This window comes from Leucoraja erinacea, chromosome 2 (genome assembly GCF_028641065.1).
Source record: "Leucoraja erinacea ecotype New England chromosome 2, Leri_hhj_1, whole genome shotgun sequence".
NCBI classification, from domain to species: Eukaryota; Metazoa; Chordata; class Chondrichthyes; order Rajiformes; family Rajidae; genus Leucoraja; species Leucoraja erinaceus.
Genome location: NC_073378.1, coordinates 33,170,197 through 33,399,219, shown reverse-complemented (window position 1 = coordinate 33,399,219; position 229,023 = coordinate 33,170,197). Strand labels below are relative to the sequence as shown.

At 42.9% G+C, this 229,023-nt stretch overlaps 4 protein-coding genes across 8 annotated transcripts; 3 read left to right on the top strand and 1 right to left on the bottom strand.

Annotated features, from left to right (window-relative positions):
* Positions 1-44,603: 44,603 nt before the first annotated feature.
* On the top strand, positions 44,604-68,473 carry dek (DEK proto-oncogene). 2 transcript variants are annotated; one of them, XM_055654720.1, is made up of 11 exons: positions 44,604-44,626; positions 48,950-49,103; positions 49,401-49,514; positions 52,154-52,263; positions 54,686-54,780; positions 58,124-58,244; positions 59,015-59,188; positions 61,552-61,693; positions 63,074-63,222; positions 67,311-67,379; positions 67,829-68,473. In XM_055654720.1, the coding sequence occupies exons 2-11, from the start codon at positions 48,977-48,979 to the stop codon at positions 67,838-67,840; spliced, it is 1,113 nt and encodes a 370-aa protein (XP_055510695.1). In that variant the 5' UTR covers positions 44,604-44,626; positions 48,950-48,976; the 3' UTR covers positions 67,841-68,473. The 2 variants fall into 2 exon arrangements, with proteins under 2 accessions (XP_055510695.1, XP_055510692.1); XM_055654717.1 differs by lacking the exon at positions 44,604-44,626 and adding an exon at positions 48,765-48,788.
* Positions 68,474-69,517: 1,044 nt separating this feature from the next.
* LOC129708736 (lysine-specific histone demethylase 2) lies at positions 69,518-136,754 on the bottom strand. 2 transcript variants are annotated; one of them, XM_055654696.1, is made up of 22 exons: positions 136,411-136,495; positions 136,183-136,277; positions 116,883-116,980; positions 116,031-116,152; positions 112,968-113,057; positions 109,814-109,925; positions 109,022-109,138; positions 107,237-107,275; positions 103,923-104,133; positions 101,249-101,427; positions 99,596-99,772; positions 99,233-99,307; positions 96,589-96,723; positions 95,528-95,699; positions 92,016-92,143; positions 88,200-88,331; positions 86,354-86,428; positions 85,526-85,642; positions 84,276-84,401; positions 81,059-81,181; positions 73,927-74,079; positions 69,518-70,099 (listed from the first exon to the last, which is right to left on the bottom strand). In XM_055654696.1, the coding sequence occupies exons 2-22, from the start codon at positions 136,199-136,201 to the stop codon at positions 70,016-70,018; spliced, it is 2,484 nt and encodes an 827-aa protein (XP_055510671.1). In that variant the 5' UTR covers positions 136,202-136,277; positions 136,411-136,495; the 3' UTR covers positions 69,518-70,015. The 2 variants fall into 2 exon arrangements, with proteins under 2 accessions (XP_055510671.1, XP_055510680.1); XM_055654705.1 differs by lacking the exons at positions 136,183-136,277; positions 136,411-136,495 and adding an exon at positions 136,736-136,754.
* Positions 136,755-137,080: 326 nt separating this feature from the next.
* On the top strand, positions 137,081-183,200 carry LOC129708722 (probable thiopurine S-methyltransferase). 3 transcript variants are annotated; one of them, XM_055654682.1, is made up of 9 exons: positions 137,081-137,203; positions 142,623-142,817; positions 145,896-145,988; positions 152,474-152,606; positions 160,129-160,181; positions 161,178-161,252; positions 167,690-167,775; positions 176,075-176,119; positions 180,773-183,200. In XM_055654682.1, the coding sequence occupies exons 2-9, from the start codon at positions 142,678-142,680 to the stop codon at positions 180,877-180,879; spliced, it is 732 nt and encodes a 243-aa protein (XP_055510657.1). In that variant the 5' UTR covers positions 137,081-137,203; positions 142,623-142,677; the 3' UTR covers positions 180,880-183,200. The 3 variants fall into 3 exon arrangements, with proteins under 3 accessions (XP_055510657.1, XP_055510648.1, XP_055510663.1); XM_055654673.1 differs by having other exon boundaries at positions 137,081-137,231; XM_055654688.1 differs by lacking the exon at positions 176,075-176,119 and having other exon boundaries at positions 137,081-137,231.
* Positions 183,201-184,936: 1,736 nt separating this feature from the next.
* LOC129708714 (E3 ubiquitin-protein ligase NHLRC1-like) lies at positions 184,937-191,552 on the top strand. Its single transcript, XM_055654661.1, has one exon. The coding sequence runs from the start codon at positions 185,164-185,166 to the stop codon at positions 186,361-186,363; it is 1,200 nt and encodes a 399-aa protein (XP_055510636.1). The 5' UTR covers positions 184,937-185,163; the 3' UTR covers positions 186,364-191,552.
* Positions 191,553-229,023: the final 37,471 nt, after the last annotated feature.

The window sequence follows — 229,023 nt, the reverse complement described above, 5'->3', positions numbered from 1 at the left end:
TGTTAAATTGGTGATGGGTCCATCTTCAGTCAAAAAGATGCATCAGTCTTGGAGTCTTCCCAGAACTGGTCAGGCTATTTGACATCTTTCTTCTGGTTTTACCCTTCTGGTGTATTCAATGACACTGCAAAAAGCTGGGTTCTCAATCATTGTTAGCTCCAGATACGTCTGGTGAGTTGCGATGCCTTGGTTTTACCACAGACAATCTGTAGTAGATTTTTGATGCTCCTGTCCCTCGCATCTATGTTCCTCATTTTGTCCACCGTTGACTTGGGTGCGGGTTCTGTCCTTTGACAAAGATAGGATTCATTACAAGAGATCCGTTGGATTTCAGGTGTTGATTTCTGCATTTGACATAACTACCATTGGCACTTGCTTCTCTTCGCCTTTTCTTTGACGTCCGGAACACACCGAGGGCCCGTCTTCACCTGTCGAGTCCTCGTTGGGATGGCTCCGTTTGTGTTCCTCGCTCCCTGAGGGCCCAGCTCATTCTCTTTATCAGTCTCGCTTGGGTGATGAAATTGGGTAATTTGTTACAAGTATCATTGCCACTTGCTCCTCTTCATCATCTTCTTTCCGGTAGCCACCACGGGACAAGTCCAACCTCCGACACCCACCGCTGGCCCGTCTTCAGCTGCCAAATGGTCTCATGAAGGACAACCCTTGATCTCTTTAACATCTCCGCTTATGTTTCCCACCAACAAGCAGCTTCAGTTATGATGCTCATGCTGTCCTGTTTGTTCCAGGATGGGTCTTTTCCTCCTCATCATCACTGGTATTTTCTTTTGTGCGGTGTTAAATTGGTGATGGGTCCATCTTCAGTCAAAAAGATGCATCATTCTTGTAGATTCTGCCTTGCGAGCAGAGTCTTCCCCGAGCTGGTCAGGCTATTTGACATCTTTCTTCTGGCTTTGCCCTTCTGATGAATCCAATGACACTGTAAAAAGCTGGGTTCTCAATCATCTTTAGCTCCATATAAGTCTGGTGAGTTGCGATGTCTTGGTTTTCCCCAGAGACAATCTGTAGTAGGGTTCTGATGTTCCTGTTCCTCCCATATATGTTACTCATTTTGTCCACTGTTGACTTGGATGTGGGTTCTGTCCTGTAACAAAGATAGGCTTCATTACCAGAGATCCCTTGGCTTTCAGGTGTTGCTTTCTGCAATTGATGTAACTACCATTGACACTTGCCCCTCTTCGTCTTTCCTTTGACCTCCGGAACCCACCGAGGGCCCGTGTTCAGCTGTCGAGTCCTCGCTGGGATGGCTCCGTCCGTCTTCCTCACTCCTTCAGGGCCCAACTCACTCTCTTTATCCGTCTCGCTTGGATGACAAAATTGGGTCATTTCTCATAAGTATCTTTGCCACCTGCTCCTCTTCTTCAACTTCTTTCTGGTACCCACTACGGGGCAAGTCCAACCTCCGGCCTGTTTGGTCCAAGATGGGTCTTTTTCTCCTCGTCTTCACTGGTATTTTCTTTTATTCAGTGATAAATTGGTGTCGGATCCATCTTCAATCAAAAAGATGCACAATTCCTGGAGATTCTGCCCTGCTAGCAGAGTCCTCCCGAGCTGGTCAGGCTAATTGACATTTTCTTCTGGCTTTGCCCTTCTGGTGAATCCAATGACAATGCAAAAAGTAGTCTAGCCTGGTTCTCAATCGTCGTTAGCTCAAGCTACGTCTAGTGAGTTGCGATGCCTTGGTTAGTCAAATCTATCTTTGCCACACGCTCATCTTCTTCTTTCCAGTACCCACCACGGGCCCATCTCCAGGATTGATACATCTTTTTGACTGAAAATGGACCCATCACCAATATAACACTGAACAAAACAAAATACCACTGATGACGAGGAGGAAACACTGCCCAGTCCATCATCGGATCTGACCTTCCTTCCATCGAGGGGATCTACCGCAGTTGCTGCCTCAAAAAGGCAGGCAGTACATACAAAAGTGGCCAGTATGGTGAGGGTCTTTGATGATACTGCCAGCCTTTTTGAGGCAGCGACTGCGGTAGATCCCCTCGATGGAAGGAAGGTCAGATCCGATGATGGACTGGGCAGTGTTTCCTCCTCGTCATCACTGGTATTTTGTTTTGTTCAGTGTTATATTGGTGATGGGTCCATTTTCAGTCAAAAAGATGCAACAATCCTGGAGATCCTGCAGAGTCTTCCCCGAGCTGGTCAGGGTATTTGACATCTTTCTTCTGGCATTGCCCTTCTGGTGAATCCAATGACAATGCAAAAAAGAGTCCAGCTTGGTTCTCAATCGTCGTTCTCTCCAGCTACTTCTGGTGAGTTGCGATGCCTTGGTTTGCCCAGAGACAATCTGTAGTAGGGTTTATATGCTCCTGTTCCTCCCATGTATGTTCCTCATTTTGTCCACTGCTGACTTGGGTGTGGGTTCTGTCCTGTGACAAAGATAGGCTTCATTACCAGAGATCCCTTGGCTTTCAGGTGTTGCTTTCTGCATTTGATGTAACTACCATTGGCACTTGCTCCTCTTCTTTCCGGTACCCACCACGGGGCAAGTCCAACATCCAGCACCCACCACGGGCCTGTCTTCAGCTGCAAATCCTCTGTTCGAGGACACACCTTGATCTCTTTAACATCTTTGCTTGTGTTTCCCACCAACAAGCAGCTTCAGTTATGATGTTCATGCTCACCTGTTTGGTCCTGGATGGGTCTTTTCCGCCTCATCTTCTGTGGTATTTTCTTTTGTGCAGTGTTAAATTGGTGATGGGTCCATCTTCAGTCTAAAAAATGCAACATTCTGGGAGATTCTGCCTTGCTAGCATAGTCTTCCCCGAGCTGGTCAGACTATTTATCATCTTTCTTCTGGCTTTGCCCTTCTGGTGTATCCAATGACACTGTAAAAAGCTGGGTTCTCAATCGTCGTTACCTCCAGCTACTGGTGAGCTGCCATGCCTTGGTTTTCCCAGAGACAATCTGTAGTAGGGTTCTGATGCTCCGAATCCTTCCATGTATGTTCCTCATCTTGTCCAGTGTTGACTTGGGTGGGGGTTCTGTCCTGTGACAAAGGTAGGCTTCATTTCCAGAGATACTTTGAAATTCAGGTGTTGCTTTCTGCATTTGAATTAATTACCATTGGCATTTGCTCCTCTTCATATTCTTTTTGACCTCCCGAACCCACCGAGGGCCCGTCTTCAGCTGTCGAGTCCTTGCTGGGATGGCTCCGTCTGTCTTCCTCGTTCCTTGTGGGCCCAGCTCACTCTCTATATCCGTCTCGCTTGGGTGACGAAATTGGGTAATTTGTCATAAGTATCATTGCCAGTTGCTCCTCTTCTGCATCTTCTTTCCAGTACCCAACATGGGGCAAGTCCAACCTCCGGCACCCACCGCTGGCCCGTCTTCAGCTGCCAAATCTTCTCATGGAGGGCACATCTTGATCTCTTTAACATCTTCGCTTGTGTTTCCCACCAACAAGCAGCTTCAGTCATGAAGCTCATGTTCTCCTGTTTGGTCCTGGATGCGTCTTTTCCTCCTCGTCATCACTGGTATTTTACGTTGTACAGTGTTAAATTGTGATGGGTCCATCTACAGTCAAAAAGATGCATCTTTCTTAGGCATTCTGCCTTGCTAGCAGAGTCCTCCCAGAACTGGTCAGGCTATTTGACATCTTTCTTCTTGCTTTGCCCTTCTGGTGAATTCAATGATACTGCAAAAAAGCTGGGTTCTCAATCATTGTTAGCTCCAGATACGTCTGGTGAGTTGCGATGCCTTGCTTTTACCAGAGACAATCTGTAGTAGAGTTCTGATGCTCCTGTCCCTCCCATGAATGTTCCTCATTTTGTCCACTGTTGACTTGGGTGCGGGTCCTGTCCTGTGACAAAGATAGGCTTCATTACCGACGATTTCTTGGATTTCAGGTGTTGTTTTCTGCATTTGACATAACTACCATTGGCACTTGCTTCTCTTCGCCTTTTCTTTGACCGCCTGAACCCACCGAGGGCCCGTCTTCACCTGTCGAGTCCTCGCTTGGACAGCTGCGTCTGTCTTCCTCGCTCCCTGAGGGCCCAGCTCACTTTCTTTATCTGTTTCACTTGGATGACGAAATTGGGTAATTTGTCAAAACTACCTTTGTCTCATGATCTCCTTCTTGAACTTCTTTTCGGTACCCACCACGGGGCAAGTCCAACCTCCGGCACCACCGGGGGCCCGTCTTCAGCTGCCAAATCCTCTCTTGGGAGGGCACACCTTGATCTCCTTAACATCTTCGCTTGTGTATCCCACCAACAAGCAGCTTCAGTTATGATGCTCTCCTGTTTGGTCCTGGTTGGGTCTTTTCCTCCTCGTCATCACAGCTATTTTCTTTTGTTCAGTGTTAAATTGGTGATGGGTCCATCTTCACTCAAAAAGATGTATCATTCCTGGGGATTCTGCCTTGCTAGTAGTGTCCTCCCAGAGCTGGTCAGGCTATTTGACATCTTTCTTCTGGCCTTGCCCTTCTGTAGTAAGGTTCTGATGTTCCTGTTTCTCCCATGTATGTACTGCCTGCCTTTTTGAGGCAGCGACTGCGGTAGATCCCCTCGATGGAAGGAAGGTCAGATCCGATGATGGACTGGGCAGTGTTTCCTCCTCGTCATCAGTGGTATTTTGTTTTGTTCAGTGTTATATTGGTGATGGGTCCATTTTCAGTCAAAAAGATGTATCAATCCTGGAGATCCTGCAGTCTTCCCCTAGCTGGTCAGGGTATTTGACATCTTTTTTCTGGCTTTGCCCTTCTGGTGAATCCAATGACAATGCAAAAAAGAGTCCAGCTTGGTTCGCTCCAGCTACTTCTGGTGAGTTGCGATGCCTTGGTTTTCCCAGAGACAATCTGTAGTAGGGTTCTGATGCTCCTGTTCCTCCCATGTATGTTCCTCATTTTGTCCAATGCTGAATTGGGTGTGGGTTCTGTCCTGTGACAAAGATAGGCTTCATCACCCGAGATCCCTTGGCTTTCAGGTGTTGCTTTCTGCAATTCCAACCTCCGGCACCCACCGGGGGCCCGTCTTCAGCTGCCAGATCCTCTCATGGAGGGCACTGCTTGACCTCTTTAACATCTTCGCTTGTGCATCCCACCAACAAGCAGCTTCAGTTATGATGCTCATGCTCTCCTGTTTGGTCCTGAATGGGTCTTTTCAAGTTGAAGTTCAAGTGAGTTTATTGCCATTTCTCCCTGGTAGAACAATGAAATTCTTGCTTTGCTTCAGCACAACAGAACATAATAGGCATTGACTACAAAACAGATCAGTGTGGCCATATACCATTTTATAAATATATACACACATGAATAAATAAACTGATCAAGTGCAAATAACAGATCATGGGTTATTAATGTTCAGAGTTTTGTACGAGCCAAGTTTAATAGCCTGATAGCTGAGGGGAAGTAGCTGTTACTGAACCTGGTCGTTGCAGTCTTCAGGCTCCTGTACCTCCTACCTGAAGGTAGCAGGGAGATTAGTGTGTGGCCAGGATGGTGAGGGTCTTTGATGATACTGCCCGCCATTTGAGGCAGCGACTGCGAGAGATTCCCTCGATGGAAGGAAAGTCAGATCCGAATATAGACTGGGCAGTGTTTCCTCCTCGTCATCAGTGGTATTTCGTTTCGTTCAGTGTTAAATTGGTGATGGGTCCATTTTCAGTCAAAAAGATGCATCAATCCTGGAGATCCTGCAGTCTTCCCCGAGCTGGTCAGGGTATTTGACATCTTTCTTCTGGCTTTGCTCTTCTGGTTAATCGAATGACAATGCAAAAAAGATGCCAGCTTGGTTCTCAATCGCCCTTAGCTCCAGCTACTTCTGGTGAGTTGCAATGCCTTGGTTTTCCCAGAGACAATCGGTAGTAGGGTTGTGATGCTCCTGTTCCTCCCATGTATGTTCCTCATTTTGTCCAGTGTTGACTTGAGTGCGAGTTCTGTCCTGTGACAAAGATAGGCTTCATTACCAGAGATCCCTTGGATTTCAGGTGTTGCTTTCTACATTTGAAATAACCACCATTGGCACCGGCTCTTCTTCGTCTTTTCTTTGACCTCTGGAACCCACCAAAGGCTCGTCGTCAGCTGTCGAGTCCTCGCTGGGATGGCTCCGTCCTTCTTCCTCACTCCCAGAGGGCCCAGCTCACTCTCTTTATCCGTCTTGCTTGGGTGACAAAATTGGGTAATTTGTCGTAACTATCTTTGCTACTTGCTCCTCTTCTTCTTCCCGGTACCCACCGCGGGGCAAGTCCAACTTCTGGCACCCACCGCTGGCCCGCCTTCAGCTGCCAAATCCTCTCTTGGAGGGCTCAACTTGATCTCTTTAAAATCTTCGCTTGTGTTTCCAACCAACAAGCAGCTTCAGTTATGATGCTCTCCTGTTTGATCCTGGTTGGGTCTATTGCTCCTCGATATCACAGCTATTTTCTTTTGTTCAGTGTTAAATTGGTGATGGGTCCATCTTCACTCAAAAACATGTATCATTCCTGGAGATTCTGCCTTGCTAGTAGTGTCCTCCCAGAGCTGGTCAGGCTATTTGATATCTTTCTTCTGGCCTTGCCCTTCTGTAGTAGGGTTCTGATGTTCCTGTTCCTCCCATGTATGTTCATCATTTGGTCGACTGTTGACTTGGATGTGGGTTCTGTCCTGTGACAAAGATAGGCTTCATTAAATGGATGTAACTACCATTGACACTTGCTCCTCTTCGTCTTTTCTTTGACCTCCGGAACCCACCGAGGGCCCGTGTTCAGCTGTCGAGTCCTCGTTGGGATGACTCCGTCCGTCTTCCTCACTCCTTCAGGGCCCAGCTCAGTCTCTTAATCCGTCTCGCTTGGATGACAAAATTGGGTAATTTGTCTTCTTAGCCACCTGCTCCTCTTCTTCATCTTCTTTCCGATACCCACTACGGGGCAAGTCCAACCTCCAGCCTGTTTGGTCCAATATGGGTCTTTTTCTCCTCGTCTTCACTGGTATTTTCATTTGTTCAGTGATAAATTGGTGTCGGATCCATCTTCAGTCAAAAAGATGCATCATTCCTGGAGATTCTGCCCTGCTAGCAGAGTCCTCCCCGAGCTGGTCAGGCTAATTGACATCTTCTGGCTTTGCCCTTCTGGTGAATCCAATGACAATGCAAAAAGTAGTCCAGCTTGGTTCTCAATCGTCGTTAGCTCAAGCTACTTCTGGTGAGTTGCGATGCCTTGGTTAGTCAAATCTATCTTTGCCACATGCTCCTCTTCTTCTTTCCGGTACCCACCACGGGGCAAGTCCAACCTCCGGCACCCACCGGGGGCCTGTCTTCAGCTGCCAAATCCTCTCTTGGAGGGCACACCTTGATCTCTTTAACATCTTCGCTTGTGTATCCCACCAACAAGCAGCTTCAGTTATGATGCTCATGCTCTCCTGTTTGGTCCTGGATCGGTCTTTTCAAGTTGAAGTTCAAGTGAGTTTATTGTCATTTCTCACTGAGAGAACAATGAAATTCTTGCTTTGCTTCAGCACAACATAACATAATAGGCATTGACTACAAAACAGATCAGTGTGTCCATATACCATTTTATTATTATATACACACATTAATAAACTGATCGTGCAAATAACAGATCATGGGTTATTAATGTTCAGAGTTTTGTACGAGGCAAGTTTAATAGCCTGATGGCTGTGGGGAAGTAACTGTTCCTGAACCTGCTCGTTGTAGTCTGCAGGCTCCTGTACCTTCTACCTGAAGGTAGCAGGGAGATGAGTGTGTGGCCAGTATGGTGAGGGTCTTTGATGATACTGCCAGCCTTTTTGAGGCAGCGACTGCGGTAGATCCCCTCGATGGAAGGAAGGTCAGATCCGATGATGGACTGGGCAGTGTTTCCTCCTCGTCATCACTGGTATTTTGTTTTGTTTAGTGTTAAATTGGTGATGGGTCCATTTTCAGTCAAAAAGATGCATCAATCCTGGAGATCCTGCAGAGTCTTCCCCGAGCTGGTCAGGGTATTTGACATCTTTCTTCTGGCTTTGCCCTTCTGGTGAATCCAATGACAATGCAAAAAAGAGTCCAGCTGGGTTCTCAATCGTCGTTCGCTCCAGCTACTTCTGGTGAATTGCGATGCCTTGGTTTGCCCAGAGACAATCTGTAGTAGGGTTTATATGCTCCTGTTCCTCCCATGTATGTTCCTCATTCTGTCCACTGCTGACGTGGGTGTGCGTTCTGTCCTGTGACAAAGATAGGCTTCATTACCAGAGATCCCTTGGATTTCTGCTATTGCTTTCTGCATTTGTCTTAACTACCATAATTTGTCAAAACTATCTTTGCCACATGCCCCTCTTCATATTCTTTCCGGCACCCACCGCGGGCCCGTCTTCAGCTGCCAAATCCTCTCATGGAGGGCACACCTTGATCTCTTTAACATCTTCGCCTGTGTTTCCCACCAACAAGCAGCTTCAGTCATGAAGCTCATGCTCTCCTTTTTGGTCCTGGATGGGTCTTTTCCTCCTCGTCATCACTGGTATTTTGCTTTGTGCAGTGTTAAATTGGTGATGGGTCCATCTTCAGTCAAAAAGATGCATCATTCTGGGAGATTCTGCCTTTCTAGCAGTCATCCCTGAGCTGGTCAGGCTAATTGACATCTTTCTTCTGGCTTTGCCCTTCTGGTTAATCCAATGACAATGCAAAAAAAGTCCAGCTTGGTTCTCAATCGCCCTTAGCTCCAGCTACTTCTGGTGAGTTGCAATGCCTTGGTGAATCTAATGACACTGCAAAAAGCTTGGTTCTCAATTGTCATTAGCTCCAGCTACTTCTGGTGAGTTGTGATGCCTTGGTTTGCCCAGAGACAATCTGTGGTAGGGTTCTGATGCTGCTGCTCCTCCCATGTATGTTTTTTTGCTTCGTCATTTCTTCCTCCCTTTGTCTGGTGTTGACTTGGATGTGGTGTTTGTCCTCTGACAAGGATAGGCTTCATTACCAGAGATCCCTTGGCTTCCAGGTGTCACTTTCAGCCTTTATTGTACCTACCATTGCAACATGCTCCTCTTCTTTAGCTTCTCTATAACACCCATTGTGGGCCTGTCAGCAACCAGACAATCCTTCTTTCCAGGTTCAAGAACATCTTCCCATCAACCATCAGTTTCTTGAAATTTGCACCAGCAACACATTTCAGAACAGAAAGCACATTTCGACTCACTTTTGCATTATGTTCATTATTTGGATAGTCTACATCAAAACAGCCGAAGCACTCTCAATTTAACAGAATGCATCCGTCAACCACTTGGCTGTTAGATTTCAAGAACTTCAACCTCCTCTATCTTCTCTGCTTCATGTTCTCACGCTTTTAAGGCCAAGCAAATCTTGGGGCGACATTTCTCTTTAATGAGTCTAATAACTCCTGTATGTCTTCCAACTCACCTCTTCACAACCTACTTTCTGAGCCAAACTCAACTTTTTCCTCTGGTTTTACATAGTCCATTACCAACACTAAAACCTCTCGGGTCAGGCACTAGATGCAGGCACAGCTTTTATCAAACATCATGCACACACCAACCGTGTCCCAAGCATCGCGAGCAAGCCTGAAGTCTCTAATGCTAATTAAGTCATTTTACAATCACCAGTGGCCTTCATTGCAGCATCAAATGTTTTGTTGAGATAATAAAAATTAAACATGCTAATCACACCCGGATCCATAAGTTGGAGGAGGGATGTAGTGTTCAGTAAATTTTCTGTTCCTGCAATTTACTGTCACATTGCCATTGCTAATAAATAATGACACATGCTACAAAGTCTGAACATCAATTCTTCATCTGAACTATACTTGCATGTTTCTTAATTAAGCATTACAAATCGAGAAATACGACGCCCAGACATAAAAAATGCAAACAGCAAACTTTGGGAGTAAAATATTCAGCAGCTCTTACCAGCCCTTTAGTTGTACTGGACGAAGGAAGGTTGTAGATGTACTTCATCTTCTTGGACAGGGGACAATTCCCTCCCTGGACGGATCACGTGCAGGATCACGTCAATAACCTGGCCAAGTTAAGCTCACTGGCCTTCAGTGAGTCTGACAGCTGAGCTCTGGTAGCACTGATCTCACCCTTCAGATTGATCTGGGATGATCTCTCTAAGGAGCTTAACATAGGATGTGTTACCAGTTACCAAGAGCTGTAACTGGGAACGTTACAGGCTTCAAACCAGTGGCAATTTAGAGGACTTGCTAAAGGGGTCCCAATCACTCTAGTTCTTCAAACAATTGCAATTTATCGTTCTGCCAAATTTACTAGCCTAGCCTTTGCAAAGAAGCAGATTACAGCAATTGGAAAGACACTGCCAACCGGTATCCATCCCCTACCTGTACCATGATCAGTCACTACAACAGCGAGTTATGTTTGCATCAAACAAGAACCAGCTTCCAAGATTATTGTGGTTGTCCTATTAATCATCCTTTTAGCATTACCATTGTTTTTGCAAAAGGCAGTTGCAAAATGCACACAGTTGCAAAAGGGGCACAGTTGCAAAAGGGGCACAGTTGCAAAAGGGGCAGTTGCAAAAGGGGCACAGTTGCAAAAGGGGCACAGTGCAAAAGGGGCAGATTTGCAAAAGATTTTTTGGGGGCAGTCCAGTTGCAAAAGGGGGCAGTTGCAAAAGGGGCGCAGTTGCAAAAGGGGGCGCAGTTGCAAAAGGGGCGCAGTTGCAAAAGGGGCCGCAGTTGCAAAAGGGGCACAGTTGCAAAAGGGGGCGCAGTTGCAAAAGGGGGGGCGCAGTTGCAAAAGGGGGCGCAGTTGCAAAAGGGGCGCAGTTGCAAAAGGGGCGCAGTTGCAAAAGGGGCGCAGTTGCAAAAGGGGCGCAGTTGCAAAAGGGGCGCAGTTGCAAAAGGGGCACAGTTGCAAAAGGGGCACAGTTGCAAAAGGGGCACAGTTGCAAAAGGGGCACAGTTGCAAAAGGGGCACAGTTGCAAAAGGGGCACAGTTGCAAAAGGGGCACAGTTGCAAAAGGGGCACAGTTGCAAAAGGGGCACAGTTGCAAAAGGGGCACAGTTGCAAAAGGGGCACAGTTGCAAAAGGGGCACAGTTGCAAAAGGGGCAGTTGCAAAAGGGGCACAGTTGCAAAAGGGGCACAGTTGCAAAAGGGGCACAGTTGCAAAAGGGGCACAGTTGCAAAAGGGGCACAGTTGCAAAAGGGGCACAGTTGCAAAAGGGGCACAGTTGCAAAAGGGGCACAGTTGCAAAAGGGGCACAGTTGCAAAAGGGGCACAGTTGCAAAAGGGGCACAGTTGCAAAAGGGGCACAGTTGCAAAAGGGGCACAGTTGCAAAAGGGGCACAGTTGCAAAAGGGGGTTGCAAAAGGGGCAGTTGCAAAAGGGGCACAGTTGCAAAAGGGGCAGTTGCAAAAGGGGCACAGTTGCAAAAGGGGCACAGATGCAAAAGGGGCACAGTTGCAAAAGGGGGCAACAGTTGCAAAAGGGCACAGTTGCAAAGGGGCACAGTTGCAAAAGGGGCACAGTTGCAAAAGGGGCACAGTTGCAAAAGGGGCACAGTTGCAAAAGGGGCACAGTTGCAAAAGGGGCACAGTTGCAAAAAAACAGTTGCAAAACAACACATAAAGGGCACTCACTGGTCAGGATTCTCAGTGTTATGTAGATTTCTAGACAAGGCAAAGAGACTCGACCCTCTCCCTCCCCCATCTTGCAGAGACTGAGCCACGCTCACACTTCCGGGTTTTACGCCCTCCCACCAGAAGGGGCGTGGTCTTCATGGCGTGATTGACAGGGGAGAGAATCTTGCAAACATTTTTTAAACATTGCAAAAATAAAAGGGGCCGTGTGCAAAAGGGGCCCAAGCATCGCGAGCAAGCATTATGCACTCACTGGTCAGTATCTCAGTGTTCTAATGCTCAAAGAGACCCTCTCCCTTTCAGAGACTGAGAAATCTTTAAGGGGCGTGGTCATGGCGTTTTATCTTAACATCACCAGCATCGCGAGCAAGCATTATGAAATCTCTAATGCTAAAAGATTTCCAGAAATCTTTAAGTCATTTTACAATCACCAGTGGCCTTCATTGCAGCATCAAATGTTTTGTTGAGATAATAAAAATTAAACATGCTAATCACACCCGGATCCGTAAGTTGGAGGAGGGATGTTGTGTTCAGTAAATTTTCTGTTCCTGCAATTTACTTTGTCACATTGCAATTGCTAATAAATAATGACACATGCTACAAAGTCTGAACATCAATTCTTCATCTGAACTATACTTGCATGTTTCTTAATTAAGCATTACAAATCGAGAAATACGTCGTCCAGACATGAAAAATGCAAACAGCAAACTTTGGGAGTAAAATATTCAGCAGCTCTTACCAGCCCCTTAGTTGTACTGGACGAAGGAAGGTTGTAGATGTACTTCATCTTCTCGAACAGGGGACAATTCTCTCCCTGGACGGATCACGTGCAGGATCACGTCCATAACCTGGCCAATTTAAGCTCACTGGCCTTCAGTGAGTCTGACAGCTGAGCTCTGGTAGCACTGATCTCACCCTTCAGATTGATATGGGATGACCTCTCTAAGGAGCTTAACAAGGATGTGTTACCTTGCAAGAGCTGTAACTGGGAACGTTACAGGCTTCAAACCAGTGGCAATTTAGAGGACTTTCTAAAGGGGTCCCAATCACTCTAGTTCTTCAAACAATTGCAATTTATCGTTCTGCCAAATTTACTAGCCTAGCCTTTGCAAAGAAGCAGATTACAGCAATTGGAAAGACACTGCCAACCCCTACCCGTATCATGATCAGTCACGACAACAGCGGGTTATGTTTGCATCAAACAAGAACCAGCTTCCAAGATTATTGTGGTGGTCCTATTAATCATCCTTTTAGCATTACCATTTTTTGCCGGAGGGGGTGGGGGTCTGGAGTGCTAGCATGAGTGTTGTGGGCCAAAGGGACTGTTTTCCAGAGGGCTAGCATGGACATTGTGGGCTGAATGGATTTTTGGGCTTGCAGTCCAGTCACAGGCCTGGCAGTGGCAAAAGGGGCGCAGTTGCGAAATGCAAAAGGGGCGCAGTTGCGAAAGGCAAAAGGGGCGCAGTTGCGAAAGGCAAAAGGGGCGCAGTTGCGAAAGGCACAAGGGGCGCAGTTGCGAAAGGCACAAGGGGCGCAGTTGCGAAAGGCACAAGGGGCGCAGTTGCGAAAGGCACGCAGTTGCGAAAGGCAAAAGGGGCGCAGTGGCAAAAGGGACAAGGGGCGCAGTTGCAAAAGGGGCGCAGTTGCAAAAGGGGCGCAGTTGCAAAAGGGGCGCAGTTGCAAAAGGGGCGCAGTTGCAAAAGGGGCGCAGTTGCAAAAGGGGCGCAGTTGCAAAAGGGGCGCAGTTGCAAAAGGGGCGCAGTTGCAAAAGGGGCGCAGTTGCAAAAGGGGCGCAGTTGCAAAAGGGGCGCAGTTGCAAAAGGGGCGCAGTTGCAAAAGGGGCGCAGTTGCAAAAGGGGCGCAGTTTCAATAGCCACAGTTGCAAAAAAACACATAAAGGGCATTCACTAGTCAGTATTCTCAGTGTTCTGTAGATTTCCAGCTCACTGAGTCGTGATCCTCTCCCTCCCCCCTCTTGCAGAGACTGAGCCACGCCCACACTTCCGGGTTTTATAGCTCCTTACGCCCTCCCACCGGAAGGGGCGTGGTCTTCATGGTGTGATTGACTGGAGAGAGACTCTCAACATTTTTTAAACATTAATAAACTGTGTCCCAAGCATCACGAGCAAGCATTATGAAGTCTCTAATGCTAAAAGATTTCCAGAAATCTTTAAGTCATTTTACAATCACCAAGGGCCTTCATTACAGCATCAAATGTTTTGTTGAGATAGTAAAAATTAAACATGCTAATCACACCCGGATCCATAAGTTGGAGGAAGGAGAAGATGAACTTGAATATTTCTGTTCCTACACTTTACGTTATCACAATGACATTACTAATAAATAATAACACATGCTACCAAGTCTGAACATTAATTCTTCATCTGAACTATACTTGCATGTTTCTTAATTGAGCATTACAAATAGAGAAATAGGACATCTAGACATAATAAATGCAAACAACAGACTTCGGGAGTTAAATATTCAGCATCTCTTACCAGACCTTTAGTTGTACTGGACGAAGGAAGGTTGTAGATGTACTTCATCTTCTCGGACATGGGGGCAATTCTCTCCCTGGATGTGCAGGATCTCGTCCATAACCTGGCCAAGTTAAGCTCACTGACCTTCAGTGAGTCTATGACAGCTGAGCTCTGGTGGCACTGATCTGATCCTTAAGATCGATCTCGGATGACCTCCCTAAGGAGCACCTCGTGGGATTCCAGACAGTGCGGGTTTTCCATTTAGATCCACCGTATGACCTACAATACAATTGAGTGGTATCAGAACAATTATTTCACTCTCTGCCTTTGTAAGACAAAGGAGTTACTTGTTGCCTTCACTAATGCACTGGCCGATCCATCACTAATACTGCCCACCCCACCATTGAATTGACCTACAGGAAGTGCTAGTACAACCGGAGCACCTGTTTGGGGGAGTGGAAGGAGCAATAGATTTGTTTCCTCACCAGTTAAAAAGTTCGCCTCAACTAAAAAACACACCTAGAGAAAAAAAGCAGTAAAAAAAAACACCGATAAAAAGCCAGCCTGGACGAAGCAAACACCCATCTGCAATGAAGCTAGCTTAAACTGAAATTCACACGAGTAAAAGAAGAATCACATAAAAAACTCGCGACTAAAAAACACTGAGGATAAAAAAAGTTAAAAGACCGCCTTGAATAAAAATCACACCTCAAGTAAAAATCCCAGTAAAAAACATACCTCAAGTAAAACCCCGTCAAAAGTACAAACCATAACTTGAGTAAAAAGCACATCCAGTTAAAAAAAAAAACCATACCGAGTAAAATCATGATTAACCAATGCAGTAACCTCTGGCTTTGTCCACTGAACGTGGCAGGAGTTTCGAGCGGAAAACCAAAGTGCAGAAAGTTTCAACTGACGGCAAAGCCCGCCCCCACCACAAGTACAGCACAAGTGGACAACACATCATGTAAACAACCTGCTCCAGGAAACCCCCCCCCCCCCCCCCCCCCCCGACTAAACAGTTACCAAAACACCTCGAGCAAAAGAGTAAAACACATAGCTCTATTAAAAACACGCCTCAAAAATGCGCCAGGTAAATAGAAAACTTGGAAATGCACGCCCCGACTAAAAAAAGCCACCGCGAGTAAAATAAATTGATTAAAAAAAGTCAGCCTTGAGTTTTAAAAAAACACACCTCGAGACACAAGAACGAGTAAAATTCATGCCTTAACTGAAAAACAAGCCTCGAGTAAAAAGCAGTTACAAAACACACGAGTAAAAAGTCAGCCTCGACTAAAAAATGCACCGAGTAAAAAGTTAAAAAGCACACAAATCAAAAAACCGAGTAGAAGGCCCGTCTAGACTAACAAAAACCCATTTGGAGTAAAAAGCTGGCCTTGACTAAAAAATAAAAAAAATAAAAATAAAAAAATCACACCCCAAGTAAAAAAAGTAAAAGATCCACCTCCAGTAAAAAAAACTCATCTCGTGTAAAAGCACATCAAGTTAGAAAACATGTTGAGTAAAAACAAGAGTAACCAATAAGCAACAAAAGTAACCAATGAGCAACAAGAGTAACCAATGAGCAACAAGAGTAACCAATGAGCAACAAGAGTAACCAACTTGGTTTCCCATTGATGTTGTCACCATCTCCAGCTACTTCTGGTCTGTGATCTCTTGGCTTTTCCCACGAGCTGCATCAGTTTTGCTGCTCTTGCTTTCTTGGTTTTTCCTGGATGGATCTTTTCTTTCCATTTGGCATCTCTTTCACTTTCTTTTAGCCAGTATTGAGTCGCTGGTGGGGGTTCCCATCCCTGGCAAGGAGAAACTTAATTATCAGATATTCGCTGGTTTTAAACGACGGTCGTCCTCCTGTCAAAATTATCATCAGAGCCAATGCAAAGAAGCAGCTTTTAGCAACTGAACACACATTTGATCCATCGCCTATGAGCACGGGAATTCATCATTACACTCATCAACACAAACACGATTCTTTAAGTGTTATCATACTCACCCTGGTAGTCGGCCTCAGGTGAAGCAAAGAGTAGGAGTAAACGGGTCCTTTTCACAATGGCAGGCAGTGACTAGTGGGGTACCGCAAGGCTCAGTGCTGGGACCCCAGCTATTTACAATATATATTAATGATTTGGACGAGGGAATTGAATGCAACATCTCCAAGTTTGCGGATGGCACGAAGCTGGGGGGCAGTGTTAGCTGTGAGGAGGATGCTAGGAGGCTGCAAGGTGATTTGGATAGGCTGGGTGAGTGGGCAAATGCATGGCAGATGCAGTATAATGTGGATAAATGTGGGGTTATCCACTTTGGAGGCAAAAACAGGAAAGTAGACTATTATCTGAATGGTGGCCGATTAGGAAATGGGGAGATGCAGCGAGACCTGGGTGTCATGGTACACCAGTCATTGAAAGTAGGCATGCAGGTGCAGCAGGCAGTGAAGAAAGCGAATGGTATGTTAGCATTCATAGCAAAAGGATTTGAGTATAGGAGCAGGGAGTTTCTACTGCAGTTGTAGTGTCTTGGTGAGACCACACCTGGAGTATTGCGTACAGTTTTGGTCTCCTAATCTGAGGAAAGACATTCCTGCCATAGAGGAAGTACAGAGAAGGTTCACCAGACTGATTCCTGGGATGTCAGGACTTTCATATGAAGAAAGATTAGATACTCGGCTTGTACACGCTAGAATTTAGAAGATTGAGGGGGGATCTTATAGAAACTTACAAAATTCTTAAGGGGTTGGACAGGCTAGATGCAGGAAGATTGTTCCCGATGTTGTGGAAGTCCAGAGCAAGGGGTCACAGATTAAGGATAAGGGGGAAATCTTTTAGGACCGAGATGAGAAAAACATTTTTCACACAGAGAGTGGTGAATCTCTGGAATTCTCTGCCACAGAAGGTAGTTGAGGCCTGTTCATTGGCTATTTTTAAGAGGGAGTTAGATGTGGCCCTTGTGGCTAAAGGGATCAGGGGGTATGGAGAGAAGGCAGGTACAGTATACTGAGTTGGATGATCAGCCATGATCACATTGAATGGCAGTGCAGGCTCGAAGGGCCGGATGGCCTACTGCACCTAATTTCTATGTTTCTATGTCTATGTTTCTATCACTATCTCGTGCCAATGGGCTCATAGGGTTATTCCTGCACCTTACCTTTGGTGGCTCTTTCAATACCTACGGTTGGACCAGGCGGGGTAAGCTTGTAGAGGCGTCAATGTCTTTGGGTATGACGGTGACTCGCAGATTGAACGGTGCGCAGATTTATGTCCTCACCAGTAAAAAGTCCGCCTCGACTAAAAGACACACCTCGGGGAAATAAAAGAATTTAAAAAAAGCACGAATAAAAAGCCCGTCTCAACTAAGCAAACAAAAATCTCCAATACAAAACAGGCTTCAACTAAAATTCACACAAGTAAAAAAAATTACCATCAGCCATTGCAAAGAAGCAGCTTTTAGCTACTGAAGAGACATTTGATCCATCCCCTATTAGCACAGGAATTCATCATAACACTGTTATGAATTTTGCCTGAACAGTCAGTTACCCATATTGCTGTGTTTAAAGCCCAATGCGCTGTGGCCAGTAACGTTAGATTTAGAACCCATAGTACTGCAGCTGATAGCTCTTTGTTTAAATTTCAGCGCTTTAAGCCGACAGCGCTGTTTAAACCTTTGCGCACCAAACCGGCGCTGTGAATTGATTCGAGCACCGTCTTTTGCGCTGTGAAAATTTGATTTGCGCCTCAAATCTGTAGCGCTGTGTGAATTGATTTGAGTGTCGTCTTTAGCGCTGTGTATATTGATTTGCACGCCAAGTCTGTGGCGCTGTGTGTATTGATTTGCGCACCAAGTCTGTAGCGTTGTGTTTATCGCTTTGTACACCAACTCCTCAGCGGTGCTTTGCGTGGGGGGCTTGCTGGAATGCAGTCCCCTGCCATTGGTTGTAGTTTGAATTTGGGAGAAGCGCTATTGGCCAGGCCTTACCGGCAGTTATTTTAACAGCTAATTTCTTACCTGTATAAAGGCATTGCGCCAGGAAGCCATAAGTTAGTTCATGTACGAGAGGGATTCACCGATCGGCTGCGTCACGATCAGTGCCGCAGATGCAGAGAGGTGTGCTGCTGTAAAACAGACCCTGCGCATACCAAGACAATTATTGTTTTTGTTCTTTCTTGCCAATAAATCTGATTTGTAACTAAACAGATCAGTGAGTCTTTTTCTGTTCCACTAGTCAGATCCTTTAACCTGTTCCCTTATAACACGCCCATCAACATAAACATGATTCTCTAAATGTTATCATACTCACCCTGTTTGTCAGCCTCAGGTGAGAACTATCTCCTGCCAGTGAGCTCAAAAGCTTATTCCTGCACCTTACCTTCGCTGGCTCTTTCAAGAGCTATGGTTGGACCAGGCTGGATAAGTATATAGATGCACCAATGTCTTTGGGTAAAACGGTGGCTCACGGCATGGACTGTGTGCAGATTCACGTCCTCACCAGTAAAAAGTCCACCTCAACTAAAAAACACCTTGAGGGTAAAAAAAAAGCACACACCAAATTAAAAAACACAAGAGCACGAGTAAAGCCTGCCTCAACTAAGCAAACATCCATTTCCAATAAAACGCTGGAAAAAAATCATATGTAAAAAGCCTGCCCTGACTAAAAAGACACACCATATAATATAACCATATAACAATTACAGCACGGAAACATAGAAATTAGGTGCAGGAGTAGGCCATTCAGCCCTTCGAGCCTGCGCACCGCCATTCAATATGATCATGGCTGATCATCCAACTCAGTATCCCGTACCTGCAGCTTCTCTCCATACCCCCTGATCCCCTTAGCCACAAGGGCCACATCTAACTCCCTCTTAAATATGCGCTGTGAAAATGAACTGGCCTCAAATACCCTCTGTGGCAGAGAGTTCCAGAGATTCACCACTCTCTGCGTGAAAAAAGTTCTTCTCATCTCGGTTTTAAAGGATTTCCCCTTTGTCCTTAAGCTGTGACCCCTTGTCCTGGACTTCCCTAACATTGGGAACAATCTTCCTGCATCTAGCCTGTCCAACCCCTTAAGAATTTTGTAAGTTTCTATAAGATCCCCTCTCAATCTTCTAAATTCTAGAGAGTACTTCTAGAGAGCATTAACCAAGTCTATCCAGTTTTTCTTCATAAGACAGTCCTGACATCCCAGGAATCAGTCTGGTGAACCGTCTCTGCACTCCCTCTATGGCAATAATGTCCTTCCTCAGATTTGGAGACCAAAACTGTACGCAATACTCCAGGTGTGATCTCACCAAGACCCTGTACAACTGCAGTAGAACCTCTCTGCTCCTATACTCAAATCCTTTTGCAATGAAAGCTAACATACCATTCGCTTTCTTTACTGCCTGCTGCACCTGCATGCCTACCTTCAATGACTGGTGTACCATGACACCCAGGTCTCGCTGCATCTCCCCCTTTCCCAATCGGCCACCATTTAGATAATAGTCTGCTTTCCTGTTTTTGCCACCAAAATGGATAACCTCACATTTATTGCCACCAAAATGGATAACCTCACATTTATACAGGCCAACTCGGCCCTTCTAGTCCGTGCTGAACACTTATTCTCCCCTAGTCCCATCTACCTGCACTCAGACCATAACCCTCCATTCCTTTCCCGTCCATATAGGGTGATTTCACGAAAGGTCACTGGAGCGTAGATCCTCACCCACGTGACCGCAAAATTTAACTGGAGTACAATTGGCACTTCCGGTATATGTTAGCGATGCTGAAAACACGCAGTCACACCCGTTAAAAACCGTGAACACGGCCAGTTTTTGAGCTGTAAATTACTGTGCCAGTCGGGGTGACCGTGAGGCACAGCTACCTAACTTTACAGTCCAGAAGAAAGATAAAAACTAAGGTAAATTCAAGACGGAGCTGAAGGTGCAAAAACAGCAGAAGTGGTCAGCGGACATTTGCCATGGAGATATAAAGATAGAAAATATCGGGAATTATCGCGTTTGCTTGCTGCATTTCATCAAAAGTAAGGCATTATTGACTTTTTATCTTTATTCATTTGTTATATGAAAAGTTTTAAAAGTGAAAAATCCGTTAATAAAATTGCAAAATCGCCCATGGTTCTCAGGTGGGTTTTAACATGCAAAGTGAAAACGCTTCTGAAGCTCCATTTACCATTTAAATAATCGTAAACTATCAATGCGTTTTGAAATAAATTTTACTCAGATGCAAGCTAAGGAATGGGATAATTGTCAGCTGTTAATTGGACAAAATCAGGATATTTTATTATTTGCCAAAATATATTTCTCAATGTTTCTTGTTTAAAGCCTGCACAATCACCCAAACTACTTATTTATTTATCATCTAATAACAGACAAGCCTGCAGCATGGAATGATGTCAACAATCCTGATTGGGCACGCACTGTGAGCATTGAGAAATATATTTCATTTTGCATGTTAAAACCCACCTGTTGGAATATAAGGGGTATTAATGAACCTATTAAAAGGGGTAAGATACTAGCTCAGTTGAAATCATACAACACGGACATTTCGTTTCTACAAGAAACGCATCTTAAACATCAAGATCAGACGAGACTGAGGGCGAAGTGGATAGGCCAAACATTTCACTCTTCATTCACTTCCAAATCTAGAGGCACTGCAATCATTATTCGTAAAGGAATACCATTTAAATCAAAGAATATTATATCAGACAAGGAAGGGAGATACCTTATAGTAACAGGAGAGATCAATACTATGTCAATTACGCTGGTAAACATTTATGCGCCCAATTTTGATAATCCTCAAATTTTTAATAATATTTTGAATATAATTGCAGAATTTAATTATCAAAATGTTATAATTGGAGGAGACTTCAACTGTGTTTTAGACCCTTATCTAGATAAATCGATGCAAAAACTTTTAAATACATATATAAAAAACACAAATATAGCAGACGTGTGGGGGATTGCAAACTCGACGGGAAGGGATTATTCGTTTTATTTAACGGTACATAAAACTTACTCACGTATAAACTATTTCCTCGTGGATACAAAATTAATTCCGCATACTATGAACCCTAAATACCACATCAATGCGATCACAGATCACTCTCCGTTAACTTTTGTTTTAAAATTAGAAGGAATGTTTATGAATAAATCGTTCTGGAGGTTTAACGTGCAAATTTTAAAAGACCCACAAGGGAGTATATATCTAAAAAAACAGATGGACCTATTTTTTGAGATAAATGATACACCAGATATATCCCCCATGCTATTATGGGAATCCTTCAAAGCATTTATTAGAGCAGTCATTATTTCATTTCAAGCTTTTCAAAATAAAAAGAATAAGAATGAACAAAGACATTTAGAAGAACAAATAAAACAATTAGATACAGATAATGCTAAAGATCCAACTATGGATGAACATAATAAAATTCTACTATTGAAATTCAAGCTAAACAAATTATTGTCAAGAGAAAATTATAACACTATTTCAAATTACAAAACAAGAACATTTTGAATTCGGGGACAAACCCCATAAACTTCTAGCACGCCAATTGAAAAAACGGGAAAAAGAGAATGCAATACTAAAGATTAAATCAGATAGAGGGGAATTATTAACACTACCCAAGGATATCAATAAAAGATTTGTTTAATTTTACCAGAATCTATATACATCTAAAACATCAATAGACAATAATAAAGTTTCCAGAATTTCTGGATAATTGTAACCTCCCTCAATTAGAATCGAAGGAACAAGAGGAACTGGGAGCACAAACTACATCTAAGGAGATAGAAGACACAATAAACACACTTAAGAACGGAAAAACACCAGGTCCAGACGGATTCAGTAATTAACTCTATAAATCCTTTTACGACATAGTTACCCCACGCTTACAGAAAATGTATACATATGCTTTTAAAGAGCAAAGCTTACCTGAAACATTAGCAGAATCAACGATCACATTAATACTTAAAAAATATAAAAATATAGAAGAACCAGGATCATATAGAGCTATTGCTTTGTTAAATACGGATCAAAAAATAATAGCGAAAACACTAGCCAGAAGACTAAGCAGGTACGTTAGTAGATTAATAAATGAGGATCAAACAGGATTTATACCTAAGAGACACTCATTCAATAATTTGAGACGCTTGCTTAACATAATGCATTCACATAAATCTCATGACCAATAGTTATCTATCATTTCACTGGACGCAGAAAAAGCGTTTGATCAAGTAGAATGGGATGATATGATTAAAGTCTTGCAAAAATTCCAAATGGGAGAGAACTTCATCGCATGGATAAAATTATTATATAACAAACCCACGGCTAGAATACTAACTAATAATATACTATCCACGAAATTTGAATTATCAAGGGGTAATAGACAAGGATGTTCACTATCACCGTTGTTATTTGCTTTGGTAATTGAACCCCTTGCTGAAAAAATAAGAACACACCTGGATATCTATGGTTATAATACAAAACACTCAAATAACATAATATCTTTATACGCCGATGATGTACTATTGTACATCACAAAACCACAAATTAGTATGCCAAACATATTCAACTTAATTGAGGACTTTGGATCCTTCTCAGGATATAAATCTGGATAAAATAAACTGGAACAAAAGTGAAATTATGTCGATAAAACCCATAGACTCAACACACCTTCGGAAATTCCCCTTTAAAATAGCCACAGAAAAAATCAAATATTTGGGAATTGAAATTACTAGAAACTACCAGGATATGTTTAAAGCCAATTATAATCCCTTACTTAAGAAACTAAATAATTTGATTAAATTCTGGAAAACACTTCCGATGTCCCTAATAGGCAGAATAAACGCTATAAAAATGATCTTTTTACCACAAATCCTATATCTATTTCAATCAATACCTATATATCTTCCAAAAAAGTTTTTCAAAAAATTGGACTCAGACATTACAAATTTTATATGGGATTATAAATCCCATAGAATACAAAGAGCACACCTTAATAAACGAAAAGAGTTGGGTGGTCTAGCGCTCCCTAACTTTATGTATTATAATTGGGCAGTAAATATTAAAAATATGATTCACCTGCTGGACAATTCTGCCCAGCTGGTGGACTGGATTGTAATGGAAAGAGAGGACTGCTCTCCGTGTAATATAGGAGCGACTCTCCTCTCACCAATATATCTGAATAACAAAAATTATAACAAAAATCCAATTATACATAGCACAATTAGAACATGGAAACAAATAAAACAGAATTTAAAATTAAGAAACTTATCTCTTTTAATACCAATAGTTAATAATCCATCATTTAAACCATCAATTATAGGGTGATTTCACGAAAGGTCACTGGAGCGTAGATCCGCACCCACGTGACCGAAAATCTCAAGTGGAGGACATGCTAGACATCCGGTACATGTTAGTGGATGGGAAAACACGCACTTTCCCACCCATTAAAAACATAGAAAACGGCCAGGTTTTGATCTGCAATTTATTGTGCCAGTCGGGGTGACCGTGAGGCACAGCTACCTAGATTTACAGTTTAAAAAAAAGATAGAAACTAAGGTAAATTAAAGAGGGAGCTGAAGGTGCCAATCCAGCGGAAGTGAACAGCGGACATTTGCCGTGGAGATTTAAAGGTCCAAAATATCGGGAATTATCGCGGTTGACTTACTTTTTGATGAAATTCAGCGAGCAAACGCGATAATTCCCGATATTTTGGACCTTTAAATCTCCACGGCAAATGTCCGCTGTTCACTTCCGCTGGATTGGCATCTTCAGCTCCCTCTTTAATTAACCTTAGTTTCTATCTTTTTTTTTTTACTGTAAATCTAGGTAGCTGTGCCTCACGGTCACCCCGACTGGCACAATAAATTGTAGATCAAAACCTGGCCGTTTTCTATGTTTTTAACGGGTGGGAAAGTGCGTGTTTTCCCATCCATTAACATGTACCGGATGTCTAGCATGTCCTCCACTTGAGATTTTCGGTCACGTGGGTGCGGATCTACGCTCCAGTGACCTTTCGTGAAATCACCCTATAGACAAATCATTTATACAATGGGAAAGAATGGGAATCAAAACGCTCGGAGATCTGTATGAATTGGGAAAATTACTATCATTTCAACAACTACAACTGAAATATAATTTGAAAAATAATCAATATTTTAAATATCTTCATATTCGTGATTATCTGAAAAAATACACAAAAGACTATCATAATATGCCTACAGACTTACTGGATGAAGCAATGAAGACAAAGGCGGAATCAGCGAATCAAATATCATACATATAACATCATCTTAAACGTAGAAATACCCATAACTGATGGAATTAGAAGAGACTGGGAACAAGAATTAGCTATAAAAATTTCAAAAGAGAGCTGGATAATCACTTATTACAGGTGCATAAATGTTCGATCAACGTACGACATACTCTCATCCAATTCAAAACATTACATAGACTATATTATTCAAAAACTAAAATAAATAAACTCTTCCCTAATGTCTCATCCATCTGTGATAAATGCCTGTGTCGAGAAGCTACCATAGCGCATTCTTTTGTTTTTTGTACAAAAATACAAAAATTCTGGAATTAAATATTTGACATCTTTACAAAATTAATTAAAATAAAACTGGTACCAAAACCAGAATGGATTATTTTTGGAATATCGGAAGGTAACCCTGAACTAAACGTGTTTCAGAAGAATTTACTCAATTACGGGCTAATAATGGGAAAAAAGCTCATACTTAAATTCTGGAAAAATGCGCCTACACCAACAATAAAAATGTGGATATCAAATATGTTTGAAACACTACATCTGGAAGAGATGAGATTGCTCTTAGCAGGCAGACAAGACCACTTCCAAAAGACGTGGTCTACGTTTTTGGAACTATTACAAGCATAAGGTGCAATAGTAATATAAAAAATAAATAAATACATAGAAGGTGCCAGGATCTGGCACGGGGGGGGGGGGGGTAAAAAAAAACAAAAAAACAACAAAAACAGACTTGGTTGGTAGTCATCCTTTCTGCGGAGTTTAATGTTATAATAGAGCGATTGTTCTCCTCTCTTTTTCCTTCTTTTCTAGGGTCTATTTTCTTTCTTTACTTCCTTCTCTAACTCCTTTTCTAAGGGGCTTTCCTTTCTCAACACTCTCCTGCACCTTCACGACTCACGACCTTGCGCACTTTCTTTACTTCTATCTTTTTCTTAAAGCTCAAAAAATGAAGCGGTACAAAAAAAATGTATTAAGACATACGTGTTGTGTATTATTGTAATTTACCGTATTTCTAATTTTTAAAAAAAATTAAAAAATTAAAACCCCACCTGAGAACCATGGGCGATTTTGCAATTTTACTAATGGATTTTTCACTTTTAAAACTTTCCATATAACAAATGAATAAAGATAAAAAGTCAATAATGCCTTACTTTTGATGAAATGCAGCAAGCAAACGCGATAATTCCCGATATTTTCTATCTTTATATCTCCACGGCAAATGTCCGCTGACCAATTCTGCTGTTTTTGCATCTTCAGCTCCCTCTTGAATTTACCTTAGTTTTTATCTTTCTTCTGGACTGTAAAGTTAGGTAGCTGTGCCTCACGGTCACCCCGACTGGCACAGTAATTTACAGCTCAAAAACTGGCCGTTTTCGCGGTTTTTAACGGGTGTGAAAGTGTGTGTTTTCAGCATCACTAACATGTACCGGAAGTGACGCTTGTACCCCAGTTAAATTTTGCGGTCACGTGGGTGAGGATCTACGCTCCAGTGACCTTTCGTGAAATCACCCTATACCCATCTAATTTATTTTTAAATGATAAAATCGAACCTGCCTCCACCACTTCCACTGGAAGCTCATTCCAGTTACCACTCTCGGAGTAAAGAAGTTCCCCCTCATGTTACCCCTAAACTTCTGTCCCTTAATTCTCAAGTCATGTCCTCTTGTTTGAATTTTCCCTACTCTCAATGGAAAAAGCTTATCCACGTCAACTCTGTCTATCCCTCTCATCATTTTAAAGACCTCTATCATGTCCCGGAGGACTGGGAGAAATTCAAAGACCAGCAGAGGAGGACAAAGGGCTTAATTAGGAAAGGGAAAATAAATTATGAAAGAAAACTGGCAGGGAACATAAAAACTGACTGCAAAAGTTTTTATAGATATGTGAAAAGAAAGAGATTAGTTAAAACAAATGTAGGTCCCTTGCAGTCAGAAACAGGTGAGTTGATCATGGGGAACAAGGATATGGCGGACCAATTGAATAACTACTTTGGTTCCGTCTTCACTAAGGAAGACATAAATAATTTGGCGGAAATAGCAGGGGACCACGGGTCAAAGGAGTTGGAGGAATTGTGTGAAATCCAGGTTAGCCGGGAAGTGGTGTTGGGTAAATTGAATGGATTAAAGGCCGATAAATCCCCAGGGCCAGATACGCTGCATCCCAGAGTACTTAAGGAAGTAGCTCCAGAAATAGTGGATGCATTAGTAATAATCTTTCAAAACTCTTTAGATTCTGGAGTAGTTCCTGAAGATTGGCGGGTAGCAAACGTAACCCCACTTTTTAAGAAGGGAGGGAGAGAGAAAATGGGGAATTACAGACCAGTTAGTCTAACATCGGTAGTGGGGAAACTGCTAGAGTCAGTTATTAAAGATGGGATAGCAGCACATTTGGAAAGTGGTGAAATCATTGGACAAAGTCAGCATGGATTTACGAAAGGTAAATCATGTCTGACGAATCATATAGAATTTTTCGAGGATGTAACTAGTAGTGTGGATAGGGGAGAACCAGTGGATGCGGTGTATCTGGACTTCCAGAAGGCTTTCGACAAGGTCCCACATAAGAGATTAGTATACAAACTTAAAGCACAAGGCATTGGGGTTCAGTATTGATGTGGATAGAGAACTGGCTGGCAAACAGGAAGCAAAGAGTAGGAGTAAACGGGTCCTTTTCACAATGGCAGGCAGTGACTAGTGGGGTACCGCAAGGCTCAGTGCTGGGACCCCAGCTATTTACAATATATATTAATGATCTGGATGAGGGAATTGAAGGTAATATCTCCAAGTTTGCGGATGACACTAAGCTGGGGGGCAGTGTTAGCTGTGAGGAGGATGGTAGGAGACTGCAAGGTGACTTGGAAAGGCTGGGTGAGTGGGCAAATGTTTGGAAGATGCAGTATAATGTGGATAAATGTGAGGTTATCCATTTTGGTGGCAAAAACAGGAAAGCAGATTATTATCTAAATGGTGGCCGATTGGGAAAGGGGGAGATGGAGCGAGACCTGGGTGTCATGGTGCACCAGTCATTGAAGGTAGGCATGCAGGTGCAGCAGGCAGTAAAGAAAGCAAATGGTATGTTAGCTTTCATAGCAAGAGGATTTGAGTATAGGGTGATTTCACCAAAGGTCAAATGAGCGTAGATCCCCCCTCACGTGACCGAAAATTCTGACTGGAGGACATCTCTCAGTTTGGTACATGTAAGTGAATGGGGAAACACGCACTTTCCCACCCGTTAAAAACATGGAAAACGGCCGATTTTTGAGCTGAAATTTTCTGTGCTAGTCGGGGTGACCCTGAAGCACAGCGACCTAAATTTTCAGGCAAAACAAAAGATAGAAAGTGAGGTAATTACAAGAGGGAACTGAAGGTAGAAAGCCGCGGAAATGAACAGCTGACAATTGCCGTGGTGATTTTAAGATCCAAAATATCGGGAATTATCACATTTGCACGCTGAATTTCATCAAAACTAAGGCATTATTAACTTACTTTTGATGAAATTCAGCGAGCAAATGCGATAATTCCCGATATTTTGGATCTTAAAATCACCAAACTGAGAGATGTCCTCCAGTCAGAATTTTCGGTCACGTGAGGGGGGATCTACGCTCATTTGACCTTTGGTGAAATCACCCTATTGGTTTGTTTTACTCGGGGTGCTTTCTTTAACTCGAGGTAGGGGTTTCAGTCGAGGCGAGCTTTTTACTCGTGGTTTCTATTTACTCGACATGAGTTTTTAACTCGAGGTTTGTTTTTCTTCGAGCTGAGCTTTTACTTTTTTTACGCGTTGGATGTTTTACTCGAGGTGTTTGTAACTTTGGTCGGGGTGGTTGTTTAGTTTAATCGGGGTGGTTTACTGGAGCAGGTTGTTTACATGACGGAGGCATTTTAATTGTGATTTTTTAGTCGAAGCCAACTTTTTATTGGAGATGGCTGTTTAGTCGAGACGGCCTTTTATTCGTTTTTTTTCGCTCGACTTAGTTGGTTTTATTCGAGGTGTTTTTGTAACTGTTTAGTCGGGGTGGTTGTTTAGTGTGGGGGGGGGGTGGGGGGGGGGTTGTTTACATGAGGGGTAGTCCACTCGAGCTGCACATGCAGCGCAGGGGAAACGCTCTCCACCTCGGATTCCCGCTCAAAAAACCGTTCCTGATGATTGAACGAAGCCGGTGGAGATCAGAGTTGGGGGGCGGGTGGTGCAACATCGACGGCCCCGGCTCCTGCTGCCAGTTACGGTGCCACTTTGGTCACCAGCTCAGAGTTAGCCCATGTTACACATTGGATACTTTGGTTTTAATCGCAGTACTTTTTTTTTACCTCAATGTGCTTTTTACTCCAGTTACTTAAAAAAAATAAAAAAAGAACTCGAGTAAATAGTTATAAAAATAAATACCTCGAGTAAAAACAAGTAACCAACGCAGACCGGTCCTCGGGCTTCGTCATGAGGGGATTTTTGAGCGGGAAATCGAAGCGGAGAAAGTTTTCGCTGTCTGCGAAACCCGCGCCCGCCACAAGTACAGCGAGTGGACAACCCCTCATGTAAACAACCTGCCCCAGTAAACAACCACCCGCCGAAACACCCACCCGACTCAACAATAACCTCTCAACAACCATCCCGACTAAACAGTTACAAAAACTCCTCGAGTAAAACAAACAACTCGAGCAGAAAGCACAGGTCAAGTAAAATCACACGAGTGCATGTTTAAGAAGGAACTGCAGATGCTAGAAAATTGAAGGTAGACAAAAATGCTGGAGAAACTCAGCGGGTGAGGCAGCATCTATGGAGCGAAGGAAATAGGCAGCGTTTCGGGTCTAAAGAAGGGTCGCAACCCGAAACGTTGCCCATTCCCTTCGCTCCATAGATGCTGCCTCACCCGCTGAGTTTCTCCAGTCAAAAACGCATGTCGAGTAAATAGAGAAATCACGAGTAAAAAGCTCGACTCGACTAAAAAACCCATCACGACTAAAAAACGCAGAGTACAATAAACTAGGATAAAATAAACAAAGACTAAAAAAAACACCTCGTTATAAAAACACATCTTGAGTAAAAAAAACACACGCCGAGTCACAAAGAACGAGTAAAATTCCCACCTGAGAAACAAGCCTCGACTAAAAAGTTACAAAACAGAGTAAAACGTTTTTTTTTAACCGTGAGTTTAAAAAAAGCACAAGTAAAAAGCCCGCCTCGACTAAGCAAACGCCCATCTCCAGTGAAAAAAACATCTTCGACAAAAAAACATAGATATTGTGGGGGGGGAAAAATCACTTAAAAATAGCCGCTTCGACTAAAATTCCCACGGTGTTAAAAAATCATACCTCGAGTTAAAACGAGCTGGCGACCACGATGCTGCTTCACCACCGGACCCGTCTGCACCCGTCTGCACCACCCGCCCCCAACGCTGATCGGACCCCAAGGTTCGTACCATTAGCACGAACGGATTTTTGAGCGGGAAACCGAAGCGGAGAAAGTGTCCAAAGCCCGTGCGCATGAAGCTCGAGTGGACAACCCCTTATGTAAACAACCTGCTCCAGTAAACATCCAGCCCGCCTAAACATCCATCCCCGACCAAACAACCACCGCTCAGTTACAAAATCACCTTGAGTAAAACTAACGAGTGAAAAAAAAACGAGCACAAAGCACGGCTCGGGTTAAACCAATTTCTCGAGTTAGAAGAAACCACTCGTATTATCGTACCACTCGTACATCGAGTAAAAATGACGCCTCGAGTACAAAAAGAAACACCTCGAGTACACATTTCTCACACAAAAAAACGAGTGAAAAGCTCGCCTGGACTTAAAAACCCATCTCACCTTCCGTTAAAAAGCACACATCGAAAAATTCCCAGTTAAAAAGAACCCACATCGAGTGTTTTAAAAAAAAACGAGTAAATAGCTCGCATCAAGTAAAAACCACGCCTCGAGTAAAAAGCCCGCCTCGACTAAAAAACACATCTCGAGGAAAAACTCCAAGTAAAAAACTCACATCGACTGTAAAGCAACCTCGAATAAAGATAGAAACATCGAATAACCAACCACCTCGATTGAAAAATACTTGAATTTAAAAAAAACGTCGAGTAAAATATAATTTATACACTAAATCTTATTGTTATTCAGAAATAAAATGTGAGCATTTTAGAATGTTCGTTGTCAGGAGCAGGTTCGACTAAAAACACTCCTCGAATGTTAAAAAAAAAAGAGGAAATGTGGAAAAAATGATCCCCCGGATCCCTTTAATTCTTTCAACTTTTATCTTAACCAGTCCCCTCTAGTTTTTAAACTTCATTGCCCTTGAAAAACGCCCGCCCGAGCAGATCATCAGCTTTAATGCAGCTTCTGCCTCTCGCCAATCGCAGCTTGCACTTGAGTTGGCTGAGGTGCGGATAAGACAGTTGTGGACCTTCTTTAATAACAGATTTTAAAAAACATTTGGACAGGCGAATAGATAGAAAAGCTTTGAAGGGTCTGGGCCAAATGAGACTCACTGAGAATAGGCATCTTGATCGTCAAGGTCGAATTGGGCTAGAGAGCCTTTCCTATCCAAGTCTGACTGTAACTGTTTACCAAGAAGGTCCAGCGAGGGGTTTGGCTGTTGTTGTCACGGCACCGCACTCTGAGGGAAAGGACAGCAAAGCAGAATCCTACTACCACAGGCTACTGAGGGGCGGATCCTATGTAAGAGCCTATGAAAAATACTCGGAGGTGGACACGAAATACTGGAGTAACTCAGCGGGACAGGCAGCATCTCCGGAGAGAAGTAATGGGTGACATTTCGGGTATGACTGACTCTGAAAAAGGGTCTCGACGTAAAAGCTCAGCTCGAAGAAAAACAAACCTCGAGTTAAAAACTCATGTCGAGTAAATAGAAACCACGAGTAAAAAGCTCGCCTCGACTCAAACCCCCCACCCGAGTAAAACAAACCAATACAAAGCCTGCTTCGCGTTAAAAAAGACAAAAAAAAACACCTCGTTCAAACACACGCCTCGAGACACAAAGAACGAGTAAAAATCACCCCTTGACCAAAAAACAAACCTCCAGTAAAAAGCACATCCGAGTTACAAAACACACCCCGAGTTTAGATTTTTTTTTAAACGAGTAAAACGCCTAAAGTAAAAAAAGAACTCGAGTAAAGTTAAAAAAAAAAATACCTCGAGTAAAAACAAGTAACCAACGCAGACCGGTCCTCGGGCTTCGTCATGAGGGGATTCTTGAGCGGGAAATCGAAGCGGAGAAAGTTTTCGCTGTCTGCGAAACCCGCGCCCGCCACAAGTACAGCGAGTACTACTAGTGGACAACCCCTCATGTAAACAACCTGCCCCAGTAAACAACCACCCGCCGAAACACCCACCCGACTCAACAATAACCTCTCAACAACCATCCCGACTAAACAGTTACAAAAACTCCTCGAGTAAAACAAACAACTCGAGCAGAAAGCACAGGTCAAGTAAAATCACACGAGTGCATGTTTAAGAAGGAACTGCAGATGCTAGAAAATTGAAGGTAGACAAAGAAGCTGGAGAAACTCAGCGGGTGAGGCAGCATCTATGGAGCGAAGGAAATAGGCAGCTTTTCGGGTCGAAACCCTTCCTGTCTGAAGGGTCTCGACCCGAAACGTTGCCTATTCCCTTCCGCTCCATAGATGTTGCCTCACCCGCTGAGTTTCTCCAGTCAAAAACGCATGTCGAGTAAATAGAGATCACGAGTAAAAAAGCTCGACTCGACTAAAAAAACCTATCACGACTAAAACACGCACAGAGTACAATAAACTAGGAGATAAAATAAACAAATACTAAAAAAAACCTCGTTATAAAGACTCATCTTGAGTTAAAAAAACACACGCCAAGTCACAAAGAACGAGTAAACTTCCCACCTAACTGAGAAACATGCCTCGAGTAAAAAGTACATTGAGTTACAAAACAGAGTAAAACGTTTTTTAAAAAACCGTGAGTTTAAAAAAAAGCACAAGTAAAAAGCCCGCCACGACTAAGCAAACGCCCATCTCCAGTGAAAAGCTGGCTTCGACAAAAAAAAACATATTGAGGGGAAAAAATAACTTAAAAATAGCCGCTTCGACTAAAATTCCCATGGTGTTAAAAACATCATACCTCGAGTTAAAAAGAGCTGGCGACCACGATGCTTCTTCACCAGAGCGGTTCCGTGACTGGAGGCGGGAACCGGACCCGTCTGCACCACCCGCCCCCAACGCTGATCGGACCCCGAGCTTCGTACAATTAGCACGAACGGATTTTTGAGCGGGAAACCGAGGCGGAGAAAGTGTCCAAAGCCCGTGCGCATACAACTCGAGTGGACAACCCCTTATGTAAACAACCTGCTCCAGTAAACATCCAGCCCGCCTAAACATCCATCCCCGACCAAACAACCACCGCTCAGTTACAAAATCACCTTGAGTAAAACAACTAACGAGTGAAAAAAAATGAGCACAAAGCACGGCTCGGGTTAAACCAATTTCTCGAGTTAGAAGAAACCACTCGTATTATCGTACCACTCCTACATCGAGTAAAAATGCACGAGTAAAAATGACGCCTCGAGTACAAAAAAAGACACCTTGCGTTAAGTACACATTTCTCATAAAAATAAACAAGTGAAAAGCTCGCCTGGACTTAAAAAAACATCTCACCATGCGTTAAAAAGCACACATCGAAAAATTCCCACCGAGTTTTTAAAAAAAAAACACATCGAGTGTTTTTAAAAAAACGAGAAAATAGCTCGCCTCAAGTAAAAAACCTAACCAGGTTACAAAATGTACTTCGAGTAAAAAAACGAGTAAAAAGCCCGCCTCGACTAAAAAAACACACCTCGAGGAAAAACTGCCACAAGTAAAAAACTCACATCGACTGTAAAGCTACCTCGAGCAAAGAAAGAAACATCGAATAACCAACCACCTCGATTGAAAAATACTTGAATTTTTAAAAAACGTCGAGTAAAATATAATTTCTACACTAAATCTTAGTTATTCAGAAATAAAATGTGAGCGTTTTAGAATGTTCGTTGGCAGGAGCAGGTTCGACTAAAAACCACTTTAAAAAAAACGAGGAAAGTGGAAAAAATGATCCCCAGATCCCTTTAATTCTTTCAACTTTTATCTTAACCAGTCCCCTCTAGTTTTAAACTTCATTGCCCTTGAAAAACGCCCGCCCGATCAGATCATCACCTTTAATGCACAGCTTCTGCCTCTCGTCAATCGCAGCTTGCACTTGAGTTGGCTGAGGTGCGGATAAGACAGTAACGCAATTTGGACAGGCGAATAGATAGAAAAGCTTTGAAGGGTCTGGGCCAAATGAGACTCACTGAGAATAGGCATCTTGATCGTCAAGGTCGAATTGGGCTAAAGAGACTTTCCTATCCAAGTCTGACTGTAACTGTTTGCCCAGAAGATCCAGCGAGGGGTTTGGCTGTTGTTGTCACGGCACCGCACTCTGAGGGAAAAGACTGCAACGCAGAATCCTACTACCACAGGCTACTGAGGGGCGGATCCTATGTAAGAGCCTATGAAAAATACTCGGAGGTGAACACGAAATACTGGAGTAACTCAGCGGGACAGGCAGCATCTCCGGAGAGAAGGAACAGGTGACATTTCGGGTCAGTCTGTCTTTGAAAAAGGGTCTCGACCCGAAAGGTCACCCATTCCTTCTCTCCGGAGATGCTGCCTGTCCCTCTGAGTTACTCCAGCATTTTGTGTCTACCTTCGATTTAAATCAGTATCTGCAATTCTTTCCTACGCATATGAGAAATACTCTATTGATACTTAAAGATGAAACATTACTGGAATATTGCTACTATGCAACATTGTTTCCACTCACCTACACATTGAAAGGTAAGCGAGACATAACATTATAACTCCAATTAGTCTGTCACGTTATCGATAGTGGATACAAAATAGTGTCGCCATAATTATATATTCGAAAATATATCAGACTGAGAGGTTGACAGGGTGTGAAGGGTCCCAACTCAAAATGTCGCCTGTCCATTCCCTCCGCAAATGTTGCTGACGCATTGTTCCTCCAGCACTTTGTGCAGAGTTGATTTGTGCTAGTTCAGCTGACAGAAGCCAACATTGTGATGGATTCTATGTAGCAATGTAACAAAATTTTGAGATTTAAAAAATCAAGTCTGCAATTTATCCCATCAGATAAAGCATAAAAATAAGTTTAATTTGACATCTAATTCATGGAAACATAGAAAATAGGTGCAGGAGTAGGCCATTCGGCCCTTCGAGCTTGCACCGCCATTCAATGTGATCATGGCTGATCATCCAACTCAGTATCTTAATATATATTAATGATCTGGATGAGGGAATTGAAGGCAATATCTCAAAGTTTGCGGATGACACTAAGCTGGGGGGCAGTGTTAGCTGTGAGGAGGATGCTAGGAGACTGCAAGGTGACTTGGATAGGCTGGGTGAGTGGGCAAATGTTTGGCAGATGCAGTATAATGTGGATAAATGTGAGGTTATCCATTTTGGTGGCAAAAACAGGAAAGCAGACTATTATCTAAATGGTGGCCGACTAGGAAAAGGGGAGATGCAGCAAGACCTGGGTGTCATGGTACACCAGTCATTGAAAGTAGGCATGCAGGTGCAGCAGGCAGTGAAGAAAGCGAATGGTATGTTAGCTTTCATAGCAAAAGGATTTGAGTATAGGAGCAGGGAGGTTCTACTGCAGTTGTACAGGGTCTTGGTGAGACCACACCTGGAGTATTGCGTACAGTTTTGGTCTCCAAATCTGAGGAAAGACATTATTGCCATAGAGGGAGTGCAGAGAAGGTTCACCAGACTGATTCCTGGGATGTCAGGACTGTCTTATGAAGAAAGACTGGATAGACTTGGTTTATACTCTCTAGAATTTAGGAGATTGAGAGGGGATCTTATAGAAACTTACAAAATTCTTAAGGGGGTTGGACAGGCTAGATGCAGGAAGATTGCTCCAGATGTTGGGGAAGTCCAGGGCAAGGGGTCACAGCTTAAGATAAGGGGGAAATCCTTTAAAACCGAGATGAGAAGAACTTTTTTCACACAGAGAGTGGTGAATCTCTGGAATTCTCTGCCACAGAGGGTAGTCGAGGCCAGTTCATTGGCTATATTTAAGAGGGAGTTAGATGTGGCCCTTGTGGCTAAGGGGATCAGAGGGTATGGAGAGAAGGCAGGTACGGGATACTGAGTTGGATGATCAGCCATGATCATGTTGAATGGTGGTGCAGGCTCGAAGGGCCGAATGGCCTACTCCTGCACCTAATTTCTGTTTCTATGTTTCTATCCTGTACCTGCCTTCTCTCCATACCCCATATGTCCCAGTTAGAACAATGAAATCCTTACTTGCAGATGCACAACAGAATATGTAAACATAGTACTCTGTAAACAATGTTATAAACAAGAAAACAAAACGGTGTATATATATATATGAATATATAATGGGGCTTTTTCACGGGGCGACTTGACGCAAGATGTGACCAGAGTGAAGTGGTCGTGGTCTAGCACGATATCATACGATATAACGGGGGGGTAGACAAAGAGTTTCCACGGTACTCGGCATTTCTGTTATTTGTGCGAGTGACTTGTCCGTCTCCCGAGCTTTCCCGTTAAATCTTGAATGAGCATTGTAAACTGTCAAGTGCAATTAAATCATTATGTGGCACAAATTATGTCATAAATTATTTTATGGCACTTAGAGACATGATTCCAACCTCAAACACAGAGGGTGTAAAAGCTGTCTGCAACTTTTTTACTTTGCAGTTGCAGGGCACAGACAGACTTATAAGAGAAGTTTAAGTTAACTGCAAAAACAGCACTTTTACATCTATAGCATTGTATATTTTTAAATCTTGGATAACGTTAAATGGTTCTCCAGTTGATGAACTGATATATCGTTATATATACTCACATGAGCACCCGGGATACTCCGCAGCCTTCGTCTCCAGCAGGTTCCATTTTTCTCCCTGTTTCTATAATCCTCTCTGGATTTATCGTAGAGAATCTCGTTAAATTGGTACCATTCTACAAGTTCCCCCACTTGTTCCCTGGAGAAGTTATATGGCCTTACCTTCTGCCATCTTCCCTTTACAAAAGCGCCTGTAGAGGCTATTCCTACAACGGCTACTGGGGAGGCAATCTGAAATCCACCTTGCTCACCCTCTCCCTGCTCCAAGGAGCCCACAGGCAGTGTTATCTCTGGCATCTCCAGTTGCCTCTCCACCTGTCTCTCTTGCTGCGTCTCCTCCTCATTCCCCTGCATGGCAAAAACCTTTCTGACACGCTTTATCCCCTTTCTTTGAGCTTTTCTGGGAGCCTTCTCTGCGTGTTCCTGTTAAAAAGATTCTCCAACAATGACAATGAGGTGGGACATCCTCGATGGACACATGTTCCATTGGCGACATTGAGAACACCTTTTTTACTCATCTTCTGTCCCCTCTGTCCAGCTTCCGGGTTTACCGTTCGCAGGAGTTCCCACGCTAACCGCAAGAGTTACTACGGATATCACACTCGCCACTACGTTCATAAAATGTTGCAATGCTCAACCACAAGTGTACAAGTCACTCTTGGAGAAATTCAAGTATAGTATCGTGTGTGTAGGAAGGAACTGCAGATGCTGGTTTAAACTGAAGATAGACACAAAAAGCTGGAGTAACTCAACAGGTCAGACAGAATCTCTGGACAAAAGGGAAATATTATGTTTTGGGTTGGGTCTGATATAGGTTCCTGCATACCTTTGGAATGTGGAAGGAAACAAGAGCACCCGGAGAAAACCCATACGATCTAAGAGAAAAGGAGCAAACTTCATACAGACAGCTCCCATATTCAGGATCAATTCCGGGTCTCTGGCACTTTTAGGCAGCAACTTTATGGCCAATGTACAGCCCCATAGTCTTGAACTTAATTAAAACGACAAGTGTAGCATTTCCTGCGGTTGCAAGGGAAAGTGCCAGGAGAGGGGGTGGTTTGGGTGGGAAGGGACGAATTGACCAGGGAGTTACGGAGGGTGCGGACTCTGCGGAAAGTCAACAGGGGAGGAGATGGGAAGATGTGGCCAGTGGTGGGATCCCATTGGTAGACAAAAAAAGCTGGAGAAAATCAGTAGGTAAGGCAGCATTTGTGGATCGAAGGAATAGACGACGTTTCGGGTCGAGAACCTTCTTCAGATTGATGTCGGGGGGGGTGACATGAAAAAGAAAGGAAGAGGCGGAGACAGTAGGCTGCGGAAGAGCTGGGAATGGGAGGGGAAGGAGGGAGAAAGCAAGGACTACCTGAAATTAGAGAAGCCAATGTGCATACCGCTGGGGTGTAAACTACCCAAGCAAATATGAGGTGCGGCTCCTCCAATATGCGGTGGGCCTCACTCTGGCCATGCAGGAGGCCCTGGACAGAAAGGTCGGATTCGGAATGGGAAGGGGTGTTGAGGTGTTGAAGTATTGAGCCACCGGGAGATCAGGTTGGTTATTGCGAACTGAGTGGAGGTGTTGTGCGAAGCGATCGCCAAGCCTGCGCTTGGTCTCACCGAGGTTGATCATACATGGAATAATCCAACCACATTTTTGTTTGGAAGTGGAAAGAAATAATAGAAATTGCATTCATTGCAACGTGTAAAAAGAATTATATTATATTATTGTATTATATTATATAAATTGTATTATAATTTTCTGCATGTCATTGTGGTATATGACATGTCTTGATTGATGTATATATTTAGTTTATATATTTAGTTTGTGGCTTTATTTGAAGCAGAAATAATATGTGAGTGCTTCATTGAGCATAATTTCGACTGGTAACTACGCACTTCGTCCAAGCACATTACTGCACGCGTCATGCAAGCCGTCTTAAATGACCACCTAAACTGTCATTTGGCGACTTAAAAAGCTGCCAAAGTTGTCCGGCTAACAACAGAGAAAAGAAATTCAGTGAGAGCTCTGCAAGGTGTATAATATTTTTGACACTGTCATAGGCCTTTCTTACATATACTGTCACAACGCACTGTAGTCTCTAAACAACCCTTCAGTAATTTTCCTTGCCCTCCATTTCAGAATAATAGTGTTTTAAGCCAATAACTCGACACTAGCACTGGCAATAAATAAATAAATACAGCGCAGCTTTCCAGCCCCTTATCTCATTGGCCACGCTCGGCTGCAAATCAGTGTCAATCTGGTGGACCATCTTCCTCTAGTCGTGGGGTTGGGGGATTGGGGGGGCCTGATAACTGGAACAGCTGGAACTGTCCGTCTAAATCTGGCCCTGATGTTACCCCTAAACTGTTGTCCCTTAATTCTCCTCTCATGTCCTCTTGTTTGAATCTTCCCTATTCTCAATGGAAAAAGCTTATCCAAGTCAACTCTGTCTATCCCTCTCATAATTTTAAAGAATCTATCAAGTCCCCCTTAACCTTCTGCGCTCCAAAGAATAAAGATCTATCTTGTTCAACCTTTCTCTGTAATTTAAGTGCTGAAACCCAGGCAACATTCTAGTAAATCTCCGCTGTACTCTCTCTATTTTGTTGACATCTTTCCTATAATTTGGCGACCAAAATTGTACACCATATTCCAGAATTGGCCTCACCAATGCCTTGTACAATTTTAACATTGCATCCTAACTTCTATACTCAATGCTCTGATTTATAAAGGCCAGCACACCAAAAGCGTTCTTTACCATCATATCTACATGAGATTCCACCTTCAGAGAACTATGCAGTTATTCCTAGATCCCTCTGTTCAACTGCATTCCTCATTTCGCTACCATTTACTATGTACGTCCTATTTTGATTTGTTTTTCCAAGAAGTAGCACCTCACACTTATCAGCATTAAACTCCATCTGCCATCTTTCAGCCCACTCTTCCAAATGGCCTAAATCTCTCTGTAGACTTTGAAAACCTACTTCATTATCCACAACACTACCTATCTTAGTATCATCTGCATACTTACTAATCCAATTTATCACACCATCATCCAGATCATTGATGTATATGACAAACAACACTGGACCCAACACTGATCCCTGTGGCACCCCACTAGTCACCAGCCTCCAACCTGACAAACAGTTATCCACCATTACTCTCTGGTATCTCCCATTCAGCCACTGTTGAATCCATCTTGCTACTCCACTATTAATACCCAACAATTGAACCTTCTTAACCAACCTTCCATGTGGAACCTTGTCAAAGGCCTTACTGAAGTCCATATAGACAACATCCACCACTTTACCCTCATCAATTTCCCTAGTAACCTCTTCAAAAAATTCAAGAAGATTAGTCAAGCATGACCTTCCAGGCACAAATCCATGTTGACTGTTCCTAATCAGACCCTGTTTATCCAGATGATTATATATATTATCTCTAAGTATCCTTTCCATTAATTTGCCCACCACTGACGTCAAACTAACAGGTCTATAACTGTTAGGTTTACACTTAGAACCCTTTTCCATGCTGTAATTGTTATTTGGTTATATGGTTGTCCCAAACATAATGGAGGGCACTGTATTTGCTGCATGGCAATGACATCCCACACTAGATTTTCTGGTTCAGCTGCTAAGATAGTATTATTTACATACGGAGCCAACAGGTCAACAGAGGATGCCATCAACATAGCTCTACATTCTGCATTGACTCAGCTGGAGCGCCCCGGCTCATATGTGAGGATGTTGTTTGTAGATTTCAGTTCTGCATTCAATACCATCATCCCCAGCAGAATGGTGGACAAACTGTTTGACCTGGGTGTAAATGCCAACACATGCAGATGGATCAAAGACTTCTTAACAGCGCCCACAGACTGTCAGGATGGGGTCCAATTACTCCCCAGTCCTGACGCTCAGCACAGGAGCGCCACAAGGTTGTGTGCTGAGACCTATTCTCTACACAATATACACCCATGACTGCACACCAACACACAGCACAAACCGGATCATTAAGTTTGCAGATGACACGACTGTGGTGAGGCTGATAAATAACAACGACGAGTATGCCCACAGAGATCAAGTCCAAAAACTGACTGTCTGGTGCACTAACAATAACCTGGTACAGGTACTCAACTCAACCAAAACAAAAGAACTGGTTATTGACTTCAGGAGGAGAGAGGAAACTGCTCCTCTCTACATCAAGGGAGACATGGTGGAGAGAGTCACTGACTTTAAGTTCCTGGGTATATACATCTCCCAGGATCTCACATGAACACCATCACTCTCGTAAAGAAGTCACAGCAGCGGCTATATTTCCTGAGGACTCTGCGGAGAGCAAACGTCTCACAGCAGCTGCTGCTGTGCTTCTACAGGTGCGCCGTGGAAAGCCTCTCCTATGGCATCCTGGTGTGATTTGCTAGCTGCACTGTGGCTGAAAGGATGGCACTGCAGAGAGTTATTAAAACAGCACAGAGCATCACAAATGCTCAACTACCCTCCCTGGAAGACATTTACAGGGCTCGATGTTTACGTCAGGCCACAAACATCAAACAGAACTCATCCCACCCTGCCAACCACCTTTTCATTTAAGAGGGAACTGCAGATGCTGGAGAATTTACGCTGGGAAACTCAGCGGGTGCAGCAGCATCTATCAAAGGAGAAAGTCTGAAGAAGGGTTTCGGCCCGAAGCCCTGCCCGAAACGTTGCCACCTTTTCCATAGATGCTGCTGCACCCGCTGAGTTTCTCTCTGCTGCCCTCTGGGAGGCAATACAGGTCTCTGAAGGCCTGCACTTGTAGACTAATTAACAGTTTCTACCCATGTGCCATTAAAGAACTAAACTCAGATAGATAACACTGCGGGCAACACAACACTATTCGTGGTGCAATATAAAAATTTGTCTGTTGGAGTGTGCAATATAATGTGCAATATTTGTACAGATACTATCTATTTATTTTATTCATTGATCTTGCCGGTAATATGAGAGTTAATGGTTGATTGTGTTTTTGTTCTTTTAAATCTTTTTATCCTGTGCATTCTATTGCATACCACTGAAGGAGATGCACTGAAATTTCGTTGTACAGTTGCTGTGCAATGACAATAAAACCTATTCTATTCTATTCTACAGTAGGACACAATCACAGGATGTCATCTTGTATCTTGGCATCTTGTTACTTAGCTTCAGCTCTACTGTGGAACAAACATGTTAGGTAACCCCTCTTCCTTATATTGGAAATCAGCCAGCACAGAACAAGAAGGCACTTCCAAGTGTCCTGCAACTCTTTCACTGATTTTTCCAACAAAGTTATGCAAGTCCCAGATACACTTTTGTTCAACATGAGATATTAGCACAGTGGCGTAACTGGCAGAGCCGCTGTCTCACAGCATCAGAGACCTGGGTTCAAACCTGACCTTGTGTTCCGTTTGTGTGGAGTTTGCATGTTCTCTGTGACCGCGTGGGTTTCCTCCAGGTGCTTCCATTTCTTCTCATATCCCAAAGAATGTCATTGTTATGTTTCAGGACATATGACAATAAAACACTCTTGATTGTATCTGCCGTCATCACCATTCCTGGCAGCGCATTCCAGGCAACGACCAGCCTCTGTGCAAAATCTTGCCCCACACATCTCCTCTAAACTTTCACCTTAAAGCTATGAATGTTTGATGTGATGAAGCTGATTCGTGAGCCTGTTGTCAGGCAACATGTGACCTGCACATCGAAATTGGAGTAGTGTGACCAGAGCATTGATGTAAGTGAAAATGGCTGAGGCAGCACAAGTTGGATAATACATGAGCAGTGCTTTGAGGTGCATACTGTAAGCTGCCCATCTTCCAAAGCATACAGGAGGGCAGAGATCACTGTTCTTCCTTTGGTTCCAGTATTACTGAAAATCAGAATTCATTTTCAATTGGCAGTGATCACTTTACTTCAGATTCAGATTCAATCTTTATTGTCATTGTGCAGAGATACAGCATGGAAAGAACACCGATCACCCTCTATGTTAGCACTATCCTACACGCTAGGAACAATTTACAATTTTTACCAAAACTAATGAACCTTCAAACCTGTTCGTCTTTGGAGTGTGGGCAGAAACCGGAGCACTCTGAGAGAAAAAAGGGAGAAATTTGCTTAATAAGATAGTGAACATTAATATGTGATGTTTAAGAAGGAACTGCAGATGCTGTAAAATCGAAGGTAGACAAAAATGCTGGAGAAACTCAGCGGGTCAGGCAGCATCTATGGAGCGAAGGAAATAGTCGACGATTCGGATCAAGGCCCTTCTTCAGATCTGACCTATTTCCTTCGCTCCATAGATGCTGCCTCTCCCGCTGAGTTTCTCCAGCATTTTTGTCTACCTTTAATATTTAACGACACAGTGGTGCTAGTTTCCGATGGGCACGGTGACGGACACACCACACATCTCTGTCCTCCATTCAGCTGGCAAACTCCTCTTTTGTCCCTAGAATACTGAGAAATATTACTTACTGCCATTTGCCTTTAATGCTCATATCTATCCATTTATGTTACTTCTGAAACAAAATCGTTAATGGAGTTATGTCTGTACTTTATTATCTATTTAATTTCAATATATTTAGCTACTAAATCTTTCAGAAAGGTGTTAAATAATCCTTCAAACCACTGCTCTATAAATGCTATTGCTCAAATGTTGGTCTACTCTTACCTCAATGGTTCTGGTCAACTCTTCTTATCTTAAATCGTTTCCCATAACTGCTCCACTTGTATGTGAACATTTTGCAGATTGACTTAAGGAAAGAGTTTAAATATAACCCTTAATTCGATGTAACCATTTAACTCCTGTTTCTTGCCAATTAATTTAAAGATTATTCTGTTATTTCCTCATCTTACATGAGTCTATTGGTGTGGCAAAGATTATAAATCTAGGGAGGGTTGGACCATACTCGCTAGAATTTAGAAGATTGAGGGGTGATCTTATAGAAACTTACAAAATTCTTAAGGGGTTGGACAGGCTAGATGCAGGAAGATTGTTCGCGATGTTGGGGAAGTCCAGAACAAGGGGTCACAGTTTAAGGATAAGGGGGAAATCTTTTAGGACATTGATGAGGAAAACATTTTTCACACAGAGTGTGGTGAATCTGTGGAATTCTCTGCCACAGAAGGTAGTTGAGGCCAGTTCATTGGCTATATTTAAGAGGGAGTTAGATGTGGCCCTTGTGGCTAAAGGGATCAGGGGGGGTATGGAGAGAAGGCAGGTACAGGATACTGAGTTGGATGATCAGCCATGATCATATTGAATGGCGGTGCAGGCTCGAAGGGCTGAATGGCCTACTCCTGCACCTATTTTCTATGTTGGGATCTGAGTGCTAATGAACATGAACGTAACCAAATAGAAAAATCAATACAATCAACAAACATGGGGTTGCTGGTGACCGGAATCTATTGTGAAGGAGTTTTCAAAGAGCTCCACAAGTGTGCGAAGTGGGGAATTTTTAAATAAAACCCATGGTATGGTTTTTGACAGAAAACAAAATGCTTTGTTTTACTTGAGTCTGAAGAAGGGTCCCTATCCGAATGGTGCCTTATGCATTTTCTTCAGAGATGCTGCCAATCCCGCTGAGTTACTCAAGCATTTGGAATAGATCGGGTGGTTGCATAGTCTCTTGCCCATTTAAAGTGAAGGGGAAAAGATTGAATAAGAACCTGAGGGGTAACTTTTTCCACGCAATGAGTGGTGGGATCAATAAAGTGCCGGATGAGGTAGTTGAGGGGGGGAACTATCACAAAGTTTAAGAACCATTTAGACAGGATAGGACAGGTTTAGAGGGATAGGGGCCAACGGCGAGCGAGTGTAGATGGGACATGTTGGGCCAGTGTGGGCTAGTTGGGCCGAAGGTACGCCTCTATATTTGGTGCAAACCAGCTTCTTGCTTGGTTTCTTCTATCACATTTTAAGGACAGCTTATTGTTCGGTCCGAGGAAGGAACTGTGCTCCAGCGAGGGAGAGAAAGAGGCCGACCACTCGGCCCATAGAGTTGTTGCTAGCAGACCCGCGGCGGGGGGGGGGGGGGGGGGGGGGGTCCGCTCCGTCGCGCGCCCGCCCGCCCGCTCGCTTCCATTGGCAGCCGCTTTTGCCGCGTGCGCCACAACTGCCATTTTGAATCTTGCGGCCGCTGGCTGGTGGCGCGCGATTCCGTTGCCCGCCCGCCCGCAGGAAGAAGCGCTCGCTCGCCCGCCGCTCACTCACTCACTCACTCACTCGCTGCTGGTCCTGGGCTCGGCTCGGCTCACGGAACCCAGGTAAAATCCAGCCTCCCTTTCCCTTTCTCTCTCTCTCCCGCCCACTGGTCCTGGAGCTCAGCTCGTCTCGCCTCAACGGAGCGCAGCTGAAATCTCCCGTCCGTCCGTCCATCCATCTCTCTCCCGCTCGGATTGTTTCACGGAGAGCAGGTTAAACCACCGCTGCCCGCCCCCCTCCCTCCGGCGCCCGTCCCGATCGCCGCGTCGTCTGTGTGGCACCCGGACTGTATTATACGCGCGGGGTGTGAGGGGGGAAGTCTCTCCCGGGACTGACTGTGGGGAGAGATTAGAAACGCCGCGGCCTTCATTCCGCAGACGGCCGACCGACCGTCCGTCTGTCAGTTCGCCCGCTCCAGCAACACACACACACCCCTCTCTCCCTCCCGCCCGGATCCGCAGATCGGCTGCGGGGAGGCGAGGGAAGAGAGAGATAGGTAGGGGGATAGAGAGAGTGAGGCGGAGGTAGAAAGAGTAAGGGGCGGTGGGGGGTAGAGAGAGAGGTGTAGTGGGAGAGAGAATTGTAGAATGGGTGAAGGAGTAATGCCGTCTCTATTCCCGCGCAGAGAAGCTGATCAAGTAGCCCCAACGTTGTTTATAAACAGTGGCTCGCCACACACACACCCACCTCTCCCTGCTTGTGTCCGCAGTTACTTCCTGCAGTTACAGGCCGCCCTGTATTGTTACACCGATCATTTAAACAACAAAAAACACAACAGGAATAAGAAGCAGAGATCCAAAACCTTCCAGTCTTTTCGGCAGGATCATGGCTGTTCTAACTAACTTACTTTTTCCTGCACGATCTTCAAATCCCCCGCTTCTCTTGGTAGTCAATAATTTGTTAACCGTATATTGAATGAACATCGTGGCTGGTCCTTCATAGCCTGCCGGGGAAAATCATTCCAAAGACCAGTCATTGTTTGAGAGATTGGACACAACGTGCTTATCAGCCTGAAGACGGATATAAACATCACCTATCTATCTTCTCCAGAGCCTGACCTGCTGAGTTACTCCAGCACCTTGTGTCCTCTATAGTGTATTAACCAGTATCTTCACTTCTTTATTTCTCTATTGTTTGAGGGATGGAATTTGTCCTCGTCGAAATCCTGCACGGTCCTTCTCTGTTCTGAGACAATCAGTAATGCATCAATCCAGAGATATTGCCTCCCTCCATCTATCCTGACCGGTCCTGTCAGAATGTCATAAGTATCAAACCTTAAACCTTGTCTTTGCATTCCCTCCTTGTAGGCAACTAGACCCATTCTTACTATTTTTTCCCTCTGACTCCGGTGCAAAGTATTCAGATTTCCCCCCATCTTCTTATATTTGTTGTCTTTGTAAATTGTTCGGAATGAAGTGTTTGAGTCTGATACTCAAGGTTAATTTGTACAATAAGTAAAACTGGAGCTTATTATTCATGGAAGAGTGAGAAATTATTATAAAGCATGACATATCCCACCACCAGTCATATTGATGTTCTTAAAATTGGTAATTGGAATACTAAACAAATATTTGGATAAAAATAACTTCCACTGCTGGCTGATTGCCCTGTTAGTATTTTAGACCATAAAACATTGGAACAGAATTAAGTCATTCAGCCCATCAAGTCTACTCATTCGATCATGGGTGATCTATATATCTTTTTCAACCCTATTCTCCTGCCTTTCCCTCATAACCTTGGATGTCCTTACCAATCAAGATTCTATTTATCTCTGCTTATAAAATACCCAATAACTTGGCTTCCACAGCCATCTGTGGGTATGAACTCCACAGATTCACCTCTGGCTAAAGTAATTTCTCTTCATCTCCATTCTAAAGGTACATCCTTTAATTCATAAACTCTGCCCTCTGGTCCTAGACCTTCCCACTACTGGAAATATCCTCTCAACAGTCACTCTATCTAGGCCTTTCATTATTTGGTAGGTTTCAATGAGAATCTTCCTCATCCTTATATAATCCAACATGTACAGGTCCAAACTATTTTACCATAGCATTTTGTGCTCCTCGAGAACATAATAAATATTCTCAAGGAGCTCAGAATAACTTATTTAGTCAGAGAAAGAAGCACATAACCCTGATCACAATTAGAATTGTGGAGATTTTTTTGAGATTTCTTTGGATAAATATTCGCTGTAGTAAAATTTTAGAATGACAGAGAATAGGTAGGCCAGTGAAACTAATTGGAGATTTCTTTGGGGGTAAAAAGGCCGCATTAACTGGATTGTCACTTGTGCAATATAGTGAAGATACAGAATGTAGTTAATTATTGAATTGTATTTCACGAGGTGTTATCCTCAGTAGAAGCCAGAAAGAGGTCCTTCAGCCCAATGTCCATAACGTCCAAGTTGTCTACCTGAGCTACTCCCATTTGCCTCTGTTTGGCCACGTCACAACAGGTCCATAGCAGACGGCATCCCGCTGACCCTAAACCCGTATCCAGAACACGTAGACACCAAGAGTACCTATTATCTTCTATTAGATACCTATTTATCCATTATAGCTCTCCCTTGAATACCATAGTTGGATCTAGGAATGAGCTCCCCTTCTCTGCCACTGGATCCTCTACTTTCTGACCCACAGACTACAATGTGAGGAAAGGTGGCACATTTCCTCCTTTCTGCACAATAATTCTCAACACTAGAGCCCACAAGGATGTGTTCTCAGTCCACTACTATACTCCCTCTATTCTGTACTGCTAAGTTTTGTGATAATTTGATTTGATTTATCTACATTGTAGATTTAATTCAATCTACAATTCTGCAGATGACACCACTGTGGTGAGCCGAATCACAAACAGTGATGAAACGGAGTTCAGGAAGGAGGCAGAGAAATTGGTGACATGGTCCCAGGTCGATAACCTTCCCTCTCAATGTCAGCAAGACAAAAGAGCTATTGATGAAATATTTTGTAAGCTTCAAGGCTTGGGACATTTCGGCATGTCCCCAACACCTCTCGCCAACTTCTACAGGTGGGCTGTAGAAAGCATTTTATTGGGATGCATTGCAGCAACCAGGAGCGTGAGAAATTGAAGACAGTTGTGGACACAGACCATACCATCATGCAAACCAACCTCCCTTCTATTGACTCCATCTACACTTCATGCTTCTTCCGCAAGGCCACCAGCATAATCAAGGACAAGTCTCACCCGGACCACTCCCACTTCTCTCCATTAGGCAAACATAGCCCTTCAAATCTTTCCTATCCACGTACCTGTCTAAATGTCTGTTAAACATTGTACGGTAGCTGCCTCTGCAGCTTCCCTGGTAGCTCTTTCCATATATCCACCACCTTTATTGTGTGAGAGAGAAAAAAATGCCCCTCTGGCTCCTTTTAAATCTCTCAACCTGCCCACCTTGAACATGTACTATCTAATTTTAGATTTCACTACCTTGGAGAAAAGACAGTGACACATGACCTTTTTCAGAGGTTTTGCTTGTTGTAAATTTGCGAAGAGCTATTGATGAAATATTTTGTAACTGGTGGTTTCCAGTCCATCAGATACAATATATATACTTTGAGATATTATTAGTCATGTTTTTGGCTAGTCATGTTTATTAAAAAAATTAAAGATCCTGTAACATTGACATTCTTTCTGAGTAAATACATTGAAGGTAAACACAAAATGCTGGAGTAACTCAGCGGGTCAGGCAGCATCTCTGGAGAGAAGGAATGGGTGATGCTTCGGGTCAAGACCCTTCTTCAGACGTTCTTTAAACTTGACCTGTAAGATTAGATCTTTAGCCCAAATTGTAAGGAGTGCAGATCTACTAAGGAGACTAAATGTTTTTTTTTTTTAATCTGTGCTTTATAACAGCACTAACCATTAATTCATTAATACAAAACTGATGATTAATGCTGTTTTGAAGGAAATTCTTGTTATAGCATCTTATGCAACATAAAATTCCAAAGCACTTAAAGCCATTTAAGTTTGAACTAGAGGAGCTCACTTTCTGCACAGTGAGGTTCCACAAACAGCAATAAGATAATTACCAATATTTCCTGCAGGCATGACAGGTGACCAAGGCACGAGAACTTTCCCGTGTTTCTTGGGTATGGTACTTGTTTTTTGCAGCCACCTGCAATTTGAATTGTTTGAAGCAAATAAATACCATGTGTTGCAAGTGCACAACAGTGCCTGACAAAAAAAAAACAGAATTTACACTTTGGTTGATGACATTTCATCAGAACTAAAACTTAAAATGTGTTAAATTTCTGTATTGCAGAGATGGCAGGGGGTGCAGAGAAGAAAAAGAATATCAGTGTTAGAGATCGAGAGACTGCACACAGTTGTTTGAATGCTGATTGAGAGCAGGTGGTAAATACAAAATAATCACAGTTGATCTGACAGGAGGAAATAAAAATAAGATCTTGGAGTTAGATTTTTTTTAAAGCAGATATTGATCCAATCTGAATGCACTTTTATTAAAATGCTCATATCATCTACCTAACTAATGTGTATTAATTTGAAATTGGTAGATATCCTGTCCACACGTGTATGCAAAGATGGCTACTCCTGAGAAAGCAAAGAAGGCTGAAGCAACAAAGAAGAGAAATAAGCCGGACAAGTCTTCCACAAAAATAGAAAAAGTGGAAAGTGAAGAGGAGGAGGAGGAGGAGGAAGAAGAGAGAGGTAAAGTACAAATAATTCAAGACATCTTAAGTCAAACATTTATTTTTTTTAAAAGGCACAATGTGGCAGAGCACCTCAGTGGGTCAAGCAGCATCCCTGGAGAACGTGATGTTGACTGGAGAAGTAACGATGGAGGCTGAAGAAGGGTGCCGACCCAAAACATCGCATATCCATATTCTCCAGGGATGCTGCCTGACCCGCTGAGTTGCCCCGTCATTTTGTTTCTTTCCTTGGTAACGCCTGCATCTGCAGTTCTTTGTTTCATTATTTACAAGAATATAATTTTTAATGTTATAGTTGGATTGCTGGAAAGAAGCCCGATTGTAGAGGGAAAAAGAGAAAAGAAAAAGGTGGAAAGACTGACTTTACAAGTGACACCGTCTGCAAAAGAGACATTTAGTGTTCCTGAAGGTAAACATCTCAGTTTAGTAATTTATAGTTGCTAATATTTTAATGTTTTAATGGATTTATCTTTTCTATGAGGAAACCAGGAAAAGTGATGAACCGGAGTGGTTTGAATCAATTCCTTACAATTCATAATCGATTATGGTCTGTAGAAGGAACAAGGATGATTTATTTTCAAATATTGTCACTGGGTAAAGCATGCCATGCCATAAGGAGACTACAATATTCCATCACATTTTGATTGTTAAAAATTGAATTTTAAAGGAAAAATAGTTGATGTACAAATACATACTTTTAAGTATCTGAGGAAACAATGTATCATGAAAGCCACCAGATTAGATCGAAGGCAGACACAAAATGGAAGGTAGACTTCTTCAGTCTGAAGAAATGGCTCGACCCGAAATGTCACCCATTACTTCTCTCCAGAGTCTGTCCCGCTGAGTTACTCCAGCATTTTGTGTCTACGTTCGATTTTAAACCAGTTTTAAACCAGTTCTTTCTTACACACGTAATGAGCATGTTATACAACTAAATGTGGTACAAATCCCAAACTGAGCCACAAACAGTGTTCATGTAAGCATTTCAAGAGGAGTTATTGGATAGCATAAAAAGGATCCCCCATGATATTTAAATGGAATTCAGTGGACAATGTGGGAGCTGCTAGATGATCTCCACTTTGCAGACGACATAGCTCTCCTTTCACACACGCAGATACAAATGCAAGAGAAGACAGACAGACTCTCACAAGCAGCAACAAAACTTGGTCTTACACCCAATACAGCAAAGACACAGGTGATGAGGATCCACTCCAAAACCAGCAACCCTATCCTTATGCACAGCACTGCTCTAGAGGATGTCGAAACATTCACATACCTAGGCAGTGTTGTGGACATCACCAGAGGGGCAGAGGCAGACATAAAAAGTAGAATCAATAAGGCAGGGGGGGGGGGGTGTTTAAAATGTTCAGGAAAATCTGGAGCTCAAAACACATCTCAATCAACACCAAAATATGCATCTTTAACTCAAATGTGAAACGGGTGATGCTGTATGGATCAGAAACATGAAAACATCAAAACACACAACAAACAGGCTGCAAACATTCATTAATACCTGCCTTAGGAGAATACTTAACATCTGGTGGAGAGACAAATAAGCAATGTGGATCTGTGGAAAAGAACAAGCCAGGAGCCCATTGACTTGCAAATTCGAAGGAGAATATGAAGTTGGATTGGACACACCCTCAGGAAATCAGCCACAAACATCACCCGGCAAGCCCTGAAATGCAAACCCGAAGGAAAAAGGAAAAGAGGTCGCCATAGGAACAGCTGGAGAAGAGGTGGCCAGACAGAAATGTCAGTGGGCTCGACTGGGTAGATCATGAAAGAACTGCCAACAACCGAGTGAGGTAGAGGATGTTTGTCAATGGCCTATACTCCCTAGAGATGCAAAGGATTTAAGAAGAAGAATGATATTTATTTCCCCTTCTATTTCAGATTCAGATTCAAACTTTATTGTCATTGTGCAGTGTACAGTACAGAGACAATGAAATGCAGTTAGCATCTCCCTAGAAGAGCGACAGAATATGAGCAATTGATATATTTATGTACATACAGTCGTAGTAGTGCAATTTTTTTTTCTGGTGGAAGGAGTATCCGGGGGGGTGGGGTGACTGGCAATCACCGAGGTACAGAGTGAAGTAATGTAACAGCCGCAGGGAAGAAGCTGTTCCTGGACCTGCTGGTCCGGCAACGGAGAAACCTGTAGCGCCTCCCGGATGGTAGGTGGGTAAACAGTCTGTGGTTGGGGTGAGAGCAGTCCTTGACGATGCTGCGCGCCCTTCGCGGACATAGCTTGCTTTGGACAGACTCAATGGAGGGGAGTGAGGAACCGGTGATGCGTTGGGCAATTTTCACCACCCTCTGCAGTGCTTTCTGGTCGGAGACAGAGCAGTTGCCATACCATACTGTGATACAGTTGGTAAGGATGCTCTCGATGGTGCAGCTGTAGAAGTTCACCAGAATCTGAGGAGACAGATGGACCTTCTTTAGTCTCCTCAGGAAGAAGAGACGCTGGTGAGCCTTCTTGACCAGAGTTGAGGTATTGTGGGTCCAAGAGAGGTCATCGGAGATGTTGACCCCCAGAAACCTGAAGCTGGAAACACCTCCGTCCCGTTAATGTGGATGGGGGTGTGCGTGCCGCCCCTAGACCTTCTGAAGTCTACAATGAGCTCCTTGGTCTTGGAGTTACGGGCCAGGTTGTTGTCAGCGCACCATGCTGCTAGGAGCTGGACCTCCTCCTTATAGGCCGACTCATCGTTGTTCATCTCCTGATACTTTGTGGTATTTTGCTAACAATATACTAAGTTGGTTAGACAAAATACTGGAAAGATGCTTATGTGGAAGATGGACCCGTTCTGTGGTATAAATCCAATTCAATCTATTTTTTGGAGCCGCCTTTGCTATCTCAGATTATTATCTTACTCAGCAAACCTTGGCAGTTTTACATTTTTTAAAGACCAACATTTTCTTTAACTTAACCAGTTGAGGTATTTTAAATTTTTAAATAAAGTCTTGATTGGATAACAGCTTTGCTAATGGAAACGTGTCGGAGCAGCAATGATTGATTTTTGATTTTGTGTCGATTAGGTAGAGGCACAAGGCTGGGAGAAATTGAAAGGATACAGTATTTCATGAGCAAAACTAAGGCTGAAGATCTCAAAACTCTGCACAAAATCTTATACAATAGGCCAGGTTCGGTAAGCTGACTGAAAGTCTACGTGAGATTGATCATGTTAAGTAGTTCAACGGTCTGTTTCTATGCTGTATGATTTTAGCATTTGGAATAAAATATATATATATAGCTTATTTAATTCTGTGGAGAATCCCACGCTTCATTTTTATTTTTGCATTGGAACCAAATTGATACACAGCAATTGCACAAGACAAACCATTTTTAATTTGTGGGTGAAATTTTCGGATGATTGTAAAGGGATGCATTCCTTTGACTATGATATTACCATTGATGCGGTCTGCTCCATGCATAAAGACTGGCGAATACTCACAACAGTGCTTTTTTTGGTTAATCCTCTCCTAATTCCATGAGGTTAAAGATAGTGTAAATAGAATATAATGGAGAATATATATATTTTATTGTGTAGATTAGCAACTCATTAATTAAATGCAAATAAATCAGGTGCTTATTTTTCATGACGGTGCCCCTCTTAAAAAGTTAAACAATTATTTTGTTATCCAGCCACATGACACGTTTATTAATCATCTGTATCAGACCTTTTGTGTCCAAAAAGGTACTGCATGCATGTAAAAGTTAATTACAGTGGGGATTTGTTATGACTTTTTTCCACTGTAATCTCGAGTAATGGAGTCATACAGCACAGAAGCAGGTTTCATGCTCACCAAGATGCCACATCTAAACAAGTACCAGAATTTTCTTTTCCATTTTCTATGTACCAATTGCATGTGTTTGTTCCATGTCCCTCAAATCCTTTCCTATCCATGTATCTGTCCAAGTGTCTTTTAAATGACATTATATTTCCTGTCTCAACTATTTCCTCTGTCAGCTTGTTCCATAATACACATCACCCTCAGAGGAAAAAGTTGCCCCTTTTTCCTATTAAATCTTTACCCTTTCACCTTGCACCTTTGCCTTCTGGTTCTTGATTATTCTATCCTGGGTAAAAGACTCTGCATTCACCCTAAATATTCCTCTCATGATTTTGTACACCTCTATAAGGTCACCCGTCAGCCTCCTGCGCTACAAGGAGAAAAGTCCTGCCCAGCCCAACCTCTCCATATAAGTCAGGCCTTCAAGTGCTGGCAACGTCCTCTTAAATCTTTGCTGCACTCTTTCCAGCTTAATGACATCCTTTCTATAGCAGGGCGACTAATACTACAAAACTCCAAATTAGGCCTCATCAAAGTTGTACAACTGTAATATAACATCCCAACTTCTATACTCAATGACTGATGAATGCCAATATACCAAAAGCCACTTTATCCACCCTACCTACCTGTGATGCCACTTTCACGGAAAACTGTAACCTGTACTCCTTCATCCACTACAACACTCCCCGGGGCCCTACCATTCACCGTGAAGATCCAGCCCAGCGTTGTCTTCCCAAAATGGAACATCTCACAATTATCAGTATTAAACTCCATTCACCATCTCAGCCCACTTGCCTAGCTGATCAAGCACCTGGTTTAATTTTTGATAACAATCTTCACTGCCTACGACACCACGATAGTGTGTCATCTGTAAACTTACAAATCGTGCCCTGTATGTTCTCATTCAGGTTGTTGATATAAACCACAAACACCAATCTTGAGGGACATCACTCGTGACAGGCCATCAGTCTGAAAAGCAACCTTCCACCATCATCCTCTACTTCCTTCCATGAAGCCAATTCTCTATCCAGTTGGCTAGCTCTCCCTGGATCCTGCACAATGTAACCTTCCAGAGCAGCCTACTGTATGGAAACTTTTCAAAGGCCTTTGGCCTCATCAATCTTTTTGGTTCCTACCAAATAATTCATAAGGCACGGAGAAAACAATGCTGACTATCAAAATGCTTACCCTGGTATATATCTTTTCCCTTAGAATTCTCTCCAGCAACTTGCCTATTGCAGCTGTTAGGCTCACAGATCTATAGTTTGCAGGCTTTTCCATACAGCCCTTCTTAAATAGAGGCATAACGTTAGTCACCCTCCAGTCTTCTGGCATATCATCAGTGTCTAGTGATCATACATATATCTCAACCAGGGCTCTTGCAATCCCTTCTCTAGCTTTCCACAGTGTCCTCGGATTTCTCTGATCAATCCCTGGAGATTTATCTACCTTCATATACCTTAGGACTTCCAACATATCTTTGACCATAATACAGACTGTCCTCAAGCGATATCTGTTAATTATTCCAAGTTCTTCATTCTTGACTTTTTCCATAGTAAAACCAGAGATTAACTTGTTGAGGACACAGATGACTGCTTTGGTTTCTTCCATTCTAATTGCCCTCTTTACCTTAATGATGTCCCTTTGGATTCTCCTCAACATTACCTGCCAGAGCTATTATCTGCCAGAACTATCCTGCTCCTTTTTGCCCTAATGTTCAGAAAGTTACTTTAAATAAACTTTTCATGATTTCTTTTTGTAATTGATGCGTTTTAGGTTCCCACATTAAAGAGAAACATTCGTCTCTTTACTGGGTTCTCCTTTGAAATTGGCAGTGATCAGCACAAGAAAAAAGAAGAGGTACTGAAAAAGTGAGTAACCAATTATTCAATTTTACCTTTGCAATCAAAATAAAATTCTATTGGGTATAAATGTTTGAAAACATGCTGTCACGGCAATGTCGGAATATAATTAGCATTAGTTGAATGTGCATTTGGTGTGAATTATATTTGCTGTTTGTGTGAAAAGATATATATTAAAATAAATCGTTTTTTGGAGGTTAAACTGTTGGTGAGAAGCATCCTCTGGTCTTAAAAGGGACTGATAGGATGGTTGATGTATTAGTTTTACTTTCCAAAATTTCCTAGATTTGGGGAAGATTGAATCAAATTTAAAAAAAACAAATTCCATTATTCAGGGAAAGGAGATAAAGCCTGACTAAAATCAAATTAATTTAATATCTGCCATGGAAATATTGGAAGTTGTTCTAAAAAATAATACAGCAGGTCACATAACAAATCATAGTCATCGGTCACCATGCTTTATTTTTTAAAGGGAAAGCCTGTTTGATCAATTATTTGTCAAAGTGGTTTGTGGAAAAAGCAGTGAGTAGATGAACTATAATTTCCAGAAGGCCTGGAATGTGAGCCAGGGTTAGGGGGTATCCAGTGGACGAGCATGGAGTGTGGCTAGAGTCGAATCTGGAGTGTGTCTCCATACATGAGTCAAGTGTGTGGCCAGAGCCAAAGTTAAGGAATGAATACCAAGGATCAGGAATGTGGCTGGGTTTGCAGCCGAAGCTGTCTCTTTCCTGCTCTATTTCTACTAATTGATTTGCAGGTAAATTTATGCTAGGTAATGTGCAAGAAAATGTAAGTACATTTTTATCCCAGCACCAACAACATCCTAAGCAGATTATGTTGGAACTTTGAGCTAGGCACAAAATGCTGTGGTAACTCAGCGGGTCAAGCAGCATCTCTGGTTAGAAGGAATGGGTGACGTTTTGGGTCGAGACCCTTCTTCAGACTGAATCAGTGGAGAGGGAGATACCGAGATAAAGTGTGAAAATGAGACAAAAGGGATGGAGATCAAGTAAAATGTAGAATAGCTTGTTAGCTAGGAAAAGGTAACGGCAAAGCAAACAAATAAAATGTAAACAAGGATAGTCAGACTAGTCGAAGAACTGGGAAGGGGAGGGATGGAGAGAGAGAAAGCAAAGGTTACTTGAAATTAGAGAAGTCAACATTCATACCGCTGGGCTGTAAGCTACCAAAGCAAAATATGAGGTGTTGTTCCTCCAATTTGCACTGGGACTCACTCTGACAATGGAGGAGGCCCAGGACAGAAAGGTCAATGTGGGAATGGAAGGAGGGGGGGGGGGGGAGTTAAAGTGTTTAGCAACTGGGAGCTCAGGTAGGTTTAGGTGGACTGAGCGGGGATGTTCAGCGAAACAAACTGCGCTTGCTCTCGCCGTATATAGGAGTCCACACGTGGAGGAGGTACAAATGAACCTCTGCCTCACGTGAAAAGACGGTCGGGGTCCTTGGACAGAGTCGAAGGTGGAGGTATAGGGACATGTGTTGCAGGGGAAAGTACTTGGGGAGGGGTTGGGAAAGGACATGTTAACCAGGGAGTTGCGGAGGGAACGGTCTATGCGGAAAGCAAAATAGGTGGAGATGGGGAGACGTGGCTAGTGATGGGATCCCATTGGAGGAACTTTATTGTGTTTTGAAACAAAAATGTGATAGTTGTAAATTTTTCTTTGTTCTGCTTCCTGTGTTTCTTGTAAAGCTTTTTCCAATGTTTTGTTAGCATATTCTAAGAATAATGATTTAAAAACATTGATATAGAATTGGTTGAAAATGCCTTCATCAAAGACGTTTGTCCATCCCCTCCCAGGATGATCGTGAATGTGGCGGGTCAGCTCATCTGTCCTGTCAAAGTGCGGGTAAACTGGGCCCCAAGAATATTAGGTCCAGTGACTGCCTGTGATAGGTCCTGTCACAAGGTCATGTGTGATAGGAGTAGAATTGGGCCATTCGGCTCATCAAGGCTACTCCACCATTCATCATCTTTCCCTACTAACCCCATTCTCCTGCCTTTTCCCCCATAACCTCTGACACCTATACTAATCAAGAATCTATCTATCTGTCTTAAAAATATCCATTGACCTGGACTCCACAGCCCTCTGTGGCAAAGAATTCCACAGATTCACCATCCTCTAAATACATACATTTCTCTTTGTCTCCTTCCTAAAAGAACGTCCTTTAATTCTGAGGCTATGGCCTCTGGTCCTAGATTCTCCCACTAGTGGAGACATCTTCTCCACATCCACTCTATTCAAGCCTTTCACTATTCTGTGTTTCAATGAGGTCCCCCTCTCATTCTTCTAAACTCCAGCGAGTACAGGCTCATCATAGGTTAACCTACACATCCCTGGGATCATACTAGTAAACCTCCTCTGGACACTTTCCAGAGCCAGCACATCCTTCCACAGATAAGGTGCCCATATTGCTCTCAATATTCCAAATGCGACCTTACCAGCACTTTATAGATCCTCAGCATTACATCCCTGCTTTTGTATACAAGCCCCCTTGAAATAAATGCGAGCATTGGGCTTGCTTTCTGTACTACCGATTCGACTTGCGGATTAACTTTTTGGGAATCCTGCACCAGCATTTCCATTTGCACCTCCGATTTCTCCTAATTTAGAAAATGATCTGCGCCTTTATTCCTACTGCCAAAATGCATGACTCCACACTTTGCTTCACTATATTTCATCTGCCACTTCTCTGCCCACTCTCCCAAGTCATTCTGCAGAGTCCCTGCATTCTCTCTACTATCTGCCCTCCCACCTATTTTTGTATCATCCGCAAACTTGGCCACAAAGCGTTCAATCCCCTCGTCCAAATCATTAATATACAATGTGAAGAATGGTGGTCCCAAGAAGAGTAGCGCCCCCAGCACACGTTACTGGTTACAAACCAGAAAAAGCACCCTTTATTGCCATTCTTTGCCTCCTGCCATCCAGCCTACCTGCTATCCATGCTAGTATCTGCCTTTTGATACCATGGGCTTGCAGCCTCACGTATGGCACCGTATTAAAGGCTTTCTGAAAATCTAAATAAACAACATCTACTGACTCTCCTGTTTAAGAAGGAACTGCAGATGCTGGAACAATCGAAGGTAGACACAAATGCTGTTTCTCCAGCATTTTTGTCTTCCTACTGACTCTCCTCTTTACTTTTTCAAAGAATTCCGGCAAATTTGTCAAGCGAGACCTCCCATTCACAAAGCCATGCTGACATCAGCCTATTTTATCGTCAGTCTCATTCATTATAGTTTTATCATGTATCTGAAGACACTTCCGTTGTGTACTTTATAATGCTCTTACATCACTATTGATGTTTTCTGTGTTTTCCCCCGTAATTTTAGGAATCCAATTACAGTATTGAAGGTGATCTGTACTGTCCTGGATCTGGAAAGAAAGGGCACAAAAGATGAAATTGTTTCAAAAATTTTGAACTTCTTGATGAAACCCAAGGCATCTGGGAAGGTAGATGTTTTGAAATCTGAGTTGCTTTTGTGAAATAACAAAAAACTTGTTGTACAAATTACACTTGAATAACTGGATATTTTAACTGCAATATCTTAACTGTTTACGAAGGGCAGCAAGAATTTGCCTTGTAAATACTGCCTCATGTGTGTGATAGGGAAGAGGAACGGGATTCATTTATATTGGCGACGGTGGGGATTAATCAATAGCCAATCCGCATGGTTTTGTCAGGGTAATATTGATTGAGGCCAAATTCAGTTAAAAAACTTTGAACAAGTAACAAAATGTTTTAATTGGGGCATTGAATCTAAGTGGACTTTTAAGTCTTTGACAAAGTCCTAGATGGGAAATTGGTCCAAAAGAATTAAGAGCTCATGGGATTTAAAGCTGGTTTGCAAATTGGTTCTAAAATTGGCTTGATAATGGAGAGCAGCAGTTGACACCATAGGGTGTTTTAGGTTTGCTTCAAATTTCTGCCAAAAAATAATTTGTGTAATCAGAAGCAAAATCGCTTATGATCCAGACCAATAAGGTAGCTCAATAGAATCAAAAATGTTTAATATTAAAATGCACCAGTGTAAAATAATCTTAATCTCATGTCCTAAAAATGTACCATGGTAACAACAAATTGACAAAAATACTGCAAAACAAAAATGTTGGTTCTATTCAATACTGTCTTTATTTAGAATGAAAAATTGCATGTCTTAAACCTACTTTGCAGATCAATAAATTCGTTAACAGAATTAATTTGTACTTAACTATAATTGTAGTCATTACCAAAGCCTAAGAAAAGGCGTCAAAAGGGTGGAAAGAAAGAAAGCTCGGGGTCCAAGAAAAAGAAATCCAAGCCTTTAGAAGAGATTCTTACCGATGAATCTAGCAGTGAGGAAGAAAAGAAAGACGAAAAATTGTCACATGAAAGTGACGTGGAAGAAGCAGCTGAGGTTTGTAATTGTCATTCTTGAACGTATTGAGTTTTTTTTTGGAATTGACTGGATTTTTACATTTATATTGGTCAGCAATTGCAATGAGGGAGGACTTAATCAACATATTTTTAATTTTAGAAAAACCAGAGCATTTTTCGAAGACATGGACAACATTCATTGATTTATTATAAGGATAGTATGGTGCAACACAATTTTGGAGTTAAATCTAATTACGGGTTGGGTGATGGGTGGGGAGGGATGCGAGGCAGGTATATCATCGCCTTTTGTTTTTCTTTCTGTTTTTGTCTTTTTATTTCTCTACGTCTTTCTTATTTCTTTTACTTACTCTTTGGCTACACCAATTTGGTAGTCTAGGGGTTCTATACTTGCACATCCACTTTTTCTCTCTCTTGCTTTTTCTCTCCTTTTTCTCTTAACTTTAGCTAAAAATTAAAATTGAAGCTGTACAATAACTGTATGATGTCATATGCCGCTGGTTATATTTTTGTACACTGCTAATAAATTAAAAAAAAAAACATAATTTACATTTTATATTAACTCTACTCTTGACAAAGTAGACGTGGAGAGGATGCTTCTTTTTGTGGGGGATTCTAGATTTGGGGTTTACTCTTTAATATCATGTGCATGGTAATTGTTTCTGTCTGAGTCTTTGGAACTTTCTCAAAGGGCAGTGGGTGCTAAGCCTAGCTAGCGTTTCTTGGGGACTATGATCTGTCTTGGATGCTTTTGCAGAGGTGAGTTAGAAGCGGGCAAACAATTTGGAGATCTTATATGTGCAATTTTCACTATAGGGTATTCACTACATAATCTAGGATCTCGGTAATTCTGATAGGCCAGGTAAAAACTGATGGTGGGCTCGTTGCTGCAGTTGTTTACAATTACATTAGTTTCAACTACTTGCTATTTCTACCTGCCAGTTAAGATCCACATCATTCTGAATGGTCTCCAAACTTGAATGGTCTCCAGGTTTTGGTCTCCAAATTTGAGGAAGGACATTCTTGCTATTGAGGGAGTGCAGGGTAAGTTCACAAGGTTAATTCCCCGGATGGCAGGACGGACTGTCATACGCTGAGAGAATGGAGTGACTGGGCTTGTATACTCTGGAATTTACAAGGATGAGAGGAGATCTTATTGAAACATAGGATTATTAAGGTTTTGGCATGCTAGAGGCAGGAAACATGTTCCCAATGTTGTGGGAGTCCAGAACCAGGGGGCACAGTTTAAGAATAAGGGGTAAGCCATTTAGAACTGAGAAGAGGAAACTTTTTCACACAGAGAGTTATGAAAGTTAGTGGAAAGGAGACCTCTAAAATCCTAGAAGTAATTGGGCATATTCATCTTCATCAACTTAAACAATAGTTGAGGGTTAAGGATGACAATGTGGAAGATGCCTTTGCATAAATTCATATAAAGCATTGACTGCAGCAAATTAGATACTGCACAGTAATGACAAAAGAGAACTGCATGCTCTAATGCATGCACACATGTTTCTGCATTTTACACACATGCAGATGGAGCCTATCCATACGAAATAGAGCCTTACTGTATTTTCTGTGTTAAGCCACACTGCGGAAACTCCATCTGGCTCCTCCACCCATCCCCTCCCAATCCTGCCTCATTTACATGATGTTAATTTTTCTTCCAATGTACTGATTTAAAAGACTGTTAGATGGCACATGGATATCCAAGAAATGGAGGGATATGGATCACTTGCAGGCAGAGGAGATTAGTTTATCTTGGCATCATGTTTGGCACAGATAATATGGGCCAAAGCACCTGTTCCTATGCTTTACCATTCTATGTACTCTACGTGGTCTGTCATGTGAGACTTGGGAAACCGACTATTTTCAGTTAATGTAGTAGTCAAGGGTCATTGATAATCAGAATTTTTATGCAGTCTATAATTCAATATTCTATAATTTGAGCAGTGAGTGGCTACTTTTTAATCACAATAGGGTGGCACAGCGGTGGAGTTGCTGCCTTGCACTGCCAGAGACCTGGGTTCAACCCTGACCTCGGGTGCTGTGTATAGTGTTTATACATTCTCCCTGTGATCATGTGGGTTTTCTCCGGGTGCTCCAGTTTCTTCCCCCACTTCAAAGACCTACAGGTTTGTAGATTCTATAAATTGTCCCTAGTGTGTAGGATAGTGCTAGTTAGTGTACAGGGTAATCGCTGGTCGGAGTGATCTCTGGGCTGAAGGGTCTGCTTCCATGTTGTATCCAAGTCTAAAGTGAAGTCTAAAGGTAGAAGTCAATGGCTTCACACAGTTTTATCAGAAATTATTTTATAGTAACCCAAAAGCAAACTACAGAAATGCCACTAAATATTTTTGAGTTAATACCATGATTTTTTTTCAGCCACCGAAGAAAGTGACTAAAAAAGAAAAAGTTACAACAAAAGCCGTGTCTAAAGGCAAGAAGGGGCAAAATACCAAAGCAACAAATGTGAAAAAGGCTGACAGTAGCACCGCAAAGAAAACTGCAGCTCTTGCCAAGAAGGGTAAGTACTTGATTAACTACTTATGAGATTAACAAATAACTAATTAACAGATGAGGGAGGGTGAAAGTTTTGGCTGGGTGTTTGGAAAAATTCCTTTGGTTTGATTTACTCGTATGCTGTCCATTCTAATTATTTGGTTCAGATCTATAGTTTTGTAAATCTGCAAAATTCAGTGCACTTCATGATGAGCAGTGGACTAAGAACAGCCCAGGGAGAAATGGTTGAGATTTCAGATGGAAACCATGCATTAGGACTCAAGATTTTTGTTACTGTTGGAGATTTTTTTTTCAAATTTAAGTCGGAGAAAATGAAATGTTGATCTAGCTAAGAACATTGTTTATGGGAACAGTTACACAAACTTGAGAATGAATGCTGTTAAGATGAAATGGCTACTGATCTCATCAGTTGCCTTTTTAAAAACCACATACATTCGAGGTCTAAAGAAGGGTCTCGACCTGAAACGTCACCTTCTCTCCACAGATGCTGCCAGCTCCGCTGAGTTACTCCAGCATTTTGTGTCTATATACATTTGATGAATGTCATTTTAGAAGCCAATTATGCTGTAAATTTTTCATGTAACACATTTGGTAAGAAATATCACTATCTGCACAAAATTGTAATGCATGAGATTGTAAACCTTTCCACTATCCTAATAATGTAGAAAACACAATTTGAATCTACATTCTAGGAAAGATCTTCCACTGAGGTAAAAAGCTGAAATCAAATTCATGACCTATATTCCTCGGGAGACAACATTGGAATATGGATGTAATTCACTCCCGAGGTTGCAGGGAGTTCTTGGCTCTAACTTTTATATTTAAAGATGAGGTGACTTGCTGAAAAAGTTCTTGAAACTAATCTGAGCTTTTCTGTGCTTAGATATGCAGTAAGAACGGCAAATCTCGCTTTGCGATTGTAAAAGAGAAGAGGAAGTGCTTGCAGTCTCAGCTGGTGAATGTTGCAAAAGATTTTGGAATGAAGGAAGAAAATTATTGATATTTTAAATCATGTTTTGACACATTTGCTTAGTACCTAAATAACATCATTGTGACGAACAACGCATTTCTAATGCTGGTGTTCATTTTCTCACCCTGTAATCAAATTTTTCATGTGCAGTACGGTTTGTACGTCAATACAAGGGCGACCTGAGTGCAACCAATTCTGCTCATTAATCAGCCACAAGCTCCCCTGCACCGTGTCCTTCTGCTACTTCCCTCTCACCAAAGCCTTCTCAAAATATTTAATATCTTCAGTTTTGCCCAATAGGAAAATGGAAGCTGAGGTGGCCTATAGCGTGTGCATTTGAGCAATTTTATAATAGTATTGTGTTCAGTGACTTTTGTTTGAAACCTTGTATTTTACCTTGTTACTGTGTGTCAGAAAGTGAATCGGAAGACGGTTCAGATGATGAACCGCTGATTAAAAAACTAAAGAAACCACCTACAGATGAAGAAATAAAGAAAACAGTCATGAACTTGTTGGCTGATGCAAACTTGGAAGAAGTCACAATGAAACAAATTTGCAAAAAGGTGATTTTTTCCTTTATTGAATGTTCAGATTAGCATTAAAAGATTATAGAGTTCTCTAAAACTGTATGGTAACATTTAGAAAATCATGCTAGTAATGTCTTAGAAATTGAAATGAGAGGAAATTGGAGAGAATTGCAATGGGCAGGGCATTGGTACTGAGCAAATTGTTGGAGGTGCAGTGTTTCCAGGTCCTAGAGTGATAGTACAGCGTGGAAATAGGTCTATCGGCCCAACTTGCCCACAATGCTCCATCTACACTAGTTCATCCCAGTTTGGCAAATAAATAAATCAGGGAAGGTAGTGCATCCGTGGATAACAAGGGAAATTAGGGATAGTATCAAAACAAAAGATGAAGCGTACAAATTAGCCAGAAAAAGCAGCCTACCAGAGGACTAGGAGAAATTCAGAGTCCAGCAGAGGGCTTAATTAGGAAAGGGAAAATAGATTATGAAAGAAAACTGGCAGGGAACATAAAAACTGACTGCAAAAGCTTTTATAGATATGTGAAGAGAAAAAGATTAGTTAAAACAAATGTAGGTCCCTTGCAGTCAGAAACAGGTGAATTGATCATGGGGAACAAGGACATGGCAGATCAATTGAATAACTACTTTGGTTCTGTCTTCACTAAGGAAGATAAATAATCTGCCGGAAATAGCAGGGGGCCGGGGGTCAAATGAGATTGAGGAACTGAGTGAAATCCAGGTTAGCTGGGATGCTGTGTTAGGTAAATTGAATGGATTAAAGGCCGATAAATCCCCAGGGCCAGATAGGCTGCATCCCAGAGTACTTAAGGAAGTAGCCCCAGAAATAGTGGATGCATTAGTGGTAATTTTTCAAAACTCTTTAGATTCTGGAGTAGTTCCTGAGGATTGGAGGGTAGCTAATGTAACCCCACTTTTTAAAAAGGGAGAGAGAGAGAAAACGGGGAATTACAGACCAGTTAGTCTAACGTCGGTAGTGGGGAAACTGCTAGAATCAGTTGTTAAAGATGGGATAGCAGCACATTTGGAAAGTGGTGAAATCATTGGACAAAGTCAGCATTGATTTATGAAAGGTAAATCATGTCTGACGAATCTTATAGAATTTTTCGAGGCTGTAACTAGTAGAGTGGATAAGGGAGAACCGGTGGATGTGTTATATCTGGAGTTTCAGAAGGCTTTCGACAAGGTCCCACATAAGAGATTAGTATACAAACTTAAAGCACACGGTATTGGGGGTTCAGTATTGATGTGGATAGAGAACTGGCTGGCAGACAGGAAACAAAGAGTAGGAGTAAACGGGTCCTTTTCACAATGGCAGGCAGTGACTAGTGGGGTACTGCAAGGCTCAGTGCTGGGACCCCAGCTATTTACGATATATATTAATGATTTGGACGAGGGAATTGAATGCAACATCCCCAAGTTTGCGGATGACACAAAGCTGGGGGGCAGTGTTAGCTGTGAGGAGGATGCTAGGAGGCTGCAAGGTGACTTGGATAGGCTGGGTGAGTGGGCAAATGCATGGCAGATGCAGTATAATGTGGATAAATGTGAGGTTATTCACTTTGGTGGCAAAAACAGGAAAGTATATTATCTGAATGGTGGCCGATTAGGAGAGGGGGAGATGCAACGAGACCTGGGTGTCATGGTACACCAGTCATTAAAAGTAGGCATGCAGGTGCAGCAGGCAGTGAAGAAGGCGAATGGTATGTTAGCATTCATAGCAAAAGGATTTGAGTATAGGAGCAGGGAGGTTCTACTGCAGTTGTACAGGGTCTTTGTGAGACCACACCTGGAGTATTGCGTACAGTTTTGGTCTCCTAATCTGAAGAAAGACATTCTTGCCATAGAGGGAGTACAGAGAAGGTTCACCAGACTGATTCCTGGGATGTCAGGACTTTCATATGAAGAAAGACTGGATAGACTCGGTTTGTACTCGCTAGAATTTAGAAGATTGAGGGGGGGGGATCTTATAGAAACTTACAAAATTCTTAAGGGGTTGGACAGGCTAGATGCAGGAAGATTGTTCTCGATGTTGGGGAAGTCCAGAACAAGGGGTCACAGTTTAAGGATAAGAGGGAAATCTTTTAGGACCGAGACGAGGAAAACATTTTTCACACAGAGAGTGGTGAATCTCTGGAATTCTCTGCCACAGAAGGTCGTTGAGGCCAGTTCATTGGCTATATTTAAGAGGGAGTTAGATGTGGCTAAAGGGGTCAGGGGGTATGGAGAGAAGGCAGGTACAGGATACTGAGTTGGATGATCAGCCATGATCATATTGAATGGCGGTGCAGGCACAAAGGGCCGAATGGCCTAATCCTGCACCTATTTTCTATGTTTCTAGTCCCACCAGCTGCTCGCTTGGCCCACAAATTTCAGAAAGCCTTTAATAAGATGCCACACGCGAGGCTGTTAAGGAAGATGAGAGCCCACGGTATCAAAGGACAGATACTAGCATGGATAGCAGGTTGGCTGGATGGCAGAAGACAATGAGTGGCAATAAAGGGGGCTTTTTCTGGTTGGCTGCCAGTGACTAGCGGATTTCCGCAGGGGTCTGTGCTGGGGCCAATACTCTTCACGTTGTATATTAATGATTTGGACGAGGAGATTGAAGGCTTTGTGGTTTTGCGGATAATACAAAAATAAGTGAAAGGGTAGAGAGTGTAGAGAAAACAGAAGGATTTGGGCAGGTTGGTAGAGTGGGCAGAGATGTGGCTGATGGAATACAGTGTAGCAAAGTGTGGAGTCAAGTATTTTGGTAGTAGGAATAAAGGTGTAGACTCTTCTAAAGGGGGAGAGAATGCAGAAATCAGAGATGCAAATGACTTGGGAGTGCTGGTGCAGGATTCTCAAAAAGCTCATCTTTAAGTCGAATCGGTAATAAGGAAGGCAAACGCAATGCTAGCATTTATTTCAAGAGGGCTTGTATACATAAACAGGAATGTTACGCTGAGGCTCTATAAGGCGCTGTAAGGTCTCATTTGGAATATTGTGAGCAATTTCGGGGCACCAGGTCTGAGGAAGGATGTGCTGGCTCTGGAGAGGGTCCAGAAGAGGTTTACAAGAATGATCCCAGGAATGAGTAGTGTTTGTCGGCACTGGGCCTGTACTCATTGGAGTTTAGAAGAGAGGGGGACCTCATTGAAATGTACAGAATAGTGAAAGACCAGGGGTGTCAAACTCAATTTAGGTCACGGGCAAAATGTGTCTTCATGTGCGCCGGATCACACCATGCATACGCGAACGCAGTCCGATCTGGCACCACGGACAGCTGCAGCCCACTCTGGCGTCAGGGAAATCATCCCGCGGGTCGGATCGGACCCCATCGCAGGCTGCATCCGGCCCGCGAATTTGACACCCCAGGCTTCGACAGAATGGATGGGGAGAGGATGTTTCTACTAGTGGGACAGTAGCACTAGAGGTCACAGCTTCAGAATTAAAGGATGTTCTTTTAGGAAGGAGATGAGGAGAAATGTATTTAGTCAGAGGGTGGTGAATCTGTGGAACTCTTTGCCACGGAAATATCCACTGGAGAGGCAGTAAGTGGATATTTTTAAGGCAGAGATAGCTAGATTTTTGCTTAATACAGGTGTCAGAGGTTTTGGGGAAAAGGCAGGAGAACAGGGTTAGGAGAGAGAGAGAGAGAGATAGATCAGCCATGATTAAATGGCAGAGTAGACTTGATGGGCTGAGTGGCCTAATTCTACTATCACTTATGACAACACCCAAAACCTATCCTATCCATGCACTTATGCAGATGTCACGTAAACCTAATACTGTATTTAACCAGGAACTTGATTTTTTGCTCCATGGGTCACATGAGGCCGAACATTTAATTATATTTCCATTTTCAAACCATGACTCAAATTCGCACTGTGCTCTGATGCGGGGGTGGGAGAAATGGGTTAGTGCTGCTTCACTAAATTGTAAGTTCTGTGCAGTGATCGCCTTACACTTAACCAAGTGCACACTGAGAACATTGAATTGGAAATAAGATGAATAGCAGCGTCATATATCAATATAGTGATTTCCTGAAAAAAAGCATGGTTTAATAGCCTATGTTTCTAGTATTGTTCTTTATCATTAAATTAATTTCCTTTTATTTTTCAGGTGTTTGCTGTCTATCCGGAATATGACCTGTCTGACAAGAAAGATTTTGTCAAGAACACTGTGAAAGCGGTAGGTATTGATTACTCTTTCATCATTATTTATAAATCTCCCATTTAAAACTGGGTCTCAGGAAGTTCTAACAAACTATTTTTGTCCCATAACCCCTGACACAAAAGATGCACAGAAGAAAGTTAGGGGTTACATATTGTAGTCAGAAGATTTATACTGGTGTATGTAATTTTGGATAAGATGTAGCAATAGGAATGGGAATGCTCTACCATAATGGGGAGAATGTTTAGTTAATTTGCTCACATGGCCTGTATAAAATCAGATGCCTCAAAGCAGAAGTGATGGAATGCTTTTAATGCAGTTTGGAGCTCTCCATTAGTGTCAAATAATTGAGTAAGATTCACAAATATTAATATGGGGCTGAACGAAAGCCCATATAACTAAGCATCGCCCATACCACTCTTGGGTGACTAAATTTATGCTGTAACATTGTAATTTTTATTTTTCAGTTGATATCATGATAATGATCCCTATTCAAAGAAACCAGCAAAGTGATCAGATGGCACTGCTACCATATTCCATGTCGATTGAGAAATTGGATTGACACCAGCACAAATAAGAATGCATTTCTTTAAACGGAGATTGTTGTAAGCCATATTAAATGTCAATAACAATCGACCATCTTTCAAACTAGACTTGGCTTCTCTAGCTGTAGATCTGCCTTTTAAGACTTGAACTTTTATCTGTTAAATTTTCTAGTAGTGTACTAGTTTTTTTAACCTGTTTATGAAAATGTAAATTTAAATGAGTTGTGAATAAATTACCCAGTAACTTCATTATGGTTAAGCATGTCTTATTTCTCTCTAATTAGAGTTTAGTCAAATAAATTGGAAAAGTGGCTGGTTTTCCTAAGCTTAAACCTGGAACGTAGTTGCATGTACTGTTAAAACAATTTAATTATCTTGGACGTCGATTTGATCGTTCTGTATTTAAATGTTTTCAAAGCAAGACTATGATTTTAATTTTGTAAAAGGGGAATGTTTTTTAAAAAATTGGAGATGCAGAAGATGTACATCTGTAAACTTGAGTTCTTTGTAGAACTTGTTTTGACTATTACATGCCCGAGCTCAAAGTGAAATAAAAATGCAAAGAGACATTTCAGGCTTTTTTTTCCAATGCTTTATAAATAGGAGTATGACCATCTGACAAATCTTTCCAAATGGAAAGAAAAACATCCATCTTGCTGCAAACCCATTTAATCATTGTGTACCTATTCAGAGTTAAATTTAACTGATACAATGAGACAGTAGTCTTAGTATCCTGGATAATCAGTAAGTTGGTGCTTAAATTAGAATTAAACAAGTTCAGAAAGTAGAATTATTGTACTGGAAAAAAGCTTTGATTTGGTTAGCACTATGTAAACCAGAATTGTTTTACTTGGATATTACATTAGTACAGTAGATCATGCAAAAACCAACTTTGGATCAGGTTGGTGAATAAGTTTGCGAGGTATTTTCAAATTACAGGTGAGCTTTCAGTCTAGTAATTGACTGGTGTAATGAGAAAGGCTGAGAATGCAATACCTGAGATTTTTTTTAAATCACCCCAAAGGCAAACTGGTATTAATACTCCAGCTCAAATTAACACTCTTATCAATTCTCATTTCCATTTGTAAATAGTACAGACACAAAAGAGTCAATTCCTCCAAAATGAAACATTATTTACATCGATATGTACAAGCTTTAAAAATTTGAAGCGCTACAAAATCACTATAAATAAAATTAAAGATTCAGTTTTGGCAGTGATAAAGAATTATACTTGTCATTGCAGTATACTTTACAAGCAATAGATTAATAGCACTCAGGTTACATAGTAGTAAAAGGCAGTATTAGTTCGGTTTAACAAACCATCCACAATGGATTTTGAAAGTGACCAGATGAATTTTGGACTGAAAGAAAACTTGTGCCTTTCCTGTTTTAAATCTTGAATAAGGAGATGTTAGTTCAGTCTTTGCAGTAATGGAAATACTGCCTAGCACCATTTAAAAGAAAACAATAAATGGGTATCCATATCTGGAAGAAACACTGAGCGTTTTGCATACTGTATACTTGAATGAGCTAATTCTATCCCTGGTTATAAGTGCACGTTGTTTTGTTTGTCACTACAAACAACTAACTAATGGGTTTGATTTTAAAAAAAAATCTGCACCAGAAGGATGGAAATTGTATTTGGTGCAACAACAAAAAAAAAAACGCTTCCAGCAATACCTCTAAACTACTTGGTTACCCCTTGCAGCAACTTTAACATGTTCTGGAATCCAAAATTGGTCATTCAAAAATAAAGGAAATAGTTCAAAAACTACAGTCACAGGTGGCTTCAATTTAGCCATGCAACCTTATTAAAATTAAATGTGAAAACTCTTCAGTATTTGAAATGTTTTGCATTGCAGAGAATTGTGTTTCATGACTTGGTTAAAAGATTCTAAATAGTGGGATTATTGCCTTTATTTAAGTAAATTGTTGCTGAAAGCTTCACTCATTTTTGTACTCTGGTATTTAAACAAGTTTCAATCATTTTTCAATTGTACTTTAAGGTACAAAGACCTACCATTGTAGAATTTAGCAGCATTTTTTTTAAACGAGCAGTACCTTCCATATACAGCATTTTCATTTAGTCCTAAATACAAGACAAATACTTTACAATGCAGCAATTTTACTGGCTTCTCTGACTCCACTGAGGTATGCTCCCGTAACAGTTTGTGGAAAGTGCCGATTTGTTGCCTGTATTAAAATAAAAATATTTTAATCAATATTTTAAAATTTGTTTAGATTGCTAAACATTCAAATCAACAGTGGTCAAAAACAATCAGCAAATAAATCTTGCACTTAAAGGCAAGACAAGCCTTTTACCTGGAGCCAAGAAACTGCATTCACTAGAATCTTGAGCAAAAAGTGCTGCAGGAATTCAGCAGGTATGGAACATGTATGGAAGGAATAGATAGACAATGTTTCAGGTTGGGACTCTTCTTCAGACTGCTGGAGTATGGGGAAGAGGTAGTGGAGAGAACAAAACCTGGCAAGTGAAATGGATAGACAAAAGTGTTGAAGTAACTCACTGGGTCATGTAGCATCTCTGGAGAAAAGGGATCGGTGATGTTTCGGGTCAGGACTCTTCAGACTGAAGGTGGAGCAGTGTAGGTGAGACAAGACCAATGTAAGGGCAGGTTACAAATGGCAGGTCTTATTTCCTTTAGAAATTTTAAGTGTACTTTCTCCACATTTATTTTTTGTCCCTCTGAGTCTATATGCCTGTGATGTTGCTGAAAGCAAGATATTTAATTACACCTGTATCTCACTGTACTTGCGCATATGACAATAAACCAGGGCAGGTTACAAATTACCTCAGGAAGGATTCATTGTTGGTGAGGGAAGGTGTGATCTTAAGAGGGAAACAATGTGGAGAACTGTGAATCTAGTAAAACTACTCGGGTTGGAGGGGAGTAAAAGTGGAAGTTAAAATTAGATAATTCAGTGCTCATACCACTGGTTTGTAAACTACCCAAGCGAAATATGAGGTGCTGGTCCTCCAATTTATGTGTGGTCTCGCTGGCAATGGAGGTGGCCCAGGATAGAAAGGTCAGTGTGGGTAGACGCAAAAACCTGGATGAAGTAACTCAGCAGGTCAGACAGCATCTCTGAAGAAAAGGAATAGGTAACGTTTCAGGTTGAGACCCCTCTTCAGACTGAGGTCAGGGTGGGAATGGGAAAGGTAGTTGAATTTATTGACAACCGGGAGATCCCGTGGCCCTTGGCGGACCAAGCATAAGTGTTCAGCAAAATGGTTGCCAGGTCTACATTTGGTCTCATCGATGTACAGGAAGGAGCCCACATCGGATGCAGTGGATGAGGTTAGAGGATGTACATGTGAACCATTGTCTCACCTGAAAGGACTGTCGGTGTCCCTGAATGGAGTCGAGGGAGGAGATACAAGGATAGGTGTTGCATCTCCTATGGTTGCAGGGTACCTGGGGAGGCTGTGGTTTGGGTGGGAAGGGATGAGTGAACCAAGGAGTTGCAGAGGGAGCAGTCCCTGTGCATGGTGGAAATGGGAAGATATGATTAGTGGTGGGATTCCTTAGGAATTGACAGAAATGTCAGAGGATAATGTATTGGATGCAGAGACTGGTGGGGTGAAAGGTGAGGGGGGGGGGGGGAGAAAGGAGTGAGAGCAGAACTACGGGACACATGTATGAGGGCCTCATCTATGACAAGTGGAGAACCCACATTTCCTGAAGAATGAGGACACACTTCTTTCCCCCCTCTTTCCAACAAATTCCCACCTAATTTGCACCCATTTTTCCCTTTCCCCCTCCTGTCCCCTTTGGCAGAGAATTCAGCAGGTTTTTGAGGGTTCCTGTACCTATTTTTTTTTTCCCATTTATGATCTGAATTTTAATGTGAAGAGAATTTAATGACATGCTAAATGCATCGGTATACATTTACAGCTTTACACAATTTAAGGATATTTCACCCAATGAATCTAAAACACAGTAACTTAGTGGGGCATGCACTATTTCTGGACGACATGGATAAAAAATGTTTTGGATTGGGACCCTTCGTGGAATGTCACCTATCCATGTCCAGTCTGAAAAACAGTCCCAACCAGAAACGTCACCCACCCAGGTCTTGGCTAGTCCTCCAGAGAGGCTGGCCTGATGTGCTGAGTTACTTCAGCACTGTCTTTTTTTGTATATCTGAAGTTCCTTGTGTCTACACCAATGAATCCTGGTAGCTAGAGTTTAAGGCGTTACATTTCAGTTTTGCATATCTTTAAAATAAATGATTTATTGTGGTATATTGCTCAAAATGCTGGGATTTAGATAATGCTGATAAGAAAACTGTTACACAAACTAGAATGCTAGACCAAATACTACAGTTAAGTGAATTTAGATTTCATTTGCTTGATATATAGAATTGATACTATATTCATTACATCTGAATTATTATGATAATACAATTTGCAAGTTTAAATAATATTATTTGAAAAAGCTATTTTGGAACAAAATTAAATCAAATTCAAATTAAATCATTGCTTAATGGTTCAACTATACTTTAAGATTGCAGGAATGATTTGTTTACTGATCTGAAGAAGAGTCTCGACCCGAAACGTCACCTAAACATTCCTTTTCTCCATAAGATGCTGCCTCACCCGCTGAGTTTCTCCAGCATTTTTTGTCTACATTTGTTTGCTGAAGACTTAACAACACTGCTACAGTTCAAGGGCGATTTTATGTGCTATGATGGGAGTATAGTAACATGGTTGATTGATTATAGACTAAATACATGAATGGTAGTATGTACATCTCAATCTTTATATGCCCAGAAAATGAAAGATAGCGCTTTTCATGGCCTGATTTTAATTGTTAACCTAATTGTCTGGTTAACACAAGTGAAAGGTTTTGTACGCTGAATCCAACTAATTTGATTTTATAGTTGATAGCAAGTTAAAATTATTTTGAATGCAGCAATTACGTGGGAGAGCATTTTAAGTAACTATAACAAAACTGGTAGCTGATTTCCATTTTTTTTGGGTATTAACTTTTTAATGTCCACAGGCAACCAAATTGGTATTTCTTAAGCACACGGAGTTTGTCTATCTTGATGATAAATGTGGGTTATCCACTTTGGTGGCAAGAACAGGAAAGTAGACTATTATCTGAATGGTGGCCGATTAGGAAAAGGGAGATGCAACAAGACCTGGGTGTCATGGTACACCAGTCATTGAAAGTAGGCATGCTGGTGCAGCAGGCAGTGAAGAAAGCAAATGGTATGTTAGCAAGTTATTCATAGCAAGGATTTGAGTATAGGAGCAGGGAGGTTCTACTGCAGTTGTACAGGGCCTTGGTGAGACCACACCTGGAGTATTGTGTACAGTTTTGGTCTCCTAATCTGAGGAAATACATTCTTGCCATGGAGGGAGTACAGAGAAGGTTCACCAGACTGATTCCTGGGATGTCAGGACTTTCATATGAAGAAAGACTGGATAGACTCGGTTTGTACTCGCTAGAATTTCGAAGATTGAGGGGGGAAATCTTATAGAAACTTACAAAATTCTTAAGGGGTTGGACAGGCTAGATGCAGGAAAATTGTTCCCGATGTTGGGGAAGTCCAGAACAAGGGGTCACAGTTTAAGGATAAGGGGGAAGTCTTTTAGGACCGAGATGAGAAAAACATTTTTCACACAGAATAGTGGTGAATCGGTGGAATTCTCTGCCACAGAAGGTAGTCGAGGCCAGTTCATTGGCTATATTTAAGAGGGAGTTAGATGTGGCCCTTGTGACTAAAGGGATCAGGGGGTATGGAGAGAAGGCAGGTACAGGATACTGAGTTGGATGATCAGCCATGATCATATTGAATGGCGGTAAAGGCTCGAAGGGCCGAATGGCCTACTCCTGCACCTATTTTCTATAATAAAGCACAAGGAAGCATAAAAATGGGCAAACTGATTTATTTAATAACTTCCATGAATGACTTTAGGCATTTCAACTGGAAATGTGCAAAATACATTGAAAGAAACAAAGCCGCAATCCTGTGCTTAAACTACTTACCTCGCCTGCGAAAAAAACTTTTCCTTGTATATCTTCAGCAATTATATCATAGGCTTCACCACTTCCCCCTGCCTTTATAAAGCTGTAAGCCATCTGTGTCCAAGGGTCCTTGTTCCACTGTGTGACAAAGTATCTAACCGGATCTGGAACCTCCTGTGAGGCAGGTTAAAAAGTACAATTAATATTTGGACATTCTGATATAAAGTAGCCAGCCATTGGGCCCATGTAGGCTCCCCTGGGAACAATTGGAGTTGTTCTCTGTACATAGTTCCTTGTACATATGCCCATTCACTTCCCTTTGATTTAGTTTACCATTAACCTGCAAGGGATCACTTAGGTTAGCCAATCAACCTACTAGGCATACAAAGTCATACAGCACGGAAACAGGCCCCTTCGGCCCAACTTGCCCACACCAACATGTCCCATCTACACTAATCACACCTGCCTGTATTTGGCCCATATCCCTCCAAACCTATCCTATCCATGTACCTGTCCAATTGTTTTTTACACATTGCAATGGTCCCTGCCTTGATTACCTCTGGCAGCTTGTTTCATAAACCCACCACCCTTTGTGTGAAAATGTTACCCCGCAGATTCCTATTAAATCTTTTCACCTTAAACCTAAGTCCTCTGGTTCATCTATCCAATCTATTCCTCTCATGATTTTGTTCACCACTTTAAGATCACCAATCATCCTACACTCCAAGGAATAGAGTCCCAGCCAGCTCAACCTCACCCTATAGCACAATAGGTGCAGTAGGCCATTCGACCCTTCGAGCCAGCACCGCCATTCAATGTGATCATGGCTGATCATCCCCATCAGTACCCCGTTCCTGCCTTCTCCCCATATCCCCTGACTCCGCTATCTTTAAGTGCCCTATCTAGCTCTCTTTTGAAAGTATCCAGAGAACCGGCCTCCACTGCCCTGCGAGGCAGAGAATTCCACAGACTCACAACTGTGTGAAAAAGTGTTTCCTCATCTCTGTTGTAAATGGCTTACCCCTTATTCTTAAACCGAGGCCCCTGGTTCTGGACTCCCCCAACATCGGGAACGTGTTTCCTGCCTCTAGCGTGCCCAAACCTTTAATAATCTTATATGTTTCAATAAGATCCCCTCTCATCCTTCTGAATTTCAGAATATACAAGCCTTGCTGCTCCATCTCTCAACATATGACAGTCCTGCCATACCTCAAGAGCAAGAATGTCCTTCCTCACATTAGGGGACCAAAACTGCATACAATACTCCAGTAGTGGTCTCACTAGGGCCCTGTATAAGTGCAGGACCTCTTTGCTCCTATACTCAACTCCTCTTGTTATGAAGGCCAACATGCCATTCGCTTTCCTGTTTTCGCTACCAAAGTGGATAACCTCACATTTATCCACATTAAACTGCATCTGCCATGCATCTGCCCACTCATCCAACCTGTCCAAGTCACCCTGCATTCTCATAGCATCCCCCTCACAGTTCACACCCAGCTTTGTGTCATCTGCAAATTTGCTAATGTTACTTTGAATCCCTTCATCTAAATCATTGATGTATATTGTAAATGGCTGAGGTCCCAGCAACGAGCCTTGCAATACCCTACTAGTCACTGCCTGCCATTCTGAAAGGGACCTGTTAATCCTTAATGTTTAAGAAGGAACTGCAGATACTGGAAAATTGAAGGTAGACAAAAATGCTGGAGAAACGCAACGGGTGAGGCAGAATCTATGGAGCAAAGGAAATAGGTGACGTTTCGGGTCGAAACCCTTCTTCAGTCTGAAGAAGGATTTCTACCCGAAACGTTGCCTATTTCCTTTCCTCCATGGATGCTGCCTCACCCGCTGAGTTTCTCCAGCATTTTTGTCTACCGTTAATTCCTACTCTTTGTTTCCTGTCTGCCAACCAATTTTCTATCCATGTCAGCACTCTACCCCTACTACCATGTGTCCTAATTTTGCCCACTAATCTCCTATGTTGGACCTTATCAAATGCTTTCTGAAAGTCCAGGTACACTACATCCACTGGCTCTCCCATGTCCATTTTCCTAGTTACATCTTGAAAAAATTCCAGAGGATTAGTCATGCATGATTTCCCCTTCGTAAATCCATTCGGACCGATCTTGCTACTGCTATCCAAATGTGCTGCTATTTCATCTTTTATGATTGACTCCAGCATCTTCCCCACCACCGATGTCAGGCTAACTGGTCTATAATTCAGTTTTCTCTCTTCCGCCTTTCTTAAAAATGTCAGACCCTCGGGAGGGGTCCTGCAACATCCTCGTAAATCTTCTCTGCTTCTCTTTTGAATATGGAAGAAAATGGTAGACTCATGGTCTGGATCTAACCTATTCTCCCTATCCCTGGCACTAAGCAACAGAAACCAACTCCTCTACCACCAATTCATTATGCATTGAACTGTCAACAAAAAAATCAGAAAGGAGCCACCCATGAAACGCAACATTTGTTGTTCATGTTGGAATGCAAATGAGAGTTGAATTTCAAAAGGAACGTTAACCTAATTTTAAATACTTTTGTGGACCAAATTCTGACAGACCACTTCCATATTTTGGACGGATAGTAGTAGGATTGGTATAATTAAATATGCAGCACCTAGAATTTCAGCACAACACCTGAGCACTCCCCCAACATTTAATTTATACTATATTACCCAATAAACTCCAAAATAATTTGTGTTTTTAATGTGGGACATTTTAATTAGATTTTGATGTAAAGAGGGGTCTTGGGGGGGCCTGAAAATAGCAACACAAGGGGATAGAGTGGAAAAGAAGGCATGCTTGCCTTCATTGTTTGGGGCATTGAGTATGAGAGTAAGGAAGTCAGGTTACTGCTTTATAGGGCCTTGGTTAGGTTGCACTTGGGTGCAGTTCTGGTCGTCCCATTACAATGGAGGATGTTGAGGATACAGAAGGGGTTTAACAGAATGCTGCCTGGATTAGTGTACAGTAGGTATGAGAGATTGGATAAACGTGGACTGTTCTCTTAATATTTCTTAGAGTTACCTCAGTCCCTCGGAGAAGAAAATTCCAGAGATTTTGCACTCACACTGAAGAAATTTTTTCTTTTTGGCCCTACCTCCTATTCCATATAACCATATAACAATTACAGCACGGAAACAGGCCATCTTGACCCTTCTAGTCCGTGCCGAACACGTATTCTCCCCTAGTCCCATATACCTGCGCTCAGACCATAACCCTCCATTCCTTTCTCATCCATATAACTATCCAAACTATTCAGACTATGATTTCTTCATGCTTGCTACATCTCACTTTTGACTCTAACATTTCAATGAGATCATCTTTCATTCTTCCAAAGGCTAAAGAAGAGCAATAGCCAACTCAATTTCTCCTCACAGCAAGACTCAAAGAGTGTCATATGCTTGAGGAACAGGACAATTAGTATTTGTTGCAGCTTTACAGCCCCATATGATAAATCTGTAATCAGTCTATCATCTGTGATCCGTCTAACATCTGTGGTTGGAAAGTTACTAGAGAGTATTCTAAAGGATAAAATATACATGCATTGAGATGGTCAGAAGCTGATTTGGGGTAGTCAGAGTGATTTATACATGGGAAATCATGTCTCACAAATCTTATTGAGTTTTTTGAAGATGTGACCGAATAGCTTGATACAGTAGAGCTGTAGACCTATATATGGTCTACAAGGCATTTGACATGATTCTGCAAAGTTAGATCACATGGACACCTAGCTGACTGGATATAAAATCAGCTTCAATGAAGGGTGCAGAAGGTGATGGTGGATGGTTGCTTTTTGGATTGGAGGTTTGTGACTCATGGTGTGCCTCAGAGTTCGGCACCGAGTCCATTGCTGTTTGTCATCCATATCAATGATTTGGATGAGAACGTACAAGGCATGTTTAGTAAATTTGTAGCTGACACTTAAGTGGGTGGTATTGTAATCAGCAAAAAATGTCAAAAATTGCAGCAGGATTGTGATCGGTTGGCCATGTAGCATGGTTGATGGAACTTAATACAAATAAGGGCAATGTGTTGCATTTTGGGAAATCTAACCAGGGCGGTACCTGCACAGAGAACAGCAGGGCTGTGGGGAGCATTGTACAGCAGAGAGATCTAGTAGTGCAGGTATATAGTTCCTTGAAAGTGGAGTCACAAGTAGATATAGGGTGGTCAAGAATTAGCCACATTAGCCTTCATCACTCAGGGTATTGAGTATAGTTGGGAGGTTATGTTACAGTTGTTCAAGACATTGGTGAGGCCACATTTAGGTTATTGTGTTCAGTTTTAGTCACCATGTTATAGGAAAGATGTTGTTAAGCTGAAACGGGTGCAGCAAAGATTTACAAGGATGTTGCCAGGACTCGAGGGCCTGAGCTGTAGAAAGAGGTTGAGCAGGCCAGGACTTTCCTTGGAGCGCAGGCGAATAAGGGGTGATCCCATTAGAGGTGTACAAGATCAGGAGAGGAATAGATTGGGTAAATGCACAGAGTGTTTTACCCAGAGTAGGGGAATCAAGAACCAGAGGACCGGGGTTAAAGGGGGGGGGGGGGGGGGGGGGGGGGGGGGGGAGATTTAATAGGACTGAGTTCTATTACAGTCAACTCCTGAATTCAACTGTGGGAACAGATCTACCGGCTCCAGCTGGGTGGGAGCTCCAGAGCCCTGGCCACAGCTGCAACTTCCACCCCGCTGATCGGCCGCGGATGTTGGCTATGGGAATGGATCCGCTGGTTCCGGCAGGGTCAGAGTTCCAGAGCCCTGGCCACAAGCTGCAAATTCGGCCCGTTGATCGGCACAGAAGTCCCGATGAGGTTGAAATTGCCCGCCTCACCCAGCCTCGTCAGGATTTGTCAGGATTAAAGGAGGGGCCGGACCACCAGTTTCCAGAAAATCAGTGGTGAACCTATACTCCTGGTGTGATACATCAAAGCCTGACATATTTGCGGGACATTTTTATTAATATACTCAAATTCTCTGGCTTTAAAGACCAATAAGCCATAAGCCATTTAGTCACCTAACTGCCTATTGCACCTGCATGTTAACATCAATGACACATGGCAGGACACCTTGACCTCTTGGAATCACATTTCTCCGTCTCTCACTTTTCCTTCCTTGGGAATGAATAACCTCACATTTTACCATACTTTACTCTGAGTGCCACGTTGCTGCCGACTCACTCGTTTCATCTTTATCCATTTGAAGCCCCTTTGCATCCTCCTCACTACATACAAAACTAAGTATGAATGTATCATTGACAAATTTGGAAATAATACATTTTGACCATTCAACCACACCACTGTTATTGATTGTGAATGGTTACGGCCCCAGCACCGATCCTTACGTAATTGCAAGTCACATCCCACAACTCCGGGGGGGGGGGGGGGGGGGGGGGGGACTCAACATTTTCCACAGTTTGTTCTCTATCTGTTAACTAATTATTAACTGTCAGTCATCATCTCTGCCTCGATTGTACACAAAATTTAGCATATCCTAACAATATGGAAGGCTCTCAGCAGCGATCCTCAAGTGCTCATATCCATCAAATACTACTACTCCCCTCTGGGGGAAAAGTGCAACATCCTCAAAAACTGCAGGAAGACATTGGCCTGCTGATCTCTCTATAGTGCAAGCAGGCTTTGTGCAGCAGAAGAAGCAGACAATGCCCCACACAAAGGGCAACATGGTGCCACAGCGGTAGAGTTGCTTCCTGACAGTGCCAGAGATCGGGTTCCATTCTGACTACGAGTTGTTTGTACGTTCTCCCCGTGACCGCGTGGGGTTTCCCCAGTTGCTCCCGTTTCCTCCCACACTCCAAAGGTGTACAGATTAGTCGATTAATTGGCTTCGGTAAAATTGCAAATATGTCCCTAGTGTGTAGTGTGTGCTAGTGTAACAGGAATAGTTGGTCGGCGCGGGCTCAGTGGGCCGAAGGGCCTGTTTCCGCCCTGTATCTCTAAACTAAACTTGTTGAGCACACCCACCCAACCTGTGCCAGAAACTGCAGAGTCAATGTCACTCGGAAACAACCAAAATGAAAATAGAAGCAAAATATCTTTGACTCATGTTTCGATTAGAGATACAGCGCGGAAACAGGCACTTCAGCCAACCGAGTCCGCACCGACCAGTGAAACACTAGGGACAATTTGCAGTCATACCAAACCAATTAACCTACTAACCTGTATGTCTTTGGAGTGTGGGAGGAAACCGAAGATCTCAGAGAAAACCCACGCGGTCTCTGTACAAACTCCGTACAGACAGCACCCGTAGTCGGGATTGAACCTGGTGCTGCAAGCGCTGTAAGGCAGCAACTCTACTGCTGTGGCTGCCCTAAAAGTTTTAAAAAGCACTAACTGCAGTGAAAAAATAATCCAAATGTAATATGTTTAACCCAAAGCATATAATATAAATGTTGTAATATTGCCTTTCTGTCATTCTAGCGAGCTGAGCACCTTTGTTATTGTGATAATCATTTAATGAATGTACCAGGTTTTGGGGGGAGAATTGGATGGTGGTGGTGAAGATGTCAGAATACTGTAATGAGAAGACAAGTAGGGAATTGCCTAGCCTGCTTTATGCATTACACCAGGCGTCGGCAACCTACAGCCCCCGGGCCGAATGCGGCCCGTAACACGAAATCATCCGGTCTGCAGGCGTATTTTTTTCTCCATAATCATCCGGCCCGCCGGGCGCCCCAAGCAGCGGCCAAGCTCTGGCTGTACCGCATCCTGCGCAAAGCCGCGCACCTTCTGTGAACACGTTTAAGAAAGAACTGCAGATGCTGGAAAAATCGAAGGTAGACAAAAATGCCGGAGAAACTCTGGGGGTGAAACATGCAAGGATTGCACGAGGCTGCCTCACCCCCTGAGTTTCTCCAGAAATGTATCTACCTTCTGGGAACACGTGATTTGAAATGATGATGAAATGAAATGAAATGCCTGCCATCCGGGGCGGGATCCAATTGTGCACATGACAGATGTGGTCCCGCCATCCGTTCACAGACATGCTTCCCGGCCCCTATGCAGAACAAGGTTGCCGACCCCAAGCGTTAACAATTGACCCTGAAATAATCAATATTGTTCATTGGTATGTTCTAGGGAATGTTTCTGTCCTCGCGTTTTTTTTAAAACAAAGGGTTTGAAATGTGCATTCCTCACCTGTTCCTTAAAAAGTTCTTTGAGGACCTTCATACATAGTTCAATCACTTGTTGCTCTTGCATATCCCGTATTACAGCCACTGCATCTCCACTAATCACAGACATCAGGACACAATGATTGCCCTGAAAACATTTCATAGAAATAAATACAGTAAATAATTCACAGTATGCTAACAAAGGGAAACTTCAAAAGAATGGATTCTTGAGGAACAGAAGAATTCAGACAGCACTGAAAATGTATTCAATTTTTACAGCCTCATTTACAGTGTGCCTTCTTATGAACCCTACAGAACCAAGTATAAATGTATGAATGCATTTAAGTATTTTCAGGCCTGAAAGAGTTAAAAGCAAGGGAAGTTCCTCTGCTGAATTTATAGAAACAATTTTTTTGAATGGATACAAAACAATGAGGGGGTACCTCAACATGTTTTTGCATCTAGTGTAAATACAAGTGCTTGAAGACCACGCTTCTCTAAATGCTTGTTGAGTAACGATGCTGATCCACATCAAATGCCTTGACTTGTGGTTTGCACTGTCCAGAAATCAAGGTAGAATCTCTCTACCATGTGCTATTCAGGCAGCAATATCCCACAACTGGAAATATAGAAGGCTTTACCTGCTAGAATATAGAAGGGACAGTGACCCGTGAAATAAGTTACCTGGAGAACTTGGAGAATGTTTCCAGCTCCAACGTTGACAATCGGTAGGAAGAGGTTAGAGTGAAATGTAAACAGTCACGTCTTCAGTGCCCCATTGATTGATGCAGCACAGAAAGGGCCTTCTGCCTAAATCTGGGCCAACTATCATTATACTAAACCTCTTAGTTCATTTTATTCTTCTCACATTCCTACCAAAAATCCTCTAGCAAGCAAGATAGTGCACTACTGCTAAAACCAATTGGCGCAACGGAGCGGAACGTCAGCCTTTTCGTCGGCCATTTCAGTAAACCCGACCCAACCCGACTTTGTATGTCCGTCTCGCAGTGTAATCAGCGTTGCGGGGGAACAGTTTGTGTGTGTGATATAGTGTTAGATTAATGATCCATAATTCTGTTACTTTTTGTTAACGATTAATATGTTAATAAATTATAATTCGGTTAATTTTCTTTTTTAATGTTTCGGATTCAAAGCCCCGGGATTGGGATTGGACTGTGCAAGGTTGGAGGGGGCACCAAGGGCAAAGAGGCTGTGCCCACACGGCAGTATAAAAGGGGGGACCTTCCCAATCCACGCATCCCTCTTTCTGTCTCCGCTGTGCCTTTTCAAAATTGGTTGTTTATTTTTTCCACAAAAAGAGCAGACCGGTCCGGAGTTAGGGAGCCGGGCAGCGAGCGTGATGGAGGAAGAAACGGAAGGGCCGTCCGTTCTCATCTTCGGATCACATGCCCGCCCTCTTCCCCCCCTCCCGTCAGTGAGTCTCTTTAACGGAGCAGAGAGGCAGAGAGCAAATGAGGAGAAGATTTTTACCAAAGATCTTTGATTTTTACGAGGATGTTTCCATAAACGACTTCCGTGTTCGTACTAGTATGTTTGCTCAGCTATGGCGAAAAAAGATGGCGGAGACGGAAGCCGGTAAAGGAAATGGGGCCGAAGGTTACCCATGAACCTGCCCATGACCGTACTACGTCTTTTTTGTCGAGGGCACTATCTTGCTTGCTATAGGATCTTTGATTCCTACCAAGATCCCCACTGATCCACATAGATGGGGCAATTTATAGTGGTCAATTAACCATTAGACCACATGATTTTGGGAAACCAGAGCACCTGGAGGAAACTAACATAGTCACACAGAACAATGTGCAAACTCCGCACCAAAGGTCAGGAATCCAACTTTAGCTCCTGGATCTGTGAGGCAGCAGCTTTACCTGCTATGCCAATATTGGTGCTGAAAATTCTGTTATAAATATGTTAATCACTTAGTGGTAAAAATCAAGGGTAGATTTGGCAATCAATTATATCATACAGCAATCGAATCACATAATAATAGCATTAATGGTTATATTTTGTTATTACTGTCACAATTATTAATTTTCATACTTGACAATAATGAAAAAAAGGTACATCATCCTTCCATATGCCAAAATGAGTATAAACAATAATACCTGTGCACACAAGCTGTTTCACTTTCATTGCCAATTCATAATTCATGCATTAGATGAAAACCACTATCAATTCAGTCCACTGACAATATTATGATGCTACGCAATCAATATTATAATTTCTACAATATTACCTTTCCCACTAATTACGTGTGATAGGCCTTCACATTTGCTTAAAAATTAGGAAAGGTTTTTCATCCAAAAGGTTACAACTTATGCTTAGTTGTGGTGGTCAGTGTGGTGGTCGGTGGGGCCGCTGCAAGTCGGCTGTCCTGCCTGCAGTGTGTACGTTATTTCAACTATTTTTTTTTTTTTTTTGTGTGTCCAAATGTTTGTTTTAGTGTCTCTCGGAGTGTCTTGTGTACGAGGTGGTGGGGGGGGGGTTAGGGGGGAACCGATTTCAGTCATCTCCTCGACGGAGGCGACTTTTTCCAAGCCTAACAGCTTGGATTGGAGCGGCCTTTACCGGAGTCGGAACTAGAGCTACAGCGTGGACATTTTCCATCGCGGAGTGGGCGAACCCTTGCCAGGGGTTGCCAGAAAGGAGTGCTCCAATCGCTGGCCTGGTGACTTTGGCACCATGTGGCCGTGGTCTGCGGAGCTTCTAGCCGCGGGATTGGCATGGACTTACCATCCTGGGATCCCTTGCTGGGGATCGCCGGAGAAGAGGTCCGACCGCCGGCCTGCGGCCTATAACATCCTGAAGCCGCGGTCTCTGTTAAGAAAATGCCAATTCGGGGAGTGTGTTCCCGACATCGGAATTTGGATCATCCTGATGAGAGGACCTGTAGATCAGGCCGTCCGTAGCGGTGACTATGGAGGGTTCATGGCCCCAATAACGGGTGAACAAAGGAGGAGGACTGGCTGAACTTTGTGCCTTCCACCACAGTGAAGAATGCTGTGGTGAATATTTGTGTTAAATCTTATTGTGTATCGCTGCTGGCAAATTCATTTCACTGCACCTTTGAGTGCATGTTAAGAATAAAATTGACTTTGACTTTGTTTTCCTTTCCTTATTATTTGCATTATTAATGCTGTGTTTTCATTTCTATTTTGTTATATTAGTTGAAGCGATTAGTCAACACAGTTCATAATTAAAAGCAAGACTCATTCACTCACTTGTGGATCCATATCATAGAATACACCAAATAGCCCACGTTTGTCAGGACTGGGAGGAATATGACCGAAGAAGTCTGATCCCTGAATTTTATTCTCCCAGAATTTATATGGGAACTGTAAGGCGATCTGAAGGGTTAAAAGTGCATGCGTTTAGAGGATTCAATATTTGCATATTGATATTAACTAATATTTAGCAAGAGTGACAATTTAACTTTCAACAAAACAATCATGGGTCATATCATAAATGTATTTAGAACAAAATGGAAATTGAAAACTTTTAAAAATATACAAATCTCAATGCTTTAACTCAATGGCTGAATTGGAATTTGGAACAGAGAGAATAATTACTAAAACATCTCAATGCGTTCTTTGTGATGCTCTCTGCCATATAATAATTCATTTGCACACTGCAGCCTTTTCACTATTAACATTGATCTTCACATTCTTTAAGCCATTTGTCAGTCCAGTCACGCAACGGTTACTTACAATCAATGTTAACCTTGTTTACCACGCTACATACAATTACTTCCATGCGTCTCGTCATGCGTCCCCATTTTGCCTATTTTATATATTTCCTATTTCTCAACTTTTCTTCACTGCAAACTCAATTATGTCTGCACCATGTTTCCTCTATCATTACATACAGGTTCCCATTGCTGAAAGCAAGCTGTAGCCCTCTCCAAAGTTATAGTCATAATGAATAACCTCAAGCAGGGCGGTACAAGAGTTACTACGCCCACGTTACATTTATGGTTGGATGCAGTTACCGTTCAAGCATGACTTAGAAGCCCTTAAAATATTCAACACTAGGAATTGTGCAATTAGGTTTCTCCAGTTTCACAGAAAAATAATATTGACATTCAAACAGCTCAACTGACAACTTAAGAGCATAAGCCTACCCTCTTGTACCTTTGTCTACAGTCAAACAAGTTGGTAAAACAGCAGTGATCCAAAATGAACAGATGTTCATTGCAGAATGTAATGCGTGTCTTGTAACGTCTTCTCTAACCTCATATTAGGTCAAGGCCTTCTAAATCATAACTCATCATTGCAATCACAAACGCAGGGAAACAAGCTTGCAATTGTTTCAAGTTCACACTGTTTTTTGGAATATTTGACAAGTTGAATTTGATGAAACAGTAAGTTGAAGTAACTGAGAATACTCAACTTTGTTAGTACTTAATTGTTAGTATTTTTTTCCATTTCTTTTTCTGCACAGACTATACCAGATTTAATAACATTATATTTACCTTTTCAATTACCCCTTGGCCTAGACTGTTGATGGCTTTAATTTTTCTTTCAGACAGATGTGGATAAAATTGAATAGTGTTTTTCTGAAGTAATGTTAAAGGAACAGTAACCAGAACCTGCAAGAGACCATCGAACAATGATCAATAAATTGCTTGGAACATAGTATGCCATTTGGACATTTAAGTCTGATATTCATATTCTCGCAGTTTCAAAGATCCACCATGCTTTTTCCTTGCATCTGCACAACTCACACATTGGGTCTGAAGATGTCTGTTCTGAGAAAAAAATCTCAAAAACACTTCTCAAAAGTTAAATCGTGCACATGATGAAACTCAAAAGGCAGATCGATCTGACCGGGGTTCTTTTCTTACATGCAGAATGATCTGAGAGAGCAGACCACAGTTGATACTTCCGCATCTGGGACACCAAATAAGAGGGTAACTAATTTGCTACAATCACACATCAATTTAGTCGGGTAATTTAGGAGAAGCATTTACGTCAGAACCTGGCGAGAATTTTAAAGTCAAGGTGCTTAGAAAAGTATTGAGTGGCAGGATGCCAAAACACACCTTGACATTCTAAATCGGCACCATTACACTACACAGTGCCACTCCACTGATTCCTTCCCAAGGATACAAGTTAGGATGATTACATTGCTTGCCTCTAACTTGTGCAATAATAAAATGGACAACTGGAATTTTATAACAGATTTGTTTCCTCTCTTTTCACTCATTGGCAAATTTCTTGCCTCCAGCAGCATTTATTAACTTTCCCGTTTAGTTAATGCACACATTGAACCTAATTGTAAAACAAACTGAGAAGTTTACCTTCTGTGTCATCCATAACGTTCCATTAGCTGTTCCTATACAAATGTCATCACCTGAGTAGTTTATGGACACAACCTGCAAAGATGAAAACATTAAGAAACTTTTATAAGCAACTTACAATCTTCATTTACATCCATCCACTTGAAATGAAAGATATTTTACATGAACTTTGATCTTGATGTTTTAAAGGAAAAACGAAAAAACATATGAATAAAAGTAAAAATACATTAATTTAATGTGCTGCACCATCTACCACTAAATTTAGAAAAAGCTGCTTTTTTCAATACAGGTGCACAACCTTTTATCCGGTGTTCCAGAAACCGAAAAGCTCCGAAAACCGGCCATTTTTTCCAGATGTCGTCTGCGCACCAAAGCTCGCGTTTGGCGCCAAACCTGACCCAAAACGACCCACGGTCAACCCAGGTCTGTACTACTGTAGCGGCTGCCTCCTCCCTGGAGACCGGGAGACGCTTAAACATCTGTAAATCATTGCTTAAATGTTAGTCAGTTAGTTTGGAGGGCTTTTATGTGAAGGGGGGTGAAGGGGTAAACTTTAATTCTTAGTCCCATACCTGGTCGGAGAGGCGGGGAGCGGTCAATGCCTTACCGGGTCGCTGTGCAGTAAGCTCCGCAGCGCTGTGGCCGGTGGGGCAGCGGGCGGCGCCGGTTGTAGCTCCGACCCCGGCAACTCTACCCCTGGCTGCGAGGCGCTCCAAATCCAGCGCGGCCCGCGGCGGACGCCCCAGCTCTCCGCGAATGTCGGGAGTCGGCGGCGTCGCAGCGCTGGGTGCGGTCAATGCCTTACCGGGTCGCCGTGCGGCAAGCTAAAGCGCTGTGGCCGCCGCCCAACATTCGCGGAGCGTCGCTGGATTTGGAAGCCGCGCAGTATTAGAGTTGCCGGGGTCGGAGCTCCAACCGGCGCCGCATCGGCCGGACGGAGCCCCCAGCTCCGCGGCTCCAAATCCATGTGACGCTCCGCGAATGTTGGAAGAAGGCGGCCACAGCGCTCCGGAGCTTGCCGCACGGCAACCCGGTAAGGCATTGCCCCGCTCCCCGCTGGTATCCCAGCGCTGCGACGTCCGGCCGCGGGCCGCGCTGGATTTGGAGCGCCTCGCAGTCAGGGGTAGAGTTGCCGGGGTCGGAGCTACAACCGGCACCGCCCACGGCCGGACGGAGCCCCCAGCTCCACGAGGTTGGGAGTCGCCGACCAGGTAGGTAGGGGACTAAGAATTAAAGTTTCCCCCTTCACCCCTACACCACCACCACCACATAAAATCCCTCCAAACTAACTGACTAACATTTATGCAATGATTCTCCCGGTCTCCGGGGAGGAGGCAGCTGCTCCAGACTTTTCAAGCCGCCCGCGCTACCTACCTAATCTACGCTAAAAATCTTCCATTCTGAAATCCGAAAATGTCCGAAATCCGACAAGTGTCTGGTCCCAAGGCTTTCGGATAAAAGGTTGTGCACCTGTACTATTAGCTTTCACTCCAATGCAGTTTGGTCACTGGCACGCAACAGTTCACATATTTTGACCTATTTATGAATCACTAAAACGATCCAAATTAAATAATTTTTCACAGAAAGAACTACAATATTCTACCCACTTAAGATCAGCCATTGTTGGCATTTAAAAATGAATTGCTCTAATGTAAATAACTGTTTTTATACAATATTTTAACATAGTAAGATAGAACTCTGACGAACCAAATGCAACAAATTATTAAGCAACCATGTCTGATGTACATCAATCCTGTTGTTGGCATCATCACTGTAATAATTTGCTTTGGAATTTACTGGCTTGATTTATAAAAATAAAGGCTGCTATATATGATCCTAAACTTACTGGCATATTGAGTCGTATGTCCAGTGCATCCCCTAGTTTACTGATGACGGATGAGTAACCTGATGTAAACAGTGTATGATCACCTGCAAATTGGGCAAAGAACTCATTGTGGTCCCATGAACGAGCAGACACCTACAGCACAAAACACAATTACAAGTAGAAAAATATTTGTACAGCCAATCGCACCTTAATGAGAGAAAGCCACAACAACACAGCTCCAGTATTGATGACTTTTCCTCGCCCTTGACAGACAAACAATTAATCTGGACCCTCTCCCAACTTCATTCTTAATGCAAGCAGTGTTACAATCAAGAAAATTGCTTAAAGCTCTTCAACAAAACATGTCAGATGTTTGGTTAAAAACCTTAAAGTACGGCTTGTAACCCAATTGGTATCCTGCAAACAGACAAATTACCCAGTACGTTAATAAAAACAAAAATACATAAAGTGTCGGAGTGACACTGCGCGTCAGGCAGCATCCCTGGAGAACATGGATAAGTGACATTTTGTGTCGAGACCCTTCTTCAGACTGATTGTAGGAGGGATGGGGAGGACGAGAAGAAAGCAGGAAGAGGGTAGAGGTAGGACAAAGTGTGGCATGTAATAGGTCGACATTGGCAAGGGGGGCAGATGGTTGGAACAAAGGTCAGAGATAAGAAGGGAGGGAAGGAGTGAGAGTTTTGAAGAGTTGTGGATTGTAAGGCCAGAGGGAGGAAAGTGGCAGGAGGTGAGGGGGTTAGTGGAGGGGAAATAGGTGGGAATCTAGGTGGGCCACAGGGGAGGAAAGAAGAGTGGAGGGTGGGGGGGCGGGTGGCGGCGAGTCATGGGAGGTTACCTAAAATTGGAGAATTCAATGTTCATACCGTTGAGTTGTAAACTGTCCAAGTAGAATATGAGGTGCTGTTCTTTCGCCTCACTCAGGCAATGGAGGCGGCCCAGGACAGAAAAGTCAGTGTGGGAATGACTCTACGCCCATCGAAGAGTCTGTCCTCACCTTCTCCATCATGGTCTGGTTTGGCTCAGCCACCAAGCACAACATCCAGAGCTGCAGCGAATCGTTCGATCAGCTGAGAAGGTTTTTGGCTGCAACCTTCCCTCCATTGATGAACTGTACACTGCAAGGGCCGGGAAGCGAGTGGGTAAGATCATCTCTGACCCCTCTCACTCTGGCCACAAACTCTTTGAATCACTTCCCTCTGGAAGGCGACTCCGGACTATCAAAGCTGCTACAACCAGACATAAAAACAGCTTTTTTTCCACGTAGTAGCTCTACTCAATAACCAAAAATCTGTAGTCTCCTTTTGCTCTGGTATTTTATTTAATTCACATGTTTAATCAATAATGTTTTATTATTAATGTGTAATGTTTTATGTCATTCCTAACTTTCACTGTATGTTGTTGTCACTTGCGGGCGGAGCACCAAGGCAAATTCCTTCTATGTGAATACTTGCCCAATAAACGTATTTATTCATTAATTCATTCAGAAGAGGATTTAAAATCGTTAGCAACCAGGAGATCTAATAGGGCTTGGCAGACCAAGTGCAAGTGTTCAGTGAAATGGTCACCGAGTCCACGCTTAGTCTCTCCTACGTATAATATGGACATGTATGCATGAATTACTTCTCTGTTTGTATTGAATTTGTTGAACTAATCAATACTGTCAATGACCACTGTAAACATTAAAACCGCATGCCCAGACCCTGGTGGCACAAGAGAGTGCAATTGCTGCAGTTTGTAACAATTCACAACTGTGCAGCCAAATTCTGATCAAATCATTTACAAGTTTGCAGATGACACCTCTGTAGTGGGTAGGATCTCGATCAATGACAGGAAGGAGATATAGAGTTTAGTAACATGGTGTCAACATAACAATCTCTCTCTCAATGTCAGCAAGACAAAGAAGCTATTATTGACTTCAGAAAGCGAGGGGGATTACATGCCCCTGTCAGCAACAAATTTGCCAGTGGAGATACCCCTGAACTTCAACTTCCTAGACAGACAGACATCCTAGAGAGGATGCTTCCACATGGGAGGGTCTAGGACTAGAGTTCATAGCCTCAGAATTAAAGAATGTTCTTTCAGAAAGGAGATGAGGAATTTCTTTATTCAGAGGGTGGTGAATCTGTGGAATTATTTGCCACAGAAGGCAAAGTCAGTGGATATAATTAAGCAAGAGATAAATAGATTTTTTTTTAGTACGGGTATCAGAGATTATGGGGAGACGGCAGGAGAATGGGGTTAGGAGGGAGAGATAGATCAGCCATGATTGAATGGCAGAGTAGACTTGATCGAAGCAGAATTAGGCCATTCGGCCAATCACTTATTTTATAAAAAAAACACCAATGGAAAGTAAAAGGAAGGGTGGAATGGGTGACAAGAGAAATCTAACAGCATTATCCACACAAGGCTTACTTTGCACTTGTTTTTCCACCCCAGTCATTCCTTCTTCCCCCCTTCTGTTGGGTGGAGGATACAAAAACTCGAAGCATGTACCACTAGATTCAGGAACAGCTTCTACCCTGCTGTTATTAGACTATCAAATGGTCCTCTGATAAATTAGGGTGTAGTCTTGACCTACCTCATTGCGAATTTTGAACATTCTCTCTGTAACATTGCAGCCCTTGCACTTTAAAAAAAAAATCTGCACCTTCTCTGTAGCTGTAACACTATATATTTTCCACCGATTCTTTTTTTTCTTCACCCTATCTATAGTACATGTGTATGGCTTGATTGTACTCATGCACAGTATGATTTGACTGGCTAGCTCGCAAATAAATATTTTAATTGTATCTTGGTACACATGACAATAATAAAGAAAAACAGAAAAATGACAGCTCCTGGAGTAACTCAACAGGTCAGCGAGCATCTCTGTAGAACATGGATTGGTGACGTTTCGGGTCGAGGTCCTTCTCCAGAGATGCTGCCTGACCTGCTGAGTTACTCCAGCACTTTGTCCTTAAGTGAGATAGCAACAGAGACTGCCCAGAATGTATTGGAAAGAACTGCAGATGCTGGTTTAAATCGTATGTAGATCCCAAAAGGCTGTAGTAACTCAGTGGGATAGGCAGCATCCCTGGAGAGAAGGGACTGCCCAGAACCTGCTTGTTGGTCAGTGTAAAGGGTCTGTCCCACTGCAGCGACCTAATCCACGAGTTCTGGCGAGTTTGGCCTCAACTCATACTCGCAACATGGTCGACACGAGGCCCTAGGAGGTCTTTGTAACGCTCCTTCATGCTCGCATACTCGAGGCCTCAGCTAAGTTGAAAAATGCCCCGAATAAAAAAAAGGTTGCCATGGGAAAAAAAAAAAATCTATATTTTTTTACTCGTAGGTTTAGTCGAAGTAGGCTGTAGTAAGTCGGCATGTTATTCGTAGGTAATTGAGAGTAGTCAAAGGTAATCGAAGGTAGTCGTTGATAGTCTTCAACATAGTCGAAGGGAAGTCGTCTTCACTCTCCACTATTCGGTGTCAAATTTTCCCGTAGCTAGTCGAAGTTAGTCTTCCGCATAGGCGAAGGAGGTCGAAGGAGGTCAAAGGAGGTCTTCTACATAGTCGAAGGAGGTCTTAAACATGACATTTTTCAAACTCTCCTAAACTCCTCTAAACTCGCCAATTAGGTTGCCCAAGTGGGACGGCCCCTTAGCAACTCTTCTAATATCTAGTTCAAATAATGTTAATGTATTTAAGGAGACAACGATAGAAACATAGGAAGAATAGTCATTTTCATGCCACGTAGCAATACAGTTCACTAAGAAGTGTAGGCCAATACTGATCATATTTTTGACAATATTTAGAAGATTCATGTTAGTTTCTTACCTGCTGCAAATTACTACCACAGGCATATTCAAGATTGCCAAGATGAAACTGTAGCACTTTGACTTCTAGATCACTAAACTGGACGCCAGACTCTTGGCTAAAAGCTTTGTAGATCTCTTCAATCTTTTCTGTATACAAAAAACTTACAATCAGTCACATCCCACCTCGCATACCTTGAAGGGATTAATTTGAATTACAGCAAAAAGCTACTTTCAATGAACTGATAAGGGCACCATGAATGAATGCTTTATTGTCACATATGACAAGTCACAGTGAAATTCTTTGCTTGCACACCCAAGGTATGCAAATAGTCGCTACATAAAGGACGCTGAAAAATAAACAAAGTATCCCGCTCCAGGTCCACCTTTGTTCTTTGCCTCCCACCTCCACCCATGGCAGTTTCTCCACATCTTTGTTCTTCCCCCACTCCCTCACGGCGGTAACAAAATGAATGCTAATTTCCTTTCAAAATCTGAGTAACAAAGCTCAACATTACGAAGGTAAAGCACTGATGAGAGGCCAGGGTTCAAATCAATGTTTTGGACTATTGGGCCGTTATATTTATCAATGGATCAAAAAAAATGTTGAGTGGGAACAGAAATGAAAGGTCAGACCATATCTCGGTCAAGTTTCCTGTTTGGACTTGAGACAAGATATACATGCACAGACATTCACAAAGGCACTACACAGTTGTTGCGGTGGTGGGGTTACGTCTGTTTCATGATCTTGAGTGAAGCTATTACCCAGCTTTAAGCCTCTGGTTCAGAATGCAATATTTGTCCTCCCAATAAACAGCGAGCTTAACAAATTTGATGCAGCGGCGCCATAGGCAGTGGATGCAGAACTTGCATGGTTAGCTTAATGAGGACTTTCACCATAATTTATCAACTGAAGGATAGAGGTCAGGAAGCAAGCAGATACAGATATTATCAAATATTTATCTCATATAAGGGCTGAATATGTTCTCCGACCCAGTGCTTCTACACCCACATAATGAACCACCCGAACAATTTTGCTGATCATAGCTTTCATGTGCAATACCAAAAAAAGTTATAGAGTCATACAATGTAGAAAAAGCCCCTTTGGCCCAGCTTGTCCATGCCGACCACCATGCCCCATCTAGACTAGTCCCACCTGCCTGCTTTTGGGCCATATCCCTCTAAACCAATCCTATCCATTTACCTGGCTAAATGTTTCTTAAACATAGAAAATAGGTGCATGAGGAAGCCATTCAGCCCTTCGAGCCAACAGGAATTCTGGCAATATTTTCTGTATCCTTTCCAGCTTAACAACATCTTTCCTGCAACAGGGTGACCAATACTCAACACAATACTCTAACTGTGGCTTCACCAATGTCTTGTACAACTGTAACTTGACCTCCCAACTTCTGCTCAGACTGATGAAGGCCAAGGTGCTGAAAGCATTCTGGATCATCCTATCCACTTTTCATGGCTCTTTAAAGGAGCTATGTACCTGCACTCCTAGATCTCTCTACAACACTCCCCAAAGCCCTGCCATTCACTGTGTAGGTCCTGCCCTGGTTAGACTTCCCAAACGCACCACTTCACACTGCTCTATATTAAACTCCATTAACTATGCCACAGACCACCTGCCCAACCGATCAAGATCTTGCTGCAATTTTTGACATCCATCTACGCTATCTACAATGCCACCAATTTTAGTGTAATCTGCAAATTTACTATAATAATTTTACATTCAGTGCAAATATTTGAGAGAAAATAGCCATGTTCCTGCAAGATAGCATTTATTTCAAGGCTAGAAAACAAAAATAGAGATGTACTGCTGAGGCACTGGTCAGGCCATATTTGGAGTATTGTGAGCTATTTTGGGCACCATATCTGAGGAAGGGTGTGCTGGCTCTGGAATTATTATCTGGAGTCTGGAATTATCCAAGGAATGAGTGGATTAACATGATGAGCGTTTGACGGCACTGGGCCTCTACAATGCTGGAGCTTAGAAGGATGAGGAGGGACAGCATTGAAACTCACCGAATGGTGAAAGGATTGGATAGAATAGATTTGGTGACGATGTTTCTACTAGTGGGAGGGTCTAGGACTAGAGGACCTAGCCTCAGAATTAAAGGACGTTCCTTTAGGAAGGAAGTGACGAGGAATTTCTTTGGTGATAAATCTGTGGAATTATTTGCCACAGAAGGCTGTGGAAGCCAAGTAAATAGATATTTTTAAGGCAGAGATAGATAGATTCTTGATTAGTATGGGTGTCTGGGATTATAGGGAGAAGGCAGGAGAATGGGGTTAAGAGGGAGAGATCAGCCATGATTGAAAGGCAGATGAGTTTTGATAGGCCGAATGCCCTCATTATCCCTATCACTTATGACCTCATGAGAAAAAGTGATAATAAAAAAAGACACAAAGTGATGGAGTAACTCAACATCTCTGGAGGACCTGGACATGTGGCTTTTATGGTCAGGCGTCATCTGTCCATGTTTTCCAGGGATGCTGCTTGAAATATAGACAATAGACAATAGGTGCAGGAGTAGGCCATTCGGCCCTTCGAGCCAGCACCGTCATTCACTGTGATCATGGCTGATCATCCCCAATCAGTACCCGTTCCTGCCTTCTCCCCATATCCACTGACTCTACTATCTTTAAGAGCTCTATCTAACTCTCTCTTGAAAACATCTAGAGGATTGGCCTCCACTGCCTTCTGAGACAGAGAATTCCACAGATTCACAACCCTCTGTGTGACAAAGTTTTTCCTCATCTCCGTTCTAAATGGCTTACCCCTTATTCTTAAACTGTGGCCCCTGCTTCCCAACATTGGGAACATGTTTCCTGCCTATAGCGCGTCCAAACCCTTAATAATCTTATATGTTGATGTACTCTAGCACTTTGTATCTCTTTTTGGTAAGCCAGCATCCTTGTGTTCAAAAAATTGTCTTCAAAAAGTTCCCTGTGTCCAAAAATGATAATAATCTCTTTTGCATAACATGAAAATGTTAGGTATTTGTTTTTTATTTTATTACCTGCATAATTTTGCATTTGGATTATGAAAGTGAGACGGAATACTCCCTTTCAGAGAGGTGGCAGGATGTAATAATTCCACTGGGTAAAATCTTGGTTACGTGACAGAAGAACGTTGAGCTTTCCACTAAATTTAAATATATGCTTTGTTGTGTAATGAGGGGCTGAGGCACCAAGACCAGCTTCAAAAGTCTAAGGCGAATTATTCCTTCTGATGTTATATGTTATGTTATGAATACAACCAATATTCTGTACATGGATTCTTGTAATTATTATTTTTGGGGTTTCTCCATTTATCATCTTGTACTATAAAATAAAATCCGTCAAATTTACTGTGATCATATAAAATAGTTTATCGAATACTTCAAAGCAAATAGCACAATAACATGCCTCCTTTTCCTTTTGTTGGTTCTTCCAAATTCCAATATCAATAATCTTCCAAATTCCAATATCAATAATCTAAGAATGCAAACTAAATTTAAGGAAATCCTAAACTATGTAACCCACCTCCAAGAGGAACATCTTGAAATTGCTTCTTGTCCTTCCTCCAATCTGCCACCACATCCAGCATGGCATTGAAATGAAAGTCAATGGACTTGTCAATGGTGGGATCAACCACCCTTCCACCTTCTTCTATTAGGTCACATCTGTCCCCCAGTTTGTGCATTTTGTTTCCGAGCTGCATCAAAATCATTGCAAACAAGTTTAGCAATGCCTATACAGAATAGATTTACTTTGTGCTTTAACAATTAAAATGTCTGCTCATATGAAAAACATTGTTACAGTCACTTATAACAATATGACAGCTTAGAATATATTTTAAGTGTTTATGTACTAATGTAGTTCATTGTTATTTCAATGTTTGTAGACACTTTTTTCCTCTGTTCATGGATTACTGCAGGATGATATGGAAACTGATGGAGATTGGGGAAGTAGGGGAGGCACGGGAGAGAACAGTAGAATGTAGGAGAAAGACAACAATTAATTAAACCTATATTGCATCCACAAAATGGTCAATATGATGATTATGGTCTGCTAGGGACTGGTCCACAGTATAATATGCAGACCAATTCATATTTGGTCGCCGGATCGAACTTTACCATAATAATTTTTTCAACACCCACAACCTAATAGGAATCTTCAAATGGTGTTTTAAGAAATAAGAATGTCTCTTGTTTACTGTCAAAATTAGTTTATTAGTCCTAAAATTATCCTAAATTAGCACACATTTGCTTTTTGTTTGGAAATGAGGTGGCGATGGAAAATGTAATGTCAAAAATTATTAAAAGGTTGCTGGTAAACTAAAACACATTTCAAAATAGATAAAGTACAAACAAACATACTGATAGAGCCAATAAAATGAAGGGAAAGGTTATTGGTAAAATAAATTAAGAACTTTATATGTTTACAATAATAGTCAATTCTGATAATTTCACCATGTCAGTGTTTACAATGACTTAAGTGAAGTCTTATTATAATGTAAAATTCTTAATTATTTTTAATTTTATGCAATTCAAACATAATGAACAATGTAGCCTCAATATTACTGCTATGAGATAGAAACCCACTTGCTCACACATTAGTGCTATGGGATTGTTAATGCAGCCATTAACAATTTGTGCTCCTTTTCCCACTGTCACACCAAGCGAATAGTCATCCCACACACGTCCTCCAATCCGATCTCTGGCTTCCAGCACCATCACCTGAAGTGAAAAGAGGAAAGGAAACACAAAGAAACTAAGGTTCGCCCACCACTTAATATTTCAACTTTTCAAATACTGGTGGTCATAAGTCTCAAACTACACTCAAGACCTCTTAGCTCTAGTTTAGTTTACTGAGGAACAGTAAAAAGCTTTGTGTTGTATGCTATCCAGTCAGCTGAAAGACTATACACGATTACAATCAAGCCGTCCACAGTGTTAATCATTAGTTGGCTACCGACCGACTCAACTGAGCAACAAGAAAGGGACTGAGGAAAAATTGGTCAAAATTAAATGATTATTAATATATATCATGTATCATATGTTAGGTAGACCGATTCAGATTTTAATACCTAATCACCAAGCAATATTTCAGGAAAGAGAAAAGTACTTCTACTAAATCAATTATTAAAAGGGATAACTTGTTAAAATAGTCTCTCCCAAATATTTATTCAAATTGACAATGAGATTTCTTTTAACAACTCACCACATGACTGGCTTCCTAATCAAGGCTGACATCTTTGCAACATTTCCAAGGCTATGTGTTAAAAAAGAAAGTTAAAAACCATGATTAAAGAGATTTTAGATTCAATGTCCAGCCTCAGAAACACAGCAAAGATAGCAGCCTGACCACCACCTGAGGTATTCTTTAATACAAGACACATATTTTGAAAAGGTGGTGCAAAGTATACATTTTCACCAAGAGAATAGTTCCCGATACTTCAGATGAATGAAGCGATGTGTCACAAAGCCACAAAAACCAACAAAGTTTCGGTGTTTGAACCCTCAAAGTTCTGGGTTTGAACCCACCACTAGCAGTTGTCCCTCACTAGTCCCAGCAAGATATGAACAAAGATGTTCCTAGGTTGCAGAAGAAAGTTAAGTTTAGGTTCCTATTGATTGTTTCAATCAGAAACTCTTGACATGCTTTAAAAATAAGCATGCTTATTTGACATGCTTAAAACAAAATAGACAAGGTGTGTTAAATACCAAAAGGACACGCAAAAGATATAACTGAATGATCGCACACAATTATATTAAAGCTCTACATCAGGCTGTAGCAGGCATAAATAGCGATGGACAATTAAGCTATAACATAAGGATGATCCAAGAATATTCTTAACATCAATAATGTCAGAGACCATCATGCTTGCCTTGAAGAATCTGTTCACAACACTATAGCCAAGTTTTAATTGTGTGGTCCCTTGGCTTTTACTGGATCCAATGCTCTCAGGTATTTCACGTGTGAATTAAACTGGCTGAGGACAGGCTTCTGCAATTATGGGTCTTCACAAAGTACCTACATTTGATTCCTACTGCAAGAAATCTAGATGAAGATGGGACCAAACATTTGAGTCTGGTCTTTGAAACAGTGAAAGAGTTTCCAATTTGTAATGTGAGGGGAGTGTCCTAAATAATGCATGACTGAGTGTGCCCTTGGAACTTTAATGATATTTTAATTATTTATCAGTCTTTACTGGACTTTATCTTGCATTAAACATTATTCCGTTTATCCTGTATCTGTACATAGTGGACAGCTTGATTGTAATCTTTTCACTGACTGGATAGCAAGCAACAAAAAAAGCTTTTCATTGTACCTCAGTATACATGACAATAAACTAAACTAATAAAACAAACTTAATGTAATGATAGTGGGACTACTTAATTAGGTTTGCTATATGGTGCTTACGTTCTTGAAGAGTTATATGTTGTCACTTCATGCGTAAGTATGACTGCTGTTGGTCCCAGCATGTTCATCCACACTCAAAATTAAACCAGCTGCATTTCAGCTAGAATCAATAGTTTCAAGGGGCCACACTAGAAGGTGCATATGCAAGACTTGATGCTTTAGAAGTAGTTGAAAGAAGAGATAAAATAGAGGTGGATAGTTTAAAGGTTGCAATTCTGAAGCTTGAGACCTTAAAAGGTGAATGCGGTCCTAAAGGTGCAACAATTGAATTTGGGAATGGTCAACATGCAAGAACTGAAGAAATACAAATGGCAGGGTGGTACATAGCTAGTGAAGGTTTCAGAGATAAAGGGGCTTCAGTCATTGTAGAAAATTAGACTGGACCACCGAAGCAGGCAACCGCAAGATTTATTTTTATTTCCCGGTTTAATTAATACCAGCACAACCTGGTTTAATTAATATGATTCAGCAGTAGAGTTGCTGCCTTACATCGCCAAAGACCCGGGTTCGATCCTGACTATGGGTGCTGGCTGTACTGAGTTTGTACGTTGACCCCGTGGGTTTTCTCAGGGATTTCCAGTATCCTCCCGCACTCCAAAGACGTACAGGTATGCAGGTTAATTGGCTTGGTATGACGGTAAATTGTCCATTGTGTGTGTGTGTCGGATAGTGTTTGTATGTGGGGATCGGTGGTCGGCAGAGACAAGGGTCTGTTTCCGCGCCGTATCTCTAAACTAATTTTGTAAATATGATCATGCCGGCTCGTGAAACAAAATACATTTATGATCATCATTAAATTGAAACCTTAAAAAGCTGCCTTACTTTAATTCCAAAATTCCGCAGCTGTCGAGCAGCTGCTAAGCCTGCGGCACCAGCACCAATAACAATAACATTTTTCTGGAGAAAAGAAAATATAATACATCTTAATTAATAAATCGCTGCCAATTATTTTTAATTTTGAATAACCAAACAATCAACTTGAACTACATATTCTCAGTGCAACAGCAGCATTTTCAAGCATATCAGCCAGAAATGAACAAGTATTTTTTTTTAATGATATTTGAAGCCTCAGGATTAATCAGTTAAAAATTCTGCACCAACTTAGAATTCAACATCCATGTATAATCCCTAATGTTATGTTTAAAAGCTATATGAAGTCCATGCAAAGTACATGAACAGTCCAACCTTATGGTAACAGCTAGGCAGAAGAGGGCGGTCAAGATTGACAGTCAACACTCCAGTGTTAACTAAGCCCTTTCTTGTAACAAAATACAAGATCTTCTCCACTTCTATCACACATCGAATACGAACAAGTCCTCGGACTACTATGTGGTTTGCACATTTTTGAGGAGTGAGAACTTCCTGCAAATGAAATATAAAAGGTAGGAAATATATTGCAGCAAGATTAAGTAGTAAATAAGAATAAATTATTTCATCCATTGATGACATTATTTCATAACAGCTCTCTCAGTGGTGTGCCTCAGGGTTCAATGCTGGGCCCATTGCTGGTTGTCATCTATATCAATGATTTGGATGAGAACATACAAGGCATGATAAGTAAGTTTGTAGATGAAAGTGAAGTGGGTGCTATTGTAGATAGTGTAGTTGGGTTGTCAAACATTGCAGCACAATCTTGAATGGTTCACACAGAAAAGTGTGAGGTGTTACATTTTGGGAGATACAACCAGGGCAGGACTTACACAATGAATGGCAGGGCTCTGGGGAGTGTTGTGGAGCAGAGGGATATAGAAGTGCAGGTATATGGTTCCTTGAAAGTGGCATCACACGTAGACAGGGTGGTCAAGATGGCTTTCAGCACATTGGCCTTCATCAGGCTTTTTAAGCTAGAGTAGGGGAATTAAGAACATAGATTTAAGGTGAGGGGAGAAAGATTTAATAGGAACCTGAGGGGCAACTTTTGTTTTTTACACAGAGGTGGTAGGTATATGGAACAAGCTGCCAGAGAAGGGAGGCGAGGCAGGTAATATCACAATGTTTAAAAAACATTTGAACAAAGGAGGAAGATTACTGAAATGTATTGCCTTCCATGACAGTGAGGAATGTTAATTCCACTGTGGTGGATGTTTATGTTAAATTTCATGTGTGTATTAAGATAGCGGAGTTAGGGGATATGGGGAGAAGGCAGGAACGGGTTACTGATTGGGGATGATCAGCCATGATCAAATTGAATGGTGGTGCTGGCTCGAAGGGCCTACTCCTGCACCTATTGTCTATTGTGTTCTTTTCACTTAGTATGGCTGTATGGTAACTCAAATTTTGCTGTACCTTAATTGGTTAAGTGACAATAAATTTGAACTTGAACAAGTGCATGGATAGGATAGCTTTAGAGGATCAAGGGCAAAACACAGGCAGGTGGGACGAGTATAGATGGGGCATGTTAGTCAGCATGGGCAAATTGGGCCGAGGAGCCTGTTTGCGCACTGTATAACTCTCTGACTATAATTCTATGACTTGATGGTGGTGTAGCAGTGGTCTTGAATGTTAACATCCCACATGGGGCAGGAGACATGCTGTTGTTATTTGGGGAGTATATTCCTGAGGTTTGCCCGATTGAAATCAATGACAATGATAAATAGTGCATCAGGGTATGTTGTCTCAAGAGGATTAACAATCAAGTAGACTGTCCAGTGCCGCCTTCACATTGGCCTGGGGTAATATGTGGAAAGCCAACAAGAGGATAGCTGTGGTCACTCAGTAGATACAATTGAAGGAATTTTGAGGGAAATGTGGAACTAAGTGAGAAAAGCATCAATGGAAGATAAAAGGGTGGAATGGGTGCCAAGAGAAATCTAACAACATTATCCACACAAGGCTTACTGTGCAATTAATGTTCCAAAGAGCCAGAATTAGATTCCGTAATGCCAAGTACATTGTAGGATCCCGGGAATATTCAGGGAACTCGTACAACTCATCCAGTTCCATCACATCTGGTCTGACACAAAGGGCCTTTCCACACTCATTGGGTTGATAGAAAGGTTGAAAATAAGGACTCATTCCTGCAACCGAACACAGAAAATTCAAAGTTATTGATCAGGTATACGTTTTCTCTACACTGGTCATGAATCGGTACTTCATAATGGTGCTAAAACTTGAATAGGATTCAAAATTACCAAAAGCTGCATAATTAAATTCAGGTTTACTTAACCACCTCAGCATTGTGTATCATTATTCAATGGGTGCAATGCATCCTAATAAGAACATTAGATTAAAACAAAACAAACATACAAAACAAACAAAGATATATATGAAATCTGTTGGTTTTCAATAGGATCACACATACCCAAATTTGTATATGTGTTAACTGGTCCCAGGTAACTCTTTCTTGCATTAATCAATCTTTTAACTATTTTGTCTCTTAACTACGGGGCGGTACAATGGCATAGCAGTAAAGCTACTGCCTTACAGCGCCAGAGACCTGGTTCGATCCTCGCTACAGGTGCTTGTCTGTACGGAGTTTGTACGTTCTCCCCGTGACCCGCATGGGTTTCTCCCAGGATGTACAGGTTTGTAGGTTAATTGGCTTGGTGTAAATTGAAAATTGTCCCTAGTGTGTCGTGTTAATGTGTGGGGATCGCTGGTTGGTGCGGACTCGGTGGGCCGAAGGGCCTGTTTCCACGCTTTACAGTTGCTCTTTGACCTATGATGGGGTTACTTTCGGATAAACCCCTGGCATATCGAAAATATCGTAAGTCAGAAATGCATTTAATACAATTTGATCACGTGACCGGACGTGAGCTGTGGCTCGCTGCCGTTGCCCAGCGTTTCTACCATCATAAAGTTGAAATATCGTAAGTCGAAGCATCGTAAATTGGAAAGCTCTAAACTGAACTGAACATTTTCAAAAATGTCAATGCTCCAAAATACTCTCATGCTCTGTCTTTATTTCCAATTTATTGCTGGATTGCAATTTACATCTCCAAAACACCTTTCCATTCTCTCTGCCTCTTAATTCTTCTTTATCTTAGTGCTTTCAATTATCATGGAATCCAAAACATAGCATGAAGAAGTACTAGCCTTCTTAAAACCTGGAACAAAATTCAATCCCCCCTTCCACCTCCCCAAGAGAAAATATAGCACGATAGTTTGAATGACATCAGCTGTTCATAACTGAAAACATTTAGAACCGCACACTCAGTTAGTTGAATCTACTTGTGAAAGATCTGGATTTAAAATATTTGGTACACAAATTTGCTTCACTTCCAAACTGATGGCTGTGTAATGAGGTCATCAAAACATCTCGGACCATCTGGGAGAAACAAACCATCAACATAATTTAAAGATTTATACTGAAGGAGAGGAACAACTGAAAAGGCAAACAATTTTGGGCAGAGGGCGAATCAGATGTGGAAGGAATAAAATTCCAAAAAGAAAAATCAATTAGAGGAGGTGAAAAGTAACATTTGACCGTTTGAAACACTCCAACATGATTCACAAGGAAGAGGACTCCACCTTTGGGTTATGGTGTGAGAAGTAAATTGGCAATTGTATTGAACGGGCTATAATTACAAGACAATTTATTTGTAGAAAGTTTAATGAAAATTACCTGTGCATTTGGGGTGAAGAATATTCATAGAATAATTACACACAGTATCTGTGGATATCTGAAATAGATCATCCAATCTCAAAAAGATCATCCACACATTCATCTCCTCCCGCCTCGATTACTGCAACTCCCTTTACACTGGCATCAGCTAGTCTACCCTGTCCCTCCTGCAACTGGTCCAAAACGTCGCAGCGAGACTCCTGACGGGCACCCAAAAAAGGAACCACATCACCCCGATTCTGGCCTCTCTCCACTGGCTCCCTGTGCGGTTCCAAATAAATTTCAAGCTCCTTCTTTACGTTTACAAGGGCTTGCCCCCACCTACAGCAAAAATTTGCTTACCCACCACACCACCTCCAGGTTCCTCAGATCGGCCGACTTGGGGTTACTGACCATCCCGCGGTCTAGGCATAAGCTCAGGGGCGACCGCGCTTTTGCCGTTGCAGCTCCTAGACTGTGGAACAGCATCCCTCTTCCCATCAGAACTGCCCCCTCCATCGACTCTTTTAAGTCGAGACTTAAAACTTATTTTTACTCTGAAGCCTTTCTTGACATCCTCTGAGGGAGGGCTGTGTGTATGTATGTATGTATGTACTTAATCTATGAACCACTGTTTGTACAACGTTAGTACCTGCACCAATGTAAAGCACTTTGGTCAACGAGTTGTTTTTTAAATGTGCTATAGAATTAAAAGTGACTTGACTTGACTTTGATGAAGGAAAAATTTACAAAAGTGATCGTTCATTTTGGGCAAGTTGTGGAATTAAGATATAACCAGCGTAAACTTTTTTGCCAGGTTTTACAATAAAGTTCTATTTATCTTAAATATCCCCATTTTCAAATACTGCTTCGGAATCTAATCTGATATGACTGACACAAAGCCAATATCTAAGGAGAATTGTTGGGTTGACATGTTAATTTCAGTAGCTAGTTTAATTAACATCTCACCTGATGACTGAATGGTTTTGCTCTGCTCTGATGAATTCATCTTCATACTGGAGTACTCATTGTGGAAACGGTTAGTGTTGACACAGGAGGGACTCATGCCCACACAGTCCGGATAGTAGGCACCAAGAAAGGGGGCAGCTGGGCTGTCCTTCAGTAGTGGAGGCACAATTAGCATCGAGTACCACTTGTTATCTTCAACTTCACCCACTCGCTGAAAAATTATAAGATAGAAAAAAAATCTGAAAGTTCATTTGTCTATAATATAGATCAGCTTTCATGAAACACACAATGGGGCAACAAACATCCATTATTTGAAGTTCAAAAGATAATAACCATTTCATTTTAAGATATTCATTATACATATTTCCCAATATTCAAACTTAGAACTTGCATTATTAAGCAATTGAGCACAAAAAGATATTGGACCATCAAAAGAACGTTATTGGTATTGGTTTATTATTGTCTTGTGTACCAAGTGAAAAACATTATTTTGGATGCTATCCAGTCAAATTATACCGTAAAAAATACACAAAGTGCTGGAGTAACTCAATGGGTCAGGCAGCATCTCTGGAGAACATGGATAGGTGACATTTCAGGTCAGCTCTCAACCGGGTCAACATCAGATGCTGCCAGATAGTATGTCTACAAATCATACCATACACAAATACTAACCAAGCCACACACAAGTAAAACAGGTAGTGCAAAGAGAAAAATGAACAGAGTGCAAAATGTAGTGTTGTAGCCGCAGAGAAAGTGCAGAGAGAAGAATGCAAGGGATGCAACAAGGTAGGTTGGAAGATCAGTCTACACCCTTAGGTTATGAGATGTCCATTCAGTAATAACAGCTGGGGAAAAAGTTGTTCCTGAATCCGGTGTACATGCTTTCACGCTTTTATATCTGCTGCCCAACGGCAGATGGGAGAAGAGGGAGTGACCAGGGTGTGAGTGGTCCTTGACCGTGTTAGTTGCTTTCCACACAGGAGCATAGTAAGTCAATAACAAGAAGGGGGGCGGCTGGTTTGCATGATGGGACTGGGCTGCATCCTGTATCCACAACTCTGCAATTTCTTGAGGTCTAGGGCAAAGCAGTTGCTAAACCAAGTTGATGCAACCCGATGGACTGTTTACTACAGTGCATCTGTAGAAATTGGTAAAATTGAATTTTCTTTGTCTTCTGAGGAAGCAGAGGTCGTGGCATCAATCAGAACAAATTGTTGCTGATTTTTATGTCCAGGAACCTGGAGTTTAACACCACTGATTGAGGGAGAGTTTCATGTCTTGACCCCTAATCTATTACTCAGTTTTGCCATTGTTTGAAATCTGGCCCATTACAGTGGTGTCATTTTCAAACTTGTGAACAGAGTTAGAGCAAAATTGGCTGCAGGCATCAGTGCATAGTATTGTAAGAGACTGGAAACACATACTTGCAGCCTACTGGTATTCAGTTATCGCGGAGGATGTGGACTATAGGTCAGGAATTCGAGGATCCAGTTGGAGAAGAGATCTGGAGATGAGCTAGGTCGGAATTATGGTGTTGAAGGCAAAGTTGTGGTCAATAAATAGATGTCCTTGTTATTGAGATCTCCCAGCAATGAGTGCAAGGCCAGGGAGACAGCATTTGCCATGGACTTGTTACAAAGGTAAGCGAATTACAGTGGATAAAGGGTGCCTGGGAGGCTGGAGTTGAGGTTCATTAGGAGCTGCTTCTCGAAGGTGGTGGATGTCAGGACCATTATGACAGTAGTTATTAAGGTCGCATGCACTTGCTCTTCTTTAGCACCGGGATGGCAGTGGTCTTCTTGAGGCAGGTGGAAACATCAGAATGGAGTAGGACGAGGTTAAAGATGTTAGTAAATACTCCTGCCAGCTAGTCAAAGGGCACGGCCGGAAACCCCAACCGGACCAGCAGATTTATTATCTTCCAGAAATTACAGCCATGGTAGGACATGTGAGCACCCATAATAAGGTGTTATTAGATATCTTCAAAACTGAGAATGATTTTCCCATACATGTTCTCAAACTGGTTTCATCAGAGATGACTCTTTAATGGGTTCGATTTTTAAGATTAGTCAGATGAAACATTTTCGCATTTTCAGACATTATCCATACTAAATGGCAAATGTTTTTCATTCTGCAATACACAGAAATATCTGTATAAGGCCATTGAAATACTGTTGATTAGAGAAAGTGAAAGTACAAAGTTGGCAATGTTGCTGATTATACAGTATAAAATGTATATGTAATCAGCATATCCCACTCTTAATGATCACTTCTGCTCTACGGTATCAAAGCATTCAAATTACAAACTACAAGCATTCCTATGAAAATAAACAAACATTGAAGATGCTGAAAAACTGAAATAAAAATACCAGAAAATGCTGGAAAAACACAGGTCAGGGAGCATCTGTTGAACAAAAAAAAGTTAACGTTCCAGGTCGAAGACCTTTACTCATGAGAAAAGGGAGAAAGCAAATTTGTTTTGTGAGCGAGCAATGGCTGGAACAAAGGAAATGACCACAATAAGGTGAAACCACTAAGGTTGAACAAGACACAAGGTTCACCCTCAGTCGTTTCACCTTGTTACATACATCCTCCTCGTTCCACCCTTTGCCCTTCCCAACCTTCTCTGCTGCTGTACTAAGACTAATGTGTTTTACTTAACTTCAATTCTGAAGGGTCTCAGACTTGAAACTTTAACCGTTTCTCTTCCAACAGATGCTGTCTGACTTGCTGAGTCTCACCAGAATGTGCTGTTTTTTTATGGAGTATCTCTGCACTCAACAACGTCTCTGTCCCTATATAAAGTTATTCAAAGTTTTCGTATCCTCCCATTGAATTTCTGTTCACCCAGCACTGCCATAATGCTCACTCAACTAAATAAATACCCAGTCCCACACACAATTTCCAAATTCTCATTGATTTCAAAGCCTTCCACATCCTCATGCTCTATTCCATAGACCTTTCTTTCGTTTTACAAACCTTTTCAATCACCACCCTACCCAATTCTGGCCTGGTCCAATTTGTATTGGTAACATACGTTCATTCATTTAGACACAAAGATTCAATACTAAACCTTTCTAAACCACTCTACCATTCTTACAAAGTTATTACTTTAACAAATGTTTTTGACATGTCTGTCCCAATTTGACATGTCTGTCCCAATATATTTTTGTGGCTCAAAGGCAAATTCTATTTATTAATGCTCTTGCAAAATACCTTGGGTAAATTTCACAATGTTAAGGCCACTATATAAATGCATCCTAGGGTTGTTCATTGGTGATACAAAGCTCCTGGCTTGTAACCATTACACTTACCAAGTCTTCGGACAAAGAGCAGGGGTCTGTATTTTCACTCTGAATGGATGCAAAAGACAAGATACATTTTCTCTTTGAGCACAAGAATACAAAAACACAAATGACTTCAGAGATTTGCTTGGATATTCAGTAAGATCATATTTGACCTTTTTCCTCATGTCCACATGCTCATCAGATCAACATATTCTACAACTTAATTTCCCCACCTTACACTCCATCTTTAACCTTTTTACTCAATTCCTCAACTTATCCAACCTCTTTGCAGAGCAAGTCCTCCTCAATTTCCCACTTACCACTGTATGAAGAGCAATCTTGGGTAAGTTGCACAATCCATTTACCTAAATTCTGAATATCCCAGGGGCCTGTGGCGACCCACTGAAACCACCCTGCTAACAAAAAAGGAACTAATTTTAACTATCTGTCCCCTTTATCAAATACTCTAGCCACACTAAAATGTCATTGAGACCTCTATTTTAAGACAGACCCACTTAAGTGTATTATTATGAAATGCCTTTAAAAAATGCAGATATTCTACATCCATTGGTATCCTTTCATTGGATTCATTTAAAAAAACAGTCAAATAGGATACTCCCTGTAAAACCATATTAACTAGAACCTAATAACATAATTTTCTGTTGAGTGTTCAGGTATGATGCCCTTAATAAAAGACAGGCATTTTGGTTATAACAGACAGCATGTTAATTGTTCTATGGTTCTCAATCTTCTCTATTCACCATTTGTTAAATAGTAACGTTAAATTTAAAAGCAAATGTTGTTTAATACCCATACACATCCGTCATCTTTTCGTACCACTATTTACCAATCCAAATCAAACATAATGGCAGGCTGCCCACTCCCAGTACATCTACAGATGCCACACTACTATATAATGAATGGGTATCCAAGTATCCAAGTGTCTTCTCAATAAGGCTACTTCTAATAAACACCAATACCCAACAACCAGGGCTGCATGGTGGCACAGCGGTAGAGTTGCTGCTTTACAGTGCTTATATCACCTAGACCGGGGTTCGATCCCGACTACGGGCGCTGTCTGTACGGAGATTATACGTTCTTCCTGTGACCGTGTGGGTTTTCTCCAAGATCTTCAGTTTCCTCCCACATTACAAAGATGTACAAGTTTGTAGGTTAATTGGCATGGCTTGGTATAAATGTAAATTGTCCCCGGTGTGAGTGTTAATATGCGAGGATTACTGATCGGTGTGGACTCGGTGGGCCAAAGGGCCTGTTTCCACGCTATATCTCCACGTTGTCTCTGTACTGTACACTAAACTAAACTAATGTACAGCTCCAATTCCCGTTTATTGATGAACCCACTCAATTGTCAATTTTCAAACAAGAAATGGAATTTATGGAAAGCATAGAATTCAGGCAAATATAAATTGATTACTGTTTCATACATTCAATCTCACTGCTTAAATTTTTTAAGCCATTTAATTTATTCTAGAGGGTAGTTGTTAAACTACGGAAGCTAACATTAAACTCAATCTATAAAAGCAATCCCCTTCTTTAAACTGTTCTTGTAGCATTTCACCAAAAATTGGATTAAATGAATGTTGATTGACGCTCAACAGAGAACTTAGTTGTAATCTTACAAGATACATGTTGAATTAAAATGGCTACCTGAAAATATACATAAATAACAAGAGCAGAACAAAACATGCAATAGAAGATGATGAATCAACACACTAACATCCTCTCACCACACTAAAATGTTATCAAAAACCTCCAGTATCAATATACTTGATTATAAATGTAATCCTTTACCTTAACTGTAGTATGGGTTTTCATGCCACAGCGGTATGTTTTTGCTGATGATGCTGTCATCTGAATATCTCTTGTTAATTGGCGCCATTTTGCACAATTGGGCTTTGAACATTGTACCTGTTACAAACAACCAATCACATGTCATCAATTGGTGCAGAAACACCAATGTATAATTTATTCAGAGTATTGATTTGACCAGCATCAAGGAAACATTATAAATGTGGGAAAACTTTCATTTCAGGACACGAGAAAAGGCTGTGAAGTGGTCGCAACTGTTTGAGCAATGATAGATTTCAACCTATTTAAACAACAAAAATTGGCAATAACCAAAAGTGCTAATGATGTCAAGGTAATCTATGCCCTTAGGTTTATTCCTCAGTTTGTTTTTCCCCAACTGAAGTTCTTAATTCCAATGGGAATTTTCAATAGCAGTAAAATATACATATATAAATCAGTATCTATCATATAGTCTGAAGAAGGGTCTCATCCCAAAACGTTGCCTATTCCCTTCGCTCCATAGATGCTGCCTCACCCGCTGAGTTTCTCCAGCATTTTTGTCTACCTTCTATCATACAGGCATTTACTTCAAGATACACTTCTGAAAATATTACAAATTAACCGATCAACAGTCACTCACTTTCATAATTAGTTCTGCAGCTCTACCCTTGTTTAGTTTACAATAAAAAATGTTAAATTCGTCAAAGTTAATAGGGTGTAATTTTTTTTGTGGACCCTTCTTCAATCAGCATCAGAATACTAACTTGAATACTTATTTTTACTTATTGAACTTACCCAGAAAGGGACCAATTGATCAGACATGAATGCTTTGAGGCTAGGTTCAGTTTTGCCATTGCTGGTCCAAATTCTTTTCCAGGTAGCATATTTTTCATATCCATCTTTATGGCTAAGGAACAATAAAACACTATACATTAGTAAAAGGGAATATGTTTTCATCATCGAACATAATACTAATGAAATAGAGTAAAATCTTGATAACTCACTATCCAATTGGTCAGAAATCCAGATGATTCAGCATGGGGCCCACCCAAGTCCAGTACCCTTCATGTCTTTAAACACACCAGGACCTTGTATCCCTTCATGCCTTTAAATACACCAGGACCTTGTATCCCTTCCTCCCTTAAGCTCACTCGGTTAATTGGAAAATTTATTGAACTCCTATGTCATAACTAAAAAACAAGTTAAAGGTATATTCGGAATCAATAGAGTAACATTCAATGTCCCAGGAATTAGCCCATCCATCAGTGCCAAAGTCCCAACAAGAGGACAGCAGAAATAATCTGGAGCAACTCAGCCCGTCAAGCAGCATCTGTGGAGGCAGATTTGTTTCGGTCCAAGATCGTGCATAGTCGACTATCCCTTTGCATTCACACATGCTGCTTGGCCCACTGAATTCTTCTAGCAGTTTGTGTTTTTGCTGCACAATATTGCTCTTCCGTGTGAAGCTTCATACTATTTAAATTAAATGGAGAGACTGGGTTATTTGACGGTAGCACAGTGCCCTCCGTAATGTTTGGGACAAGGACCCATCATTTATTTATTTGCCTCTGTACTCCACAATTTGAGATTTGTAATAGAAAATATCACACGTGGTTAAAGTGCACTTTGTCAGATTTTAATAAAGGGTATTTTTATACATTTGGTTTCACCATGTAGGAACTACAACAGTGTTTATACATAGTTCCCCCCCCGCCCCGCAGTTTAAAAAGAGCGCCAAAAAGCATCCAGAGTTAGCCCAGAGCTTACGTGGATCTTGCAACAAGCAGCAACAAAGAGAAGCAGGGAGAAGAGCTAATTGGCTGAAGCCACAGGGAAAGGTGAGTAAGTCACAGGGGAAATACAGTTTAAAACTGAGAAATTTGGTTTGTAAATTGGTAAATTAGGCAATTTATCAATCAATATAAGCAAGGCTGCTTTAAGGGCCCAGCTTTGTGAGTAAATGAAGAATAAATGACTGGACTACAGGATTAGAGGGCAAAGTTCCAGCAGCTATACTAAACACCAGGCATTGAATGGTAATGTGAACCTAGGCCTAGAATAAGACTGAACAGCAGAGTAGGACTGAGTAGTCAAATGGCCTCATCAAGTGGCTTTATTTCTTGTATTGTTACAATTCAAGCAGTCAATCTGTTTTCTTAATTCAGTTCTCTTAGGATGAAGTAAATCAAAATCAGGACTCCAATTTCAGTAGAATTACAACTGTCCATTAGCAGGTGGCAACATTCTATAACATATATATGAAAGCCATGCCATACCAGCATTATAAATTTATTCTGCATGGAAATGAAATCAAGTTGGTTCACAAAATGAGGAGGAAATTGTGCCTACACAAACGTAGCAAGATCGGGAAGGGATGGCCAAAGGTTTAATTAAAAACAGTACAAAAGGGTCCAAATGTGAAACTTAAAGGAACATACACAAAAGTTAAAATGAAGGATTCAACAAATAATTAAGGATATCGCCAATGGTTTTGCAAGGTAGAGACATTCATGAGATGGTTGAAGATAAAGCAACACAGAAAGATAATGAAAGTTGCAGACATAGAACTACGTTACAGACAATGCAATGGCTTAAAATAAAAGGATACAAGTTGTTAAGGCTCCAAAATATACAGATTTACCGAATAAACAGATGATATGATAAAATACAAGAATGCTGGATGAGTTGGGGCTTGTTGAAGATACAAGATGCAAAACTAACAAGTCATATATTTCCGCAGAGACCGCTCCCTCCGTAACTCCCTGGTCAATTTGTCACTTCCCACCCAAACCACCCCCTCTCCTGGCACTTTCCCTTGCAACCGCAGGAAATGCTACACTTGTCGCTTTATCTCCCCCCTTGACTCCATCCAAGGAACCAAGCAGTCTTTCCAGGTGCGGCAGAGGTTCACCTGCACCTCCTCCAACCTCATCTAATGCATCTGCCGCTCTAGGTGTCAGCTGCTCTACATTGGTGAGACCAAGCGCAGGCTTGGCGATCGCTTCGCCCAACACCTCTGCTCGGTTCGCAATAACCAACCTGATTTCCTGGTGGCTCAACACTTCAACTCCCCCTCCCATTCTGAATCCGACCTTTCTGTCCTGGGCCTCCTTCATGGCCAGAGTGAGGCCCACTGTAAATTGGAGGAGCAGCACCTCATATTTCGCTTGGGTAGTTTACACCCCAGCGGTATGAACACTGACTTCTCTAATTTTAGGTAGTCCCTGCTTTGTCCTTCTCTCCCCTCCCCTTCCCAGCCCACTGTCTCCGCCTCTTCTTTTCTTCTTTCCACCAACCCCCCCCCCCCACACATCAGACTTGAAGAAGGGTCTTGACCCGAAACGTCGCCTATTTCCTTCGCTCCATAGATGCTGCCTCACTCGCTGAGTTTCTCCAGCATTTTTGTCTACCTTCGATTTTCCAGCATCTGCAGTTTCTTCTTATACAAGTGATCAAAGATTGAGATGAACAAATGGTTTTAAGGGTTCATCAATACAGAGACACAACAATCCATCAATAGAAAAAAATGCAAGGTAAGAAATTTGAAACTTGGGTTGGAGGGTCATACACGACACTACAAATTGTCTAGGAACATCACCGCTACATGATGCCCACAGTAGCATCACTGTGCCCAAGATCTATCCAACCTCTCTTGAATAGCAATTGGAAGTAACAATCCTCAATATTTCCTCCCACCACCAGTCAAGCAATCCTGATGTCATTTGTGGAATCAATCCCAAAAGTTTAGCATTCTGGAAACATTGAATTTGAAACTGCGGGCTTCCAAAATAATTAAGGAGACTAGTCCAAATACAACATTTTGTGACCTCATTCAAGGTGGAGAGGCTTAAAAACAGGAATGCCTACAAGTCTCTCAAAGCTATGTTAAGCATTTTTATTTTTTTTTAATGGTAAAATTAAAAAAAAGGCAAAATCTTCAGAAATTTACCTGCGGTAACAATGGTCAAAACATTCATTGCAGAAATGTTCCCCACAAGATAAATGGTACCAGCGTGATGTGTAGCCATTTTTAGCACACCTACAAAAAATAAATACTTAGCAGTTACATTTCCAAATTTCCAACCTAATAAATGATAAAAGGTGCAATAAACTCATACCATGATGAAATTTGGCGCTACGAGGCGGCTGCCCTGCCAGCAGCGTGTTCGTCATTTCTACTTTTTTTGTTTATTTTGGTGTGTCTAGTGTCAGTTTGAGTGTCTCTCGGTATGTGTTATGTGGAGGGTGGGGGGGAGGGGAGATGGGGAAACCGCTTTCGGTTCCCTCCTCCACGGAGAGGCGACTTTACCATGCGGCCTAACATCATGGATGGGAGCGGCCTTTCCCGGAGTCGGGCCCGGGGAATCGGGAGCAGGCGCTTCATGGACTTTCCATCGCGGATCGGGCGAACCCTTGCCGGGGTCGCCAGAGAGGAGTGCTCCGAATGCTGGCCTGGTGTAATTGACATCATGGGGCTGTGGTCTGTGGAGCTTCTAGCCGCGGGCCTGGCGTGGAGTTACCATCCAGAGCCTGGGATCCCTCGCTAGGCATCGCCGGAGAAAAGTTCCAACCGCCGGCCTGTGGCCTATAACATCCTGAAGCTGCGGTCTCCGGTAGGAAAGTGCCGATTCGGGACCTTCAAGCTGCGGAGTGCGTTTCACCGTCCCAACGTCGGAGTTTCAGAGAGGGCCTGTACATCGAGGGTCATCTGTAGCGGGGGGGGGGGGGGGGGGGTGTCTATGGTCCCGACCACGGGTGATCAAGGGAGGACGACTGGCTGAACTTTGTTGCCTTCCACCATAGTGAAGAATGCTGTGGTGGATGTTTATGTCAAATTTTATCGTGTATTGTGTGTTCTTAATTTTAAAAACAATGTATTTGCCTTAGTGGTGGATGAAGAATCAATGCAGAATGACAGGAGTACAGATGGTAAACAAAACTCAGTGAGGTTATTGAACATCAGCAGCAGAGCCAAGACCATAGAGGATGGAAAACTGGAGTCCGCCCAGGAGAATATTAGGAAAGTTAAACTTTAAAGTAAAGCATAGATAAAGTGACTAGCATGGTGAACAGTTTGGTTCAGATCAAATGATCACAAAATCTGATTATACAAAGGCAAGAAAATGAAGTCTTTGATAGGAGCTCAAGATATTTGCGTAAAAGATAGTTAACTTCAGCGTGAGATCCAAAATACATTTCACATCAGTTTTAATTAAGGTATATGCAAATTAAGGCAACATATGGATTTGTGGAAGGATGAAGTGGAATAACATTACTGACTGATTGGAGAATTTGATGGGAGTACCATCAGTGGTACAGCTGGTGGAGCTGCTGTCTTACAGTTCTAATGATTCGGTTTGGTGTTGTCTGCATTGAATTTGCTTATTCTTCCTGCGCTGCTTGGGTTTTCTCCCATGTCCCAAAAACATGTGGGTTGGGAGCTTAATTGTATATTGGTAATTCCCCAAGTGGGCTGGTGAATCATGTCATCGGGGGGAAGGGGACAGGGGAAAGTTGACGGAAATATGTAAAATATAATTTCTTCATAGGTCAGGAAAGTCCCAATTTTTTCTTTAAATTATTCATTTTGGGGATCTAGGCAGCATAGCCAGCAGTTACTGTTTAGAACTGCATGATAAGATGGTAGCAATGGGTTTCAATCTCAATCTGCTGCAGCCTTTCTGGCAAAGATACACCTAGAATGATGCCAGGATTCATTTATGCCCAGCAGCAATGAGGGAACTGCAATATATTTTCAAGTCAGGATGGAATGCAATTTAGAAGGGAACCTAGAAGGGTGGTGTTTCCAGTCACCTGAAGCTTTTGTGAACCTTGATGAGAGAGGTCATAATTGAAAGTACTGTTTCAATACCCTTGAGTAAGTAACTACAATGGCTTTTATTGATGACGCATACAGAAATCATTGGGTGACAGTGGTATATGTTTAAGATGGTGAATGGGGAAGCAGTCAACACGGCTGCTTTGTTCTGGATAGTGGTGAGATTCTTGCGTCATTTTAATCCTGCACTCATCTGCTTGAAGATTGGCAAAAACATACCAAAATGAATGCAGTTTGAATCTATATCCAAGCCTTTGCCACATACATTATCTCTTCCAATATTCCACTGCACTCCAATGACGGTAGGAAAGGCAAAGATAAAGATTCCCTACCCTTTCCAAATTGAAAAACTACATAATACTAGAACAGACGAGTCGAGAAAATATTTATTTTCCCTCAATCAACAACCAAGTATTTCTTAGCAGTCCTCAAATTAAACTTACGAACAAAAACACAGAATGGAGATTCCACATCGTATAAACATAAAGAAAACAGGGTTTACTTAAAAGGAAGACATTTTCAAAATGGTTGCTAAGAAATTTTGAAAATATATTTCAGATTTTCACTATAATCAGGCAAGTAATAAATATGAGAAAGAAAACAGACCCCCAAATCTTATCTTGATTTATAAAACCCTCAGAAAATGCGCACATATAATGTCAATTGTAAAAGTTTTTCTGCAGTTCTGGGTTGTCAATTAATATGGTGATTAGATAATACCATTTGATTTCTGTTAATTTGAAATAAAGTCAGCACAATTTTCACTGACCAAATAGTTATTTATTGTACTCAAAATCTGTAAGTTCTATTTCCTGAATCTTCAAATTGCACTGGGATCTACAATGCATTTTAATGTTATTATTCAAGAATCAGCAATACAATGGAACTTTTTAGAATTGTTGAGGATGATGCTACTACCTCAGAGACCCGGAATCTTTCCAGATCTTGAGAGCTTTAAATTATGTAATTAAGTGGCAAAAGAATGAAAGGCAGTTGATGGATGTGTGGGAGAGAATAAATTAGAGGAGCATAAGGAAATAAGGAGAGGCAAAGAGGATTGCACTATCTTGAACCATGAACTGTGTGAACTTCCTGATGTGGCCTATTGCTATTTTATGATTAAATAGTAATAAAATGTTCTTGCAATAAAATTATAGATTCAAGTTGACTTGCCTTTCTGAAGCACTTGCAAAGCAAACAGGGTGTGTTGCAGTGCAGCCAGCCTTTTCACATTTCCTATATTTTTTCTCACAACCGTCTTCCTCTTCCTCAGTTTCAAACGTTTTCCTTTTGACCTTTATCACAACCCAAATGAAGGTAGAATTAATATACATTAGTGAATTGCTGGACTTGCAGCGATATTATTTTACAAAATGAAAGAATTAACTATTAAATATTACATTCTGGAGTACATTGCAATAAGTGTTAAGATATATCAAGGATTAAGTCTTCTAAAGTGTCTTTAAAGTAATATGGAATGTAAACCATATGTACCATTAGTGGCATATCACTTACTACAGCTCACATCCTTCTGCAAAGCTGCAATGACATCCATCTTGCATCTTCCCAAGTCTGGGGATTGCAAATAGAACAATGGGAAATGGCATCTTCAATGGAGAACAAGGTCAAATTCTGTACAAATGCAACAAATTCATAAGAGGAGATTTGCAGCCTTGCAGAAACCCAGTGATCATCCTGAACTGCATATCAATAAATATGTTTAAACTATACATCGTACCCTCATTTCTATAGAAGTTTTTTTAATCTTGATGTTATTTTAAATTATAGTTAATTTCAGTATACCTCAAAAATTTGTAATTTATAACATCCAGTTGTGGCGATAGTTCCTGTAGTTGTGTGCATCGTTCTTTTAAAATTAAAGGTTTGTAGCAAATTGGATTAACACAAAAGGCAAAATGGCATTCAATTTAATTCAAATTTTTAAAAATCCAAGGTAACACACTACTCCAATTTGAATTAAATAAAGGTGCAACAGATATTGGTTTTAATAGGTCTGTACAACACCTGTCTTCCAGATGACCTCAAAGGGGGATCCATTGCCGTTTCGAGAATAGCTGGCCTTTTCTTTGTTCGCATTCGCCCACTTATGCCACTCAAGGAATCTACAAATAATATACATATAATATTAGTGAAATATTCACCTTTGAATATACTTTAGAAAATCTAAACAATACGCCATTTGCAGTCATAGTTTATTAAATAACTCCTGTGATTTGGAAACAGTTGGCAAAGAGAAGGCAAATCTAGTTAACCAGAGATTATTATTTGGTACAGTTACTTTTGTTCTTGCCGTAAAGATAGATGCAATCTATTTTCAACAATTGCCAAATATTTCTAAATTGCCAAATATTATGTCCAAATATATTTCTAAATTGCCAAATATATCAATTATGTCTTTGTGTAACTTTTTGTGCAAGATCTGAATAAGTTCTGCCCTTCATGTATGATTATACAATTTTTCTTAACCTTGTTAGTTAACTCTTTAATGTTCTTTTCAGTTTAATTTCTGTGTTGAATCACATCAAACCCATGTGGCTTACTACACCTTAGCTTGCTAGTAACTTTAACCACATGTGATTTTTTCTATTACAAAAATTCAAATTGTGGAGTACAGAGGCAAATAAATAATTGATGGGTCTTTGTCCCAAACATTATGGAGGACACTGTATAACCAAAGGTTTGGCCAAAGGTCATAGGAAAGATAGAGAGAAAGAGACAGAAAGGTATGCAGGAAATTCAAGATTAGGAATTCTCCATCAGAGGGCAAGGCTGTGAATGATGGGGAAAATGATCTGCAGAATTCAGTTGAGTTAGGGTTTAAGAATTAAGATCTTTTAGGGATAACAGTGATGAAGGAAGATAATAGATTCGAGTGACAAGGATGTGAGCGAAGTCAGAAATTGATCGTACACAAAAATGCTAGAGAAACTCAGCGGGTGCAGCAGCATCTATGGAGTGAAGGAAATAGGCAAAGTTTCGGGCCAAAACCCTCTTCAGACTCCATCATTTTAAATCTAAAAGGTTAGCAGGCAAAATACCAATGTAGGATGATGAACTCAAGCAATGGGCATAGTGTACAGGATCGAGTCAGCAATTTTTGGATAACTTCAGATTTATGTAAGCTGGAAAACTAAAGGCTAGGTAAAGTATCAAAGTAATCAAATCTGAAAGTAATAAAAGCACGGTAAAATGTTGCTTAGCTTCAGATTCATATAGAGGTGGTGTGCAGGAAAGGACATAGATAGTTATGGAATTAAATTTGCAATTGGGAAAAACATAGTTGGTGTTCCTTCTAGTGGATAAACCTGTGGCTCATTCATGTTTACTGTTGGACAAGTAGCGTGACAACAGAACAACAAAGTCCAGAGGGTTGATTGAGATGAAGAACAGAGTAGCTTTTGTATATTTATGTATTCTTTGAATGATATGGCCAAAGGGCATGTCATACATTCAGTTATATTGCAATGTTTCCACCAAACAACAGTCATGTAATCTTCCAACCCAGACATAAAATATGTCAGACTAAATAAAAGACTTTGGAAAAAGATGTTTGTATATTTCAACACACTCACTAATGTAAGCTAAAAGAGTGAGACAACAACAATGAGATACAATATACGATAATTACATTTACCCTATAAATATACCCGACTCTGCCAGAAACTTACGGTAGCTAATTTCATTTTATACAAACATTTAGAATCGCATTTAGAATTTTTCTCTGGAAAGGAGTCCTCGCTTGCCAGTGATGATCCTCTTCTCCACTCTTCATGGACTCTTCTGCTGATCTTCTACTCTCTCTGGACCTTTTTATTTAAAATGGCGGCACATCAACCGTCTTGGCTTCTCTACTCCCCTTACACACTTCAATCTCACCTTCACTGAACATGCAGCCCTCCAGACTCAGTAACAAATCCAATTATTATTATCAAACCCAACGACAAGGAAGATGCTGTTGTAATTTGGCAGACTGACCTCAAACATGCTGATGCCAGGTGCCAGCTCCCAGTCACCGACTCATTCCTTCCCCTTGACCATGACCCCACAGACAAACAACAGGCCACCCTCTCCCAGACAATGCCCATCTCATCACCTCTGACATTCTCCTCTCTACAGCCTCCGACCTTATAGTTCCCTGGCCCTGTACTTCCCGTTTCTATCTCCTTCCCAAGATCCACAACAAGACTGCCCTGGCAGAATCATTGGTTCTGCCTGTTCCTGACCCACAAAAGCCATCTCCAGATATCTTTATTCCACTTTGTCCCCACCTTGTCCAATCTCTTCCAACCTACATCTGAAACACCTCACAAACTCTTCGACAATTTAACAATTGTGAATTACTAAGCCCCTATTACCTCATCTATCCCTTGGACGTCCAGTTCGTTTATATCTCCGTTCCCCTCCAGGAAAGTCTTCAGGCCCTCCTGATCTTTCTTGAACACAGATCCAATCAGTTCCCCTCTAATAACATTCTCCATCGCCTGGTGGAATGCCTTCACCCTTAACCTCTCTTTTGACTCCACTAATTTTCTTTGTTAAAGGTGTCATAGATGTACCCCTCACTCATGTCTCGTGTATATCCCGTAGTTCAGCTCTCACTCCCCTCCCCCAAGATGGAATAAGGATAGAGTTCTCCTGGTCCTTGCATTTCATCCTGTGCCTCCGCATCTAATACATCAGGGGGCAACACGTGATGGCTGCCTCACCAACGGTCTGTCTTCGTCTTTTCCTTCTTACTGTTTGAGTTTGTTGCAAAATGTACGTGTTAGTTTATCTTTAGCTTTGTATTATGTGGGGGGTGGTGGGGGAAACTTTTTTATCTCTTTCCTCGACGGAGATGTAATTTCTTCCGTGCTATATCCCCGTCCGCACTGCAGCCTAACACCGTGGAGTTGGCTGCCTCTTGCTGGGACTTCTAGAGCTCCAAAACAGTGGAGCCTGTGGACTTTAACATCTCGGAGCGGACAATCCCTTTGTCAGGTGTCGGCCTTTGGTGCTCCAACCTGTGGGAGCTGCAGACTTAAGCTCGATCGCCGGCTGCGGATGGCTCGACTCCCCCGACCGCGGGAGGAAAGGAGGAAAGAAGATAAGACTTTATTGCCTTCCACCACAGTGGGGAATGTGGAGGAGCTGCTGTGGTGGATGTTCATGTCAATTTTTATGTAGTTGTGTGTCTTGTTGCTTTTTTGTTATGACTATGGCAAACCAAATCCCTCATATATTGCAACGCATACTTGGCTAACTGATTATGATTATGATGATCATTCTCCAACGTTTCCACTTTCTTCAATGTGATCCCACTCGCAGTCACATCTTCTCTTTCCTACCCCTTTCCGCAAAGACGGCGACCACCACAAATTCTTGGTTCTCAATCCTTCCTACCAAAACCATCCCATCCCCAGGTAATTTCCTCAGCAACTGCAAGAGATCTAAAATCTGTCTAGAGTGCGGAAACAGGCACTTCGGCCCACCGAGTCCATGCCGACCAGTGATCCCCACACACTAACACTATCCTACACACACACACACACACTAGGGACAATTTGCATTTCTACCCAGCCAATTAACCTACAAACCCGCACGTCTTTGGAGTGTGGGAGGAAACCGAAGATCTCGGAGAAAACCCACGCAGGTCACGGGGAGAACGTGCAAATTCCGTACAGACAGCACCCGTGGTCAGGTTCAAACCCAGGTCTCTGGCGCTTTGAGGCAGCAACGCTGCACCACCGTGCCGCCTTCATATCAAACCAGGGACCCCGGCAGCCCATCCCAAAGAGTTACTCCAGCACTATGTGTCTTTGTTACAATTGCACAACACCGATATTTTTTCAAGTGGTCAATGACCCTAATTTCTAAAGAAAAAGCAAGTGAGATTGATCTAAAGTTCAGCAGCAGCTATAAAAGCACGACACATTGAAATTATGCATGGTGAGGTGCAATGCACATGCCTGTTTTATGCAGAGAATTTTGGTAATCGTGCTGGCCAAAGAAAGATCATACCTGGAATCAAGAGAAGGCGTGAGAAAGGAATGAGCAAGTGATGTTAAGAAGGAAATTGGGGCCCAAGGTATATCTGCTGCCCCCTTTGACTGCTAATATCAAGGTTCTTAAATACTCATCTTGATATGAGGCATGAGTCTTTTCATACTATACTGCTCCGCAACTCTCCAGATAAAGAATTACTGCCTGAATGGCCAATTCCATTCATGGATCCTAGATTAGAAATGAGTTTTATGCAAGCAATAACAAATATGTTAAGTACATATTTTAATATTACTGTCTATGCCTTTCAACATCCATGATGGAGCTTCAAACAAAAAACCTGGAACAATTTGGAGTCACATATGCAGTAGGATCCAGATCTCTCACAAAAATCTGATCCAAGATGAGATTCCTTCACCTATTTCACAAAAGGATTCCTAATCCATAGTGAGACAGTAAAACACACTACAAAAGAATCCAGGCAAGTTATTGCAAGAGTTCTAATGAATGATCACGCATAAGACCAGTTAAATTACTTTGAGTTGTTAAGGGCAACTTGGACGACCTAATCCACGAGTTTAGAAGATCCTAGACGAGGTGAAAAAAATGTCAAGGTCGTGTTGACTCGCCGAAGTAAAAGACCTCCTACGACTATGTCTCCGACCTCCTACGACCCCCCTCTACCTCAGTCTTCCACACCTAAGACCAACTACGACTAGCTACGAGTGGAAAATTATCACATGATAAAATTACGTCATGTTTGCATTTTTTTTCACGGCCCAGTTACCGACCTACGACTACCATCACGACCTACCTATGAGTAAAAAGTATCAATTCTTTCCATGCCGACCATTTTTTTACTCGTGGACATTTTTTATTAGGCTGGAAAAACGGCGCAACATACTTGAGGCCAAAAGTACACGGAGACCACTCACTTGCATGAGGAAGAGTTGTGAAGACCTCCTACGACCTTGTGGCGACCATGCTGCGAGTACGAGTCAAGGGCAAACTTGGCAGAGGTCGCCAATTAGGTCGTGAAAGTGGGACAGGGGCTTTATATTCCGGACGGCAGAATGAATAACAACCTACACGCTGGTTGCCTGGATCACGGGAGAGAGATTTATTACCCGACATTCCCTGTTAAATATTGAACACCAACTCATTAACATATACATGAATATCAGGGCTCTCGCTTAACATTTTTTCCCTGTTGCCAGCCGGGCAACGTTGGCAGCTTTTGAGGTTGCCAAATGACATTTTAGGTGGTCATTTAAGATGGCTTACATGACGCGTGCTTGGACAAAGTGCGTAGTTATGAAGCATTCTCAATTAAGCATTCACATATTATTTCTGCTTCAAATGAAGTCACAAACTAACATATTTACCAATCAAGACATGATATATACCACAATGTCATGCAGCAAAATTATAATACGGTATCTCAACTCTTTTTACACACTGCAATTAATGCAATTTTTATTATTTCTTTCCACTTCCAAACAAAAATGTGGTTGGATTATTCAGCGTATGATCAACCTGTGTCAATAAATCCTGGACCTTGATAACATATATGCTTAACCATGCACACTACAAGCATGTTTTCTGTGAAGGACCGAACATTATCATGACATGGCCATAGCATGGGTCGTTATTGCTATTGGTACATTAGCACTCTCGAAACACTCTCGCTTCCCACATAATTTATCCACAACAAAATATACAGGTTGCAAGGAATTTTCTAAAGGCATTTTCTGATAATAGCTGACAAAACTGACTATACCCATCTGACATTACACTAACTAACAAGAGATGGCCAAAGGACATAAATGCAGCAAATGTTTGGTAATATATTTAAAGGTGTCAAGACGCCACATTACCAGACATTCAGATTAGATATATGTGACAATGAAGATACCCAGTTTGTAAGCACCATTAAAAAAAAAAAAATTGTTGATAAACGCTTTTTCCATCATTCCCACTTCAGAATTAATTTTAAAATTTCAACTGAAATATCTCCTGACTAAATTTGTGATGTATATGACTGACTGTAGAAGTAAAACCTGGATAAATCCAACGTATAGTTGTGAATGTTGCTCATTAAATAACAACAGTACTGATACTCCATATTAAGAGCATTGATACAGGGGATGTCAGTGAGGACTGAATATAGGCAGGAATGGGGATCAGTGCGGGATGGAGAGGAGGGGTCTCAGGATAAGGGGAGTGGAGAGTGGCGTACGAGAGAGAGAGAAAGGAAGGGGCAGAGGAAGTGGGAAGGAAGGCCAGCTCTCCTTGGACAACAGGTCAGGCATGGAAACCGCAACCAAAATATGGAGGGGACCGCGGACAGAATATCTTAGCGGCCGCGCGGCGAGGCTTCAGAGGCTTCTGTGAACGGTAATTTCAGCTCAACTCTGCCCAAAGATACTAGAGGAGCTCGTCTAGTATCTTTGACTCTGCCTGTCTCGCCTACAGTCATGTCTCAATCCAGACAGGGACAGGCAATGTTGAGCTGGGTTTAGCGCTGCTTCTCTGCGCTGGCTGTGGGCCTGGGGGCACCGCGCCCGTGTGACTACTGATGTCTCTGGCCATCCCCGGGCGTGTGGAGGCTCTCGGGTGGGGACGGGGATGGTCCAGTGGCGGTTCGGTAGCGATTGCAGAGCCAGAGAACGGGATCGGTCCTGGCTGCGGTGCAGGGCTGCCGAGAGTGTTTTGGCTCGTCTCATTCCTCCAATCTCCCCCCCCCTCTTTACTCTACTTCCGCTTCTGACCGACACCTCCCCCCTCCAAGGGTTTGTTTTGAAAGCGCCGTTGGCGGAGTGGCAGCAGCGGCCTTTATCAGGCCGGGCGGGGGGAGGGAGGAGGAGGAGGAGGAGATGGAGCCGTCGCCGCCGCTGCTGCTGCTGTGCGGGGCCCGACATTCGCTCTGACCCTCCGTCACGCCACACTTAGCATCTTTCCCACAACCGTTGCCGACACAAAACGTCACGTTCCTTTTCTCCAGAGATGTTGCCGGACCCATGTAGTTACTCCTGTTTTTTTGCGTCTATCTTCGGTATAAACCAAGTTGCCAAGCCGGGCAAAATGACTCGCTGTTTAGGTTGCCCGGCGGCACTTTGAGTAGTCTGTGGCACCCGGGCAACCGTTAATTTCGAGCCCTGAATATGTATGAATACATTACACTGCTCTCCTTTTTTAAAGTATTAAATCTAAGTACATGGTTACAATTTTGTTGTTGTGATACTTGATTTAAACCAGTATTTATGAAATCTTAAATGATATACATAATATATTCATTTTACATATCTACACATTTTCATTTTACTTATACAGTGAGTTACTTAACTTACAAACCTAATCTGACAACTGGTTTACAGATCCTGCCTGATCGTCTAACAGTAACAGGTGTAACAGGTGTGGGTGTTGACACGACTGTTGGCTTGTTTGGCTCTGTTTTAGTACCCTGACTTTGACAGAGGAATCTGGTTCTATGTCTGTACTAACTGAACTTTGTGTTTCAATCACAGTGGTCTCTTACAACTCACTTTCAGATAAAAACTCGGGGATTAGGACTTCATGCTCAGTTTTTGGTTCATCTTTGGCTGGAATCATTTGATCAACTTGAACACTTTTAATCCTATCTCCAATTTCAACTAAGTATCTTTTTGTTCCACACACTTCCATTATTTTCCCAACATCCCATTTGTTTCGACTGGAATTGTTGGGAGGACTGAGAACACGAACCTGCTCCTCTCCTTTTTGTGGGAGTCAAAATGGCGTTTTTGACTTAACTGTTTTTGCTCAACTCTCAAGGCCAAATTGGGTTGAACAAGACTTAGGCGTATTTTTGGCCTTCTCTTCATCAACAGTTCTACAGGTGAGTAACCCATTGTTGTGTGTTGTGTGGTTCTGTACTTCAGCAAGAAATTAGCCAAACGATGTTTCATGCTGAGCTTTGAACTACCCTGCAAAACCTGTTTCTTGAGAGCATCTTTAACAATTCTAACAGACCTTTCTGCCGCCCTGTTGGAGGCTGGATGGTATGGGGGAACAAGTGTGTGTTTTACACCATTCCGCTGCAGGAACTCTTTGAACCGTCCTGAATGAAACCGAGGCCCGTTATCAGAAACAACTTCTTCCGGTAAACCAATGCATGCAAAAATTGATCTCAATTCATCTATGGTACACTCAGTAGCCGTGCGTGACCCCATATGCTTTACCTTAATCCATTTGGAATAACTATCTACTAGTTCCAGAAAGTGATCATTACTCTTTTCACAAAAATCTACATGAACTCTCTGAAAAGGTCTACTTGGCCATGACCAGGGTTGCAGTAGTGTTTTTGGTGGTTTACTCCAGCAATTTTGGCAGACGCTACATTTGCTCACCAGTGACTCAATGTCACTGTCAATACCAAGCCAATACACTAAACTTCTGGCAATTGACTTCATAATAATAATAATAATAATAATAATAATAATAATATATTTTATTGTCATTGCACATCAGTGCAACGAGATTTAGTATGCAGCTTCCAACCGATGTAAAAGAAAAGTAAAATAAATAAATAAGCTGTGTGACGTGACCATCCGAGGGAGACAGTCCAGGGGGGATGGCGGGCACTCAGCAGGGCCGGTTCAGAGCCGCTATAGCTCTGGGAATAAAGCTGTTTCTGAGTCTGGAGGTTCGGGCGTAGAACGCCTTGTAACGTCTGCCGGAGGGAAGTAGTTCGAACAGTCCGTTACAAGGGTGTGAGGAGTCTTTATGGATGCTGACGGTCTTCCTGAGGCACCGTGTGTGGTAGATGCCCTCCAAGGCTGGTAGCTGTGTCCCAATAATCCTCTGCGCTCTGTGGACGACGCGCTGAAGAGCTCTGCTCTCCGCCTCCGTGCAGCTGAGATACCACACAGAGATGCCATACGTTAATATGCTCTCTGTGGTGCAGCGGTAGAACGTTGTCAGCAGCTGTTGGGGCAGACCAGTCTTTTTTAATGTCCTCAGGAAGAACAGTCGTTGCTGTGCCTTCTTGACCAGCGCAGCGGTGTTGGTGGACTATGTGAGGTCCTCTGAAATGTGAGTGCCCAGAAACTTAAAGCTGGACACTCTCTCCACACTGTCCCCGTAAATGGAGATTGGGGCCTATTCTCCATTATGGGACCTCCTGAAGTCAATAATCAGCTACTTGGTCTTGGAGGTGTTTAGTGACAAGTTGTTACGTGCGCACCAGTCCGCCAGGTTCTGCACCTCCGCTCTGTATTTTGTTTCATCACCGTTGGTGATCAGCCCAATCACTGTTGTGTCGTCTGCAAACTTCACGATGGTGAAGTTTGCTGGTGAAGTTTGCTTACTATGCTAGGATGTTCGGCATGAAGTTCATTCATAATTTTGTTTCTCAAAGACTCTGGTACAACCATTCTGTAACCCACTTAATGCATCCCTGCTCACATGATAATTCATGGCGTTGATTATGGAAAGGCTTCTGCTCTGAGTTCAGAACTGAGTTCAATCCACTATCGATTTCAGTCCAACCGTTCATAGACCCACTTCAGCACAGTGTCTATCTCTGTTTCTGCTGCAATTTCTGTTGTCACTGGAAGGTCTTCATCTACAACTTGCAGCGTGTAGATTGAGTTCTCACTTCCCACGTCAGAGTTCTCATGGGGCAACCGGGACAACGCATCTACAACTGCGTTGCATTTGGAGCTTCTATACTCAACCTTGTAGTCATACTGGGACAGCAAAATTGCCTAACGTTGCATCCTTGATGCCGCCATGGAAGGTATTGCTGACTTGGGACCAAGTATCACTAGAAGTGGCTTGTGATCAGTCACTAGGGTGAATGGTCTGCCGAGAAGAAACTGATGGAATTTCTTGATTCCGAACACGATGCTGAGTGCTTCCTTTTCTATCGGTGCATAATTGCGTTCATTCGGTGATAGGGTGCGGGTTGCAAAAGCAATAGGCTTTTTCTGTCCGTCATTCATTGCGTGGGAGATCTGCACCTACACCATAACTTCAAGCATCACAAGCAAGTTTTATTTCGCATGTCATATCGTAGTGAACAAGGAGTTTGTCACTTGTCAAGTTTTCCTCGCAAATGTCATATGCACGTTGCTGTTCCTTTCCCCATGTCCATTTCACATCTTTTTGTAGCAGATGATGTAGTGGCTTTAGCACAGTTGCTAAATCTGGAAGGAATCGTGCATAGAACTGCACCATCCCAAGGAATGATCGTAGCTCTGACACATTGTTGAGTTTTGGAGCATTCATTATTGCTTCAACTTTCGCCTTCACAGGGCAAAGTCCTTTGGCGTCTACTTTGAGTCCAAGGTAGACCACCTCTGACTGCGCAAATGCACATTTACTTTGTCGCTGTTTGACATTGTGGCAGTTCAGTCGTGTGAGAACTTGCTCGAGGATTTCCAGATGTTCTACCATGCCCTCTGTGAATATCAGTAGGTCATCCTGGTTGCACACACAGTGCGGAATGCCTTGTCACATTTTGTCCATGACAGACTGGAAAATATTCAAGAATAAGGGGGATCTTATAGAAACTTACAACATTCTTAAGGGGTTGGACAGGCTAGATCCAGGAAGATTGTCCCAATGTTGGGGAAGTCCAGAACAAGGGGTCACAGTTTAAGGATAAAGGGGAAATCTTTTAGGACTGAGATGAGAAAAACATTTTTTACACAGAGAGTGGGGAATCTCTGGAATTCTCTGCCACAGAATGGAGTTGAGGCCAGTTCATTGGCTATATTTAAGAGGGAGTTAGATGTGGCCCTCGTGGCTAATGGGATCGGGGGTATGGAGAGAAAGCAGGTACAGGATACTGAGTTGGATGATCAGCCATGATCATATTGAATGGCGGTGCAGGCTCGAAGGACCAAATGGCCTACTCCTGCACCTATTTTCTATGTAGGAGAGGGGGAAGAACAGTCCAGTGGTGGCACCGGAGACCCGTTTTAGTATAGCGTTATGGCATTGAGTGTAAGCACTTTAAGTATTTTAACCCAAGAATCTAATTCTTGCTCAACAGTCATTAGATTGGAAACCATAATTTATTTTCTATTAGTCTGAAGAAGGGTCTTGTCCCGAAACGTCACCCTTTCCATCTCTCCAGAGATGCTGCCTGCATTGAGTTACTCCAGCATTTTGTGTATACCTTCGATTTACACCAGCATCTGCAGTTCTTTCCTACACATTTATTTTCTTTTGTCAAGTTAAATGTTTCAGATGTTGATGATCCAAAAAAAAGTCATCACTCAAGTTCAGACTGCACCTGACAAAGAGGAGCAGCAGTAAAGAGGAGCTCCTTAAAGGAGGAAGGGAGAGAATTTGAAAACTTAGATAATTGAAGCCATAACCTCTTGCATGATCAAACAGCAAGAAAATGAGTCTATAGGCATCTTGAAAGATTACAAGGCTAGAACAATTTTAATTTATTTTACATTAGTTCTCAAATGTATTACTGAATTAAATTTACAATTCAGACAAGAAAAGGTAACATTTGCTGGTTAATTGTGCTAACAAAGCTAATATAAAGCAAAGCAGTTTAGTTTATCATTGTCACGTGTACTGAGGTACAGTAAAAAGCTTTTATTACGTACAATAGAACTTTGTGCCGGTTTGCTCCCACCAAAAAAAACTGTCCAAATAATACCAACTGAGACCAAGCTAGTCACCAGTTTTTAAATATTTTAATTTACATGCTTTTATGTCTTTAAAAAGTATACAGCAACGAGCAGGCATCACCACAAAATATAATGTTTAAATATTTCACTATTTAAAATCAAAAATGCCTTCCAAAAAGGATCGGACCATGCTCAACCATTAAACACACATCATCTTCCTATAATCTAAATGCAAGTTCTAACTAATAATCTCAATTTACCACATGCAAAGGATTTTTTTTACACCAAAGTCAAAACAATGAGACAAGGATGGTAATTACCTTGAACTTTAAGTAAAATTTCCATGGCAACATACTGTTGAAAGTTCTACCTCTTCTTCCTTTAATCACCTCCCCACTGTTCATTCCCCAGTGCAATTACTGCTGTCAGCCATAATATAAAAATCAGCTGGATCTCACCCAAGCACACATTAGGTTACAGAAGATCCAACTTGTGGAAATGTAATATTATCTGATTTAAAAAAAAATAAGTTTTCATGATAGGAAAGTTAGTTACAGAAATCTTCAGGGGTTAGTGAATAGGGGTAGCAGCTAGTTAATTATGCAGGTAATCAGTATTTGAAAACTATTTACATGTAACATCCCCACAGTGGTAAAACAGATAAATTGTCTTTAACACACAAGCGGCCAGCTCACAGCAAGCAGCCAGTTAGTGACACAAGAAACTGCTTAGTCTGGACAGTTGTGCAAAGAAATAAGGGACTGGTGAAACTCAGCAGGTTAGGCACCAACTGTGGAGGGAAGGGACAGACATTTTAGGATTGGACTCATCCTTAGAATGAGCGTTCTTCCAGACTGGAAATATCATCTGTCCATTTCTTCCACAGATGCCGACACAAGGAACTGCAAATTCTGGAATCTTAAGCAAAATACTGGGAGGTCTCAGCGGTCAGGCAACCACTGCATAAACTCCTGAATTCATCCAGCACTTTGTGCTTTGCCCTCCACAGATGAGGCCTGGTCCACTGACTTCCTCCAGCCTTTATATATTGTGCTACTTAATAGAGTTGCTTTGGAAAATGACAAGCAATCTCTGAAATCAGTTTACGGACAGTTGTCAGCATAGACCCTTACAAATCACGGGGATTACAGCCAATTTTAGAAAACAGTTGAGCAATGAAACTATTTCATAATTTAAAACTACTCTAATCAGAGATTGCAATGAGTACCTTGCTGTTAAAAAACTAAACATTGCAAAAGGAGTTAGGATTTGTGCTTCTACCTTTTAGTGCATCAATGCTCCAACATCCTAAAAACAGGAAGGCAGATTATTTTCTAAATGGTATCACGTTGGGAAAAGGGGAAGTACAATGAGGTTTGGGGGTCCTTGTTCATCAGTCACTGAAAGTATGCATGCAGGTACAGCAGGCAGTGAAGAAATCGAATGGCATGTTGTCCTTCATAACAAGAGGAGTTGAATATAGGAGCAAACAAGTCCTTCTCCAGTTGTACAGGGCCCTAGTGAGACTACACCTAGAGTATTGTGTGCAGTTTTGAGAAGTACATTCTTGCTATTGAGGGAGTGCAGCGTAAGTTCACAAGGTTAATTCCCGGGATGGCGGGACTCTCATATGTTGATAGAATGGAGCGGCTGGGCTTGTATACTCTGGAATTTAGAAGGATGAGAGGAGATCTTATTGAAACATATAAGATTATTAAGAGTTTGGACACACTAGAGGCAGGAAACTTGTTCCTGATAGAAACATAGAAATTAGGTGCAGGAGTAGGCCATTCGGCCCTTCGAGCCTGCACCGCCATTCAATATGATCATGGCTGATCATCCAACTCAGTATCCAGTACCTGCCTTCTCTCCATACCCCCTGATCCCCTTAGCCACAAGGGCCACATCTAACTCCCTCTTAAATATAGCCAATGAACTGGCCTCAATTACCCTCTGTGGCAGAGAGTTCCAGAGATTCACCACTCTCTGCGTGAAAAAAGTTCTTCTCATCTCGGTTTTAAAGGATTTCCCCTTTATCCTTAAGCTGTGACCCCTTGTCCTGGACTTCCCTAACATCGGGATGTTTGGGGAGTCCAGAACCAGGGACCACAGTTTAAGAATAAGGGGCAAGCCATTTAGAACGGAAATGAGGAAATACTTTTTCACACAGAAAGTTGCGAGTCTGTGGAATTCTCTACCTCATATGACGGTGGAGGCCAGTTCTCTGGATGCTTTCAAGAGAGAGTTAGATAGCGCTCTTAAAGATAGCGGAGTCAGGGATATTGGGAGAAGGCAGGAATGGGATACTGATCATGTGGATGATCAGTCATGATCACATTGAATGGCGGTGCTGGCTCGAAGGGCCGAATGGCCTACTCCTGCACCTATTGTCCATTGTATTATCACAAAGTAAATAAATTTAAATTTATGTTAATTCAGTACAGCTTGGCTATTATTTTCTATGCTGAAATCTATATTCATGTCAGCAAACAACACGAAATGTTGGAATAACTCAGTGGGTCAGGCAGCATTTCTGGAGAACATAAATAGATGACGTTTTGGGTTGGGATCCTTTTCCAGACCCAACCCGAAACATCTCCTATCCATGTTCTCCACAGATGCTGCCTGACTAGCTGATTTACTCCAGAATTTTTCTGCAAACCAGCATCTGCAGTTCTTTGTGTTTGCAATCATGTCAGCAGATTGCAAGATAAATGGAAATTCCATGCAGATTATGGTAAATCAATAATATTTGAATGATCTGTAAATATGAATCAAATTAGCTGTCAAAGTCTTTAAGAGCATTTCATGGGTAAAACTTTCTGACTATAATGCTGGAAGCACTGCTGTCATTCAGTCCAGATTTATGGTGTACGGAACAATTCAGTCAAGGAGATTGACCTGCTGAATTTGGACAAAGTAAGTCTGGGCTTGCGCACTGGGAATGCAATTTTGTTTTGTTTTTAAGTTTAGAAATTCATCCTCAGCTGCTTACACAAATGAAGCTTTGAAAACAGTGAATGCGCATCGCATTTCATTTCTGAAATTTGATTCCATATGAGACAACTGAACCAAGTGTTGTACGCATAGCCTAGTGCACTGCTGCTATGTTACATTTGTATGCATCAACTTGGATTGAATTTCAATCGAAAATCTATTGACATGGTGGCACAGCGGTAGAGTTGTTGCCTTGCAGTGCCAGAGACCCGGGTTCGATTCTGACCACAGATGCAGTCTGTACAGAGTTTGTACGTGCTCCCCATGACCTGTGTGGATTTTGCTCTGGGAACTCAGGTTTCCTCCCACATTTCATAGACATACAGGGTTGTAGGCTAACTGGCTTGGTAAAATTGTAAGTTATCCCGAGCATTTGTAGGGCATGTTAGTGTGCGGGGATCGCTGGTCGGCGTGGACTTGTTGGGCCGAAGGGTGTGTTTCCACGCCGTATCTATAAACTAAACTAGAAATTAATACGTTAAAAATAAGCCATTTCTAAGAAGCTAAAATTGGTGTCTGCAGGTAATTTTAGTTAGAATTTAAAACGTACAAATTGTAGACTAATTTTTTGAACTAGCGAACAGAAGTCTTATGAATACTTCACAGATTTTGTGGCTGCGACTCCAAATTTCTCATTACGTCGTGAAAGTGAAACGACTTATGTGCATGCACAATTTTAAAATGTATATCTTGAAACTGCAATCAGTGATTCAATCCTTCCTCAAAAGCACTGCTTTTTATCAGTCTTCTTTCTGATGTAATCAAGCTGAAACAGTTGGGCATTGTCATTTGGTGCATGTGATTGAAATATATCACCAGCGATGCACCAATTTAGTGAGCATATTTCCTTAGTGATCCTAAACATATGCAGGTATTAATATAATGGTTCTCATATATATTCCAATATAATGGATACATTTTAAATTTATGGTTTTGCAGGTTACCTTAATTATTGCCAAGTTTCCATCTTTATTTTACACTTGAACGCTTAAAGAGATTAAAAATGCTAGGTAGACACAAAATGCAGAGGTAACTCAGCGGGACAGGCAGTATCTCTGGAGAGAATGCTACCTGCCTCACTGAGTTACTCCAGCATTTTGTGTCTACCTTCGATTTAAACCAGCATCTGCAATTCTTTCCTAAATAATTAAAAATGACTGCAGTCATGTGAGATGCTCAACCAGATTGATGATACCAGAGTTACTGGGTGCCATAATATTTATAGCCTAAAGACTCATTAATGATGATTTATTAAACCAATTTTTTTAAACTGCGAAACGTTGATCAGGTTTTTAAAGAACAAAATGGAGATAGCGCCCTGGAGTAGTTGAGTGACGGAATTCCATGTCTGCTGATGCTGCAACTGCCAGTGGTGAAAATAAAAATGAGCATTGCCAAGCAACTAATATGTAATAATGTAGATATTAATAAATGGGTAAGGCCTGTAGGAGTTTGAAAACTATTATTTTTGAAAGGATCATGAATATGGCCATACAAACACGGTGACAATAGACAATAGGTGCCGGAGTAGGCCAATCGGCCCTTCAAGCCAGCACTGCCATTCAATGTGATCATGGCTGATCATCCCCAATCAGTACCCCATCCCTGCCTTCTCCCCATATCTCCTGACTCCGCTATCTTTAAGATTCCTCTCTTGAAAGTATTCAGAGAACTGGCCTCCACCGCTCTCTGAGGCAGATAATTCCACACTCACAACTCTCTTTGTGAAAAAATGTTTCCTTTCTAAATGGCTTAACCCTTATTCTTAAACTGTGGCTCTTGGTTCTGGACTCCCCCAACATCGGGAACATGTTTCCTGCCTCTAGTGTGTCCAAACCCATAATAATCTTATATGTTTCAATAAGATACCCTCTCATCCTTCTAAATTCCAGAGTTTACAAACCCAGCTACACCATTCTCTCAGCATATGACAGTCCCTCCATCCCGGGAATTAGCCTTGTAAACTTACGCTGCACTCCCTCAATAGCAAGATTGCAACAATAATGCAACTTTCCGTCTTCACTTGACTGCAATATTCCTCAGCAAAAGTATAAAGATCACTGGACAGATAATGTATTTCCTTGGATTGGAAAGCAGTGATGGGATTGGTCAAAATCAGCATGGATTTATGAAGGGGAAATCATGCTTGACTAATTTTTGGGAATTTGTTGAGGAAGTAACAAGTAGAACGGATAAGGGAGAGCCAGTGGATTTGGTGTATCTGGACTTTCAAAAAGCATTTGACAAGGTCCCACACAAGACATTAGTGTGCAAAATTACAGCACATGGTATTGGGGTAGGGTATTGACATGGATAGAGAACTGGTTGGCAGACTGGAAGCAAAGAGTAGGAATTAACGGGTCCTTTTCAGAATGGCAAGCAGACTAGTGGGGTGCCGCAAGGCTCGGTGCTGGGACCCCAGTTATTTAGAATATATTAACGATTTAGACGAAGGAATTAAATGTAACATCTCGAAGTTTTCAGATGACACAAAGCTGGGTGGCAGTGTGAGCTGCGGGGAGGATGCTATGAGGCTGCAGGGTGACTTGGATAGGTTGGGCGAATGGGCAGATGCATGGTAGATGCAATATAATGTGGATAAATGTGAGGTTATCCAATTTGGTGGTAAGAAGAGGCAGGCAGATTATACTCTGAAACGTGTCAGATTAGGAGAAGGGGAGGGGAATCGAGATCTGGATATGCTTGTACATCAGTCACTGAAAGTAAGCATGCAGGTACAGCAGGCACTGAAGAAAGTCAATGGCATGTTGGCCTTCATTGCAATAGGATTTGAGTTTAGGAGTAAGGAGGTCCTACTGCAGTTGTACAGGGCCCTTGTGAGACCGCACCTGGAGTATTGTGTGCAATTTTGGTCTCCTAATTTGGGGAAGGACATTCTTGCTATCGAGGCTGTGCAGCGTAGGTTCACCAGGTTAATTCCCGGGATGGCGGGACTGACGAATGATGAAAGAATGGGTCGACTGGGCTTGTATTCACAGGAATTTAGAAGGATGAGAGGAGATCTTATAGAAACATATACCTGTACAAGTATTGGACAGGGTAGATGCAGGAAAAATGTTCCTGATGTTGGGGGAGTCCAGAACCAGGTCACATTTTAAGAATAAGCGGTAGTCCATTTGGGACTGAGATGAGGAAAAACTTTTACACCCAGAGTTATGAATCTGTGGAATTCTCTGCCACAGAAGGCAGTGGAGGCCAATTCACTGGATGTGTTCAAAGGAGTTAGATTTAGCTCTTAGGGTGAAGGGAATCAAGGGATATGGGAAAATAGCTGGAACGGGGTACTGATTTTGGATAATCAGCCATGATCACATTGAATGTCAGTGCTGGCTCGAAGGGCCGAATGGCCTACTCCTGCACCTATTTTCTATGTTTCTATGTATATCAAATTGCAACTTCCTTATTTTAAAACGAAAGAATGTTGTTGCAAGTTTCTGTCCAATTTGTCTAATTATTATGCAGCGACCTCATGGTGGAGCCATTATTCCTACCGCAAAAAAACACACTATTTGAGCTTCGGTATTCGGATGGCAGATCCTGTCGGATCCTGTTCCTTATGCTTCACTCAAGGAATCCTGCATCATAATTTCAAAATAAAGCTGCCCGTTGGAATATCTCGAACAGTAATTTATATTACCATTTTCACAAACATTGATATTCAATACAGTAATGTACACACATCCTTCCATCAAATCACATCTGCTACAAAAGGGATACAAATTAAAAATTCTGTTATAGACACCTTACTTTTTCTAGTTGAGCAAGGTTAGTGGCAATTGTCAGGATAATAGAAGTATCTAGTTTCAATACAAATGTTAAACATGGACAGCACAAATTAAAATACAAAAATGTGAATTACTTTCCCACGATCTCTATCATAAACTGCTTAAAATCTACATGAAGGAAAACTGCAGTTAACTGAAGAATAACTTACTGACGTTTAAACAATGTAACATTTCCTCCAAGCTTTTAAAAATACAACTCATTAAATGGGCCTATTACATTCAAATTAATCAATTGTTTAAAATGCAACCCCCAACCGATTACTATTCATGACAATCACTGATAAGAGTAATCTTCAGTTTGTTCCGTCTTTGCCAAAAATCTTTGTGTGCATTGTTGCCGGTAAACATTGCACCCAACAAAGGCAAAACAAAGAGCATGTATGCAAAGTAAAGCGATCAGATTACATTAAAGTGCCCCTGAAGAAAATACCTTCTGAAGTAAGCAAACGGGGAAGGAAAAAAAAATCTCCATTGAAATGCCGATTCAAAACAATGAGACTGCGATGGCTGGTCAATGTCAAGAACAGGAGTCAATTTCCACTTCTCGTTAACATTGACCTTGCCTTGTTGCCGACAACAATGTGGTTTTAATCCTGCTAGGTCTGTCTATGCGAGCTCGGTCTGCGGCTCGGGGAAATCGATGCCCGAGTTCAAGGCCGGTGTGTGGAGATCTTTGATATCCTCTAATCTTCGCACACGGTGGCGGCGGGGATGGGAGTGGAGAGTAAACGACAGCCCCCGGGGAGGAAGAGGCCGATCGGCCCAGTAGAGGGCCCGGTGACTGCTGGCGTGAGGGGCGGCGGACGAAAATAGATCTTTCTTTATAATTTTTTTTTTAATCACTCTAATGAAATGGGCGAGAGCAAGCGGGCGGCGGCACTTTACCTGTGTCCGAATAATACATGGTGGCGCGGCTGCCAGCCCGCCAGCCGATCGTTCCTCCTCCTCCTCCTCCTCTTCCCTCTCTCTGACTCCTTCACCTCCGTCCGTCCGTCCCTCCTCTCTCTCTCTCTCTCTCTCTCTTTCTCTTCCCTCCCTCCTCTGTCACTCCCTCTCTCCCTCCTCTGTCACTCCCTCTCTCTCTCTTCCCTCCTTCCTCTGTCACTCCTTCACCTCCGTCCGTCCGTCCCTCCTCTCTCTCTCTTCCCTCCTTCCTCTGTCACTCCCTCTCTCCCTCCTCTGTCCCTCCCTCTCTCCCTCCTCTGTCCCTCTTCTCTTCTCAACCCTGGCCTCCCTTTCTGTCCGTCCGTCCGTCCCTCTCTCTCTGTCCCTCCGATCACTCTCTGTTCCCTCCTTCTCTCCTCTGCAGGTTCTCCCCTCCTCTGTATGTCCTCCCTCCCTGCGCTCCTCACCTCAGTTCCGCCCCTCCTCTATCCTGCTCCTCCTCTCTCCTCCCCCTCACCCGCGCGGGCGCGCGCGCGCTCCCCGACCCACTCACCCGCGCGAGCGGGCGCGCCCTCCTCCCTCTGGCATATTCACCCGCACGACGCAGCTCGGGCGCGCGCGAGCGCTCGCAACCCCTCGGCCCGTGGGAGGAGCTCGGGCTCGCTCGCCCTCAACGCGCGCGGGCGGGAGAGAGCAAGAGAGGCGCGCGTGACCCCCCTCCCCCCCAACCTCCAACCCGTTGCATCCTCGCCCAGCCCCGCCCCACGCGCGTCCCTCCTCCCCCACGTGATGCGAACCCCGCCCCCTCCCCCACGCGTCGTACGTCCTCCCTCCTGCGCGCCCCAAGCTCCGCCCTCCCACGCGTCACGAACCCTTCCTCATGCCACGCCCCCCCCCCCCCCCCCCCACAAAGATCTTTGCCCTCAACGGCCGTGATTTATATCAAAGATCCGCGCGCCCGTCCGACGCCGCCATCTCATCGCCATCACCATCACCATCATCATCATCAGGGGCGGATTCAGTAAGTGTCAAAGATCCTATAGCGGAGGGTAAGTGTGTCCGGTCGCCCTCGGACTCTGACACAGTGGCGAGACCAAACATACCAGCGATCGTTTCGCTGGACACCTCACACTGACCTTTCCGTCCTGGGCCTCCTCCACTGTCAGTGTGAGGCCCAACGCAAATTGGAAGAACAGCACCTCATATTTCCCTTGGGCAGCTTACACCCCAGTTAAATGATGTTGATTTATCTAAGTTCAATTACCCCTCTCTCCTCTACCCACCCCCACCCGAGTCGTATCAAAGTTGGCTTGTTGTAGCAATGTTACAAAATTTTGAGATTTTAAAAATCAAGTCTGTAATTTATCCCATCAGATAAAGCATAAAAAGAAGTTTAATTTGACACTTAATTCACTTTCATATCTTCAGTATTAAAACGTTATGGCCATTTTCATACTCTGAAATTAGCATCTTGTTCCCAATATCCACAATGTTACAACATTTTGAGATTTAAAAAATCAAGTCTGTAATTTATCCCATCAGATAAAGCATAAAAATGTTTAATTTGACACCTAATTCACTTTCATATCTTCAGTTATGGCCATTTTCATACTCGGAAATTAGCATCTTGTTCCTTATTGCTTTTCTAGTGACTTAACACCAAAGCTGTGATGGAGGACAGTCAAAAGCCCTTAACTTTCTTAAAAATTAAGAGAACTGAAATAAATTTTCAGTTATTATAGATTGAAGCATTCTGAAACAAAGATGAAACAATCTTACTTAGATGACTTGAAATTAGGGCATTTAATTAGTTAGTTACCTAATTGACTACGCGACTCTCGTCAGCAGCGGCCTCTGCAGCCCGTCTGCGTTTTTATTATTTTTTGTCTATGTTTTTATGTAATTTTTGTTATTTTTTGTTGGGGTATGTGGTATGGGGGGGGGGGGGGGGTGGGGTGGGGTGGGGTGGGAGGGAGGGGGTAACTTTTAATCTCTCCCTGCACGGGAGACCCGACCTTTTCTTTGTCGGGTCTCCGTTGTCGTTGGGGCTGCAACGAGGAGCGGCCTCCAACAGGAAGACCAGGGGCTCTGGTGCCGACGACTCACCTCACCGTCGCGGAGCTGGCCGAGTGTGGAGCGGTGGTGGAGCGCTGCTGCGGCCCGACCTCCGGAGATTCGGAGGCTGCAACTACGGGTCTGGCGGACGGCGGCACCGGCAGCCCGCGGGTCCCTGGAGGGAGACCGCTTTTCAGGGCTCCCGCAACGGCGACTTCTCCCGCCCGAGTTGCGGGGTTGAAGAGCTCCTGGAGTGGGGCCTTACAGCACCGCCCCGCGCGGCTTGGAATGGCCGCAGGACTTTGCGAGCGCACACCGGGGGCTCCAACACCAAGACCTGGAGCGTGGCCTTGCATCACCCGGTGTGGCTTTAATGGCCGCGGGACAATCGCCATCGCCAGCCGGGGACTTTGACTTTGACTCTGACATCGGGGGGGGGGGGGGGGGGGAGCGGTTCCTCGCTCCCCTCCATTGAGTCTGTCCAAAGCAAGCGCTGTCTGCGGAGGGCGCTCAGCATCGCCAAGGACTGCTCTCACCCCAACCATGGACTGTTTACCCTCCTACCATCCGGGAGGTGCTATAGGTCTCTCTCCATTGCTGAACCAGCAGGTCGAGGAACAGCTTCTTCCCGGCGGCTGTCACTCTACTCAACAACGTACCTCGGTGACTGCCAATCACCACCCCCCCCCCCGGACACTTATTATTATTTATTCAAATCGTTTGCTATGTCGCTCTTCAAGGGAGATGCTAAATGCATTTCGTTGTCTCTGTACTGTACACTGACAATGACAATTAAAATTGAATCTGAATCTGAATCATTCCACACCGCTTCCACTCTCTGAGTAAAGAAGTTTCCCCTCATGTTACCCCTAAACTTCTGTCCCTTAATTCTGAAGTCATGTCCTCTTGTTTGAATCTTCCCTATTCTCAAAGGGAAAAGCTTGTCCACATCAACTCTGTCTATCCCTCTCATCATTTTAAAGACCTCTATCAAGTCCCCCCTTAACCTTCTGCGCTCCAGAGAATAAAGACCTAACTTATTCAACCTTTCTCTGTAACTCCAGGACAAGGGGTCACAGCTTAAGGATAAGGGGGAAATCCTTTAAAACCGAGATGAGAAGAACTTTTTTCACACAGAGAGTGGTGAATCTCTGGAACTCTCTGCCACAGAGGGTAGTTGAGGCCAGTTCATTGGCTATATTTAAGAGGGAGTTAGATGTGGCCCTTGTGGCTAAGGGGATCAGGGGGTATGGAGAGAAGGCAGGTACGGGATACTGAGTTGTATGATCAGCCATGATCATATTGAATGGCGGTGCAGGCTCGAAGGGCCGAATGGCCTACTCCTGCACCTAATTTCTATGTTTCTATGTTTCTATGTAACTTAGTTGTTGAAACCCAGGCAACATTCTAGTAAATCTCCTCTGTACTCTCTCTATTTTGTTGACATCCTTCCTATAATTGGGCAACCAAAATTGTACACCATACTCCAGATTTGGTCTCACCAATGCCTTGTACAATTTTAACATTACATCCCAGCTTCTATACTTAGTGAAATCCGTCCCCGTTGACGGCTTCAGAAGCTGATTTTAAAATCACTCCAGCGCTGAACTTGTCGGGCGATTAAAAAAAAAATACACAGAACGGCCGTTGGAACAATTCTTCAGCAAAAGCTTGCATTCCAACAAAATATAATCCAGGACAAGGTAGGAAAACACCGCGTTTTAACCCCGCCCCCCCCTCAAAGGAGCCAAAATTGTGCACACGGCCAGTGGCAGAATTGCAGCGCCGCTGAAGATAAGTATTGTAACATACCTACCTATAGGGAGGTTTCACGGCAGTCGGGTCACGACCCATGACCCGTACTGTTGCTACGCTACCACAAATGGAGTACACGCGATGAACTGCAGGTAAGCACTTACCATTGTTTCCAGCGTAGCGGGCCCGTTAAAACCCGCTGAAATTGTCAATTTTTGCGCTGTAAATAATAATGGAAATCGGGACAAGCGTGAGAGACATTTAGCCTACTTCAGAATTCCAAAAGTGAGGAGAAATGACGGTAAATAGGAGCGAGAGCTGAAGGGACAACAACAGCCAGAGTGCTTGGCGAACATTGGCTGTTTGCTCACTGCATTTCATCAACTAAGGCATTATTTGTGTTTTTCTTGATTCCTTTGGCATCTAAAAAGTTTCAGAAGTGATAAATCTGGCTGTAAAATTTTAAAATCGCTCATGGTTCTCAAGTGGATTTTTACATACAAAGAAAAACGCCACTGAAGCAAAATTTACAACCAGATTTATCACTTCTGAGTCTTTTTAGATACCAAAGGAATCAAGAAAAACCACAAATAATGCCTTACTGTGATGAAATGCAGTGAGCAAATGCGATAATTCCCAATATTTTCAATTCCGATATCTGCACGGCCAATGTTCGCCAAGCACTTTAGCTGTTGTTGTCCCTTCAGCTCTCGCTTCTCTTTACCTTCATTTTGCTTCACTTTTGGAATTCTGAAGTTGGGTACATGTCTCTCACACTTACCCCGACTTCCACAATTTTTTACAGCGCAAAAATTCAACATTTTGCCGGTTTTTAACAGGTAGGAAAGTACGCGTTTCTTGCATTAATAACTTATACCGGAAGTTACGGATGTCCTCCAGATGGATTGAGCGGCTCCGTGCGTCAAGCCCTATGACCCAGTGACCTTACGTGTGCATGGCCATTTTCATAGCCTTGTTCCCTATTGCTTTTCCATTGACTTAACTCAAAAGCTGTGATCAAGGACAGTCAAAAGCCCATAACTTTCTTAAAGATTAAGAGAACTGAATGAAATTTTCAGTTATTATAGATTGAAGCATTCTGAAACAAATATGAAACAATCTTACTTGGATGACCTGAAATTAAAGCATGTAATTAGTTAGTTACCCAATTGTAGCTAATTACAAAATTCAATTACTAGATCTAAACATCTATCCATTTCTTAAGAAAAAATTAACATTTTTAAATAGCCTAAATGTTCAAATAACATTCACACAATAATTCACACAATAAATCATCTTGCGGGGCAAGATGATTCAGCGAGATCATCGGAGAAGGGAGGTGTGGGGGGGGGGGGGGGGGTGGGACTGAGGATAGAGTGCGGTGATTGGAGGAGGGAAACGTGGCACAGACCTGTGCCTCATCCGCAGCCAGGATCGATCCGGGCCAGGTCGCCGGTGCTGTCCTGTCCCCACCCGAGTGCCCCCCCCCCCCACCACGGGTGGCCAGAAAGGTCGGGAGTTAGATGGGAGCTGTACCCACAGGCTCACAGCCAGCGCAGAGAAGCAGCGCTAAACCCAGCTCAACTCTGCCTGGTTAACCTGCCTGGGTTTGCGGGAAATATGGCCAGCGCGGAGAAGCAGCGCTGGTATCCCGTCAGTCCAGTCAGGGCTTGTAGGTTAACCCGGCAAGACAGGCAGAGTTGAGCTGCATTTAGCGCTGGATTGGGCCACCGAAGCCTCGCGCATGTGTGCGCATGCGTGCGCGGCCGCCAAAAAATTCTGTTCCCCGGTCCCCTCCATGTTTTGATAGCGCGTTCCGTGCCTGGTGTGAAGGGATGATCAATGGTTGACATGGTCTCGGTGGGCTGAAACATCTATACCTTGTTCAATGCCTTTTGATATTTTGAAACAAACAGAAGCAGATGATGCTGCCTGACCCACTGAGTTCCTCAATAGGTCTGTATGAGGTCCTCTGCTGGAGAGGTCAATACCTGCAAGGGAGGTTGAGGACGGAAGATGGGGGAAAATTGTAGACACAGGGTGGTTGAGTAGCTCAGCATCCTCTGGAGATCATGGATGTGTGAAGTTTCGGGATGGGACGTTTCTTGAGACTCAGTCTGTTCCGATCCACAATGCTGGCGTTTTTCTCCAGTGATGCTGCCTGATCCGCTGTGTTGCTCCAGCATTTTGTGTTTATATTTGGTATAAATCAGCATCTGCAGTTCCTTGTTTGCAAATTGTTATGCATGTTGCAGAATGAGACCCAAGTTGGCGCCAAACTTGGGTGATTCTTTGCATGCTGGTCTCAGAAGTGATTCTGCAACCATTCATTAGAATCGCCCCACTCTTTTAAATATTTATTCCCTTTATCTTGTATCTGTACACTGTGAGTGGCTCGATTGTAATCATGTCTTTTGTCTTTTGCTAACTGGATAGCCCTGCAACAAAAAGCTTTTCACTACCACGTGACAATAATAAAAAACAAATAAACGAAAATAATAAAGCAAATAAACTTTCCAGCAATATTTTTTTAATTAACCACAATGCAATGGTTCAAATAAATTAGTTTTTAAGTGAAATCAGAAAGCATTAGACTACTTTGCTTATAACAATCCATCTTTTTCCTTCAGATAAAAATCTGCTTTTATGTGATGCCATCACATTACTTATTTCCCTGAAGCAACCATGAGTACTAGAGTTGATATACCAAAGGGAAAGAAGTTGAACAAATATGGAGATCTGGAAAATCTTGAATTGACTGCGGAAGACTGGATTACACGTTGGGAAAAGAAACACATTGGTTTTCATAAGGATGAAATTCACAGGTAAATACACATTTCCCCTTCCAGACCGAAAGTTTTTGGAATTGTCCATTTTCCACATTATCTGCATTGATTAGCGGATTGATTCATTGTTCTTTCAGGTTTAGCCAGTTGTTTCTGCGTGATATGGTTATGTTATTTATTTTAAAAACTAATCTCAAAGGATGAGGAGAGTAAAGTGGCATGAGATGAACTGGGTACATACACAGGTAAAATTCTGGTAAAATTATCCAGATATATGTTGTTACTGCATCAACATGCTGAGGGCTCCAATAGGTTTAATTTATCGTTGTGTCCCATTGTCACATGGGAGGCTTGGTCCCCCAACCCAATATTCCACTCCTCACCCATAGCCCCCAACTGTTCGGGCGCAGCTGATGGGTTCCCGTTGTGACGCCCCTGATCCCCCTTCCTCCCCTCCCCTCATCTCTCCCTCCCTCTCCCTTCCCCTACCCTCAGTCACGTCCTCCCTCCCTCCATACCCCCCCTCCCCTCCCTACCCCCTCCTATCCCACTATCCTCCACTCCTCACCCCCTAAACCCCCCCACTCTCCCTCCTCCCCTCCCCCAATTTCCCCCCTCACTGTACCTACCCACTCCTCTCCCTCAATCCCCCTCCTCTCCCTCAATCCCTCCACTCTCCCTCCTCGCCTCCCCAGGATCTCGAGGTTGCGGCCGTCGGCTTCAGCACCCGGCCCCGAACACAGCGCGGCCTCTGGGTTCACGGACTCAGCGCGGCCTCCAGGCTCCCGGAAAGCGCGGCCTCCAGGCTCCCGGACAGCGCAGCTTCCAGGCTCCCGGACTCGGCACGACTTCCAGGCTCACAGATTTGGCGTGGCTTCCGAGCTCCCGGACTCAGCACGGTTTCCAGGCTCACGGACACAGCACGGCTTCCCGGTTCCCGGCTTTATTCTCCTCACCCCGGTGATTGACATCGCGTGCTGGAAGGGGCGTCATTGTAAGCTGGCGAAAAATTGTAGCTCTATCGGGTACCCGTTTTGTCCAAATGTAAAAACAATGCAAACCGGAAGAGCACAAGATGAGAGTTTTAGTTATGGACAGACAGACAGACATACAGATAGATGTCCTTGTTCTACACAGGATTAATTGCCATTGAAGCATTCCATTGTCCTTTTTCTTCTTTTCGTATCTATCTTGTTACAAATGTTGAACTTGTATCGTCCGTCCTGAAAAGGTCGCAAGCTACCAGCGACAATAAGTGGAAGCCATCACTTGTCGCAATAGATGATGTTGGTAGCAAAATTAGCTCATGATACTACTTCCAGTTTCCAGCCCCGCGATGTTCTGCTTTGGGGCTACCATTGTCCTGAAAGTGCTTTGATCATTGAATGTTCTTAATAATTTTATATTTCATTACAATGTAATCTTTTTGGCCTGATTTTATAACATGATTTGAACTGTTAAATAATTTAAATGTCAAGTTTAATTTCTGGCAATACCCTGCAATAACTCTGGCCTTGATGTCACGTCTTTGTGTGTTTTAAAAATGGTAAACACAGATGTACTGAAGTGCCAGGGTTCTCATGAAACCTAACATCAAATAAACTAGACTTTATGCCTTCAGAACAATAGCAAATTAATGCAGATATCTGGTATGATTTGTTTTCTCTTTAATCTGTAGTACAGTGATGAGTGTCACTGTGTAGATGTAGAACAGAAATGAAAAGTTTATTAGCAACCTTCTTCATAGCGTCTTCCAGTTTGGAAATAAGCCCTTTGGCCCATCTTGCCCACACTGGCCAACATATCCCATCTACACTAGTCCCACCTGCCTGCACTTGGCCCATATCCCTCTAAATCTGTCTTATCCATGTTCATCAAATTATTATTTTTTAAATCGTGTGTATATAGACAAAACCAACAGATAAGTTTTATTATTGATATCAAGTTATCTAATTCAATTTACTAACCTGATACCAGTAATATTTTATAATTAGCTAAAATAAAGATATTATGTAGTTCACCTCATTTCAATACGTTATAGGTGTAGTAGTTCTAGCTTTGCCATAGTGTGAGCTGTGACAATTAGTAATTTGTGCAATGGCAAAATGTTACTATTTGTTTTGTTTGAAACAATGTCAAAATGTATAACAAATCTATTCCTGCCAGTCTATTACCCAATTGTCATTCTGCAGGCTCCCATATTCCATGAAAATTTATTTTTGTTATTTAGCAGTTGGTTAACTTAACACTCCATTTATGGCCTTTTGTACATCCCTGTTTTAAATGAACTATCATTGGTGACTGCTATCTCACTCCTCTGGACTTTGCTCCCTAGATCTCTGTACGTGTTTAATAGACAATAGATGCAGGTGTAGGCCATTCGGCCCTTCTTTCCAGCACCGCCATTCAATGTGATCATGGCTGATCATCCCCAATCAGTACCCCATTCCTGCCTTCTCCTCATGTCCCCTGACTCCGCTATTTTTAATGTTTTATGTGTCATTCCTAACTGTCACTGTACGTCACTTGTGGGCGGAGCACCAAGGCAAATTCCTTGTATGCGAATACTTGGCCAATATACTTACCCATTCATTCATTCAGCCACTTCATTTTGCGTGTTGTTAAACTTTGTTTCTGTAAAGCATCTAAAAGTATTTTACAATGATAAAGGTGCTATACAAAAATGTTATTTTTCATTGAGAATTTTTCAAACTACTGCCCCACAAAGAAGAAATAAGAATTATTTATCCAGTTTAGGATTAATTAAATAGAATATTTATAAATGAATACTCATTTGGCATCTGAACTCCGAAAATGCCATTTTTCTATTTTGTGGCGTGTGATTTATTTTACGCCACTAATTTCTCCTAACTGTTAATTTCCAAACCTGTTTTGCATACTGGCTCGCTTCAAACTCAGGACTCACTGCTCAGCATGTTTTGGTGATTTTCATGATTAGAAGTATTAATTCATTGAACCCTATCATCAAGTTCTTAACTTGGATGGCTTTATGAAGCTCTGTGTTTAAAAAAATAGATATTAATATCCTATATTCAGTTTTGAATTGTAAACAACTATCAGTGCATATTTGTTTCTTAACTGATTGTATTTTTATAGATTGTTGCAAAAATACTTGCCTAACATTCTGAATGGAAGGAAGCAGATCAGCATTTTTTTACCACTTTGTGGAAAATCATTAGATATAAAATGGTGAGTAAATTCATGATTGAGAATTGCTTTTTAAACTGTTTGGTAATTATTACTCCAGGTTATATGTTATAAAATCAAAAGGGTTCTATGATTGACTGAGGTGCGAGAGACACACAGTCTTGGTACACGACAAGGGTGGGGGTTGGGGGTCAGAGGAGGGCAGGTGAGTGGACGAAGGCCGAGGTGAGGTCTGGTTGGGGGATAGTGGGTGTTCAGAGGAGGGGAACTTGAGAACTATTGTATAGGTGGGGGGTGACGGGGTCTGCTGGTTGGAAGAGGGGGAAGGGGAAGACCCAATGAAACTACCACTGAGGTTGCCTGTATGGAGGATGAGGGGGCTGTAGGACCCAGGAGAGCCAGACCACGTTGTGTTGGAATCTGTAGCATGGAGACTGTGAGTTAATTGAGTTACTTAGTTGAGTGTTGCCCCAGTTGAGTTAATCTCACCTGTCTGCGTTTGGCCCATATCCCTCTAAACCTTTCCTATCCACTCACCTATCCATGAGTCATTTAAACATTGTTATAGTGCGTCTTTTTACGACATTCTCCTGCAGCTTGTTCCATGTACTCACCACCCTTCCTAATTGCATTCACCTCTAGAAGATCACCCCTCAGCCTGTGCTCCTTTACCATAGAGTATTTAATATGGTTATGTCTTTCGTTTACATTCCTGTTAAATAAATATATTAAGGGTTGCAGATGTTGAATGTACTTTACTGCGCAGCAGTAATAGCAAAGAAAAGAAGGAATACAGAAAATGGTTCCAGACGCATTCCTTTGCACCCTTCTCGCATATTTTTTTGAAGAGACTTGTCACAAGGCATTTCTCATGAGCATTGTGAAAAGAAAAAAAATCAGTGGGAGTAAATAACAGAAAGTGCTGGAAACACTCTGGAGGTCAAGCCAACTATTGGGAGAAACTGCATGGAAACAGGCCCTTCAGCCCACTGCGCCATGGCAACCATTGATCGTTCTCACTATTTCTATATTAGCCCACTTTCTCATTAACTTCCTACTTAATAAGGACAATTTAGGATGGCCAATTAAGCGACAAACCCATACATCGTTGGGAAGTTGGAGGAAACCAGAGCACCTGTAGGGAACCAGGATTGAACCCAGATATCTGATGCTGTAATGCAACAATTTTAACAGCTTTGCCCCTGTGCCACCTTTGTGGAAAGCTACGTGATTAATGTTCCAGCTGTTACCTTAGCTGCAACATTAATGGGCCTGTCCCACTTAGGCAACTTTGTAGACCACTGCAGGAGACTTTGCAGTCGCAGGGAGTCGCCAGGTGGTTGCCAGGGAGTCGCCTTCATGGTCGTGAGAAGTTTCCGCATTCTGGGAACTAGTCGCGGTCTCGTTATGGTCGCCGCAAATTTTTCAACGTTGAAAAATTAGCAGCGACTAGAACGAAGCCGCCATGGAGAGTAGCGAGAATTCATGTGCCGTAGGTGGGTCGCCTGGAGGTCCCATTGGGTTGCCAGGAGGTCGAAGATTCTTGTTAATTCTTGTAGGTTGTACCCGGTGCTGACCGGTGAATTTCATTGGCTCATTGGGCGAAAAAAAACGTAAGCAGTAGTTTTCAGAACCAAGGATAACCGACCGGTAATGTTAAATTTCCGCCGAACTTCACAGCCATGTACCTCTGGCTTCTTAAAGGTTGTCTTTAAAGGACTTATCGTACACTGTGCTTTAGCCGCCTTAATTACAGCGCAAACCTTCCTGTTCATCGTGGTATGTGTCTGTATCACCTTGGCTTTGCACCGTGTGAATTTCACTCAGACAGCGTCTCCCCGCTAGTCCTGTCCCCCGCCTGCATAATGGGCTGGTGAAGGAACTGATGTGTGTGTGTGTGTTCCACTCTGACAGTCGCCGTTCCAGTTGCTGGTTTTTCAGGCGATTGCCGGCAACTTAACAGTCGCCGGCAGTCGCTTGAAAAATTGCCCAAGTGGGACAGGTCCATTATCTATCTGGTATCATTCCATAAATATTCCTTTTATTTTTTTCAACAACCCCATACCTTATCTGGGATCAAAAACTATCTTGGTTTCTTCTGTCCGAGACAGTTCTGATCAAAGATCCTAGAGGAGCAAGATAGACCACTCATCGAAAAACGCGTAGTATGACGTGTGTGATCGTCGACGCCATTTTTCGAGGCATTTATTGTGCTTCCCCCACACTGTCATGGCGTCCTTATCTAAATTTCATCTCACTGCTCTGCTATTAAGTATTCTAATCGTAAATCTAAACGACCCGACCTGTCATTCTTTAGGTTCCCCAATAAAAAAGAAAGGTGAGAAAATATTTTTATTATTTTCAGTCGATATTCTGTCGTGAAAATGGTATTTTCTGTTCTCCCATCAACGGCCATTGGGAAACTAGGTTTCTCGGTACATTAGAAAGTTATTAGACTTATTTTTAATAGTTCTTTACTCACCACAATAATAAAGACAATTTTAACACTTCTGTACGTTTTTGGTTTTGTTTTGTAATGGATTAGTCTCCACAATATGGCCCGCGGACACATCAGGTCCAGTGACCAGGAGATTTTTCGAGTCCGAGAATGGGCGGCTGTTACCCATTATATTCCTCGAACATAGGGACATAGCAAACAACACTCACATACATACGAGACATCACAAGCAAAGATCACAAGCCCGCCGTGAAGAAGGGTGCAATCAAATATTATATAACTCTGCTCTATCATCTTTGGGTGCAATGGTGGGTCGGGGGGGTTCGGTGGCGGCGGCCGCAATCAAAGCTCTGCTCTATAATCTTTGGTCGGAATGGGACGGCTGCGCGTTATAATGTGCTATCGTTCCACTCTCCCTCTCCCTCTTCTCCCTCTCCCCCTTCTCCCTCTCCCCCTTCTCCCTCCCCCCTTCTCCCTGTCCCCCCCTCTCCCTCCCTCCCCCTCTCCCTCCTCTCCCCCCTTCTCCCTCTTCTTCTCTCGATCTCTCTCTCCCCTCCTCTCGATCTCTCGCTCCCCTCTCTCTCTCTCGATCTCTCTCTCTCTCTCTCACTCTCCCCCTCTCTTCGCGATCTCCTTCCCTTCCCTCTCTCCCACCCTTCCATCTCTCCCTCCCTTACCTCTTCGTGAGAGTTGGCAGCTCTGCTACGCCTTGGGTCCAAAAGAGGATAGATAGAAAATACTTAATTGTCTTTGTAAGAAGATTTTAATAAGCTCTTCTACATTTAAGGTAAATTGACATATTAGAGGCAGAACACATTTTCAATATACAGGTCTCTCCACACAACTGAAAACAATTGCATTTAAGTGATATATCATCCATTGTTCAGGCAAGTAGCACTAGGTTACAATAAACTTCCTGCATATTCCAGGAATTCATCGCATAAAAATGGGAGAGGCTTAAATGCATTGTAAAATCATAAATCCATGTTGACTTGGACTAATGCTTTTACTGCTATCCAAATGCCCCATTATTACATCTTTAATAATTGACTCCAGCATCTTTCACACCACCAAAGTCAGGCTAACTGGTCTGTAATTCCCCGTTTTCTCTCTCGCTCCTTTCTTGAAAAGTGGGATAACATTAGCTATCCTCCAATCCACAGGAACTGATCGTAAATCTATTGATCGTTGGAAAATAATAGAAACATAGAAACATAGAAATTAGGTGCAGGAGTAGGCCATTCGGCCCTTCGAGCCTGCACCGCCATTCAATATGATCATGGCTGATCATCCAACTCAGTATCCCGTACCTGCCTTCTCTCCATACCCTCTGATCCCCTTAGCCACAAGGGCCACATCTAACTCCCTCTTAAATATAGCCAATGAACTGGCCTCGACTACCCTCTGCGGCAGAGAGTTCCAGAGATTCACCACTCTCTGTGTGAAAAAGGTTATTCTCATCTCGGTTTTAAAGGATTTCCCCCTTATCCTTAAGCTGTGACCCCTTGTCCTGGACTTCCCCAACATCGGGAGCAATCTTCCTGCATCTAGTCTGCCCAACCCCTTAAGAATTTTGTAAGTTTCTATAAGATCCCCTCTCAATCTCCTAAATTCTAGAGAGTATAAACCAAGTGTATCCAGTCTTTCTTCATAAGACAGTCCTGACATCCCAGGAATCAGTCTGGTGAACCTTCTCTGCACTCCCTCTATGGCAATAATGTCCTTCCTCAGATTTGGAGACCAAAACTGTACGCAATACTCCAGGTGTGGTCTCACCAAGACCCTGTACAACTGCAGTAGAAACTCCCTGCTCCTATACTCAAATCCTTTCGCTATGAAAGCTAACATACCATTCGCTTTCTTCACTGCCTGCTGCACCTGCATGCCTACTTTCAATGACTGGTGTACCATGACACCCAGGTCTCGCTGCATCTCCCCTTTTCCTAGTCGGCCGCCATTTAGATAATAGTCTGCTTTCCTGTTTTTGCCACCAAAATGGATAACCTCACATTTATCCACATTATACTGCATCTGCCAAACATTTGCCCACTCACCCAGCCTATCCAAGTCACCTTGCAGTCTCCTAGCATCCTCCTCACAGCTAACACTGTCCCCCAGCTTAGTGTCATCCGCAAACTTGGAGATATTGCCTTCAATTCCCTCATCCAGATCATTAATATATATTGTAAATAGCTGGGGTCCCAGCACTGAGCCTTGCGGTACCCCACTAGTCACTGCCTGCCTAATGAAGAACTCAACCATATTATGGTCACTCTTGCCCAAGGGGGCAGTACAACAAGATTGCTAACTAACCCTTCCTCATTACTCAATACCCAGTCTAAAATAGCCCTGCTCTCTCGTTGGTTCCTCTACATGTTAATCATATGTATAAATATATATGTATGTGTATATATATGCATGTATATGTGTGTATATATGTATGTATATATATGTTTGTATGTGTGTATGTATGCATATAAATGTATCCATATGTATGTGTGTATTTGTATGTGTGGATATGTATGTGTATGTGTATATATGTGTGTGTATATATGTATGTGTATATATATGTGTGTGTAAATATATATATGCATATATATATTATTACTATATAATTATATATATAATTGCCTTTATGGTTTATGTATATCATCTTACAAGACAAATAAATTAATAGTGATTATTTAAATCAAAGTAGCTTCTGATCCATGAGAATAAACTTAACTATCTCTAACTTGCCTCTCACACACAGACACACATTCATATAAATATATATAATATGTATACGTTAAATTTAATTTTGTGCAGTGTGTGTTAAAGCAATACAATGCAAGGGAAACTACGCAAAGGAGGGGGCTGTTCCCGCTACAAGATACTCGAGGATCTTTGCTTTGGATCAAAGATTATAGCGGAGCTCTATAATCTTTGCTTTGGATCACAGCGGGTGGCATACCGGAAGTCGCGTGTCGCATTGAAAAATGGCGGCCGTGACGTTCCGTCACGTACTACACGCCAGCCCATTGCATTTCGAAGGAGTGGTCTATCTTGCTCCTCTAGGATCTTTGGTTCTGATGACCTGAATTATTAATTTTTCTCTTTCAACAGAACCAGTCTGATCTGCAAACTGTTTCTAGTCATTCCTGACATCTGCATTTTACTATTGTCACGATTTAATAAATATCTGAGACAAAACTTGCATGTGAGTTGATATAAGGAGTTCAAGAAGGAACTGCAGATGCTGGAAAATCGAAGGGACACAAAAATGCTGGAGAGTCTGAAGAAGGGTTTCGGCCCGAAACGTCGCCTATTTCCTTCGCTCCATAGACGCTGCTGCACTCGCTGAGTTTCTCCAGCATTTTTGTGTACCAGGTGATATAAGGAACCTGGATCGGGTGCGCGGACTTACCATCGCGGTGCCTGGGATCCTTTGTCGAGGATCGCCAGTGAAGGTGCTCCGACCACAGGGCCTGTGGACTTTAACACCATGAAGCACCGGTCTCCGATAAGAAGTAGCCAACTCGGGAACTCCATGTTCCGATCCGTCCCAACGCCGGCGTTTCCATCATCCCGACAAGAGGGCTTGAACTGCGGAGGGTTCAACGGCCCTGACCACGGGTGAACAAGGAGGAAGATGACTGAACTTTATTGCCTGCCATCACAGTGAGGAATGTGGATTCCACTGTGGTGGATGTTTATGTTAAACTTTATTTTATGTGCTGTGTGTATTTTTATTTTTCACTTAGTATGGCTGTACCATAACTCAAATATCACTGTACCTTAATTGGTACATGTGACAATAAATGTGAACTTGAACTTGAATTATAGTGCGATATTGTAAAACAATTGTAAGCATAAGCATTTTCAATCACTTTTTGAGCTTCGTTTTATAAGCGAAACAGTTGAGCTTATAATTTATTTCATTGATGTATATAGAACCTTATTGTAAATTGGCTGCTCTTTTATCCCCACATAACCTCAAAATACTTTTGTGTGATGTCCTGGGGATTTAGGTATGTAATAAAGTTTGTTTTTTTAAAGTGTTATATCTCTTCATATTCTTTCTCTCTAGGCTTCATGACCAAGGACATAATGTAGTTGGTGTGGAAATTTCTAAAACAGCAATTGAAGAATTTTTCACAGAGCAAAACGTGTCCTACACACAGGATCTGGTACCAGAAATACCAGGTGCAGAAGTATTTAAGGTTAGGGCATTTCCATTTTTCATCATTATTTAATTTGCCAAGAATATATTAAAGTTTGTTCTTTCATCGCAAGGAAATAATTATATTTTGATTTTGTTACAACCTCATATGTAGTTGATCTTATCTGCAAGTCAGTCAAATAAATGTGTAGTTTACATTAGTACAGAATTTTGCTGGCAGCTTTATTTACAAATGTTTTGCACAAGAAGACCTGTTTAAATACTGAAGTTCTGAGCTGCTGGTTGAGCTTTGATATTCAGTATTCGGCTGCTCTCTGCATGGAACAGAAACCTGTTGAGATTCCTCAGAGTTGACAGTGGATCTCAGATGATGATCTGTAAATTTACCCCCTCCCTGACTCAGTCAGATGAAGGGTTTCAACCTGAAACGTCACCAATTCTTTTTCTCCAGAGATGCTGTCTGACTCACTGAGTTACTCCAGCCTTTTGTGTCTCTCTTCGGCGTAAACCAGCATCTGCAGTTCCTTCTTACACATTCTGCAAATCTACAGCTGCAAAGAAGAAAGTCAGTGTAATTTTAGCCTGAGGTTTATGAAAACCAATATAAAACTCTCATGACAAAATAAAAGGAATGGCAAAGACAGATGGTTGGTTCTACTGGGTGCTATTCTTTTTAACATCTGGTAAGGTCTGTGGCTACAAGATACTGTTTTTGAAATGTATTTATCAGCTGAAGTTGCAATATTTCATAGGCTACATATTGCCTTACAATATATAAAGTTGATGTTCCTTGTTTTTCCCATCTTTCTCCACCATTTTCTACTACTGAGACTTCTGAGTTGTTTGATTGCAGTTTGCTCTAGACATAAAGTGATTAAATGTTGACGATTTTGGTGGAATCAAAAATTACAATGGTATAACTTAATTTCTGTAACTTGTTGTATGGTCCACTTCTTTAAGAGAAATAAGTAACTAAAGTCCTGGTGTACTTTTGTTTACCTAAAGAGCAATCCTTAATTTTATCATATTTATATTTTCATGCCATTTTATTCTTGATTTAGTTTTACACTTACCTAGCGTTAGCTTTCAGGATTTCATGACAAACATTGTTTTGTAACAATGATCTATGAACTTTGTAGCAACAATGTGTGATATTATTGAATTATAATATATAACTTGTGTCAATTTGCCTCTGACACTATTTCTGTGCATTTAGCATTCTGTGCATCAGAGCAAAACTCACTAATACCATTTGCTAAAAGTTAAGTTTTAGTTAAATAGCAAAAACCTAAAAATGTACATTGAAATATTTAATTTCAGTCCACATAAATTTTGTGCACTATTAAATCTGTGCGGTTGTTTCATGCTGAGAACTATATTCTGTAGATCTGCCACTGCCGGAAAGTGTGATTTCAGAGGCTTTCGGGGGGGGGGATTGTCGGAGAGGTATTTCGCGGCTGCTAGCTGATGAAGAAAAATAGTTCGGGCTTCCGTTCGTGGGTTTTATTTTTAATTGCTGGACGATTTAATCGCTGCATTGAAGTTAAACACAGCTAAAAACGCCTTCAACGCCTTCAAGATCACGGATCGCAACATCAGGACAAAACAAAAGGTATGTCGTTTATTTAACATACTATTCTGCTTTTTGGTATGGCTTCATTTTAATCTCATGATGCGAAAATGTTATTTAGGCGCACATACGAATTGGCTGTGTCTTGCCTGCCGATCTGGGCTTAAATTTATGGCAACGGCAACATTCCAATCGATCACATTCCAGAATCATCCACTCTCAAGATAATCAAATTCATTATTTTGTTGCACATTCATGTCATAAGAACACCTAAATCATCTATATTTTGTGTTATTGTCTATCCATGATCAATATTTTCATACTAAATATCCAGAATACAGTTTTAGTCAGATGTTTTGTGCAAAAAATAATGATTTTGATTATCTTGAGAGTGGATGTTTCTGGATTAATGGGAATTAAACATTAAATCCCTTCCATTTGGGCATAGTGAGATTTTAAAAATCATGTTATATTGTGAATTCTTGTGTGAATGGGATCAGTTTGCTATTTGTTATTTGGATACAGGCTATTTAAATTTTTTAACCTTTTCTTAAGAAATGGATAGATGTTTAGATCTAGTAATTGAATTTAGATTAATTTAATTGATTAGATGAATTTAATTGACTTGATGAAACTGATGAATATGAATTTTTTGTTGGGTATTTACTATGTGTTTTAGCGTTTAACTTTATCATTCTACCTTTTTTTCTAAAACTGCATATAATAACTGGTTTCAGTTAATGCTGTTCAGTGGTTATTTTTTCGTTACATTTTAAACACAATGTCTCCGAAGAAGAAATGCAAAATTGTCAATCCAAATGCCCAGCAAAAGAGACTGTTTTAGACAGCATTCGCAGAGATTATCCAAATTTGGACTACTCCAAATGTGATGACCTACAGGACATTCTTAATGGGAAAGTAGTGGGCAGAAAGGCATGTCATTGCGTGGTTTGAAGATCAAAAACCTGTCGTTTACAATGCCAAAATTGAAAAGTTGAGGAAAAACAAGGTGTACAGAGTTGCTTATTGGTTACAATCTGAGGAGTATGATGATGCTACTGATTATGATATGCCAATGTACCGGCTAGCAACTGATCTTCTCCATAAAAACTTGGTCTTATGCTAGAAATTGTAATTTTTGTACCTATTTGTTATGGACTTGCATCATATAATACAATAATATTAACGTTCTGATCTTAAGAATATCACATTTTTGAATTTTCATGGCAGTCTGTGTGTTTATTACTATTTCCATCACAACGGTCAATTTTGAAATTAGATACAATTAGGTAACTAACTCATTATATGCTTTAATTTCAGGTCATCCAAGTAAAATGGTTCATATTCAGGGGACTAAAGATATTCAGGGGACTAAATGGTTCATATTCAGGGGACAGCATCTTCAGGGGACTAAAGACGAATAAAGCCCCCGGCCCAGATAACATTAGCCCCTGCCGTTCTCCACCACTGTGCTGTGGAACTGGCTGGGGTTTTTACCAACATCTTCAACACCTCCCTCTGTCAAAGCTCAGTACCCAATTGCGTCAAAGAATCCATTATCATCCCGGTTCCCAAGACCAAGACCATCTCCTGCCTCAATGACTATAGACCCATTGCCTTGACATCGGCAGTCATGAAATCATTTGAGCGCATCATACTAAATCACCTGAAAACTGTCACCGCCCCACTCATGGACCCATACCAATTTGCATACAGAGCCAACAGGTCAGTTGAGGACACCGTCAACTTAGCAACTCATCACATTCTGAACCACCTGGAGTCCGCAAACACATATGCCCGCATCCTGTTCATGGATTTCAGCTCCGCATTCAATACAATAAACCCGGCCAAACTGTTCAATAAATTACTGGACATGAACATTGACCCATGCATCTGTCACTGGATCCACAGCTTTCTCTGGAACAGGCAACAAAGGGTGAGGATCAACAATAACACATCCTCCCCTCTGTTCCTCAGTACAGGCACACCCCAAGGCTGTGTTCTTTCACCCTGGCTATTCTCCCTTTACACAAACCAGCTCACATCCCACCACAGCGCCGTCAACCTGTATAAGTACGCGGACGACTCAACCATCATTGGATTCATCACCAACAGTCAAGAAACTGAATACTGTGCACAGGTCAACCAAGCAGTGACCTGGTGCACAGACCATGATCTCTTACTCAACTCATCAAAAACAAAAGAACTCATCATGGACCCAAGACACCTGCCATCCCCCAAAACTCCTGTGCTCATTAAAGGTGAATCCATCTCCATCACTGACACATTCAAACTCCTTGGAACCCACATCAGCAACAACGTCAAATGGAGGACAAACGCAGACCACATCTATGGAAAAGCCCAGCAAAGACTCAGGAAGTTCAGAGCAAGGTCTCATGTCATGCTCCGCTTCTATACAGCCATCATCGAAAGCATCCTTACTTCATCCATCACAGTCTGGTTCGGCAGTCTCGACTCACTCTCCCGGAAGAAATTACAGCGCATCAACAGAGCATCTAAAATTATTGGCTTACCCCTACCATCCCTTGAATCACTTTACCACAAACAGACATTACACAGAGCCCGCAAGATCATCTCTGATCCTACTCACCCTGCACACTATGCCTTTCAGCTACTGCCCTCTGGGATGCGCTACAGGACAATTGCCTCCAAAACAAACCGCTTCAAAAGCAGTTTCATTCCCACTGCAATTAACATTTTAACATGTACGGTGAGGAATAAGAATAAGCATGGCCCTTATGTATTATGTAATGCGTCTGTTTGTATGTATATCTATGCTATATATGTTTAATGTTTGATGAAATGTTGGAACCTGTACAATAATAATAATTTGTTTCAGAATGTTTCAATCTATAGCAACTGACATTTTCATTCAGTTCTTTTAATTTTTAAGAAAGTTATGGGTTTTTGACTGTCCTCGATCACAACGTTTGTGTTAAGTCAATGGAAAAGCAATAGGGAACAAGATGCCAATTTCCGAATATGAAAATCACCATAACTTTTAAAACACTGAAGATATGAAAGTGAATTAGGTATCAAATTAAAGTTACTTTTATGCTTTATATGATGGGATTAATTTACTGGCCTGATTTTTTAAATCTCAAAATTTTGTAACATTCCTACATTGATGTTTGTTGACACAAAAGGACACGACACAAATTGCTGGAGTAACTTAAGGGCCTTTCCCACACGGTGATTTTTTTCGGCAACTGCCGGCATCATTGACTGGTGTATCAGGTCAGCAAAAAATTTGCGGCGGTGACGTGGCGTGATGATGTGTGGTGTTTTCTTTTGCAATGCCAGAACTTAGCTTATCTTTAACCTACTGTTTCTGTAGCATTATTTGAAATCAGAAAGTGGGGAATGTAAGATTATCTTCACTGCCTTGCATTTGCTTTCTGATGTCTTGTTTACCAAGTGTCGCAACATTTTTTTGTCGCCGCTGGATTTCGAAATGTTCAAAATCCTTTGGCGACACTGATATGACTCTAGCAGTCGCCGAAAAATTCGCCAAGTGGGACAGGCACTTTAGGCAACATCTCTGGAGAACATGGATAGGTGATGTTTTGGATCTGGACCCTTCTTCAGACTGAATGTGGTGGGGGGGGGGGGGGGGGGGGAGAATGCTGAAAGACGGGAGGGGCAGAGCAAATCTTGGCAATTAATAAATGGATATAGGTGAGGGGGGGGTTTTAATAGGCAGATGGTTGGACAAAGGCAAGAGGTGAAAAGTGAGGTGTATTTTGGGACCTCTAACAAGGGCAGAACCTACATAGTGTATATTGTAGGCCTCTGGGGAGTGTTGTAGAGCAGTGGGATCTAGGAATGCATGTGCATGGTTCCGTGAAGGTCGAGTCGCAGGTAGTTTAGATGGTCAAAAAGGCTTTTGGCACATTGGCCTTCATCAGTCAGAGTATTGAGTATATAAGTTTGGAGGTCATGTTGCAGTTGTGTAAGACATTGGTGAGATCGTATTTAGAGTATTGTTTAAAGTTCTGAGCATCATGTTATAGGAAAGATATTGTCAAGCTTGAAAGCGTTCAGAGAAGATTTACAAGTATGTTGCCAGGACTAGAGGGTCTGAGCTACAGGGAGAGGTTGAGTAGGCTGGGTCTCTATTCCTAGGTGCGCAGAAGGTTGAGGAGTGATTTTACAGTGAATAAAATCACGAGAGGAATAAATCAGGTAGATGCACATAATCTCTAGCCCAATGGAGCAATTGAGGACCAGAGAACATATGTTCAAGGTGAAGGGGGAAAGGTTAAATGGGAATCTGAGAGGTAACTTTTTTGCACAAAGTGTGGTGGGGGTATGGAACAAGCTGCCAGAAGAGGTATTTGAGACTGGGACTATCCCAACGTTTAAAAAAACAGTTAAACAGGTACATGGCTAGGACAAGTTTGGAGGAAAATGGACCAAACGCAGGCAGGTGGGACTAGAGTAGCTGGGACAAGATGTGGGCAAGTTGGGCCGAAGGGCCTGTTTCCACACTGTGTCACTTTATGACTCTATGACTTTAACAGACAGAAGAAGTGAGCCAAAAGGATTGAGGGGTTGAAAATTGGGGGATTTAAAAAAAAATGTATTCCACCCACCATGATACAAGATAATTTAGACTAACCTCCAATAGATGTATTTTCCAGTTTTAAATGGCCTTGTTTAGCAATGTTACAAAATTTTGAGATTTTAAAAATCAAGTCTGCAATTTATCCCATCAGATAAAGCATAACAATGAGTTTAATTTGACACCTAATTCACTTTCATATCTTCAGTATTAAAAAAGTTATGGCCATTTTCATACTTGGAAATTAACATCTTGTTCCCTATTGCTTTTCCATTGACTTAACACAAAAGCTGTGATTAAGGACTGTCAAAAGCCCATAACTTTCTTAAAAATTAAGAGAACTGAATGAAATTTTCAGTTATTATAGATTGAAGCATTCTGAAACAAATATGAAACAATCTTACTTGGATGACCTGAAATTAAAGCATGTAATTAGTTACCCAATTGTAGCTAATTACAAAATTCAATTACTAGATCTAAACATCTATCCATTTCTTAAGAAAAGGTTAACATTTTAAAAAAGCCTAAGTGTCCAAACAACATTCACACAAGAATTCACAATATAACATGATTTTTAAATCTCATTGTCATGAATTTATAGGCCAAATGGAAGGAATTTAGTGTTTAATTCCTGTAAATGAATGGGCATTTAAATCATCTTGCGAGTGGGATTTTGTGGAACGCGCTGGTTTGGAACGTTGCGGTTGCAGTGAATTTAAACCCCATATCGGCAGGAAAAATACTGCCGGTTCATATATTTACATAATGACATTTTCGCCACTTGAAATTTTGATTAAAGGCATCCTAAGAAGCAAGTTTATATGAAAAAATAAACAGCATACCTTGCCTTGTCCCCTACGTGAGATCCGTCCCGTTGTCGGCGTTGACGGCATTTGAAGATGATTTTAATTTTACTCCCAACTGATCCAGCGCTAATTTTAATAAACGTAATAAAACAGCAGTCAAAGCGATTTTTCTTTAGCAACAAAACAGCCTGACAGAGATCGATTTGACTAGGCTGCAGAAAAATCGCATTTTAAACCTGCCCCCCTCTCAAAGGCGCCAAAGTCGCGCACACGGGCAGTGACAGAACTGCAGCGCCGCTGAAGGTAAGTTTTGTAACATACCTACCTTGTTATTTGAAATGCTTCAACCTGCCAGAATATGTTATCTGGGTTGGAGACAGGTGAGGGAACTGGAGGGAAATGAAGAAATGACACCTGGCCTCGCCTTGTATTCTTTTTGATGAGTTCAGTATTTTTACCCATAGAAAGGCATGTGCTTGCTAATCAGGCTTTCATCTGACCAAAGGAGTACAATCCTATTGATAATGCAACCGGGTGAGAAGAAAGATCAATTTCAAAATGTATTGTTTTTGAAGCCAATAATCCTTTTCTTCTATTCTAGAGTTCTGATCACCGTATTTCCTTGTACAATTGCAATATTTTCAATTTCTCAAGGTGAGGACTAAATTAATTCATAGGTATACAGCATTTGGATTAAGTGCTTCAATTCACAATATGAGCCAACCTTTTTGCCATCTACTGTAATCCTATTTAACCCTATTTTTAAGAAAGAGTTAGTTGTAGCTCCGTGGGCTAAAAAAATCAAGGGATATGGGTAAAAAGCAGAAATTGGGTACCGATTTTGGATGATCAGCCAGGATGGCGGTGCTGGCTTGAAGGGCTGAATGGCCTACTCCTGCACCTATTTTTCTATGTTTCTATTAGGTCTGTATCTTTGTGCGCCGTGCCTTTTTTTGTTCCTGCCTAAATGTCTCTTGCAACACCTCCTCTGGTTGATATCTACCGCAGTTTAAAAAATAATTTCCCCTTGAATCCCTTTTAAAAACCCTTCCTCTCACCTTAAATCTATACCCTCTTGATCCCCCTCCCAAGTGAAAAAGATCCTGACCACCCTATCTGTTATTTTTACAATTTTATGTATCTCTCTCGGGTCACCTCTCAGACTCTTTCACGCCAGGGAAAACCACCCAGTCTACTAATCTCTTCTCATAACTATAGTCCTCGAATCCAGCCAATGTCTTGGTGAACCTCCTCTGCATTCTCTCCAGCACAATCACATCTATCCTATCGTGGGCAATTAGAACTCCAAGATTAGCCAAACCAGCAGTTTCTATTGCTACAAAATAATGTGCAAACTCTTATGTTGAGTGCCCTAACCTACGAAGACAAATATGCCACATTTCTTCTTTACCACCTTATTGACCAGTGTTCCCATTTTAAGGGAACCATGTACATAGATCCCTCGTTCTCTGTGTTCATCAACATTCCTTAAGGCTCTATCATTACTGACATTACCGAGAGACAACAGTATTTTTTGGTGAGGTTTTTGCACAGTCAGAAATAGATTTTATAATGTCAATGCCATATTTTGTTTGATTATTCTATTCCAAAATTATTTTTAAAACATGTATTTTTATTTCTAATTTATAGTTTGATTGCTGGAAAGTTTGATGGGATCTGGGACAGTAAATCTTTGGTAGCGATCAACCCACCTGACCGACAACGGTGAGTAGTTTTTTGCTATTCTAGGAAGAATCCAGATGCACCATAGAAAGCATTTTATCAGGATGCATCACCGCTTGGTTTCATCCAAGACCGCAAGAAATTGCAACAAAATTAGCCCAGACCATCACACAAACCAACCACCCTTCTATTGACTCCATTCATACCTCACGCTGCCTCGGCAAGGTCAGCAGCATAATCAAAGACAAGTCGCACCCTGACCACTCCCCACTCCCATCAGGCAAACGGTACAGAAGTGTGAAAATTCACACCACCAGATAACCATATAACCATATAACAATTACAGCACGGAAACAGGCCATCTCGACCCTTCTAGTCCGTGCCGAACACATAATCTCCCCTAGTCCCATATACCTGCGCTCAGACCATAACCCTCCATTCCCTTCCCATCCATATAACTATCCAATTTATTTTTAAATGATAAAAACAAACCTGCCTCCACCACCTTCACTGGAAGCTCATTCCACACAGCTACCACTCTCTGAGTAAAGAAGTTCCCCCTCATGTTACCCCTAAACTTCAGTCCCTTAATTCTCATGTCATGTCCCCTTGTTTGAATCTTCCCTACTCTCAGTGGGAAAAGCTTTTCCACGTCAACTCTGTCTATCCCTCTCATCATTTTAAAAACCTCTATCAAGTCCCCCCTTAACCTTCTGCGCTCCAAAGAATAAAGCCCTAACTTGTTCAACCTTTCTCTGTAACTTAGTTGCTGAAACCCAGGCAACATTCTAGTAAATCTCCTCTGTACTCTCTCTATTTTGTTGACATCCTTCCTATAATTAGGCGACCAAAATTGTACACCATACTCCAGAATTGGCCTCACCAATGCCTTGTACAATTTTAACATTACATCCCAACTTCTATACTCAATGCTCTGATTTATAAAGGCCAGCACACCAAAAGCTTTCTTTACCACCCTATTTACATGAGATTCCACTTTCAGGGAACTGTGCACAGTTATTCCCAGATCCCTCTGTTCACCTACATTCTTCAATTCTCTACCATTTACCATGTACGTCCTATTTTGATTTGTCCTGCCAAGATGTAGCACCTCACACTTATCAGCATTAAACTCCATCTGCCATCTTTCAGCCCACTCTTCCAACTGGCATAAATCTCTCTGTAGACTTTGAAACTAGATTCAGGGACAGTTTCTTTCCAGCTGTTATCAGGCAACTAAATCAACCAACCACAACCAGAGAGTAGTGCTGAACTACTATCTTCCTCTTATATGACCCTCGGACTATCCTTAATCGGAGGTTACACAAAAAAGCTGGAGAAACTCAGCGGGTGCAGCAGCATCTATGGAGCGAAGGAAATAGGCATCGTTTCGGGCCGAAACCCTTCTTCAGACTTAATCAGACTTTGCTGGCTTTACCTTGCACTAAACGCTATTCCCTTGTCATGTATCTCTATACACTATAACTATAATCATCTATTGTCTTTCTGCTGACTGGTTAGCGTGCAACAAAAGCTTTACACATGACAATAAACTAAAGTGAAACTGAACTGTATTTCAGCTGAATATGAACAAAATCACAGAACAAATAAGATATTACATCTTTTGTGAAACAATTTAAATTTTAAACACCATTAATGCTTGTAATAGCATAAGTTGTGGGAGTTATCTTGCATCCCCACACTTGAGTTTGCAATTAGCTTATCTCCCTCACTATCAGCCATGATATACTTTGTTTCAGAACACAATTGTGAAGCACTCTGAAGGAATGCATTTGAATTTTGTTTCGCATTTCCAGGAGAACATAACTTGGATCAGAAAATGTTGATGGTGACCTTGCCAACTCACATTCTTCTTACACCACGAATTGCATATTAGCAGTATTGGTATATCAGCCTATGAGAATGTAGGTTTTTGTATTTAATGTATTTAAAATGTATTTAAAAAGGGGGGGGGGAGTCAAATTAGGCCAGTTCTGATGCAAAGTCATTCATCTATAATATTAACATTTGCTCTCTTTACAAATACATGCTCTTACCACATTATATTTCTGACCTCAAAGCTGTGGTACTTTACTCCTCAGAAGATATAGCATTATAATAAATAAATAGATATAGCTTGTCATATTTTTTTTTAAAGTTATGTCAATTTTTACCTTGGGACAGGCTAGGCTACTTCGTTTCTGGAGCCTAGTCAATCATGGGATAATTCAGGATATGTGACCTAAATCCTGTTACCCACTCTTACACTGTGTTTCTTAACACCTTCAATTATCAAAAATACTTCAAACTTGAATTCAAAATCAATAATCTGCACAGCATCAGTTGCCATTTGCAGATATGATTTCGTAATTTCTATCACCCTCTATGGAAATAAATATTTTCTAACATGATTCGTGAAAAGTCTAACTCCAATTATATCATAGTTGTATTAACTTCTAAACCTAACTCTAGTTGTAGTTATAATTGTACTGTATCCCCCAACATCGGCCAGCTACAACTGGAAAAATAGATTGTCTCTATCTGCCCTTAACATAACCTTCAGATAAATTATCCCTTAATTGTCCACATTATATGAATTGCAAATCTGTGTCATTCCACTTTGTAAATTAATCCTTGGAGTTCAGTTATGTGTCTGAATGCAGTTCACCGCACTATTGCTAACGTTTACTTTTATTGATAATTAAACCTTAAATATTTTATTACAATCAAGAAGAAATTAGACTCTAATTGGTATATCCATATACTTGTTTACAGTTGAAAAGAAAGGCTTAAAATTATGTCCCCTTCACAACTCATGACATTCAAGCTATTTTATGGCCTTGGTTGTGTGATTTAATATTATAATGTAAAAATTGTGGTTATCTTATTTTTACACAATATGCTTCTTAACCTGGATGTCATTATAATTTCATACCAAAGTTTTCAAAATAAAAAGAATAAGACAGAACAATTGTTGTTAGAACAAGAAATCAGACAGTTAGAGTTGGATAATGCCAAAGATTCCACGACAGATAAACACAATAAGATAGTATTACTGAAATTTAAACTTAATCGAATTTTATCGGCAAGAGTAATAAGACTATTCCAAATTACAAAACAGGAACATTTTGAGTTTGGTGACAAGCCACATAAACTTTTAGCTCGCCAATTGAAAAAACAAGAAAGGGAAAATACTATAACCAAAATTAAATCAGAGAAAGGCGAATTACTAATATTACCTAAAGATATTAATAATAGATTTGCCCAATTTTACCAAAACTTATATACATCTAAAATTAAAATAGAAGATAGTAAAATAAAAACATTTCTAGATAACTGTAATCTTCCAATACTGGACCCTTTGGAACAAGAGGAACTAGGAGCTCAAATTACAATCAAAGAAATAAGTGAAACAATAAAATCGCTGAAAAATGGTAAGACACCGGGACCAGATGGTTTTAATAATGAATTTTATAAAAAATTTCAGGAGATAACGGCCCCTTATTTATTTAATTTATACTCCCATGCTTTTAAAGAAAACAAACTACCTGAAACACTAACAGAATCAACTATTACGCTTATTCCAAAAAAAGATAAAGATTTAGAAGATCCGGGCTCGTACAGAGCTATATCACTTTTAAATACAGATCAGAAAATTTTAGCAAAGATTTTAGCAAGTAGATTAAGCAAATATATTAGTAAACTGATAAACCCTGATCAAACGGGGTTTATACCTAAAAGATACTCATTTAATAATCTGAGACGTCTGTTTAATATAATGTACTCGCATAAAGTAGAGGAAGAAGATATATCAATTATTTCTTTGGATGCAGAGAAAGCATTTGATCAGGTAGAGTGGCAATATTTATATAAAGTACTACAAAAATTTAACATGGGAGAGAATTTTATAACATGGGTAAAATTATTATATGATAAACCGATGGCAAGAATTTTAACTAATAACATGTTATCTCAAAAATTTCAACTATCAAGGGGTAATAGGCAGGGATGTGCACTATCACCCCTGCTATTTGCCCTTATGATAGAACCTCTGGCTGAAAGTATAAGAATTCATCCGAATATTCAGGGCTATAATACCAGGGACTCAAAGAATAAAATCTCATTATATGCAGACGATATACTTTTATATATTACAAAGTCACAAACGAGCATACCAAATTTATTAAACTTAATAGAGGAATTTGGGTCTTTTTCTGGATATAGAATAAACTGGAACAAAAGCGAAATCATGACATTAAAACCTCAAGAACCTACACACTTACTGAAGTTCCCCTTTAAAATCGCAACAGAAAAATTTAAATATTTGGGTATTCAGATTACTAGAAAATATAAAGCATTATTCAATGCTAATTTCATACCTTTATTAAATAAACTTAATACACAGATTAAATTTTGGAAAACACTTCCCTTATCATTATTAGGTAGAATAAAAGCAATAAAAATGATCTTCCTACCACAATTACTATACCTATTTCAGTCTATACCGGTATATATACCAAAATATTTTTAAAAAAAATTAGACTCTAACATTACAAATTATATTTGGGACTATAAATCACATAGAATCACAAAAAAACACTTATGTAAACCAAAAGAGGTCGGGGGACTTTCACTTCCGAATTTTATGTATTATTACTGGGCAGTGCATATTAAGAATATGATTTATTGGTTGGATAGTTCTACACAACAGACAGAATGGATAAAAATGGAGAAGGAGGATTGTCATCCTTGTAATATAGGAACGATCCTCTTTTCCCCCAAAAAACTGAATAACACAATATATAAGAAGAACCCAATTATATATGGTACAATAAGAATTTGGAAACAAATAAAATTATCTTTAAAATTAAGAAATCTATCACTGTTAATGCCAATTGCGAATAACCCTTTATTTAAACCATCTCTTATTGATAAGACATATAACCAATGGGAAAGTCTCGGAATTAGAAGGATCAGGGATATGTACGAAACAGGAAACCTACTATCATTCCAACAACTACAATTAAAATTTAAATTGAAAAACAATCAATATTTTAAATATCTTCAGATTTGCGACTTTGTGAAAAAATATATACAAGGATATCAAAAAGTAACTCCTGACTTATTGGAAGAAGCAATGAATATTGAAGCTGACTCACAAAAATTAATATCCTATTTATATAATAGTATTCTAAATATAGACCTACCATCGACAGAGGTACTTAGAGAAGAGTGGGAACGGGAATTAATGATAAAAATTACGAAGGTTAAATGGGAAAAATACCTGATATATATTCACAAATGTTCAATTAATGTAAGACATAATCTAATACAATTTAAAATTGTACATAGATTATATTATTCAAAAACAAGATTGAACAAATTTTATCCAAATATATCCGCCACTTGTGATAAATGTCTAGCCCAAAAGGCAACTATAACACACTCCTTAGTTTCCTGCATAAAACTTTATAGATTTTGGAATGATATTTTTGAAATACTTACAAAATTATTCAAGACAAGAATGGAACCTAATACTGAAATGATTATATTTGGTGTAATGGAAGATGGGAATAAATTGAACACATCTCAAAATCTATTCCTTAATTATGGTTTAATAATAGCAAAAAAATTAATACTTAAATTTTGGAAGGGTACATCAATACCAACGCTTAAAATGTGGATTGCAAGTATGTTGGACACTGCTCATCTTGAGGAAATGCGATTCCTCCTAATGGATAAATCAGACCAATTCATAACGAGTTGGTCTCCATTCGTCGTTTTTTTGGAATCATATGGTGCAACACAATTGTAAAAAATAACTGTTTCAGGACTGGACGAGGGTTGGTCAAGACTATAAATAATGATCTCCTTTTCTTTTCACTATTTTTCTCTCTCAACTTTCTTCATTTACTCGTTTTCTTTCTTCACACACTATATATTTCACATTTTTCTATCCTTTACTATCTAACCTCTTTTTCTTATTCTCATCTTTTTTCAATGTAACAAAAAAAAAAAAGAAGTTGTACATAAAATGTATTATGAAAATATATATTAGGCACTTTGGTGCCATATGACTGTGCTTACTTCTAATAAAATATAAAAAAAAAATATAAAAAATAAAAAAAAATAAAAAATTAAAAAAAAAAAAAAAAAAAAAAAAAACCTGGATGTCAGGATAATCCTCAGCAATGCAAACTATTGCTGGATCGTTTAACCTACATCAAGAGGACAAATTGAGCCTCAGTTTAATATCTTGTCCAAAAGATGGCACCTTTAACAGTTCAGCTCATTACCAGGACTCGCATTACACCATAAAACACAGTGGCTAATATTCCCTTTCTTGCCCCCATTATAATTAACTGCCTCAAATAATAAAATTGAATGTACAATGTATGATAATATGGTTAAATTAAAAGTAAAAGCTTCTTCAAACAATGAAATAAAATCATGTTAAATGTTTTTTTTAATTATTTTAGATATGTCAAGCATATGACCACACTTATGGCTGAGGGATGTTGCTACCTTCTAGATTCTTGCACATTTAACCAAGACCAAATTGTTGGTAAGTTATTTATTGCTCTACTCTTGTTGTTTCTTTACTCCCATCTCGTCATTGTTTGAGATCCAGCCCTCGACAGTAGAGTCATCTGCAAACTTGTTGTGGAGTTTCTGGCAGGAATTTCTTGGCATAATCCGGTAGACGCAGGATCATTTCATTCCAAAAAGGAAGAAAGATTCTAAGGGAAGTGGGAGGCAACCATGGCTGACAAGAGAAGTTAGGGATAGAATAAAACTAAAAGAAAAGATGTGCAACGCAGCAAAGAGTAGCTGGAAGTCAGAGGATTGGGAAACTTTCATAAGACAACAGAAGGAAACAAAACGGGCAATACGGGCTGAAAAGAAGAAGTACGAGGAGAAGCTGGCCAGGAATATAAAGAAGGACAGTAAAAGCTTCTTTAGATATGTTAAGGGAAAAAGAGTAGCAAAGCCAATTGTGGGTCCCTTGTAGGCAGACACGGGTGAAATTATTATGGGGAACAAGGAAATGGCAGAAGTGTTGAATAGGCACTTCGGATCTGTCTTCACTAAGGAAGACACAAACAATCTCCCAGATGTACTGGAGGACATGGAGAGAAAATTGGTTGGCAGACAGGAAGCAAAGGGTAGGCGTGAACGGGTCCTTTTCAGAATGGCAGGCAGTGGCGAGTGGAGTGCCGCAAGGCCCGAAACGTTGCCCATTTCCTTCGCTCCATAGATGCTGCTGCATCCGCTGAGTTTCTCCAGCACTTTTGTCTACATTCACATATTATTTCTGCTTCAAATAAAGTCACAAACTAAACATATTCACCAATCAAGACATTATATATACCGCAATGACATGCAGCAAAATTATAATACAATATCTCAACTCTTTTTACATATTGCAATTGATGCAAGCATGTTTTCTGTGAAGGACCGAAAATTACCATGACATGGCCATAGCATGGGTCGTTATTGCTATTGGCACAGAAACACTCTCACTTCCCACATAATTTATCCATAACAAAATATACAGGTTGCAAGGAAATTTCTAAAGGCATTTTATGATAATAGCTGTTAAAACCGACTACCCATCTGACAGGTTAAACATTACACTAACTGACAAGAGATGGCCAAAGGACATAACTGCAGCAAATGTTCTTTTGGTAATATGTTTAAAGGTGTCAAAACAAATAATAACATTGGGAATTAAAACACATTTGATTGCATTCCATTATCAAACATAGTCAATGTTCGCTCTGAAGACCATGAAGCACAATAGGGTCAGGGGGTGTGTGAATCAGTGTGGGGTGGATAGATGGCGGGGGGGGGGGGGGGTTTGAGAAGGCAATCGGTGCGGAATGGATGGATTGAGGCAGGTGAATTAGTACGTGTTGGTTGGAGTATGTAAAATTGTGAGGGGAGATGTCAGTGGTGTTGAATGGGGGGGATCAGTACGGGAAGGATGGGGGGGGTCAGTACAGGATGGATGGGGGTAGACATAAATGCTGGAGAAATTCAGCGGGTGAGGCAGCATCTATGGAGCGAAGGAAATAGGCAACATTTCGGGTCGAGACCCTTCTTCAAACTGTTCCTCCCATTCTTCTTGAATGGGGGGGAATAGTCCAGGATGGATTGGGGGGGGGGCGGGGTCAGCACAGGATGAATGGGGGGAATCAGTACAGGATGAATTTGTGGGGGGGGGGGGGGGGGGGTCAGGACTGTGGACCGGAGGGTCTTTGCAGGATGAATGGGAAATCACTACAGGATGAATGAGGGGATCAGTACTGGATGAATGAGGAGATCAGTACAGGATGCATGAGGGGATCTGTACAGGATGAATGGGAGATCACTACAGGGTGGATGGGGGGGGTTTGGTGCAGGGTAAATGGAGGATGGGTCAGTACGGGATGAATGGGTGAATCAGTGCAGTATGAATGTGGGGAGAAGTGCAGGATGGATGGGAAGGGGGGTCAGTACAGGATGAATTGAGGGACCAGTGTAGGATGGATGGGGCGGGGAGGGGTGGCAGGAGAATCAATGCGAGGTGGGTAGGGTGATTAATAGATTGGGGGGGGGGGGTATAGTTGGGGAGGGGAGGACATGGGATGTCAGTGATGACTGAATAGAGGAGGAGGGAATGGGGATCAGTGTGGGATGGAGAGGAAGTGTCGCCGCCTCCATGCCACCGCCTCCCTCCTCCACCAGCCGACAGGAGAGTGCGGGGCCGAGCGGTGCAGCTCAAAGATCCTATAGCTATAGGATCTGTCGTGCAGCTCTTTCAGACGGCGGAAGGAGGCCTCCGCCTCCTCCTCCCTCTCCTCCCTCCTCCCGGCCTCGGCGTGGGGGAGGGGTTGTGAAGGCACCGTTGGCGGATTTGCGGCCGCTATCAAAGATCTTATATAGCTCCGATATAAGATCTTTGGCCGCTATCGCCCTGATAACCGCCACTGCTTGCAAATCCGCCAACGGAGCTTTCACAACCCCTCCCGCACGCCGAGGCCGGGAGGAGGGAGAGAGGGAGGTTCCTTCCGCCGGGCGGGGTGCGAGAGAAGGAGGTGGTGTAGCCGCTATCGCGGCCGCTGTTGCCGCTGTTCGGAGCCCGTCATTCGCTTCGACCCTTAGCCACCACGCACCTAGTGTCTTTGCCCCACAATCAAAGATACTAGACGAATACAGCCGCCGCCGCCGACACGAAACGTCACATTCCTTTTCTCCAGAGATGGTGCCTGACAGCGCAGTTACTCCAGTTTTTTGTGTCAATCGGTATAAACCAGCATTTGATTGCCAAGCAGGGCAAAATGAGTCGGCATTTAGATATCCCGGCTGCACTTTGAGTGGTCAATGGCACCCGGGCAACCTCTAATTTTGAGCCCTGCTCTAGGGGCTAGTGGAATCAAGAGATATTGGGAGACGGCAGGCACTGGTTATTGATTGGGGACGATCAGCCATGATCACAATGAATGGCGTTGCTGGCTCAAAGGGCCGAATGGACTCCTCGTTCAACTATTTTCTATGTTTCTATGAGTTAGAGCAGAATTTGGCCAATGTAGTTTGAGTGATGTAGAAAGATCAGTAATCAATATCAAATATTTCCTGTGCTTGCTTTGAGAACATTTAATGGGACAGTTTAGAGGATCTTTACTCTCTATATAGTTGTCCTTAACTCACATTCACAACCTGATGCTGAGGTTTAGTCTCAGTATGATATGTGTAACCATTCAATGAACAACTTTAAATGTGAAAATGAAATGTGTGGATTTTCCACTTGAGTTCAGTGTGAACATTGCTGCTTCTCCTGGCTGGAGCAATTAGGAATGGAGGAAATAAAAACACAGGTGATGAAGAACTTAAGTTAGAGCATAGAAAAGTAGAGCACAGGAATAGGCTCTTTGACCAACAATGTCTGTGGGGAACAGTTTTACAGAATGGAAACAGGCCCAACTTGCCACACCATGTCCCATCTACACTAGTCCCCGATGTTCCCGAAGTTGGGGGAGTCCAGAACCAGGGGCCACAGTTTAAGAATAAGGAGTAAGCCATTTAGAACGGAGACGAGGAAACACTTTTTCTCACAGAGAGTGGTGAGTCTGTGGAATTCTCTGCCTCAGCGGGCGGTGGAGGTCGGTTCTCTGGATGCTTTCGAGAGAGAGCTAGATAGGGCTCTTAAAAATAGCGGAGTCAGGAGATATGGGGAGAAGGCAGGAATGGGGTACTGATTGGGGATGATCAGCCATGATCACATTGAATGGCGGTGCTGGCTCGAAGGACCGAATGGCCTACTCCTGCACCTATTGTCTATTGTCTGGTCCCACCTAGTTGCGTTTGGCCCATATCCCTATGAACCTGTCCTATCCATGTACCTGTCTAAATGTTTCTTAAACGTTGCGATTGTATCTGCCTCAATTACCTCCTCTGGCAGCTTGATCCATACACATATCGCCTTTTGTGTGAAAAAGTACCCCCTCAGATACTTATTAAATCTCTCTCCCCTCACCTTAAACCTATGTTCTCTGGTTATCGATTCCCCTAGAGACTCTGTGTCACACCGATCTATCCCTCTCACCATGCTATGCACCTCTATAAGATCACAGTCGGGGCTCGGAATTCACGGTTGCCCGGGTGCCAATGACCACTCAAACTGCCGCCGGGCAACCTAAACGGCGAGTCATTTTGCCCGGCTTGGCAACTTGGTTTATACCGAAGATAGACACACACAAACTAGAGTAACTCCGCGGGTCCGGCAGCATCTCTGGAGAAAAGGAACATGACGTTTTGTGTCGGCGACGGTTGTGGGAAAGATGCTAAGTGTGGCGTGACGGAGAGTCGGAGCTAAAGACGGGCAGCGGCGGCGACGGCTCCATCTCCTCCTCACGTACCCCGCCCCGCCCGGCGTGTTAGCGGCAGCTGCTGCCACTCCGCCAACGGCTCTTTCAAAACAGACCCTTGGAGGAGGTAGGTGTCGGTCAGAGGCGGAAGTAGAGTAGGGGTAGGGAGGGTGATTGGAGGAGGGAGACGAACCAAAACAATCTCGGCAGACCTGCACCGCAGCCAGGATCGATCCCGGTCTCCGGCGCTGCAATCGCTGGACCATCCCCATCCCCACCCGAGACCCTCCACACGCCCGGGGATGGCCAGAGGCGTCGGGAGTCAGACGGACGCGGCGCCCCCAGGGCCACAGCCAGTGCAAAACCCTGCTCGGCTCTGCCTGTCCCGCCAGGTTAACCAGCAGCCATGTCTGGATTGAGACGGGGCTGTAGGCGAGACAGGCAGCTGAGCTGCATTTAGCGCTGGATTGAGCTGAAATTACCGTTCACAGAAGCCTCCGAAGCCTCGCGCGTGTGTGTGAGTGTGCGCATGCGCACACGCCCGCCAAGATATTCTGTCCGCGGTCCCCTCCATATTTTGGTCACGATTTCTGTGCCTGACATGTGTTGTACGAGGAGCGCTGGCCTTCCTTCCCACTTCCTCTGCCCCTTCTCTCTCTCTCTCTCTCTCTCTCTCATACGCCCCCCCCCACTCCCCTTATCCTGAGAGCCCTCCTCTTCATCCCGCACTGATCCCATTCATGTCTCTATTCAGTCCTCACTGACATCTCCTGTGCTCCCCACTCCCCCCCCCCCCCAATCTATTTATCCTGCACTGATCTCCCTAGCCACCTCGCATTGATTCTCCTGCCACTCCCCATCAATCCTCCACTGGTCCCCCAATTCATCCTGTACTGACCCCCCTCCCTATCCATCCTGCACTGCTCACCCCTTCATCCTGCACTGCTCCTCCCATCCATCCTGCACAGATCCCCCCCATTCAACCCCACTGACATCCCCCGCGCTCTCCCCTCATAATTTTACCTACTCCAACCAACACGCACTAATTCCCCTGCCTCAATCCATCCAATCCACACCGATCCATAAACCCCCCCCCCCCGACCCTATTGTGCTGGAAATGTCTTCAGAGCTAACATTGACTATGTTTGATAACGGAATACAATCAAATATGTTTTAATTCCCAATGTTATTATTTGTTTTAATCCATAAAGATGGATTAATTAAATTTTGAACACGTGAAACATTAAAACCGCAGTGTTCGATTGTCACTGACACGTTATTACAGAATTCATTTTAATGGCAAATCAATGCGGTTAATATGGAGTATCAGTACTGTAGTTATTTAATGAGCAACATTCACAACTATACGTTGGATTTATCCAGGTTTTACCTCTACAGCCAGTCATATACATCACAAATTTGGTCGGGATATTTCAGTTGAAATTTTAACGTTAATTCTGAAGTGGGACTGATGGAAAAAGCGTTTATCAACAATTTTATTTTAAATGGTGCTTACAAACTGGGTATCTTCATTGCCACATACATCTAATCTGAATGTCTGGTAATGTGGCGTCTTGACACCTTTAAATATATTACCAAACATTTGCTGCATTTATGTCCTTTGGCCATCTCTTGTTAGTTAGTGTAATGTCAGATGGGTATAGTCAGTTTTGTCAGCTATTATCATAAAATGCCTTTATGAAATTCCTTGCAACCTGTATATTTTGTTGTGGATAAATTATGTGGGAAGCGAGAGTGTTTCTGTACCAATAGCAATAACGACCCATGCTATGGCCATGTCATGATAATGTTCGGTCCTTCACAGAAAACATGCTTGTAGTGTGCATGGTTAAGCATATATGTTATCAAGGTCCAGGATTTATTGACACAGGTTAATCATACGCTGAATAATCCAACCACATTTTTGTTTGGAAGTGGAAAGAAATAATAAAAATTGCATTAATTGCAATGTGTAAAAAGAGTTGAGATACCGTATTATAATTTTGCTGCATGTCATTGTGGTATATATCATGTCTTGATTGGTGAATATGTTAGTTTGTGACTTTATTTGAAGCAGAAATAATATGTGAATGCATAATTCCAACTGGTAACTGCGCACTTCGTCCGAGCACGTGTCATGTAAGCCATCTTAAATGACCACCTAAAATGTCATTTGGCAACCTAAAAAGCTGCAAAGGTTGCCCGGCTGGCAACAGGGGGAAAAAGTTAAGCGAAAGCCTTGTCACCCCTCATTCTCCTGCGCTGCAAGGAGTCCTAACTTGCTCAACCTCTCCCCATAGTTCAGGCCCTTGAGTCGTGGCAACATCCTCATAAATGTTCTCTTCACCCTTTCCAGCATGACAACATCTTTCCTATAACATGGTGCCCAAAACTGAATACAATATTCTGGATGTGGCCTTACCAATGTCTTATGCAACTGCAACATGACCTCCCACCTTCAACACTCGGTGCTCTGACTGTACACTGTTTTACCATATTTTGCCGATCTCAATTAAGCTCAATTAAACCTGTATGTCTTTGGAGTGTTGGAGGAAACTGGAGCAACCATAAAAAAGCCACGTGGTCACAGGGAGAACATACAAGCTTCATGAGACAGCACCCGTAGTCAGGATCAAAATATGGTCTCTGGCGCTAAGACAAGAACTCTACTGCTGCGCTGCCCTGAGTTATTCACTTTTTGAGTGTCCTCTATTACTGAATTCTAATCAAAGAGCATCGAGATCCTCAGCTGAGCAAGGAGATTGCTCGGCCACCTGTCAGGCTTTTATAATGGGTGTTCGAACAATGTGTTGGCTGAGGGGATTTTGCATAGGAGGTCTTAACACTGAAAATTCGAGCTGACATCATTAAAGTTACTGCTTAGAGAACCATACATTTCAATGACAGCAAATGGCATACAACTTACATTTTAATGATAGGATGTTGTGGGATCTGATTTCTCTTAAGTGAATAGAGAGCTTTTGTGCAGTGTCTATCCATATTACATCGATAAAAAGTACTATGTGTGGGGCAGTTGTAAGTCCTAGGCTCAGGGCAATCTGCAAAACCAAAGGATAAGAGAGATCAAATTGGAAAGAAGACAGTCTGAAAAATTGAAATGATAACAATCTACATGTAAGCATGTCGTTATTATCAATTAATAGCCCTGGAATTTATAGACAATAGAAATTAGACAATAGGTGCAGGAGTAGGCCATTCGGCCCTTCAAGCCAGCACCGCCATTCAATGTGATCATGGCTGATCATCCCCAAACAGTACCCCGTTCCCACCTTCTCCCCATATCCCCTGACTCCGCTATTTTTAAGAGCCCTATCTAGCTCTCTCTTGAAAGTATCCAGAGAACCTGCCTCCACCACCCTCTGAGGCTGAGAATCACCACTCTCTGTGAGAAAAAGTGTTTCCTCGTCTCCGTTCTAAATGGCTTACTCCTTATTCTTAAACTGTGGCCCCTGTTTGCATTTTATATTTTGTTTTAGATTGTTTTTTTTTTTTTGTGTGTAAGTTAATATGTTAGTCTGTGTCCAAGATGGCTGTCAGAAGGGAGAGTGGACGCTGGCGCGCTTTAGCTGCCGCTGCTCTCTTTTTCACATTGTGTTTTTTGATTTTTTTGTCTTTGGTGCGATTTCTGTCTTTAATTTGTGTACTGGTGATGTCCTTATTATTTATTTTTCTCCGACTATATGTTTTTTCTCTTCTGTTAATTTCTGTAAGGTGTCCTTGAGACTTTGAAAGGCGCCCGAAAATAAAAAAATGTATTATTATTATTATTATTCATTCATTCATAAAAGGAGTAATAGTTCATTAAATTACAATTCTTAAAGCTCTCCAAACATCAAGCTGTGCAGTGGTGTGAGAATTTTTTTTACCCACAGCTTTCCATCACACGAAAGTTGACTGATTATTTGCATATTGGTCCATAAGTTATTTATGTATTCATATTTTTGTCACCATCTATAAATACCAAAGTTTTATATGTTGGTTTGATTTTTGCAGGTCCACCATTTTCTGTTCCTCAACATGCAATTGAGGACCTGTTTGGTGAGTTTTATGAGTACTTTATACAGCTCTGTATCTGGACTTTCAAAAAGCCTTTGACAAGGTCCCACACAAGAGATTAGTGTGCAAAATTAGAGCACATGGTTTGGGGGTAGGGTATTGACATGGATAGAAAATTGGGTTGGCAGTCAGGAAGCAAAGAGTAGGAATCAAGGGGTTCTTTTCAGAATGGTAGGCAGTGACTAGTGGGATGCCGCAAGGCTCGGTGCTGGGACCCCAGTTATTTACAATATATATTAACAATTTAGATGAGGGAATTTAGTGTGACATCTCCAAGTTTGTGGATGACACAAAGCTGGGTGGCAGTGTGAGCTGCGATGAGGATGCTATGATGCTGCAGGGTGACTGGGACGATTGGGCTTGTATTCACAGGAATTAGAAGAATATAGACAACAGACAATAGGTGCAGGAGTAGGCCATTCGGCCCTTCGAGCCAGCACCGCCATTCAATGTGATCATGGCTGATCATCCACAATCAGTACTCCGTTCCTGCCTTCTCCCCATACCCCCTGACTCCTGCTGTACTTGCATGCTTACTTTCATTGACTGATGAACAAGGACCCCCAGATCCTGTTGTTGTTCCCCTTTTCCCAACTTGACACTATTTAAATAATAATTAGCCTTCTTGTTTTTGCTAGCGAAGTGGATAACCTCACATTTATCTACGTTAAACTGCATCTGCCATGCATCTGCCCACTCACCCAACCTGTCCAAGTCATCCTGCATTTTCATAGCATCCTCCTCACAGTTCATACTGCCACCCAGCTTTGTCATCTGCAAATTTGCTAATGTCACTTGTAATCCCTTCATCTAAATCATTAATATATATTGTAAATAGCTGCGGTCCCAGCACCGAGCCTTGTGGTACCCCACTAGTCACTGCCTGCCATTCTGAAAAGGACTCAATAATCCCTACTCTTTTCTGTCTGCCAACCAATTTTCTATCCATGTCAAGCGCTCTACCCCCAATACCATGTTCTCTATTTTTGCCCATTAATTTCCTGTGTGGGACCTTATCAAATGCTTTCTGAACGTCCAGGTACACTACATCCACTGACTCTCGCTTGTCCATTTTCTGAGTTACATCCTCAAAAATTTCCAGAAGATTAGTCAAGCATGATTTCCCCTTCATAAATCCATGCTGACTCGGACCGATCCTGTTATTGCTATCCAAATGTGTATTTTGTGATTGACTCCAGCATCTTCCCCATCAGGCTAACTCGTCTATAATTTCCTGTTGTCTCTCTTCCGCCTTTCTTAATAAGTGGGATAACATTAGCTACCCTCCAATCCACAGGAACTGATCCTGAATCTATAGAACATTGGAAAATGATCACCAATGCATCCACGATTTCAAGAACCACTTCCTTAAGTACCCAGACCATTAGGCCCTGGGGGTTTATCAGCCTTCAGTTTCATCAGTCTACCTAACACCATTTCCTGCCTAATGTGAATCTCCTTCAGTTTCTCCGTCACCCCAGATCCTCTGGCCACTACTATATCAGGAAGATTGTTTGTGTCCTCCTTAGTGAAGACGGTTCCAAATTACCTGTTCAACTCATTTGCCATTTCCTTGCTCCCCATAATAAATTCACCTTTTTCAGTCTTCAAGGGTTCAACTTTGGTCTTAACTAATTTTTTCCTCATCACATACCTAAAGAAGCATTTACTATCCTCCTTTATATTCTTGGCTAGCTTACCTTTGTACCTCATCTTTTCTCCCCGTATTGCCTTTTTAGTTATCTTGTTGCTCTTTAAACATTACCGAATCCTCTTGCTTTCCGCTCATCTTTGTTACGATGTACTTGTTATCTTTTATTTTTATACTGTCCCTGACATCCCTTCTCAGCCACGGTTGCCCCTTACTCCCCTTGGAATCTTTCTTCCTCTTTGGAATGAACTGATCCTGCACCTTCTGTATTATTTCCAGAAATACCTGCCATTTTTGTGCCACTGCCATCCCTGCTAGGGTATCTTTCCAATCAACTTTGGCCAGCTCCACCCTCATGGCTCTATAGTTCCCTTTGTCGAACTGTAATACTGACACTTCCGATTTGTTGAACTGTAATACTGACACCTCCGATTCTCCGACACTTCACCCTCTCAAATTGTAGATTAAAACTTATCATATTTTGGTCATTACCTCCTAATGGCTCCTCAAGTTCCCTTATCAAACTTGATTTACTGATGGGACTGAAGGCTGATAAATCCCCAGGGCCTAATGGTCTGCATCCCATGGTACTCAAGGAGGAGGCTCTAGAAATCGTGGACACATTGGTGATCATTTTCCAATGTTCTATAAATACTTTTTCACCCAGAGATTTGTGAACTTGTAGAATTCTCTGCCTCAGAATGCTGTGGAGGCCGATCACTGGATGCATTCAAAAGAGAGTTAGATAGAGCTCTTAGGGCTAATGTAATCAAGGGATTTGGATAGAAGGCAGGAACGGAATACTAATTGCGGATGATAAACCATCATCCGGAAGTGGCGGGCGATCCGGAAGTGGCGGCGCTGGTGAACGGCTGCGGCTCGCCTGCAGTCCGTTTGTCTTTTATTTTTTGTGTTGTTTTTTTTCGTTTTGCCTAGTTAAGTTTTTGGTTTTTAGGTTGTGTTTATGTGGGGGGGGGGGGGGTTGAAACGGGGCTTGAAACGGGGCTTGCTGTCTCTCCCTTTGGGGGAATGCGACTTTTTTGTCGTATCCCCCTTCTCTGCTTCCGTCTGCGCTGAGGCCTAATGGCGGAGCTGGCGACCTCGAGACTCCGGAGGCAGAGCCAGTTAGGACTTGCCCTGGGCTCGCTCCCGTGAGGGCAGCCCGGCTCGGGGCTGGAACGGCGCTCCCGTGAGGGCGGCCCGGCTCGGGGCCGGAACGGCGCTCCCGTGAGGGGATGTGACGCTCCCGTGAGGGGCTGTGGCACTCCCGTCGGGGCGGCCCAGCTCGAGGGAGGAACGGCGCTCACGTGAGGGCGATCCGGCTAGGGGCTGGAACGGTGCTCCGGTGGCTGGGACGGCGTTCTGGCGGCGGTGACCTGAGTCCGGGGTTTAGCCGCGGGCCAGCGGCTGCGTCCGCTGGACTGGAGGGCGGGAGCTTCGACCACCCCAGGCCGCGGTGTTTGAGCCGAGGGAGAAGAGGAGGGAAGAGACTGCAGCCCTAAGATTTTTGCCTCCACCACAGTGAGGATAGACTGTGGTGGATGTTAATTTGTGTTTAGTGTTGTTTATTATTGTATGATTGTATGTATGACTGCAGGCACGAAATTTCGTTCAGACCATAAGGTCTGAATGACAATAAAAGAATTCAATTCAATTCAATTCAATCATCACATTGAATGGTGGTGCATGCCTGATTGGCCAAATGGCCCCCTCCTGCACCTATTTTCTATGTATCTATGTATATCCTCTGGTGATTGATTTCCTTACACTGGGTAAAAAGATCTGCATTTACCCTCTCTGTTCCTCTAATGATCATATACACCTCTCTATGATCACCCCCTTATCCTTCTGCGTCCCATGGAATAAAGTCTTAGCCTGCTCAACCTCCCCCTATACCTCAGGCCCTTAAGCCTGGCAACTTCCCTCGTAAATCTTCTCTGTACCCTTTCTAGCCTGACAACATCTTTCCTATAGCAGCGTGACGCAAGAGCGGAACTCGCTATCAAAACATGGAGGGGACACAATTTTTTTTGACGGCAATTTTTTTCAGACCTCCCCCCCCCCCCCCCCCCCCCCCACTCCTCCCTCCTCCAATCATCGCGCTGAATCATGTCCCGCCCCCATTGCCTCCTGACCGACGTCTCTCTCCTCCAATCGGCACCCTCGATCATCAGTCCCACCCCCACTGTCTCGCGGAAAGCGGAAATTTCACCGGATTTTAAAATCCAGATTACAAAAGCCTAGGGGGGATCGTCCCCCACCTCTCAAAATATGGAGGGGACGTGTCCCCTCTGGCCCCCTCCCCCCCCGGGTTTTACACCCGTGGCGTGATGAAAACTGAACACAATACTCTAAACGTGGCCTCACCAATGTCTTGTCCAATTGTAACATGGCCTCCCAACTTCAATACTCAATACTCTGCCTGATGAAGGCCAATGTGCCGAAAGCTTTTTGACCACGCTCTCACCACTTTCAAGGAACTCTGTACCTGAATTCCTAGATCCCTCTGTTCTACAACACTTCACAGGAGCCTGTCCTTCACTGTGTCAGTCCCGCTCTGATTTGGCTTCCCAAAATGCAACACCTTGCACTTCTCTGCATTAAGCATTGGTGTCACTGAATTTAATTTTTTTTTGTTGATGGCTGTGATGTCCATTACTAAGGCCCTATAAATTCCCTCTCTTAACCACTCCATCCCTCTTCCCATTCTTGCAGGGCTCTACATAAAACCTGACTCTTTGATTAATCATTTGCTCATCTGCCCAACTTCTCCTTTTAAGTCTTGAGGTCAAATTTTCTTGAATTGTTCATCTATTGTAGCTCTCCATGAAAATAATTTTGCTGATACTTTATTCATCACACCTAATTTGGTATTAAAATTGTTGCCAGTTTTTTCACTCCCAACAATTTTATTTTAACTTGATTATTTCATAAAATGCTACCTTGAGTTTATTTCCTTGTGTTTACTTTTGGATTCTTTGCAGGCCCATCATGCAACATTCGGTTGATGGAATCATTGGATGCTTTGACTCAGCAACAGATTTCGTGGGGTCTGGATTCCTTCATTGAAGAAATCTATCTAATTAAGTAACAGTAACTAGGACTTAATTAAGTAATTAATTAAGTTAGCTGGGTTTAGCACTGTTTCTCTGCGCTGGACTTAATTAAGTAATTAAGGCACAGTCCTAGCCTTCGTACAAGATCTGGAAACTGCTGATGCTGAAAATCTGAAATAAAAAACAGAAAATGCTGGGAAAACTCAGCAGGTCAAACTGCATATGTGGAAAGGGAAAAGGAGTTCAAATTTCAGGTTCAGCATCTATAATTAGAACTGCACTCACAATGAATGAGGTTTTCAACCTGAAATATTAACAATTCCTTTTGCCACAAACGTTGGCTGATCTGAGTTTTTCCAGTATGTCCTTCATAAAATGACAGAAGTTAAGTGAATCTAAGGTAACCAAAACTGGGCTTTGAATCATGTTGTCGCAGAATTTCTATGGATTATCTGTGTGTATTTTTATGGATCTTCACACACCAAATTAGTGTTAAGTAATACTGCATTCATTAGCGCGAATATTTACTCCCATCAACCTCCTTTTCAAACATAATTTTCTGCATATTCACTCAACCCAATTTTGACCATTGACAATCTTGCAAACCCTCACCCCAAGTTCAACTGAGCTTTATTTTCATGTGTTTCCCAGATCTGAGCCCAACCATACCATTTTCATGTTTGAAACTCTATAATTGCAGAGATCTATTTTTGCATCGGGTACCAAAAAGGTTCAAATCAGAATCGGAAATGGCATCAATTTTGACTTTATTTCCATGGAATATTACATTCCACATATACCATTTGCAACACATAAACAGGCCATTCAGTTTTGATGGCCAATTGAGCTAATTTTTCTACTGTATTGGCATTTTCTACTACAACATCTTCATTCAACAAATCTCCTTTTGTTTTCATACTCAATGGAGTTTCCAGTCCATACCATTTATTGAGTTACTTCTGGAATATTTCCTTCATTGGTTTCACTTCCTAGCTGTGCACTTTTACTTGAAATGTCCCTGGTCTTTGCCGTTTTCAACCACTTCCTGCCTTTCGGAAGCGTTATAACCCGAGGCCATCTGCCAAATCTCAATGACACACAATTTTCCCTCTATATAACACTCTGCTTTCTATTTATATATCAAAATGCATTCAATAGTTAGATGGACTAGCAAAGAATACCATTAGCTTCTATCTTTACTCAAATTCTGTACTTGACATCAATTACACACACACAAACACACTTTATAAACCATGATCTGGACATTTGTGCCTCCATTCTAAGTTTGTACCTTCTTCATCCTGAGCGCTACCTAAATGCATCTGCCAGTTAATCCCTCTTTTCTGCATGACTATTCTAATAGTTATTTTGTCATAAACCATTAATTCTAAACTCTAACACCAGTGTCCTATCATAGATCATTACAGCATAGGAACAGGCCCTTCGACCCTCAATATGTATTCTGAACATGATACCAATTTGAACTAAACTCCTCTGCCTTAATGTGACCCATATGCCTCCATTGCTTGCCATATCCTGTTACCTAATCTTTGTTGCCTATAACCTTAATTCCCTAAACTTGAGTTGGCTTCCACTTCCCTGCCAGCCATAATTAGTATTTTTTATCCTTTGTGGCTTAATCTTCCTTCTGTGGTTCATCTACAAACTTCATCTATCTCCTGTTTGTAACCCTTCCCCTTTACTCTATCTATTGTACTTGAGTTTATCTTGATGGTATCTATGTTTGGTATATCTGATCAGTTTGGTTAACATGCAAAACAACTTTTCACTGTACCTCGGTACATGTGACAATAATAAACTTAAACCTAACCGTATACCTCCTAAATTCTGCATCTTTTAATCTCCAGTGACAACCCCTATTATCTCACCATAAGGGACCACATCTTAAAAATGGCCCAGCACTTGAATTACCACTCTGAATATTCAATCACTCACTCCTTTACAACCCACCTTGAATGAACTCTCATAATATTTCCACTTTTGGCTCTAAACATAGATTTTCACAATCGTGAAATGCTCAGCATGGTGCTACTGGTGTCCCATAAAATGCATGTGGAAAACATTCATAATAATTCATAATTCCTTGCCATGTTTTAACCTGTGCTGGGCTCATCTTATTAATTACTTGAAAAATCATACCTTTCTTTGTGAGAAAGTAATTGTATGTGCTTGATCATTTAGATAATTTCATCTCACTGATGCTGGATTAGGCTTTGAACACTGGTTTGTTTGATTAGGCTTGTGTTCTCCTGAATTGGAAGTATGAAGTGTATCAGAATTATGCTTTATTAAAATGATGGATTAAATAATGATAACAAATCTAATTTTCACTGAAGGGAGAATGCAGAATATGATTTTGTTTCTATGCATTTTTTAATCTTTGCATTGTTAGATCAAACATGCTGGATTGAGGGCCATGTGATCACATGGTAAATGTCAGAACCATAATTTAAATCAACAGATCGCCTTTGCAGTATTTTTGACACAGTGATCAAAATCTCAGATATTGAGAAGAGTTCACTATAATGATTAGAAGAATTTATTTAACCTAAAGTGTAGTCGGGTTGCATCACAACTTGATTTGGGAACAGCTCTGCCCAAGATCACAAGAAATTGCAGAGAGTTGTAGGTGAAGCCCTGTCCATCACACAGACCAGTCTCTTCCCCATTATATCTGCACATCGTCTGCCTCAGAAAAGCAGCCAATATAATCAATCTGAACTATGCTAACCTGGAACGTCACCTTTCTAGCCATCTATCCATGTTCTTCAAGGATGCTACCTAACCAGCTGAATTACACCAGCATTTTGTGTCTTTCCAATATAACCAAAGACTTAGTTCCACCTTGGTCCTCGTCCTCCCTGCATCCATCTGGCAAAAAGTACAGAAACTTGAAAACGCACACCACCAGACTGAGGAACAGCTTCTTCCCCTCCGTTATCAGGCTTTTGAACAGTCCTTCCATAAGCTAGTACAATTCACCTCTACACCATTGTTGTCATTAGACTTTGATTCTGGAACTGGTGTACGACAATGCTGTGAACTATATTCTGCACTCTGTATCTTTCCCTCACAGTTCTATGCACCCTGGATTCAATTGCGGTGCTGGCTCGAAGGGCCGAATGGCCTCCTCCTGCACCTATTTTCTATGTTTCTAATTGTGACCTCTGATACAGTGTGGAGTTCACACATTTTCCCAATGCACCAACATTGGCATAGCATGAAGGTGAGAGGGGCAAAGTTTAAAGGAGACATGTGTTTTATTTTAAGAGCGTAATGGGTGCCTGCAATGTGTGTTGGGGTGGTGGTGGATCAAATACAATAGTGGTTTTAACAAGCATTATATAGGCACATAAATATGTAGAGAATGGGGGGAAGGAGGATTATAAAATATGTTTTTGCTGCCGATATGGGAGACTAAAATCACTGCAACCGCAACGTTCCAGAAAAACCCACCCGCAAGCTAATGGCCATTAATTTACAGGTATTAACATTAAATTCCTTCCATTTGGCCTATAAGACCATGACAATGAAATTTGTGTTATTTTATTTTGTGAATTCTTGTGTGAATGTTATTTGGACACTTAGGCTATTTAAAAATGTTAATCTATTCTTAAGAAATGGATAGATGTTTAGATCTAGTAATTGGATTTTGTAATTAGCTACACTTAGGTAACTAACAAATTATATGCTTTAATTTCAAGTCAACTAAGTAAAATTGTGTCATATTTGTTTCAGAATGCTTCAATCTATAATAACTGAAAATTTCTTTCAGTTCTCTTAATTTTATGGGCTTTTGACTGTTCTCGATCACAGCTTTTGTGTTAAGTCAATGAAAAAGCAATAGGGAACAAGATGCTAATTTCCCAGTATGAAAATGGCCATAACTTTTTTAATACTGAAGATATGAAAGTGTATTAGGTGTCAAATTAAACTTGTTTTTATGCTTTATCTGATGGGATAAATTACAGACTTGATTTGTAAAATATTAAAATTTTGTAACATTGCTATGTAATTCGTGCCAGCCCCAGCAGGCAGGCTCAGGGTACCGCTGACAGGCTCTTGCATATCGTCTGGCTTTTGGGGCCGGTGGCCAGAGGAAGACGTCAGTGATGGGTCTCGGACGGAAACGTCACCCATTCCTTCTCTTCAGAGCCGCTGCCTATCCCGCTGAGTTACTCCAGCATTTTGTATCTATATCCTCGCTTTTAAACCAGCATCTGCAGTTCCTTCCTGCACAGAAGACGTCAGGGGGAGGGTGAGGGTGAGGGTGAGGGCCGCTGAGTTGCAGGAGGCCGATGTCCCTGCACGCCGCCCGCAGCCTCCTGCGGGACATCCAGCTCAACGTGCTGGAGTGCAAAGTCTGTTTCGAGATCTACAGCGACAGCGCGGAGCGCCGGCCTTGCGTGTTGCCCTGCGGCCACGCAGTGTGCCGCCAATGCGCCGGGGCTCTGTCCCAGGGAGGGCGGCAGCTGCAGTGCCCGTTCTGCCGGCGTTGCGGGCCGCCTTCTCAAGCCATCGACTGCCTGCCTCTGCTGCAGCTGGCGGAGCTGCTGAACCCAGTGCCCGAGGGCGGCGGCGGCAGCAGCAACAGCGGTAGCGGCCCGTGTCCCCTCACTCAGCCCCGGCTCACGGCCGTGCTCGGCGGCTGGGGGAAGCTGCTCAACCCCCGGGCGCTGTCTGTCTGCCCGAGCTCCGGGGCGCTGGCGGTGGCTGACGACGACCCCCGCCGCCCGCTGCGGCTGTGGGAGCGGGGAGAGGATTCATTGAAGCCCGCAGCCGCAGCCGCCGGATTTAGCGGCTTGTTGTACCCGCTGGGTGTGGCGCTGGCCGGCGGTGGGCTGCTGCTGGTGGTGGCGGACGGCGGGGATTCGTCCCTCAAAGTGTTCGCCCTGGGAGAGAGCCAAAAGCCGAGCGCGAAGACCATCCAGGGCGACTTCGCTTTACCCTGGGGAGTGGCGGCCGGTCCAGGCTCCGACCAGGTGGCTCTGACCGACGCCCAGCGAGGTACCTTGTTGCTACTCAGCCTGCATCTGCCCGGCGGCGGCTTATTGAGCACCGAGACCGTGAGCGAGGGGTTGCAGTGCCCGCGGGAGGTGGCCGTGTGCCCGCTACACTGTTGCATCCACGTGGTGGAGCATTTGCAACCTCTCCCACCCTCCACTGCCTCCACCTCTTCTTGCATCCGCCTCAAGACCTTCAACAGCCGCCGCCAACTCATCCACCAACTCGACAGCAACGTCTTCAGCCCGGCCCGGCTCCCCGCCGGCCTCTCCGCCATCGCCGCGGACGGCCGAGGCAACGTGCTGGTGGCCGACGGGCTAGGGGGCACGGTGGGTCTTGTGGAGGGTATCACGGGAACCCTCCGCTACCGAGTCCTCATCGCCGAGGGCCTGGTCCGGCCGGCGGGGCTGGCGTGCACCGCTGACGGAGAGCTGGTGGTGCTGGACAGCGGAGACCACACATGCAAAATCTACACCGCTCCCGAGGTGCCCTGAGCGTGCCGAGATGTCCCCCCACAGCTCGTGACCATCTCTCTGGGGAAAGAAGGTCCACCTTAACATCCCTTCCAAATCTCTTTTCCCAATACTCTTGATTTCAGTTCAGTTTAGTTTCACGAAATGTGTTGGAAGGAACTGCAGATGCTGGTCGAAACCGAAGAAATACACAAAGTGCTGGAGTAACTCAGCGGGTCAGGCAGCATCTCTGGAGAGGGGGAATGGGCGACGTTTTGGGTTGAGTAGAAGGGTCTGAGTAGGAATAAACGGGTCCCTGTCAGAATGGCAGGCAGTGGCGAGTGCAATGCCGCAAGGCTCGGTCCTGGGGCCACGACTATTTACAATATATATTAATTATTTAGATGATGGGATTAAAAATAACACGAGCAAATTTGCAGACATGGGTTTCCTTGTACACCAGTCACTGAAAGTAGACAGGCAGGTAGAGCAGGCAGTGAAGAAAGCTAATGGCATGTTGGCCTTCATAACGAGAGGATTTGAGTATAGAAGTAAAGTGGTCCTTCTACAGTTGTACAGGCCCTGGTGAGACCACATCTGCAGTATTGCGTGCAGTTTTGGTCTCCTAATTTGAAAAGGACATCCTTGCTAATGAGGCAGTGCAGTGTAAATTCATGCAGTTCATCCATGGGATGGCCGGACTGTCATATGAGGAAAGACTGGGCTTGTATTCATTGAAATTTAGAAGGATAGACTATAGGTGCAGTAGGCCATTCGGCCCTTTGAGCCAGCACTGCCATTCAATGTGATCATGGCTGATCATCCACAATCAGTACCCCGTCCCTGTCTACTCCCCATATCCCCTGACTTTGCTATCTTTAAGAGTCCTCTCAAGCTCTCTCTTGAAATTATCTAGAGAACTGGCCTCCACTGCCCTCAGAGGCAGAGAATTCCACAGACTCACAACTCTCCGTGTGAAAAAGTATTTCCTCGTCTCTGTTCTAAATGGCTTAACCCTTATTCTTAAACTGTGACCCCTAGTTCTGGACTCCCCCAACATCTGGAACATGTTTCCTGCCTCTAGCTTGTCCAAACCCATACTTATCTTATATGTTTCAATAAGATTCCCTCTCATCCTTCTAAATTCCAGAGTTTGCAAGCCCAGCCGCTCCATTCTCTCAGCATATGACAGTCCCGCTATCCCGGGAATTAACCTTGTGAACCCACACTGCACTCCCACAATACTAATAGATGACCATTTAAGGATAAAGGGGAAATTTTAAGGATAAAGAGGAAATCTTTTAGGACCGAGATGAGAAAAACATTTTTCACACAGAGAGTGGTGAATCTCTGGAATTCTCTGCCACAGAAGGTAGTTGAGGCCAGTTCATTGGCTATATTTAAGAGGGATTTAGATGTGGCCCTTGTGGCTAAAGGGATCAGGGGGTATGGAGAGAAGGCAGGTACAGGATACTGAGTTGGATGATCAGCCATGATCCTATTGAATGGCGGTGCAGGCTCGAAGGGCCGAATGGCCTACTCCTGCACCTATTTTCTATGTTTCTATGACAGGATCTTTACAAATGTATAAAAGGACTGGACAAGCTGGATGTTCCCAATGACGGGGGAGTCCAGAACCAGGGGCCGCAGTCTAAGAATAAAAGGGAGGCCAAAAAGGCTGAGATGAGAAAAAACCTTTTTCACCCAGAGAGTTGGGAATTTGTGAAATTCTCTGCCACAGAGGGCAGTGGAGGCCAATTCACTGGATGAATTTAAAAGAGTGTTAGATGGAGCTCGAGGGGTTGGCGGAATCAAGTGATATGGGGAGAAGGCAGGCACGGGTTACTGATTGTGGATGATCAGCCATGATCACAATGAATGGTGGTGCAGACTCGAAGGTCCAAATGGCCTCTGCCTGCACCTATTTTTCTATGTTATGTTTCTATGTCTGACCCGAAACGTCACCCATTCTCTCTCCGACCGGAAGGCATTGCAGAGGGTGGTGAAAATTGCCCAACGCATCACCGGTTCCTCGCTCCCCTCCATTGAGTCTGTCCAAAGCAAGCGTTGTCTGCGGAGAGCGCTCAGCATCGCCAAGGACTGCTCTCACCCCAACCATGGACTGTTTACCCTCCTACCATCCGGGAGGCGCTACAGGTCTCTCCGTTGCCGAACCAGCAGGTCGAGGAACAGCTTCTTTCCGGCGGCTGTCACTCTACTCAACAACGTACCTCGGTGACTGCCAATCACCACACCCCCCCCCCCCCCCCGGACACTTATTTTTTATTCAAATCGTTTGCTATGTCGCTCTTCAAGGGAGATGCTAAATGCATTTCGTTGTCTCTGTACTGTACACTGACAATGACAATTAAAATTGAATCTGAATCTGAATCTGAATCAGATATGCTGCCTGTCCCGCTGAGTTACTCTCGCACTTTGTGTCTATCTTCAGTTTAGTTTATTGTCACGTGTACCGAGGAACAGTGAAAAGCTTTTGGTGGGTGCTACCCAGTCAACAGAAAGACAATACATAAATTTGCACTTCCTGGTGCAAGGAACGTGTGAACTGGAAGGCTTTATTTAATTTATTTGAAGTGTATTTTAATTTATTTGAAGTGTCTTGCATCTATTTCTGCAGTGCCACTCAAAAAACCTTACAAACTTATGACAACATAATCCATTTTTATGGTTTTGACGGATATTTTGGTGTGGAAGAACCCATTGCCTATTCCATCACAGGTACAGAAGGTCTCGACATGAAACGTCACCCATTTGTTCTCTCCAGAGATGCTGCCTGGCCTGCTTTGTTACTGCAGCATTTTGTGTCTCTATGAGTACAGACCTCCCCACCAACAGAGGGATCTATAGGACGTGTTGATTCAAGAAGGCAGCCAGTATCATCAAAGGCTCTTACCACCCTGGCAATGCTCTCATTTCATTGCTACCATCGGAAAGAAGGTGGTGCAGGAGCCTGAAAACCATGACAACCGGGTTCAAGAACAGCTTCTTCCTAGCAACCATCAGGCTCTTGAACACTGCACAATACTAACCACTACCTCAACAACCAGGATCTTCGATGGATTGTATTTTTGGTTGCACTGCGGACTTCGATTTTGCGCTATTTGGTTGCACTACTACTGCTATTACCCTAGTAGTTCAGTTCAGTTCAGTTAGTTTATTCTCACTTGTACATAGACAGCAGAGATTCTAATCGAACCATTTACAGTGTACAGATACATGATAAGTATTATTACTGTTATTGATTTATTATTTTATTACATATTTATTTTGTGTGTTATGGTGTTTGTGAGTTTATATTAATTGAATTGAATTTCTTTTATTTTCATTCAAACATGTTTGAAAGTGTGCAGAAGGAAGAATGTCACTTCTGTTGTCGGTACATATGGCAATTAAACACTCTTTACTCTTGACTCTCTTGACAATGAGAATGTCATGATATTGCATATTGAAGGAAGTAAAATGAGTTTTAAGGTGAACCTAACAGCAAACTTTAATGTTCGGGTACGTGGGGAACTTGGTGTTTATAAAGTTGAAGCACTGTCAAGTTTTAGAAACCAGAAACTGCAGATTCCGCCTTACTAAAATAAACATAAAGTGCTGGAGTAACTCAGTGGGCCAAGCAGTATTCCTGGATTGGTGACATTTCGGGTTGGGATCCTTCTTCAGATGCTTGTTTCTCCAGGGATGCTGCCTGACTCGCTGAGTTACTCTAACACTTTGTGTCCCAGTCAGGCTTTGTCTCACAGTATTTGTGTATGGTCTGATTATACTTAATTATACTTACTGTCCCACTTGGGCGTCATTTGCGCATCATTTACGCGTCACGTTTACGCATTACGCGTGCGTGGTGGCGTAGGCAGTGATGCACGGTCGCGCGCGGCGCCCCAGGATTTTGGGATGTACAAAATCTTCACGCGCCATCTACGTGTGGTGCAAATGACACCCAAGTGTGACAGGCACTTTAACAGCATTGCAGCATTCCTAACGAAGTGTTAATTTGAACCACCAATTTACACAGTCACTACTTCAAACATTCATACATGTATTCCATTTTTCTCACTTCCTTAAGTTTACATTTAACAAAGAGAGAGCAGATTTATCACCTTTCAAACTTCTGTAAAGCCAATTTAATAATTCTGGAGGTTAGCTACCACCATACAAGCAAATAAGCCCTTTTAATTTTTAGTTTTAGAGTCACAGCACGGAAAGAGGCCTTTCAGGTCACCAAGTCTGCGCCGACAAGCGATACCCACACATTAACATTACTGTACACACACTAGGAATAATTCACATTTCTACCAAGCCAATTAATCTACAAACCTGCACGTCTTTTGAGTGTGGGAGGAAACTGAAGATCTTGAAGAAAACCCCCGCAGTCATGGGGTTCAAAAAAAAAATCCATACAGACGGCACCCATAGTCGGGATCGAACCCGGGTCTCTGGTGCTGCAAGTGCTGTAAAGCAGAAACTCTACCACTGCGTCACTGTTTGCGCAAATCAAAATGTTGCAAACAAATGAATAAGAAGACAACTATTTAGTTGTTTTAGCAGAGATTTGGTAGCTGGATGTGGTGAGCATTGGCCAGTGGATGGTGTAGCTGTATCTAACTTTAACAATAAATGTTTCATTTCAATGATGAAATTCCTGGAATTAAACAGAGCGGCTAAATATTTCAGGCATTTTTTGGTAGCCTGCCAGGTTTAAATTAAGCAAATAATGAGTCAGAGTTGTTGTTTGTTTAAATGTTTAGATGAATTTGCAGAGATTCAGATACAGCACAGAGTATCATGTAAACATTTAGGTTTGATTAAAGGACATTCCGAGATCCTGTAATGAATTATAATGAGTTGCAATTGTTCCCATGATGGGCCAGCTTCATCCAAAGAAAAATTTGGCAATAATGTCCCTTTTCCTCCTCGTTATTTGTGATCTCGTCTGAAGAACTTGGAATTGCAGGCATGTCTGCTAGATTTACAATTGGCTGGATACAGCCTGGTAGTTAAGTATAATCCTCAGGGTGGCACCAAATCACATTAGTTGGATTGGATGCAGATTCAATCTCTGATTTCTACTGCTTATTTAGAAACAAGAGTAAAATTACAGGCAATCATACAAACTAGAGTTTTATTCCCAGGAATGGAGATGAGGGAAAGATTTGACTAAAGTTTTCAAAAATATCACGTACAGTTGACAGGGTGATTATTGGACAACTTCTATATCTATAACAGATCTATATCGGTGAGACCAAGCGGAGGTTGGGCGATCGTTTCGCCGAACACCTCCGCTCGGTCCGCAATAACCAAGCTGACCTCCCGGTGGCTCAGCACTTCAACTCCCCCTCCCACTCCATCTCCGACCTCTCTGTCCTGGGTCTCCTCCATGGCCACAGCGAGCAGCACCGGAAATTGGAGGAACAGCACCTCATATTCCGTTTGGGGAGTCTGCATCCCGGGGGCATGAACATCGACTTCTCCCAATTCTGTTAGTCCTTGCTGTCTCCTCCCCTTCCTCAGCTCCCCTGCTGTCTCCTCCCACCCTCCAGCCTTCCGGCTACTCCTCCTTTTCCCTTTCTTGTCCCCACCCACCCCCACCCCTGATCAGTCTGAAGAAGGGTTTCGGCCCGAAACGTTGCCTATTTCCTTCGCTCCATAGATGCTGCTGCACCCGCTGAGTTTCTCCAGCTTTTCTGTGTAACATTGGACAACTTCTGCTGGTTAGGAAATTTGCAGCTCATTATTTCGGGCATTTTATACTGCCCTGCATCTCTATTTCCCAAAGATATCGAAGTTAGTGTTACATCTCAAAATGTGCTTTGGTCTAAAAACGGCATTGTATATTAGTAGCAGTATTGTTTTCAATGTGGCCAGCAACCTGCGATGACTTTGCTCCACAGTAATTGCCTCTTTAATTCTGTTCTCCAACACCTATGTGTAAAATTTGTCTTTGACTTATTAGCTAAATGCTTTTGAGATGACCTCTTACGCAATGCAGTTCAAAACAGGTTGCTTTTTCTCCAAAGTTCTATTCAAAGCTATCAAGTTTGCTTCCAAACTATTTAACCTCTTTGCATTAATACATTTTCCATTCATACCAGAGTTCTTGAGAACTCAGTATTCACTTACATTTTTTTTCTTTTTCACAATAACCAAACATCTTTTATATTCGTCATGAAACCTCACCCAGTCTTCTCCCAAAAAATCCATGTTGCACTTGATTATGTCTTTCATGTTGAATATCTGGGACCTGCTCCATGCTTTTCTTGCTGCAGCAAAAGTCTTGTTTGTGTCCATAGGCCAACAATACATTGGAGCAGAATTAGGCCATTTGGCCACTATAGAAAAATCGGTGCAGGAGTAGGCCATTCGGCCCTACAAGCCAGCACCGCTTTTCAACATGATCATGACCCCGTTCCTGCTTTTTCCATATATCCCTTGATTCCGTTAGCCCTAAGAGCAAAATCTAACTCCCTCTTGAAACCAACGAATCTTCACCACTATTTAATCAAGGCTAATCTATTTTTCCCTCTCAACCCCAGTCTCCTGTCTTCTCCCCATTACCTTTGGCACCCTTACTGATCAAGAATCTATCAATCTCCCCTTTAACATTACCCAATAACTTGGCCTCTACAGTCATCTGTGCCAATGAATTCCACAGATTCACCACCGTCTCAAATAATCACAGGTACTTTTTTTTTAATATTCTTCCAGATTTAACTTACATAAGCTTTTAAGATCAAATAATTCTTCCTCACTGCCAGGCTCACTCAGTCCTCCACAAAGTATTCACAACTTCACTGATAAAATTGCTTTCATGAAGCCTGGTTTCATCCTACATATATCGCTTCTCCTCAGCAAATCACATCTCTTTACATAAAACCTGGACAACCTCAGGTATTTTTGTACTTCTTGACAAAATCTGATTTGTCTTCAAGTCTATTTTTCATAAGTCTAGTTTATTGAGACAATTGATTGTTTCCTGAAACCTTGCTGTCTTGTCCTTTCTAAACTAGAAGTTATCAAGGTTCTCATCACTACATCTATAGTTTAGATTATTACTGTCACGTGTACTGAGGTATAGTGGGGAAAAAAAGCTTGTTGTTGCGTGCTATCCAGTCAACGGAAAGACTACATGAATATAGAACACTGCTAACATAGATCGCTATTTTAGACCTAAGAAAACTGAGATGTAATGCTAACTTTGAGTGCTAGTCGAAACTAGGCCTTTACTCACTGTAGTTTAGAAGGATGAAGGGAGAACCTCATTGAAAGTTACCGAATTGACGAAAGGCTTAGATAGAGTGGATGTGGAGAGGATGTTTCCACTAGTGGGAGAGTCTAGGACAGGGATTCCCAACCTATTTCGTCCCGTTTACCCCTGGCAGCTTTAATAGCACATAACATTTCACATAATATTTCACTTATTTATGAACAACTAATGATGAACAGATAACGGTATAAAAGTAACCAAACACAGTCAGTCAATGAGAAAAAATATGTACAAAATCCAGAATCGACAAAATTACCCCATGGGTATGTGAAATTTATCCCAGGTTGGGAAGAGATCATAGCCTCAGAATTAAAGGACTTTCCTTTAGGAAGAGGCCAAGGAGAAATTTCTTTAGTTAGAGGATGGTAACACTGTGGAATTCTTTGCCACAGAAGGCTGCAGAGGCCGTTATAACGTTATAACCATATAACAATTACAGCACGGAAACAGGCCATCTCGGCCCTTATCGTCCGTGCCGAACACTTACTCTCACCTAGTCCCATCTACCTGCACTCAGACCACTCCTTTCCCATCCATATACCTATCCAATTTATTTTTAAATGATAAAATCGAACCTGCCTCCATCACTTCCACTGGAAGCTCATTCCACACAGCTACCACCCTCTGAGTAAAGAAGTTCCCCCTAATGTTACCCCTAAACTTCTGTTCCTTAATTCTCAAATCATGTCCTCTTGTTTGAATCTTCCCTACTCTCAATGGAAAAAGCTTATCCACATCAACTCTGTCTATCCCTCTCATCATTTTAAATACCTCTATCAAGTCCCCCCTTAACCTTCTGCACTCCAAAGAATAAAGCCCTAACTTATTCAACCTTTCTCTGTAACTTAGTTGCTGAAACCCTGGCAACATTCTAGTAAATCTCCTCTGTACTCTCTCTATTTTGTTGAAATCTTTCCTATAATTTGGCGACCAAAATTGTACACCATACTCCAGAATTGGCCTCACCAATGTCTTGTACAATTTTAACATTACATTCCAACTTCTATACTCAATGCTCTGATATATAAAGGCCAGCACACCAAAAGTTTTCTTTACCACCCTATCTACATGAGATTCCACCTTCAGGGAACTATGCACAGTTATTCCTAGATCCCTCAGTTCAACTGCATTCCTCAATTCGCTACCATTTACCACGTACGCCCTATTTTGATTTGTCCTGCCAAGATGCAGCACCTCACACTTATCAGCATTAAACTCCATCTGCCATCTTTCAGCCCACTCTTCCAAATGGCCTAAATCTCTCTGTAGACTTTGAAAACCTACTTCATTATCCACAACACCACCTATCTTAGTATCATCTGCATTCTTACTAATCCAATTTACCACACCATCATCCAGTTCATTGATGTATATGACAAACAATAGTGGACCCAACACACATCCCTGAGGCACCCCACTAGTCACTGGCCTCCAACCTGACAAATAGCCATCCACCATTACTCTGGCATCTCCCATTCAGGCACTGTTGAATCCATCTTACTATTCCACCATTAATACCCAACAATTGAACCTTAACCAACCTTCCATGTGGAACCTTGTCAAAGGCCTTACTGAAGTCCATATAGACAACATCCACTGCTTTACCCTCATCAATTTCCCTAGTAACCTCTTCAGAAAATTCAAGAAGATTAGTCAAACATGACCTTCCAGGCACAAATCCATGTTGACTGTTCCTAATCAGACCCTGTTTATCCAGATGCTTATATATATTATCTCTAAGTATCCTTTCAATTAATTTGCCCACCACTGATGTCAAACTAACAGGTCTATAATTGCTCGGTTTACTCTTAGAACCCTTTTTAAACAATGGAACAACTTGCGCAGTACGCCAATCCTCCGGCACCATTCCCGTTTCTAATGACATTTGAAATATTTCTGTCATAGCCCCTGCTATTTCTACACTAACTTCCCTCAATGTCCTAGGGAATATCCTCAGGAACTGGAGACTTATGCACTTTTATATTTTTAAAAAGTGTCAGTACTTCCTCTTCTTTGAATCTCATAGTTTCCATAGCTACTCTACTTGTTTCCCTTACCTCACATAATTCAAGATCCTTCTCCTTGGTGAATACGGAAGAAAATAAATTGTTCAATATCTCCCCCATTTCTTTTGACTCTGCAGATAGCTGTCCACTCTAACTCTCTAATGGACCAATTTTATCCCTCGTTATCCTTTTGCTATTAGTGTTCCCGATGTTGGGGGAGTCCAGAACCAGGGGCCACAGTTTAAGAATTAGAGGGGTAAGCCATTTAGAATGGAGATGAGGAAATACTTTTTCACACAGAGAGTTGTAAGTCTGTGGAATTCTCTGCCACAGAGGGCGGTGGAGACCGGTTCTCTGGATGTTTTCAAGAGAGAGTTACATAGAGCTCTTAAAGATAGCGGAGTCAAAGAATATGGGGAAAGGCAGGAACGGGGTACTGATTGTGGATGATCAGCCATGATCACTTTGAATGGTGGTGCTGGCTTGAAGGGCCAAATGGCTTACTCCTGCACCTATTGTCTATTGTCTACACGCTGCAGTTTGTTGTGGCCTTGGGCCTAGCAGGTCCCAAATCAAGCCGCGATGCAACCCCGATAGTATGCTTTCGATGGAGCATCTGTAGATGTTTTGGAGCCATGCTGATTTTCCTCAGTCTCCTGAGGAAGTTGAGGCATTGGTGTGCCTTCTTGATTGTCACTACAAAATGGCTGGTCAACGACAGATCATTGGTAATATTTACGCCAAGGAATTTAGACCTCTCAACAATTTCCACTTCAGCACCATTGACACCAATTGGGGCATGTGCTCCAGCATGTTTACTGATGTTGATAACTCGCTCCTTCATCTTGTTGACATTGAGAGAGAGGTCATTGTCCTGGCACCACGTTGCTTAATTTTCTATCTCCTTCCTATACTCCATCTCAGGTACAGCAGGTAGTGACGAAAACTAATGGCATGTTGGCCTTCATTGCGAGAGGATTTGAGTATGGGAGCAAGGAGATCCTACCGCACTTGCACAGGGCCATGTTGAGACCACACCCGGAGTATTGTGTGCAGTTTTGGTCTCCCTGAGGAAGGACCTTTGTACAATTGAGGTAGTGCAGCGTAGGTTCACCAGGTTAATTCCTGGGTTGGCGGGACTGACATGACATAGGGGTTGATGCAAAGAATGGGGAAGTCCAGGACTGGGCTTGGAAATCCTTTCGAGATAGAACTTTTTTCACACAGAGAGTGGTGATCTCTGGAACTCTCTGCCACAGAGGGTAGTTGAGGCAGTTCATTGGCTATATTTAAGAGGGAGTTAGATGTGGCCCTTGTGGCTAAAGGGATCAGGGGGTATGGAGAGAAGGCAGGTACAGGATACCGAGTTGGATGATCAGCCATGGAATGGCGGTGCAGGCTCGAAGGGCCGAATGGCCTACTCCTGCACCTAATTTCTATGTTTCTATGATAAAAGAATAGGTCGACTGGGCTTGTATTCACTAGAATTTAGAAGGATGAATCTTATAGAAGCATATACATTTCTTAAGGATTGGACAGGCTAGATGCAGGAAAAATGCTCCCGATGTTCGGGGAGTCCAGAACTAGGGATCACAGTGTAGGGATAAGGGGTAGGCCATTTAGGACTGAGATAAGGAAAAATGTTTTCACCCAGAGAGTTGTAAATCTCTCAAAGGGCCGAATGGCCTACTCCTGCACCTATTTTAATTTTTTTTAGTTTTAGAGATACAACGCGGAAACAGACTCTTCGGCCCACCGACTCCTTGCCAACCAGCGATCACCCACACATTAACACTACCCTACACACACTAAGGACAATTTTACATTTATACCAAGCCAATTAACCTACAAATCCGTACGTCTTTGGAGTAAAGGAGGAAACTGAAGATCTCGGAGAAAACCCTCGTTGTCACGGGGAGGGGAACAAACTCTGTATAGACAGCACCCGTAGTCAGGATCGAACCTGGGTCTCCGATGCTGCACGTGCTGTAAGGCAGCAACTCTGCCACTACGCCACCATGCTGACCCACTATGTTTCTGTCTCGTCATTTCTCGTGATGATGAGTGTAAAGGGGGATTATAGTAGAGGGCTGAGAATGCATCCTTGCGGGGCACCAGTGTTAAGAATTATTAAGAAGGATGTGCTGTCAGCTATCTGCAGTGATTGTGGTCTGTGGGTCAGAAAGTTGAGGATCCGGTGGGAGAGGAGAGATTCTGACTACAAGGCCCAGGAGTTTGGATGGGATTATGGTAATGAAAGCGCACCTACAGTCAATTGACTTGAAAGCTGCAGACTCAGACTTTACCTGGGGGTCGACCTTGCAGTTCATCCAAGGTTTCCCGATGGGGAACACACACGTTGCCTCCAATAAGAAACAGCTGCCCATGTTTGCAGATCATGAAGTGATCTCCCTACAGTCAGGAAATTAAACATGAAGGAGCAGAGCAAATTACAAACCAATAGCGTAAAGCTAGCATGTTGTATTTATTTTGTTAGACCAAATATAGTTCAATTCTATTTATTACTTCAAAACATTTCATGAGCCAAAATGCACATTCATGTGAGAGTTGAGGACAGCGTAGGGGTAGAGCTACTGCCTTACAGCGCCAGAGACCCGGATTCGATCCCGCTTAGGGGTGCTGACTGTTTGGAGTTTGTACGCTCTCCCTATGACCTGCGTGGGATTTCTCCGAGATCTTTGGTTTCTCACACACTCTAAAGACGTACAGGTGTGTAGGTTAATTGGCTGGGTATAAATGTAAATTGTCCCTAGTGTGTGTAGGGTGGTGTTAGCATGTGGAGATCTTTGGTCGGCGTGGACTCGGTGGGCCAAAGGGCCTGTTTCCGCCCTGTATCTCGAAACTAAATGCAGCATTGGCTATAGCATGTTAGTCAATTAGAATGCTTAGTAATTATAACCCCACCTTGTAACATTCATAGTGTAAGATCCTGCCCACTGCTTGCCAGTTCGAGTAGCAGTGTGAACGTGTGATGACCTGCTCTGTAGTTGATGACCTGAACAATAAAGATGCTTGTGTTTCAACCCGTGTGAGTTTGAGCTCTTTACATGGTGTCAGATTGGGTCTGCCCCGTCTCTGTTTATCGCAATTTATTTAGTTTACCAGTTTTTATTTGCGTGATTTTTTGTGATTTGGAAATATGGCTAGCTCTTGTCGAAAGCCTAGCCCGCTTGTGTTTGATTCTGATATCTCAAAGCGATGGCGAATGTTTGACAAGGATTACTCTCATTAAATACGCATCGTTCACCGCAATGATCCCGACGATTTGAAGGCTTCGCTACTGTTGAATTTAGCGGGTCCAGAGGCTATGATCGTTTGAATTTGCACCTGCTCAACTGGATGCGAATGGACAGGTATTGGTGCCAGCAGAATCTATAGATAACTCGATGGTGTTGCTGAGAAAGTTCAGAGAACTGTGTGACCTGCCGTCTAACAGAATCCTTGAGAGGACAAGATTTTTTGCCCGAGCGCAACAGCCTGATGAACCTGTTGAACGATTCATCAGCGACCTGAGAAACATCGGTTTTCGATGCAGATTTGGTGAGATAACAAATGAGCTTGTTAGAGATAAAATTGTGGGAGGAATGAGCAACCGAAAGCTGTGTGCTGAACTATTAGGGAATGCAGAACTGACTTTAGATCAGGCTATTCATGCTTGTCGGATGGCTGAGACTGTGGCACCACTGGCTGATTATGATAGCGCGAATGCTAATCAACAACTAAATGTGAATATGTTTAGTTATTCTCCGCAAAGATTTCTCAATGCATCCAGCAAAGTTCAGAACATGCCTAAGACGAGGTGCACAATCTGTAACTATTTCCACCCCAGCGGGTGCCAATTTTTGCATAGCCCATGGGAAAGTATTTCATAATTGCAAAAAACCCAACCACTTTGCAAATTGTTGTCGATCTAGTGGGAGTACATCTCCAAGGACAAAGCTGCACCTGATTCAACAAGACCCGTCAGATTCAGATTCCCATGAACAAGATGAATCTTCCCACAGGAACGACTCTGATAGCTCAAACACTGAGCCTACCGTACTTTACCTAAACCTGCGCACCCCAGGCAAAGTTACTGATCCTGCTGTGACCATGATAGTCAATAACAAACCGCTGATTGCCAAGGTCGACACTGGTGCCTGCGTGAACGTCATGTCACTCAAAGTGTTCAACAAGATAAGAACCACTGAGCTCATGAGAAAAGACACCTCCACTTTACATGCTTACGGAGGGGAAATTCTTCACCCACTGGGCAAAGCCGACTTCAAATGTACCATCAATGAACAGGCCAAGGACTTGCTATTTTACATCATTCAAACAAGTTCTGAAATCCTGCTAGCCATCGATGCATGCCATGATCTGGGTTTAGTCTATTTCGGGCATGCTGTTCACAAACTCTGTTTGACAGACGGACCACCCAAACAGATGCTATCCAACTACAAATATTTGTTTGACAACCAACTCGGTAAACTACCTACAATATACAAGATCATTGTTGACCATACAGTCACCCCAATCGTCGTGCCCCCGCATGGTACGCGCAAACAAATACACGATGAACTTAAACGTATGGTCTCCATTGGAGTCCTCGCCGAAGTCAGCGAACCCTCTGATTGGGTTTCCACCATGATTGTCACCACAAAGAAAGACAAGGAGTTACCCATCTGTATCAATCCTAAAGATTTGAATACAGCAATCAAACGCCAACACTATCCTATGAGGACCATCGAAGACATCGCAGCACAATCGGTAACGCAACGGTTTTCTCGGTCTTGGATGCCAAAAACACATTCTGGCAAATCCCGTTAGACCATGCCTCATCGGCAACATTCGCCACCCCGTTCGGACGTTACCGGTTCCTAAGAATGCCCTTTGGCATCAACTCTGCCAGCAATGTCTTCCAGCATGCAATGGAACAACTGTTTGCAGAATTCCCCTCTGCTATCATAGTTGACAACATTCTAGTTTATGGCCGCGATGCCACCGAGCACGATGCAAATCAACGCTAGAATTTAGAAGATTGAGGAGGGATCTTATAGAAACTTACAAAATTCTTAAGGGGTTGGACAGGCTAGATGCAGGAAGATTGTTCCCGATGTTGGGGAAGTCCAGGACAAGGGGTCGCAGTTTAAGGATAAGGAGGAAATCATTTAGGACCGAGATGAGAAAAATATTTTTCACACAGAGAGTGGTGAATCTCTGGAATTCTCTGCCGCAGAAGGTAGTAGAGGCCAGTTCATTGGCTATATTTAAGAGGGAGTTAGATGTGGCCCTTGTGGCTGAAGGAATCAGGGGGTATGGAGAGAAGGCAGGTACAGGATACTGAGTTGGATGATCAGCCATGATCATATTGCAGGCACGAAGGGCCAAATGGCCTACTCCTGCACCTAATTTCTATGTTTCTATGTTTCTAAGTACTAGACCGTGCCAGAGACATCAATTTAAAGCTGAACCCACTTAAATGCAAGTTGAGGGTTCCCGAAGTCACTTACGTAGGTCAAGTGTTCACTAGCAATGGGCTAAAACCAGACCAGCTGAAGACTGCAGCAATCAACGAGCTGCTGGTCCAACTGACGTCCCCAGCCTACAACCATTTCTAGGGATGGTCAACTACCTGGGAAAGTTTATCCACAATCTCAGCGAACTATCATTTGGAGTGTGGGAGGACACCTGAAGCACCCGGATAAAACCCACACGGTCACAGGGAGAATGTACAAACTCCCTACAGACAGACAGCACCCGGTCAGCATCGAACCTGGCGCTGCAAGGCAGCAACTCTACAGCTGTGCCACCATGCTATGCCATTCCTTAAATTAATGCTAACAAGAAGAAAATTATTGTTTAAACCGTAGATCATCTGGTTCAGGTTAAAATGCGCAAAGAACATAAGTAATCCCAAAAACTTGTTCATCTTATCTACATCATTTAAGACATATGGTACTTGCTATTCTCAATCTTGATCCATAGTGTGCCTCACACCTCCTCTAGGGGGCAGCCTTGGCCCATTGGCAGCATTTTCCCTCTGGGATAAAGCATCATATGCTTTTCCCATTAGAAAACATGGTGGTGGGAATAGGTGGAAGATACTACAAATATACTGGCGCAGTGGTTTTGTATTAAGTAAGGGGGTTTCAAGACTGCTCACAGTCTTGAGAATATCATCCTTCCTGGCAGTTCAGGGAGTGCCAGGGACAACTGCACACACTGTTTTTTTTTGTCTTCTGCCTGAAGAAGGATCTTGACCCGAAACGTCACCCATTCCTTCTCTCCAGAGACGCTGCCTGTCCCGCTGAGTTACTCCAGCATTTTGTGCCTATCTTATGAATTTTTTTAGTTTGGCCACAATGTTGGACTGATATCTGCTCTCCAATGGAGGTTAAATATTCCACAACACTTTTAAAGAAAGAAAGAGGGAGATTGCCTTGGTGAATATTTATCCCTAAAGGGCCTGTCCCACTTGGTCGTGATTTGCGCGGAATTTACGCGTCATCATTTATGCGTGAACCGCATACGACGCATGACGCATGCGGTGTGCCGTGCACGTGATGTGCGCATGGTGCACATTGCGTGCGTGGTAGTGGACGCGCGGTCGCTCGGGGCGCCCCAGGATTTTGGGATGTACAAAATCTTCGCGAGCCATCTGCGTGATGTGCAAATAACGCCCAAGTGGGACAGACCCTTAACCATAACCAACTTCACTAAAGCTGACCTTCTAGTTGTTTATCTCTTTGGTATTTATTGGATCTTGATGTGTGCAAATTGGCTGTTCAGTTTCCTCACGTTACTTATTACAACAGAGAAGGACTGGAGGCCATGTGGCCAGATTCTATCAAAGCAATCCCATCGTCCCAGGATGAGGTTTCCTGGGTGTGCCGTGCACCGCGGCAGAAGGCTCCTGGGATGTGTCGCGGAGGTGATCAACCTAGCGGGCAGGCTGGCGGGAGTGTAGAGGGACCCACACGGCCGAGATCGGTGAATGAAGAGGGATCCGGCGGGGAACATCTGAGAATGAATGGGGGACCCGAGGGGCACCAAAAACAAAGGGGGGAACCCATTGGAGGGGAGCTGAGTACAAAGGTGGGACCCAATGGGGGGCTGCCAAGAATGAAGAGGGAACCGGCGGGTCGCCTAAGGCAGAGATAGATAAATTCTTCATTAGTACGGCTGTCAGAGGTTATGAGGAGAAAGCAAGAGAATGGGGTTAGAAGGGTGAGGTAGATCAGCCATGATTGAATGGTGGAGTAGACTTGATGGGCCAAATGGCCTAATTCTGCTCCTATTCCTTAAGACCTTACATGCTGTGGCAAGCCTGGTTTGCTGCTGTGAGAAGATCAGACTGTACTAAGAACTTTTGAAACTTCATCGGCACCAGAAAGGTGCCGATTTTTTGTGTACTAACTCGGTGACGTCTGCTGTATGGTTTTACGGGATTGTGTACAAAAACAAGGAATTTCCCTTTCCCTAGGTATATGTGACTATGAAGTATTATTACATCATCATTTATCTCAATTATTCAATGATTCGATTGTATTTATTGTCACACGTACCTAGATGCAGTGACATTTTTGTCTTGCATCATTGGCAGCGATCACTCGAAACGAGTATGACTGGCCTCTCATGGAGGACGCCTGTGCATGACTTTGTTTAACGTGGGGAGACAGGAGCACAGACAACCAACCATCAGTCCAGTGGCATGGAGTCCAAGACGACCGGAGACCCTTTTCTGCTGCAGCCTTCATCTGCCTTCCCAGCCGTTGTGACGCTCCACTAAGGTCAGCCATCGTCCACTGCCAGTTCCACCGTTGAGGTCTTGGTCAGAGGATTGCCCTTTGTCAGAGACCTCCCCCCTCGACCTTACCGCCATGGGTGGCCCTACCAGGAGCATAGCTCAACACGGCATCGCTCTCAGGATCTCAGAACCACACAAGCTTCTCCACCACGACAAGGTGACAATCCACGGAGAATTGTCTTGCATACAATTCAGCAAAATCACACTGTACATAAGCACAATCACAGATGAGTACAAAAGTGCAGTGATTTTAGTGTAAGAATAGTAGACTTCACCAAAGCAGCACGTACACAAAGAGATAAGCCACGTTTCTGGTGCCATCTTATGCCCTGCAGGATTCAAGTTCTTAAAAATATCAAGCCCTTATCTTGGCCTTAAAGGCCCTGGTGGGGACACTAGGTTAGTGTTGCAGGGGTTAGCCTGGCCTGTTGATCTTTCTGCTCTGTGGGATTTGTTCAACACCTTGTTAAAATCCACGTGGATATATCAAGTCTGCTCACTTCATCAACTCTTACCCCTGTACTCCTACAATTTCTTCTCTCATTGATGCTCCTCAACTCACTTTTGATACTTTTTGCCTTGTAACGGCACTCGCTAATTAATCAACCAGTGCAGGGGGGCACAGTGGTAGAGTCGCTGCCTCACAGCGCCGGAGACCCGGGTTTGATCCCGACTACAGATGCTGTCTGTACAGAGTTTGTACGTTCTCCATATGACCCGCGTGGGTTTTCTCCGGGTGCTCTGGTTTTCTCCCACATTCCAAAGACTTAAAGGTTTGTCGGTTAATTGGCTTCAGTAAAATTGTTAAATTATCCCGAGTGTGTAGTAAAGTGCTCGTGCACCGAAGAGCCTGTTTCCGCGCTGTACCTTTAAAGTCTTAAGTAAAGTGTAAAGTCTTCGGGATATACAAGGAAACTGAGAATGTGACCACAAGGGAAGCATGCAAACTCAGCACAAGACTAAACTCAGCTCCCTAGAACTGCAATAGCAATAATTCCAGCACTATATGAATATTGTTTCTGTCTGAGGTCCTTTGAATCATTGTAAATAAATGTATAAATAAATGTATAAAGCCAGACATTCTGAATGTTTCAGTGCTCTTTACTTGAACAATACTCCCTCATCCTCCAGCAGTTTATCTTCCATGAGACCTTGACTGTGATATTAATAAACTGTTCGAGAATGTAATTTTTCAAAATATTTTCTTGCCATTGTATCATAGATGTATGTTCCCTTTAGTCAAAGCGCATCACGAATGTACAGCTCTTGAGTTCCCTATATTCAAAACACAGCACACATTTGCCATGCAACCCCTTGAGCAGAATTGACACCGGATATAATGCTCAGATCTCCGAACAAGGCCATTAGTTCCTCGTTATTCCCATTAGTCATGTTCGCCAACCTGAAGTCAATAGTTAAGGGAAGTTAATAGGAAAGTTAATGCCAAGGTCAACAGCCAACTGATTGGCCTTCTTGGGAGGCACAGTGGCGCAGCGGTAGCATTGCTGCGTTACAGCGCCAGGGATCCCGGTTCGGTCCTGACTACAGATACCGTTTTACAGAGTTTGTACTTTCTCCCTGTGTTTGCATGGGTTTTCTCCTTGTTTCCGGGTTTCCACATTTCAAAGACGTACAGATTTGTAGGCTAATTGGCTTCTGTAAATTGTGTGGAGGACAGAACTAGTGTATGGGCCATTGCTGGTCGGTGCACACTCGGTGGGCCGAAGGGCCTTTTTCCACGCAGTATCTCTAAACTAAACTAAACTAAACTACGGGGTCAGCAATCTTCTGATTCAGACAGAACATGTCCCTAAATGCAATATATTTTCACAACCAGCTCTTGTTAATTTATTTAAGAAGGAACTGCAGATGCTGGAAAATTGAAGGTAGACAAAAATGCTGTAGAAACTCAGTGGGTGAGGCAGCATCAATGCTTTCCTTCGCTCCATAGATGCTGCCTCACACGCTGAATTTCTCCAGCATTTTTGTCTACCCTTGTTAATTTATTCTATCCGCTGAGTGCCCATGTTTCAGGCATCCAGTTCAAATGCACAGTTGAAAGCCTTCATTGTTTTAAAGTCTCACATGTTGAGTGTTACGCAAAAGGCTTCATCACATTTTAAAATGGCAAAATCTCCCCATGGTTTCCCAACTTAGAAAAATTTGAAATGGAGGCATTGGTCAAGAATAAGAAGGAGGCATGGGGCAGGTCTAGGCAGCTGGGGTTCAAGTGTATCCCTGGAAATATATCTGAGAAGACCGTGGGAAGCTAGAGAGGAAATTGTAGATGCCTTGGCTGAGATTTATGAGTCATCATTGCATATGAGTGGGGTGCCGGATGATCGCATGGGATTCAAGGAGAGACAGATGAACGGATAGAAAACTGGCTTCATGGAAGGAAGCAGAGGGTGATGGTTGAAGGGGTGCTTTTCAGACTGGAGGCCTGTGACTAGTGGTGTGCCACAGGGTTCGGTGCTGGGCCCATTGCTGTGTGTTGTAGTGGCCTGGACATGGTCAGGAAAAGGCTAAACGCCAGGCAGGTTCAGAAGTCCTTTAATGAAGCATGACAAAACACACAGATCATCCCCCAGCAGGAACCGGAAACCCCGTGGGCAGACAGACCACCGTCCCTGTCCCTCAAGTGCCGAGGGGGATGACCCAAGGAGTGGCCTAATATCCGGGGACCGCCACAGTGTCATCTATCTCAGTGATACAAATGAGAAAGTACAAGGCATGATTAGTAAGTTTACAGATGAAACTGACGTGGGTGGTATTTTTAGATAGCGAAGATGGTTGTAGTGGAGCAAAGGGATCTAGAAGTGCAGGCACATAATGCCTTCAAAGTGACATCACAGGTAGATAGGGTGGTCAAGAAGGCTTTCAGCACATTGGCCTTCATCAGTCAGAGTACTGAGTTGGGAGGTCATGTTACAGTTGTACAAGGCCATATTTAGAGTACTGTGTTCAGTTTTGATTGATCCCCTGTTGTGGGATAGATGTTGTTAAGATGGAAAGGGTGCAGGGAAGATTTATGAGGATGTTGCCAAGACTCGAGGGCCTGAGCCAGGATTTTATTCCTTGGAGCACAGGAGGATGAGGGGTGATCTTATAGAGGGGTAACTTTTTGAAGGAATCTGAAGGAATCCGAGGGGTAACTTTTTCACACAAGGGGTGGTGGGTGTATGGAACAAGCTGCCAGAGGAGGTAGGTGAGGCTGGGGCTATCCCAATGTTTAAGAAACAGTTAGGCAAGTACATGGATAGGACAGGTTTGCAGGGATATGGACCAAACACGGGCAGATGGGACTTATTGGCCAGTGTAGGCAAGTTGGGCTGAAGGGTCTGTTTCCACGATGTACGACTCTATGACAATATTCCCGTCAGGAGCCCACCATTTTCATAGATTAGTAAACTATTTTGGCAATGTTCACTTGAAGCCTGAAATTTCAACAAACAACAGCTGCATGTCATTGATCCAAGTCTTGTGCGTCACTGAATACTCGTCAACAATTATTGATAATATTAAGAGTTTCACATGATTGCAACTGATATAAATCTGCTCTTTTTCCTTTTGTCAATTGTTCTGTGCTAATCTTGTCAACTCTCTTCCTCTTTTCAAAGGCATTCATTAATTACATATGCCCCTTGAAAGTGAATTATAGATGGGGATTTGGCTAAGATATAGAAACATAGAAAGTAGGTGCAGGATTAGGCCATGCGGCCCTTCGAGCCAGCACTGCCATTCAATATGATCTTGGCCGATCATCCAAAATTAGTATCCAGTTCTTGCTTTCTCCACATATCCCTTGATTCCATTAGTCATAAGAACTATATCCAACTCTCTCTTGAAAACATCCAGTGAATTGACCTCCAAAGCCTTCTGTGGCAGAGAATTTCATAGATTCACAACTCTCTGGGTGAAAAGGTTTTTTCTCACCTCAGTCCTAAATGGCCCAGTCCTTATTCTTAAACTGTGACCCTGGTTCTGGACTTCCCGAACATTGGGAATATTTTTCCTGCATTTTTCCTGCAAATATAGTTTTAGTTTTACTAAGTCCATGCCAACCAAGTATGTTACTTCTATCCTACACACTAGGGACAATTGACAATTAACAGAAGCCAATTAACATACAAACCTGCATGGGGGGAACTTTTAAAATCTCTTGCCTGCACGGGAGACCCGACCTTTTCCCTGTCAGGTCTCCGTTGTCGTTGGGGCCTAGCACCATGGAGCGGCCTCCAACCGGAACGACCTAGGGGCTCCAGTCGCGGTGCCTGCAGACTTACCATCGTGGGGCTGGCCGGCCTTGGAGCATGGAGAGCTGTGGTGGCTCGCTGCTGCGGCCCGACACCGGAGCTCGTAGGCTCCAGCTGCAGGTCCGGTGGACTGTGATATCAGGAGCTCACGGGTCCTGGTGGAGACCGCTTTTCGGAGCTCCCACAATGCAACTTCTCCCGCCCGTGTTGCGAGGTTGGAACGACCCGGAGCGGGGCCGTACATCGCCCGGCGCGGCTTTAATGGCCGCGGGACATTCCAACGCCCGCCGGGGGCTCCAACTGTGAGTCATTTAGACCTGGAGCGGGGCCGTACATCGCCCGGTGTGGCCTTAATGGCTGTGGAACTTACCATAGCCTGCCTGGAACTTCAACATCGAGAGAAAAGACTTTGCCTTCCATCACAGTGAGGAGGAGATTCACTATGATGGATGTTTGTGTGAATTGAATTGTTTGTGTGTCTTGTAGGAATTGTTTTGTTTGTATGGCTGTAGAAACAGAGTTTTATTTGAGCCTCACTGAGGTTCAAATGACATTGAATAAATATTGTATTGTCTTTGGAATGTAGGAGGAAACTGGAGCTCCTGAAGAAAACCCATGTGGTCAAGGGGAGAACATACAAACTCCATACAGGCAGGCCCCGTGGTCAGGACCGGTTAGTTCTCTGGCTCTATAAGGCAGCAACTCTAGCACCTTCTTTTTCATATATTTCATAATTTACCATGATTGTTGACATTTTAAAAATATTTTGGAGAACCTTCTTTCTAAAGGGGCTGTCCCACTGCGGCGACCTAATCCGCGAGTTCAGAAGGATGTCTTCGACCTTCAAGCTCGAGGGCACTCGCCTGAAAAACTTCGAGCTGGATCGACCGTTAGCGATGAAACCGCGAGTCGGATCGATAGTCAGCACACACACACACACACACAGACACACACAAACACATCGCAAAGGCGGGGGCCAGGGAAAGCAGGGGAGCGCTGTCTGAAATTCACACCCGCGATGAAGAGGAAGGTAAAAGACGGCACAGTGTACAGTAAGTCCTTTAGAGAGCGTGGAGGGTGGGGTGAGGGGAGAGAGAAGGGGGAGAGAGGGAGAGATGGGGGGGAGAAGGAGTGGAGACACTTTTAAGAAGTCAGACAACTTATAATAAAGTTTAGCGGGCATTTAACATTACCGGTCGGTTTTCCTTGATCCTGAAAACTCCAATGAGCCAATTAAAATGCCCGATTAGCGAAGGAGATTGCCTATGGCTGCCCTCGACTGCCTGTAACTAAATAGTGACCCAAATCCACTGCACTACGAGTTCAAAAGAACCATGCCGACCAATTTTACTCGTGGAAAATTTTCCAACATGCTGAAAATATTTCTGCAACCTAGCTGAGGCCGCGAGTATGCGGGAACTTCCCTCGAGCATGAAGGAGAGTTCCAGTGACCTCATAGGACCTCCTAGGACTACGTGTCGACCATCCTGCGCGTTTGAGTCGAGGACAAACTCGCAGATTAGGTCGCCACAGTGGGACAGCCCCTTAACTCAAGAGAGTCAAGAGTGTCATGTGTCCCAGATAGAACAATGAAATTTTTACTTGCTGCAGCACAACAGAATATGTAAACATAGTACACTTTTTTTTTTTTTAAATTGACGTGGCCTCACGCCTCCCCTCTGCTCACACTCGCTCTTGCACGCAGTATCTGTGGTAGTCTGCGGAATTCTCTGCTTCAGAGGGTGCACGGTTTTCTGACGCCCGAAAAACCTGCGCCAGCATCGCTGCCTTTGCACCAGTGCGTGCCACGGGGGGAGCATGCGGCATCGCTGAGTGTATGTGTGTGCATCGGAGCTTTGAATTGGTGCGTCTGCAACCATGCACCGGAGCTTTGTAATATCGAGCATGCACTGCTGCCCTGCACCAGCAAGCTTGCACTGTTGGCCAAATGCATCGAAGAACATTTCAGTGAGGGTGCTGCGAGTTTGGCTGCCCTGCCAGCAGCATGTTCGTTATTTCTACTTTTTTTGTTTTTTTTGGTGTGTCTAGTGTTAGTTTGGGTGTCTCTCAGTGTGTCTTGTGTGGGGGTGGTAGGGAGGGGAAAGGGGGGAACCGTTTTCGGCCGCCTCCTCGACGGAGAGGCGACTTTTTCCATGTCCCCTCCCTCACGGCCTAACAGCTTGGATTGGAACGGCCTTTCCCGGAGTCAGGCCCAGAGCATCGGCAGCAGGCGCAGTGTAGACTTTCCATCGCGAAGCGGGTGAACCCTTGCCGGGGGTTGGCTGAGAGTAGTGTGCCGATCGCTGTCCTGGTGACTTTGGCTTCATGGGGCCGTGGTCTGCGGAGCTTCTAGCCGCGGGCGTGGCATGGACTTACCATCCGGAGCCTGGGATCCCTTGCCGGGGATCGCCGGAGAAGAGCTCGGACCGTCGGCATGCCTGCAGCCTATAACATCCTGAAGCCGCGGTCTCCGGTAGTCTGGAGCAAACCAGCTTGGTTCAGTGAGTCAATGAAGAACTATCTCCCGACTAACTTAAGCCTCCGGACACAAATGTGTACCTTTGAGTTACCACAATGAAAACATCTTTTTGCTGTTTACATCTGGTAAGATTACACTTCCTTTGATTCCTCTAGTGGTGAATGCATTTCTTGATGTCAGCGGGAAGACATTACAATTCCATCATTGTTCAGGACAGAAGCACACGGTATTGGGGGTTCAGTATTGATGTGGATCGAGAACTGGCTGGCAGACAGGAAGCAAAGAGTAGGAGTAAACAGGTCCTTTTCAGAATGGCGGGCAGTGACTAGTGGGGTACCGTAAGGCTCAGTGCTGGGACCCCAGCTATTTACAATATATATTAATGATTTGGACGAGGGATGCGTTTTAAGAGACTGCGCCGAGCAACTGAAAGATGTCTTCACAGACATTTTTAACATCCCACTCAGCCAGGCAGTAGTGCCCAACTGTCTTAAGAGTGCCACCATCGTCCCTGTCCCGAAGAAACCAAACCCAGCCTGCCATAATGACTTTCGACCAGTGGCTCTAACACCCATAGTAATGAAGTGTTTTGAGCGACTGGTTATGCAGCATATCAAAAAAGTCTACCTGCCGACCTAGACCCACTGCAGTTTGCCTACAAAGCCAACCGATCCACAGAGGACGCAGTCTCAACAACACTGAACCTCGTACCGTCACACCTTGATCAGAAAAATACTTATGCCAGGATCCTCTTCATAGACTTCAGCTCTGCTTTTAACACAATCATTCCGCAGCAGCTGGTGGAGAAGTTGGAGCTATTGGGGATTGATGCTGGCACATGTAACTGGGTCCTGAACTTTCTATCGCAACGGTAGCAGACAGTCAGGGTGGGCAGTAGGACATCAAAAACCATAGCCGTGAGCACTGGCTCACCCCAAGGCTGTGTCCTAAGCCCCCTGCTGTTTAATTTGCTTACACACGACTGTACTGCTAGGCTCAACAACAACTTCATCAACAAGTTCGCTGATGACACAACAGTGGTGGGTCTCATCAGTGACAATGATGAGTCGGCGTACAGGATGGAGGTGGAGCTGCTCACAGGATGGTGCAAATCCCACAACCTCATTCTCAACGTGGGAAAAACTAAGAAGATGGTGGTTGACTTCAGGAGGGCGGGAAAACAACACCATACACCTCTGCACATCGATGGAGCTGATGTGGAAAGGGTCAGCAGCGTGAAGTTCCTAGGACTCTGTCAGATGACCTGACGTCCACGACCAACACCACAGCACTGGTCAAGAGAGCCCAGCAGCGACTACACCCTCTCCGAAGACTACGTAAAGCAGGTCTCCCCACTACACACCTACGAACATTTTATAGGGGGACAATCGAGAGCACATTTACCTGCGGCATCACTTCCTGGTTCGGGAGCTGCAAGGCGTACGAACGGCACCAACTAGACAGGATTGTGAAGACCGCCAGCAGGATTATTGGTGCCCCACTCCCTTTCCTGCTGGACATATACAGGAAGAGATGTATCAGCAGAGCCATCTCCATCATCAAAGATCCCTACTACCCATCGCATCACATATTCTCCAACCTGCCATCTGGGAAGAGGTACAGGAGCATTAGCTGCAAAACCAGTAGGATGCTCCTCAGCTTCTTCCCGCAGGCTATAAGACTGATAAACGGACTTTGCCCCCTGCCAAAGTATCGCGCACCAACCATCAACCTGGACACACTGCAGCAGAGCCACTGTCGATCGGAACGCCTGTTGATGTTTAGTAGAGAGTAGAGTGTTTAATTTGTTCATGATATATCTATTTTTATTTCTATTTATTTTTTACTGCACACTGAATGGACACTGGTTGAGCAACGTTTTTTTGTTTCCTCTGGGTATGTGAGTACTCAGGAAAATGACAATAAAGATATACTACTATACTATACAACATCTCCAAGTTTGCGGATGACACGAAGCTGGCAGTGTTAGCTGTGAGGAGGATGCCAGGAGGCTGCAAGGTGTCTTGGATAGGCTGGGTGAGTGGGAAAATGCATGGCAGTTGCAGTATAATGCGGATAAATGTGAGGTTATCCACTTTGGTGGCAAAAATAGGAAAGTAGACTATTATCTGAATGGTGGCCGATTAGGAAAAGGGGAGATGCAACGAGACGTGGGTGTCATGGTACACCAGTCATTGAAGGTAGGCATGCAGGTGCAGCAAGCAGTGAAGAAAGCGAATGATTGAGGGGGGATCTTATAGAAACTTACAAAATTCTTAAGGGGTTGGACAGGCTAGATGCAGGAAGATTGCTCCCGATGTTGGGGAAGTCCAGGACAAGGGGTCACAGCTTAAGGATAAGGGGGAAATCCTTTAAAACCGAGATGAGAAGAACTTTTTTCACACAGAGAGTGGTGAATCTCTGGAACTCTCTGCCACAGAAGGTAGTTGAGGCCAGTTCATTGGCTATATTTAAGAGGGAGTTTGATGTTGCCCTTGTGACTAAGGGGATCAGGGGGTATGGAGAGAAGGCAGGTACGGGATACTGAGTTGGATGATCCGCCATGATCATATTGAATGGCGGTGCAGGGCATTCGAAGGGCCGAATGGCCTACTCCTGCAGATATTTTCTATGTTTCTCTAATACCGTTTTAAATATACAAACCCCATCATCAGAAGTAATTAGAAGAGCTTGGGAAGATGGACTTGCCCTAACAATTTTAAAAGACAGATGGGAGGAAAGCCTTCTATACATACACAACAGTTCTCTTAACGTTAGGCATTCGCTAATACAATTTAAAATACTGCACAGACTCTATTATTCAAAGTCTAAACTGAAAAAGATCTTCCCAAATGTTTCTCCTATTAGTGAGAAATGTCTCGTTCAGGAAGCAACTATAAGCCATTCCTTTGCCTCTTGTATAAAGTTACATAATTTCTGGAGAGGAATTAAAAAAAATAATTCTAAAACACTTGAAATAAAATTGGACCCCGACACTGAACTGATCACTCTAGGTACTTCAGAAGCCTGTTCTGAGCTAACAATATTTCAGACATTTCCTCATTTATGGCCTGATTACGGCGAAAAAACTAATACTTACATTTTGGAAACACACATCAGTCCCTACTGTTAAGATGTGGATTATAAACATGTCCGAGATGCTACATCTTGAAAATATTAGATCTGTCTTGGCAGAAAAAACCAGATCATTTTTCCAAGACATGGACACCCTTCACCGATTTCTTACAAGGATAGTTTGGCGCAACACAACTTTGGATTTCAATCCAACTATGGGTTGGGTGAGTTGGGTGGGGAGGGACGAGAGGCAGGTATATCTCCACTTTTCTCTCTCTTTTTCTTTTTGTTCTTTTTTTTTCATTTTTTCTTTTCTTTCTTTTACCCACTCTTTGGCTGCACTACGTTGGTAGTCTAGGGGTTCTATCTTTGTACATGGCACATATATTGATAGAATGGAGTGACATTGCTACTCTTTGGCTACACTACGTTGGTAGTCTAGGGGTCCTATCTTTGCACATTGCACATATATTGATAGAATGGAGTGACATTGCTACTCTTTGGCTACACTACGTTGGTAGTCTAGGGGTTCTATCTTTACACATCTCACTTTTTCTCTCTCTTGTCCTTTCTCTTTTCTTCTCCTTTAATTCAAAGCTAAAAAGTGCTGTGCGATGTAAGGCCCTGCTCCAGGTCGGTTTAAAATCGATATAAACCCCTCGATTCGGGCCGGAGAAATTTGCCGTTGTGGGAGCTCTGAAAAGCGGTCTCCCACCAGGGACCCGCGAGCTCCCGATGCTACTGTCCACAGGGCCTGGAACCGAAGCCTCTGGTCGGGTCGCAGCCGCGAGCAACCAAAGTGCTCCACGCTCCGAAGTCAGCCAGCTCAGCGATGGTGAGTCCACAGGCTTTGCGACTGTAGCTCCCAGGTCTATTCCGGTTGGAGGCCGCCAGCTCCACGATGTTAGGCCGCAACAACAACGGAGACATGACAGGGAAGAGAGTAAAAAGTCCCCCCCCCCACCCACACACATATACAGCTAAAAATAAAATAAAACTTAAACCAAAAACATACACCTAACAGGATAAAAAGAAAGAAAAGACAGACGGACTGCAGTCGAGCCGCTGCCACAAGGTGGCGCCACACCGAAAAAGTGTGGGAATGGAGGAGAATAAACCGAAAAGTCTACTGCAAACACCAAGAGACCAAAATTGTTGCACAAATAATTCCATATATCTCTAGTATATCACAATAAAAGGATCTGCAGTGTACACAATAAAGTGCTAGAATGGAAAACAGTTTTATCAGCAACTTCAATGTACGCAACACTTTGGAACAGATTGGAGAATTTTCTGTTCGCGAACACTTTGCCATTTGTGCTAAATATGCAGTCATTAAATATTAATTCTGAATAAAAGATATGTAAATCTTTGTTCATTTGATAGAGTCGTTCTTCTATCTACAGATCCTCTACTGTCACTCTCAACATTTTCATTTTCCTGAAGACCTTTTTATTAAGATTAGAAAATAGGTGCAGGAGTAGGCCATTCTATGGAGCGAAGGAATAGGGTTATGAAAAGTGGCAACATCTATGGCAGCGAAGGAATAGGCGATGTTTCAGGTCGAGACCCTTCTTTAGACTGACCTTTCTTCAGTCTGAAGAAGGGTCTCAACCCAAAACGTTGCCTATTCCTTCGTTAGGGTACAGAGGTTTACAAGACGATCCCAGGAACGAGTGGGTTAATGTACGATGAGTGTTTGTCTGCACTGGGCCAGGACTTGCTGGAGTTTGTAAGAATAAGGGGGTGGGATCCTCATTAAAACTTTCCAGAATAGTGAAAGGCTTGGATAGAGTGGATGTAGCGAGAATGTTTCCACTGGTGGGAGAGTCTCGGACCAGAGGGCACAGCCTCAGAATTGAAGGCCGTTCCATTGGAAAGGAGATGTGGAGGTATTTCTTTAGTCAAAGGGTGGTGAATTTGTGTGACTTGATGACTCCCCTCCCCCAGCCCTGACCCCTCTCTTCCCTAGTCGTTCCCCACGGGCTCGACCATCCCACCCGGCATCACGGTCCCACCCGGCATGAACGAATGACCAGGTGGGGGTCACAAAGGACACTGCGGGGCATCAGCGGGGAGTGAGTGTGACTGCGGCAGCCATGTTGGTGTGGGGCATTTGCAGCAAGTGACTAACTGAGGGGAGGCTGCTGCCATCTTGGTGCAGGGCAATTAGTGGAAGTGACTGTGACTGAAGAGTACGGAAGACATCTTGGTGAGGGGCGTTTGTAGCAATGGCGACCATCTTGGTGAGGGGCATCAACCTCATTTTGTATTATAGTGTGTTATATTGCATTATAGTGCGTTATATTGTGTTAAGGTGTGTTATAGTGTATTATATTGTATTTGGATGTGTTAAAAATCATGTGTGATAGAGTATTATATTATATTATGGTGTTTTATGTGTTATAGTGCATTATAACTTTATTCCTTGGAGCGCAGAAGGATGAGGGATGATCTTATAGAGGTGTACAAAATCATGACAGGAATAGTTTGAGTAGGTGCTCAGAGTTTCTTGCCAGAGTAGGGGAATCGAGGACCAGAGAACATCGGTTTAAGTTGAAGGGGAAAAATTTAAGATGAATCTGAGGTAGACAAAAAAGCTGCAGATATTCAGCGGGTGAGGCAGGATCTATGGAGCGAAGGAATAGGCGACGTTTCAAGTTGATACTCTTCTTTACACCAGGAACGTCGCCTATTCCTTCGCTCCATAGATGCTGCCTCACCTGCTAAGTTTCTCCAGGTTTCTTTGTCTACGTTCAATTTTTTCAGCATCTGCAGTTCATTCTTAAACATAGGAGTTTGAGGGGTAACTTTTCCACACAGTGTGTGTGTATGGAATGAGCTGCCGGAGGAGGTAGTTGACGCAGTGACTATCGCCATGTTTAAAAGATATTTCGACAGGTACATGGATAGGACAGGTTTAGAGGGACATGGGCCATGGTTAGCAGTTTTGGGTCCTATATCAGAGGAAGGATGTGCTTGACACTGCAGTGGGTCCAGAGGAGGTTTACAGGAACGATCCCAGGAATGAGTAGGTTAATATACGATGAGCGTTTGTCTGCACTGGGCCTGGCTGGACTCGATAGAGTTTTGGAGAATGAGGTGCTGTCCTCATTAAAACTTTCCCGAATAGTAAAAGGCGTGGATAGAGTGGATGTGGAGAGGATGTTTCCACTAGTGGGAGAGTCTCGGACCAGAGGGCACAGCCTCAGAATTGAAGGCCGTTCCTTTAGAAAGCAGATGGGGAGGAATTTCTTTAGTCAGAGGGTGGTGAATCTGTGTGTCTCTGTGACTCCCCTCCCCCAGCCCTGCCCCCTCTCTTCCCTAGTCGTTCCCCACGGGATCGACCACATCCCACCTGGGATCACGGTCCCACCCGGCATGATCGAATGACTGGTAGGGGTCACAAAGGACACTGCGGGGCATCAGCGGGGAGTGAGTGTGACTGCGGCAGCCATGTTGGTGCGGGGCATTTGCAACAAGTGACTGATTGAGGGGAGGCAGCTGCCATCTTGGTGCAGGGCAATTAGTGGAAGTGACTGTGACTGAAGAGTACAGAAGACGTGAGGAGCGTTTATAGCGATGGCGACCATCTTGGTGAGGGGCATCAACCACATTTTGTATTAGAGTGTGTTATATTGTATTATAGTGCGTTATGTTGTGTTAAGGTGTGTTATAGTGTACCATATTGTATTTGGGCACGTTAACAATCGTGTGTCATAGAGTATTATATTGCATTATGGTGTGTTATGTATTATAGTGCATTATAACTTTATCCCTTGGAGCGCAGGAGGATGTGGGATGATCTTATAGAGGTGTACAAAATCATGACAGGAATAGATCGAGTAGATGCTCAGTTTCTTGCCAGAGTAGGGGAATCGAGGACAAGAGAACATTGGTTTAAGGTGAAGGAGAAAGATTTAATAGGAATCTGAGGTAGACAAAAAAGCTGGAGAAATTCAGCGGTTGAGGCAGCGTCTATGGAGCAAAGGAATAGATGACATTTCAGGTCGAGGCCCTTCTTTAGACTGACCTTTCTTCAGTCTGAAGAAGGGTCTCGACACGAAACGTTGCCTATTCCTTCACTAGGGTACTGCCTCACCCGCTAAGTTTCTCCAGGTTTTTGAGTGCGTTTAATTTTTACAGCATCTGCAGTTTGTCTGAACACTGGGCCTAAAGGGTAACTTTTGCTGGAGGGTTGTGTATGGAATGAGCTGGGGAGGAGGTAGTTGATCCTCATCAAAATTTCCAGAGATACTTGGAAAGGCTTGGATAGAGGGTGGATGTGGAGAGAATGTTTCCACTGGTGGGAGAGTCTCAGACCAGAGGGCACAGCCTCAGAATTGAAGGCCGTTCCATTGGAAAGGAGATGGGGAGGAATTTCTTTAGTCAGAGGGTGGTGAATCTGTGTGTCTCTGTGACTCCCCTCCCCCAGCCCTGCCCTCTCTCTTCCCTAGTTGTTCCCCACGGGATCGACCACATCCCACCCGGGATCACGGTCCCACCCGGCATGAACGAATGACCGGGTGGGGGTCACAAAGGACACTGCGGGGCATCAGCGGGGATTGAGTGTGACTGAGGCAGCCATGTTGGTGCGGGGCATTTGCAGGAAGTGACTGACTGAGGGGAGGCTGCTGCCATCTTGGTGCAGGGCAATTAGTGGAAGTGACTGTGACTGAAGAGTACGGAAGACGTGAGGGGCGTTTATAGCTATGGCGACCATCTTGGTGAGGGGCATCAACCACATTTTGTATTATAGTGTGTTATGTATTATAGTGCGTTATATTGTATTAAGGTGTGTTATAGTGTACCATATTGTATTTGGGTGTGTTAACAATCGTGTGTCATAGAGTATTATATTGTATTATGGTGTGTTATGTATTATAGTGCATTATAACTTTATCCCTTGGAGCGCAGGAGGATGTGGGATGATCTTATAGAGGTGTACAAAATCATGACAGGAATAGATCGAGTAGACGCACAGATTCTCTTGCCAGAGTAGGGGAATCGAGGACAAGAGAACATTGGTTTAAGGTGAAGGAGAAAGATTTAATAGGAATCTGAGGTAGACAAAAAAGCTGGAGATATTCAGCGGGTGAGGCAGCATCTATGGAGCGAAGGAATAAACGACGTTTCAGGTCGAGACCCTTCTTTAGACTGACCCTACTTCAGTCTGAAGAAGGGTCTCGACCCGAAACGTCGCCTATTCCTTCACTCCATAGATGCTGCCTCACCCCTAAGTTTCTCCAGTTTTTTGTCAGACGTTCAGTTTTTTCAGCATCTGCAGTTCATTCTTAAACATAGGAGTTTGAGAGGGTAACTTTTCCACACAGTGTGTGTGTGTATGGAATGAGCTGCCGGAGGAGGTAGTTGATTCGCAGTGACTATCGCCATGTTTTAAAAGATACTTCGACAGTTTACATGGATAGGACAGGTTTAGAGGGACATGGGCCATGGTTAGCAGTTTTGGGTTCTATATCAGAGGAAGGATGTGCTTGGCACTGCAGAGGGTCCAGAGGAGGGTTACAAGAATGATCCCAGGAATGAGTAGGTTAATATACGATGAGCGTTTGTCTGCACGGGGACTGGCTGGACTCGATAGAGTTTTGGAGAATGAGGTGCTGTCCTCATTAAAACTTTCCCGAATAGTGAAAGTCTTGGATAGAGTGGATGTGGAGAGGATGTTTCCACTAGTGGGAGAGTCTCGGACCAGAGGGCACAGCCTCAGAATTGAAGGCCGTTCCTTTAGAAAGTAGATGGGGAGGAATTTCTTTAGTCAGAGGGTGGTGAATTTGTGTGTCTCTGTGACTCCCCTCCCCCAGCCCTGCCCCCTCTCTTCCCTAGTCGTTCCCCACGGGATCGACCACATCCCACCCGGGATTACGGTCCCACCCGGCATGAACGAATGACCGGGTGGGGGTCACAAAGGACACTGCGGGGCATCAGCGGGGAGTGAGTGTGACTGCGGCAGCCATGTTGGTGCGGGGCATTTGCAGCAAGTGACTGATTGAGGGGAGGCTGCTGCCATCTTGGTGCAGGGCAATTAGTGGAAGTGACTGTGACTGAAGAGTACGGAAGACGTGAGGGGCATTTGTAGCGATGGCGACCATCTTGGTGAGGGGCATCAACCACATTTTGTATTAGAGTGTGTTATATTGTATTATAGTGCGTTATATTGTGTTAAGGTGTGTTATAGTGTACCATATTGTATTTGGGCGCGTTAACAATCGTGTGTCATAGAGTATTATATTGTATTATGGTGTGTTATGTATTATAGTGCATTATAACTATATCCCTTGGAGCGCAGGAGGATGTGGGATGATCTTATAGAGGTGTACAAAATCATGACAGGAATAGATCGAGTAGATGCTCAGTTTCTTGCCAGAGTAGGGGAATCGAGGACCAGAGGACATCGGTTTAAGGTGAAGGGGAAAGATTTAATAGGAATCTGAGGTAGACAAAAAAGCTGGAGAAATTCTGCGGGAGAGGCAGGATCTATGGAGCGAAGGAATAGGCGACGTTTCAGGTCGAGGCCCTTCTTTAGACTGACCTTTCTTCAGTCTGAAGAAGGGTCTCGACCCGAAACGTTGCCTATTACTTCGCTAGGGTACAGAGGTTTATAAGACGATCCCAGGAATGAGTGGGTTAATGTTGTACGATGAGTGTTTGTCTGCAGGCCAGGACTTGCTGGAATTTGTAAGAATAAGGGGGTGGGATCCTCATTAAAACTTTCCAGAATAGTAGTTGAGCTTGGATAGAGTGGATGTGGAGAGAATGACAGGTCCACTGGTGGGAGAGTCTTAGAGGGAGAGGGCACAGCCTCAGCAATTGAAGGCCGCCCCCATTGGAAAGGAGATGGTCCTTGGCAATTTCTTTAGTCCAGAGGGTGGTGAACAATCTGTGTGTCTCTGTGACTCCCCTCCCCCAGCCCTGACCCCTCTCTTCCCTAGGTCGTGCCCCACGGGTGTCGACCATCCCACCCGGCATCATTAAAAGTCCCACCCGCATGAGTGAATGACCGGATAGAGGGGTCACAAAGAGACCCTGTTTCATCAGCGGGGAGTAAGTGTGACTGGGCAGCCATGTTGGTGCGGGGCATTTGCAGCAAGTGACTGATTGAGGAGAGGCTGCTGCCATCTTGGTGCAGAGGGGGTGAATCTGTGGAAGTGACTGTGACTGAAGAGTACGGAAGACATCTCCACCTTGAGGGGCGTTGGTAGCGATGGCGACCATCTTGGTGAGGGGCATCACCACATTTTGTATTACCAGTGTGATCATATTGTATTATAGTGCGTTATATTGTGCATAAGCGGGGTGTGTTATAGTGACTGATATTGTATTTGGTGCGGGGTAACAATCGTGTGACATGAGTATGAGGGGAGGCTGCTGTGTGTTCTTGGTTATAGCAATTAGTACTTTATGACTGGAGCGCAGGAGGTATGGGAGCCATCTTATAGAGGGGTACAAAATCAATGGCGAGGAATTGATCGAGGGCACGCACAGATTCTTTGCCAGAGTAGTGGGAATCGAGGCATTATATTGCAACATTGGTTTTAAGGTGAAGGAGAAAGATTTAATAGGAATCTGAGGTAGACAAAAAGCTGGAGATATTCAGCGGGTGATTATGGTGCACCTATGGATTATAGTGCAATAACTTTATTTCAGGTCGCAGAGGATTCTTTAGACTGACCCTACTTCAGTCTGAAGAAGGGCCTCGACCCGAAACGTCGCCTATTCCTTCGACTCCATAGATGCTGCCTCACCCGCTTCTTGCTCCAGTTTTTGGGTCTACGTTCGAGGATCAGCATCTGCAGTTCATTCTTAATAGGAGTCTGAAGGGTAACTTTTCCAGACATAGGGGTGTGTGTATGGAATGAGCTGCAGAAATTCAGCGGTTGAGGCAGGGACTATCACAATGTTTAAGAGAATACTTGGACAGTTACAGGATAGAGCCCAGGTTTAGAGGGACTGGGCTTTGTGAGTCTGAAGAAGGGTCCCATACTGAGGAAGGTTGTCCTATTACTGCAGCTAGGGTCCAGAGGTTTACAAGACGATGCCAGGAATGATTGGGTTAATGTACGATGAGCGTTTGTCTGCACTGGGCCAGGACTTGCTGGAGTTTGTAAGAATAAGGGGGTGGGATCCTCATTAAAAATTTCCAGAATAGTGAAAGGCTTGGATAGAGTGGATGTGGAGAGAATGTTTCCACTGGTGGGAGAGTCTCAGACCAGAGGGCACAGCCTCAGAATTGAAGGCCGTTCCATTGGAAAGGAGATGGGGAGGAATTTCTTTAGTCAGAGGGTGGTGAATCTGTGTGTCTCTGTGACTCCCCTCCCCCAGCCCTGCCCTCTCTCTTCCCTAGTTGTTCCCCACGGGCTCGACCATCCCACCCGGGATCACGGTCCCACCCGGCATGAACGAATGACCGGGTGGGGGTCACAAAGGACACTGCGGGGCATCAGCGGGGATTGAGTGTGACTGAGGCAGCCATGTTGGTGCGGGGCATTTGCAGGAAGTGACTGACTGAGGGGAGGCTGCTGCCATCTTGGTGCAGGGCAATTAGTGGAAGTGACTGTGACTGAAGAGTACGGAAGACGTGAGGGGCGTTTATAGCTATGGCGACCATCTTGGTGAGGGGCATCAACCACATTTTGTATTATAGTGTGTTATGTATTATAGTGCGTTATATTGTGTTAAGGTGTGTTATAGTGTACCATATTGTATTTGGGTGTGTTAACAATCGTGTGTCATAGAGTATTATATTGTATTATGGTGTGTTATGTATTATAGTGCATTATAACTTTATCCCTTGGAGCGCAGGAGGATGTGGGATGATCTTATAGAGGTGTACAAAATCATGACAGGAATAGATCGAGTAGACGCACAGATTCTCTTGCCAGAGTAGGGGAATCGAGGACAAGAGAACATTGGTTTAAGGTGAAGGAGAAAGATTTAATAGGAATCTGAGGTAGACAAAAAAGCTGGAGATATTCAGCGGGTGAGGCAGCATCTATGGAGCGAAGGAATAAACAACGTTTCAGGTCGAGACCCTTCTTTAGACTGACCCTACTTCAGTCTGAAGAAGGGTCTCGACCCGAAACGTCGCCTATTCCTTCACTCCATAGATGCTGCCTCACCCGCTAAGTTTCTCCAGGTTTTTTGTCTACGTTCAATTTTTTCAGCATCTGCAGTTCATTCTTAAACATAGGAGTCTGAAGGGTAACTTTTCCAGACAGAGGGTGTGTGTATGGAATGAGCTGCCGGAGGAGGTAGTTGACGCAGTGACTATCGCCATGTTTAAAAGATACTTCGACAGGTACATGGATAGGACAGGTTTAGAGGGACATGGGCCATGGTTAGCAGTTTTGGGTTCTATATCAGAGGAAGGATGTGCTTGGCACTGCAGAGGGTCCAGAGGAGGTTTACAAGAATGATCCCAGGAATGAGTAGGTTAATATACGATGAGCGTTTGTCTGCACGGGGCCTGGCTGGACTCGATAGAGTTTTGGAGAATGAGGTGCTGTCCTCATTAAAACATTCCCGAATAGTGAAAGTCTTGGATAGAGTGGATGTGGAGAGGATGTTTCCACTAGTGGGAGAGTCTCGGACCAGAGGGCACAGCCTCAGAATTGAAGGCCGTTCCTTTAGAAAGTAGATGGGGAGGAAGTTCTTTAGTCAGAGGGTGGTGAATTTGTGTGTCTCTGTGACTCCCCTCCCCCAGCCCTGCCCCCTCTCTTCCCTAGTCGTTCCCCATGGGATCGACCACATCCCACCCGGGCATTACGGTCCCACCCGGCATGAACGAATGACCAGGTGGGGGTCACAAAGGACCCTGCGGGGCATCAGCGGGGAGTGAGTGTGACTGCGGCAGCCATGTTGGTGCGGGGCATTTGCAGCAAGTGACTGACTGAGGGGAGGCTGCTGCCATCTTGGTGCAGGGCAATTAGTGGAAGTGACTGTGACTGAAGAGTACGGAAGACGTGAGGGGCATTTGTAGCGATGGCGACCATCTTGGTGAGGGGCATCAACCACATTTTGTATTAGAGTGTGTTATATTGTATTATAGTGCGTTATATTGTGTTAAGGGGTGTTATAGTGTACCATATTGTATTTGGGTGTGTTAAAAATCATGTGTCATAGAGTATTATATTGTATTATGGTGTGTTATGTATTATAGTGCATTATAACTTTATCCCTTGGAGCGCAGGAGGATGTGGGATGATCTTATAGAGGTGTACAAAATCATGACAGGAATAGATCGAGTAGATGCTCAGTTTCTTGCCAGAGTAGGGGAATCGAGGATCAGAGGACATCGGTTTAAGGTGAAGGGGAAAGATTTAATAGGAATCTGAGGTAGACAAAAAAGCTGGAGAAATTCTGCGGGTGAGGCAGCATCTATGGAGCAAAGGAATAGATGACGTTTCAGGTCGAGGCCCTTCTTTAGACTGACCTTTCTTCAGTCTGAAGAAGGGTCTCGACCCGAAACGTTGCCTATTACTTCGCTAGGGTACAGAGGTTTATAAGACGATCCCAGGAATGAGTGCGTTAATGTACGATGAGTGTTTGTCTGCACTGGGCCAGGACTTGCTGGAGTTTGTAAGAATAAGGGGGTGGGATCCTCATTAAAAACTTTCCAGAATAGGTGAAAGGCTTGGATAGAGTGGATGTGGAGAGAATGTTTCCACTGGTGGGAGAGTCTCGGACCAGAGGGCACAGCCTCAGAATTGAAGGCCGTTCCATTGGAAAGGAGATGGGGAGGAATTTCTTTAGTCAGAGGGTGGTGAATCTGTGTGTCACTGTGACTCCCCTCCCCCAGCCCTGACCCCTCTCTTCCCTAGTCGTTCCCCACGGGCTCGACCATCCCACCCGGCATCACAGTCCCACCCGGCATGAACGAATGACCGGGTGGGGGTCACAAAGGACACTGCGGGGCATCAGCGGGGAGTGAGTGTGACTGCGGCAGCCATGTTGGTGCGGGGCATTTGCAGCAAGTGACTGATTGAGGGGAGGCTGCTGCCATCTTGGTGCAGGGCAATTAGTGGAAGTGACTGTGACTGAAGAGTATGGAAGACATGAGGGGCGTTTGTAACGATGGCGACCATCTTGGTGAGGGGCATCAACCACATTTTGTATTACAGTGTGTTATATTGTATTATAGTGCGTTATATTGTGCTAAGGGGTGTTATACTGTACCATATTGTATTTGGGCGCGTTAACAATCGTGTGTCATAGAGTATTATATTGTATTATGGTGTGTTATGTATTATAGTGCATTATAACTTTATCCCTTGGAGCACAGGAGGATGTGGGATGATCTTATAGAGGTGTACAAAATCATGACAGGAATAGATCGAGTAGACGCACAGATTCTCTTGCCAGAGTAGGGGAATCGAGGACAAGAGAACATTGGTTTAAGGTGAAGGAGAAAGATTTAATAGGAATCTGAGGTAGACAAAAAGCTGGAGATATTCAGCGGGTGAGGCAGCACCTATGGAGCGAAGGAATAAACGACGTTTCAGGTCGAGACCCTTCTTTAGACTGACCCTACTTCAGTCTGAAGAAGGGTCTCGACCCGAAACGTCGCCTATTCCTTCACTCCATAGATGCTGCCTCACCCGCTAAGTTTCTCCAGGTTTTTTGTCTACGTTCAATTTTTTCAGCATCTGCAGTTCATTCTTAAACATAGGAGTCTGAAGGGTAACTTTTCCAGACAGAGGGTGTGTGTATGGAATGAGCTGCCGGAGGAGGTAGTTGACGCAGGGACTATCGCAATGTTTAAGAGATACTTGGACAGGCACATGGATAGGGCAGGTTTAGAGGGACATGGGCCATTGTGAGCAGTTTTGGGTCCCATATCTGAGGAAGGATGTCCTTGGCACTGCAGAGGGTCCAGAGGTTTACAAGAACAATGCCAGGAATGATTGGGTTAATGTATGATGAGTGTTTGTCTGCACTGGGCCAGGACTTGCTGGAGTTTGTAAGAATAATGGAATGGGATCCTCATTAAAACTTTCCCGAATAGTGAAAGTCTTGGATAGAGTGGATGTGGAGAGAATGTTTCCACAAGTGGGAGAGTCTCAGACCAGAGGGCACAGTCTCAGAATTAAAGGCCGTTCCTTTAGAAAGGAGATGGGGAGGAATTTCTTTAGTCAGAGGGTGGTGAATCTGTGTATCTCTGTGAAACCCCTCACCCAGCCCTGCCCCCTCTCTCCCCTTGTCTCTCCACACGGGATCGATCTTCCCACCGGCATCACTGTCCCACCCGGCATGAACGAATGACCGGGTGGGGGTCACAAAGGACACTGCGGGGCATCAGCGGGGAGTGAGTGTGACTGAGGCAGCCATCTTGGTGCGGGGCATTTGCAGCAAGTGACTGACTTAGGGGAGGCTGTTGCCATGTTGGTGCAGGGCAATTAGTGGAAGTGACTGTGACTGAAGAGTATGGAAACCATCTTGGTGAGGGGCGTTTGTAGCAATGGCGACCATCTTGGTGAGGGTCATCAACCACATTTTGTATTATAGTGTGTTATATTGCATTATAGTGCGTTATATTGTGTTAAGGTGTGTTATAGTGTATTACATTGTATTTGGATGTGCAGGAGGATGAACAGGAGGATGTGGGATGATCTTATAGAGGTGTACAAAATCATGACAGGAATAGATCGAGTAGACGCACAGATTCTCTTGCCAGAGTAGGGGAATCGAGGACAAGAGAACATTGGTTTAAGGTGAAGGAGAAAGATTTAATAGGAATCTGAGGTAGACAAAAAAGCTGGAGATATTCAGCGGGTGAGGCAGCATCTATGGAGCGAAGGAATAAACGACGTTTCAGGTTGAGACCCTTCTTTAGACTGACCCTACTTCAGTCTAAAGAAGGGTCTCTACCCGAAACGTCGCCTATTCCTTCACTCCGTAGATGCTGCCTCACCCGCTAAGGTTCTCCAGGTTTTTTGTCTACGTTCAATTTTTTCAGCATCTGCAGTTCATTCTTAAACATAGGAGTCTGAGGGGTAACTTTTCCAGACAGAGGGTGTGTGTATGGAATGAGCTGCCGGAGGAGGTAGTTGACGCAGGGACTATCACAATGTTTAAGAGATACTTGGACAGGTACATGGATAGGGCAGGTTTAGAGGGACATGGGCCATTGTGAGCAGTATTAGGTCCCATATCTGAGGAACGATGTCGGCACTGCAGAGGGTCCAGAGGTTTACAAGAACAATCCCAGGAATGAGTTGGTTAATGTACCATGAGCGTTTGTCTGCACTGGGCCAGGAATTGTTGGAGTTTGTAAGAATAATGGAGTGGGATCCTCATTAAAACTTTCACGAATAGTGAAAGTCTTGGATAGAGTGGATGTGGAGAGAATGTTTCCACAAGTGGGAGAGTCTCAGACCAGAGGGCACAGTCAGAATTAAAGGCCGTTCCTTTAGAAAGGAGATGGGGAGGAATTTCTTTAGTCAGAGGGTGGTGAATCTGTGTGTCTCTGTGACACCCCTCACCCAGCCCTGCCCCCTCTTTCCCCTTGTCTCTCCACACGGGATCGATCTTCCCACCCGGCATCACGGTCCCACCCGGCATGAACGAATGACCGGGTGGGGATCACAAAGGACACTGTGGGGCATCAGCGGGGAGTGAGTGTGACTGAGGCAGCCATGTTGGTGTGGGGCATTTGCAGCAAGTGACTGACTGAGGGGAGGCTGCTGCCATCTTGGTGCAGGGCAATTAGTGGAAGTGACTGTGACTGAAGAGTACGGAAGCCATCTTGGTGAGGGGCGTTTGTAGCTATGGCGAACATCTTGGGAGTATTATTCAGATTCAGATTCAGATTCAGATTCAATTTTAATTGTCATTGTCAGTGTACAGTACAGAGACAACGAAATGCATTGTATTATGGAGGATGGGGGATGATCTTATAGAGGTGTACAAAATCATGACAGGAATAGATCGAGTAGACGCACAGATTCTCTTGCCAGAGTAGGGGAATCGAGGCTCAGAGGACATCGGTTTAAGGTGAAGGAGAAAGATTTAATAGGAATCTGAGGTAGCAAAAAAGCTGGAGATATTCAGCGGGTGAGGCAGCATCTATGGAGCGAAGGAATAGGCGACATTTCAGGTTGATACCCTTCCCGATGTTGGGGGAGTCCAAAACAGGGGCCACAGTTTAAGAATAACGGGTAAGTCATTTAGAACGGAGATGAGGAAACACGTTTTCACACAGAGAGTTGTGAATGTGGAATTCTTTGCCTCAGAGGGCGGTGGAGGCTGGTTCTCTGGATACTTTCAAGAGAGGGCATGATAGAGCTCTTAAAGATAGCGGAGTCAGGAGATATGGGGAGAAGGCAGGAACGGGGTACGGATTGTTGATGATCAGCCATGATCACATTGAATGGCTGTGCTGGCAACGAGGGGCGAATGGCCTATGCACCTATTGTCTATTCTTAAGATTGTCCCTTCTTCAATCTGAAGAAAGGTCTCGACCCGAAACGTCGACTATTCCTTCGTTCCATAGATGTTGCCTCATCCGTTGACTTTCTCCAGCTTTTTTGTCTATCTTCGATTTTTCCAACATCCTTTGTTCTTTCTTTAACAAAGGAATCTGAGGGTTAACTTTTCCACACAGAGGGTGTGGAAGAGGGGAGGGGGAGAAGTAGTGAAGGAGGGAAGGAAGGAGAGAGAGAGGGAGGGAGGGAGAGAGTGAGGGAGAGGCAGGGAGAAGGTGATGCAAACAGAGACAAGGAGACACTTTCAGTCTGAAGAAGGGTCTTGACCCGAAACGTCACCCATGCCTTCTCTCCAGAGATGCTGATGCTGCCCGTCCCGTTTAATTGACCACCATCGCTAACTGAGACCCCTCTTTGCCCCATGTGCTCCACAGAGACCCACCATTCACCGTGTAGTTCCTGCCCACGTTCACCTTCCCCAAATGTGACGCCTCTCACTTCTCTGTATTAGGGAGGAAATGGGGAGGTGTTTCTTTAGCCAGGGTGGTGAATCTGTGGGATTTTTTACCACAGAAGGCGGTGGAGGCCAAGTCAGTGGGTGTTTTTAAGGCAGAGATAGATAGATAGATAGATAGATAGATAGATAGATAGATAGATAGATAGATAGATAGATAGATAGATAGATAGATAGATAGATAGATAGATAGATAGATAGATAGATTGTTGATTGGTACAGGCGTCAGGGGTTGTGGGGAGAAGGCAGGAGAATGGGGTTAGGATGGGGAGACAAATCACCCGTGATTGAATGACGGAATGGACTCGATGGACCGAATGGCCTCATTCTGCTCCCAGAACTTGTGAACCGATCGAGATCCTGTCGCCATCCAGGCGGATGTGAGGGTGGGGGTTGTACAGATGTTTTATTCTGGTAGTCAATGCAGATGTGCTGATTTAATGTTTATTTATGCTCTCTCCCACCCTCCCTCTCTCTCCCCTCACTCTCATCCTCTCTCTCCTCCTCCCTCCCTCGCTCTCTCTCCGTTTCTCCCTCCATCCCTGCCTTCCTCCCTCTCTCTCTCTCCCTCCCTCTCTCTCTCTCTCCATCCCTCCCTCTTCCCACAGCTAACAAGCACAAGCCATCGATTGAGACCAAGGAATAGTGATGGAAAATGACTAAACGATCTTACTAAATCCACCACTTTTCGCCATTGATAAAGATGTTGCCTCCATCATGCAGGTGAAGCGGAGGGTGGGAGATGGGGGGGGGGATAAGTGGGATGGGTTGTGGGATGGTGGGGAACAACTTAGATTAGTTTTTCTAACTCTTGCCCCCTTCTCTCCACATCT

What these genes read in the sequence shown, in the direction of transcription:
- dek (XM_055654720.1), top strand. Translation starts at nt 48,977, where the DNA reads ATGGCTACTCCTGAGAAAGCAAAGAAGGCTGAAGCAACAAAGAAGAGA. An exon ending in AAAGAAGAGGTACTGAAAAA is followed by an intron (nt 54,781 to 58,123) that starts GTGAGTAACCAA and finishes CCGTAATTTTAG; the next exon opens with GAATCCAATTACAGTATTGA. An exon ending in TGAAACAAATTTGCAAAAAG is followed by an intron (nt 63,223 to 67,310) that starts GTGATTTTTTCC and finishes TTTATTTTTCAG; the next exon opens with GTGTTTGCTGTCTATCCGGA.
- LOC129708736 (XM_055654696.1), bottom strand. An exon ending in TTTGACCATTGTTACCGCAG is followed by an intron (nt 109,926 to 112,967) that starts GTAAATTTCTGA and finishes ATTGTTCCTTAG; the next exon opens with CCATAAAGATGGATATGAAA. An exon ending in TGCCTAGCTGTTACCATAAG is followed by an intron (nt 99,308 to 99,595) that starts GTTGGACTGTTC and finishes TCTTTTCTCCAG; the next exon opens with AAAAATGTTATTGTTATTGG.
- LOC129708722 (XM_055654682.1), top strand. Translation starts at nt 142,678, where the DNA reads ATGAGTACTAGAGTTGATATACCAAAGGGAAAGAAGTTGAACAAATAT. An exon ending in CATAAGGATGAAATTCACAG is followed by an intron (nt 142,818 to 145,895) that starts GTAAATACACAT and finishes GTATTTTTATAG; the next exon opens with ATTGTTGCAAAAATACTTGC. An exon ending in AACCCACCTGACCGACAACG is followed by an intron (nt 161,253 to 167,689) that starts GTGAGTAGTTTT and finishes TAATTATTTTAG; the next exon opens with ATATGTCAAGCATATGACCA.
- LOC129708714 (XM_055654661.1), top strand. Translation starts at nt 185,164, where the DNA reads ATGTCCCTGCACGCCGCCCGCAGCCTCCTGCGGGACATCCAGCTCAAC.